This window comes from Gobio gobio (genome assembly GCF_949357685.1).
Source record: "Gobio gobio genome assembly, chromosome: 17".
NCBI classification, from domain to species: domain Eukaryota; kingdom Metazoa; phylum Chordata; class Actinopteri; order Cypriniformes; family Gobionidae; genus Gobio; species Gobio gobio.
Window position 1 is genome coordinate 20,873,995 of NC_137110.1, and position 288,358 is coordinate 21,162,352.

Here is a 288,358-nt window from a genome sequence, read left to right on the forward strand (position 1 = left end):
TGACAGTGCTCAGACAGGTCCAGACGGTGTCCCGCAAGGCTCTATCCTTGGTCCTGTGGCATTTTCAGCATGGAGCCCTGTAGGAGGAGAGCCAGACTGAATGGAAGGGACATGGGTGGTTATGTATGGTTTAAAGGTTTGGAAGAAGTTGGGGGCACTCCTGGGGTCAGGCAGACATGGTGTGAGAAGGGTCAGAGTAGGCGATAATCTCAGAGGACCAAACACTGAGACTACTGTGTCTTTGGTCTTGTTCCCTCAGGTGAGGTTAGGGGCTCTATATTTTGCTGGAGCAGCACTGGACTAAGGCTCCATGGAGAATGACTGGAGGAATGAACCTGGAGAGTTCAGAAGAGTGATAGGCACCCATGGGGAGAGCAGATCTCTAATCTTGTCAGATCTGATGAGACTTAAAGCATCACCTGCAGTTAGCAAGAGAGACATTTGAGGTGTACTGTATGTGTTCACTACCAACATACAGTCGTGTTTTCACATCAAATTTAAATAATTAAATGTTCTCGTTGTTAATTTTCCTTTCATTTAAATCCAGTATGGCCTTCGTGTTTACCTCAGACAGACTCAGCAGTGAGAACAATCGCCATGAAATGTCTGTCCAGCATGCTTCATTGGCTTATAATGGAGGATCAGTGTCAAAGCAGCCAACAAGATGATTACATGCCATCGAGGCACAGCCATTCTTTAGTATCGATCCACTTCAGCTGGGAAGACAGAGGATGTAAAAATTGAGCCAGGTGCAAGCTAGAGCAAGTGTGAAAAAGATCCCATATGTGTTAATTTCGATATGCTCCAATACATATTGGGTTTGAAACTCAACTCTGGCCTCACCGTTGAAACAAAAAATGTCTTTAAGATAACTCAAAGATGAAAGAGTCTGAATTTATATTGATGAGGATATATGAATATAGTAATTCACTGAACAAATTACAAAGCAAATTCATCTCGGAGGGTATTTAAACTTGGGCATTTTCATGAGGAAGAGCACATGAAGTGATCAAGTTCAAATACCTCCATAGTGATCAGGATTAAACAGGCAAGGAAAATATTAATGATGAGATCTTAAACAGATTTGGACGTTTGTAAATTATTCCTTTAGCAGCAAGATCTCATTCACCAATATTAGTCAAGAGCAACTGTGTGACATCAAGTCAATACGGGAAATGATCTGATTGATTCATACTGTCTGAGTACCAGCGATTAAGCACATTTAAAGTTCTTCCTCATTGTAAGGAAACAACAACTGGAGCATCGATAGTGTTTTAACCAGAACCAGCCTTCACGGAGGGCCAACGCAAATATACTGCATGTTTCCTATGTTAATTGCAACCCCGCCAGCATAAACATTATTATACACTGTTGAATTGCACCATGTCTCATAACAAAAAGTTGAGTGTCCATGTGAACCGAATGAATAGCCTTTACTGTTTACCATAAATCAATTATTTATGCCTATAGAGCTTCAAAATATTTATCTTTGTGTAGTAGAAGACTGGTGGGAAATAAATGATGTTTTTATCAAAGGCAACAAATGTTTAAACTGAGGTTTTGAAAGATGGGCTCCACTTTCCTGGGAGGTGTTGGTAGGCCTGTCACTGATTACTGTATGAAACATCAAACACACACACTAATGTCTTACAGATAGAGCTGAAAGGAAAACAAAGTTTGCACAAACCACCTTTGAGTAAGGTCAATTTTCATTTATTGTCTGGAAAAAATGGAATAAGTGTTTGTTTGTATAATGTTCTGCTAATCTTATGGCAAAAAAGAACAGCAAAACCTGCTTGTGAGAAAAATATAACAATGGCAAAAACTGCCAATTGTTCAATGTTTTTGTTTGGCTTACAGTTGAAAAATTGACATGAATGGGGTGTGCTCAGAAGCTTGTAGGCATTCATTCTACTGTCAAGGATGTGTCAATATGGACCTCTCTTGAATGCTCAAGCACATAAGCACTACTAATCATTATCATTATATGCCGAGCCTTGAGCATTAAGTCCTCAAGGGGTGTTGTGTTATCCTCATCTGTCCAAGAGTGCAAGTTGGGCAAAAGAAATTAGACTCGGAAGGCCTCTCAAAAGCAGTTGTCATGATAATGAAGTGCTTGAGATTTCGCCATCAATCGAAATCCAGCACCAGGTATCACACACAGCATATTAACACAACGGGAAAAAAAAGAAATGGCAAAATGTCAACTGAAAAGAAAAATGTTTTGCGGATTGTGTGTGTGTGTGTGTGTGTGTGTGTGTGTGTGTGTGTGTGTATACATAGATATTACATTATTACATATACACATTATGTAAATTATACTATATTATCATAATTTTTTTTATTATATATAAATTGAATAGTCACAAATTGACTAATCGGATCAAAAAAGATATACAAAAATTCTCAAGTTGCAAAGTGAAAAAGTACAAAGTACATACAATAAGGTTTCATTTGTAGTTAACTACATTAGTTAATATGCACTAATAATGAACTGCACATCTACAGCATTTATTCATCTTTGTTAATGTTAATTTCAACATTTACTAATACATTATTAAAATCAAAAGTTGCATTTGTTAACTGTGAACATGAACAAACAATGAACAGTTATATTTTTATAACGTTACAGTAATACATTTAATACATTTGTTACAGTACAGTAAAAAATGTATTGCTCATGGTTGGTTAATGTTAGTTAATACATTAACTAATGTTAACAAATGAACCCTTATTGTAAAGTGTTACTGAAATATTAAAAAATAAACATAAATGGAATGGTTTTAACTATACAAATGCAGTATAAAGAGCATTAATTTGCATTTTGCAGCACTATTCAAAATTATTAGGGAAACAAAACAGATTCAAACAAATGCATCAGCTTACAAAAGCAATGAAAAATGAAAAAAATTGATCTAGGCAATCTAAAATTCGATTGTGGGAGGAAGTTCATGGATGTATTCCAGTACATCTGTGTAAGTGAGCGTGTGTATTTGCGTGAGTGTGCGACCACCCCATGGCTCTGTTGTCCCAATGCTTAAATGAGCATGTCTCCTCTTTAAAAATTGTCCTTCCCCGACACAGTGTCTCGCCGGCTGACTGTTGCTCTACGTGACACATGTCCTTATGCTGGTTCACATGTCGACCATTAATAAACAAATGAGGGCTCGCCCAGGAGGTCGAGAAGCTCAGCTGGCCCATTTGTGACAGGACCAGGGGACAAGAGGACGAATCAGGGGAGGGGAGATGGGGGACGACAGCATGTCTGTCATCCTCTCCTAACCTTGTCTTTGTCAGAAGCGGGAGAATCAGAACACGTGCGCACACGCTCTCATCCTTCACTCCAGACCCTCAGCGGCTGATTAGTGTGAGTGACAAAGTGGAGCAGCAAGTCCACTCAGCTCTTCATAATAAATCTATCAGCAGGGTAATAGAATTCCATCAATCCCCCCTTCCACTCCTCCGACCCGCGGGGTCAGTCCCTCGAGCACCGCAAAGGCCTGTCCCTTGGGACTATACAACTGTTATTATTCAATTACACTCTTTTCTTCCCAGTTAAAAGACCATGCTATCATTATCACTTAATGAATATATATAATTGGATCTAGGGACGCTTGCCTTTCCAACTGATGAATAATGTTCACGATTCATTTTGGCCTGCTATGAGCCTCCTCTGAGCATCTATTACTCGACTTCTCGCTAAAAATGATGATGACAAAGGGAATTTGGAATTAGCTTCAGTGTTCATTCAATGCTTAGTTAAACACAAAGGATAATAAAAATGGAATCTGAGGGTGAAAGCTCCAGGCTCACTGCCATCACACAGATTCACTGAAATGGTACTTTAGTGTGACAGTGATGTCATTAGAAATTGAAAATGGAAGGACGCATGTATGGTTTTAGACATGTGGCTAAAGCCAAAAATATATTTTTATGCTTTTACAATGCAAAAAACACACTTTTTCAATATATTTGTGTCTTGTTTTCCAGTAAAAAAATCTCTAAACATCTTTAAAACAAGATATGAAGAAAAATATGTTTTCAGACATGACCTTGAAAAAATAATTCAGCCTCACTAAATTGTTTGATTTGGTTAAATTTAAAAACATTGATAATAATGTTTAATTGATTACACTTAGTTGATAATAATGTTTAATTAATAATAAAAAATGTCAATATTTATTTTATTTGTCAATACAATATATATTTGTAAGTATTGACATTTGTATTATTTTGTATTATTAATTAAACATTATTATCAATATATATATATATATATATATATATATATATATATATATATATATATATATATATATATATATATATATATATATATATATATATATATATTACATGTTGAAGATAAACTTTCTGAAGATGTTCTATTGTTTAATAAATGTATTGTATAATTTGTATATTAATTATTTTTATAAATACAGGTTTAAAAATATTTTATCGTGCATATGTGACATCAAGTTTAATAGATTTCATTCATATTCCAGTCAGTGTCACAAATGAGTCTACATTAATGAGAATGTCAAATTTTCTTATCTGAATAAATAAACACACACACACACACAATCCAGACAATCAGAGTTCACTGAATATAACAGAGGCCTGTAAAAGGAATAATAATGATGGTAATAAGCATTACTGAAACATTGGCTTAGCATTCACTCAGTTCATTTGTGAAGAAAAGGAGGAGGAAAAGTGACAGAGGAGAGCGAGGGACCTGGGAATAGAATAAAAGGGTGCGATTCGCCTCATAGCAGTAAAACGTTGCCCTCCCATTGGTAACCAAATGCAACAGTCCCTCCCCTCCACATTGTGCGGAGTAAACGTTGCGTACAGAGGGTTTGTGCGGATTAGCAAGCTGACCAACATTATCAATCCTGGTTAAGGAGGTTCTGTTGACAGGGCAGGGAAATAAGGATCCAGCTGCTCCCAAAAGAGTCCATTGGGCCTCACTGAACCTTTACTTCACACATACACACGCACGCCCATCCATACCGCCGCGACAAGGCCATCTTGTGCCCCCCTCCCCCCATACATCACTCCAAATTAAATTTACATTAGGCCCTCCTCAATCAGAGGCCCGGCGGAAAAACCTGACATCATTAGACAGAGCGCGTGGCCGCCATCCATTACACCCCTATTATACACATGTCTTTGGATTTTAGCAAAGTTCATGCATACCTAAGTGCAAGTTTGTGTTAAAAATTAAAGACTCTTTTAGGAGGACAAAGGAGTTTCTGAACTGTTGACTTTGAGAGAGTCTTCATTACCCCACAGCCGACGGGTCAGCACCAAAGACCCGGTCTCATTCTCCTTTTTTCTCTTTCTTCCCTCCTTCTTTTTCCCTATCAGTGCAAGAAAATCTTATTTGAACTGTCTGAGGAGGAGTCTGTGAATCTCTTTTCACTGCTAATGCACTGTGGAGCAAGAAGGTGAAAAGTGTCTCCCTAATAGACACATGCAAACACATTTGTTTCCCCTAATTTCTCCATTAAACCATATCTGTGAAGCAGGATCTGCTATCAGGTGGTGAGAAGACAGTGGGACCAGGCACCTGAGTGAAGCACTTTACTCTTTAATTGCTTCATTAGCATCCACACTATAATCCCCCTCTAATTTCCACTCTCATTTCTCACACTCATTTATTCCAGCTCCCTCTTCATCTCTACACCCCCCCCTCCCATCCCACCCCCCCTAATCGCACAGCACCTATTTGCTTTCCAAGGTAATGATAACAATTCACCACTCAGTAATGTTTATTTCATAAGCTCTATTCCCCAGATAAACAAGAAAATGCTGAAAAACAGACAAGCAGACTGAGGCTCATTGCGTCAGACTCTAATTTTTCTCCCTAATTATGGTTTAATTACAGTTGTGTATGCTAATACGCTAAACATTTGTACAAAACATGCCCAGCTTCCGCCTTTTCTTTTCAAGGTGCTGTGTGGAATAACGTTTCACTCCCGAGTTTGCATGATTTGGTTTCATGGGTTAAATGTCACAATACTGAAAAATAATAACATTGTAACATTTTTATTATTATTATTTTATAAATACTATTACTACTACTAATTGTTATAATTAATATTAACCCATTTGATATATGAATATATATATATATATATATGGGGGGGGGTCATGATGTATCACAACTTTTTATCTTGTAATAATAATAATAATAATAATAATAATAATAACAATTACATTTATATAGCGCTTTTCATATAGAAGGGGGAAATCTCCTCAACCACCACCAAAGTGTATTTTTGTCAAAGACAACTTAGATAATAATTGTGATTCAGATAAACAAAATTGTTTGTTGTATTAACTCAAATTTGTAACTTCAATGAACTCAATTTTAAGGCAACCAGGTAACTTACTTTTTAAGTTGAATAAACAATATTTTTTTACAGTGTACTGTAAGTATACACTGTATATATAGCATAAATATTCCAGGGAGGTTTTGTTTAGTGGAAATGGAAATGTTATTTAAGAAATGTTCAGTGAAGAGTTTTTGCCTGCTGTTGGCTAGCAGGCAAATTGTGTTTTAACTCTTTTATGGCACCTATTTTCTTTTTAAATGAAGAACACAACACAACAAAACGGAAGTCATTAGAATCACAATATTCTAACTATTTCCTGATAACTATAACTTACGAGAGTTAACAGTAGCTCTGAAGAGAGGTGACAGATAGCTCTATAGGTCTTTGTGAGATCGCACACCCACGCTGCACTCACTCACTCTCCTGCGGTCAATGACCCAGTGTGACGGTTCGAACCAAGTTGCTCATCCACACATCCATGAACTGCATGCCACTGAACCATTAACATACAAATGGCCTCAACTTAACACGTGATTAAGATTTCAAATGCCATCAAATGTGAAAGAACTACCAACTAAAGAATAAATAACCTTAATGGGGACCTATAACATGCTGTCTGTAATTTCCTTCCTGCACCGCCTTGGTTGAAATGTCCAGAATTTAATTTCTCATCATGCAACATATCTTCTCAAGAGGGTTGGGCAGGACTGTAAGATCATTCCATTAAATACAACCCATTAATACTGTCATGCCCCATACAGTAAGGTAAAAATCCAATATGGCTTCATATGAAAAATTTTATGAAAAAAGTGAAACTTTCTATATGGAAAAGTACTTAAACTTAAATGCAAAATAGACCTAGTAGTTAATTAAAGGCAGTATTTAAAAAAACATGCTATTAATAATAAGGGAACAGCAACTTATTCACACCTGACTAAGTGTTTAGAACCCGGAAGATATGGATTTCCCAGCGCACCGTATAGAGTAAACAATATTAACCCTTTTGCTGTTACCTCTGAAGATCTCACATAGCCATTACAGGGTCAAAATAACAACAGTCACATCTAGGAGTCAAGGGGCTTACACGACAATGATGTACTAAAATCTGAAAAGTTTGTCAACGTTGTCAGAACAATCTCCGTTCACACAGATCCACAGATCACACAGAAAACAACTATAAAACTGGTGTATTATGCATGCCAGACCAGTAGATGGCGATGTCCTTTTGTAAAGAAACTGCACGCCTATAGACTGAACACATAATACGCATTCGCAGGAATTCATTGGTTGCATCTGAAAACCTAGGCAGCTGACTTGTTGCCTCGCTGCCTTATCAGACAATGACTTGTAAGGCAGCGTTTGTACATGAAGGCACCTCCCGAAACTGATTTCGGACAGACCTCTTAGGCAGTGTAACCGTTTAAGGATCTACAGCAAAATAGAGAGAGTTTTGGTGAGAACTAAACAAATATTGAATACATTAGTAATTTTTCACTAGAAATTACATCAGAAGTGGAAAATGTTGGTCAAAAATGTACATTTACACACAAACTGACCAGCAAACGCAACTTTCGGATGCCATCTTTTTTTCTAGCTCAGCTGTCATAGAATAGAACGATAGGATTGTGGGATATCAAAGGCAGCGAAGGATACATTTATGCTGCCTTCAAAAATCGATCAGATGAAGGTATCTCAGGAGACAGGAAGTGAAGCTAACATTAGATTCGGACGTGCCTTGATGCCTTCCTACCTTGAAATGTGTCCTCCAAAGGCACACAGCCATTGTTTTTACAAATTTGCATATTTCTCAAATTTCCGAAGAAAACGGTATAGGTTTTACAAAATCTTGCACTTTGAAACCCGTTTTCAAAAGTTTTCAGGTCCCCAAAACACCGTTGTCATGTAAATGAATGGCCAAAACGCATTAAAAAAATAAGATTTTTAGTTTAAAACGGTGTTGTGTGAACTATGGACGCTTGTTTCAGCTACAGAATAAAAAATAAAAAAGGGTAATTGCGATTCTCACAATTCTTACTTTTCTTCTTACAATTGTGAGTTTACATCTTTTTTTTCTCAGAATTGCATGATATAAAGTTGGAATTATGAGTTATAAAGTCAGAATTACAAATAATAAAGTCAGAATTCTGTGATATAAAGTCGCAATTGTGAGTTATAAAGTCAGATTTGCAAATTATAAAGTCAGAATTGCGTGATATAAAGTTGCAATTGTGAGTTATAAAGTCAGAATTACAAATTATAAAGTTAGAATTGCGTGATATAAAGTCGCAAGTGTGAGTTATAAAGTCAGATTTGCAAATTAAAAAGTCAGAATTGCGTGATATAGGCCCGGTTTCACAGACAGGGTTTAGCTAAAGCCAGGATTAGGCCTTAGATCAATTAGGACATTTAAGTAACATTTATAAACATGCTTTAGAAAAAAGCATTACTGGTGTGCATCTTGAGACAAAACAATGGCATTGTCATATTTTAAGATATGTCAGTGCAAGTTGCTTTCAGTTAAAACAGCTCAAAAATGCATTTTAGTCTGGGACTAGCTTAATCCTTGTCTGTGAAACCGGGGGATAAAGTCGCAATTGTGACTTAGAAAGTTAGAATTACAAATTATAAAGTCAGAATTGAGTGATATAAAGTCGCAATTGGGAGTTATAAAGTCAGATTTGCAAATTATAAAGGCAGAATTGAGTGATATAAAGTCGCAATTGTGAGTTATAAAGTCAAAATTACAAATTATAAAGTCAGAATTGCGTGATATAAAGTCGCAATTGTGAGTTTTAAAGTCAGAATTACAAATTATAAAGTCTGAATTCCGAGATATAAAAAGTCACAATTGTGAGTTATAAAGTCAGATTTGCAAATTATAAAGTCAGAATTGCGTGATATAAAGTCGCAATTGGGAGTTATAAAGTCAGAATTACAAATTATAAAGTCAGAATTGCGTGATATAAAGCAATTGCGAGTTTGTATCTCACAATTCTGATAAAGAAGAATTGGACTTTAACTAACACAATTTGGACTTTAGCCTATCACGCAATTCTGACTTAATAACGCGCAATTGAGAGTTTATATCTCACAATTTTGAGAAAAGAAGTCCGAATTCCAAGATGTAAACTCACAATTGTAAGATAAAAAGTCGCAATTATCTTTTAAAATGTGTTATTTTGTGGCGGAAACAAGCTTCCTTAGTAAACAGCCCCAAAGTTTTCTATTTGCATCAAACTACATCATGGCAAACAGTTGTCATATAGGCATGGGATGGATGATATAACTGGTCTCTTTTCATTTAGACTTGATAAACACCAGCTCACATTCACAAGAATTGCCTGTTTATGTGAATAAGTGATGACTGTTGTGTGGTGGACGGATAATGACCACAAGCACTGACAGAACATGTACTGGTTCATCTTCTGGGAAATAAAGCTCAATTCAGTAAATGGCTGCATATATATGATCAGAGATACAGTTCAACACATGAATATATGAGTAATTGATTTTACTGTGATGGTAAAGCTCCATTTTAGCAGTCATTACTTCAGTCTTCAGTGTTTTTGATGAACATAAACTTAGAAAGAACAGCTTTGCATAAGTGTCTTTATTTTTTATTAATTTAATGTCCTTGCTGAATAAAATCAATTTCCTATAATAATAATAATAAAACGTTATTTCTTCCTCTTTTAATTTATCGTTCCATCCTTCTCTTTAAGCCTTAGGCTGGCTACAAGGGTCAAATCAAGATAGAAAAGTGAGAGAAAAGATCACCCTTCCCATCATTTATTTTTATCTTTCTCAGATGTCACACACAACAGCTTCTCTAGAAGTAGCTACATGGATCAATATCTATTTAGTGACCTAACCCCTGTGTATGTGTATGTCAAAGCAGGCAATCTAAAGCTGTTTGAAGTATTTCATCTGGCACAGTCCTGCCCCCTGACCTGTCCAAAACACGGACCTCTCCGTCCTAAAGGCATGCTGCTCTCCAGCAATAAACAAGGCTGGGAAGTTGTTGCACACTTGTCACAATGTTGGTGGCAACTGACCACCTCTGAATTGTCGGTCTCCTTCTCTACCAGGCCTTCGCTTTCTCTCCATCTCTGCTTTTCAGAAAGTATACAGTAGCACATGGCCATAAAGTTGGTCTATTGGCCCAACTTGTCCCACATTAAGGGTAAGTTGAGCCATGTCAACAGGATATATTTACATTAAAGTAAAAGCATAAACATAATAAATTATTATTATAGAAAATAAGATTTAAAACTATGAATATCCGATTTTTTGCCATATAGACATACTCTTAAATATATCCATAAAACAACTAAAAGGGTTCAATATTCAGAATTTTTTAATGCTTGCAATTTTGAAGTGAAGAGAAGATATTCAGGAAAATTTTTGAAGAGTGCATTTTTTTCTTTCGTTCTTTTTGGGACACTTTCTTGGATAGTTAGACTAGAGAGAATGAAATATAGGTAGAATAAGTGGAAATGGAATCAAAACATGCCACAGGCCGTAGTCAATGCTGTAACCACTGCACCACAGCTCTAAAATGACAATATTATGAATATTGTCATTATCATCAATAATAGGTTCCTTCATCAATAATAGGTTCTAATGGAAACAGCCTGACTCAGTATATACTATGGCAGATGTCAAGCTAAGTTGTACTTTTATACATACACACAATGCCAAGTGTTTTGACATCCATGGTTTGAACAACCTTGATAATATTGTTGCAATTTCAGCAAATCATTTTACTGGTGAGAAAAGCTGAGATACAAAAACAAACCATAACGACAAACACGTAAAACCTCCGCTGGGTTTATTGCTCTGACAGGAAAAGGTCTGAAAGAGTAAATAAGCAGACATCTACGCCAATCTTTCATTCAGCCAGCAGTCATCCATCCAGTGTGCACCTCTTAATCTGGTCCTGCTAGCACTGGGGAAACAAAGACCTTCACCAGATAAAACAAATGATCCCACTAGGAATGGGAAACAACTCACAGTCAACAGTTCCACTCTGAACACTCTCAGTCAGTGCTTTACCATCTTTGGGTGATTGAGCCATGTGTGTCCATTAAAAAAAAAAATCACACATTGCACCACAAAACCGAGCTCTGATATAGAGATAAATAGTTCTGAGTTCTGATTTTGCAAGCAATACGCAATTTGAAATCTGCCAATTGTGCTTGTGGGACCACAGAAAAGTTTAAATCGCATGTCACAAATTACTTTGGAGTCGCAGTAAATGTTGTCTGAAAGACTGATGGCACCACAGGAAAGATTTTTTTACTAGAAACCATCCTTCCTCCAAAACCTGATAAAAACAGAGCCTAAAATGTAATAATGTATACATGTTGTCACAATATAACTCTGTTTGCACTATTTCCCACCACTAATCTGACAAATAGAGGTGTACTTGCAACATCTTGCAATAGCAATATTTTTCAGATACCAATTCAACTGTGTAAAAAAAAAAAAAACATAATTAGCTGTTAGTAATGAGTAATATAGTTGTGGTAAGAATTATTGGCCCCCTTGGTAAATACAGTGAACAAAGAAGCCTGTAAAAATAAATCTGCATTGTGAATCCTTTTGACCTTTTATTCCAAAAATTCACAAAAATCGAACCTTTCATTGAAGTACAATAATTGAAAATGTGGGGAAAATCTTTTATGGAATAAATGTTTTTCTCCAAAACACGTTGGACATAATTATTGGCGCCCTTTTATTTAATCCTTTTTTCAACCTTCTTTTACCAAGATAACAGCTCTGATTCTTCTCCTATAATGCCTGATGAGTTTGGAGAACACCTGTCAAGAGATCATAGACCATTCCTCCATTCAGAATCTCTCCAGATCCTTCAGATTCCCAGATCCATGTTGGTGCTTCTTCTCTTCCGTTCAGCCCACTCATTTTCTATAGGGTTCAGGTCAGGGGACTGGGACGGCCATGGCAGAAACTTTTTGTGCTCAGTGACACTTTTTTGTATTGATTTTGATGTTTGTTTTGGATTATTGTCCTGATGGAAGATCAAACCATGGCCCATTATAAGATTTCTAGAAGAGGCGGTCAGATTTAGATTTTTTTATCTACTGGTATTTAGAATCCATGATCCCATGTATCTGAACAAGATGTCCAGGCCCTCCAGCAAAAAAAAATTAGGCCCACAGCATTAAAGATCCAGTGATATTTAACCATGGGCATGGGTTACTTTTTATCCCTTTGTGCACCAAACCCATCTGGTGGGTTTGCTGCCAAAAAACTATTTTTTACTTTCATCTGACCATAGAAGCCGGTCCCGTTGATAGTTCCAGAATACAACTGACAACTTAATGTACTGGAGTTTGTTTTTGGATGAGTGAGGAGGATTTTTCTTGAAACCTTCCTGAAAAACTTGTGGTGATACAGGTGTTGTTTGATAATTTTAGTCAGAAAGACCCCAAGATTGGACTAACCTCTGCAATTCTCCATCTGTGATCCTTGGAGAGTCTTTGGCCACTCAAACTCTCCTCCTCACCGTGCATTAAGACGATCTAGACACACATCCTCTTCCAGGCAGATTTGTAACATCTTTAATTGATTGGAACTTCTTAATTATTGCCCTAATGATGGAAATTGGAATTTGCAATGCTTTAGACATTTCTTACAGCCACTTTCTATTTTGTCAAGCTCAACAATCGTTTGCTGCACATCAGGACTATATTCTTTGGTTTTACTCATTGTGATGATGGATGAGTAAGGGAATTTGGCCTTTGTGTTTCCTCATATTTATACTCCTGTGAAACAAGAAGTCATAGTTGAACAATTCAATGTTCCTAGTCACCCTGGTGTGCTTAAAAATGTAAATATTAATGTGAATATACTTCAAAGATATTTTACTCATTAAAAAAACCTAGGGGTTCCAATAATTGTCCCCAACTGAAATGCTTTGGAAAAAAGTATTTATTTCATAATGTGATTTACCCCCCACTTTAAATTCTTTTACTTCAATGAAAGATTAGATTTTTGCGAACTTTATGAATTAAAGATCAACAGGATAAACAAAGCAGATTAATTTTTTTAGCCATCTTTGATCATATTTACCAAGGGGACCAATAATTCTGACCACAACATATCCCCAAGAGTAAAAGTGATTGATAATAGGAGTGTTGCAGACATAAAGTAAGTATGTCTGGTTATTCGTGTGACTGACCTGTTTTTTGTGCTCTGCATTATGCAAAAAAACAAAAACAAACACAACTATAGGGTTCAAAAATGTAATAAAAAACTTTAAAACCAATGGTTGGGTTTGTCCATATTTAACCCAAACATGGGTTGAAAAAAAACAGCATTTTTTAACAAAGCCTTAATCTATGTCCATGAATCAGAGCAAAGTAATTAGAAAATCCATTCACATAGGCCTTGATGACTAAATCCTGTCTATCATTTCCATATTATATACAACTATATACATATTATATATCAACTGAATTCAAGACGTCTTGTTTATATCAACCTATATCTGATCATGTTTCATGATATACATGTTTATACATGTTAGTCATTAAGCATGTTTGGGTTGCAGTCAATAAAATTACAGACTATTCAAATATCCACCAATTGAATGCCTACAGTTGTCTGAGATGCTGTGTTTTGGATATTTGCTGCTCAGAAGCGTGTCTTGTCATTTGTGGTAGCGACCTCTGTAACTTGTTCCCCTGATCTCATCCTAAATTTAATGTGAAACTAGAGCTCTATGTCAGCCCCATGTGAGGGTGAGTAAGGGGCCTGAAAATATCAAGCAAAGGGGTGCGGCCGTCTTCCATAGCGCAAAACAAACATCGCTGACAGACCTGATGGTTCTGTAATGAATATATTCAAGAATATATTCAGAGAGAAGTCCATTCCAATTGCACTCTGGGCTGTGCCAAATCAAAAGTCACAACACCTCATGAAAGAGTTTCCAAGAAAATGTATAAACAAGATTGTTTAGCTCATTATATCAGATTAGAATCAACAGTCTTTACACCTTTTTTTCAGAACGGTGGACAGAACTACTTCAATACAGAAGCTATAATACATTCTTGCATACTTATCTAAGACCCATGAATAACGCTAAATATAGGTACAAGTAAACTGTGAAACCTCAGTGTAAAATCCAACTAGGGTTCAATGAGAGACAATGACACCTCTGTTGTTGTTTTTCACTCTGTTCGCACTCTTCTAATGACCTTGTGACTCTGTGATGCACACAATAAACAAGTGTGCAATATTGACTTCCCTTATTCACAGTGTTAAATGTTCTTCTAGGATTTGTTGGTAAATTATTCAACGACATGTAAAGTGACTCAGTTGTGTCGTTTATTTTAATACATGGAAAATATTTGAACAGATCTGTCTAAAGCTAATAACATATTATGAAGTCACCAGATACATAAAGCATCAAGTGGCAAAAAAAAGTGCTTATCTGGCACATAAATCAAGAGGATGCCATTTAGACGATAATCCTGTTTCCGGTTTCCATTCTAAGCTTAAGTATGACAACATAGCACAACTACACCACCCCCTTTTCTATAAGTCACTAAATTAAGTGGAACAAAACAGCATGACATAGCCAACAAAGCTGTAAATGTATGTAACTTCCTCAATATTATGCTTCACTAGCTTTCTTTGTGTGAGATGTGTGTCCATACTATGTACATGGATGAATGGCCCAGTGAGGAATTTAGCTGAGCGCTAAATGAAGTGACTTATGCCAGGCAAATTTAATATGTGGTTTTCACAGACTAAAGTGGCGGTAGAAGGGGGGTGCTACATTGTTGCCCTAAGGCAGGGTGATAAAGAAGAGCAACACTGGGGAAAGAATGAAAGCTTTGTATAGCAAAAATTTTAAAGACTAAAAAAAGTGTAGACTTATCACAGAAAATCGCTAAACATCTTTTAACTGAGCTGGCACACATGTACATAACACACCTGATATTCAGCATCATGACATATGGGAGAGACAGAGAAGCCCGATAGGACATATTCCCATAGTGATAACACTCCAATATGGGACACAAACCGAGATTTGGTTGATTGGTGAACTCTGTAGCCCTTATACATCCCATGCAAGTACCACTTACCTATGAGTGACAGAACAGTGATGCTACAAAAAACAAGCACATACAAGAAGCTACTTTGCAAATAAATATGGCAATTTTCCCTTAAGGCCTATATATCCATTTGTGCGTTGATTCGTCTTTTTGGGCCTTTCATAAAGATCAAGGCATGCGGGCGGTGAATCCTGGGTGCTGACGCCGGCACACAATTACTGCAGGCCTCACTGATTGCATTTACCAGATTAAGCACTTTGTAAACATTTGATAACATTCAAAGAAGGGGATCAGTTGTCCCAAATAGAATTACCCGCAGATGCAAGTCATCTGACAGGAATAGTTCTAATTTCTAGTATAGATTGTTTTCATGCAGAATTCTAACATGATAATTAAATCTGCTGTTCTGAGCCCCTTCTCAAGTCAAGTCACATGGTCCCATTAGTCATTTAGCAAGTCCTTTGCTGGGCTATTGAGAGCCGCGGGATTCCAGGGCAAGGTTCCTGACTGCCAAATGACAATTTGCCACTGCGCTTTGATGATTTTATTATGTGTTTAAATAATACAAATAGCCTGATTCCCTAGAAGTTCCTGCACTTAATAGAAGACCACTCAACTGGAAACAACATGAAAAACACCCAGCACATGGCCATTAGCAGCCATTCACAAAGTTACACCACAAAGTTTATTCATACTTGAGAGTTTGCTTTGAGAAACCAGTGTTTATATGCACGTGAATGCAGGATAATACAAGAGCTATGCACCCCAAAATGTCTTGTTCAGTTCTATTGTTTTGGTGTTTTTTGTCAAACTAAAAAGACTAAAGACCTATATTTAAACTTCATTCAGGTGTCTACATTTTATTTCCCATTTTGACCAACAGATGGCACATAATAGTGAATCAGTCATGAACTGTCGGTGAGGTATTGCATACAACATTAGTGAGCTGTTTCCATCCACCTAACAAAACATAAATATATAAAACAGATTTTCTTTTTTCAGGGATGCAGGGAAAGAACAAGGTGGACAGGTTAGAAATGCATAGTGAGTTCTCCCTTTGGACTCAACAATGAGAGTCCAATCCAATACACCCACATTGACAGGGCTGAGAAATATCCTCTGGGATGATATCATCTGTTGGCTGAAAATCCATCTTATCGTTTTAGACTTGTTGTTAATCGGGTGTGACATGTAGGCAATTAAAACTGCAAACAAAGCCAAACAATGCCATTAGCTTACAGGATTTATATATAAAGTGTAAAAGACATGTTCTCACCGCAATATTATCCAAACCTTATTGTCATTTTTTAGGGATCATATAATAATCAATAATTGTCTAAATCCAATGCATTACATTGTTCAACACATAACAGATAAAACAGTTGTCAGCAAAAATGAGTGATGACAGAAATATGTATAGGCCTACACCACATTTGTTCTAGAAGCTATTCTTTGTTTATATTTTTATAATATACACTTCTAAACGGTTCAGTGGTTTCAAAGTATAAAAAAGTAACATAAGGTCATTAGCAGGTGCACTTGTGGTCTTGTGGATGACAGTTTCTCTGTAAAGGCATAGTCGCCCGACAGCTCTTGAACTGCACTCTCTATGAACATGACAATGTGATTGATTGACTGGAGAGCAAAATATTATAGGCTACCTTTATATAGTTGAACCAAATATGTCTACGGCACCAATATAATATTCTAAAAGTCTTTATAGAAACATTCTGGCACGTTTTAGTAGCAAACAAATACTAATGTCACTTATAGAAATACGTAGAATTAGCCTGCGACACGTTGAGAAAATGTCGTCACGTCTTCAGACATTAGGCTACGTTCAACATTTAGATATAAATGTCTAAAAACGGATCAAATATACAGCTTTAATTTAAGGGGTAATAAATAAATGAACAATATATGACAAACTTAAATAACATAAGGCCCTACGTCTTTTTTGAACGCAGAGCCTTTGCAAAAGCAGCCATAATTACATTCGCGGGGGACTTGTGATCTTTTTAATTATTCTGCTCTTCATTTCTGTCCATTCAAACGCTCGAACACCCATCTTTATAACCCCAGAAGGCTATAAATTATCCAACTTTGAGATGAGGGCGACAAGCAGATCTCTTTCATTTGCTGGCAAGAGATGTGCAGGGGATAATTGAATGGACCGTTCTCTGGCGAGAAAAAAGAAAGTACACTTGTTATCTTGTGAACTCTCAACATATAAGATAGGAATCTAGTGAATGTCAGCACGAAAGATGGAAATTAACAAGAGATCTTTTTATTGTTCTGGAAGGTCATTAGGCTGCCAATTGGGTAATTATGGAAATGCTCTGAATGTTTTCCCCCTTCCGTTAGAGGATCTGAGACCCTTCAATCAGCCCATCTCGTGGGAAAGTTCAGCCATAACTGCAAGTGTACCAGCAAAATCAAATTAGCCAAAGATATTTCATTAGTATTTATAGCCAGAGGCATTTGTTGAAGAGAGAAGTTGTGAGACTCAAATGGAAGAATTATTAGCTATAATGACAAGGGTCATAGCCCACCTAAGACATACACTTGAGTAGACTTAATGAATTGAAGCCATTGATTGCATCGACTCCGGACGTTTATTCGTGTTGGAAACAGAGTTCAGTGAACATCACAATACACAACAACGCTGTGGTTTCCAGCTACTTATTTTAATAGCTTTTCAGTCATGGATACAATTCACGATGCCATGCGGTTATGGCATTACCATTTTTTCTTTTTTGAGGAACATCAGGATGGAAACACGTGGCGTAGGCTAATTCCCACAATATCTCCATATGAATATGCTGTAAAGTCGATTTATTTAGGGACATTTGTCTAATTTAATTGTGAATTAAATCCCCTAAGTGGAAATGGAAATCTTGAGTTTGATTGCTACTATAAATTAAATCAAAGTGATGACAATGCAGATATAAGTTCATTGCAATTTTTAGACTATTTTGAATTTAATTAGCTAGCTACCGCTAAAGAAAATAGTTCCGACACTAAACACTGTGCATTATAAACTACTAGCTATATGATTAATTTGACTAAAACTATAAATGGGAATAGGAAATTATTATAATGTGAAACTTCAATAAATAGCCAATTACAGCGAATTACTCGCGCAAGATTGTAGAACGGAGCTCCCAAGTTATCACGTGAAACCACAACAACTCAGTCATTTCACGTGGTGGCGGAGACTTTCTCAACCGGAGATTCTGACTGAATAACAAATATTAAGGTAGGCCTAATTAGCTCTAAAGCTGCGATGGGTAAAGTGAGTGAAGCATCACTACTAACTGATTGAGATTGGGGGTCAGGATAACACGTGTCCTACAAATAGATTTAATGCTATTGTTTACCTATAGTAGGCCTAGCCTACAGGTAAAATTATCGTATTTAAGATAGGCATATGGCAAGATTATTTTCTGCTTCTTTTGAAATATTAACTGATTAACAAAATAACAAACCTTTTAAAGAACAGGCTACACAGCTTTCATATATATGCCCTTTATCTTCTAAATTTGTTTTAATAGGAAAAGAATCGGACGATGGTTGGAAATATTTCAACTTAAGTAGGCTAACGTGCAGATTAACGTGGTTTTCAGAAAGAAAGAATACAACGAGACGTGAAAAAGAGGGATGCTGGACGAACTTGCTTTACGCAGGAAGTTCGTACTGGTATAAGACAAAACCCAAATAACACCCTCTCGTCGTGCTAATGTGCTACTTCAGTCGTCATCTAAATAACAATGAAATGTACAAACCGAGTAACATCACACATGCTTAACTACGCGCATTGGCATGCTAATCTGGTTGAAGGCGTCATTTTTGCACCCATCCTCGACATCATGGACCAAAACCATCACATATACTATCACATATACTAGCCTTTAGCAATATTAAAAGATACAATTAAAAATAAAATTAGTAAAATTAACTAAAGAATATCGTACGTCTGTAAACGTTTAGCAAAAAAACAACTAAATAATGCATAAATAATGCATTATATTATTATTTAGCCTATGCTAATCTAAAACCATGCAAAATGCAGTTTTATTCCAGTGATACAACATGCTGCATTGTGTTTTCAACAATAATTAATACCAGAATCCATCGTTTATGTTGGAGAAAATTGTGGAAATTGTCACTGTTACTTAGTACGTGTAACCATGCAGTTTAATTCTACTTCCAGCTATAGAAAGAGAAAAATAACAAATAATAGAACACAATAATTAATATATATATATATATATATATATATATATATATATATATATATATATATATATATATATATATATATATATATATATATATATATAAATAATGTTCAGGAAATAAGCATAAGCATTATTTACACGAAATATATTTGAATTTGAACTCAAATATCAATGTGTTGTTCAGAAAAATGTAGCCTATGAATAAAGTAAAATATTTTACATCACAAAATACATGAAGCAATCTTTTTATTTTACACAGAAATTCCCACATTATTGCATGTCCATTTGAAAATGTGAAATGAAAATGTTTTTTTCTGATTCATTCATTCTGTTCGTTTTTTTAAAACGCCGTTGTCACATAGATTGGGTTTTGTATACCTAAGGAATTATGTTATGTTCAACTGAATTTGAGAGAGAGAAAAAACGCACTGATTTTCTGGTTTGGCTGTAATGGTGGGAGCCTGCAGGATGATACTACAAAGGGGACTGTTAAAAATGAGCTGGATCATATTGTTTGACAGAAAGTTGCAGGTTGATAGAGTGGATTCTTCAAGAGGGTGAAAATGGTGAATTCAGAGAGAAAAACGGAGATCCTGCCTTCTGGTGGGTATAGCCTTGGGGAATCACGGTGTCGACCGTAGAAAATCCAATTAAGGATTGCATTTAAATGAAAAGTCATTTTTTAACCAGAGTATGACGTGGACACTTCCCTTTCTAGATGAGAGAAGCAGTTTTCCTGCAAATTGTTCCTTTTTATTAAATCTGACACGATGATAATGCGGAGTTGATGTAAAATAATTGGCACAATAACCGTAATTAAAAGCGCGCTAACAAAGCCATTAATTTATTACAGTTGTGCAAGCTTGCCCCCAACTGTGCTTGCATAAGAAAATATCTACTACCAATTCTGCAAAAGATGAGCCACTTACAAAATGCATTCGATTACAACGAGGTACAAAGTCTTTATTTGATTTGGTTTCAGTTTTTATTATTATTAAAAATATACATTACACATATGAGCAAACAGTGTGTGCATACAGGCAGCATGCCAAATTAAACACCCTCATACGAGTCATGATCAAATGCAGATAATAGACAGTTTACAAAAATCGTTTTATATAATAAGATCTTGCAAGGCAGGCCTCCTTATTTATTAATACATTAGGCATGCAATATAGATAAGCCCGTGCAGCATTAATAGGCCTATACCCTTCAAATATATTTACACTAATGCGAGGCATCCTCATAGTTCAAGTTCAGTTTTCATCTGGGTTCCATCCTTTCCTCTGCACATCCCTCCTTCCCTGAATGGACACATTTCCCATTACGCCCTTCAATTTTCCCTTCTATCTCTTTTATTTCAGCGATTTAATTAGGCATAAATTCGATCCTGCTTTGCTATTTGTGAGCTATTTGTTTCTGACCTTGCTGGGTAATCACATTCAGCCACTGTATCCGCACCGTCACCTGCTATGCCTGCGTCTCCTAATAGGTTCATGCTGGAAAGAGTTAGCTTATTATTCTAAAAGGTTTTGTCGGGTTAAGCCGTGCATGTGTGCTTAAATGTACATTTCATTAACAAACTGCGAAGGTATAAAGCCGGATTTATGGAGCTTCAAAAGATCACAGAGAGGACGAATTTGATCTCCTTTTGGGCGATATCATCCACGATGTCTTTCAGTGCGCACTGACTCGAGATATATGGTCTTTTACATTTTAAGCCGCTGACAAAACACTTCATCACTCTGCAAAATACAGCGAGCGAACAACCGGCCTAAACATGCATTTATATTAAACAATATAAAATCATAATTAGCCTATGCGTGATCAACAGCTAAAGCAGCAAATATGTGAAGTTGTTTCAACTATCCTTTAATATTATTTAAAATATGCATCTACTAGCATATAGAAATGTGTAAAAACTATCAATCAACTGCGTAATGAGAAGAACAACAATTTTCCAAAGCAAATATTGGCTTTAGGCATTATGGTGCCTTCCTCTTCATCCTCTAAGTAGCCCGTATTGATAAACGGGACATCACACGGGCCACTGTCTGTTTGCCTGATCCCTTCAATACCATTAATAACAACATGATTCAATTAATCTCCTTCATTCACCATGCAAAAACAGCTTCAAAGATATAGCTCATGCACGCGTTCCTTGGAGAATTGAAAGGATGGTAAAGGTAAAGGTCGAGGTGAAAGGTGCCGGCCTATTTGCAGATTAAATGTCATCCAAAAAAAAAAAACAAGTATACTGAAAAAAATATATATTTTTGAGCTCCCTAAATATAGCTACATTTATACAAATAAAAGGTTTTGTTATAATAGTAATAGCCTATAAATAATAACAATAATGTGTATTATTAGTATTGCATTTAACAATAATAATAATCATGAAGTCGACATTATAATAATTAGGCAGTTTATAGGCTAAAGACATGCACGGTTGGCTATTTTGAGAGCAGCGCAGAGATAAGCGATTCACTTTAGGCTACTATTTATTTTCTAACGGTTTCGTAGTTCCGACCATTAAGAAAATGATACAGCTTTTTGTTAGCTCTAATAGAATGGTGGTGAGAATAATTGATTCGAGCGTCAAATTACATCAGGCTTTATTTTCATTACAGCAGGGGCAGATATTCTGTAGATCGATAAGACGTTAACACTTGTGGTTAAATAAGTGATGAATATAACCACAGAAAATTTTCTCCTGCGCATCGACAAAAAGGTACAGTCACATCAGTGTTTAAATCTCACAAATATTAGGCTACAAGAAACAAGAGCATTCAACAAACCACAGATAGGCTAAGCCTATAATTAAACCTTGCAGCTCCCGTGAAGCACAACGACACTGAGAAACATTTTCTCACAAGATCCAGGAAATGTTAAAAGAGTTTACATATTCCCTCTCCGCTTTCTTTTTTCTTGGGAATATCCCACATGCGTCGCTCACCTGTGCGCGTGTGAATGGCTCCTATGCATTTACCCGCGCGCTCATTTCCTACTTAATTCATATGTTAACACGAGCAATGATGAGGGTCGTTAGCACCTCTACAAAGATCTTTATTTAGAGATTTCCATTGTTTTTGTACTTATTTCACACGTTACCAAATCAGCGCTGGAGTAGCCTATAGCCTACAAATGCACTCAAGCGAGGCTATAGATACATTTCATTCTCTAGGCTAAATAATTTTATTATAAAAGTACAATATTTTAAACTGTTCGTTTAACCATGCAGCATTCGAGCACATAATAAAAATAAATAAATGACAAGAGATTCAATTAACTTAGCTGTAGACGTTTTCGTTCAGCAGCTTTCAATAATTGGCCTAAGAAAAGTTAAGTTTGCGTTTAGCGCGGGCGAGTGAATGCACGACAGCTCTGGAGATGATTTCAATCATGCAGGCCGATTTTCTCCCCTCCGCCACCGCTAAATGGTCTATGACGGACGAACGGAGGCGATGTTACTGCTGTTCCCTTTGTTGACAAATCCATGAAACAACTTCTGCTCAGCGGTATAACGGCGCGACCTCTGACGTCGGCGGGTCACGTGACGCGGCTGATAGTATATCTTTAAGTGAAAAGTAATCTATCAGACAGTCCTTAAAGCCTGCTTTTCAAAGCATGTGTCATCTTGACTCCTCGGTCCAAACCCAGGCTTAAGTTTCGAGGAAATACAGTGGAGAGGAGACAAGGTGTAGCCTACAGAAAGAATTTGGACTGGAGAATTTTTTTCTAAAGTTGAAGTTTTCCTGGCAGGCCGGGGCTGACCTGCATTTATAGCCACTGGTCGTCATCTGATCTGACCGCTGCTCTTACCTTGGGCTGCTCCAGCAGTAAAGTGAGCGGTGATGACCCTGTCTGGAGGCACCAGTGCCAGCAACATGTCCGGTCAGACCGTACTCACAGCTGACGATGTGGATATCGACGTGGTCGGGGAGGGCGACGAGGGGATGGAGCGGGACAGTGACTGCGAGAGCCAATGCATGCAGGACCGGGGAGATGAGTTGGAGGAGATCGAAGTGAAAGAGCGCAGCGACAGTCCGTGCGAGAGCGCCGGCGAGGGAGAGTCCAAGGGGGATGCTCAGGAGAGCTCCTCCGGTTCCATGCAAAGCAAGCCCAAGAGCAGTCTGGTGAAGCCGCCCTACTCGTACATCGCCCTCATCACCATGGCCATCCTTCAGAGCCCGCAGAAGAAGTTGACGCTCAGTGGGATCTGCGAGTTTATCAGCAACCGCTTCCCTTACTACCGGGAGAAGTTCCCGGCCTGGCAAAACTCCATTCGTCATAACTTGTCCCTCAACGACTGCTTCGTCAAGATCCCACGGGAGCCGGGCAACCCGGGCAAAGGCAACTACTGGACCCTCGACCCCCAGTCGGAAGATATGTTCGATAACGGCAGCTTTCTGAGGAGGAGGAAACGCTTCAAGAGACACCAGCCGGACATTCTCAGGGAACAGACCGCCCTCATGATGCAGAGTTTTGGGGCATATGGTATTGGGAATCCTTACGGACGCCACTATGGAATTCACCCGGCCGCCTACTCGCACCCTGCCGCTCTGCAGTACCCGTACATTCCCCCGGTGGGTCCGATGCTCCCTCCGGCGGTGCCTCTCTTGCCCTCCGCAGAACTGAACAGAAAAGCGTTTAACTCTCAACTAAGTCCAAGTCTCCAGTTACAACTGAACAGCCTGAGCACCGCGTCAATTATCAAATCCGAGCCGTCCAGTCGACCATCGTTCAGCATAGAAAACATTATCGGGGTCTCCAGCAGCTCTACGAGCGCACAGACTTTCCTACGGCCGCCCGTGACGGTGCAGTCCGCCTTACTGAGCGCGCAGTCCTTGTCCTTATCCCGGACATCAGCTGCCATCGCGCCGATTCTCAGCGTCCCGACAAATATCCTCTCTGGACAGTTTTTACCGACAGTGTCAGCAGCGGTATCTAAATGGCCATCTCAATGATAATCAGACTATTTTTTAGGCATATATTTTAAAGACGATACAGCACGAACTATAGGCAGCACTGGACAATTCGTCCGCCCCAATGTAGCCATGTAAAGACTTTTGAGGAAAAAAAGACAATTCATAATCAAAAAGGAATGCTTTCGGTACAGGTAATGTTTGTAAATATTTGTACAAAGAAATTAATTTACATGTTTTTCTTTCCTATTTCATTTCGTTGTTTAAACTTATAATTGAGTGAGCCTTATTTTTTTTTCCATATTTTGTTTTCATCTTGAAAGAAGTGATTTCAAGAATGTTTTCCCTTTGTTTGCCAATATGAAATATTAAACTGTTCTTATTGAAAGACTGAAAAAGTATGTTTATAAAAATTTAAATATATGTAATCTATGTAGCAATATTGTGTTGTAAATCAACTTCATTTGTTAATAAATATGAAAACAATCCAATGCATCTCAGACACAATCGATTTTTATTAAATCAAACGGATTTTTTTCTAAAATTACAGGAATGCAATGATGACACTTGCGAACAAGCAGCCGACAGAAACAAATGCAAACGCATACATTAAGGGGTTTAATTCACACAGACTGTGGATAAAAATTGCCGTTTCATCTCAAAATAGAAGAAATGTAAAAAAAAATAATAATAATAATTGTTATGAGTTTTTAAAGCTAAAATGAAAGGAAAAACAGTTAATTTGCATTTTGAAATTATTCAATTTAGCCGTTCTTTTTAAAATTTAATAACAGGATATTTTAATTCAAAATGATAAAAACACTATCTTACTGTGATATTGTGAATCGAACAAACCAATAATTTCAAAAGAACAGATTCTCAGTTTCTGGTTGCAAAAATCACACGGTTTTCAGTTAGCCGTCTGTAACTTGTATTGAAGATAACATTCTACAGACATATTGAATAAAATCTGATTAATAAATACACATTAAACTAAGTTTACTTAATTGTGCAATTTTGACAATGTAGGTTACAAAAATAGCAACATTCTTTCCTAATAAAAAGGTCAATAGCCGTCGAGAAACTGCCGTATCCGTTTACAAGTGAGAATGAAGGCGACCTAAATATGTTTGGGAAGTTGTTCCTATTAAAGCAACACTCTTTCACAGTTGTGTCTAGCTAATCAGTTCGACTCAAACAGCAAATGGTGGGTGGTGTGTGGCGCACAAGAGTTGGGGCTATATTTAAGTGATACCCATGGGAAAAGAAAAAGAGTCCTCTTCTTGAATTCACTTTCAGACCAAAGACGCTGCTGAGACTGACCCTCTGAAAGGCACTAACAGGGGGGCTATTCCACAACTGTCTCCATATTCCTTAAAATGGGATAAATATTTGTAAGCACATAGTTCTGATGCCTTCCTGTCACAGTGGACTTTGACAGCACATTCCTACAGTAATTTATAGCTGGATTTCGTTGTTAAAATAAAGCCACATTCAAATGAGGTCGTCGCTATGTTTTCGTTCTCTTTTCTCAGGAATGGTAACTAGCTCAAATTCAAAAGATAACAGCTGTCCCAGCTAAAAATCATTTAATAAAATTAATAGTGAAACCAAAAATTGGACATAAAAAAATTATATAGTTGAATTAATAATAAAATAATTAATACAATTATAAAGTATTTTAAAACATCTGAAACGACGTTTAGAAAAATGCACTCATATGAACTAAAACGTGTGACAAATTCTCTATAATTACAACACATCAGATGATGATGATGGTGATGAGGGTGATGTCTTTAGCCTATCACTAGACAGCGACAGGAATAAATGACATCAAATAAACGACTGCTTTGATAATGGGAGCACATACCTCGATGCATTCAGTAACCGTGGTATCATATCATATCTCAAAATGTTTCTTTGCATCTGTTGCGGGGATAATGATCGCGCACGTGGATGCAGTTAGATGTTATTTGTTTTGGACTAGAGATACTGTGAAATTGTTCAGATTCAACGGGTTTTAATGAGGGATCTATTTCGAGGTCGGCTGGTGGGAAAGAGTTGACTCTTTAACGAGTGCAAGGTTAACACATCCCACTTTATTCAAAGAGTGGCGAGACATTGGCATATTTTTATTTGGCTACACAAAAATAAAGGAGACGTTACGCTATACCGATTTATAAATTATGCATGCAAAATTATGTCAGATAGCGATCAAGCTATTAGGTTTTCAACAACAGTAGACTAGTCAAAATTTTGCTTGGTTATATTTAGGCTACGCTCGGTCGCGTAGGCCTATTTAACAGACTTCAGACGTTTAAGAGCAACTGTTTTGAAACTTTCTAGTTTTCTTGGCGTGTGAAACACAAAGGAAAACCCCTTGCTGAGCATTTTGAAAGTGACAAGTGGTCGGACGCATTTTTGGGTAAACCAAACAACGCTTTGACCTTTGTGGATCCACCTGCTCTCCGCGCTACACAGGTGTAGTGCCCGTGTTCCCACCGCCTAACGGCCGTCCCATGCCTTACACTCATATGTCATGGTCATGCTTTTATATCAGATGTTACACTAAGGATTATTTTTCTAATTAGACATAAGCCTAGTTCTCTATATGAAATCGTATCCAAATTGTCTTGTTGCGCACAGCGAATTGCAGGACAGCTTATTAAACATAAATAGGCTACACGTTCAAACATTTTAAGCAAAAAAAGGAGGAAAAAAAGATGATTAGGCTAGTCTCAACTGGACATGTTGGGGGAAAAAGAAAGCCCAAGCAAGTAAAAAAAGAAAAGAAAAAAGAAAAAGAACAAAAGAACAGCCCTTCAAAAATCACAATACAGAAGCCATATGCAGGGCACTGCTAAGGGCCACTGCATAGCCCTGGTATCTCCTGGAGCACATCACCAACAGTAAATGTGGATACAGTGGTTACTAAATATTTAAAGGGTGCAGAGACGAAGCAGTAAATGACAAAGATGGCAAACAGCGACATTAACATGTCATTGAGTGGAATGTGACTAATAGGCTCCTTACTGTAATGAAAGTGTCATTGCAAATCAGAACTTGTCCATGGTTATTATTTATAAATTGATGCCCCTATACTACAGAAGCTGCCATAGCTATCCAGCAGCTCTTAAAGTGAAAAAACTGCTAATGATTAGGCTACAACACTGCTCAGATAAGAGTTGAGGAACTCATAGGGCCAATGATTGTAAAGAGAGCAACAACCACAATTCAGAATTGACTTATTGACAACGTCGCAAATGCTCTCTGGCCTACATTTAAATGACATCTAGAGGACCAGGTTTACCGATGCCGATCTGAAATGAACAGGCAACAAAAATGTTTGATGGGTCCAAGAAATAATAAACTAACAAGTAAATTGCTTTCCATTTTTATAAAGTTATATGGGGTCTGACTGTCTAAAAACGTTATTTTCTGTAATGATATGAAATTGTTTGGCTATCAACGAAACAAACAAAAGCAATGCTAGAATGCTAAAAAGTCAATACGGTGAGTAGCCTATATTTAGGCTATATTATAAATAAAACTAATTTAAACAATTGTGTTTTTAAGGCGTTGTAGATAGCCTAAATGGAATGTATGCAATGTTTAAAAATGTATTTTCTTTTTTTTTCAATTGTTTAAAATTGTCATTTGTAAATGATAATAGCTTGTTATGGGATCGCTACAAATATAGGCTACATATAGCAAATAACCTGTTACCTTGCCCATTGTTGATATCATTTTTTTGGTTAGGATAGTTCAACATAAAAATACCAGTTTTTTCTTCTTTCTTCAATCTCTTCATAAGCTGATGTATAGTAAAAGGCCGTTGTCTCAGCGTCTTTACCTGATGATGTTCCATGTAGCCTAAGTCCGTTTGATCACCGCCTATTTATTCAGGACAGCTTTCTAAGCCCTTACTTACTGCACTTTAATACTGTATTTGAGAAAGAGTGGCGTATTACTACCAACATTTTCACGTTATGATCAGTCCATGGTTCAAACATTAGGACACAGACCCTATGATGATGCAGACCTGTTTAATCAATTCAACGTGATGTCATCACGAGGCGCCACTCCGCTGACGTAATGTTTCAGGAAGTGAATTTCAGCCGATTCGGCTCTGCAGGAAAGCATGAGCGATGTTACAAATGTATGATTTTTAAATCAAAGGTCCTGAAGGCTACCAGACATGGAGAGCTGGAGCCTCATTTCACTGTGCGTGATGCTCGGTTTAACGTCGAGGTGGGCGGTGTCTTTTCACTCATACTCAGGTTGGTTTTCAATGAACCACCCGTTTCTTTAGGACTGACACGTCAGTCAGTCAGTGACAGTTGTTCGGAACAGCTCATTCATCTGGAAATGAGCAAGATCAGCTCATCTAAAATGACAATCAAGTGGGATGAACTTTGTTCGTGAAATAATAAATGTTAAATATATGATGATTTACGTTTTAATTAATACACCATACTATTCTGCATTTAACTTGATGGAATAGGCGCAGGTAAACCGCCAATGTTCGGGGACTATGAAGCACAGAGACACTGGCAAGAAGTGACTTACAATCTGCCTGTTCATGAATGGTTAGTCTTTCATTCCTCCTCCAAGTAGCCCACACCAACAACATTGGTGAAGCTCCCTCTTTTCCCTTACAAAAATATACTGCAGTTGTTACATGTAGAAAAATGCAGTTTTTTGCACACAGTTTTACTTCAATGTACTGCATTTATATTGCATCTATACTTCATTATACTGCAAATCTACAGTTTTACTTCATTGTACTGCAGTTATACTACATTATACTGCAGGTTTACTTCAATGTACTGCAGTTATTTTTTGTAAGGATTTGTTTATTATTTTGTAAAAGTTGAATGTCACAGTATTTCATTTATGAGGCAAATGCCTTATATAAATGTGACCTAAACGTTTGTTTTTTTTATTTTCCAAACAAGGTACTTCAATACTACAAATAATGATTTGAACTACTGGGGACTTGATTACCCTCCTCTGACAGCCTATCACAGTCTGGTGTGTGCATATGTGTAAGTGATGTTTTATTTGGTCATGGTACATCATCCATAAAAAATATATATTTATTAACTTCAGTTAAACGGCTTGATGATGGTCATTTTGATTTTTCTTTGTGTATTTTTGATAGAGCAAAGCTGTTTAATCCTGAATGGGTGGAGTTGCATGCATCTAGAGGCTATGAAAGTCACACTCATAAGTTGTTCATGAGAGCCACAGGTAGGTAAAATAATTTATTTAAAATATGTAATCTGTTAAATAGCAGTTTATTAGAGCATAAAAGCACTCAGAAACAATAAACAAACTTATAAAAAAAATTATATATAATGGACAAAGTCATTGGGCGATGACCGGGGCTGTCACCAGGACATAAAGGGGGCACACTTTATGATCTGAGAAACAGGCATTAGACCAAGATCAATGAAGCTGACTGCACAATGAATCTCTTATTTACATAATTGTTTTTTTTATGAGAGAATTTGTGAGCGTCCAGAACATGTGACTGCATTCACAAAATCAACATAAATGTTTGTGATTGGCTACATTGCTCAACGCTGCCAAAACACATTGTAAATAGAAACCTTTGATGTTCTCCAGAGCGCAAACCCAGATACGCACTGGACTGTTTTCCAAATATATTTCTCCAATATGCTGTTACAGAGAAAACTGATCCTAGACCAGCAGTTATGGGCAGCTTTTCCCTCTAAAAGCGATCAGAACCACCAGCAGGCAGTGGTTTATGTAAGAAAATAGTCCATATTCCATTGACAACTGTAAGTGGTATTACTGGAAAGTGGAAACGTTTAGGAACAGCAGCAACTCATGAAGCTGAGGACCACTTAAGGTCACAGAGCAGGCGTCGCCAACACTCTGCTGATTCCATAGCTGAAGAGGTCCAAACTTCCACTGGCATTAATATCAGCAAAAAACACTGTCTGGGAGTTTCATGGAATGGGTTTCCATGGCTGGGCAGCTGCATGCAAGCCTCACGTCACCAAGTACAATCCAGAGCGTTGGATGGAGTGGTGTAAAGCACGGCGCCACTGGAGTAGTGGAAACGTGTTCTGTGGAGTGACAAATCAAGCTTCTCTGTTTGTGGGTCTGCTTCCAACTTTGTAGGAAAAGTTTGGGGAAGGCCCTTTTCTATTCCAGCATTACTGTGCCCCAGTGCACAAAGCAAGGTCCATATAGACATGGTTGGCTGGGTTTGGTGTGGAAGAACGCACAGAGCATCGAAAACACCCCAACATCTTTTTGAAAGCCTTCCCAGAAGAGTGGAAGTTGTTATAGCTGCTAAGAGGGGACCAATTCCATAATAATGTCTATGTATTTAGAATGCAATGTCATTACAGTGTTGGTGTAATGGTCAGGTGTCCCAATACCTTTGTCCATGTATATAATTTTTTTTAGAGGGTTGGGTTATTGTTGCTTGTAACCTGCATTGCTTTGAATAAGCTTGGATGTTATAAAGCATGTTAATATTTACAGGGCATTGATCATGGCTTATATGACTGCAGCAGTGTAACCTTATATGACTCTTTGCAGTCTTCAAAGTCAATAAATTGTGTAGGATTAAGTAATTCCTCTAGACACAGGAGTAATATTTATACTTCGTTGTATATTAATCTTCATCTCCAATAGTTCTTTTTGCAGATATTTTGATCTACATTCCAGCAGTTTTGCTTTATTGCTTCTACTTTTGCGATGGGTCCTCTAAACAAAAGGTAGCTAAATAAATTCCCTTGAATTTGTATATTTTGTGAAAAAAAAAAATGTAATCATTGAGATTACATTATTGCATTGATTTGGTCAAACTGTATATTTTTGTTCTCATAGGTTGCCACAGCTCTTTGCATCCTTCTGTATCCAGGACTTATATTGATTGACTACGGCCATTTTCAATATCCTTTACCATTTGCCCTAATTCTGCAATGGAATTTAATATTTATCTAATTTAATTTAATCTATTTACAAACAAATAAAGTACTATGTTAAAATACATAGTCTATCTATGTGCAAAGTCTTTAACTGCATATTCAGATATAACAGTGTGAGCCTGGGTCTGGCTCTATGGGGGATTCTGGGACTTGGTTTGGGCTGGGACCTGTTTGGTTCTTTGGCCTTCACCTTGGCTCTCAATTACAAGCAAATGGAATTGTACCATTCGCTGCCATTCTTCTGCTTCCTGCTGGGAAAGTGCATCAAACATGGCTTGACTGGGCGAGGGTGAGTCTCTTGGGTTGTTGCATAAACCCTGCGGTTTGGTGGCTAAATGTTAATCTCAATTTTATGTTAAAATTGAGTAATTGTTATTTAAGCAGACCTCAAAAACTTTAAAAAGGTACACAGCCTCAGTATAGGAAAAGTAGCCCTGTTAAATGTATTTATCACAGTCAATGCATTTATCTATGCCTATGTTCAATAGACACACACAACAAATAATATATATAAGATATTATATAAATAATGAAATAAACATGGGACCTAAATTATAAGTAAAGTCAGTCATTGGTAGTTTTTTATAGCTTAACCCAAATCACCAAATCTCACCAATATGAATTATTACTTACAGGTGAAAAGTTCTGTTAATGTAAAATTGCTCCCCATTAATTAATGAATCTGTTGACATTCCTATAATTACAAGTTTAGCTGTACAATCCAGCTGAAAGTGTCATAGCCTGATTTATGCTAGCTAACAACACATGCTTAATGTTCGTCATCTGGCACTTCACCACTACAGGTGTCATTTAAAAAAAAATTCTAAATGTTTTATTCTTAAATTTAACTTTTTAAGTATGCAAGTTACATGCATTTTTACATCAGTCCTGCAGCCAGTCTCAGTGCTAGTGCTCTGCTCTTTGCTGTCTTGCATTTGTTGATTTAGTAACAATGTACCAAGGGCATTTGGAGGCAAATGCATTGGTGGATTAGTTTGCCTGGGAAGAGACATGTCCAGATGACTCTCTGGCCATGCCTGACCCTCCCTGCTATGTCTTTGCGTGCAACTGTATATCTACAGCTGAGAGGTGTTAGCAGTTACAGTATACAGCAAATTGAAAAACTATGAAGGTATGGTGTCTCTGCTCAAGTAGTCGAGAAACTTGATTAATGACATTAATTTTGGAAACGTATTTATTTGAACAATAGTATTCTTTGACAAATATGTATAATATCAAGCACAGTCCAATTGTATCAGTGACCTAGAAAAAGTCCCAAAATGGTTGTTTTAGCAAATCACAAATATAAAAAAACTGTTGGAGCCTTGGCATTGGCTTAATACTTTTTTTGTTTCATTTTTGTCTTTGAGACAAAAATATAGTATTGAGTTTTTACAGTCCTTTTTTGTGTGTACGCAGATTTTTCCTTTTGGTCAAAATCTCATTGACTGTATTGGTGACCTTTGCCCTTTGCTGGATGCCCTTTTTGTCTGACCCCAAACAACCTCTACAAGTTCTTCATCGCCTTTTTCCTGTCGGCCGGGGTCTGTTTGAGGTAATTCACCTAATGTATATGCATCATCACAAAGCATCAATAGGCAAACTCTGTCAAGTTCACCTAAATAGGTTCCTTCAAATTGATTTGATTTTCTTGAACCCATGTTTGCATAATTGAAATGACCTTGCTAATGGTGGCACACATTGAGAAGTAACAGTCACAGCAGTATTTACACACAATTTGGTATCAAGCTTTGAGCTTTACTTTAGTAAAGTGGTAAAATGCATGTAAATAAGGCATATTTATGGCTTAAGGAGTGGGAATTCAACACATCATTATAGCACGATGCTTGTGATGCTTATTCTGCTGTGTGCTAGCCTGTTATAAAATGTCCAATGTGTGGTCGGCTTGCAAATGCCCTTGAAATCCTTATCCACATGCATTACATTTTTCACTGTATGCATGCATGAATGCATAAATGCACTATTGCCTTAATCCTATGTAGATACATACAGTAAACTGTAAACACTTTTTTAAATTCTGGTTCTGCGATACTAATGCAAATAGAAGACTGACTTACTGCACATCTTGCCAGTCCGATCTTTCTATATTCATAGATTATCTCAATAAGACCCCTTGTGTCTAGAGCAGGATTTATCCTTTAGATCTGATTAGTAAACAAGGGTCTCTCATTGAGTTTATTGGAAAACCAGAGCTGTCTCCTGTTCTTTGTCTAAAGCCAGGTCTGATTCCTTTTGTGCGTCAGTACTGAAATACACGATGCACAAGTACTGCGGCTTGCTTTTGAAATGTGCCCAAAAACCCTGTTGTCAAAGTAGGTGTGTTGTGAGAAGTAATTGAAAATTCTACAAGGCTCAGGGCCCGGAATATATCATGCATTTGCCTGACATGAGGCTAACATAATACACAAGGTGTGAGTAATTCTAACCTAGAGCCTTGAGCATTTGTGACGGAGGAAGCGCTAAGCGAGTCTTGGCTGCTGCTATCATGTACTTTATACAACAGAGGACGGTGAAGCTAGGTGATGTTGATAGTCCATAGTTAAATCAGTGCTGTTTGTCTATAAGAAAAATGTTAATTATTTTATTATTTACTTAACCTTATGTTGTTCCAAACCTGCATCTCTTTCATTATTCCGTGAAACGCAAAAGAAGATATTTTGAACTCCTTTGAACTTCTATTTTGGGCCCCGTTGACTTTCATTGTATTGACAAAAAATATTTTTCAAGCAAAGAATAAATTCTGTTATTATTTACTCATGGCATTCCAAACCGGTTTCGCCTTTTTTCCTTCTGTGAAACACAAAAGAAGATATTTAGAAAATTGTCTTTTGTATCCTTACTATGAAAATGAATGGGGTCCAAAACACCGGACCCAATTGACTTTCAATGTATTGACAAAAAACACTGAGACATTTTTCATAGTGTGTCTCGTTGGTGGGTCTCATCTTCAGCTGTAGTGTCCACACGTCTTCACACAGCTGTGAAAGACAGCAGCTGTGTTTTTGAGGACTGAGCAGTATGGAGAGTTTCTCAGAACCAGGGTTGCAACTTTCATAACATTTACTAATTCTGTTTTTGCACAACTGCTAAAGGCCACCAGTCTTTGAGGAATCATATGTCGGTACCCCAGCAGAAAGGTCAATGGGCACTCGTAACGTATCGGTTTCCTAAAGGGTACAATTTGGTCTTCTGTATGTGGCAAAACCACAGTCTTTGCAGCCTGGGTGATGTTATTAATGTCCTTGCTATGCATCAATCGTGTGTCTATAAGTTGACAAATAAGTGCATAGTTTTTTTTGACATCACGGTTACTTGACGGGAAAATTAATGGGAGTGTAATACTTCACCCTTGCCCTTTGTACCAATGCCCCCCAAGAATGCCCACAGGAATTTTTATTGCGCTTTCAGTTGGGAAATGATTACGCTGAGTAATGCCACTTATGTGCTTTCTTTTCAAGAGCCACATGCCATTTAAAGACGCTTACCTTATATGTCAGTGCTAATTTTGTAAGCATGATCATACATTTTTAGCTATTTCAGAAAAGTCTATTTTCTTGAGCTGCAACAATATAGAACAACATTTTAGACTTTAACCACTGATTTTATTACCCGAGTAATTTCATACACTGTATTTATGAAATCTCTGGACTGTCAAAGAAATGGCTTGTAGGCGTAATAGTGTTGTGATTGTTTAATATAAATAAAAACCATTACAAATTATTTTCGGTAATTAAATATATATATATATTAGATTGAAAAACTTAAACGATAATTCGATTTTTTTCCATTGCAACTAACAATTTTTAAAAAAAAATCACATAAAATTACTAACACTTAAACAATTTTTTTTATTTTTAAACAAATTTTTTAATATATTTTTTAAAGCTAATTCAATTACATAATATACAAGTATATAAATAATACTAAAATAACACTGAGGCCTAATATAGTTTGGGATATTTTAAAAAAAGCACTAGTGCCCGTATCCTATTGCTGCAATATATTCATAATATTGTATGTCAGCAACAGCAAAAAATAAATATAATAAAATATTAACTTTTTTTAAATATAGATTTTAGGTGGAATATTTACATTTTCAAAAGCAGTGCATGCTGTTTCTTTATATTGTCAGTATTGTTGTGTGATTAATATGTCCTACATTTTAACCCAATATTTCACCCCAATATTAGCTATTAAAGCATAAAGTTAAATGTGAAGTTTTGTTCAGTCTGGCCTTTAACTTGAATTAAGCTGGCAACAAGTTTAAACAACTGTTCATAAAGAACTTGAAAACTGACCTAGCAGTCATTGTATCATTCGTTCTCATTGTGTCATTCTGCCCGGAGCGCATTAGTTTAGTGACTTTGACAGCATGTGTTTGTTGACAGGATAAAGTGGCTAACACATGGTGCAGCTTGAATGTGCTGATAAAGATCAAGACCCTGCTGTCCAGTGAGACTCAGCTGTTCCTCAGGTAATCCTTCACCATCTATTTACCCACAACCCTTTCTCCTTTTCCTTTATCTCTTTATGCATCCTCCTAAAAATCTCTCTCAGTATATTCCCTCTTACCAAGTTTGCGAAACACATCTCATTATAATGGAGGGCACAGAAGGATTATGGGTAGTTAATGATATCAGAGAGATTTTGTGACATTGATATGTGGACACTAATCTGCAGGTGCAAGGGCTTGGTTAAGATTATTTCTTTGACTATTTGCTTCAGAATCTTTAATGATTTGTTTGTCTCTTTTTTTTTTTATCAATATTTGCAGGGTCGGTAATACATTTTTCTCAGGGGTCTTGTTATTGCTTCTGTCATCACTTACTCACCCTCAAGTTGTTCCAAACCTATATGAAATTCTTTCTTCTGCTGAACACAGGATATATTTTGAAGAATGGTATTCAAACAGTTGATGGATCCCATTGACTTCCATATTTTTGTTTTAGTCAATGGGGTCCATCAACTGTGTGGTTACCTATATTCCTCAAAATATCTTCATTTTCAGGGCTCAACTAAGGATTTTCTACTTGCGCTGTCAAAATTTTCACTGGCCCCATCACAAAAACAATAATAAAATAAATTATTGTTTTAGTTGTTTTTGATCCATGTAACCTTAATAAATAAGGTTTTGACACCAAAAACTACTAGCCTAACTCATATACATTTAAAATTGTTACAGACAGTCAGTAATAAAATAAGAACAAATAATCAAATTACGAGCAATAGCACAAATAAATACAATAGAACAAACATACAAATTAAATACACAGTTCTTTTTCAGGTTTTTCATGTATTTAGATTTTCAGGTACAGAAATAGTAATCAAATGTAAAATATTACTGCATAATCTATTTTTTTTATTAACATATAAAAACAGACAGCAGCAGGAATATTAGGCAGCGGCCACTTTAAGAGCTACACGGATCCAATATACTGTTACACATGCATGTTATCTCCCATGTTAACGTTTGATGTTTACATTTAGTGTTTAACCGACTATGTTTACGATGACACTCGACAAGACGGGCATTTTGACATAATTTTGTATGAATATGTCCGTGCAAACTCAGGATGATGTAAATGAGTATATGGTGTTCTGAGTGCGTGCTTTGGATGTGAACCAAACTGAGGGATGCGGTTAGTACTTTCGCATCTACGTACGCTTGAATATTTAAATTGGCATGGCTTAAAATGTGCAAATTATCAATTTCCGTGAAGATGCAGCACTGGCCCGATCGGGCAAGTGACAGTTCCGTCAAACAAATCATTAAAGATTCTGAAGCCAACTATCCCTTTAAGGGCTTCATTAAAGGTTCACTCACGCATGTTTTCCTCATTAAAAAGTTTTACACAGAAAGAAATGAATAAGATTTTAGAATTTTTTTAAAATCATGAACATTCATGTGAGATGAAGTCTCCAGTTATACAAGCAGCCTAATAAAACGGTTTTATTTTATTTTACACTGAGCTGGTCCCCTCATGGGGGCAGCCATTTTGAAATGACAGGACCAGCCGAATACTGCACGCATATCTTGGCTGTCCCGTTGTTATTGTACACTTTCATTTGCAAAATAAATTAATTACTAACTGTGATTAATGCTTTTCTAGCAAGTGTAAATGTTTGCAAGATGCTACATCCACACCACTAGGTGTCAGTGTATGTCTAAGACGATTGCTACATTGGTCAGCTCCGAGTCCACATTTAACATATGCTGCATCACAATTCGCCTAATTATACTACGTCCTAAAAGTATGTAATATTTTTGTGAAGAAAAAGTACTTACTTAGTGTGTAGCAGAAAAGTAGGCAAGCTTTGGGATGTACTACTTCGTCATCTTTAACGGACAGCTCTGTCGCTTAATTACGTGCATCCTGTCACCGTTTAAACTGCCCAATCAATCATCTTATCACAATTCAAACCCTCCACATTCAATTTAATTTAATTTCCTATCGCATCGTAGAGAATAGGGTATGTCATGGGTATGGGACAAATGTATCATTACAAAAGTTCTCAATGCTGTTGCAGATTAAATATAATGTGGATAACACTGAATAAATATATTTTCGTTAGATACTGACAATTATTCACTCAAACCCCTTTATCTAAACCTCTCTACTTAACTATCGTATTCACAGGCTTGTAGTTTTTAACACTTTTATCCATGTTTTATCCACAACTTGCTATGGGTTGTGGGCAATACTAGCTGTCAGTGTGCCCAGATCTGCACTTCGAAATCGGAAATAGTAGACCATCCGGGTATCTTTGGAATACTCTTTTCAACATACTACAATTTGGGACACACTAATTCTATTTTCAAATACTATTTAGGACAGATAGTATGCAAATTGGGATGCACCGATAGTTTTACAAGCAATTGTATGTTACTTTTAAAAACGCGCCATAAGGGAAAAAAATTGCTTGTGAAAATTTACATTTTTACATTAAAAAAAGTCAGATACACAAGCATCCCCTAAACTTTATCTCACCTGTTACGTTTGCATCAGTGTGATGGACCAGATTCTTGTTCCACAAGGGTCATTCACCTCTAATAGGGTCATTTTCCTCCAAGAGAGTCATGATTGAGGGGGTTAAAGTAATTCTGTGAGTGCTCGGCAGGCCATCTCTGAATCTCATGCATTTCCTGCATGCTGGGTTCTTTCTTGTTGACTGTGAGGATGTATAAAAAGATCAGGCAGCCGCGTTCTCTAGTTCCATGGGATAGATTACGGGCTTTGGCAACAGGGGCTCTTGATCGTATTTCTCCACTCTGTTTGTGTGTATAGTAAATCTGTCATTAATGCATGGATGTAATCAATTAAATAATTGTTCACATTGTTTTCTTACAGTTTTGCTCTTACTCTGTTGTTTATCCTGCCTTCATCATTAAAATTGGTGTCCAAACCCACTCTATGGCAGTTCAAGCTTGCCTTGGTAAGTGGCGTCATCATTATGTGTTTGTCTTTGACAGTTCAACAACTTGTATTTTTGACCACTGACTCTCCCGGTCTACTTATACTATAGGTGAACGCCTCCCTGGCTTTTTTCCTCTTCTCCTTCCAAGTCCATGAGAAGTCCATCCTTCTAGCAGCCTTGTAAGCAGCGGAATATAATTCATACTACTTGATCCAATTGCTGTGAACAGTACTTTTGCTCAACCCACTGTCATTAATAGATACAAATGTTATAACGCAAAGCGAACACACAAAACCGTATCTATTAATACTCGTAGTATGATTAAAGGTGAAGTGTGAAGTGTTTTTTGTGCGTTTTTGGGATCAACAAGTGGCATGAGTTACTGTAGGGGCTGGACTACTGTTTTTCTCAGAAGCACAGAAGAAGGGGTGGTAGAAGGGACAAGGAAACGTTTGAAAACAATGATTATTGCAATTATATTTTGGGTAGATACTAGAAACTACTTGAGATACACTTTTACACTTTGGTCGGTCTCTAAAGAAATAGCCAACAACAGTTTTCACAGGTACAGTAACTCAAGTATTTAAAGCGGTAGTTCACCCAAAAATGAAATTTCTGTCATTAATTACTCACTCTTATGTCATTCCAAACCCATAACAAAAATTAAGATATTTTTGATAAAATTTGAAAGGTTTCGGAAACACGATAGGCAGCAATGTCTTTGCAACTTTCAAGGGCCAGAAAGCTAATAAAGATGTTAAAATAGTCCATGTGACTACAGTGGTTCAACCTTAATATTATGAAGCGACGAGAATACTTTTTGTGCGCAAAAACCGAACAAAAATAATGACTTTATTCAACAATTTCTTCTCTTCCTTGTCAGTCTCCTATGCCTTTCACGTAGTAAACACAGTGCAGCGCTTCTGGGTTCTACATCAGAAAGCAGGCTCAGGATTGGCTGACTCAGTTCACATGAGCACGACGCATGCGTGTGATTCTGCCGCAGGAGCTGACCAATAATGAGCGTTGACGTTGCTGCCTAGGGTGGTTCAGAAAGCTCTCTGATTTCATCAAAAATATCTTCAGAAGATAAATGAATATGTTCCGAAGATAAACGGTCTTACGGGCAGTGTTGGGGTTAACGCATTACAAGTAACTTGAGTTACGTAATCAGGTTACTTTTTCAAGTAACTAGTAAAGTAACACATTACTTTTCAAATTTACAACAAAATATCAAAAAAGTCAGTGCTAATTTTTTTTCTCCAAAAAGTAACACAAGTTACTTTTTCACATTTATTTGACTGACAGCTCTCCTGTCCCCATGTTGAGAAAAATCGAGAGTAAGTGCAGAGGCGTTGTGTGTGAACATGATGGTTATGGTAGTTCTAGACTAAATGTGAGCATTTACTCATCTCACTTGCACAATAAAGATTCAGTACTCCTCAAAATGAATAAAATCAGTCAAATGCAAAATCACAGTACTATGCAAACCTTCAATAATTAAATGTTGTTAAATAAAACATATTTTTATGCATTTGATATATAGATTAGGTATACCTTTATTGACCAATGTACTTGCTGCTGACCTTTGATGATTCAGTTAAACCATGAGCAAAAATTACTAGATTTTTGTTTTTTTATTGGTAAAACTTTTTTCTCCAGTGTCCTATTCTTCCTTTACCCAGAATGGCAGCACAGCACTGCAGTACTGTTCATGCGTAAATTTGTGTTTTTATCTCAGCCTGAGGCTTATTATTTCAATTTTGGTATGAAGAGGGTTTTAAATTTGCACAAAAATAGAACTTTTTTGTTATAAAAAAAAAAAAACTAAAAGCAAGCCCAGCCCAGGTGAGAAAAATTAACACAAAAGTAATGTAACACATTACTTCAAAAGTAATGTAACACATTTTCAAAAGTAATGTAACACATTACTTTTCTTAAAAAGTAACTAAGTAACTCATTTAGTTACTTTTTAAGGGAGTAACGCAATATTGTAATGCATTACTTTTGTACTTTTTGTAATGTAACTTTCCCCAACACTGCTTACGGGTTTGGAACCTGTAATTAATGACAGAAACCTCATTTTTTGGTGAACTTACCCTTTAAAGTATTTAAAAAATAAGTACGTAAATAAATGTGTAGATTAAACATTCTAAAATAAAGATAAAAACACATTTGCGATCATTTTGAAAACAACTTTGTAAATAGGCATATCCCCCAAAAACTTTGTATTAATATAATGACATAATAATAATAATTCAGACAGAAATGTATTTCTGTCTAATGATGTAGTCAAAATTCAGAAATAGAACTAATTAATATTGGTTATTGGACACATCATCATAAATATAAAAAGACAATATAATTAAAAGGCAATATCAGTCAATTGCTAGAAATGATAAACTTGCCTTCAGGGAAATTAGTGATTGTTTAGTATAGTGCAGTAGTTTGTGTGTCATAAATCTAACATATTATATATAACGTGTGCATACACAAAAAGAGCCAGCTGCAAGCAACATATTTTAATTGTTGTGTTATATCTTGCAATGCGTTAGTCAATCAGTAAGGCATGTTTCTGGATTAAGGGTCTCTATTGGGTGTTAAAAGTTTGCTGACAGAGGAAGTGGAGTGGCTGGATCAGTGGGGAGAGATGATACTGATACCTAGTCCTTGCCCTCTCAACTACATAATTATAGCATTGGTATCATATAAACATATCTGTAATGTAATGTAGTAAAGATAGTCTTAAAAGTCAAATATGTGTTTTACAGGCCAGTTTGCCTTGTCATCAACGAAATACCTCTGATTGCCGTTTGGTTTCTGCTAACATCAACGTTCAGGTAAGATACCAAGCAATTATGTGTTCAAATCACTGTACTATAAATAAATGAATCCTCATGGTTAAGATAGGAACAAAATCAGCAAATGACTGTATAGTGAGAGGAAGAGTAGTAGCTGATAGGGGAGTCCCAGCTGTCCACATTAATTGTTGTATGCATGGTTTAGTGTAAGGATATCACTGGATTACATGACATAGCCCACATACCATTAAACTAAGACTCCTTTGTGTAAACACAACCCACCATTCTCTGGAATCACACTGCCTGCTTCCACAAAACTGTTTTAATGCTGCATATTTCTGTTTTTTAGCTGAAGACATGATGCTCTTTGTTATGGAAGATAATTAGATTATATTCTATGATAGAGTAATTGTTGCACTATTAGGGGAAATATCCACAAGAGCATACAGAGACAACACATTGCCACAGTTTTCTATACCCCAAACACACACCATTAATTTGCACACTTTCTACTCATTATGGCTAAATGTTGCGGCATCAGAATTCACAGTTTGTATTGTTTTTTCTGCGTCACGACCTGTTCTGCTAACACAAAGATTGTTTTATTTTGTCAACACTTTCTCAATGGCAGTATTATTCATAGGATTGGTGCACAAGTTATTTTGTTTTTCAGCCGAATGCCTATGGAAACAGAAGATGGCTATAAGTGTCCCTATGTTGCTCTTGTCAACGCAAGTAACTGATAATGTTCATAAACAAATATTTTTTCAGCGATAAGGAATACCGGCTAGAAAATGTGCATAATTTGATAATGAAACTATTTTAATTCACAGTGTTAACGAAAATGTGAAATGTCGCAAAAGTTTTCACATGTAAAATTGACTAAAATGAAAGAATATGAAATAACAAAATACTAACTCAATTTAAAGGATTGGGTTTTTTTTTTACGTGGAGCGGGCACTGATCTTGGTTACCCCCACTATTATTGGACATTTTTGTGGAATAAATTAATCATGGCTGACTGTGAATAAATCATTTCTACCAGGGGTGCGTTCCACTTCGCTTTTAGACATACACTCGCAAACTTCCTTAAGCACTTCCCCTCGGGGGAATCCCTGCCACCATTTTGAAGTGAGTTCTACTTTGTCAAGTGATCGAAAGAAGTGTGGCTAGGTCCTTGGATAGGGAGCGAGTCTAATCCAATGTACACTTCAAGCAGCTCTATATCCCACAATTCAACTTGATTGTGATGGCACAGCAGATCACGCTTAAATGTAGCGTATGATATATTAAACTAACGTTCACCCCAAAATGAAAATTAGCCCATGATTTACTCACCCTGAAGTCATCCTAGGTGTATATGACTTTCTTCTTTCAGACGAACACAATTGGAGTTATAATAAAAAATGTCTTTGCACTTCCAAGCTTTATAATGGCTGTGGATATTGCTCTGTTTTTGAAGTCCATAAAAATGCATCTATATGCATCATAACTGCTCTGAAGGCTATAAAGGCCTTCTGAAGCGAATCGATGCGTTTGTGTAAGAAAAATATCCATATTTAAAAATTATCTAGCTTCCGTCCAATCATCTACCGTATTCAACTTAGGGAAAAGTGTAGCACCTCTCGCAGTTCCAAATGCTACGTCTGACGACATTGCACACCAGTTACGCTCGTCAGACGCAGAGTAAGCATTTTTAATATAACTCCAATTGTGTTCGTCTGAAAGAAGAATGTCATATACACCTAGGATGACTTCAGGGTGAGTAAATCATGGGCTAATTTTCATTTTTGGGTGAACTATCCCCTTTAATTATTTTGAGAATTAATTGCATAATAGTGTATAATATATTATGTTGAGATTTAATCACATACTTGTAGCTACTTTATGCTCACAGTAAAAATTTATACTATTGATTTTTTTTTCCGTTTGTGTAATTTTAACAGCTCATATGATTTTATATATTTTCCCCAACAACTTAAATGCATATAGAATGGTGCATAAAACAAATGAATTAGTAAAATGGGGGTTTAACCCTCTGGTGCTCTTCGGTCATTTCTGACCGGAAATGTTTCTGTTTTGAAATGTTAAAAATTACAGCTTTATCGGAATGATATGAAATTTGGTGACTTTTCTTATATTAGGTATGCAAACACACAAACAAATTGGGGTCATGATTCGAGCATGCTAATTGGTCGTAAAAAAAAAAGTAGCGTTCATTGTCTTCGGTCATAAATGACCGAAATCGGCAAAAACACAAAGATTCACAGAATATTTGTGTGTACAATCTACAAATCGGCCACAATGCTGAAAAAAGTACACAGCTGTAAAGGGATGACACTCTAAAACATCAAGAGTGTGATATTGACTCATCCGCTCACACACACTTATACACACACACACCTATGAAAAACTGAGCCTATGAACCACATTTGGAATTTTTTTAAATCACAGCTTCATCGGAAAAATATGAAACTTGGTGACTTTTCCAGCATTAGGTATGTTAACACACAAAAAAATTGAGGACATGATTCGAGCATGCTAAATGGTCGTAAAAAATTACTCCCACTTGTGCTCTTCGGTCAAAAATGACACCATTGGAAATGAATGGGAAATCTGCAAAAACACAAATTCACAGAAAAAATCTATATTTCTAACAAAAAAAAATATATAAAACTTTATAATAAATAGTCTTTGAGATTTTTTTAATGTATATTCAAATCCATCAACAAAAAGTCATTAAATGTGTTCAAAACAGAACTAGGGAATTCTCCATAGAGACCTCTAGTGATTACACACATGGTTGCATGATTTCTTAAATAATTCCAAAAGAGGGCGCTAATCTGCCTTCAAAAAAATGTATTTTGAAGGCCTAGTCTCTATTTTAACCTGAAATACTGCAATAATAAAAAAAGAAAAAAAAAAAAAAAAAGTAAAACAATTTTTTTTAAATATAATTTTCAATGACAAAATTAGACAACAATTATTGCATAAATATAAAAAAATACCATCAAATAATCTCCAAATACAAAATAAAAAATATTATTGAAGAAAAATAAATTGCATTGGTTTTACTGAGGTGGAGGAAGTTTAATTTTTAGGTGTCCGGTCACTTAGGACCGGGAAGACAACCAATGCAACCCCTTAACGAAGAGCACCAGAGGGTTAAATATTGAATCAGCTCCATAGTGAATGTTATCGAGCAGTAAAGGGATTAGTGCTTTCCATTTAAAGTAACGCCAGTAGTGGGCACTCATGCAACGTAAGGAATGACGCCAGAAGATGGGAAGTAACGAAGTACAAATACTTCGTTACTGTACTTAAGTAGATTTTTCTGATATTTTGACTTTACGTTACTATTTATTTTTGTGTCGACTTTTTACTTTTACTCCTTACATTTTAACACAAATACCGGTACTTTCTACTCCTTAAATTTTACAAAATTGGCTCTTTACTTTAGTTTCAAATAATGTCAGTGGAGTTAACGTTATTATTTTTCACGTCATCAATACCGAATTCAATCTAATTAGATGGGAATATACGTTGCACTTGACACACCACTACAAGACGACTCAACAGATTCAGCAGCATTCATTCGCGGGAAATCATTGCGGCTTAATTGAGGTAACGTTAGCATGTAGTATGGACGGCGGCGACATTATTGAAGAAAACGGAGCAGAAAAGCAGCAAGACATTCCCAATCATCCTTGGCCTTATCTGAGGGAGATGTTTGAGATTGTAGGCATCAAGAATGACTCCTGGCGAATGTGCTGCAAATTGTGCCAACCAAAACACCACGAATGGCTGGCTTCCAAGAATTCAACATCGAATTTGAAAAACTTTCTCTGAATTTTATAGCACTTTAATTGTAAAAATTGTGAGCCTGACTTATTATTAGTATTATTACTTCTGCTTTTACCAGAGTATTTTTTAACACAAGTATCTGTACTTCTACTTGAGTACGGGAACTGAGTACTTTAGCCATCTCTGAATGACGCACATCCATGAGTCCATGAGACGGATGAAAGTTAGCGAGTGAAGAGTATAAAAATTGGGAGTGGAACGCAGTCCAGTGGTGTCCAATCCTGTTCCTGAAGGGCCACTGTCCTGTATAGTTTAGCTCCAAACTTAACTAAACACGCCTGAAGCAGCTAATCAAGGTCTTCAGACTCACTAGAAACTTCTAGGGAAGTGTGTTGGAGCTCAAATCTGCAGGACATTAGCCCTCCAGGAGCAGCTACGGTGGCCCAGTAGTGCACAACACAACGAAATTTAAAAAGCATACATAAGTTCACAACACAACGAAATAAATCCACAACACAACAGAATGAAACCACAACACAACGAAATCAAGACACAACACAACGAAATCAAGACACAACACAACGAAATCAAGCCACAACACAAAGAAAAATCCACAACACAACGAAAAATCCACAACACAACGAAAAGTCCACAACACAACGAAATAGCCACAACACAACGGAAATGCTCCCGACCACTAGGGGACTCTCGGAGGGCGGTAAAGTTAGTTTTCCTTGCATTGTTCTATATAGATTCGCCAATCTTACAAATATTTAAACACTACGATCAGTTTTAAGTGTGCAGTTGTATATCGACATGAAATATCAATTAAAAATCACCTACGTGCATAATAGCTGCATATTTATACTCGAGAACGCTTTGACCCGCTCCCACGGCGCTAAGGGAGCGTCTGCCAATTCCACCAATTTGAAACATAATTTGTATGAATTAAATTAACTTTTTTTTTTAAATTTTCAAATTCCAATGTTGTGTTGTGCATTATTAAGTCAATTTTACCAATACAATCAAGCTGTGGAATTTTAACATGTCTGTTTTTAAATGTTAAAAGCAATTTTAATTCATACAAATTATACGTTTCAACCAATTGGTGGAATTGGTAGACGTTCCCTTAGTGCCGTGTTATCGGGTCAAAGCATTCTCGAGCATAAATATGCAGCTATAATGCATGTAGGTGATTTTAAATTAATATTTAATGTTGATAAACAATGGTTAGCCTACATACTGTTAAAATTAATTGTGGTATTGATTTCTTTGTAAGATTGCAGACTCTATAGAACAGTGGCAACTTTACAGCGCTCCGAGTGCCCCCGAGTGGTTGGGAGCATTTCCGTTGTGTTGTGGCTTGATTTCATTGTGTTGTGGCTTGATTTCGTTGTGTTGTGGCTTGATTTCGTTGTGTTGTGGCTTGTTTCCGTTGTGTTGTGGCTTGATTTCGTTGTGTTGTGGCTTGATTTCGTTGTGTTGTGGCTTGATTCCGTTGTGTTGTGGCTTGATTTCGTTGTGTTGTGGCTTGATTTATTTGTGTTGTGGCTTTTTCGTTGTGTTGTGGCTTGTTTTCGTTGTGTTGTGAACTTATGTTTGCTTTTTATATTTCGTTGTGTTGTGCACTACTGAGCCACCGTAGGATTGCAACCCTGCAAACATTTGCAACGCTCTACATCCACACCACTAGGTGTCAGTAAATGTGCCTATCAGTATAAAGACGATTTCTTCATCAAGTGATTGAGTTCACCTCTAAAAAAACTGCAAAAATTTGTGAAGTAAAATGGATTAAGATTGAAAAATGAAGCCACAATGAATGAAAACAAATGAAATTGACTAAATGTAAAGTTTTTTTTTATGTATTTATTTATTTTACACGGAGCAGGTCGCATCATGGGGGCTGCCATTTTGAAATGACAGGACCAGCAGAATACTGCACACTTATCTTGATGAAAATGAACGCCAGATGTATATAAAGAGGGATAAATCAGTTATTGTACAGTTTTTAACATTGTTGTTTTCCCTCTAGCATGCTCCCCCTGCTGGTGAAGGACGGTTTGATGTTGCCTTATGTGGTGACCTCATCAGCGTTCCTCTTTCTGAGTTTGTATCTGCTCTCTGCGTTAGAGAGAAGTACAGATGAAGAGCTCAGGCTGGGCCTCTATCACAAACTCACTCAGCACTGTCTGCCTAAACTCAACCTCAGCCGGATCATTAAATGGAAAGTAAGTTAACGCTGACGTCACGGCCCGTTACCCCACACCACTGACGTTAATGAAATTGACGCTTATGAAGAAGTCAGTTAAGCGCACTAGGCCACTTGAACGGGCCATAACTTTCACATTAGCTTGACCCCATGCTCTTAGAGCTTTTGAAGACTGAACGTTTCAACAGCTCCTTGCGTGAATGTTCGAGACCAGAAGGTGTGCTATTTGTGTAGCGTGAGTCATTAACACAGGTTTGCCTAGATATATTTATTTACACAAGAGACATAAATAAGGGGGCCCTACGATGGAGGTAGAGTTTCATTGGGGGGTCGTGTTGCTCACACCAGCACTTCCACTGATCCTTCACTCCATCTGTCATAAATAGACATGTTAATGTTTATAACTTGACTCGCCATCCTAAAACAGGGTGGAAAATAAACATCAAGTTACAAGGATCTGTGTACGGCCGTTGTAGCTCTTGACTAGGACTAATGAACCTTTGTCATGATGTTTCTTCCCTTGTACTGTGTAAGTGTTGCTCACTCTGTCTTTTACAGTTCTGGATTTCACTGGTGGCCATGGCTGCGTTAAGCTTTACGAGCGTGTGGTTGGAGCCCCCGGCCAAGTTTCCCGATCTTTTTCCGGTTCTGGTCTCCGTCCTCTCCTTCCTGCACTTTCTGGGCTTCACTATATATTTCAACCTAGTCCAGTTGGTGGAGCCACAGAGGAAAAAGAGTCAGAAGAAAACAAACTGAAACATGTCTTCAAAGACACTAGTTGTCAAAAGAAGAACAACGACCAGGATGTTGGTGAAAAGAGAGGACAAATCCCTATGGTTAGAATAGAACAGGATGGGAATAGTTTGAAAAAATTCAATTTCCTCCTAATGAAGTTTGGGGATATTGCTTGGGAAGAGTGAATCAAATGAAAGGAGATACAGTTCTGCCAGACTTTCTCTCACTTGTATGATTTAGAGACAAATTCGGTTAGTGGGATATTGGGATTGTGTAAATGACCATGCCATAAGGGATCGCTTGTGCTGACATTTATTTTTATTAACATTTTTGATACATCATTAAATGTTTTTGTACCAAAACAAAGTGTATCCAGGATTTTCAAATTACCCAACCTTTAAAAAAAAAAAAAAAAAAAAAAAAAAAAAAAAAGCTGCAGGTTTATTGTTCTTGTTTGTAGGGCTGCACTATTTGGCCAACATATTTGGGATTTATATAGCAATATAAGAAAAATATTATTAATAATTATTATAATAAATATAACTTTCACTGTAAAATAAGAGTAAGAAAAATAATAATTTAGTATTATTATTATACAGTACAGTACTATGTAAAATTACAATAATAATATTTATGAAACAAAGCACATATTTAATTAAATCGCACATTTTCTGATTTGATCATCAAACTAAGCCGTATTGCAATTTTGGATTTATTTGAACAAACTTGACAATGTTAATTTATCTTTCAATGAGTAATATGATTAAAATATAATAATAATTATTATTAAATCAGTGTAAAATAAAAAGCAGTATTTCAGTAGTATTAAAATAGTATTTCATATTAATAATAATCTTATTTTACAGTAAAATTTTTAAAAGTAAAATACTAATATTTATGAAACAAAGCCCATATATATATATATATAATTCAATCACAGCTTCTGATTAGATAATCACACTAAGCCATATCATATAAAATCCTTTATTCTGATTAATACAGCCCTAAACAAAAGTTCACATCAAATCTTGAGAAAAAAAAAAATGATTTCTTTCATTTTTCAAGTAGTAAATGAAGAAAACTATTCATTAACACAGTGGAATCATCTTGGCAGTGACTAAAGACGTGAGGCTAGTACTAAAGCTACGCATTAAAATGCTTCAACTTCATGAGCTGTAAAACAAAAATGATGGAAGCAGACATATCAGAACATAATGCTGTAAAGCTGAAATACCAAGGGGGAAAAAGTACAAGCAATCTTTTTCACCCCTCTTTGTTCGAGTTAATGACGGCCATTAAAAAAAATCCATTACAACTATAAATGTTATCAGGTCACAAAGGGGCTAGTGTGTTACTGCCTGAGTGAGGTCTGGAGCCAGACACACACACACACACACAGAATCAGGAGAGAATGAACAGGTTTTGGTTTGACGGTCTTGCACGATATATACTGTAAAACAAACAGCAAGTCACAATAGCAGGATGCATGATACAATTTTAATGGAAGGTGCTAATATTAAATAACCATATCTTGCTGTCAGCCTTGGTTACAGATCTTGAACTTTGAAGTTTAACAGCCCATGGCGAACAGACCAAATTGCTAAATTCTGAGATGCTTCTTCTCAACTGTAGCAATGCAAAGTGTGTGACAAGTGTGTGTTTTGTTAGGTCAGCTTGAGCTTTTGTCCTTCAGACAGCCTCTAGAAGTGATAAGGAGAGAGTTACGTGATCCAACTTGAGCGGGCACCAGCTGCCGCCCATGTCCTACATCGAGAAATGATCCCTCAGCGGCTGCCAAAATAAAGAGACAGATCGACAATGAATACTCTTACCTCCTGTATATGTGCGTGTGTAGTTTTTCAACACCTTTGTGGCTTTCTCAAATACATATGCGTGTATGCATACATTTCTCTCCGCATCAGCCCTAATGGGACTGTATGCCAGCAGTAAGAACACTATTTTCGCAGAGACGCAGCACACCGTGTATTGTAGAATCAACATTTTGTCAGATTCCCCGTGAAAGGGTGGGGGGACCTTTCAGAGAATAGATTCAATGTAAATGTGTCTTGAGATGGGATGGCAAGGTGTCGGCAGCGCTGTCTCATTTTGACTACGCCGGAAAGACTGACAGCCTCCTCAGACATCTCGGCGCTTTCAGACTGACAGGACGTTCAGTGTACATCAAACACGCTGACAGAAAGCTGCGGCTCTGCCAAAACGAGAACCGTTCCATTTGCAACTGCGCACACAATTACGTGAAAAAAAAAGCATATTGCATGTAAAAGTCTTTGTAAATCTCTGGCATATCAAATTAATATTTAAGCCTGAGAATAAATGGATTGAATTACACTACCATTCAAAAGTTTGAGGTCTGTAAGATTTTTTTGAAAGAAAGAAGAAAGTCTCTTATGCTCACTGAGAGGCTGCATTTATTTGACCAAAAATACTGTAAAAAAAAGTAATACAGGACAATATTATTACAATTTAAAGTCTATTTAATATGTCTATATATTTTACATATTTCAGTAGCCATTATTGTTTTCACAAGATCCTTGAGAAATCATTCTAATATGCTGATTTGGTGCTCAACTAACATTTCTTATTATGACCAATGTTAAAAATAGCTGTGCTGGTTAATATTTTGCTGGAAAATGTGGTAATTCAAAATTATTTGACTAATAGAAATGTTCAAAAAAGCATTTATTAATTTCAAAATATAATTAAAAAAATTGTGTTTTATTAGTGCTGTCAAATCGATTAGTCGCATTTAACATAAAAGTTTGTACATTTGTCATGTATATCTGTGTGTGTATACATACATACACACACACACACACACACACACATATATATATATATATATATATATTAATATATTAGTGTTGTAGTCAAGACCACCTAAACCGAGACCAAGACCAGCGTGTGCCGAGACCAAGACAGGGCGAGACCGAGTCAAGACCAAGACCAGACCAGCACTCCTTAAATTCATCTAAAAGATCCATATCTACTGTCTGAGAAAAGACTTATGTTGAATAATTAAACACAATTAGAATAGTAAGACACTATAGCGCTGTTCCCAATCAAATCACTACCAATAAAATTCATGGCACAGAAGTTGCATCTGAATTGGTACGATTACACCTGCATAAATAATGTTCAGATTAATTTAACATTAAAATATTAACATTATTTAACCGTCACAGAATCCTTTATTCAACCAATTTGTTCAAAGCAACCGATTCATTTAATAACGAAACATTGCCGAATTAGCAAAGACACAGTTTAAAATGTCATTTAATATTAACTTCTTGTTTATAGAACATTTGTATACATCAATATAATTTGCAATCACGCTTATATATTCATGAAAACAGCTCTCTTGCTATTGCTTAATTATATTCTATGTTATTTTAAAAAACTAAATCTCAGAATTTTGTAGGCATTTATATTAATTTTGCACATTTTTGAGACAATGCTGCATTGATTTTGAACCCGGCAGCACAGTAACAAAATAAATCACATTACAAAGAAGTTATTGATTGCATTTTAAGCTGTACGTTTTACATTAAATCACATTAACGATGTTAAATCAGACAATGCACCGGCGATTTAATGATATCCTTGCAGTTGTGGTCTTGACTGGTCTGAGATAAAATCCGAGTCCTCTAAGTCCGAGAACAAGACAAGACCGAGGAGGAATGCAGTCGAGACCGAGACATGACCAAGACCATCAAAAAATGGTCTTAAGACCGGTCTCGAGTACTACAACACTAATATATATATATATACACACACACACACACACATATACATGCAAACATACATACACACACATACAAAATTGCTGCATAATTCAAGTAGAAATAACTTTCTTGTCACATGATATGAGAGATGTCACGAAAACCTCAGCCACAATTGTTGCAAGTATGTTTGCTATGCCTTTGCCATGGTGTTCTGAGTGATTGTGAGCATGATGCTTGGGGGTTGAGTAGTTGCTAGGGTGTTCAGGGTGGTTGCTAGGTTGGGCCAAGTCAAAACAGTCCATGCACCCTACTCTATAAAAACACTACTAATTACTGTATAATTGTAGGATTGTTTGGAATCTGTGTAATGTGACTAGCTTTTAAAGTTTCAGTGAGTTCAATGATAACCCAGGTTGGAAAACATACCTTAAGATTGCCTTGAGAAATTCATAAGAGCTGCCAGTCTGTTTCAACCCTGGAAAAGCAACATGGATAGATTAACACACACTTTATCTACATCATTTTGTGAATACATGAATGAGACGTGCACATGTAACTTGTCAGGTCAATCATGCCATCTGTCCTAGATTTTGTAGACTGCTGCCGCTATCACTGCTAGATGATCTAAATGCAAATGATCCGAAATGCATTTCATACTCCTGCAGGACGTGTGTAGACATAACCGGCGTTCGTATTAGAGACCGAAACGCAAGCTGAGAGTGGCTCAACTTCACCCTCCCCACCCAAAGCCCTCTAATATACAGCAGCCCTTTAATTGTGCTGGTGTTTTCCATCAAACAGACTAAAATGTTCCCCAAACAGACGCCATTTATCCTTCAGCAGCCCAGGATTGATGTGGTATTAGCGGGGTCTGTGACCCCGTCCCAGCCAAGAACCAAAAACCTATTTGTTTTATTACATTTTAAGGAATTTTTAATACAGTCTATTAAGGCTGTCTTACAAATCTCCCAGAGCTCGACCCCATCTGCGGCCTGATCAATTTTTATACTGCTGATCCGTCCCCTTCCTTCTCATTTTGTCATCGCAAAATTCATATTATATAGGATTTTCTTATGGAAAACTTGCCATAAAAATCCGTTACTATATCTGCTGATGTGTACGGGAGGCCACCACGTGAAGACGGAGAGGGCTTTGGTGAAGATAAAATTTGTTTCAGCGGTAAGCAGAACTGTTTAAATGTTATTTATTTTCATGCTCCAAAGAAAATATATTGTGAAGTGCAACATTGATTTAGAACATAACAATGTCTCCGCATGGGCGTAGAAGAGGTGGAGGCAGGGGCCGATTTATGAATCCTTTGCTCAGCTCCTTTAATTGAATTTTCCAAATCTCTCGCCACACAGAAATAATCAATACCCTCGGTCCAGGCGACAAACTTGCCTCAGAATTATTGCGCTCTCTCTTTTTCCATTTTGCGCTCATCAGCAACATGTAACGTGAAGCTCGGGACTTGGTAATGCCTGAATAAGCCAGAAAATGTATAGTCCGTCTGATTGTTTAGGAGGGATGGCCTCTCTAGAATGCTTGGGAAAAACTTTTGTCAGTTTTGCCATAAACATCTTGCTCGTGAGTTGCCCTTTCGCCCCAAGGTTATGTTTTGGGAAGCCATTAGATGATTGCCGGGGGTTGGAAGGGGCTTCTGTTAGGGACATGGATTCAGCGGTTTGCCTGTCAAAGTTAAAATATCCTTGTGGATTTTCTCAGCTGTCTTGGCGGTATCACGCTGCCTGGTGCTCAGCTTGCTTTTACACGAGTAGTGTCATATCCTCGCCATCATATGTCATCCGCACCAGCTCCTGTATGGCTCAAGTGACACTGAGTGTTTGAGAACTCTAATAGCAATGATGTGTCTCAATGAAATCCAGGGTATTAGTCATCTGGGCCAGGATCTAATGGTGTCCCAAGAGAGTTTCAACTACAACATCGAACTACTTACATACAATGCATTTATTTACTTTGATTATCATTTGTCTTTAAGCATCATTTATTTCATGCTTAATAATAATGCTGCAAAAAGTAGTTCTTCAGAGCTAGATGTAAACAGAAAAATATCCAAGCACAAATGAGGGGACTTCAATGAGGTCATTTCAAACTTGTACTTCACATCCTACCAAAATGCAATGAGGACGAAACCCATTATTTGTACAGGTCAACGAGGACATAGTCTGATGCTCGGTTTGATAACTGAAAAATGTTCCAGAAACAGTCCTTAATTTAGCTGTGTTTCTGTGAAAATATGCTTTTTGTTGGACAGTCACAATCTTCAAGTAATTTGATTTTGTCACACCAATCTAATTCACACGTTTACAATTCCAACAAAGAAACAGCCAGAAAAGGACTTTCATAACACAAATGACAGAAAAATCATTGCCAAATTAAAATGTTATAAAAATATATATAATATAATACAATAAATATAATATAATATATTTTAATTTATTCCTGTGATAGCAAAGCTAAATTTTCAGCATCATTACTCCAGTCTTCAGTGTCACATGATCCTTCAGAAATCATTCTAATATGCTGATTTGATGACTTCTTATTATACATTTTGAAGTACTAATAAATAAAAAAATTACTAAACCCAAACTTTTGTTTAATAATATAATATAATATAATATAATATAATATAATATAATATAATTAATATAATATAATATAATATAATATAATATAATATAATATAATATAATATAATATAATATAATATAATATAATATAATTAATATAATATGTGATTTATTCCTGTGATGGAAAAGCAGAATTTTTAATAATATGCTGATTTGATGATTTCTTTTTTATAAATGTTGAAGTATTAATAAAAAAAAAATGTAATGTCCCCAAACTTTTGTTTAATAATATAATATAATATAATAAATATAATAATATAATATAATATAATATAATATAATATAATATAATATATAATATAATATAATATAATATAATATAATATAATATAATATAATATAATTAATATAATATAATATGTAATAATGCAATTTATTCCTGTGATGGAAAAGCTGAATTTTTACTAATATGCTGATTTGATGATTTCTTTTTTATAAATGTTGAAGTATTAATTTAAAAAAATGTTTAATGTCCCCAACTTTTGTTTAATAATATAATATAAAATAATTAATATAATATGCGATTTATTCCTGTGATGGAAAAGCTGAATTTTTACTAATATGCTGATTTGATGATTTCTTTTTATAAATTTTGAAGTATTAATTTAAAAAAAATTGTAATGTCCCCAAACTTTTGTTTAATAATATAATATAATATAATATAATATAATATAATATAATATAATATAATATAATATAATATAATATAATTAATATAATATAATATAATATAATATAATTAATATAATATAATATAATATAATATAATATAATATAATATAATATAATATAATATAATATAATATAATATAATAATTAATTTAATATAATATGTGATTTATTCCTGTGATGGAACAGCTGAATTTTTAGCATCATTACTCCAGTTTTCAGTCACGTGATCCTTCAGAAATCATTATAATATGCTGATTTGATGATTTCTTATTATAAATTTTGAAGTACTAATTAAAAAAAAAAAATACTCAGCCCAAACTTTTGTTAAATATGATAATATAATATAATAATTGGTTCAAAGTGTCCTAATTTCACATTATGACACACAATCAAACGTTACACTCCTATGCAGCCTTAAATAATTTGTTTACCGTCAGTGTGTTTTAATGTCTTATAATAACAAAGGGTCACATTCGTCTAGGGATGAAAATGTGAAAACACTCTTGTACTGTTGTTGTTGTTCTCTGCATTGATAAATTTCATGCTCCACCATGTGATCAAGATTGTGACATTCCTTTGGTGTCGAGCTACAAGCAACATATACGCAAAGGTTCTCGGCTGTGACTAATTAAAACAATTTCAGCCGACCTTATCTTAAAAACATGCTGAACTTCATCACAATCCAACCATTGAGTTGCAACAAATCACCATTGTGCGATTGAATCACAAGTGCAGCTTTGCTGGGGGCTGAATCTATGCTTGAAATAATCTAATTAATTCTGTCCCACGAAGAGGAGTTCTGGCTTGTTTGTGTTAGGAAAATGAAATATTTTTCTTAGAAAAAGAGAACCTTTTATCTGTGACAAATGTCTATGAGCACGCCGCATTGACAAACCAAATCTTGTAAATGGCTATTCAAAGGTCCCATGTGACTAAGATCCAGTACTTTAGTGCTTGAAATCAATCATGACTCACATACAAGTGGAACACAAAATGTTTTCTTTCTCTTGCTCTTTTAGGTAAAGCAATGGAGTCACAATCATCATACAGTAATTTGAATCAATTCAATACATGGCGTAACTTATCCTTGTGTCAGAGTCTAACAAAGACCGTGTTATGATGGGGAAACATTTAAGATTTGAAACGTAACTAATTGTGAGCTGGCTGCTATCCGATCTGACAGAATTACTAGGTTTGGATATCCACTTAAGATAAGATAAGTTCATGCTTTTAAATGGTAAACAAACTTTTGAATTCAATTCTAAACATTCATTTGATTCCCAAATTCACTCACCTTGGAAATGACCCTTGTTTGTGTCTGCTCTATGTGCACAAGATGCAATTTTAGCAGCTGGAAGGCAAAACAGAAATCGCTTTTATGTTTCACACGTAGCAAGAATTTGTCATGTGAACTCTTAATAGCAAATAAACTGTTTAAACAATGTCTATAAAGTGACCTTGAGATGCGAGGCATTTGCATTATGAGGTGTATGCATATACAGCTGAAGACTCACACAGATTCTCATGTCTCTTGAGTTCAGTTTGTAGATCAGCAGGACTCATCAGCAAGAGACTCCTCAGCTCACTACTGCCCTCTACTGGCTACAGACAAACACATTAGTACAATCTCAAATATAGTATTCCTGTTTAAAAAAATGGTGTGCAACCTCAATAAGATGCCTTAAAAACACATCAAAATAAACTTAATCCAGTCTAACTCTGTACCACATATTCAGGATTGAGGGACCAAATGTAATCATTTAGATAAAAAAACGCACATCAGTCGACCACTAATATAAATATTGACAGGCTCCTCAATGTCTATGGTGGTTCAGACCTCGATTTAGTCTTAGTTTAGTAACATTCAGTCTAATTGGCAAGTCTATAAACAATCCTGCAGTACAAACACTACACCTTTTGGTCTTCTACCATTTTCGATCCACGTACCAATAATGTTTCCAGCTGTTGCTTGTATTTCATGAGATCTTTGAGAGACTTTTTCACCTTAGACCTGAGGAACAGAATTCTGAGGGGGAAAAGGTGTTTAAAAAAACAAACTCATAAAAAAAGAAAAGAAAACAGTAGTAACATTTTACAATGAGGTTCAATGTGTTAACATTAGTTAACTACAATAGTTAACTAACAATGAAAAACGCTCATTATATTATATATTTCAACAATTACTAATACATTATTAAAATCAAATGTTGTATATTATTTTATGGCCCATAGCTGTATTTTGTGTTAACTAACATTAAAAAAAGATTAATAAATAATATAGCATATGTATTATATGTATATATTTTTATTTACATAAATACAGTGAGGAAAATAAGTATTTGAACACCCTGCTATTTTGCAAGTTCTCCCACGTGGAAATCATGGAGGGGTCTGAAATTGTCATCGTAGGTGCATGTCCACTGTGAGAGACATAATCTAAAAAAAATCCAGAAATCACAATATATGATTTTTTAACTATTTATTTGTATGATACAGCTGCAAATAAGTATTTGAACACCTGTCTATCAGCTAGAATTCTGACCCTCAAAGACCTGTTAGTCTGCCTTTAAAATGTCCACCTCCACTCCATTTATTATCCTAAATTAGATGCACCTGCTTGAGGTCGTTAGCTGCATAAAGACACCTGTCCACCCCATACAATCAGTAAGAATCCAACTACTAACATGGCCAAGACCAAAGAGCTGTCCAAAGACACTAGAGACAAAATTGTAAACCTCCACAAGGCTGGAAAGGGCTACGGGGAAATTGCCAAGCAGCTTGGTGAAAAAAGGTCCACTGTTGGAGCAATCATTAGAAAATGGAAGAAGCTAAACATGACTGTCAATCTCCCTGGGACTGGGGCTCCATGCAAGATCTCACCTCGTGGGGTCTCAATGATCCTAAGAAAGGTGAGAAATCAGCCCAGAACTACACGGGAGGAGCTGGTCAATGACCTGAAAAGAGCTGGGACGACCGTTTCCAAGGTTACTGTTGGTAATACACTAAGACGTCATGGTTTGAAATCATGCATGGCACAGAAGGTTCCCCTGCTTAAACCAGCACATGTCCAGGCCCGTCTTAAGTTTGTCAATGACAATTTGGATGATCCAGAGGAGTCATGGGAGAAAGTCATGTGGTCAGATGAGACCAAAATAGAACTTTTTGGTCATAATTCCACTAAACGTGTTTGGAGGAAGAAGAATGATGAGTACCATCCCAAGAACACCATCCCTACTGTGAAGCATGGGGGTGGTAGCATCATGCTTTGGGGGTGTTTTTCTGCACATGGGACAGGGAGACTGCACTGTATTAAGGAGAGGATGACCGGGGCCATGTATTGCGAGATTTTGGGGAACAACCTTCTTCCCTCAGTTAGAGCATTGAAGATGGGTCGAGGCTGGGTCTTCCAACAAGACAATGACCTGAAGCACACAGCCAGGAGAACCAAGGAGTGGCTCTGTAAGAAGCATATCAAGGTTCTGGCGTGGCCTAGCCAGTCTCCAGACCTAAACCCAATAGAGAATCTTTGGAGGGAGCTCAAACTCCGTGTTTCTCAGCGACAGGCCAGAAACCTGACTGATCTAGAGAAGATCTGTGTGGAGGAGTGGGCCAAAATCAAAATTGAGTGGGTGCAAACCTGGTGAAAAACTACAGGAAACGTTTGACCTCTGTAATTGCAAACAAAGGCTACTGTACCAAATATTAACATTGATTTTCTCAGGTGTTTAAATACTTATTTGCCGCTGTATCATACAAATAAATAGTTAAAAAATCATACATTGTGATTTCTGGATTTTTTTTTTCTAGATTATGTCTCTCACAGTGGACATGCACCTACGATGACAATTTCAGACCCCTCCATGATTTCTAAGTGGGAGAACTTGCAAAATAGCAGGGTGTTCAAATACTTATTTTCCTCACTGTATATGTATTTGTTGAAATTACATATTGCGCATTTAACTGACATTATATATATTGTATGATGGAGAAAGCTCTCTCTGATTATGCTATGTTAGCCACTTGACAAAATTGTCTCTGAGGAATGGTAAAAACATACTCGTGGTAAATCTACGAACAAACAAGTGATTCAAACAATAAGACTAACCGTGTTGATCTATATAACAATGATTTGTTTTCTGTTGATAAATGTATCCAAACAGTTGCTCGTCTAATAAGACACATAATATATTAAAGTGTATTTAGTGTTTCCATGGTTTCTACGAAAGTAAAACTGGAAATCGAGGGTAACGCGGGTATGATGTCATCGATAGGCAAAAATTGCTGATTTCTCTGGATTTAAATATTCTTGGAAACATTTGGGATAATGTACACAAGTCAACACAACATATAACATTGTTCTATTGGTTTTTGGATATTTTAACATACATATTGTGCCTTTAATGCATTAACTAACATTAACTAATTATTGTAGTTTTACCATTATTTTTTATTATTATTCTTGAATTGCTATTCAGGCATGTGCTGCATGTCAAAATGTAATATTAAATATATTCCATTACATTATTAGATTCTTGCAGAATATTTGCTTGATAAGGACATAGGATATCATTTTCATAATCTTACTCTACTAAGTCTTTGAGGAGAGGACAAGCCGACTAAGAATAAGATATTCATATATTTTTAATACACATTTAAACATATTGGGAGACATATTAAAGAGTTGGCCAAATCGTTTACCAGGTCTTTCGTCCAATCACACTCAAGATCTCTTCTACATTTTGCACGAGAAGTTCTCTTGGTTTGACTCGCCAAATGAATACTTTCTTAAATGAATCATAAGCCCGCTCTCTTTATTGATGTTTTTATATATATTTAACTAGCTTCCTCTTAAATGACTGCACTATAAAATTCAAAACTAATGCTTGTCTTGATGGATCGCACGGAGCTCTGTGTTAGTATGCGTTGGAGAGGAAATAGGTCTTTTCTTAAACTCTCCTTATCCAACTATTTTTAGTGCTATGTAAATCAACGAGGCTTTTGGCTGGTGATGAAACTCCCTCCATGTCCTGTCATTAAATTCTGATCAGTCATAATGGCTATCAGCCAACTGGGACGAAGGAAATATTCAGTAATGAGGAGAAATTTCTGTCTGTTCCACTGCTCCAGCTATACCAATGTTAGTAGCTTCATAAAAATAGACTTTGATGGCTCTCTGGTTTTTGTAAGGTATAACCAACTAAAAAGTTAAATACAGTAACTATACAACAGCATTAAAACGTTTAAAAATTAAAGCATGGGCCATTATTGTACTTTTTATTTAAATCTTAAATATTATTACTAAAAAGATAGATATCATCAACATGTTTTAAAAGGCCATTTCTTCATCCTTACCTCTCAGCATCTGTCATGGGCTCTTTTGTTTGAGGGGGATTCGTTTTCTTCCCACCTGCTCTGGAATTACCTGCTGATGAAGCACTAAATGTCAGCAATTTATCAAATCGGCATGAGCAAAGATATTATTAATGGCTACACAGACAGCTAATCTAAATGCAATATCACTGGATTACAAGGGACCCCTACTGTACAGGATTTTGGAAACAACATGACATGAGCAGGGGATTGTATGGTGATGATGATTATCAAAAGCGAAAAGAACACAATACTTCTTACTCTGTTCACAATAAAAATTAAAACTCCTGGGGGGCAAAATGTGATTTTTTTTATAGGACTAAGAGGACACAGTAGCTGGGCTGTGTGTTCTAGTACCTGCAGGTTTTGTCACTTGGGTTCCAGTCAAAGGCGAATAGTTCCTGTTTGGTGCATGCCTCTTAGCAGGGCTCTAAAATAGATGAATATGATGCATTTACATACTTCAAAACATCTGGGTATAGCCTAAATTTGTTATTGTACTTTTAAGAAGTAAGTTTTTTCTTATTTCCTTTTTTTCATAACTTTTGATTGAATTAAAATGGTTTGAAATAATGGTAACACTTTACAATAAGGTTCATTAGTTAACATAATGAACTGCAATTATAAACCATTTATTTATCTTTGTTATAGTTAATTTCAACATTTACTAATGCATAATTAAAATCTTGCTAACATTAGTTAATGCACTGTGAACTAACATGAACAAACCATGAACAGCTGGATTTTTATGAACTAACGTTAACAAAGATTAACTAATGCTGAACAGAGGTGTTGTTCATGGTTTGTTCATGTTAACTAATGCATTGACTAATGTTAACTAATACAACCTTATTGTAAAATGTTACTGAAATAATAAACATTAAACAAATAAGAAAAAGCTTAATCAATGGTAGAGAAGCCTGCCGATGTGTGAATGATTTAATGAACTCACGTTTTCTTTGTCTTGTAACTGAAGGGCTCTCTTCGCACTGTATGGAAAATTAGACAGCAGAACTTTAACGTTAGTCTTGATTTTTTTTCTTTTCTTACTTTTTCTACGTAATGTCTTAACAGTTTGGGGTTTGGTCATTTATGTGGATGATGCCCATACAATAATATATTTGCTAATGTGCATACTGTAGTATAGGAAGACACCAGACAGTTTTTGCACATTGCTCTTTACTGTACTACCATAAGTATCTTGAATAAATCATGATTTCCCCTGGTAAGTTACTGTTAAAAAAAAGTTTAGTATATATATATATATATATATATATATATATATATATATATATATATATATATATATATATATATATATATATATATATATATAACTTATTTAGTAGTCTTAAAAGTAGTACCAACAGTTAATGAATATGGTAAACATTCAATATTATTTTGGCATGCATCCATGATAGCAAAGTAACGTTGCCATCTTATGTTATCAATGCACTTTTTCCGTTAAGGTAACATGAACAAGTATATGCCATTGCAAATATGTGCCAGTTGTTATATGTACCGATCGCAACTTTGAAACAGTGATAATAATTCGGAAATTGAATGGATAAACTTACGGCATTTTAAATATTTACTTCTTGCAGTCGATATCTCTATTTTGACGTTATAAACAGCCTAACGTTAGCGCTTTTATTTGTAGTTTGGCGCGGTGCGGCAGCAGTTTAGTTCCCCGGAAACACTCATCTGTGCTTCTACATACTTGTTAAAGTATTTGAGATTGTTTAACTCTATTTTACCAGAGAATCCACTCAGAAGGAGTTACAATATTGTTACAGTAACGATGGATTTACCTGCCAAATGTATAGCACAAATACTAGCATAAAATATCGAATTAATAAATATTGTATGAGAAGCATTGAAAGCAGTTGTTTCCCGTTATCTCTTTTAAACTGCGCACCGTCGAGGAGGTTTTTGTTTACACACGGCAGTCATGGCAATCAGACTCGATGGTGAACAACATCACCAGCCATAAAATAGCCCACAGACTCACCTCTCTAGTTCACTGCTATTATTACAACATGCTTTGATATTTCGGTTGCATATTGACAATATTTTCATAATGCAGCGTACCGAGGAAGAGAGGTTTTATATGACGTGCAGGGCTGCTTATCTCTCTGTGTTCAGATCCAGCCTGGTTAATATGACTTCAAAAGATCAGCTGTGCACCGGTGAGCATAATGCATATCAACACCTTTATACCTGCACGTTTATCTTTACAAAAAAGTCTACATATTATTGATAAGACCAATAAATAGGTCACTCTGTATAATTAATTCTTAATTCATTACTTAATTTATAATTCAAGAATATGTAATGTATATCATAAAATATAATATACAAATTAAAACACTAGTCAGCATCTAAATGTTTCTGAATATATATATATATATATATATATATATATATATATATATATATATATATATATATATATATATATATATATATATATATATATATTGTTTCTAATGACTTAGATATCTAATATACAAAATACAAAATATTATCATCACTAGGTTAAAGTCAGTGTAACGTTATTGGATGATTATCCATCTCTGCTGTTTTGTCTCAGTTCTTCAGCAAGCAGGTGGAAATCCATCACAGAAAGCTTTAGACAAATATTGGCCCCCAGGAACCAAGAAGCTGAATTTTGATGACTTTTGTGAGATCCTTAAGAAGGAAAAACCAGCAGAACCAGACGAGCTTATGAGAATTTTCAAGAAATTTGATGTAAATTGTGATGGATATATCTCACTTGATGAGCTCAGCAGAATCCTTACTTCGGTAAGTTTTAAATCAATTCTCTCTTCACAAACATAAGCTGTGTCCCAATTAGGGATGAGTCAGGATTTTCGAATATTCGATTAGTTGATTTCATTATTGAATATCAAATAAATTGTTTGAATATTGTCACAAAAAATGAATCCCCATCATTGCAGGTCTGATGTGGTGGTGTTCAAGCATTCATGTAACCAGAGGGCCAATAACGCACCTAAAAGCTGTCAATCAAATCTCAAACAGAAGAAGAACACATTCTTGTGTTCTTCTTGTGACGCAGCCTTCTAAATGATGCGTCTCATTTCAAAGGTTGCGTCCTCTGGAGGTCACATTTGAAGGCTGCATATGTCATCAATGATGTCTTATTTAAGAAAAGTAACTAACCATAATACATTTTTGACTGTTTTTCATTGTGAGGTGTAAAATACTGTTATTTCTTTATGAGACCGCCTCGATGACGTATGCAGCCTTCAAATGCGACCTTCGGAGGCATCAAATATTTACATCGAATATTATTTTTGCACACGCATCGAATAGTATTTTAGCTTGAAGCCTTGAAATGGCCATCCCTAGTCCCAATTCAGAGGCTGCATCCTTCTGTGGTAATCATTTCAGGTTTGTATTTTGATTTGTTTGTTTTAGTCTGGTGAAAAAATGTCACCTAAGGAAGTGGACGAAATCTTTTCCTTAGCAGATGTCAACAAAGATGGAAAGTTAGACTATACAGAGGTATGATCTCCAAGCATTGCACAGCAGTACACTTTTTGTAAATAGACAAATTATAGTATAGTTGAGTTGAATTGAATTAGCCAGGCTGGTCACACTTTATATTAAATGTCTTTGTACTAACATTGGAATTAATAATTTGATAAAATGCACTTATTGTGCACATACATGTTTTCACCTTGTGCTAAGATACACTCACCTAAAGGATTATTAGGAACACTAATAATTTAATTTCTCATTAATGCAATTATCTAATCAACCAATCACATGGCAGTTGCTTCAATGCATTTAGGGGTGTGGTCCTGGTCAAGACAATCTCCTGAACCCCAAACTGAATGTCAGAATGGGAAAGAAAGGCGATTTAAACAATTTTGAGCGTGACATGGTTGTTGGTGCCAGACGGGCCGGTCTGAGTATTTCACAATCTGCTCAGTTACTGGAATTTTCACGCACAACCATTTCTAGGGTTTACAAAGAATGGTGTGAAAATGGAAAAAAGCCTTGTTGATGCTAGAGGTCAGAGGAGAATGGGCCGACTGATTCAAGCTGATGGAAGAGCAACTTTGACTGAAATAACCACTCGTTACAACCGAGGTATGCAGCAAAGCATTTGTGAATCCACAACACGCACAGCCTTGAGGCGGATGGGCTAGAACAGCAGAAGACCCCACCGGGTACCACTCATCTCCACTACAAATAGGAAAAAGAGGCGACAATTTGCACAAGCTCACCAAAATTGGACAGTTGAAGACTGGAAAAATGTTGCCTGGTCTGATGAGTCTCGATTTCTGTTGAGACATTCAGATGGAGAGTCAGAATTTGGCGTAAACAGAATGAGAACATGGATCCATCATGCCTTTTTACCACTGTGCAGGCTGCTGGTGGTGGTGTAATGGTGTGGGGGATGTTTTCTTGGCGCACTTTGGGCCCCAATTGGGATCGTTTAAATGCCTACCTGAGCATTGTTCCTGACCATGTCCATCCCTTTATGACCACCATGTACCCATCCTCTGATGGCTACTTCCAGCAGGATAATGCACCATGTCACAAAGCTCAAATCATTTCAAATTGGTTTCTTGAACATGACAATGAGTTCACTGTACTAAAATGGCCCCCACAGTCACCAGATCTCAACCCAATAGAGCATCTTTGGGATGTGGTGGAACTGGAGCTTCGTGCCCTGGATGTGCATCCCACAAATCTCCATCAACTGCAAGATGCTATCCTATCAATATGGGCCAACATTTCTAAAGAATGCTTTCAGCCCCTTGTTGAATCAATGCCACGTAGAATTAAGGCAGTTCTGAAGGTGAAAGGGGGTCAAACACAGTATTAGTATTGTGTTCCTAATAATCCTTTAGGTGAGTGTATATCTGCATGTAATTACAGCTGCTTTAATCCTACTTGGTAACACTTGTTACTACTGTAGTAATAACTATAAATTACGCAGAATTACATGCAATTAACCCTAAACCAAACCCTCATCCTAACCCTATAGTAAATATATGTAGTTAATTATTATTACTCAGTACTTAAATGTATAATTACACTGTAATACTGACACTTTAAAATAAAGTGTAACCCCCTACTCCTAGCTCTTAACCCACATTTAAACCTACCAAAACCACAAAACCTGTCCCTAAGCGTACTCGTATTTAGCAAGTGTTTTGCAATACAACATAAACACAATAAGCACAATAGTTATTTCTTATGTAAGTACATAGTAGCTGAAGACAACCTAATATAAAGTGTGACCGCAAGCTGCTGTTCAGTTTTGCAGGCTTCTCGGGTCTACAGTAGAACAGTGTCAGACCGCGGCAATGGAGAAGCTTGAAGCTGATGCCAAACAGAAGAGGATGAACTTTGGCAACCAGTTGGAAAACTCTCCACAGAGCTTAGAGTCCCAACCTGAGCTTCCAGCTGCACAGACGCAGTCCAGAACAGAGCTTGAAACAACACAGAGGAAAGGTATGATACAGGGTCTGCGCAAAAGCAAAATATAAAAAAAAACACACTAAGTATATCGAGAATGAGCATGTTCAGGTTGGGTTTGTTTGGCTCTTATTTACTGGCCAGATTGCACATGTGCATGCACACAAAAGCAAACAACAATTCTGTTTTCATTCTTTACAGTGCAGTCTATTAAATAGTAACTAATGGTCTAGCTATTGATTTCCCCTCATGTGTGATGAGAAATGGACTCATTTGGATTTGTGCCATACATCATAATGTGAACTCAATAGAGGGTTTGTGTGGGGGAGGAACTTTTAAAGCCTTTTGGTTAAGGCGATCATTTGTCATTATTATGAGTAAGTGCAAGACTGGTGAAGATTTAGAAGAGGGTTTGCTTTTGCTTTGTGATGTTCAAATTTAAAGTCACCATGAAATCTAAATGGACAATTCTTGTTTTTATGATAGAATATTGCTGTGTTCATTATAAAATAATTTTATCTGTGCACATTTTTTAGCTTATGTGCCCTTGTAATCTTTAATCAAAATAACTTTCCCTCCCTCTCTCAGTGATATCTCTTCTCTGATGATGTGTTTTTTGGTGCGAGGGTGGGACACCCCGTCACTCACACTAGATCACAGCAATAGCAAACCACAATCATCCAATCAATTCCTGATGGACAAAATCAATTCCCTCCCTACATTATTTTCTTATTTGAGGAGCCGTTTTAATTGGATATACACTACATTGCCAAAAGTATTAGGACACCCCTCCAAATCATTGAATTCATTTCCAAGCACTTCCATGGCCACAAGTGTATAAATCAAGCACCTAGGCATGCAGACGCTTCTACAAACATTTGTGAGAGAATGGGTCGCTCTCAGGAGCTCAGTGAATTCAAGAGTGGTACTGTGATAGGTTGCCACCTGTGCAATAAGACCATTCGTGAAATTTCCTCACTACTAAATATTCCACGGTCAACTGTTAGTGGTATTATAACAAAGTGGAAGTAATTGGGAACAACAGCAACTCAGCCACAAAGTGGTAGGCCACGTAAAATCACAGAGCGGGGTCAGCGAATGCTGAGGCACGCAGAAGTCGCCAACTTTCTGCAGAGTCAATAGCTACAGACCTCCAAACTTTGTGTGGCCTTCAGATTAGCTCAAAAACAGTGCGTAGAGAGCTTCATGAAATGGGTTTCCATGGCCAAGCAGCTGCATCCAAGCCTTACATCACAAAGTGCAATGCTAAGCATCGGATGCGGTGGTATAAAGCACGCCGCCACTGGACTCTAGAGCAGTGGAGACGTGTTCTCTAGAGTGACGAATTAGGCTAGGTTTGGCGGTTGCCAGGAGAGCGGTACTTGCCTGACTGCATTGTGCCAAGTGTAAAGTTTGGTGGAGGGGGGATTATGGTTTGGGGTTGTTTTTCAGGGGTTGGGTTTGGCCCCTTAGTTCCAGTGAAAGGAGCTCTTAATGCTTCAGCATACCAAGACATTTTGGACAATTTCATGCTCCCAACTTTGTGGGAACTGTTTGGGGATGGCCCCTTCCTGTTCCAACATGACTGCGCCCCAGTGCACAAAGCAAGTTCCATAAAGACATGGATGCGCGTTTGGTGGAGGAACTTGACTGGCCTGCACAGAGTCCTGACCTCAATCCGATAGAACACCTTTTGGATGAATTAGAGCAGAGACTGCTAAACCAACTAAACCTTGTGGAAAGCCTTCCCAGAAGAGTTGAAGCTGTTATAGCTGCAAAGGGTGGGCCGCCTCCATATTAAACCCTACGGGATGTCATTAAAGTTCATGTGCATGTAAAGGCAGGCAACATAGTGTACATCAATAAGGATAAAAAGACCATCGCAACGTCTATTTAATGCATTGTGTTTCTCTTTTGGACTGCTTTGTGATGCAGCTGTAATAAAGATCCACATTATAATTGATTTAGCTTATAGTTTCTATGTTTGCATATGACAGACAGTCGCTCTACATCCAGACCATCATCAGCTCGCAGTCGTCGGTCATCTTTATCCACGGCCATCACCATGGGCACTGGCAGCACTAAGAGTGGCAGACTGGCAGAGCCCAAATCTCTACAGGTACCAGCTGCATTGTGGGAATGTCACTTTCTTTTGGACTTTGCTTGAAATCTCTCACAGAGCTCTGAAGAAAAGACGTAACGTTTGGGTTGCACAATCCAAAAAAATATCATTAAAAATGTGGCTGAGCTAAACGAATCAGTTCATTCAAGTAGTATCCCAAGATGTACTATAACTTAGCGCATTAGGACACAAAAAAAAATGGTTTGATTTACTTTTAAACAATTTTCACTCAGAAATTGCTAGTGAATTTCACAAACTATTACAAAGAAACAGAAAATATTTATTTTATTTACAATTTTGAAAAATAATTTTTACAGTGTATATTGAACTGCTGAATTAAACATTTTAATTAAAATAGTTCTTAAAAAGACAACCTAAAATTTGAATAAATCAAGTATATTATTTCAAAAATCAAATCAAATATACATTTTAAAATAAAAGGCTAAAACTGAAAATAAATAAATACAAGTTGAGTAATAATGAAATGAGCAATTTATGAATAAATTGTTACATGATCTGTTTTACTCTATAATCAGCTTCAATTTTGCCTACAACCTAAACTTTGTATAAACTCATGCCTTACGGGCAGCTATACATTTGCTGTGTTTTTGTTGTATCGAAGCCTTTTGGTAGCAAATTTTCACCTGGTCGATAAGAGTGCAGCTCTGCTATTGATCTCCTTCCCTTTGTTTGCACTCTTTTTGACTTTAACCTCAGCTGGTTTGCTTTACCACGGAGAAATAATGACCAAGCTCGTCAAAGCAAAGAGATTGGAAAAAACTAGATGCTCTTGGGTGAAGAAAGTTCTATCGCCTCAGTTCCAGCCTGTTGTATTACCTGAGCCAGGAGCATGATAATTGGGTGTAGGGATTGGAAAGGGTCAGGTTGTGTGTTTTTATGGTGGCTCGCGGTCTGTGTGCGAGACTTTAAATTACGGAGGTTTCTGGGAGGTGACAGGGCAGTGTATTAGTCCAGCCGAGTGACCCATCTCCTTGGGACACTACATCAGGGCCTTTTAAAGTAGACACTTGCCTCGGGCGCTTTTCTTCATTTTGATTCGGGGTGGACAAACCACCCAAGTGTTATGATTTGATCCTTAACACGTTTCACAACCCAGCATAAATTCTGGGAGGAAATTGCTTTTGTTGAAGAAGTGTCATTTCAGAACCATGTTTTTAGCACTCGGAAAAGAAGCATAAACCAATTCTAAACATTAAAAGGCCTCTGTGGCACCTGAGGACAAGGTTTATTTCCTAAAACTACTCTCTGATGGGTCAGAAAGGAGGCAGTTTGACTCAGATTTTTTGATTACTTGATGATTTAGAGTATATTTGCTGTAACATTTTAGCTGGACCTAAACAACAGCAGTTAAAAGAGCAAAAAGACTTGCTTTAGACAAGGATTTATAGGTTTCCTCAGGCCCTTTTTCTTTTAATTACATTATTAGTGCGTATAATATGAATTTTGATGGTCTGCATTGAAATCTATCTTTCTGCACTATAGTAAAAAATCGTGGACTTTGTTTTGTTCCACCCAGGTCTTTGAATGCCTTTGTTTTAGCAAAGATGTTACAATAGCGCCACCCTGTGGTTGTGTCTTCAGCTTCATCCCAGAACATTTCGTGCTGGAATTATGAGACTAGAGTTGTTTAATGTTTGCTCTTTTTTCAGTAATTGTTTTAATGCAGCATGAATTTATTTTTTTACTGTGTTAACACTTATTCCACCAGGATTGGCATCATACTCTTATGAGAGGCTGTTTTTATCTGGAGGAAGATGGATCGATTTCTTCTCTCCAGTATCGCCTGCATATCCCAGAGGCTACCGGTGTTTACCTGACAATACGTCCCCTCAATCTGAGCATGATTCCTGGTAAATATATTGTGGTGTTAAAGACCAAAATGACTGAAGTTACAGATTTTGAGTTATTCAAAAAACCTACGAAACATACCTGTTTTCTGACTGTGTATATGCCACAGAGAAGCCTTCCCCATGGATATGTGTAGACACAGCTCTCTATGTGGTGACGGGGAACAAGACCAAAGAGGATTCAACTTTGGTTTGCTTTACTGAGTTAAGGGACAAGGAGGTCAGTAAATGCATCCCTTTCCTATGTAAATATGATAGTATTTGTAACTATAATATCTGCTTGTATTTAAAGTATTTTGACATCTTTTTCTTATCAGCTATAATATAAGAAGGTTAAGACATGAGTGCATTTTCCAGTTTGATATTGTGACTTTTAATAATTTAATATTTTAAACATTCTTTCAGGCAAATTATGTGTTGTAAGTGTTAATACATTTTTCCTTCTCAAACTATACCATCAGAAAAGTAAGGGTAGATTTTAATGCTGATATTTTTTGCAAATATATACATTTCTAAATGATAAATAAGTTAAAATCATGGTAACTATAATAATATTTTGAAGGACACAAATGTAATTTCATAGAGTAACTCAAAAGTGTTTTATGTATGACATTTTTTTAATCTCATTTACAAAAAAAATATTAAAATATATAATAAAGTATATTCTTTATATACATATATTTTCGGGCGTGGCTTAGCGAAGGGTCAATTGAATCTAAATACTAAATTGAAAACTGCATCAATATAAAGGTTATCATCAAATGCTGCCTCATTGGAATTGTAGTTATTATTACATTGTACAACAGTTAGTAAGATGTATGCTGTGTGTGATTGATGAACAGAGGTTTGTGTGGAGGGGAGAGCTCAACCCCGGCTCATATCTGCTCATGCCCTTCACCACTGGCTGCAAACTGATGAAAAGTACAAGGAAGACCACCACTAAAACTGCTCAGCTAGTCAACCGCGACCAGTCTGGAGAGCTGGAGCTAACCAAAGAGTTAAAGTTAGTCAATTCTAATCTTCAAAATTTACTGTGCGTTTTGGCTAGGGGAACCCAATAAAAGTCTGTGTTTTGTTTTAAGTTTGTGTTTAATTAGATGTATATATGAGAATAATATACAGCATGTGTGCCAAGATGCTGTACTGTTTTGTTCCATAGGGCGGCATTGTCTGACATCTTTGAAGTGATCGATTTGGACGGCAGCGGTCTGCTGAGCCTAGAGGAGTACAACTTCTTTGAACAGAGAACCAGTGGAGAGAAATGTGATGAGGATGCCTGGGCCATCTGCAAAGGTTCTTATACAAACACTGTATATGAAGTGGACACATAATCGATCAGCATGAAATCAAAGTTTACCTTCTTTTTATGGAAGTCATGTGCCTGAGTAATCTTTAGTCAAATAACTTCCCCTTCCTCTTGCAACATCTTGTCTTCCCTGATGACGTTGACATTTTCAGCGTGAGGGCGGGACAATCTGTCAATCACATGAGATCACAGCCATAGCAACCCACGATCCAATCAATTCTCAATGGACAAAATCAAGTCCCGCCCTACATTTTTTCTTGTTTGAGAAGCTGTTTCACTACGATATATGTGCCACAATACTATTTTACTACATTTACTTTGTTACATTTACTTGAGTACATTTTTGGGGTAACTTGCACTTTTAGAGTGTATTTAAAGATGGGTACTTTTACTCTTACTCAAGTACATTTCTTGTGAAAAAAATGTTTTTACTTCAAGAATGCATATACTTATAAAAATATAAGAACAAAGTATGTTTTAGAAACAGCTCTGGTTAGCCCAGCACACCATTAATATACACTGTTTAACCATTAATCTCACACACACACACACACACATATATTTGAATATTAATATAAAGGTTTGTGGCTCTTAATTTCTTTTTAATTACCCACTTGTAAACTCATGTTCACTGTTCTTTTTAATAAATATAGTAGGCTATTTGAATTAAATCTATATTCATTGAGTTGAATCGAGAATCGAAAATCAAATCGATTTGAGAGCTTGCGAATCGAAATCGAATCGAATCGGAACATCTGAATCGATACCCAGCCCTACCCACCTCTGCACAATAGGGAAGAAAAGACTATCACAGCTTCTGTTTCATGCTGATTGTAATGCTCTCAAAATTGGATGATGCAATTGAATCACTATTGCCAAGTAGATTCTTTTTGGTTCCTCTGGTAAATTATTGATTGAGTCTTCAGTAATGTGATTTACTTTAAAATATCGCTTCCAGATCTTGAACAAGTAATGTTAAATCTAATCCAATAATATGCATTAACAGTATGTCCTCTCCTATAGAGAACTTTGACACAAGGAAAAATGAGTTAACTAGACAAGGCTTCCTAGAGCTCAACTTGATGGAAGCGAATGATCGGGAAGGTGACCCCAGGGATTTGTGGCTTACCTTGGAGGCCATGGGCTACAACCGAAGCTTGGAAATGGTGGAGGTACAAAGATCTATGAGCTTTACTCATGAGCAATGTTTCTCACCTAGTCGGAGCTTGCTTGTTTTTTTAATCACAAATAAAAGCTGTTTTTGGTAAATGTAAAGGCCCTTTCACATCAAAAGTGAAATGAATAAGTATGAGTTTTTATTAATTTGAGATGAGTAAATGCATGCTCACATTAAAGGCCCCGATATACTTCACCCAAAATCAAAGAACGAACTGATTTGACATAATTTAGAACAAAATAAGGCTGTTTGAGAGACTCTGACACTATTTTTCATGTTTAATACGATAAAGCTGCTTGATTTTAAGCTATCATTGTATAAAGTACTATATAAATAATCATGACATGACTTGATCAGATGCCTTTCTTATGCTTTATTAAAATACTTTCTATTTTCTCAGTTTTGTTGTATGTTTATTTTGTTATTGAGAGGAAAGCGCGCAGCACATATTTACAACGTTGCTCTGAGCAGAGTAGGCGTCGTCGGATGTTCGATAACAGTATATCACTGGTTACGTATTTCGAACTCTGTTTTACCCCTAAACGAAAAATAACTTTGCCGTGAGTATATCGGGGCCTTTAGTCCATCATGTTTACACAGCGGACACAACGCCGCTGCACTTACTCCCGATTTCTCTCAACATAGGGACAGGAGAGATGTCAGTCAATAAATGGGAAAACAAAGTAACTTGCGTCATCCGTTTGAAATGAAACATATGTTTTGCTGTACATTTAAAAGTAATGCGCTACTTTGATAGTTACTTGAAAAAAGTAATATGATTACATAACTCTTGTACTTGTTACTTGTAATGCGTTACCACAACACTGAGGTAACTTTTTGAGTTTTTCTTTATCCCATTAGGCCTGTCCATTTGTCATTGAAGTCTACTGTGAGGATGTCAAGGCAACTCTTCAGCCAGTTCATTTGGATTCTGGGATCAAGATGTTGAATTCTGCTGTACAAAAGTCTGTCTCATCAAAAGCAGAGGCTAGATCTCTAAAGGGTCAAGAGAATGTCTTGGTTTATACATACAAAGGAGAGAGCAGAATTTCATCAGTGATTGCCAATAAGGTGGGATGATTATATTATGTCACTAAGCTGGTGTTTGTTTAAAGAAGTCTTTGGATAATTGAATTTCAATACATGGCATCCATCTCTCATTTAAAAAAGCCTTTTAAAAATGGCGGCTGGCTTCACATTTGTACGTCTTGTACTTAACATTCACTGAGAATAGCACAAAGTAACTAAACCTCCAGTTGTTTGGAATGCTTTATAGAAAGGAACACTAGCCATGAGTAGAATTTCAATGCCCTGATCTGCCATTATATAGACAAAGTCGGCTGAAAGACACTTTTAACAGAGAGAAGGGAATTAGATCTGCAAAGAAAACTTGACATTTTGCCATAGTTAGTGGAACTAATTATATGAAATATACACTACCGTTATTAATATGTGTAGGGGTTGGTAAGATTTTTGAATGTTTTTGAAAGAAGCCCATTATGCTCACCAAGACCGCATTGGTTTAATTGAAAAACAAAGTAAAAACAGAAATATTGTGAAATCATATTACAATTAAACGGTTTTATATTTTAATGTATTTAAAATGTAATGTATGCCTGGGATGCAAAGCTGAATTTTCAGCAGCCATTACTCCAGTCTTCAGTGTCACATGATCACTTTAATACAACCTTGCTGAATAATTCAAGCACTAAATATTTACTGCCCCCAAACTTTTGAATGATAGTCTATGTAATTCACATTTCCTGTGGAACTGTTGTTAATTAATGATTATAAAATGAGTACAGCTGGAATTTCTTTTCACTGTTTTCCTCTGTTGTGTTTTTGATATCCATCACTCTCGCTGCTTTAGTCCAATCAGAAGGTGACGGTGCACATCAACAATGAACAAAGCAAGAACTGTGTTAGCAGCAGGGGCATGAGCATGTTTGCTGTGGAGGTTCCTGCTAGGACTAAAATGGTAAGATACATAGGCCAGATTTTACGCTCCTAAGAACCCCAACTTGATTGAGGCTTGTTACATTTGACAGACACTCAGATGTACAATTTTGCAGAATAACACTTGCGCTCTGTTTTGGTCTCTGTTCAGGTGTGTCAGCATGTCATGGCTTCAAATGATCAACAGGAGTGGACCTACAACTGCGTTGAGAGCATCATACCAAGTTTGTAAATGCTGCAGTAATGTTAGGAATTTATTATGAGATAACAAATCATGTATCATTTTGTTTGCATGTTACAATGGCCATTATAAGCAAGCTTTTATAGCAAGCTATTACAGTTTTGTTATAGTTATTATAATTATTATCATTTTTTATCATGTTTCTTAAGCATCATTAATGTAGTCATTGAGTTACATTCATGATGTTCATGTGTTTTTGTAAATAAAGCTAATTTATTTATTATTATATGTGTTTGTTTGTTTGTTTATATATTTATCACTATATTTCATATTTTATTTATTTTTATTTGTTTGTTTTTGTGTTTTTGCTCATTTACTCCAAGCCTCATGATGGAAGGTAACATACCTCACCAATCACATTACACGTCATTATCAGTTTGGGTTTCTTAAAAAAAAAAAAGTAAGCAATATAAATACACTAATTCAGTTTTTAAACATTATCCTGGCATTAATTAGTTCACTTTAAAAATGAAAATGATTCCATGATTTACGCACCCTCAAGACATTCTAGGTCTATATGACTTTCTTCTTTCTGATGAATACAATCAGAGTTATATTAAATATTCTGATGTTTCCAAGCTTTACAAGGCAGTGAACGGGGCTCATAGGTACATCCATCAATCCATCCATCCATCATAAACGTACTCCAAGCGGCTCTGGGGGGTTAATAAAGGCCTTCTGAAGCGTATTGATGGATTTTTGTAAGAAAAATATATCTATATTTAAAACTTTATAAGGTAAAATATCTAGCTTCCGCCAGACCGTATTCAACTTATGAAGAAACTGTAACGCCTCTCGCAGTTCAAAGCGATAATGCTACGTCCTAGTCCTACATCATATGTCGCATCAGTTATAGGTCTATATATGTATCATATTGTCTAGTCATGACAAAAGTGCAAAAGATGTAGTTAAATTGCAATTGTGCTCTGCTACGCATGCCTTGAAAACTAGTTTACTGCATGGAATAAACGGTAAGGTCACATTTCAGGCGTTTTTATTCATGCTTAATTATTTTTGTAAGAAAAATATCCATATTTAAAACTTTATAAAGTAAAATATCTAGCTTCCGCCAGACCATATTCAACTTCCGAAGAAATTGTAATGCCTCTCGCAGTTCAAAACGCTTATGCTACGTCCTACATCATATGTCACATCAGTTACGTTTTTTTCCTAAGCTTGATATTTTAATTTATAACGTGTTAAAATTGATATTTTTATTAAACAAACCCATCGATTTGCTTCAGAAGGCCTTTATTAACAGAAGGAGTACATTTATGATGGATGGATGCACTTTTTTTGGGCTTCTCACTCGTGAGCCCCGTTCACTGCCTTATAAAGCTTGGAAACATCAGGATATTTATTAAGATAACTCCGATTGTGTTCATCTGACAGAAGAAAGTCATATACACCTAGGATGTCTTGAGGGTGAGTAAATCATGGGGTGATTTTGATTTTAAAGTGAACTAATCCTTTAAGCCAGTGGGCATAGTCCAGTTCTGACAGTCAAACATACAATCCGAATTCCAGAGTGTTACACACACAGACCTAAATTTTATTCGCCTTTGACCTTTAGCACCACATGCAGGTTTAAACTTCTATTTATAACTTTCAGTCAATTATTTTGCCCTTTGACTTTCACTACTGTAACTGTAGAACAAGACAGTAAAGGTCACATGACATGTGGGGAGTATTTAAACTGCATTCCTTTTCTCCATCTCTCTCACCAACAGAGTACACTTCTCTTCAACCTTTGTATTCAGGGTTTATATGTAATTTTATTATTGTTATAGCTCTGAGATTTTCTGTTGCATCCAAGACACTAAAGTCAACTGTTCCTGCTTGGCTTTTAACCTGTATTTTTTTAAGAAACCTGCAATATCATGATAACTTGCAAACCTTGCATCATTGTAAACTTTGTTCTGCTTTGAATGAATTCTTGCTGAAACTTGATGCAATAGACAAACAAAACTCTGACCTAGAGCTCCAGTTTTCCTAACATGCTCTTTATAGAGACCCTACATTTTCTGCCCATTAAGGCAGGCTCACACTACAAGACTTTTGGCTGGATTTTGCTGTCGCAGAAAGAATTCCAAGGTCTGTGACAAAAACCCCTGATCGTGGCCAAATCGGTGCTCATCGCGGTCGCTGATGCTCGTCAAATATGAGTTACAGAAGCTGCTATATTTTCATGCCTGTTTGATATTATCCGCATGTGATCTTGTAGTGTGAGCGATGAAACAACATGGTAAACTGCTCTAATGATATCATAAACCTTAATGGACATGAATGCAAGGTGACATTTTGATTGTAATTTTTGAATGCTAATAAACGAACAAGAAATATATATATTAAAATGTAAATAAGTGGTATTTGCACTATATTTACTTTATTATTATATCTTTTATTTACGTTCAGTTTTTGCTGAACAGACATGGACAGCCAGCCCCGTGTGTAAAAATGAAAATTCTGCCATCATTTACTCACCCTCAAGTTGTTTGAAACCTGTATGAATTTCTTTCTTCTGCTGAACATAAAAGAAGATATTTTGAAGAATGTTGGAAAAACAGTTGATGGACCCCATTGATTCCGTCGTTTTTTCTTTCTTACTGTGGAAGTCAATGGGGACCGGTCCATCAACTGTTTGGTTTCCAACATTCTTCAAAATATATATTTGTGTGTGTGTGTGTTCAGCAGAAGAAAGAAGCTCATACAGGTTTGGAACAACTTGAGGGTGAATAAATGATGACAGCATTTTCATTTTTGGGTGAACTATCCCTTTAAGTGTACAACTAAAAGCTGTATGCAGCGCAGACTTGTCTAGTAAAGTGCTCAAACAAATCTGTTGAATCTCCTGTCCTACATCCACTCTTTTTTCATATGATACAAGATTAATTTAGACTTAGAGCATAAAACTTCATCATTTTATTAACGACTTGCTGCACACCCTAGAATTAGACATTGTAAATGGTTGAGCTGTCCCTTTAAATGTGGGCGTGTCCGTCTAATCGGTGAAAGGCCACTGTGTGAGTAGAGAAGCTACGTGGTGAACAACACACATCCCGCTGGGCAACCGGATAGTGACTGACACTGACCGCTGCTGCAACATGGTGAAAATAACTGTTATTAAGACCAAGGCGTACACCGATCAAAAACCCGGAACCAGCGGGTTAAGAAAGAGGGTGACTGTATTCCAGCAGAATCAGCATTATGCGGAGAATTTTATCCAGAGTATAATTTCCACCGTTGACCCTGCTGATAGGCAAGAGGGCACCCTGGTAGTGGGAGGAGATGGACGATTTTTCATGAAAGACGCTATTCAGCTGATCATCCAGATTGCTGCAGCTAACGGGGTTAGTATTGGACGAATTTGACGTGCAATTTTAATGCAAAAGAAACGTGTATCAAAGGCCATTCCCTTAAATATGAAGGGATGGCGTTGTCGAGTCATGACACAAGTGCAAAAGATGTAGTTAAATTGCAATTGTGCTCTGCTACGCATGCCTTGAGGAATAAACGGAATAGGTCACATTTCAGACGTTTTTATTCATCCTTAATTATAGTGTTTTCAAATAACATTGCATACATATTTATAAAGGTTACATAAATATGATTTGAGGGAAATAATTAAATTTTTTGGAACGACTCGTTCATATGACTCGGATCTTTTCAGTGTATCGGTAGAACCGGTTCACAAAGCCTTTCTAAACCATTCATTGACTGATCGAGCTGGGCTGCGTTTCTCAAAAGCATCAGCAGATCGTAAATCCATTGGCACCAATGGTCTCTACGATCAACTTCGCTCACGATGCTTTTGCGAAATTCGTATCGAACTGAATCGGTCCGAGCGTTTCTCAAGAGAACAACTCAATGATCCGTCCTTGTCATTCGTAGTGAACAGTTGAGCGAGTTTATCAGATTATAAATGTGTATTGAGGACTTGACTGATTAACTCTCGTGGTAATGAAACTTTATCGACTAAAATTGAGTTGTCTTATGCCAGGGACTACTGGAATACGTAACTAACTGCGACTGACCTAAACTATGCGCTGAATCTTTTTTCTGTTTCTTTGAAACGAGTTGTTCAAAAGAACCGATTCGGACTTATGATGCCTTCACGTGCTATCGGAAATTTCCTACTTCCCACTTCTGAAGTCGTGGTTACGTGTTCAAAGCATTCAAATTTTGACTTTGGGAGGGCGTTCATGTTTTTTAATAGGAAACTAGTATTTACGATAATTCCGATAGCACGTGAAGGCTCGATGCTCTTTCAGACTGAGGTTGTTTTGAGACACCTTTGACATTTCCAGTTCCACGCATTGCCAAAAGCATGAGCCTGCGTGATGACGTCGAAATATCCCCTCCCATCATGTTGCAGAGCGTATTTAATTTAGAAAGTATAAAACTTGCAGCAGTGTTTTGTAAGGGTGCGCGGCTTTCTTTAACATTAAGAGTCTTGCATCAACAACCATGATGTGGAGGAGGCGTGCCTGTAGTCACGTCCCGAGTCTAGTGGACACACTTGCTGTGTCACAGTGCTGTATTGAGTAAAATATGTTGCCTACTGTATTACAGAACACAGTGATTAGGCTACTTGCATCTTTTTAGTAGTGTCTCTTCATTCTTTATGCATATGCGCTAGCCATATTCTATTGATTGCAATGCACTAGTGTTGTGTAATAGTCCTTAGCATACAGTATGTGCATTATAAGTCACAAGGACACATCAATGGGGTTGTTGTGATGTAAACATTGTACTAGATGGCAAAGTCAGAGTGTCCTCTTTTATTTCAAGTGCATTTCTGAACATAATCTTAAACATGAGTTGATCGGTCACTTCTCTCGTCCATGATCTCGCAGATTGGCAGACTGGTCATTGGTCAGAATGGGATTATGTCAACACCTGCTATTTCCTGTGTAATTCGTAAAATCAAAGCCGTCGGTGGGATCATCCTGACAGCCAGTCACAACCCTGGTGGCCCCAATGGAGACTTCGGCATCAAGTTCAACATATCTAGTGGAGGTTAGGCATATTTTGATAGTCAATGTGGATATTTTAGAGAACAGTGACCGTAAAGGTGTATCATAATATGTGATATTACACTATTTAATATAAAGATATTAAAAACACATTCATAAGTTGCTGAAATGAAATTTATATTTACTTTATTAAATTATAAATAATTTGAAAATGAATATGAAAAAAAACTTGAACTTGATAAAAAAAATAAATCTGTAAAATAAACAGATTTATACTTTAGATAGCAGTGTTGGGGGTATCGCATTACAAGTAACTTGAGTTAAGTAATCAGATTACTTTTTCAAGTAACTAGTAAAGTAACACATTACTTTTCAAATTTACAACAAAATATCTGAGGGACTTTTTCAAATAGGCCTAAATAATTTGTTACTTTGTTTTCCCATTTATTGACTGACAGCTCTCCTGTACTTCTGTATGTTGAGAAAAATCATAGTTGTGTGTGAACATGATGGTTATTGTAGTTCTAGACTAAATGTGAGCATCTCACTTGCACAAAAACAGATTCAGTATTCCTTAAAATGAATAAAATCAGTGAAATGCAAAATCAGAATACTATGCAAACCTCTAATAATCAAATGTTAAATAAAACAAATATTTGTATGCATTTGATCTCAATTTATTGACCAATGTACTTGCTTGACCTTCGATGGTTGAGTTAAACCATAAGCAAAAATTACTTTTTTCTTATTTTTTGTTTTGTTTTTATTGTTGAAGCAAGTGTTTAACTTTCTTCTTCTGCAATCTAGAACGGCAGCAGCTGAAAGGATTGTTTGAGCTGCGCCCTCTACTGCACACGCGTGAACTAGCATTTCCTTATTGTTATTTAAATTTTTGTAGTGGAAGGCTTATTATTTAAATTTTTGTTGTGGAAAGGCCTTAACATTTGTCCAAAAATATAACTTTTTGTTTTGTTATAAAAAACAAACAAACAAGGCCAGCCCAGATGAAAAAAAGTAATGCAAAAGTAACGTAACGCATTACTTTTCTTAAAAAGTAACTAAGTAATGCAATTAGTTTTAAGGAAGTAATGCAATATTGTAATGCATTACTATTCAAAGTAACTTTCCCCAATACAGATAGATAGATAGATAGATAGATAGATAGATAGATAGATAGATAGATAGATAGATAGATAGATAGATAGATAGATAGATAGATAGATAGATAGATAGATAGATAGATGTAACATTTGTTACAATTGCATTTGTAATTTGTAACACTTAAACTTGCGTTAGTAGTAGTAGTAGTTCTCTTTATTTGTTCCTTCACAGGGCAATTTCTGCAGCATCAACAATACAATACAAACTGACACAATACATCACAAACATAAATGAACCACAACAAACTGGGTATTTGTGTATGTTGTTTCCCTCAGTGCTTTATGATGTGAAAGTGGATAAAATAAATAGAAAAAATTCTATTTGCATTCAATTGGTCTGTTTTTTTTCTTTTCCAGGTCCTGCACCAGAGGGCGTCACAGACAAAATCTTTCAGATCAGTAAGAGCATCCAGGAATATCACATCTGCCCTGAACTCAAGGTGGACCTCTCCACAATTGGGAAGCAAACCTTTGAGGTTGACACGTTCAAGCCCTTTACTGGTACCATTTTGGACTCTTAACCATGTTAGTTATGTAAAATCATTTTTCAGTAAATTTTTGTTAATAATTGTGTATTGTTTGCAGTTGAAATTGTGGACTCAGTGGAATCCTATGCAGAGATGCTGAGAGATATCTTTGATTTTGCTGCTCTGAAGGAATTACTCTCAGGACCCAACCACATCAATGTACGACTCGATGCAATGCATGGAGGTAAGAATTATGTTTCCCAAACAAAAATAAGTTAATTCGGTGTGTTAGTAAGCCATAACAAGTCCTCTGAAACTATAAAAATGATTAGAAATATTAGCATTAGCAGTGAACTAGTTTTCATCCGGGTTTCTGAGACAGATGCTTCTTTCATATCTCTTGTATCACGCGCTCTCTCTCGTTTCATTCAATGCAAATGGTGCCATCTTGCACCTTTGTTATTGACTATATTTACAATGAAATAGGAGGACTTTAGTATTAATTGTAGGCCTACGATAATATTACTGTAGTGTTCATCATCACCAGAACGGTTGTTTTGTAGGAATAGTTTTTTTCAATGCCACTGAAAACCAATGTGACACATTCCAGAGAAAAAAAAAGATAAAAATAAACATGAATAACCACAAGGTACCAGTCAATTTTAGCACAGATCCTCCTGGCATTTGCTATAAAGATGAACATTAAAGAGATTGTTCACCCAAAAATGAAAACTATCCCATGATTTACTTACCTTCAAGCCATCCTAGGTGTATATGACTTTCTTCTTTCAGGTGAATACAATCAGAGTTATTTAAAAAAAATGCCCTGGCTTTTCTAAGCTTTTAATGGGAGTGAATCGGGGACAAGATTTTGAAGCCCAAAAAACTGCATCCATCCATTATAAAAGTAATCCACACGGCTCGGGGGGTAATAAAGGCCTTCTGAAGTGCTTTGATGCTTTTGTGTAAGAAAAAAATCCATATTTAAACCTTTATAAACTAAAACAACTAGCTTCAGACATACGCCGTACACAACGATTTACAGTGAAAGAGTAACCCCTGACCTGGCACATGACTTATTGATGAACGCGGATAGAGCAAAACAAAACACCAGTCACGAATTAGAAGTCTAAAACGACAATTTTTAAAGAGATATATGCCCTATTTGTTTGAACCGTGAGAGGCGTCAAAGCTTACTCTACTCCTACACCGTGTCAGAGGTTACTCTTTTGGCATAAGTCAACTTGTGTAGGCTTGAGTCGTATAGATTACTTTTATGATGGATGGATGCACTTTTTTTGGACTTCAAAATCAGGACCTCCATCCACTACCATTATAAAGCTTGGAAGAGCAATTCTGTTTTTTAAATATAACTCCGATTGTGTCCGTCTGAAAGAAGAAAGTCTGGCTTGAGGGTGAGCAGATCATGGGATAATTAACATTTTTGGGTGAACTATCCCTTTAAGGTGACTTTCACATTTCAGCATGACAGGCTTTAGCAAAGAAAGATTAAGGTTTTGGAACCCCAAACCTGAATCTTATAGAAAATCTGTGGGAGATGCACACACAATTTATCAGATCTAGAACGTTTTTGCAAAATAAAAGAGTGGGAAAATATTCCCAGCTGATATTCCCAACTCCTATCCAAACAGTGTAAAGTATGGTGCTTCAGTTATTTGGGGTGTGCACACTTATCCAGGTAGTTAATCCAGGTTTTTTTTTTCTTTTTTTTCTCTCTCTCTCTCTCTCTCTCTCTCTCTGAAATGTTTCACTTTGCTCTTCAGTGGCATTTTATAGGTTGTAATTTTTACATTAAATGTGCAAAAGTTCTGATATGAATTATCTTTGTTTATATTTTACATCACAGAAAACAACCGTTTTACCAGTGGTTGTAGACTAAAAGATATATATATATATATATAATATAATCTCTATATCATGCCACTTGATTTAAAAATATAAACGTTTTCATCTTTAGTAGAATTTTGCTGATGGACCATATTTTGGATTATAGTTCATATTTCATGCTCAAAGTCCCTGGAATGTTGTCTTTAACTGAAGACTGCCTCTTCATGTATTTTTTAGTGTTGGGTCCTTATGTAAAGAAGATAGTGTGTGAAGAGCTTGGTTCTCCAGCTAACTCAGCTGTTAACTGTGTCCCCTCTGAGGACTTTGGGGGACACCATCCTGACCCTAATTTAACATATGCTTCTGAACTGGTCAACACTATGAAGGAAGGGGAATATGACTTCGGAGCTGCGTTTGATGGTGATGGTGTAAGTGTATAACTGACATACCATATACGCTACGATGTAAAAGTTTGGGATCAGTAAGATTTTTTCAAACGTTTTTAAGAGAAGTCTCTAATGCTCACCAAGGCTGCATATATTGATCAAAATATACTAAAACAGTAATATTGTGATGTATTGATCGCTTTTTTTTTCTATTTTTGTTTTTATAATTTGCATTACTCCATTCTTCAGTATCACATGATCCTTCACAAATCATTCTAATATGTTGCATTTCTTATTATCATCAATGTTGAAAACAGTTGTGCTGCTTAATATTTTTATACAAAAAATATTTTAAATTTTTTTTATTTGAAATGCGATCAATTAAATGCATCCTTGCTGTTTCTTTCTTTTTTAAACGTATGAACAGTAGTGTACATTTAATTACGCAGTTGAAATCAGCTAGTAACTATTCTCAGGTAAAACCTCGTCATATTTCCCCTCTCGCTGGTCTTTTTGCAGGATCGTAACATGGTTCTGGGTAAGCATGGATTCTTTGTAAACCCCTCAGACTCTGTGGCAGTCATCGGTGCCAACATTACATACATCCCTTATTTCCGGAAGACTGGCGTGAAGGGTCTGGCTCGCAGTATGCCCACAAGTGGAGCTTTGGACAAGTATAATCATCTAAGCACATTTACAGTTTGTGATTTAGCCCTATATTTCACCATCTCAGTTGGTGTATAGCTTTTTTAACCCACTTTTTTAAACAGCATTTCATAAACTTTACCATACAGTGTGGCCAAAGTGTTGAAAATGCCACTTTATGAGGCCCCAACAGGCTGGAAATTCTTTGGAAACTTGATGGATGCTGGCAAGTTATCCCTCTGTGGTGAAGAAAGCTTTGGTACTGGTGAGTAGCTATGAAACCGTGCTGTTATTATCTAGTATAATAGAAGAATAATAGACAGCTGTGTTAGGCAATTAGGTGTCAGGCTGTCTCATGCATGTCGCTCTTGTGAGTTCATGAAGTGTGTTTGCCTATTCACTTAGCCTATAATTTGCAGTTGTGTGATAGATAAACAGCAGCGACGCAAAATTCTATAAAAAGGACTTTTAAAAACTTGCATTGACGCGGGAGAAAAAAAAAATCTTAAAAAATTAAGAAAATATTTGAAAAGTGGAAATAAAGTGCCTAACGTGTGTTGTAACCGCTGCATGGTTTGTATGTGGTCGGAAGGTATTGTCATCATTTACAGGGGCTAGTCAGTGATTTTACTGCCGTCCGTCTCCCACCACCCGTGTAAAAATCCCCAGCCGAATTACCTACTGTTTTAGACAAACACCAAGGTCGTGTGGTAATTTAATTGCTGTCTGAATCCACATCTCTGAGTTTGCAAGAATATATCACTTCAAAATTCACTGTTTATATCCTTTTTGACCACTGCAGAGCACTGTGCGGTTGCACTTCGCTGTAATTTGAATGCATTTCTAGACTAGTGCAAGTATTTACAAGAGTAATATATTTCATCACTGCTCAAAAATTAAAAAGAAGAAAAGCATGTAAACATTTGAATTGGGCCGTTATTTACGGCAGCATTTATTCTAATCATACCAAGCATATGACATTTTATTTACTGCATACAATCATGTTACGGACCACGTGAGCAGCGCGTTCCCGATCACAAAACTCTCCCGTCCTCCATGAATAAATCACAATCTGAATGCACAAGTTTTAGGTTTCATCACTGAGGTGGCGTGCACAATCTGCAGGTATTTTTACGGACTTCCATGTGAGAAACAGGTGAACGGCGCATGAAATGCTTCACGACCAAACGTTAGCGATTGGTTATGGCAGATCCAGAGTGGCTCTGGGCAGATCCAGTAGTTTTAGTTCCCGCCTTCAAGGAAGGAAACGCTTGTCAATGGAGAGTGGCCAGACTCTCTGTTCAAATGAAATGTACGAGAGTCTGGTAAGACCAGGCTAACTGACTGGGCACGTTCGTGGTAGTTTTACAAGGTGTGTTCTACGACTTATTTTTTCAATAGGATCAACGAAAATAAGATTCGAAATGACCTGAATATTGAGTCTGTCTGTTATTATACTTGAAAGCATCGGCGTAATTTGCTGGTGGCACATGTATCAACAATGTTTTCAGTGGTGTATAAAGACCTTACATAATGACCCGTTATGTTTTTATTACCTTGGAATGAGCCATTTCTATCTACATACACCGTGGGTCCCCTTACAGTGAAGTTGCCATTTTGCACCGCCATGTTTCTATAGTAGTACTTAACGGACAAACTGCTCTACAGAGTGCTAGCTACTCTCTGCTGTCTCAGATGATGCCATCTTTGTCCTGTGTCGGCAACCATAGCTTCTCTATGTGCTTTGTGTAAATTTTAGCGGCATCACCCCTTCCTTTCAGTGCACCTTTAAAATGTATTTTATTAAAAAAAGACCCACTTAGGTCCACTTATAATGTTAACAAACTATTATATATATATATATATATATATATATATATATATATATATATATATATATATATATATCATATTATTTTAATTTATTATCTTCATCATAAACACATTGGTTTGTAGCGCAAATAGTTTTACCATTTATTGTACTTGTTGTTATTCTATTTTTTAACCGATTGCAGTTAATGAATCGGATGTCTTGCATATTCACCAAAAATAACTTCCACGTTGCAAAATAAGGTTAATTAATTCATAATTACATAATTACATTTTTATGGCCACTTACAGTATGTTTTCATAGTGAATCAAGAAATTTTCTTTCAAAGTATGAAAGAAAGCTTGATATCTATATGACCCCTTTAAAGTCTTGTTTATTTGGTAGGTTCTGATCACATCCGGGAGAAAGATGGTCTGTGGGCAGTGCTCGCATGGCTCTCAATCCTGGCCACTCGCAAACAGAGTGTAGAAGATATCATGAAAGAACACTGGCAGAGATTCGGACGGAACTTCTTCACGAGGTAACTGCAAAAATTATAAAGTGACACCTTGGCATGAACTGTTGATCTCTGTAGCTTGACTGCCCTCTGCTGGTAGACTTATTGTTTGATTTGTCCCAAATCTCTGTTTCAGGTATGACTATGAAGAGGTGGACTCTGATGCTGCAAATAAGATGATTGATCACTTGCAAACCGCAATGTCTGATAAAGACTTTGTAGGGCAGAACTTCTCCTCGGGGGATAAAACGTATCAAGTGGAGAAGGCTGATAACTTTGAGTACACAGACCCTGTTGATGGCAGTGTTTCGAAAGGACAGGTGAGTCCGGTGCACACGAGACTTTGAAAATAATGAAATTATTTTGCTTCTGGGATGTGATTACTGCTACAGAATTCATAAATGATAAAAGACACCAAAGAGTGATCACATGGTCAGTCCATTGCATTGTTAGTTTTCTAAGTGGCTCTCCTGCAGATTTCAGGTTGGCTTGATGTTCTGTCCATTTGGTCCATATTGTTTTTGGAATTATGTTTTTCAACAGTCAGCCGTAAAGTTCACTGTTATTATTTGGAAATCACCTGGGTTTATAATAAAATATTTGTTTGTTATAAATAATATACAGTAATATTATGAAATATTATTACAATTTAATCTGTTAACTGTCACCCCCTTTTTGAAAATATACATGAAAATGCACTATCCACTCTTAAATGGTTGCAATTTAAGAATGTTTTGGAATATAGACATAAGTCTCATTTTAAAATAGACAGTCAGCAGATTATTGCTCAAGTGAAAACATTTACTGTAAATCAAATGTACTGTACTAAATATTTTATATAAAATATATGTTACAAAATAAATTGTACTCTAAAATTGCTATCAAATCAAAGCCATATGTCTAACCAATTTGAGTTCCAAATTTGAAGTTGATATCACAAAAATTGAAGTTCCCATGAGATTTTGTTTAGGCGCTGTACCACAAATAGCCACCGGGTGTCATTGAAATTCCATTGATTTTTTTTTTTAATGCAATCTCCTGTACCAAATGTATATATTTTTGTCCAAATATCACAAAACAGTTGGCAGATATAGAACCGTGAGACCTTTCCGACGATATGTGTTTTGTCAAGATTAGAAAAGGTTTTTATTATAAAGTAGTTAAAATAAATGTTGGAATATGAAACATGACGATGCCCACTAGGGGAATTTAGAATACAGTTTCCATGGTAACGCAAGGTCCGATTTCAAAACGGTTTTCACAGGATGAACTTTGAGTTCGTAAGCTTTCGAATGATATATAGTTTTTCATTATTAGATCAGGATAAATATAGGATATAATTGTTTTAAACATGCAGTGGCAAATGGGCCCACTGGTGGGCCAGTGAAATTTACAGGTTAAATAACTATTTACTATATTTAAAATATTTTACAGTGTAATTCCTTTTATGACAAAGCTGAATTTTTAGGAGCCATTACTCTAGTCTTCAGTAATCTTTCTAGTATGCAATTCTTATTATGATCAACATTTATTATTAGAGAGCCATGCGAGCACTGCTGCTCACAGACCATCTTTCTCCCGCATATGATCAGAACCTACAAAAAAAAAACAAGACTTAAAAGGAGTCATATGAGAAATCAAGCTTTCTTTTATATTTTGATAGAAAAGAGCTTGATATTCTATGAAAACATACTGTAACTCTTCTAACATTTCTTATTATATTTAAACAGTTTTGCTGCTTAATACTTTTTGTGGAAACTGATATATTTTTTCAAGGATTCTTTGAAGTATAGAAAGTTCAAAAGAACAGCATTTATCTGAAACAGAAATATGTTCAAGGTTTTTGAATAGTTAAGTCATACATTTCACTACCCTTATTTGGAAAACAGCTGCGTTTCTACTCACAAAAAAATATAATATTTATATAATAAAAGTTTGTTTATTTTATTTACCCCTTTTGTGCAATTATGACTGCCTTATTGTACATTATAAACGTCAAATGGTATATTGATATTCGCTGATTTCTCTTATGAAATAACTGATTCGCCTGACAGAATAGCCTCATCATGACCTTCATTGTGTTTGAAATGTCTCATAAATATACCGTTCAAAAGAACAGTCTTGGAAGCGTTTCGTCTAAACACCTTTCTCAATTTCATGGAATTTTTTCATACTTTCCAAAACACTGTATGTTGGCCATCATCCCTGTTTTCATGCTTTTTAGGGTTTGAGGATCATCTTCTCTGATGGTTCGCGTATCATCTTCCGTCTCAGCGGGACAGGCAGTGCCGGGGCAACCATCAGGCTTTACATTGACAGCTATGAGAATGACTCCCAGAAAATCTATGAAGACCCACAGGTAAACTGATTGGTCAAAAGTTGACTTTTTTTCCCCACAAATATTTGCTCTCCCATCACTTATTACTTTTTTTTCATTCATTAATTTTATTTATGTTTTGAAGACTTAAACCAATCCATTGTAGCTTTAGCGGTAATCACATTTGACATGCTCATCCCGGCACATATGGTTGAAGATCCGATTCACTCAATTGTATCTGATCAAACTGGATCACAGAAGTATCAGACTGTCTTAAAGAATCAACCTCAGACATGCTCAATTCTGAGATGAGACGACTTTTTAGTTCCAGCAGTCCTTTTCATCATTATCGTTTTGAGGCTTGAGTTACTGTAGAAGTGAAGGATGCTAATTTTTAATACAAACAAGGAATCGCTAAATCCACACCATCCGTTTTCATTTAGTATAATTCAAAGTCCCTATTGTATTTCTTCCATATTGTGGTTCCCTAATAGAGCGCATTTCCATCCCTCTCGACTGTTGTGAACAGGTCATGCTGGCTCCTCTGGTGGACATTGCCTTGAGGATCTCTCAGCTTCAGGAAAAGACGGGCCGCACTGCTCCCACTGTAATCACGTAATTACCCCAGAGCCCATATTCACCTGATCCAGCCCAAACTAGCCTGCACTGTACTCGGCAATGCCTTACTTTATAACTATTGCCATCAATTTCATGCCACGGTCATGCCAGCGTGTCCTCTAGAATGTCACATTTCTGCTGTTCCACATGTACAATGAAAGATCTATATCCATTATAAATAGAGAAAGTATAAAATACAGTCTATGAACTGAATGGCTTGTTGTGATTTGTTCTTAGGGAAGTCGTGCTTTGATTCGTCATAGGGTGTAAAGCTCTTAACTTTGTTCTCTGTCTGCTAGATCGATCATGTTTCAATTCTAAAAACAACAGCTATATTTTATTCATATACACAGTTTGTCTTTCATTTGAGGCTGAAAGTAGTAACTGTTAAACCCCAGTGTGTTATTAGTGGATAAAGGCAGGAAACCTGCATCAAATATATTCCGTCTCCCTTTAAATAGCACCACTAATAGAGTAGCACAAGTATCTTTCACAAGGACTTGACACTTACGATTTCTGATTAGTACAAGAGTCCTCTGTATAACCTAAATCTTTTGGGTTAATGGGATCTTTCCAAACTAAAGGCTCCTTTAATAGAGAATTATTACCATAGTTTGGATGCTGCAAAAATTCCCTACACAGATTGAAAAGCTACATTTATTCCTTATATTTTTGGAAAGGGAGCACTACCTACGCAGAAACTTATGACAGACTTAATGTGTTGGCTCATGGATTTAGTTTTATAAGATTTGTACAAAATGTCACTGATTTTATACACTTTTTGTATTCATACACTACAGTATATTACCAAAAGTATTGGGACACCCCTCCAAATAATTGAATTCAGGTGTTCCGATCACCTCCATGGCCACAGGTGTATAAAATCAAGCACCTAGGCATGCAGACGCATCTACAAACATTTGTGAGAGAATGGGTCGCTCTCAGGAGCTCAGTGAATTCAAGCGTGGTACTGTGATAGGTTGCCACCTTTCCTCACTACTAAATATTCCATGGTCAACTGTTAGTGGTATTATAACAAATTGGAAGCAATTGGGAACAACGGCAACTCAGCCACAAAGTGGTAGGCCACGTACAGCGGGGTCAGCGCATGCTGAGGCGCACAGTGCGCAGAAGTCAATAGCTGAGTCAATAGCTACAGACCTCCAAACATCATGTGGCCTTCAGATTAGCAGATAAGAACAGTGCGTAGAGAGTTTCATGGAATGGGTTTTCATGGCCGAGCAGCTGCATCCAAGCCTTACATCACCAAGTGTGATGTAAAGTGTCAGATGCAGTGGTGTAAAGCACGCCGCCACTGGACTCTAGAGCAGTGGAGACGTGTTCTCTGGAGTGACGAATAACACTTCTCTGTTTGGCAATCCGATGGACAAGTTTGGGTTTGGCGGTTGCCAGGAGAACAGTACTTGCCTGACTGCATTGTGCCAAGTGTAAAGTTAAGTGGAGGGGGGATTGTTTTTTTGTTGTTGTTTTTTTAGGGTTTTGGCTTGGCCCCTTAGTTCCAATGAAAGGAACTCTTAATGCTTCAGCATACCAAGACATTTTGGACAATTTCATGCTCTCAACTTTGTGGGAACAGTTTGCGGATGGCCCCTTCCTGTTCCAACATGACTGCGCACCAGTGCACAAAGCAAGTTCCATAAAGACATGGATGAGCGAGTCTGGTGTGGAGGAACTTGACTGGCCTGCACAGACTCCTGACCTCAACCCGATAGAACACCTTTGGGATGAATTAGAGCAGAGACTGCGAGCCAGGCCTTCTTGTCCAACATCAGTGCCTGACCTCACAAATGCGCTGCTAGAAGAATGGTCAAACTTTCCCATAAACACACTCCTAAACCTTGTGGAAAGCCTTCCCAGAAGAGTCTATAAGAGTCATAATCTGGGAGTTTAATTTAAATTTAAAATTATGACAAATTCCAAGGAAGGGTTATGACAGAATGAATCAAAAGTTTTTAAGATTCTGCTTTGTATTAAAATAATCAAATGTGTGACTTCTTTAATTATTCTGACCTCTTTAATTGATTTAACATTACATTTTATTGCTTCCATTGAAGCACACAAGTTTCTTTAGAACATGATGGAAATCATAGGCCTATGCATTATATCTGAATATTACAGAGCTTATAATGCTGAATTTAAAAAAAAAATGTAAATGAGATTGGCGAAATATTTATGTTAATGCTTTTGGGTTCTCTCGAAAATGTTTTGCTTTCCCCTGAGAAACTTTGCGAAACTTTCCCTTGAAAACTGGAAAAAACCTTTTGAACTTTTCGCAAAGTTTATTGGGGGAATGCCCACATTTTGCAAGTTCACGCAAAGTTTTTGGAGGAAACCCAAAAACATTGAAATATTTTTTTTCTCCCATCCCAAAGTTGTTCCACCACCACCACATCTCCCTTTTGGTGCTCCGTAGTATAGACTATATTAAAAAAATATATAAAAAAGGAAGAAAACATGAGCATTTTCATTAGTGGTCTCAAATGTATGGACCCACTGTATATGTAGTGCCTTCATGAACTGATATATGTTGTCATCATAAACTCCCAGTTAGTCTATTTGGTTTGAAATTTCCTTCAATTTAGGTAATATGGGACATGGAAAATCAGGTGCACATACATGAGAACAGAAACCTCTTTATTTTGAAATGTATATATACTATATATTTTAAAAAAAAAGTTGCAGTCTATTTGAAACCTCAAACCTGCACACACCTATGATCAAAACGTTTCTTTAGTCTTTGTCAGAAATGACCTCAACTTTATTACAACCCATTTATTATTAGCTGTCAGGACGTCTATCAAACACCTGCTCTTAAATAGTTTCCCACTTGTGCTCTGGATTAATAAATGGGTTGGACATTTTTTTTTCTTCTTTTCAGAACAGGTTTCCAAGCCCCCCTATGTTGACATAGCAAGATACAAAGAACGTCCTGCTCGAAAAGTAATGGTTTGCAGGTTTTATTTTCATTGGATGTCATTACATGAGGTAATGGCTGTAACAGTGTGTATTTAGCTGTCAGGTTATTCTATTTTGAAGTTCTCTTTTAATGTCTTTATTTCTACCCCAGCATCTTTATTTAATCTAGAGGTTTAAAAAGATCTAAAGCTCTTAGAGAAGATTACTCACAAAAATGATGTTAACCATACATTTAAAAAAGATTACTAAAGAGATCTTGTCAAATAAAATTGCAACCAGTGCATATACCTTTTAAACTAGGTATGTCATGTTGAATTATTAAGGTATTCTGAAAATCTTAAGTTATTTTACCCCTATTACCATCTGTTTTGCTTTTATCTTTTCAATGGTTAATTATATAATAGATAATACTTTAAAGCTTACATTTTTAGAGATATGGAACTAATAAACTACCGTTCAAAGGTTTGGCAAGTCTCTTATGCTCAGCAAGGTTGAATTTATTTGATCAAAAATAGAGTAAAAATTATTACAATTTAACTGAACATTCAATAACTGAATTTTCAGCATGATTACTCCAGTCTTTAGTGTCACATGATCCTTCAGAAATCATTCTAATATGCTGATTTGGTGCTCAAGAAACATTTCTTGTTATTATCAGAACTTAAGATGAAAATAGCATTTCTTTTTATTAACAAAAATCATCAGTAACATTCTAAATGCCTGTATTGCACTTTAATGCATTTTTTTTCTGAATAGATGTATTTTCTGAAAGAAAGAAAAAAATCTTAGTGACCCCCAAATTTTGTATTATCAGTGAATTTTTTAAATACAAAAAACATTATTTATTTATTTGTAGCACATAACCTCATGTAACAGCTAGTCTGGAGTAGCATATTTCCGTTGCTTGTTTTTCAATACGGGGGTCAGAAAAAGCGAAACAGCAACTGGGAAACTGCAGAGAAAGAATCTGATTGTTTTCCAAAGTTCACACAGTTCCCCATGCACAGTTTACTCAATGAAAATAAACCTACATCGAGTTCTCATTCCAGTTACTTACTGGACGATGCATAACAGATTAACCCAAGGAAACTGAAATATTCCAAAATATTAGTTCACACATTATCTCAGTGTGGCGTGTCGGCCTTTTCTGCATTCTTTTCCCCTCTGTCATCCAGTGGGTGCTGCTATGCTATGATATCAATTACCATGTAAATCTAATAACACAGAAGACAGAGCGAGAGATGACCTCTTGACCTAACAACAACAGTGTATTGCTCCATATTGTTTATTTTATTGGGCCTTATGGAATATGCTGAGATGCAATCATTGTCAGCAGGTCATGTGGGCAAAGATCAGCACGATCGAGTCTAAGTAATCATTCCTAAAGCCAGGCAAAATAAATACAGCAACAGGGTCATGCTGGCACTCTCTTCGCCTCTTTCATTTTCCTTTTTGAACCCTCACACCCCACCTCTTCCCGAAACATACACGCACATGAATATGTTTGAATAACATATATGTCACTTGCTGTCTAATTCTTGCTGACCCCACTTCCATATGATCAAACATGACCCCTTGCACAAAATACAACTGCTATCAGAAGCTGAAAGACTGGAAAACCTTAATGAGAGACCACCCACCCAAAGAATTTAAATAATCCTCTCTATGTGCTGTCATACTAAATGAGTTTTATGACTATCACCTTGCCTTGCTGCTCTTTGCGTGCTAGTAGCACAAATCTAGTTGACGTCACTGGATGTTGGTATGCACATTGATTCTGTCTCATGCTTGGACTCTGACCCAGGATCAGTTTCAACGGGCTTATTTTGATCTAAATGATCTAATAGATGTCATTTACAGACCTTCATGAGAATGAGGTCACCATCGCGGCACATCTTGAACTCCACTAAAAAATGTCTCACCAGACAAACATCATCTGTTACCAGAAATGAAGTCACCAATGCCCTTATTTGGGTTAAACAAATGCATGGCAATACAGAATTGAATTGAAAGGAGATTAATTTTATAGGTGGATTAATGTCCACAATAAAGAAAAAGACAATGAAAAATTGTGTTAAAACAAGTGTCATTTAATATAGTTTGAAAAATGATATACATTTTCAAGAAAAGTTTACATTTGATGACATTAACCATCAAGCCTTGCACTGCATTTTCCTTGAAATCATGTGTACACATGCTTAAAGGGATAGTTCACCCAAAAATGAAAATTAGCCCATGATTTACTCACCCTCAAGTCATCCTAGGTGTATATGACATTCTTCTTTCTGACAAATACAATCTGAGTTATATTAAAAAAGTCCTGGCTAATCCAAGCATTATAATAGCAGTAATACTTGCTCGGTTTTTGAAGTCCATAAAAAAATGCATCTGTCCGTTGAATAATGTGCTCCACACAGCTCTGGGGTGTTAATAAAGGCCTTCTGAAGCGAATCGATGCGTTTATGTAAGAAAAATATCCATATTTAAAACTTTATAAAGTAAAGTTTCGGCCGACCGCCGTCAGTAACTGAGTAGTTTTGCGTAGCCGGCAGAAGGTCTGGACTCTATCGCAGCTTTCATTGGCTAAGTCCTGCCTAGAGGCCGTCTAACTGACATGTAACTCAACCAATCACAGTTTGTTTCGTTCCGCGTCGTGTTTAGGGGCGTGAAAATGTAAAGCCGATGTCCCTGCAATAACAGACCGGCGTGCATCAATGAATTATTAATTCCAGAATGTTGTGCAAGTTTACTGCAACAATGGAGCTGCGATTTCCACATCTTCTGAAAAACCAGTGTTTAGTTGATAGTAAGCGCTCATTGTCACAGTTGTAAACACAACGGACGGTTAAAGAACACAACACACATGTCTTGCAGACATCCTGTAGAATTCAACCAATCAGATGACGACTTCAAAACTCCTTAAGTGTTCCCAGGTAAGTGTGCCATATTTATCAGACGTTCAGTCAACGGTACGTGGGTGTGACGTCTGAGGCTGAGACTAGTCACTAAGCGACAGTAGTCACAACCGAAACAGCAGCCACCTTTTACAGTTCCTCCTGAACCAAAATAACGAGCTTATACTGCGTTCACGCCATAACTAATGTATTTTGGAAGAGATGGAAACCCGTGACGTTTGTGCTTTTCAATGGCAACACTTTCAATGCCGAAATGAATCTGCAGCAGTCCGGTGGTACAGGTCAGTGCTCTTTAAGTTGTTTATGTTCATTATTATTGTAATGGCATTCGCTGATACATGAGGTTTAACGTCGTCTCTTGTCTCGTGACACTTTGTAAACTCTGCTGTGCGCACTCATGGCTGATGAAAAAATACTGCCAAAGAAAGATGGCATCTGAAAGTTGCGGTTGCAGGTCAGTCTGTGTGTAAATGTAAGTTTTTGACCAATGTTTTCAACTTCTGATGTAATTTCTAGCAAGAAATTACTACTGCAGTAATTAATTTGTTTAGTTCTGTACATCATTAAACTGTTATGCTGCCTCAGAAGACTGTCTGAAATCAGGTTTGTGAAACGTTGCCTGCAGACTCATTGCCTATAAGGCCGCGAGGCAAAAAGTCAGCTGCCTAAAAGCCCAAAGTGTACACGCACAATTTGAACACACAACCTTGTAAAGTATACTTCTTTTGACTCATATGCGTACACAGGCATTCGACACATGAGCAGTTTTGAGCAGTCTCTCATCGCGAGTTACAACCCATGCAAATACTGCAAAAAAAATGAAATGAAAAATGACTGTTCTGTGTGCGTACAGAATGTGCGTACTCATCTAATGATGAAATTAGCGTCACGCAATGTACACTGACCCTCGCATACATGTGAAAATGTAGGTATACTTTGGCCTTTTAGGATGCAGCCCATGTGGTTTGAAGAAGGTGTGTCTTTGAAGAGCGCTCTGAAGGGATCCCACCCTCATGATTTCAAAGCTAGCTTTCTATTTGCTATTCGCTCCTACCCTACCTTTAAGAAAACATCTTCATCAGTTTGACAACACTTGCTGCAAATACTCAACTCAACCAAATACAGAAATGATCTGCAAATACTCACAACTCAACCATATACAGAAATGATCTGCAAATACTCACAACTCAACCATATACAGAAATTATCTGCAAATACTCACAACTCAACCAAATACAGAAATGATCTGCAAATACTCACAACTCAACCATATACAGAAATGATCTGCAAATACTCACAACTCAACCATATACAGAAATGATCTGCAAATACTCACAACTCAACCATATACAGAAATGATCTGCAAATACTCACAACTCAACCAAATGCAGAAATGATCTGCAAAAACTCACAACTCAACCAAATACAGAAATGCTCTGCAAATACTCAACTCAACCAAATACATAAACGCACTGCAAATACTCACAACTCAACAAAATACAGAAATTATCTGCAAATACTCACAACTCAACCAAATACAGAAACACACTGCGAATACTCACAACTCAACCAAAGACAGAAAATGCTCGGCAAATACTCACAACTCAACCAAATACAGAAATGCTCTGCAAATACTCACAACTCAACCAAATACAGAAACACACTGCAAATACTCACAACTCAACCAAATACAGAAATGCTCTGCAAATACTCACAGCATAACCAAATACAGAAACGCACTGCAAATACTCACAACTCAACCAAATACAGAAATAATCTGCAAATACTCACAGCGCAACCAAATACAGAAACACGCTGCAAATACTCACAACTCAACAAAATACAGAAATGAGCTGCAAATACTCACACCACAACCAAATACAGAAATTATCTGCAAATACTCACAACTCAACCAAATACAGAAATGCTCTGCAAATACTCACAACTCAACCAAATACAGAAACGCACTGCAAATACTCACAACCCAACAAAATACAGAAATTATCTGCAAATACTCACAGTGCAACCAAATACGGAAACGCACTGCAAATACTCACAACTCAACCAAATACAGAAATGCTCTGCAAATACTCACAGCGCAACCAAATACAGAAACGCACTGCAAATACTCACAACTCAACCAAATACAGAAATAATCTGCAAATACAGAAACACGCTGCAAATACTCACAACTCAACAAAATACAGAAATGAGCTGCAAATACTCACACCACAACCAAATACAGAAATTATCTGCAAATACTCACAACTCAACCAAATACAGAAATGCTCTGCAAATACTCACAACTCAACCAAATACAGAAACGCACTGCAAATACTCACAACCCAACAAAATACAGAAATTATCTGCAAATACTCAGTGCAACCAAATACAGAAACGCACTGCAAATACTCACAACTCAACCAAATACAGAAATGCTCTGCAAATACTCACAGCGCAACCAAATACAGAAACACAAAGCAAATACTTACAACACAACCAAATACAGAAATTATCTGCAAATACTCACAGCGCAACCAAATACAGAAACGCACTGCAAATACTCACAACTCGACCAAATACAGAAATTATCTGCAAATAGTCACAACGCAACCAAATACAGACACACACTGCAAATACTTGCAATGCAACCAAATCCAGAAATTATCTGCAAATTCTCACAGCGCAACCAAATACAGACACACATTGCAAATACTCACAACTCAACAAAATACAGAAATGATTTGTAAATACTCGCAACTCAACCATATACAGAAATTATCTGCAAATACTCACAACTCAACCAAATACAGAAATTATCTGCAAATACTCACAACACAACCAAATAAAGACATGCACTGCAAATACTCACAAAGCAACCAAATACAGAAATGCTCTGCATAAAGCACAGACCACAACAGAATGTTTCAAGGGGACCCAACAAGTGACGGACCTGGCTGGGACATGCTTATTGATCAATGCCTACTCATCAGTGGTGTTGCCGATGACTACCAAGATGTTTTCTTAATTTGCTGTTGTTTTTTCTCTTTGCACATGTTTTCTTCAGTTGCAGCTTGTTGAGCTCTCGGCCACTGTATTAAAAAGGTAGAAAAAATGATTAATTCATAAATACCATGATGTTTTGGGGAGTCTCTCAACTTGCCTTGTCATTAAAAAGGTAAAATTATCTATTATTTTAAGAGACTTATGAACACTGATAGTTAAGAGGGCCTTGGGGTAGCTCGATAGGAAGCTCAGTAGTAGCTTCTCATTTGTAATTCAAGTGGTTTTATTCCCATTAGCTACAAACCCTAATAACTTCATAGATTATTCCATTTAAGGTTCAGAACAGAAGGTCCATTCTGAAGAGATCCGCTGTGTGTGTGGAGAACGGCCAAGGGGATGGACTTTCAAAGTGGGCCGCATAACCCTCAATCCCCCTGCTCATTACAATTAGATGAGTTTCGCTGTGCATGGTTGCAATTTTAATAATCTTATTTTACTTTGGGAAAATAAAACAGATAGACATCGGAAAGAAAAACAGCCCCATGTCAAAAATATTTCAGCTGCTTTGCTGCTCAGCAGATAATGGTTTCCAAATGTTTAATATTAGATGCAATCACACTGAAGAAAAGGTACCGCTTTCCTTTTCTTTGAAAACTGAGCTCAGGGCTGAGACGCTTGACTGTAGACGACAACAAAAAAACTAAATTGCCATTTTGCTTTATGAATCTTCACAGCTTTTCTATGCAATCACATGCTCATTGTAATGTGTTTGATTCTTAACATTAGTTTCCATTCCTTCATAATTAATTCCACCAAAAACCTCTCATGAAAGCAGCTTGACTCCCCTCCCTCCTCCATCCCCACCAATCAGCATCTCCTCCCAGCATGTGAGCTCATGTTAGAGTCTGCAGGAGTGCGTCTTTGACTGGGCTTTGATCGCAGCCTGCCGTTTGTGTGTGTCAGAGAGCTGACGTCACCGGAGGAAATGAGGGATGAACTCGGGGTCTGGAGAGTCAACCCAGCCCATCACTTCAAAAGGGGAATGTCTTTCTCTTCTTGTCATCCACTGATATAACACAAATGAACAGAAACGGGTCAGGATGCAAGACCCTTGGCTTGTAAAATTGCTACCATTCTCTGTCTCCACAGACCTGAAACAGCAGCACGTTGAGTCTGGATATTACAGAGACAGAACTTTCAATCAACTGACAGTTACAGACCTTAAAAAGTATAAGGATAGGCCTACTGGAAACTGACAAGAGCAAACTACACAAAAATAAAGGTTCTTTACTGGCATCAATGTTCCATGAAAAATCGTTAATATCCATGTACAAAAGGTTCTTTAGAGAGGAAAAATGTTTTTCGTATTAAGAAAATATGGTTTTTTTTTTTATAACTAACAGAAAAGTTCTTTGAAGAACCAAAAATGGTTGGACTATGGCACTACTGTGAAACCCTCCCTTTGGAGCCTTTATTTTTAACATTGTACCATGTATATGATCTGACTGTTAAAATGACCTTAGTTAATATGACATTTGAGTCAGTCATATACTTCATATACAGTCACATGCATTCTCTTTATTTTACATTTCACTATACGAAATATAGGCTGTTTAAAATATGTTACTGTTTATTATTATTACAAAATGAAGAAGAATGCATATATTCTCAGAACAATACACTGGTGTGTGGTTTGAAATAATAAGTAAACACTTTTATTAACTTTGTCCCGTTCAGATTTTCACCAAATAGAAATTCATCTTTGTCACTGCCATAAAAATACATCCATCTTACACAAACACAGATATGAACAATGTAAAATAGATACCTTAGTAAAAAATTTGGTTTAAAATCCCAATGGAAAAACTGATCTTTTATGTTCCTTTTAGCTAAGGTTATACGCAGTCTGTGCCCCGGAGGGAGGGAATCAAAGCAGGAATGGAGGGGATGAGTCTGGTCTGAATATACTGCAATTGCTCTTTTTCCATAAAATGTAAAAAAAAAAATCCTGCAATGCTTTCTGTTTATGGCCTGTGAATCTTGGCTTCCTTAATTACTTGTTAATTAGTTTTTCTGTTTCATTTTTAAATTGCCATACCACAAAACCATATTATATGTTAAAAGGCTTTCAGGCATTGATCAATAAACCATGGTTAGGGTCCTCCTATCAATAAATCAATTCCTTAATTTCCTGAGTAGACCTAGATAATATTAATATTATAACTAATAATATTAGACCTAGATAAAATTTATATTAAATTATAAAAAAAAATGGATTATTATTACAATAATTAAAAAGTACATATAAAATATGAATATGTTCATTAATATTTATTTGTTTTAGTAATTATTTAATTACTAGTTTACGTCTTTTTATTTATAGAACATTATAAAATAGTATACTTCATTATATAATAAAATGTATACAAGACCTTAAGTACAGTTCCTTTGTTGGTCTTTGTAATTTGGTCATTTGTAATGTATGTATACTGTGATTCTTTAGCATTTAGCCTACTTATTTTTGATAATTATTATTAGGGATTGTTGTCTGTTGCACAAATGAGGAAATGCAACACAATTCTTAAACATTTTGTCACAACTTAATTGAATTGTGTGCAATCCACTTAAAATTGTGAAATGGAACTGAATTTGTTTGTGATGGACTGCAAACACATGTTTGAAATAGCATTAGGTTGAAATTAGTTCCCATCATGCTTTTTAAGGCAATAGAATGAGTAAATGCTAATTATTAGAAGTAAAATATAATTATTTTATATGCGTTTTAACCAGCTAGATGAAAAAGGTAGTTGTAAGTGTCCACTGTCATGAAAAATTGTGAATCAGAGGAGTTGCAGGCCTATTAAACCAAGTTAAGTTTTGGGGGGTTACCATTGAGAGAGACGAAGAATGGATAAAATGGAGACTAATGTTTAGGCTGAATATGCATTACATTGGTTGCAAAAATGTCAATAGTTGTCTTAAATTAGTTTTTTGTTGACGGTGTTCTTCACAAATAAAAATAAAAAGGTTACACTTACCATGCTAACGTGCTGTTGCTAGCTTAGTAGGCTAAGTTAGTTAACTGAATGAGATTTGAGTTAATAGACGCACCAATTTTTAATCATTTTCGTATGCTTCCCAGTTCCCACTGCACAATACAGTTCGTATAGGTAAATGTTAGGAAACCCCATTTCCATTTCCACAATTTACACCTAACTTTTCCCCCCCTAACAGTCCTATACTTAAACAGCAGGTGGCGCCAAACACACTATTGGGCAGCACATGTCCTCAGACTGACTGGAAAGTGGAAACTTCTTGAAAGGACTGAAGAAATTTCAAACTCCAAACAGGAGCGAGAGAAGGAGAGAGCAGAGCAGAGGACCATCCGCCTACAACATTACACCTCTGCGGACATCCGAGGCTCAGTGAAGTCCAGAAGAGCTCTGCATTCTCCAGCTATAACACTGACCTGTGAGAAGAACTTGCGGTGGATGTAAGAGCGCTGAGAGGCAGAAGAAATGAGCAGAGGAACAGTGAAAGAGCCGCACGGATGCCAGCGCAACTTCACACTGATCATCGTGTTGCTCGTAGTCATCTGCGGTAGGCGATCAAACTCATGCATTTTACACCACCGTGTTCATAATCGAGTTACAATTATTTTAGTTAGTTTAGTTCACAGCAAATAATACTGAGCAGTCGAAAATATTTCTGTTCTTATTAGAAATCATTTCAGGAAACAGTGTCTCAAATTACAGTACGATGCCATGTTAAAGATATTGAAAAGTTATTTTTTAAGTTAGCAAGTAAATTGCTTACAAGGAGCCTACATTTTTATTTGCACTTGCATAGGCTGTTATGTAAAATGTCATTTATAAGTCAAAAATATCTTGTAGGCCAACTAGTTAGAGGTGTCATTTCTGTCTTCGGGGTGTTTTTGTTTACATATTGACTTATGTTGCCAAAGGGCTATCTAAACAGTTTTTCTGCCATTGGAATGACAATAGAGCTCTTCAAGTGCACTGATTGAGAGAGTGACAGTCTTAAGCTCTCAGCTGGAGTCTCTTTGTACGGCCTGAGCTGCTTCATTTGCCTTAGAATAGCACTTAGACATAAGATAGCATCCAATTATACTGAGTAAAGGACTTAAAAAGGTACATTAACTTCTATGAACTTTTCATTATTTTCTAGTTTTCAGTATTTTCTAGTCTCATGAATACCAAAGAGCAACTTGGATGTAGTCGTGCACTTTTGCGTAGTGTCTATGTTACATATATTGGATGTTACTATTATTGATTACTACAATAGTTAAAACATGTAAGTAGTCTACAAGCAGCTACACAAAAATGTATAGAAATGTCAGCGTACCCATAAATACTGCAACATGGATACTGTAAAATAAAGTGTGACCTGATTTTGTTTAAGGTCATATTGTTTTTAATATTGAGTGTACGGATAGACCTTTCACCTCTTTTTTATTGACTATTATTAAATGGATAATACAGAGATCATATTTTATAAATATACTACCCAGGATTAATCCATGGAAGAAGAAAAAATCAGCTGCTTTCAACTTAAACATGAATTACTGTTCAACTATGGTCATTTCTATTGAATTGTTGTTAGGTTAAGTTATACTATAGTGAATACTACGAAACATTTTTACTGACAAAACAACAACCTGCTAGCTAATCAAGTAATCTATCTTGGTTACTCTGACTTTAATGATGTAAAGTGTCTTTTTTCCTTGACATGCAAAGCTTTCTGCATTGAGTTGTCAGTGGGGAATCTTAACAGTTGCTCCTCATTTATAACTTTAAAGCAGTGAGTGTTGTGGCTTGGACATATTTTTTTTTTCCAGATTCCTGCCTCGTTGTGTGCCATGATGTCTGTACTTTACTCCATTTTATGGTTTGGCATGAATTTAGCTTGACCTTTTAGCTGATGGATGCGTTTTTTGTCAATATGTGGCTTACTTCACCTTGTCTATAAAGATGCAATAGTGTTTTCCCATCTGTTCTAGATAGTATCCATGGATATTTTGTCACAAAATTTAAACCTTTTCAGATGCAGTTTTATAGAGACTATGCTACATATATCTAGCTATGTCATATTTTTTTAGAGCGGTGGGCAAAATAGAAACAGACGGCTTCCGTGATCCAGTCTTTGGTTTTAATAATAGTTGGTAGATTATAAATCACTGGGGTGGAACTCTGTGCATTATACTGCCAGACTGAATGTTGACACAAAAGCCATTTTACCTTCAAGAAAAGCCTATGAGGGAGGATTTGACTTGTCGTAGTGAAACTCATTGGTTTAATCTGGTCTTCAAGTGTACAGTACGGTTACTCAAGCATCAAGGCTCCCGTCTTTAAAAAACCCTTCATAGATGTTGAAGGAATGCCCGTTCAACCACATGTTCTAACTTTGTAAAACTGACGCAACCCTCGTGAACCATCCGTTTTTTGTTGGAAGGACTTTATAAATCTCTGTGTTGCTTGTGTATATTATATCACAGGTTGTAAACTTCTCTCTGCTCTTTCTGCGGGGTTATGAATCATTAAATCTGAGGTGTCAAACACAAGAAGTTACCGTGCATTTCATCTTTTATTACTAAATGCTGAATGTTGGCTGGATTAAAAAACTTGGCTTCTTGTTTAATAAACAGAATGTGGGGAGAATGATATGGCCTACCAGCCATTTTAACACTTTGATGAATTGCTCTCTATTACCCTATCCTTTGTGTAAGTCTTCTGTCAGAGCGGGATGTTTAGGTCTCGCGTGTGAGCTCGGACAATGATCTGTGTATTTTCACTTGTCTTTAGTGATGGTGTGATACAAGCTCTTAGTCCGTGTCGCTATGTTTAGGTTTGTGGTAGAGCAGCTGGCAGAGTTTATAGCTGTTCAATTTCATTATCCTGCTTCAGTGACATCAGAGTAATGTAGAATATCATTATAAACTTCTTATTGGATCTCCTAAAGAGCAGGCCAAAAAAAAAAGCTTAATTGGACAGAGAATGCCAAAATATTTAGGCATGTTTGAATATTTTAAATGAATTCAAAATTAATATTTGGCCTATGAACTGAATGCTGCAATGGATAAATGTTACGTTAACATTTAGCAGTGTCTAAAACCCATACAATTTAATTTCCTTAGATTGCATTTTAACACTCCCAGTGAGGGCATACACACACACACACACACACACACACACACACACACACACTTGCACATTAACTTAAACGTAGTTAGCCTGACACTTCTCCCACTTGGGCCACTAATGTGTGCTAAATGACAAGAAGTGTTTTTGCAACCTGCTTTGTGAAACATTGTTGGAATGCTTTTTTTTTATTAATATATATATATATATATATATATATATATATATATATATATATATATATGTATATATGTATATATGTATATGTGTATATATGTATATATGTATATGTGTATATATATATATATATATATATATATATATATGTGTGTATATATATATATATATATATATGTGTATATATATATATATATATGTGTGTGTGTGTGTGTGTGTTAAATAAATAAAAATATCCTACATGCCTTGATTTTAACTTCAAAAATATATTTTATTCATGTATTCACATTTTTTCATGTCTTCTTATCTTGATCAAACATATGAAATGGCATAAGAGTAATGTATAATATCGTTATAGGCTAGATGGCAGGTCGCTATACTTAACTGTATGGCAATGGAAACATTTTCAATTAAAATTGTAAAAATAATGACTTTATTTATCATTTTCATGGTCATGGCATGTTTTAAACGTCTAAATATTATTTTATCTTTCATCATCTAAAGTGGATGCCAACATCTGGCAACAATATCATATTTATTTATGTCAGTACTTAGTAATCTTGATCTTAATAATATAGCTTGTGGCAGCATATTTCATTATGGATACATTTAGATAAGTCTTGCCCACCTTTCTCTTGGTCTTTCTGGTCCATTGCCTGAAAAATGCTAATGCTAATATAAATCACAGGCCAAAAGGTCTGCAATGAATATAATAGGAAATGAGCTGCCACGATTATCTGAGAGATCAGACGTCTGCCAACACTTATCAAATAATTACTTTCCCTTGCCTGCCCAATGTTATGTGCCAGGATATGCTACATTTCACTTTTTAGAGGGCATGATGAAACATGGCTTTTTAATTTTAGCTGTAAATGTGTCGGAAAGTAAAGCTCTAAAGCCTGTTTACGTTGTATTAAGGACTCAACTAACCCTCAATGCATAAAGACTGGCAAATTTCTTGCCTCCCACAGTTGGGCCTTTGTACCTGCCACACTCCCAGTGAGCTCATAAATACCTAACCTTTACTGCCTGTTCAGTCGGAGATTGATATTTGCTTTAAAAATGAAAATATATGTGCAAAGTATCAGTCATCTGGGAGATTTCTCTCTTTTCCTTCACACAGTGCTGGTCTTGACAGCGTCAGGTTTCTATCTCTGAGGAGAGCTTTGTACATTCATAATTCGGTCTCGCTGTCACTCTTGGAACATTTTTTTTTTCTGCCTAAATGATGTGGCCTAGTAGTCAAAATCTGGCTCTGAAATTGCAGTAGTACACTGAGTGATGGAAGTGGGTGTTAGTAAGCTTGGCTTATTATGAAAAACATCTTTTAGGTGTTAAATGCTGCTTTACTCAGGCACCTACGTACTCAGTTAATTTGTAAAGGATTTTTTGGCATTGGCTATGGGGTTTCGGTCTAATCAAGCTTTTGTTGGATTTATGCATGTTTTTTAGCTGCTGGTCCTTGGCTGCTCTGTACCTAGCAATTCTTTGGCTTGAACGCTGAGATCTGAATAGCAGTTCTGAGGTTTCACATAGCGTGATGGACAGCTCAGCCCTGGCAAGAGTTCTGATGTTTACCCATGCTGTTTGAAATGGAACGAAAAAGGCGTAAAGGAATTAAAATTTGACACTTTGGGCCTTCAAAATGTTCTGCTTTTGCCTCACCCTCACATCACAATACGGAACATTTCTCAAACATTTATATTTTTATTTGATTTTGATTAAAGGGTACATAACACACAGTAATCTTGAGGACCTATAGAGTAGTATTGCATCCTTCATATCTCGCTGTACCGATTCTTTCCCGAAAACAGCCAAACTCGTGGAGACGTGCAGTGGGCGGAGCTAAAGAGTCATGAACACACACACACACACACACACCTATGACACACACACACAATACATCATGGCTTTATCCCTGAATAACTTTCGATTCACTATACATTCATGTCATTATATGCACTTATTTTTAATTTAGAATGCCAACAAAATAGACATTTGATGCAGTTTCACTCACCGCCTGCGGTTTCGACTCATGACCGGGAACAAACAAACACACTTGCAGAACTCCGTTGCTGCTCCGGAAAAACAAACTGCATCCACTTTTTCCTTAACGCTGGGTTCTTTGGGAAGCTGAACAAGGTTATCTTTCCCTCACATTTCTTTAGTGACATTGTTGATTTTGTGGTCTAAAAACAAAATGACAGCGCTGCCGACAGCTTCAGTAACCCGAGCAAAGCTCGTTGATGGGCGTGCTTTTTCTCTCGCTCTGGTTGATGTGCGCACGCAATCATTCAGGAGAAGTGCCCATACAAGGAATTCCGCCCTTTATGACCTCATACAGGGACTTACTCGAAAAAAAAACTTTTTTTATTTGGCACAGAAATACTCCGTCATGCGTCAAATTTTTTAAAATTTGGCCATGTTTAGCATTAGAATCCAACTCTTTAAAGGTGTAATTAAGTCAGAATGCATGAAATAGCATTAGACCCCCCTTTAAACGTTTTCAATTTTAATACATTTTATTTTCCCTATTATGTGTTAATGCAGTTGATCTTTGGATGTTAAAATCAGCCATTTATGTCTTCAGAGAGAAATGCAAATATATTGACATCAGCTGCATGGCAAGCGGGTCTCTTCAGAGCATCCAGATACAGATCATGATAATCTGTAGAACTGTATTTAATCTGTATCCAGAAAATATTTGACACTAGTATTTTATATGACCTGCACAGACTGTAGTTTACTGACTTTGCTGAAATGATTGAATGCTCCTTGCACTGTTAGTGGCCCAAGTGGGAGAAGTGTCAGGCTAACTACGTTTAAGTTAATGTGCAAGTGTGTGTGTGTGTGTGTGTGTGTGTGTGTGTGTGTATGCCCTCACTGGGAGTGTTAAAATGCAATCTAAGGAAATTAAATTGTATGGGTTTTAGACACTGCTAAATGTTAACGTAACATTTATCCATTGCAGCATTCAGTTCATAGGCCAAATATTAATTTTGAATTCATTTAAAATATTCAAACATGCCTAAATATTTTGGCATTCTCTGTCCAATTAAGCTTTTTTTTTGGCCTGCTCTTTAGGAGATCCAATAAGCTCTTTAAGTATGTTTTGATTTCTTTTGATCCTTTGTTATTTTGTAATTATTGTAAGTAGCTAGAAACATTGATCCTGTAAGAAATGCTCAAGACTGTGATGATTAGCCCTGTTGAAGTGATTCAGGTTTAACAAGCTGACTTCAGCCGCAGTAATGCTCCAAATGCAAAATAAAAAGAATTGGAAAGATCCTCGTTCTCTTGTTTTGTAAGTCCCACTCTTTTCATAAACCTCTATTTATTAGATTGTGTTTAAATAATATTATCTGCTGTCAGCAACTTTTTAAATGTTGTGTGGTAGCTTGTTTGATGCTGTTTGAAAAATGAGGATACCCGTAGTAAGGCCTCTCGCCTTTTACAGACCTTTACATGCTGCAGTCAAACAAAGAAATTTTAAACAACTGTTTGTTTATTTAGGCTGCTTTTTGTATGCTTGTGACTGCCAGTGGGTCACAATTAAACACAAGTCACTGTTTGCTCTGTTGCTTCAGGATAAAAGCCAAAGGACCATTACATGTTGGTAGGCTTTGTTAGAGACCAGCAGAGAAAATCTGAGGTGTTGAAATAAAGGATTGTGGTTCCATGATGTACACCATTAATTTTCTAAAGGCAGAATATGAAAGGTTATGAAATGGCTGGAGTTTTAAATTACATTTTAATTGTTTTTAATTAAAGGAGCAGTGTGTAGATTTTAGCGGTATCTAGCCGTGAGGTCGTGAGTTGCAATCACCCACTGCTCACCCCTCCCTTTCGAAGCGCATAGAGAAGCTACGGTGGTCGACCCAGGACAAAAATGTTGTCGTCGGAGAAAGCAGAGAGTGACTAGCGCTCTGTTGAGAAGTTTGTCCGTTTAGGGATACTGTAGAAACATGATGTAGAAACTGCAGTTGGTGAATCATGTAGTTATTTGGAATAAGTATGTACTTAAATGTTATTTATTGTGATTTTATATATATATATATATATATATATATATATATATATATATATATATATATATATATATATATATATTTATATATATATATATATATAAAATGGTGAATCATGTAGTTATTTGGAATAAGTATGTACTTAAATGTTATTTATTGTGATTTTATATATATATATATATATATATATATATATATATATATATATATATATATATATATATATATATATATATATATATATATATATATATATATATATATATATATATATAAAATGGTGAATCATGTAGTTATTTGGAATAAGTATGTACTTAAATGTTATTTATTGTGATTTTATATATATATATATATATATATATATATATATATATATATATATATATATATATATATATATATATATATATATATATATATATATATATATATATATAACAATAAATAACATTTAAGTACATACTTATTCCAAATAACTACATGATTCACCAACTGCAGTTTCTACATCATGTTTCTACAGTATCCCTAAACGGACAAACTTCTCAACAGAGCGCTAGTCACTATCTGCTTTCTCCGACGACAACATTTTTGTCCTGGGTCGACCACCGTAGCTTCTCTATGCGCTTCGAAAGGGAGGGGACCTATGGACATCATACTATCGCTGTAGCTGAATAAACAGAAGATTGAAACGCTTTGATTAAACATGACTAATAAACACACGACTACGGCAATATACGGTTTATCTGAGTTCTTCAAGCCATGTTTGGAAAGTTGTTTGACGCATGTTGCTTTTTCAAATGCACGTTATATAAGTGACTCAAACTCGCATTGCTTTCAGTTTAAGCAGCATTACTACTGATCACATAACCGTGTTTTGATGACAAGCTGCGCATAAAAAATTATAGCAGCCTTAGCGATGTATATATTTTATGAAATGTATACAGTTGAGGAAAGTTACTTTTAAAAGTAAATACCACGAAATCAACAATGTCACTAAAGTGTGAGGGAAAGGGAACCTTGTTCAGCTTCCCCAAAGAGCATTACTTCCTAAAAAAGTAACTAATTGTGTTACTTTTTATGGAAAGTAATGTTAGGTTACTTTTGCATTATTTTTCTCACTATTGTTTAAAAAAAGTTATTTTTAGCAGGAGAATAAAGTTCAACACTCTTAAGTTTTAACACTCAATGTTTTTATGTATTTGTACCTAAAGTAATTGTTGCTTCTATTGGATCATCATTGATTAATTAATTTAAATGTGTTATTTAACATATTTAATTATTGCAGGTTTGTGAATATTCTGAGTTTGCATATCACTGTTTTTATTAATTTGTCAATTTTCAACTTCCGTTACTTATTTGAAAAAAGTGGCTTAGAAATGTTGTACATTTATAAAGTAATGCGATAATTTACGATTTACGTAAAAAAAGAAATCTCATTATGTAACTGAAATGGTAATGCTTTACTTTACCCCAACATTGTACAAAAACCTCACTCTAGTTGCATTTATGTTTACATGAATGCAAATTGTTGCATATAAATCAAATGAAAACATAATTTTTTTTTAATTTTCCTTAAGAGAGACTGTTAGCCCTATTATTGGCTTTGTGAATTCCTTCATTCACTCTGCATCTTTTTTTCCTTTGGTTCAGTTGTTGTCTCTTTCTTTCTCACTCATTCGTTTAGCTCTCTTACTCTGTGGCAAAGCAGAAATTACTTACTCGACCACACCGACCATGGAATTCTGAAATAAAAATCTCTATTTCCCTAATGCTTTGTGATTGGAAGCCAAACAGGCCACAGAAGCCTATGAGACCTCTGCCCAGCTATGTGCACTAAAAGGAAACACTATGAAGCCTTTGCTGTCTTAGCTGCTCTCGAAGACTGACCCCATAGATCTGCGAATCACCTTCAGACAGTCTACTGATACAAAGGCTGAAGTAAAAAAAAAAGGCGAAGGGATTGTTCATCACCTCTGACTATTATTGTTCCTTATGTCATTTCCTCAACAATGACAAGCACTGACCATAGTCGCCCACAAACTACAGTGTACTGTAGCCTACATGTATTTTTCATGTTTATGAAATACAGCACCGCTCATGTGGCTCCACTGTGTGTTTGCCTGTGGGAGAGAGGAATCTCATCAAGGCTCACTTAGATGGAAATTTTATTCAGTAGGAATGTCTTCTCCGGTCCCAGTGGAATCTCTCGGAGGCGGATCAAAATCTTAAATAGCGGTGAGGGGAAAATTGAGTTTACCTGTTTGAACTAGCTCTTTCAGATTTCCACGTTAAAAGTTATTTAATTTCCTTTTGGAAGTTTTTCAACCACAGCACTGCTTTATAGCCTTTCTCTATATTTGGGGCATAGACCAAAATAATGTTCAGCTGTTGAGAGCCCTGATGTCATGTTTCTCTGTTACATATGTGACGTCATCATTCAGGCTAGGTGCTATATGCAACTTTATGCAAATGAAAACAGTGTGGGATATATTATATTATATTAGACTATATTATATTAGATTGATTATATTATATTATATTATTATTATTAGTAGTAGTAGTCATTTATTTGTTATTAATTTTATTAGGTTCCAGCATCCACGCAACCCTTCATAGGACCAGCGGTTTATAACGGTGCAAGCGGTGAATTTTTTAATATTAATTATTTTATTGTATTTTATTTTTTATGGATGATGACTATATCTCGAGTGTAGGGTGGCTGATGACCAAAGAAAGTATAATAGAACAATTTTGGCAAAAACAAATAAAAATAAAAATGTATTTTACATTTTATATTGACATATTATATTTACAATTTGTTTACACATTAAATGTCACTTACTAATGTTAGAAACAAAATTGCATCGTCCATTACTAAAATGTTCAATGTCACTGTTTATCTCAAAATGGTCATAATATAGTCTGATTAATTGGCCTGACTCATGTATCAGCCTCTAACCACTGCAAACTCTTACTTCAACAAGAGAAGGCAAAGCGGTAGGGTCAAAGACATGCAGAGAGAGGAAGCAGGAGTAAATGTGAGGACTTAATACCCTCATTGCTTTAGATATACGGCCCACTTCACAACAAAAGAGATTTACTGGACTAGGAAACTGGCAGATGAGTTATTCAACCAAACAGAGGAATGAGGTCAAGTGAAGGGGGCAGCGGTGAGTAAAGCAGAAGCTAAAGAGTAAGCTTTCATTATTCCACTCATATTCCGTACAAGTCAGTTCATGTTATCTGATTTAATCAAACAGGTTTACTAAACATTTTCTGTGCTTCTCCTTCCATATCCTTTTATTTGTATGATACTTTATGGACACAAAAATGAAATGTAATGAAAAGTTAGCACATAAAGTATAGTCAAAATCTACCTGTCTATGCAGATAAAACAAAGCCTAAGCTAGAGGGGACCGTGCCTTTGCTGTGGCAGCTCCTAAACTTTGGAATGATCTGCCACTGCCTATTAGACAGGCCTCTTCGCTGTCTATTTTTAAACTGCGTCTAAAAACCCACTTTTACTCCTTGGCCTTTGACACCTGACGTTGACATTTTGTTTTATTTTATTGTTTCTATGGTATCGCGGTTTGTCTTAAATCTGTTTTAGTTGTATTTTATGTATTGTGAGTTATGGATTTTTTGCTGGACAGCACTTTGGTCCACTTCGTTTGTTTTAAAGTGCTTTATAAATAACGTTTGATTGATTGATTGATTGATTGATTCTGACGTGTCAGTTAATTTCACCAAGACACAACAGTTAGACAAACACTCATGCAAACATTCTCAGCTATTTTGCACAAAAATACCATATGAAATTGACCTGAAGCTATTTATTGAAATTGCTGATAGCTACGAACATCTATTTACATGCATGCTGCTCTGTTGTGTGATTAGATGTGTAAAACTTCAGCAGGATCTGTGGCCTGGCATGAAATTTGGCTCCACTGTACGGGTTGAACGGGCCTATTAACGACATTTTGAGTTATTATTTCTGACATGCACCGCTGGACTGCCGATTTCAAATGGGGTTTTATAGCTCGTCCAACCACTAAAGTTGGTAATACAAGTCTATTGTTATTATTTGACTTCCAATTGCCAGTGGGAAAAAAGTATGAGAAATAAAAGTGTTTTTTTTCTGCCTGGTAATTGTAGATCTTTTGATTTTCCAGTTTCTTCAACTGCAGTTATGTATTGTAGTGAAACGGGCTTCATTTGAGATTTTGTAACTTTTTTTATGTCTTTAAGAAGACACACATTCATAGACCACATTTGTGGCACTCATTGTTTTGTCTGTAGTAAGGGTGTGATGATATAATTCATGGTCAGGTTCATGAGAACGAGACAATATTTTAACGCATTTTAATATCTCGTCACATCCCTATTCTGTAGTCACTAGCATGTAGGCTGTTCAATTTTTTTCTTTTGTATTCCAAAGAAATGGCTAAACCATTCCTTTAATACCATGGAACAACCATCCCCTCATTTTTTTATGGTAATGGATTGTGATGGTTTGCTGCTAACCTTGTGTTCAGGTCACAGACTGAATTGTGTTGCAATGAATCATTTTGCTCTCAAAGCTTTTGGATTGCTACTATATTTTGGTTAAAGATACATATGTAATAGTAAGAGCATAAGAAGCAAGGAAGTTAGAAATCTTTTTTCTCTTCCTCCTATTGAGTGAAAATATCTAGACAGCAGCTCCCTCAGGTTTGTGGAGAAATGAAAACTCTATGCTCCAGTAGTGTATATTACGAAGCAGGTCACTGAATCTTTCACCAAGATTATGACATTAATCCATCCTCAGAAGGCAATAAAATACCCTTTCAATTTTTACTGCTGTCAACACTTTGTGTCTGAGTCTATTATTTTATTTCCCTAAAAAAACTCTAACCACGAATATGTTCGTAGTTTCTCTTTCTCTCCATTTTCTCTCCTCAAAGTGGAAGTTGCACGCACAACTCACACTGTTTCTCATCTTGAAGGTGGTCTTGGACGGACCCCAAGATCGCCTGGATGGTTCGTAATATGAAAGCAATTAGCAGCGGTTTCATGGTGTGCTGAGATACGTGCAATAACAAAGCGACTGTGAGTCACTGGTGTCCAAGTTGGTGCTTGACTACAAGTTTTACCGTCTTCTAGGTGTGGGTAAACACCTGGATCTACCACTGGGTATGGATTGCATTTGATGTTTGCATTCTTTTATTCAGCAAGGATGCATTAAATTGATCAAAAGTGGCAGTAAAGTATAAATGTATTATATAAAAGATTTATATTTCAAATAAATGCATTCATCAAAGAATTCTGAAAAATTGTATCACAGTTTCCACACAAAACTGTTTTCAACTTAAATCTAATCAGAAATGTTTATTGAGCAGCAAATCAGCATATAAGAATGATTTGTGGTGGATCATGTGACACTGAAAACTAGATAATAAAAAAAAAGATATATATAGTGCTGTAAATCGATTAAAACAATAACTAGATTAATCAATCACACATTTTTCTGTGATTAATTGCAATTAAAAACATTTACGTTTTTAATGTTTTTTTAAAATGTAATAATTTCACAGTTAATCTCCAAATTAATGTAAAAACAACATAAAGACAGTATATTTTAAATACTATTGGCTTCGTTTTTGGATGAATGAAGGCCGGTATCATTGATACTAATACTGCTTGATGTCTCAATGAAAATTGTTTTTCCCCCCAATTTTGAACATTAATTATAGCCATTTAACATTACAGTGTAATTGAAAGCTATCATTTTTATTAAAAATATAACAACTTTTAATTTAAGTGAACTTAAAACAAACTATCCTCACGTAAACCCTTAATAAATGTCAAATTTACCTGTGACCTTCCTACCTGTCTAACAGGAAATATACAGAAATTGAATAAAGTTATCAAACAGTCTTCACTGCATAAATGATAAATATAGTTTATTAAAGCTACAAAGTTATTTAGTCAAGAGCAGTGAGTATTCTGTTACCTTTGTTCTTTGATTAACATTAATGACAGACAGCCTTAGTGGCTACTGTCTCTTTAAGACCTGCCGCTGCTGCACATGACGCAGATTTCACACGCGTCTCATTTTCTCACAACTTTTTATGTTCATTTAAGACTTTATTTAACAAATTTAAAACTGCTTTTATGAGGATAAACAAAACTGACATTTTGGCATAATTGTGAGTGCTATTGTCTGTTCAAGCCTGAAAGAGAACTCAATTCTGGTGTGACTGGTGCGCCTATGCAACCCCATACGCAATAAACTGCGATGCACTGTGTATTCTGACACCTTTCTATCAGAACCACACATTAACTTCTTGAGCAATTTGAGCTACAGTAGCTCGTATGTTTGATTGGACCACACGGGCCAGCCTTCGCTCCCCATGTGCATCAATGAGCCTTGGCCGCCCATGACCCTGTTGCCGGTTCACCACTGTTCCTTCCTTGGACCACTTTTGATAGATACTGACCCCTGCAGACTGGGAACACCCCACAAGAGCTGCAGTTTTGGAGATGCTCTGACCCAGTTGTCTAGAGCCATCACAATTTGGCCCTTGTCAAACTCGCTCAAATCCTTACGTTTGCCCATTTTTCCTGCTTCTAACACATCAACTTTGAGGACAAAATGTTAACTTGCTGTCTAATATATCCCACCCACTAAAAGGTGCCGTAGTGAAGAGATAATCAGTGTTATTCACTTCACCTGTCATAATGTTATGCCTGATCGGTGTGTATATACAGTGTATATATAATATGTATGTATGTATGTATGTATGTATGTATGTGTATGTATGTGTGTGTGTGTGTGTGTGTGTATCATCCTGAATAGCTACTTACCATTTTTTTTTATAAATAGACATGAAAAATTTAAGTTTATATTATTTTATGTTAGAAAAAACTATGAGAAACATGAAACCAGCACAGTGTACTTGACTGATTGCCAAAGATAATATACAGTAGAGTACTCATTAAACAAAAATATTTGACCACAGATTACTGTGATCGACCAATTACAATAAAGTATTCTAGAAATGTACCTTCCTTTTCCACAGAAAAAAAAAATTCAAAGCATTCTCTTCTGGTCTTCGAGCAGGGAAAAAAATTGGAAAATATTCTCAGCTGTAATGTCACAAGGGCTTTACACCGGCCACTGCTGCCCCACAAGTCCTTCCTAATTGATTGTCCATTTTCCTTTCCAGAGACCAGGCCAAAGGGGTTCTGTAAGCAAGTAAAAGTGTGTGGCTCTCTGCCAGAGCTTGTCCACTCAGCTTTAACATCTGCATTTGGAAGTGTGTCCACGGGTTTGAACACTGTTTTCCGCATCACTCAGCCCTCAGTCTCTGAGTGATACGAACATTAAGCATGATGCCGACAGTGCTTGGCATTTCTCAGCGTGTGTGATGTTGTTTTTCAGTTTAGATTTACACCTATATTGAAGCATTTTCCAAAACTAACAGGACGTAATAACACCGAAACAGAAACTAAGATAACAAGGCTGCAATTTCTGGCAAGCACAGGTTGAGATGAGATATTTCTCAGAAGGTAAAGCCATTTTCACCTCTTTTTGAAGAAGCTAAGCCAAAAATAATCTATGTGAAGCATATTTCACAGCTCTTTTGAGCCTTGAAGAAAGCATAGAAAACTTGGAGAAAGCATAGAAAAAGTTGTGTTAGTTTGAAACTATCCGCTATCAGTTTGACCGAACTTGCTGCACATGTCTAGAGAAGAAAAATGGAGTTGAAGGGGGAAATGTATCATCTGAAGGTCTTTTTAAAGCATTTGTTAAGCTTAAAGCTTTGATGTTATAAGCAAAGCATAACTAATAGAGCATGACAAATGTGTTCTTATCAGCATACTGATAACTTCATCTCTATCTTTTAATCTCTGTGCATATTTTTTTAAAGGGAAGAAATACGATGAAATACAGATGTAGACATCAATTGTAAACTTGGAATGGAAACCAAAAGAACTGTTTAATGTGCTGTGGTCCTGTAATAGCAATAATCTTGATTAATCTGTGTTTGTTACATAAGTGGTTGTAAATTAGTGACTACAGTACAATATTATACAAAATGGTGCTCAAAAATGTTGTGATCTTATTGGCTGATCGGAGTGCTTCTGTTTCTTTCTGGCTATGTTTCTTTTTTTATTTTTGGTATGTGTCTCTCGGGCTCGGACAGCTTTTCCACATACTTCTTCCACTTTTACTTCTTTGTCTACCCCTGGACAGGAAATATGCACCTTATTTGAGAAATGTTAGGCTGTTCTTCTACCAAAGCGATTACAGAGATTTTAAGGTCTTTTTGCTTTGCCCTCAGTCTGTGGTTGGCAGGATTTTACTTTTTCACACCAGCAGCACCATTTTACTCCAAATAATGAAATGACCAGATGTTAGTACCAGTCTGTTTGACTCCTGGTAGGTAGTTCAATAGGTTGAGAACTACTTACCCTCTACTGCTGTAAAATCAATTTTCAATCATATAGAGGCCATTTACAGAGAACAAGTTTTTATGGTTAAAGACGCAGGGCAGTCTCAAGTAGGGTTACAAAGTTTCCAGAAAGTTTCCAGAATTTTTGGAAACTTTCCAGGATTTTTTGGAAATTTTCATTAACATTTGTAAAGCTTCTGGAAATTTACCAGAACATTTTAGCCCCTTTGCAACCCTAGTCTCAAGGTCTAGAGGTGTGTTTTTTTTTTTTTTTAAGTTTAGCTTCTAATTTGTGCGTCACATTTTTAAACGGTCAAACACACCCTTTTTAACTCATGTTTACATAGAAAAGCAATGAAAAAGCAGCGCAATTGAATAGAAAAATGGCCCTTTACTCACTCTTATGTTGTGCAGTCCGGTATTATTTTCTTTCTTCCGTGAAACGCAAAAGAAGAAGTTTAGCAGAATAACTGAGGTGCTTTTTTCTATGCAAGGAAAGTAGATGGCAGTTTATACAGCTCATATGCTGTTCAGAGTTTTGCATGATAAATAGTTATTTTTTACATTTTCGAAGTATAAATCACTTTCATTACATTTTCATTGGGTTTCATGGACAATATGAGGTTGGAACACAGTGATGACAATGACAATTTATTAAAATTTTTTGGGTAAAATCTCAAAAATGAAATGGATATTTTTGTGGGATTAAAACAATTGTGAATAATAATAGGTTGTAGCAACTGTAACCAGAATTGGTTAATTTATAATACAAAATATTTGGGATTTAAGCAATCACTTGACAAACATGTAAGCCATACGGCTACCAATTGGCCTATTTTTAGACTATCAGAAGCTGCGTGGCCATGCTTCATTAGAAAAGGTCTGACTGCTTGTTTCCTCTCAGTCAGAGGTTTGCTTCACACCTCACTGTACAAGTATTTGAAAGGAAGCCACATGCTTTTAGTACCAGATCGACATATTAAACGGCACGCTGTACTAACTGCAGCGTTATGAATCCCCTGGCTTCAGCCGTGGGATTCAATTATTCCACCTCTGCCATGTTTTCAAGGAAAGCAAACAGAGAGATTTGCAGAACATTGAAGGCAGCTGCAACTCTCCAGTGAAAAAGGGCACAAAAGACCTGAGGGGGTGCTTCTGAAGGAAATGGAGGGAAAAACAGGGTGACTGGGAACAAAACTACAGGAGGAGAGGGAGGGGGTGAAGATGTTTTATTAATGGTCATACATTAGAAAGGTAATAGAAATTATAAATTGCAGCAGTCCGTTGAAATGGAACCCTCCGCTTCAGGCTTGTACATTGCGAAATCCGCTGGGTGCACTGCCTCGAAAGAGTACACTACTTAGGAATTAGTGTTTCCTGTGTAGACAGGACGTTATAAAAAGGAGAAAGGACAAGACATGAACTCTGATTATTTATTAAAAGCAAGAAAACAATAAAAAAAAGGAGGGATGATGAGGCTGTCCTGTCCACCCTTGAACAGCCAGTGGTAAAGATTTGAAAAGAGGCACCCTGTTTTTCCTTTCACTAACATGAGAATAACTCTGAACTTTGCTGTGCTGCTTGATTGGCATGACGTGAATCTGTAGACCGTTCAAGGAAAGGTTTTTATGAGGGGGTGCTCTTCAAAGGATTCGTTCCCCCCATGTTGGTGGGACTTGAAGCCGAAGGCCCCCAGAGACAGCAGGGTGTCTGAAAACTCAAGGGAAAAAAGGGAAATACGATAGGCTTTTTCTGACACCTGTCTATCTCTTTGCGTACCTTAACTGTCATAAACGACTGATTTACGGTTTTCAGTCTAAGTTCTCTGTGGGTTGGCTTCGCTTTCTACATTGTGGAAACACCATCTGTGTTTCCGCTTTAGCCGGGTAGACCCTGAAGTGTCGTTTTTTAGCAGATGAGGGATTTTTTCCCCCCCACTTTGCTTTCTCGTTTTCCCATCCGTGAAATTAAGAGAAATCACTCACAAACACAGCGTCAGACGAGAGATGGATATGCCTGCTTGCAAGCTCAAGCTAAAACGGAGTATGAAGCAAAGTTTGTCAAGAAAAAATATGAATGTTGGCTTGACAAAAGCTCTTACTTTGATTTTAGATTCAAACTCCGTTGGAGTGTGGCCAATTCGATTCAATTCCACACTTATGATTTGAAAGGGAGCTAATTCTTCAAACCTGGTTCTCAACGGTATTTTCCAAAGTCACATTTAGTCTAGACAGTTCATTGTATATTACTGTTCAATGGTTTGAGAAATTAATACTTTTATTCAGTAAGGATGCATTAAATTGATCAAATGTGACTAACAACATTTCAAATCAAAAAAAGATTTCCATTTAAAATAAATGCTTTTGAACTTTCTATTCATCAAAGAATTGTGGGAGGTTGTATGTTTCCACAAAAATATTTAGCAACAACTGTTTTCAACTGTGATGATAATAATAAGAAATGTTTCTTTCTTTGGTTTAGTGTTATCAGCATATTTGAAGGATTTATGAAGGATCATGTGACACTGAAAACTGGAGTAATGGCTGGTGAAAATTCAGCTTTGCCATCACAGGAATAAATTACATTTTCAAATATATTAAAATAGAAAACAGTTATTTTAAATTGTAATAGTATTTCACAATATTGCTGTCTTTTTACTCTATTTTAGATCAAATAAATGACTTAATAAAATAAGAGACAAATCTTACAGACCCTAAACGTTTGAATGGTATTGTATGTTTGTCCTAATACAAATAGTTTTCATTAGAATGCAGTATGCCACAAGAAATATGTCATAGAGGAATGGACACACTGATAGGATCACTTGCCAGTCCTCATCTCGCCTCTTGAGTAGCGGAAAGAACTTGTCCCTGCAAAAGTGTGAGAGATAGGGGAGACTGCACCGACACTTAGCACACTTGACAAATGTAGTCCACAACATGCCTAACAAGTGCTCACGCAATCCTCGGCTCCTCTGGCAGACAAGAGAAGTTAGAAACAACCCTTTCCAAAATAGAAACAAGTTATTTTAACTTTTTGGATTAGAATAGGCAAACTGTGTAGAGGGAATTATGACTTGTAGTGTTTGGAAGCAAGTCAAGAAAAATAACATTATTTATTTATTTTTATTTTTTTACATTAGACATACCTTTTATACTTGTGAGCAATTATATATCCTATATCGGCTGACTAAATATCAAGTATCGACCCAACAAATAATAAATCACTATACTGGCTGATATTTTCATGATATATTGTGACTTTTTTGACAAGAGTATGGTTGAACTAGGTGGGGTAAGAGAGAAATGATCATTACTCATAGTCCTGGCATGTTGACCATGTCATCAGAACGTAGGTAACATTGAACTAAGAAAACAGAATGGAAAGACTAACCAGATCCTAGCAAACACAACCCAGACTCAAACGTCTGCAGCTCTGTCTGTGTGTGTATGTGTGCACATTCAATTGCCTTTGTGTGTGGTCATGCGTGTGTGTTTGTGTGTGTGCTTGAGTGAGAGACAACAGTGGCTCGTTGTCATTCATCTGTCATTACCACACCAACAGGTTTTCAGTCGAAAAACAGAAGCCTTGAAATTACTTTTACTTTTCTGACACTGAGGAGTTTTGTATTTGTGTTAGGGATTGTTTGCATGCATTAATATGTGCACTTATTCATTAGCTCACTTCAACCAATATCCTTGATAATTACCAATAGCCATGCCCATCCATCCAACCAACCATCCATCCATCCATCCATCCATCCATCCATCCATCCATCCATCCATCCATCCAAAGACTGAATGAGTAAAATATTACTCATTTAATTTGATAATTATTGAGCTTTGTAAAACCCCTTTTAAACTTTAAACTTTAGCTAAACTGCAACTTTAGCTTAAATCTTGACCAGACATCAACACACTCAAATGCTTGAATGCATTTAGCTTGAATGTTGATAAAGTGCCACGAGTGTCACGTGGATGCCTTATATTAATATTATGTGTGAACCTGGATTAGAAGGATTTAGACCAACCTATCTCTGTGTTGGTTTGTGTTTTTTTCTGTTTAAATGACTTCTCCATTGCAGGTACTTAAGCCAAGAATATCCTCTGTTTATGCTCCTTGGGAGGCTGGGATTAAAAATTTAGTTGGCTGGCATTTTCCTGATGAAAATGACCTTTTTATGTAAACTATGAACTCATAAGACCGAACAAAGCCTTGTGCTTAAGCCTCATACACACAGTGCTTAATTTATTAAGCTGTGAACATGGCCAAACGCTATAATACAATGACTTTCCAAACCCCTCATTCTCAGACTGAGTTTAAGTGATTTTGTGGTCAAAAAGCCACTTTTCTCCACCATGCACGGTAATGTTGATATATTGTTGTTCCTTCTCTGTTAAATTGGAGTTAAAATGTATCTTCTGTCTCGTGTAACATGGGCTTCTCATGCAGTCACAGTCTGTATTCCGCCTCATTAAATCACGCCTGACTTGTGGCGTTCGGGTTCTCCTGGTTCACCCCGGCAAAGTCTGTACCCGTACATCCTGCGGGTCAACCTTCAGCTCACGTTGTAAATTCAGCTCGCCTCCTTCAAGAATAAAGCTCTGTGAAGCCTGGAGACATTTAGCTTGGCCATGAATACCGGCGAGCCGAGCACTGGAAAAGAAAGCCTGTGTTGAAACAGAGGGGCTAAATGCAACTGTAGACATGTGTTGAGGCCAATACACTCGAGACAGAGGTGAGAAAAAGTGCATAATGCATAACAGAGTAACATATACATTTTTTGTTTAACTGTTTTTATTTTACACAAATATCTCTGTGTCGTCTGTACACTGTATTCAGGCATTATTTAGTTTTATTGGATCAGGTTCTGCATACAAAGTGCGTGCCTCTCGTGCTTGGACTATCTGTGCTTCAGTTTGAACTGTACGGAACGCTTTACTATAGAAGGCTTGGGCAAAGAGAAGAGAAACACTGCTTATATGTTTGTGTGTGTGTGTATTATTGTAATCAAATTTAAGTTAAAATGAGTGAAGACTGTGAGCTGAGTGGCTCTTTTCAAGTGTAGGTGTTGTAGATACCAAGAAAGTTGTTACTCATGGTGAAGTTGTGCTGTTTTAACAACCAAGTTAATTTTTTACACTTACTTTTTTTGTTAGTTTACCATAAGTCAAAGAACATGTGGGTCAAAGGGCAATGTAGGCAACCTGCGTACATACAGAACGCATTCAATGGTCAAGAAGTAGGTTCTTCATTGAAATAAGTAGGAATTCAGATGCAGTTTATAAGCGTCCCTGTACTCTAGGGATACAATTGCTGAAAATTTGTGGTTGAGTTCAGGGTAGAATTTGTACTTGGAAGTAAATATAAAGTCCTCATTTAATGTGTATGTATGTGTGACTGTTACCCTGTTGCAGTGAGTAGAGAAGAGTGTTGTTATTGTATTTTTGTTGTACAGTTTTAGTTTTTAATTTCATCCTCCATCACAATCTTTAATTGACAAGCTGAATAAATAAGCTTTCCATTGATGTATGGTTTGTTAGGATAGAACAATTTTTGGTCGAGATACAACTATTTGAAAATCTGGAATCACAGGGTGCAAAAAAATCTAAATATTGAGAAAATCGCCTTTTAAAAATGTCGAAATTAAGTCCTTAGCAATGCATATTACTACTAATAATAATTTTTACATTTACAAATTTACAAAATATCTTAATGGAACATGATCTTTACTTAATATCCTAATAATTTTTGGCATAAAAGAAAAATCTATAATTTTGACCCATACAATGTATTGTTGGCTATTGCCAAAAATATACCCATGTGACTTATGAGTGGTTTTGTGGTCCAGGTTCACAAATGAGATCTCAGTTGTTTAATTTCTCAGTAGTTTCTCCCAAATACCAACGAGAGTAAATGGAGATCAAAAGGAAAGTCTATATTATCTAAAGGTACAATTCCACAAACTTTGCTCAACTTTGAGATGGTGGTCCAGTGGGTTAAACCATGGAACTGATACGCAGAAGGTTGCTGGTTCGATCCCAGTGGTCACCACCAGTGTGTCCTTGAGCAAGGCACTTTACTCCATGTTGCTCCAGGGGGATTGTCCCTGTAATAAGGGCACTGTAAGTCGCTTTGGATAAAAGCGTCTGCCAAATGCATAAATGTAAATGTGAATGTAACTCGATCTGCAATTACAAAAAGTACGATTTCAATATGAAATCAAACAGTTATCATCAAATTCTTTAAAAATATGAAATTATTGCACTTGGTTTTCCATATTAACTTTATAGCTTTATGTTATACTCCGTATATGTTCACAGTACTTCGCCCAAGGAACTTAATATGTCGAATTATATACCTGATTAATTCCAAGTCTCCTGAGATATGTAAGAGCAACATCTGAGCATTACCATTCCCCTCTATACAGTTTTCCTCATCTTCACCTCTAGCCGTCACTGCACTTCTAAACAGATTTTCAAAGTATCAGCTCTTATTTCTCGGGCCCCTTTGAAAAATATTTAGCTTTCCTGTCAACAATTGACTTTGAAGGAGTCCGAGAAAAGGGCCTGCTGGAGTGGTCGGTATTGTCAGCAAAGAGGCAGATTTAGTTTCTGTTAGCACTGTCTAATTGTCTGCATACCCCTTACCCAGATTCCTCTGAGGACGGCCCAAGCACCATTGTTTCCTGATGCCTTTGGGATCTACTGATTTCAAATCAAATGAAGCACATGAATGGAGGTTCTTGCTGTGGGTATGAGTGTGTAATGAGGGGGGGAGGGCATGAGAGTTGACAGAGAAAATGTAGTAGGTGTCAGAGCGTTATTTATTTGTTTACTGTATAGATGTGTGAAGACACATTCTTTTTACATTGTACAAAAGCTTGTGAGACTAAATTCATCTGTACAGTCTCCAGGGCTGTTTTGTCTTCGCTCTGGCCTGCTCTGCGGCACCCTACCTGGGCTTGCCTTGTTACGTGGGCCCTCTTCTGTGGATGTCGATCTTGGAGCTTGAAGGGAGACAAAAGGAGTCTTTGGTTGGTCGACTGGTGGGCAGGGTGGAGGTGGTGCCAGCTGTCTGTCAAAAGCCAGCGTGATGAATGCAGGTGGTGCCGATTCATAGATCAGACGTTGGAGGGGGGTTGGAGGAGGACAGGAATAGTGATTGTTATCACTGGCCCACATCTCCACCTTGTGTGTGATCTTCTCATGGCTGGTTATGTTTACTGAGAACCATGGCAGAGGGTGAACAAAGCTTAACATATGTTGGAAAGACCCATCTTGCCTGATTCTTTCTCAGTATATATATATATCTTGCGACTTGCTTTCTCTATTCTCTTTTGTCACTTTAATTGTATACCAGAACCTTTAAAGCAGGAATTCAAAAACTTTTGTGTTTGTCATGCCTTTTATGTAAATTATTTATTTGAAGTTTCCCCTGAGATTTTTGAGAACACATTTGCAGGTTCACGGGGATATTGGAAATCAAATTTTTATTTTGATTGTTTTCATTTTTAAATTTAAATTTTTAAATTAAATTTTTTTTGTATCATGTAATTAATTAGCATTTCATCAACTCATAAACCCCAGTTTGGGAAACCCTGCCTTAAAGGAGAAGTTATTATTTACTCACCCTCATCATTTTCAAAACCGTATGATTTTTGTCTTCCATGATGAGACACAAAAGGAAACATTGTGGTGTTTTTTTTTCCATGCAGTTACAATGTATAGGGATCGAAGCTATCAACCTTGAAAAAGGGATGCAAACCATCATAAATGTATCATAAAAGTAGTCCAGACTCTTGTTGAAAATCTCTCCTGTAACTTTCTAATCTTTTTAGTAAATTAGTTGACCTAGTTCATAACAATGGACTGAATAATTAGTTCAGAAATTGGACTGATTTGGTTCTCCATTTCTGCTCATCAATTCCAAAGAAGATTATCAGTGAATAATGACTTGTTTTTCACTCAAAGCTATCATATGATTTCTGAAGAAGGACTACCTGCATGGAAAAGATCGACAAGCACAATTGTCAGAATTTCATGTTTTGTGTTCCACCACGGGAGAAAGAAAGTCTCACAGGTTTGGAGCAACAAGACAGACATAATTACAGAATTTTCTTTTTTGGGTGAACTATCCCTTTAAACTCTTCCTCATCCGCTTGAAACAGAGTATTATATCAAAAGCTCTGATATTGCCCGACGCATCGAGGCCAGGATAAACAGAACCTCTGCGAACGGTTCTGCTCAGTGGGTGAGCTCTACGGGTTTGGATTGTTAATACGAGCTGGAATTCACTGTAGTCCATCAGATCCGCAGCGTTCTCTGAACGTTTCCTCTACTCAGATGTACGGATGAATAGAGGCCACAGGGTCATTTGTGTTTATTCAGAATCTCATAAGTTTCTTGTCGTTCAAAAAGACAAGGAAATAGCAGTTGGGTACATTTTCTTGCACTGGGTTCAGTGATACAACCAGTGTTATTCATCACTGACCTCCAATCATACACAAGAGCATGCGCCTGCTGGCAGCTGTTGAGAGGAGATGGATGCGGTATGTTATTAATGGTGACGTTGGAGTTTTTCTTGCAGACGGAACCCCTGCTTGTGTCCATGTGTTTGCCCACTTCAGAGACACACCTTTGGGACCCAGACATGTGCCTGGATCTTTTAGGGTAACACCCAAAGCTTTGCTTTTACTACACAAGCCACCGTGGCTAATGTTAACCTTCACCATGGCTAATAACATCATGCCGAGTGTTGTAAGGCTTTTAATAGAGACTAAGAAGCAGAAAGGGGTGATTTGGATTACTGCAGAGTGGAGCATTGAGAACTGAATCCAGGTTAACCTCTGCTTTCTAGAAAATGATTATTTATTCATTAGTGAACTCCAAACAATTCACGGGACTGTTATTCGTGTGTTTAGTCTAAACAGTCATGGGGCCAGCTCCGAAACGGAGGCATTCTTAAATCTCTTGAGCAACGTTAATCCGAATTAGGCCAAAATGTAGGGATGCGCACAATACCAAAAAGCTAATTATTGTTTTTTTTTTTAATTATTATAAATAACCAATAAATAACTGATATTTTAAATACTAAATTTTTTGTCTAAAAAAATAGAAAAAATATATTTAAAAAAACTAGAGCTGTCAAAAGATTAATCGCGATTAATCGCATCCAAAATAAAAGTTTGTGTTTACATAATATATGTGTGTGTACTCTGTTTATTATTATTTATATATAAATACACACACAAGCATGTACATATTTAAGGATGCGATTAATCACGATTAATCTTTTGACAGCCCTAAAAAAAACACCAAAAACAGATTTTTAAATGTGTGTTTTTTAATGTTTTATTATTATTATTATTATTATTATTATTATTATTATTATTATTATATTGTATTATGTACTATTTTGCTTGGTTTTTTGTGTTGTACTGCGTGGGGGGGGGGTTCAATCATAGTTGTAGCCAGTGGATTTAATGATACATTTGGTATTATACAGGAGTTTTACTGTGCATGGTCTTAAACTGAGTTAGATAAACATTTTAGTTTAATGCATAATCCACATACTATCAATATTCAAATAATATTTCATGTGCGTTTCAACTATGGCAATTTTTTTTTACTTGTCTTGAATGAGCAAAAACAAGATCCTACAGTTAAATATTCAACACCGCCTGCTAAATATCCAGTATTGACTGATAATATCACAATATAATCGTGCATCTCTAAAATGACTTCATCTTGGGAAGTCGTTAAACTTGGAAACTGTCATTTGGGAAGTGTTAATCCCAAATCCCTCAGATGGATTTGGAATGCCATTTAAGTGACTTAATAGAAGAAAAGATCATGTGTGTTGTTAGGACTATTGAATGAATTCAAGACAAGCACTGTTTTTACTCTCTCGCAAACACAAAGCTGTGGAACGATTCTGTGCCATGTGAGAGACATTTAAGATGTTTATGTAAGCAGTGAACAGGCCCAGCTGCTCACATCTGGATCTGTGGTGATGCTCAGTTAGGAAGAGAGAAGAAACAGCTCTGTTCTTCTGCACATCTTAAGCGGTATTCCCACAATAAACAGATCAATTGAAGAGAATAGCTCTTACACCTACAGAGAATTCACCCGTGTCAGAGGTTCTTCCTCAAGGACTGTGGTTCTCTGGCATTCAAGAGAAATTCTCAAACAAAACCAAGGAACTAATCACATGACACATTCTTTATTCTAGCGTTTGGCCTTCAAACCACTAACCCCAAATGTATATATCCATCTTAATTTACTTTCTTTCTTTTTTTTTTAAACAAATCCATCCTCAGCTATACCAAAAGGGGATCTACTTATCCAGTGCCCTTCTTCTTCCTCCCATGGTTCCACAAAATTTCCAGCTTGTGACTTGCTGCCAAGGCAGCCGCAGAAGACCATGCACACTCTGATGTCTTTCAGGCTCAGTAACATGATGCATCGTTACAATAAAACAAAACAGCCCTTCAGAAATGGAGGGGGTCACCTCCAGCTTTGACTGTATTGTTTTGGATGGATGAGATAATGCCAAAGGCAAACATTGATCCTCACTCTCCTCCTGAGAGCCGTCCTGAGTTTCCCTGAAACGCCATGGTGCAATTTCTAAAAGCTTCAGCTTTGCATTGACTTCAGTGTCCAAATTATTTACTGTTTATTTGACTTGACGGAATATGTTTCAGCTCTGCAACTGGCATATTGTATGGTTTGTCAGCGAGGGGGTGACATTGGTGTTGTCTTTCAAGGACAACAACTCTTTGGACCTCTTGAATTGTATGTATATTTTTAACAAGTATGCTTTTGATAATTGAAGACAGCGTGTAATGTAAGCAATGATTTTCATTCACATGCCTTCCAGTTATCTCCCGGTCTTCCTTTGTTCTTTCAGAATATTATGGCACGGTTTCAAAAAGTGCTGATTGTCAGATCATGTGAGGAGCCACAGGATACATGTGGGCAACACATGAGGAAATGATGCGATGGTTCTGTGAAATCAGGTCATATTAAATGACCGGGCGGCTTCGATCCTCTGTGAAACTTTTACGGCTTTGTATTAACCGTTCAAGCTGCTTGAGATTGTTTTTCAAAACAAGTATAATTGCCATCACAGCTTAATCGAATGCAGGCCAGATCAGAGGCTGAAACTGTAGGAGTGCACCTACTCTAAGTGTGTGTGCGGCGGTAAGAGTAAAGCACAACCAGAACACTCTGAAACATCAAGTTCTAAGACACCATGAACCATTTCCCACCAGCATTACAATTAAAAGCAGAGCTCATCAATGGAATCATCATGGTGAGCTATTTTGCCAACTGAACAAATGTGTTTTTTATCTGTGCTGGCTGTCAGGGCACAGTGTTTTGCCTGGTGTAACACGTTGTTAATGAAAGAGTTTTTTGTAAACGAAAACGGTCACTGCAAAAAAACAAAAAAACGTTTTTTTTATTTTTGAAATACCCATTGGCATTTTTTTGTTCATGCTTAAATCTAATAACATCAGTGAGGTTTATGCTTAAAACAATTAAAACCAATTAGTGCGGTTAGAACATTTTAGGTTGATAACTATATATTACCAAATTAAGCAAAGAGCTTCTGGTAATTAAATATTGGCATCAAATTAATTTGTTTACATTGATGTTAAAATTTCATGGTCAGATTTGTACTTTTTGCTAAAATACTGCTCACTTTCAGAAGTTGTAGTGATGCTTTCTTCTCCCAAAAAGAATGTGAAACATATATATTGGTTATATCATTTTCAGTTTTTAAATATTTTTAAAATATAATTTTAATTGATTTTACACACTTAAAGCAATATCGGGATTCGCAACGCATATCGAATATCACATTATTTGACAAGGTATTGCATATCACATTTTTCTTCAATATCGCACAGCCCTAGTTTTAAGGATGTATAGATATTTTTACTGGAAAATGCAAAAAAAAATTGCAGTGGATATTTTAAATATATCTTTTCTCATATATTTTTCTTAAACGTCTGAAGCCTCTTTCTCACTTTCTGATTTATCCATTAATATAGCAAAAACTTATCAAAGTGCTTGTATTTTAGTGTTGATATGCTCTGAACTTATGTCAGTTTTGAGCTGCATTATCCATGGAAAGAAATTGTTAGTTCAGCCTGCTTTTAATGAAGAATAACTATTATCTGTCAATTTCAAGGCTTTAACTGCATGTTATTTTTAGGAAAAACTAATGTCTGGAACAGATACACAGCAAACTGCTAAACAGCTTGACACATAAGTGTTGAGAGGAAACAGATGCCTGAATTCAGCATGAAAAGGCATGCTATTGTCAATGAATAAGTCCTTGGGTGAGTAAGTTGGGTGCATAGAGTATGTAGTTTTGCAGTTGATTATAGGGAACTAGTTCCTTTCCTCAAGTTAAAATTCTCCAGAAGGCTATTTTACCAAATTGATTTAGCTTTCCGACCCTTCATAGTCGGACTTGCGCAACTACTAATTTTCACTTGTCAGCTAGTCATCATGCATAAATATAGTTAAAGGGTTAGTTCACCCAAAAATTTAAATTCTGTCATTAATTACTTACCCTCATGTCGTTCGACACCCATAAGACCTCCGTTCGTCTTCGGAACACAAATTAAGATATTTTAGTTGAAATCTGATGGCTCTGAAAGGTCTCCATTGGCACAATGCACGGTTCACTCTCAAGACCCTTAAAAGGTACTAAAGACGTTGTTACAAAGTCCATCTGTGGTTCTACAATAACTTTATGAATCGGCGAGAATAGTTTTTGTGCGCAAAAAACCCCGAAATAACGACTTATATAGTGATGACAATTTCAAAACACGGCCTCATGAAGCTTCGAAGCGTTATGAATCAGTGAGTCGAATCATGATTCGGATCGCGTGTCAAACCGCCAAACTGCTGAAATTTGGCGATCCAAACTGCTCATTCGACTCACTGATTCATAACGCTTCGAAGCTTCGTGAGGCCGTGTTTTGAAATCGTCATCACTATATAAGTCGTTATTTAGGGTTTTTTTGCGCACAAAAACTATTCTCGCCGATTCATAAAGTTATTTTAGAACCACTGTAGTGAGATGGACTTTGTAACGACATCTTTAGTACCTTTTAAGGGTCTTGAGAGTGAACCGTGCATTGTGCCAATGGAGGCCTTTCACAGCCATCAGATTTCAACTAAAATATCTTCATTTGTGTTCCGAAAACGAACGGAGGACTGTTATATAGAACAAACACTGAAGTCATGCGATCGACTAGTTGACAAAGAACTAGTGTAAAACCATCTGACTTGAGGAGAAAAGCTGCACAATATGCAGTAATATGACTAGATTTTAGAGAGCATAACATGATATTTTACCCAATTTTCACATTTTGTTTTTGTTGTTTCAAGGTTTCAACTCCAATTTTGTGAGGTTTTTTTTAAAGGTCCTGTTCTTCGTGATCCCATTTTTCAAACTTTAGTTAGTGTGTAATGTTGCTGTTGGAGCATAAATAATACCTGTAAAATTATAAAGCTCAAAGTTCAATGCCAAGCGAGATATTTTATTTATCAGAAGTTCCCTTTCAAAGCCTACAGCGAACGGCCGGTTTGGACTACATCCTGGTACTTCCTGCTTTAATTGCGTCAGTAGAACAGTTTGTTGACTAACCTCCACCCACAAGAATATGCGAAAAAGGGAGCGTGGTCTTGTTGCTCCCTCGTGGAGAAGAGGAAGTGTTGCGTTCGGTTCGGTTCGGTTCGGTTCGGTTCGGTTCGGTTGCGTTTGTCGCCATGTCGTCCAGACGCTGTTATTTTCATCCCGGAGTCAAATCACCTTTGTTTGGCCTTCAGGGGCTGTAGTTTGAGCGCGTTCATCTCCCCGTTATGGTAAGAGGCGTGACCTTCCCGGGCAACGTGCCCTAAGCTGCTGTCGAATCACAACACGGGAACCGCTGGCACAATCAGAACTCGTTACGTATTTCTGAAGGAGGGACTTCATAGAACGAGGAAATTCTCTGGCCGTTTTGAGGACAGTGAAAACAGCAGTATACAGATAAGTAAATTGTGTGAAAAATACTGTGTTTTTTTACACATGAAACATGAACACATGTTATATTGCACACTGTAAACACAATCAAAGCTTCAAAAAAACACGAAAAACGGGACCTTTAAATGCCAAAAGGTAACATTTAAATACTGATAAAAATACTGATAAAAAAAATTATTAACACTATGTAGCAAATTTATAACCAATCTTTTTTTTTCATGTGCGTTATTCCATTCTTTAAAACCAATGCTTTTGGTAAAGTCAAATCTAAATGCTACAAATTTCATCAGCTACCACAATTTTTCAAAAAGTGCATAATTGCAAAAGAGATTGGTTTGAGCCTGCCACAGTTGTTTAATAATCAGTAATGATTTATCATGTTTATTTTGTTTGTTGACCAGACATGTCAGTCAGAGGCGTTAATTGCTTCTTTTCAATACGGCATGTCAATTCTTCTTAGACTTTGCAAACGTGTAGCTGACTGCATTTTCTTGTCAGATTTTACCCAACGTTTTTACTCCAAAGAAAAACAAAATGACAAGAAAGGCATTCTTTTCCAAACCAATTCTCAACAGACCATCGTAAGAGGGGGCGGAGCCTCTCGCTTTTGACTGACGGCCTGTGCAAACAAATGAGAAACCAGAATGTTTGTGTGGTCATTTGTGGGTTTAGCCCTCTATTTGCATGCCATTACCTGCTTCTGTCAGCCCACAAAGTGTTCATTCATACTTTCACTCCTACAGTGCATATGGGTGAAGAACACACACATGCACATAAACACTCGTGCAAGTTTAGCGTGTAGGTCGGAACCTAAACACACATTCAAAAGCATAAATAATCACTCAACACGATCTGTCTCAACATAGAAAGACAGCTGCCAGGGGTGGTTAGAATTACCTCTGGAAATGACAGTTGTCAGGATGGTACGCTTGTTAGCAAGTGTCGCAGTGTGCTGAAAGGAAGTTTCGGTTGATAAGTTGCTCTTGACACGCGGACGTTTGCGTTCAGGAAGCGTTGTGGATTGACAATGTGGCAGAGAGGAAAAGTTAATGCAGAGAAACTTTATATTTTATATATGTGTTTTATGAATCACTTGCCTCTGCTGAGTTGTACTATCAGCACTTGGCCAAGTATTGACGGTCCCATTGCTAATTGGCTAGCGTCAATGTGTAACATGACCACTAAAGAGGCATTCATCAAACTGGTTGTGTAGATTTTCCAACAAGTTGATTTCTTGTGGAAAAAAAATCCCTCTCCTGCACACTGTGTCATCGGTCCATCCATCAAACGGACAGTGTTGAAAAGCTCTGAAATGGTATTTTGTTTTGCAGCAGTTAAGCAAGACTGGGCAGAGTGAAGGAACAGTATAATGTTGTATTGTGCTTGTGTGTTGAGTGAGTAGAGGAAGCCTTGTAGATGATGAAAGAACGGAGGAGGAGGAGATTTTCAGGAGTCAGGGTGAGGACTCAAACAAGTTATTGCTACTGAGGATGAACTGCGTCTCACTGATAGCATTGTTTATTTGCGTATGCTGTCTGCGTCGTTTTAGCACCTGATTCACTGACGCAGATTTTAACAGGCAGTGATCCAGATATGGACCCCGAATTGGTTCCTTTTCGACCGCAAATAATTATAAACCAAATTATACAATGAGCAAAAGACTTGAGATGCGTTCAATGCTTACTACCCTACTAAATAATATGTGAAAAACAGCACCGCTAAAAGCTAGTATGTCCTAATACACAGTATTCGAAAAACAGTCCCACCTTCTGAATAAAAGAGCCAATCGCCAATTGGTTAAAGGGTTAGTTCACCCAAAAAGGAAAATTCTGTCATTAATTACTCACCCTCATGTCGTTGGACACCCGTAAGTCCTCCGTTCATATTCGGAACACAAATGAAGATATTTTTGTTGAAAGCTGATGGCTGAGAAAGGCTTCAGATAGGCCTCCATTGGCATTCAGTACATTTACACTCCCAAGACCCATAAAAGGCACTTAAAACGTCGTTACAAAGTCCATCTCACCACAGTGACTCTACAATAATTTTACGATGCGACGACAATAGTTTTTGTGCGCAAAAAAAAATCTAAATAACACAGTCCTTTGTCATGATTTGAGCGTTTAGAAGCAACATTTATGAGACATGTTGTTGTCAAATTGCTGATTTCAAATATGAAATTTAATCATATGTTTGGTGAACAGCTTTGGAGAATTTGATGTTTTCCCATTCAAAGAGATAGGAGCTGTACTTGCATGACTGAAATAGCTGCCCAAGGGGCATTTCAAAGATGGCCGCTGAGTGAAATGACTTGCCTTAAAGGGACTACTGACACCGTACAGCATATTACAAAACCAGCATGACCATTACATTCATACTACACACATTCATAAAATATAGAACATACTTGTGTAATGGTTGCAATATAATATAAAATAAAACTTAAAATAAAAAAACTAATAAAATAAAACAAACAATACAATTACTAAAGCTTTAACTAAAATGAAAATGAATACAGTAAATATAAAAAAATCAAAGTCAAAATATTAACAAAAACTATAATAGTATTTCAATGATATTAAAATAACACTGAACGTGTGTAAATTTTACCATATATTGTAAAACTAGTCTATTGGAAATTAATTACACATTTTGACTGTTTTCAGTGTATAAAGCAGCCGTTTTGGAGCTATTTTGAATATTTATTTTTTAATTTTTTAATTTTACAAAATACAATTGTTGCCAGTTTGGAAATTACAATAAGTATTCCTAAAATGCACATTATTTTTCATACCTATACAAGACATGGTTAACGTGGATTCCGAGTAGTTTTAGGGATAGTTCAACCAAAAATGAAAATTACCCCATAATTTACTCACCCTCAAGTCATCCTAAGTGTATATGACATTCTTCTTTCAGACAAATAAAATCGGAGTTATATTACAAAAGTCTAGGCTAATCCAAGCATTAGAATTTGATTCATAGTTGCTCTGTTTTTGAAGTCCATAAAAAGTGCATCTGCCCATCAAATAACTGCTCCACGCGGCTCTGGGGTGTTAATAAAGGCCTTCTGAAGCGAATCAATGCGTTTGTGTAAGACAAATATTCATATTTAAATTTTATCAAGTAAACTTTCGGCCCACCGCCTTCCGTGGAAAAGTGTTGAATGTTGAAAGTGAAACTCAAGATGCGTACGTGACGTCATGACGAGCGAACCTGGTCACGTTAGTCTTTCGATCGGCAGGGGAACTTTCAACAATTTTTCCATAAATTGAACAGGGAAGGCGGTCGGCCGGAAGTAAATATGGATATTTTTCTTACACAAGCGCATCGATTCGCTCCAGAATGCCTTTATTAACACCCCAGAGCCGCGTGGAGCACGTTATTTGACTGACAGATGCACTTTTTATGGACTTCAAAAACAGAGCATCTATGAATCCAATTCTAATGCTTGGATTAGCCTGGACTTTTGTAATATAACTCAGATTTTATTTGTCTGAAAGAAGAATGTCATATACACCTAGGATGACTTGAGGGTAAGTAAATTATGGGCTAATTTTCATTTTTGGGTGAACTATCCCTTTAAGGAGTAAAACACAGGTGTGGAAATACACCACACAAAAAGATGTTTCACTCTTTTAAAGTTTGATTTTGTCTTTCTTATAATGCAGATCTGTATGGAAGGATGAACTAATGAGACACAGGGCGGGGTTAAGCAACAGTTTCTTTGTGGTTTTTGCTCTTTCATGTGAGAATCTGAGATTCAATTAAACACTAATTATGTAAGTCAGGCTCTCAACCATAAAGTAATTCAGAAACGAAGAGGGTGTTCAATCGCAGCAGCATCTCTGAGTTTCAATACAAGAAAGACGAAGAAGAGATTAGGGAAAAAATGTGAAAAGAAGGCAGAGAAAACAGATGAGTTGTCTAAACCAAATCATTACGTGTGCATCAGAGCCATGGAGTGCTGGCAGTGCTGGGATCAATCTGAAGTTCTCTGCGACCCACTGGTGACCTGTCCTCCCCCTCTGTGTCACAGGCCACTCAAGGTGCGGGTTAATGAGTTGCTTCACAGTTCCCACAGTCCGACACCAGCATACCTTTCTCATTCCTATGAACTGCTCCTATCTTATCTCAGATAGAGATGTTAACATCCATCTCCGGTGATCCGATCATAGTTGGTCAGCCAAGATAGATGGCCATTTACACCTGGTAGTATGCATGTCAAATCCATCTCCTTTGACTGCTAGAGATCAAATTTCAATGTGTGGAGGGTCTTATTTCAGGTGTACACACTACCGTTCAAAACTTTAGGGTCATTAAGATTTGTTTAAAATAAATTCATACTTTTATTCAACAATGATGCATTAAATTAATCCAAAATGAGAGTAAAGGCTTTTACATTTGTACAAAGAAAAAAAAAATCTATTTAAAATATGTTATTGTTTTAACTTTCTACTCATTCAAGAATTATTTTTTTTAAGTCACAGTATCACAGTTTCCACACAAAAAAAATCAGCACAACCGATTTAAACAGTGATAATAATAAGTAATGTTGTTTGAGCACTATAAATCAGCATATTAGAATGATTTCTGAAGGATCATGTGACACTAAAAAATTTAATGGATTGAATTTGCCATCACTGGAATCATTTACAATTTTAAAATAAGAAAACATTTATCATTTCACAATATTACTGTTAAAAAAAATGCATATTTAAAAACGTTTTAAAAAATCTTACCGACCCCACATTTTTTAACGATAGCGCACGCCACCTATTACATCATGGTTTTGCTTTTACATCATGGTTTTGATTTTCTAAAGCATGAACATGTAAATAAAAAAAACAACAACAAATGTTTCCACACTATTACTACCCCAAATAATTTAAATGTATATGCTTCAAGCACAAGTAGTCAATAACCTGAGCATCTGATGTGAACATTTTGGGCCCTGTTTACAGCAGTATTTACTTTGTATTTATTTAATGATTGGATCACCGAAACAGATGTAAACAAGGTGTAAACAAGGCTTTGGATTGGCCACAACACACACTCAAAGTGTCTACAAGGTGTAAACAAGGCTTTGGATTGGCCACAACACACACTCAAAGTGTCTACAAGGTGTAAACAAGGCTTTGGATTGGCCAAAACACACACTCAAAGTGTCTGTTGAAATATAATTTGCTTGCGAGACACTGTAAACTGTGTGAAAAGGTTCTTTAGTGTTAATCTGTCACTCACTCTGCTCTTCAATTTTACCAGTGGCAGCATAGTGTTTAGCTCTGATTAGTCTTTGAGGAAGAGAGAAAAGCATTTACACTGCAGGTCTATTTAAGAGCTGCAGACGTGATGGTAAGCTAATGCTCTGAGCTCTGCTTGTTTTGCTGCGGTCACTCTGGCATCAGTGTCAGGGGCTAAAATTGCCCCTCATGAATCCAGTTGAGGGTCATTTGCTTGATTATATCACTGGTTATTTGCACTTAACCAGACTCTACTTATACATGCATATGACCAAATCAATTGTTTGTGGTAAGATTCAAATCAAAAAGATGTTGTGCTTTTTGAACATGCAGAAACACGCTGACATAAATGAACTACAATATATACAGTTATGAAATCAGAGACCTTCCTCTCAATGAAATCTGATCATAAGTGGTTACAGGAGATGCATCTGCTTTTGGCTGACCACTTATGATCAGATCGCCAAAGACTGATGTTAAAGAGCACCTATTATGGCATTTAAAATGTTCCAAATATTGTTTTAGAAGTCCCCAACAACAGTTTTGCATGCATGCAATGACAAAAAAGACTTTAGTTTTCTTATAATATGCATTTATTTTTACCTGTTTTGACAACGATTCTCAAATGATTCCTTTTAGTGATTCACTTTTCAAAACCTCGCCTTTACGTGACGCTAATCTGTGGTGATTGGTCCGATGACCCAGTCAGTTGTCATTGGTATAGTCTGTGCAGATATTTTCGGAAACGGAACGCCCATCAAAGTCTTATAGTGACAGTAATTTGTTAATATGTGTCAGGAGTTATGAATATGAAAACCGCATCGGTACCGTTTTATTGTAATATGAGCCTCAGCTGATCTCATTCTTAAAAAAACTCCTCTATTCTCCTCACGAAGACTCGCGACAAATCAACATCCCTCAGGGCTTTTAGTTCAAAAGTGTGCAGATGAGGAGACATATTGACAGATTCTCATATGTCTGTGTCAAATTTCTAAACAGAGGAGTATTTTTTATTCAATACTTCCTCACCTAATCATGAGCGATTGAGTCTCTTATGTGTTGTTTTCAATTCATACTGGCAGCCGGAGGGCGCTCTGTGCACATGTAGTCCATATATGGTACAGACAGACAAAGAAGATACCATGTGCCATAATAGAAGTCCATAATAAAAGCTTCCTGAAATCGCGAAACATGCAAATAGAGACATTTGAAGACTAATAAACACACAATCGCGACGATGTATGGTTTGTCTTCAAGCCACTTAGTCTTCAAATGCTCATCCTTGGGCAGATGAAAAAAGTTTGCTTTTGAGTGGCACTTCAGAACACAGCGTCTCGTCGCCATGATGTTTTCTAGTTTTCACTGGCGTCTTGGAGCGCAATAAGTGGGCGTATCGTATTCAAATAACTTAACAAGTTGACGTCATCTAGTCAGAGAAAAAGCTTTAGTCTTCTAACGATTCTTAAAAATGACTCAGAGTCGACTCTTACTTTTGAAAGAAAATAACTATAAATACGGTGCACTGTCATATTTCAAACTTTGCAGGATGTTTTTGTTCACTTAGATCTATGTTACACACTACATGAAAGGTACATTTCAAAATTCCATGATAGGTGCTCTTTAATACCAGGGTTACACATGTCTGTTCATCACCTCAGCCAAGATTTGAACCCATTACTATTGGATTGTCAGTCCAGATACTAAATCACTATCACTTACAGCAAGTATCTAGTCTTCGGATATGATGTTATGCTGCTGCAGGCATCCTATATGGATACACTTACATAGCACTGACTAGTTCTTCGGCCAAGCTAGAGTCAAGATACAAGATGAAGAGCAAATAAAAGTGCCTCATGTGTATTAGGAGAAGATGAATCTCTCTTGTCTTGATCAAACGGCTCAGATCTTCCTCGTCTGTTAATGGTCTGCGGATTGAGATACTTTTATAAGCTTTCATGTAAGCCGGAGATATCTCTGAGATATCCTTCAGTTTTTTACCTCTGAATAACAAATCTCTGCCTCTTTCACACACACACTCTCTTCACGCCGTCCCAGACTTATGAACACACTCCTCTTTAACTCCCACACTCTCGCTCTCCCTTGCTTCACTAGAATCTTGAGGTTGACAGTGACATGTGGCTCATTCCTTTTAAAAAAAGATGCTTGTGTTGTATTTTAAGGGAGTATTATCATAAGTGTGTAATCCAGACTTTGAGAAATATGCTCTGGGGAAGCTCACCCACTTAAACTTGATTAATTTGATCTTTATTTATACAATGGCAAGAAAATTAACAGAATGGAAATGGGGAGCTAAAGACATTGAGCATTAGTTTACTTTAAAAAACATTTTTTACCAATAGTAAAATTATTTACAATTCTTTCCTTATGTTCACTCAATTATGATATAAAAGTCTAATATGATTTCTATCTTTAAAATGTGTTTAGGGTTTTACTCAAGTTATTACGACATATACTGAATGATAGGAACATGAAAATGTACTGCAGTTTGGATACACTGAAAGAGAATATGAGGGAGGAAAGAAAGGAGGGAGTGAGGGAAGGTGAGAGGTTGTGTAGCGGTAATGGAAGACCAGCATTTATCAGTCACTGAATCCCTGTTCGGGAGGGTATGCTGCAGGACGGTTGGATAAACGGAGCAAGGCGAAGGCCAAAGTTCGACAAGACTGTGCATACACTGGAATAGAAGAGAGTGGGATGATGTGGGCATATATTTTCTTCTTCGCACCCTCCTCTTTCATTGTTTTCTCAGTCTGTCACTCTTCACTGTTCCTCCCAATTTCAGTCACTTCAGCCTTAGAATCCCTCATTCCGCTGTCTGTCCGGTTTGCCTTTTGGGTTGCACGCCATGCTGATTTTTTTTCTTGCTGTTTCCGTCTTTCTTAGTCAATCCAGGTCTAAAAGTTATTATTGAAAGGAGTTGTTTACTTTAAAATAAAAAAATGACCCCATGATTTACTCACCCTCAAGCCATCCTATGTATATGAAGTACTCATAAATGTACTCCACACAGCTCCGGTGGGTTAATAAGGGCCTTCAGAAGGCTTTTATTAACCCACCGGAGCCGTGTGGAGTATGTTTATGATGGATGGTAGAGCCCGACCGATAAAGAATTTTTAAGGCCGATACCGATACAAATATTTGGTCATTTAAAAATCCGATATTCCGATATATCAGCCGATATATATTAAAAAATAAATAAAATAACAGAAACGCGTAAAAAACATTTAAACAGATTTCCCTTATACATTAGTTATTTGTAGTTATTCATGATAACTCAGCCTCTCTAAAATAATATGAAAATGCAGTTTAAAAATAAACTTGTTTGTTTTATTGTCACAACAGAACAGAGGATAAAAATAAAAATATATTAAAGTTCTGATAAATAAAATGTATAAAAATACAAACTTAAGATATGAAACTTAAAGTCGTTTGGACGAAAACACAATAACAAAAACAAAACAAAAAATCAAAGTTACCAGTATTAATAGATGTGGTAAGCTTTATAAATATAACTTTGAGCAAGACTGGGAAAAAAAATATTCAGTTAAGTTCTAGAAGTTCTGTTAAATAACAACAACAGCAAAATATAAACTATATACAGTATAAATATGAGCTACCTTATAATTACAATGTCAACTTGCTTATCCCTTTACATGCACTCTTTTAATTCTATCCATCAAGCTACAACAAACTATTTTCAATCATCATTTGGTGCCTGCCTTCTAAAATCTACTACTGATGATGCAGTAAATCTATTATTTGTTAATGCGGCGTCTGAACGAAGTCACGCACTTTCGTTCACTCCTCACGTGCTTAACTTACGATTTACAATGCAGGGACTGGAACTACAAATATACTAGTTATATACCGTGTTTTTTTTTGTTTTTTTTATATATATTCATTTCTATATATATATATATATTTATATATATATTCAGCGCTTTGAGTGCCTAGAAAAGCGCTATATAAATGTAACAAATTATTATTATTATTATTATTATTATTTATCGGCCATCATAAATGCCGATACCGTCACTGCCATTATAAAGCTTGGAAGCATCAGGATATGTATTAATATAACTCAGATTGTGTTCATCAGAAAGAAAAATGTCATATACACCTAGGATGGCTTCATTTTAAATTTAAAGTGAAATATAAATCTATTGCTCACTCATAAATAAAGATTAGGTGATTATTAATTTTACACTCATGTCGTTCCAAACCCTTGTTGTTTCTTCTATGAAACACAAAAGGAGACATTTTTAGGAATTGTGCTGGTTGTTCTTTGCCATTTAATTGCAATGAATGGGGACTAAGGCTTTTAAGCTTCAAAATGAATGCAAAAGGCACCAGAACGTCTTCTAAAGTCATACAAAAGTGTTGTATGAGGAAGAGATCTAAATATAGACTATTTTTCAGAGTTGGTGAGATTCAGACTGGTTTTGTGAATTGATTCAGAGCTGATTCAGAGATCAGACTCAAAAGAATGATTGGTTAAGAAATTGCGCAATTTCTACTTCTGCACTCCTGTTTTTGAGGCTTAAAAGCATGAAAAAAGAGCTAACTATTTTTCAAAATCATCCTTTTGTGTCCGTTAGAAGAAACTAAGTAATACAGGTTTGAAACGACATGAGGATGAGTAAATAATGACAGAATTTTCATTTTTAGGTGAACTATTCCTTAAATGGTTGTTTGCAGTTCTCCCAATGCCAAAATGTTCGTTATTTGCTAGTATTTTCTTGTCCCAGTTGTACATTCCATAATAAAAGATAAAGAGTAACAATCCAAATCCACTCTAAATCATGTAGGACTGAAGTAATCAGGCCACGCTTATAAGAGAATGACGCTTTGGCCTTTTCCAGGTTGAGTTGGCCTTGTCTAATACAGCTTGTCTGTCCGCCCAGAGTAACATTGGAAAGTCGTACACGAATCAAAGCAAAGCATGTGGCTCTGTCATTGTGTGGATAATTGACATGGCTAAATGCTTGACAACTACGCCAAATCGTAACAAAAACCTCTATAGAGAAGTTTCACCATAAAGGAGGTCGTAACAAGCACAATTGCTCATACGCTGTGCGCGCCTTTAGATAGTCATCAGCTCTTTGAAAAAGTCGATTATTTTTGTGACACACAGTCCATTTTAAGGTAATACAGTCCAGACTGAGTCGAGGCCATATGGCTGTGTCTGTGTGTGTTTGGAGAGAACTGCTCATTTATCACAACCATTTATCAGAGTCTGTTGAGAATTCCCTCGGAACGTTTTTACGCCATGGCCCCAATTTAAAGCTGCTTGGCTCTGCGTATTTGAGTATGTGTTTGTGCATGTGTACGTGTGTGAGTGTGTAAAAGTAGTCAGGAGTGAAAGGTCTCCATGCTCTTTAGAGTTCATCACATTAGCCAGATTTCACCCACACTTTTCCTTGATTTTGTGGCAAGGGACTTGCACAATAATGTCAGTATATATGTGCTGGTCATGTACAAAAATTACGTATTCGTTACAATTAACCGGAAATCCCAGCTCTGTCTCCAATGTCATGTGGTGGTGAATTGATTTAGGCTTTTAAAATCATGTAATATTCCAGGTTGTGAGCTTTATGTAAGGTGCCATTGAATAGGAGATGAAGGGAATTTGTTTTGCAGACTATAAGTAGTTTAAGTTGACTTGATTGACCAGTCCAAAAGGGCACAACTGGATAAAATTATGTTTTTATTCTTGTGTTATGATTAATAATATTCAGCTCACATGAGTAAAGCCCAAGCCAACCAAGTCCTTTGAGAAGTTGTAAGAACTCATTTGTCGATACAAAAACGGTATGACACAAACTCGCACATAACTGTGAAAATATTTAAAACCTAGCCATGATTGTAATGGAAAAAAAAACCCATAAAAGTTGTGTTTTTGTACTAATCAAGTCATGCAGTGTTATGAATTTGCCATTTTGTACGAATCAGTGCTTGTTGTCATGAGCATGTGTTGGCCCAAGCTGATCAGTAGAAGGGAAGGGTCATGGTGGACGATTAGTCATCCATCAACCAAATAGCTAAATAGCGGGCTTGTATTGGATTGGGCTTTTAAGATGCTGTGTCAAGTAAAATACATTTAAACTTTTAAAAGTTTCCTATATTGTTGTGCTCTGTCCAGCTTTTTTAGACATGTGAACATGTGAACATCCTCTAAGATACAAGGTTTGTGAACCTGAAACCAGCCTAATAAGTTAGAGCTTTCTTACGATTGATAAGTCAAGTCGTTCAGGCGACCCATAAACTAGTTGATTTTAAAAATGGGTAGTTTTGCATCCCTTATCAGTAGTGACAAAACTAACAAAGCCAAGCCTGAGTGCAAAGAGAGATATTTTCTTTTATACTTTCCCATGCTAACTTCCTGCAGATTGTCCCAAGAGACGGATTGATTTCCTGTGGAACCTTTCCCTCACTATTTGTCCCACCTGGGTCATGGTTTGGGGTGGACTGGGGCAGGATTTTAGGTAAAGCCCCATTTGACAGCACTTGAGCAGCACAGCCTCCCTCTGTGGAAACTGCATCTCGCAGTCTCTAGTTCTTCCACTCACTCGCTTTTTGCACTGATCCATGAACTGCTCCTGACCCCCGTGTGCTTGTGATTAATGTCCCCGGCACAGTGTTTCATCCCCCCTCCGAAAGAAAACATGCAAGTGAGTTAGAGAGCCAAACGATGTTGGGACTTTTCGCGAGTTATAATGATGAAAGTAATAAAGAAAGAGCAATGGAGGAATGTCTTCTTTTTAAGCGCTCTGTGGGGCCTCAGACCATCATTGGTGGCCATATTGATGTGGCACAACATGATGATGATGATGGGTCAGTTCATCTCGTCCATGCATGTCCTCAAACCATTTCTCAAACTATGTGGTCTTTGGTTCAGTAGAGCGAGACGGTTGCTCCAATCACAATTGTGGTTCACCTCAGTAGCTTCCTATGAATTTCTCCAATCAAAGAAAATCCTGTGACAAAGCGCTGGTCAACCATTGGTTTTACTCTGAAAATTAGTGTGGAGGTCAAGTAGCTGTGTTTATGAGGGTTTCTTGTAAGTCTTGCTGTTCTAAACAGTGTTCATAGCGTGTTGCAAGCATTTGTTTTTCTTCTTTTGAAGCAATAAATCAGGCAATTTTGTTATGGCATGTGTTACAACATTTTTTACAACAGTTTAACTTTAAATTCACAGAATATGGAGACTCAAACATGTGATACACAGCTTTCCTTGCTTGGATTTTTTCAGCCAAAGTTCTAACAGTTAAATACTTGTTCGATGATGTTTATTTCACAACAAAAAATCTGTGGAATTCTGTGGAGAGGATCTGAGGTTTTTTAAACTGGGGTCTGGATATTCCCATTCCAAAAAAAATATATATATATTTAATATTGGTGGTGGTTGAGGAGATTCCCCCCTTCTATATGTAAAGCGTTTTGAGTACCCAGAAAAGCGCTATATAAATATAACAAATTATTATTATTAAATAGGCCTAATAAAAAAGAGGGTATGTTTATCATTTTCCTGTGCCAAATCTGATATTACTCTTTCAGTAACAGAACAGAAATGAGGTTACTTGCAATTATTCAGTTTTATTAATAGCACTAATAACAGTAAGAATGTTTTATTTCTCAGTGTCAATCTCAGATATGAAAAAAAAATTCCAGATGATATTTAATATACTTTAGCATAAAACCAATTTCCGCTTTTAAACATTATTGTCTTCAGTTTTAAAGGTTTTTCTTTTTATACATTAAATATATAGCCACCTTTATATTTTAGGACACCTTTCATATTATATTTGGGGGTCCTCGAAAATGTACACATGGTAAAATGTGTTTAACGGAGCTGATAATATTAAACTTTGATTGTTGAAGCTTGATCAAATAATCTGATTATTATTTAACAAATATGACACAGCTTTTCAATTAGAAAATCTGCGGAAGATTCTTTGTAGCTGCAGATTCCATGTATACCTGCTTATCAGTAATGGATAAATGTATCGGATCTAGAGTCATGTCTTGTGGCATATGTCTTTATATTGAAGATTCATAAAGGGAACTATATGCTATTTGTCTTCCACATGAAAGCACACTGAGAGACACTGGACGTTGTTTGAAGAGGCTAGTGGGTGACCCGCCTCTTGACCTCTTCAGACCTCTTGACCTGCGTGGCCACAGTGTCAGACTTCATAGGGACAGAACTTAGTAACCTGCTGAGGTGCCAGAGCAACTGGCCACGAGCCTTCGCTTCCCTGCCACCATTTGACCTTTGTTTGTGATTTTGCAAGGCCTTTATGATGCTCAGAGATTGTCTTACACAGGCATATGGGCACACACACAGGCACTTTCAGAGCCACATGAAAAATCTAAAGAAGGACCCTCAGTGACACAGAATGAGAGGTACAAACTTCAAAGTGTGCCTGTTCATACACATGACAGGGTTCCCACGGTCCTGAAAGACCTAGAAATAACAGGGAATGTTAAAATTGTGATGTCCAGGCCTGGAAAAGTCTTAGAATTTAATGGTATCTTTAAAGTCTTGGGAAAGTCAAGGAGATTAATGCAATGTTAAACGTTTTGGAAAACCCATGAACATTTCTATTGTTAATACATATTTTGCTATTTGCACTCTGCTCTAAAATATTTTATTGGTTCGATTCAAAAGCGCATGAATGACCCACATTCATAAACTCAGGACTTTTTTGTCTTTTGGAAACATTTGTTGACTAAATCTGTTCATTTTAAAAGTAAATAATAAACAATATTATGCTTATGTAATGATCTTAATATTAAGACAAGTAAATCTAACCTGTATGCTCAGGACATGGCTGTAGTATGTTTTTTAAGTTTATAATTTACTCTGAAGCTTATTTTGGATGCTTTTTAACCTGCACATAATCTTAGTTATCAGTACATGCTGTTGTCAATATGGGCAATCTGTTTGAGAGCATTCATAGTGTCCTATTTCAGTTTCACCGACAATAGCAGTGATAGTCCATCTGTGCGTCTCATCCAATTTTTATGACTGCATGAACCAAATGCACATTGCTCCGTTAAACATTGCAAACATTACAACAGTACAACACTATGCACCTCTGCATCATTCATTTATAGACTTACACAGTAGATCACCTAAGAAATTTGCATAATGTTTTTTTTTTATGAAACGCAACAGGTTGTGTTAGGAAGAATGTCCAAGCTGCTCTTTTTTCATAAGAAAAAGTAGATGGTGATTTATACGTAACTAACTGTGAAAATAATTTTACAACATTCAATACTCTTGTTGTGCCAATTTTCTAAACAGTATTTTTTGTATGCGTGTTTCATCCTAGTATTGTTATGTTTCTCCGTTTCTGTGTATAATCTAATCTGTTTATAATCAAATAAAAAAAAGAATAACAGTGTGTTTTTCATGCTGCTGTGTGAAGTTCAGGAACACTTGCTTGTTTTAATTGCGTAGCCTGTAAATAATATGGCATGTTGCCCCATTTTTTTGTTCATTCTATTCATTAATATTAATAATAGTCATTTTTAAGAAAAATAATCCACAATTATGGTTTCTGCAGTCTTAGTGTGTGTTTTGTTACGCACCTCTCTGATGTCTTCTGCAAAGACACATACTCAGCGTTCACCTGTCCCCATTGGCAGGAGGTGTTGCTGGGTGCTTATGATGTCTGCTTGATTAGAGGATAGGTTTACATTACCCGCACTGACATCCTGCTCAGGCCTGATAATGGAGCCAGTGTGCTGGAATCCCTGGCATGTTTTCAGTGCTGTGGAGAGAAAGGGCATCCTTTTATATCCAAACCCCCTCTCTGATCCATTCTTCTCTGTCCTGATGAGGTGATAAGAGCCAGAAGGGATATAATGAACCTCTGTCAGAGCAGACAAGGGAGTGAGGAGGGTCTCTGTTGAGCTAGACAAGCTTACTTGACAGCAACTATCCTGGGGCAGGGCTATACACACATGTAGACAGATGCACACGTGCATTCCAGTCTGACACTCTGTACTTATTGTCAGACCTTTTGACCTGCTTGTCAGACAATGGTGTCTTCCTCTGAAAAGCCCGTCGTAATTCAAACAATTAATCTCCTCTAAGGGTCGCGGTTCGACTCGGCGTAGCCCTCCAAGCTGACAGAGTCCCCCGGAGGAGCACCTCTGGTTTTTATCTGTGGCAAGAAATCCAACCGGAGCCTTTATTTCTTTTTCCCTGCAATGATCTCAACTCAACTATCCCTCCATTGTACCTTTTTGCTACTCAGAGGTCATTTGAACTGGAGGTTTGAATGAGAGTTAGGGATTTACAGCAATGTGTAAGCAAAGCGATGTTGGCGTGTCTAACGATGTGTTTAAATTTATGCAAATTAGCAGCAATGCAATGTGCAGATGTTGCTGCATTAAATTAAAGGCACAATATTGTATGTATGATTTTAGATTAAAATATCCAAAAACCATTAGAACAATTTTGTTCACTTGTGTACTTGCATTATCCCAAATGTTTCCAGGAATGTTTAAATCCAGAGAAATAAGCAATTTTAACTAGGACATGGACCATGTCCGTGCATCGCCTATCAATTACATCATACCCATGTTACCCTCGATTTCTGGTTTTATTTTGTAGAAACCATGGAAACACCAAAGACGCTTTTATATATTATGTTTTATTAGACAGGTGAGCAACTGTGGATACATTTATCGACAGAAAATGAATCATTGTTATATAGCTCAACACAGTTAGTGTTATTGTTTAAATCTTGTTTTCTTGATTTACCGCGAGTACCATGTTTTACCATGCCTAATACCATTGCCTAATATCGATATAGATTACGACAGTGTGCAACAAGTGTCTCATAGTCACCGCCGAGCAAACACACAGAGTAGCATTATAACATTTTCATTTATTTTCAACACACTCAAATGTATCTAATATGATAAAACATGACCGGAAAGAGCGGAAGCGGTCGTCTGTGGCATAATAAAAGCTCTGCGAAAATCAAGGCGTCGTCAAGCTACGCCTTTGTTTTGAACAAGCGACCTCTAGCGACGAAAAAATTACATATTGTGGCTTTAAATGGAATTACACATTGTTTTGCCCTCCATTTAGCCTTTTTCTTCCCAGAGGAGTTCAGTGGTAAACAAAGATAATGTTTTGGGTAAATTAGATAAATGCACAATTTTTTTGAGGGGACCAAGTTTAGTTTTTGTTGATTGGATTTACATCTGACTCGTTACAGCCTTTCTCAAACCACCATGACGTCAGTTGCTGTTTTCTCTTTTAAGTCAATCTTTGTAGAACATTCCCGGGCTGTTAAAGTTAGTTAGCGTGAAATTTACGATTATCATCTCTACTGATACAGACAGGCCTAGTCATTGTTTGCTTATTTTAATGCTTGACGTGTGCTGAAGGTATGTCTATCCTTGATCGGAACCTCGTAGAAAAGTTTGCGAGCCTCCATCTGCGGTGCTGTTTCATCTCCAACCCTCAGCATACTCATGCTGCTATTAGATATTGTCTCGCCACATGGGTTTACGTTAAACGACCATTGAATCTTTACTTACATACATTTGCATTCACACAGCAGTGCAGTTTGACTGGGCGTTCACACTGACAGCGATTTACAGTGACAAAGCAACCTGAATTCATTGAATGCAACATCACCAAGATGATGTGGGTCAGTCCAGCAACATCTTTAACTTCATGCTAATCAGAAGCAATACAATGCGTTGTATAAGGTAGTATGAGTAGTGCTACTGGTTCTAATACTTAAATGGAAAGTTTACATAAAATTAACTTTCTGAACATTCAAAATCCATATGATTTTCTTTATTCAGTGGAACATATTTTGCAGAATGTTCAAACTGCTATTTTCAATACAATGAAAGTATAGTACCAAGCACAAAAAAAGTCTAAAACCATTCAATATATATTTTTTGGGAGAAACACACCAAACTGTTCACCTCCACCACAAAATCTTACCCATTCTTGTACATATTCAAATGTGACAATCGAGAACCAATCCCAATATTTCATGAGGTGCTAGTTTTGAATGTGCTCAAGGTTGGATCAGGTTTGGATTAGATGCGAGTGAATAAATATGACCTAATGACCTAACTTTTTAAGTATCAAACTGGTTTATAGGGTTATTTCACCCAAAAAATCTGTCATTAATTACTCACCCTCATGTCTTTCCAAACCCGTAAGACCTTCATTCATCTTTGGAACAAAAATTATGATATTTTTGGTGAAATCCAAGAGCTTTTAGATCCCACATACAGTAGACTAGACTGCAACATTTTTACCACTTTCAAGGTCCAGAAAGGTTGTAAAGACATAGTTCAAATAGTCTATGTGATCACAGTGGTTCAACCTTGATGTCATGAAGCGACGAGAATACTTTTTGTTCTTTAGTAGTAAACACAGTGCAGCACTTCCGGGTTCTACGTCAGAACGCCGGCTCAGTATTGGTGGCCACTGATTGGCCAGCTCATGGGTCAGCATCACACGCGTGCATCGCTGTGCTCACAGTGAGCCGGTGTTCTGGCATAGAACCCGGAAGCGCTGCACTGTGTTTACTATGTGAACAGCGTAGGAGACTGACAGGGAAGAGAAGAAACTGTTGAATAAAGTAGTTATTTTTGTTTTTGTTTTTTCGTACAAAAAGTATTCTCGTCGCTTCATAACATTAAAGGGATAGTTCACCCAAAAATGTATATTAGCCCATAATTTACTCACCCCCAAGTCAGCCTAGGTGTATATGACATTCTTCTTTCAGACGAATAAAAACGGAGTTATATTACAGAAGTCCAGGCTATTCCAAGCATTCGAATTTGATTCATAGTTGCTCTGTTTTTGAAGTCCATAAAATGTGCATCTGTCCGTCAAATAACGTGCTCCACGCGGCTCCGGGTTGTTAATGAAGGCCTTCTGAAGCGATTCGACGCGTTTGTGTAAGAAAAATTTTATCAAGTAAACTTTCGACCAACCGCCTTCCATGGAAAAGTGTTGAATGTTGAAAGTGAAACTCAAGATGCGTACATGACGTCATGACGAGCGAACCTGGTCACGTTAGTCTTTCGATCGGCAGGGGAACTTTCAACAATTTTTCCATAAATTGAACAGGGAAGGCGGTCGGTCGAAAGTTTACTTGATAAAGTTTTAAATATGGATATTTTTCTTACACAAACGCATCGATTCACTTCAGAAGGCCTTTATTAACACCCCAGAGCCGCGTGGAGCAGTTATTTGATGGGCAGATGCACTTTTTATGGACTTCAAAAACAGAGCTGTGAATCCAATACTATGAATTCAGAACTATGAATCCAATTCTAATGCTTGGATTAGCCTGGACTTTTGTAATATAACTCTGATTTTATTTGTCTGAAAGAAGAATGTCATATACACCTAGTAAATTATGGACTAATTTTCATTTCATGGTGAACTATCCCTTTAAGGTTTAACCACTCTATTCACATGGACTATTTTAATGATGTCTTTACTATCATTCTGGGCCTAGAAAGTGGTAATAACGTTGCTATGTGGGGTCCTGAAAGCTCTCGAATTTCATCAAAAATATCTTCATTTGTGTTCTGAAGATGAACAAAGGTCTTACGGGTCTGGAACAGCATGAGGGTGAGTAATTCATGTTATTCCATTGATTTCCTTTTTTATATGAACGACAGTGTGAATCACATCTATCCAGGGATGTTAAGTGTACAATCATTTGGACTACTGCGATGTTGGTCTATTTAGGCAGTCTCATTGAAAATAGAAGTAAGTGGTAACACTCTGTTTGGGTAAATGAAGTGCCTCCTAGTAACAACCAAAGCATGTCAGTAAATAAAAGCTGATGGCCTAAAGCAGGCTGCCTTAAAACAACAGGAGTTGTAATTGCAGCATGCTGCGAACTCCACTGGTGCTTTCTGGTCAGACTCTGAGGAAGGAGGGCTTTCATATGGAAATTAAAGGGCTTAGCAGTGGCTGTTTGGTTTGTTTGAGTAAACCATTGCTTTTATTTCGAATGTTCAGTGGAGGGTGAGTTTTATGTGGCCTACATGTAGAGTAGTCATCAAAAGGATCTGCAGTCAAACTTGTGCCCTCTGTGGAAGGAAACAGGACTAATCAAGGTATGGTTTGGGATGGATTTCAAGAGTACTGGAGGGAAGCAACTAGCCTACGTGTTTCTGAAAGCACTGCTGAAACTTCTTGCAGCCAATTGTCTTGAGCTTGTCTCTCTCCAGAAGATTTAACAGACAAACAAACACATAAAAACACCGATATAATGAATTTACAGTACTGATTACATTTATAGCAAAAACCTGGCAGCTGTTTTTGCAAGAAATTCACAGTGAACAACAATATTGTAACAATGTTTGAGCTATTATTTAAATTTAGTGACTGTATATTTTGTAGTCCATCCATATATATAGATTTAATGTTCCAACTTACTTAAAATACTTACATTTTGAATAATATACTGTATATTCCAATGTGATGTGTCACACAGGGACATCTGGGAACATCCTTTGTACAGTTTTTTTTTTTCTTGATAAAAATAATTTTACTATAAAAATACATATGTTGCCTTTTCATATAAATATAATTTAGATATTTATCATACTTTTTACTTCCAAAAAACAAACTTACAAATATTTATAGTATTTTACAGAAACATTACCTGTGTAAATGTCCTGTTAAATCTATATATAATTGTTTCACTTTATACAGTAATGTATACATTTCTATCTTTAACTTTATAAATTAAACGTATTAGTTAAATTTAACAAGGTATCTTTATGATACAGAGAAATGAATAGCAAGTTTTGCATTGGACATTTTTTGCTTCGCTTGTTTTAGATTTCTTAAAGGTACTTTTGAGCCAACAGAAACTCAGTGATTGGCTGGTTGCTCTCTGTAGCTCATCATCTCTGTATGTGACGCCATAATGTCCTCTGTCCTTGGCTGATGAACTCATAGGTCTCTCTTCTATTAAATTAAATGAAGCGCTTTAGTTGTTTTTCTTTCGTCAAGACTTGGCGTGTGCAGAGGCAGCAGAACAAAGCCTCCGCTTTCCTATAGCGAACGTGGAGCCAGATCTACGCCATCCAAACTTGGCATAGAAACTTGGAGCCAATCTGTAAGCAATTTAGTGTAGCTCTGTGGAAGCAGTTTGCGAGAGACAGCAAGCGAGAGAGGGAGATTTCTTATAAATAGTAATAGTGTGCGGCAGTCAGTAAGTACTGAATGGGTGTGCTCCAAATGAAAATGTGTTGAAAAAATCCTTAAAGGCAATCAAAAGCGAATACCCACAAAAGATTGAGTTAGATATTACAGAAATCATTTCCGGCAAGGTCTTTCTTTTCCAGACCAAATAGAGGAGACTTCATAAGAGTGTTTGAGTTGCCTGTAAGCGTGCACACGTCTGTGCGGCCGAATGTGTTTTGTTAGTGTGTGTATATGATTGCTCGCGTGACTGTCATGATTATGTCACCCTTATGCTCTCCAAATCTGTCAGTTCACCTCTGAGTTGTAAGTATTGACCTGCACGGACCAGACGGTGGGATCATATAACTGATATCATGTGACTGATTTTACGAGGCAGGTGGTGCTGGGTCGTGCTCTCTGCCTTTATTAGACCAAAGCAAACTCAAAGAGCCTTTTGTGCTGTGCCATCTCTTGACTGCAGTGGACCATGAGAAAAATGAGAGAGACATTTCCACCTTATGGATCTACAATATTATTTTTAGAAAAATGTGCATGATATTAATAGAACAGAAACAGAATATACTTTGTGTGGTGTGGGGGCTCAGGTATTCCCTGCGTTATGGGGAAAAATGTCCCCACAAAGATGGCAATATCCGAAATCCTTGTGGGGACATATTTTAGTCCACATGAGGTAAACAGCTTATGAATCATACTAAGTGATGTTTTTTGAAAATGTCAAAATGCTGAAGGTTTTCTGTGATGGGCAGGGTTAGTGTTAGGGGATAGAATACACAGTTTGTACAGTATAAAAATCATTATGTCTATGGAATGTCCCTCAAAAACATGAAAACCAATTTTTTTTTGTATGTCCTGTAATTTTGTATACGTTGTCAGTGAATTGCATATTATGTCTCCATAAAAAAAAAGGAAGAATTTCATTGTACCTGCCTGGTACATAATGCTTGCAATTTGACCTGTTTATTGATTTGCTAAAAGGGTTCAAATCAGATAGTTAAGTTCTTCTAATTGGAAAAATACCCCTATAGATTTTGCATAAACTGTCCTAGAGATGTTGCTTTAGAGAATACATAATATGTGACACTGTTAATAAATGTTTTTAATATCTCTCTTTCTTTCTTTTTCTCTCTCTCTCCATCGTTTTCCACCCTCTCTCCCCCTCATATTCCTGGATGGATGATCACCTTTTCAACCCTGTAGGTGAGTGTATTTCTGCATTGCCTCCACAGTTATTATAAAGCAGATGTTTCTTTTGGTCATTGCAGAAGTCTTTACCTCTTTTATAGGCACTTAATTATAAACAGCATGTAATAAGAATGTTCCTTCGGAAAAAAAGCACTTGGGATGCAGTCCACCTCTTTATACCTTTGAACTGTTGTACACATGCTTCAAATATAATGGTTTATCTGGACCAAATGTACAATGTTTAAAGTAGATCATCATTCACTGATATAGATGTGAGCAGCTACCATGTTCCTAGTGTTTCTAGACCATTGAGAGTTTAATATGCTTTCTTGGATAAATATAGGTCCTGAAGGTTCTTATTAAATAGTTTTTTTTTTCTTCGTTTTTTTAAACAAATAGTCAATGATTAGCAATCAGAAAATGTTCATTGTAAAAACAAAATATGATGTGGTATTATTGAGGTTTGCCATTTTTTCACCCATGTCACCAAAATTTGCAACATAATATAAGTTTTTTGTTTTGCTTTGCTTTGTGTTCTGTTTTGTTTTGGCACCCTATCCGTGAAAAGTTTCTAATATTAATGTTGGTTTAATCTCAGGCAGAACTATCAGATGAGACTTGAGAGATAATACTTCAAACTTGCAGTGAAAACCACTGAGTCTCTTAAGTCTATTGTTCAGGAAGCTGGGCTGATTTCCAAAGGATGTGGTTAGATGGATCTCTTGATTTTAAGCTTAGCCTCTTGTGATGACTATTGCCGAAGAGGTGGGCGAGGTTCAGAGTGGAGATTTACTGTTGTATTTCCTCAAGGCACTGATGCATCATATAAATACAGATTATTCCACTAAATATCACTGTATAAGCAAAGTTCTGCATGAACTCCGAGCATTGGAATAAAGATCCCACTGACTTGTTGCTCTTGCTGAGAGTCTACCGCTGACTCACGGCTCGGTGAGGGGACGCTTCACCTCTGATGTGAGATACAGCGTGCCGCATTTTCCATAGAGACATCCCCGAAGGGCAAAATCAAAAGCTTCCATTAGTTAGAGATCCCTGCTGTTCCCATTTAAGGCCAACTCTGAAACTGGAGAGGAGAAACAACTGTCTAAATTCACTTTGTGCTGGAAATCTGCACATAAGTGCAGATAGTTTTCTAAAGATTATTCATCCCTCATGTTTGACTCTTCTTCCCCTTTTGTAATCATTTCTTCAGATGTAATCAAAGTTTTTCCATCTGCTTTGCATCTAGGAAGCTTTTCTTAAAGCCTTGAAAAAGTGCTCATTAGCAAAGGCACTCAACTGATAATGTTTCTTACTGAGAGCCACCGAGTGTGTGAATGCCTTTAGGCTTGAATTATGTAAATGTTTGGGGTGGTGCAGTGTCGTGGTTGCAGTTTTGGGCTAGCACACGTCTCTCCATTCAAAGATGAGATTGTACAAGAATGGGGAACGCGAGGAACCGACAGGAAGCATTTCTCTCTTTCACAGTCTCACTATCACGCTCTCATTTTTCTCACTTTCAAAACCTCAGTATATCAGATGACTAACACATTGAAGCTGTGTGTTTAGCTCAATCCTCTGTCATGTCACCTCATGTTTGACTAATTGTGCTGCTACTTGCGTTACAGGACCTTCTTATCCTGTCACCTTAGCTGACATTGTTATTACTTCCCCCTCTAATCCCCCTCACACTCAGAGTGAGGTAATTTACTTTCGAATAAACCATTAGCTTCTAAGAAAAAGGATTGAATAATACATGTGAGTGTGGTCTTGATCAAAATCTATTTTATGTTCATAAACATTTTCGGGATGTTTCAAGAGATAAAAATGCAAAAGAAACTTAAAAGCAAAGTTTAAATGTAAAACAAAATGTGGCTAAGGAAAGTGTCACTATAAGTATTTCTCATTATTTGGGATTTGAACACATTCCTTAAATGATATTTCACCCAAAAATGAAAATTCTGTCATTATTTACTAAACCTCATGTCATCCCCCAAACCTTTATGACTTTCTTTGTTTTGTGGAACATACACTTATAAATATGTGTGTATTAAAAAAAAAAATCATACAGGTTTGGAATGACATAGGGTGAGTAAATTATGACTGAATTTTCCTTTTAGGGTGAACTCCTATTAACACACTTGGACTAATTCTGCATTGTTTGCATTATGAATATGAATGATACCATACATTGTGCAGTTTGTTGAAGACAGGTATTTTTGATTATTTTTTATTTATTTTTTTTTAAGTATAATTGTAATAACCTATACTTTGGTAACTCTTTAGATTAGGGAACACATATTCACTATTAACTAGTGGCTTATTAGCATGCATATTACTAGCATATTGGCTGTTTTTTTTGTACTTATAAAGCACATATTAATGCCTTTTTCTGCATGACCATATTCTACAGTACATCCCTTAAAGGGTTAGTTCACCAAAAAATTTAAATTCTGTCATTAATTATTCACCCTTATGTTGTTCCAAACCCATAAGACCATCATTCATCTGCGGAACACAAATTAAGATATTTTTGATGAAAACCGAGAGCTCTGACCCCCTATAGACAGCAACGTTATTGCCACTTTCAAGGTCCAGAAAGGTAGTAAAGACATTGTTAAAATAGTCCATGTGAATACAGTGGTTCAACCTTAAATGTCATGAAGCGACGAGAATACTTTTTGTGCACAAATAAAAAAATTAAAAAACTTTATTCAACAATTTCTTCTCTTCCATGTCAGTCTCCTACGTTGTTCATGTAGTGTTCCGGGTTCTACGTCAGAATGCAGGCTCAGTATTGGCCACTGCTTGCACACAATAAGTATTCTCATCGCTTCATGAAATTAAAGGGTTAGTTCACCCAAAAATGAAAATTCTGTCATTAATTACTCACCCTCATGTCGTTCGACACCCGTCAGACCTCCGTTCATCTTCGGAACACAAATTAAGATATTTTAGTTGAAATCTGATGGCTCAGAAAGGCCTCCATTGGCACAATGGTACTTTACACTCTCAAGACCCTTAAAAGGTACTTAAGACGTCGTTACAAAGTCTTATCTCACTACAGTGGTTCTAAAATAACTTTATGAATCGGCGACAATAGTTTTTGTGCGCAAAAAAACCCTAAATAACGACTTACATAGTGATGACGATTTCAAAACACGGCATCATAAAGCTTCGAAGCGTTATGAATCAGCGAGTCGATTCAGCGGTTTGAATCGCCAAATTTCAGCAGTTTGGCGGTTTGACACGCGATCCGAATCATCATTCGGCTCATTGATTCATAACGCTTCGAAGCTTCATGATGCCGTGTTTTGAAATCGTCATCACTATGTAAGTCGTTATTTAGGGTTTTTTTGCGCACAAAAACTATTGTCGCCGATTCATAAAGTTATTTTAGAACCACTGTAGTGAGATGGACTTTGTAACGACGTCTTTAGTACCTTTTAAGGGTCTTGAGAGTGTAAAGTGCCATTGTGTCAATTGAGGCCTTTCAGAGCCATCAGATTTCAACTAAAATATCTTAATTTCTGTTCCGAAGATGAACGGAGGTCTTACGGGTGTCGAACGACATTAGGTAAGTAATTAATGACAGAATTTTCATTTTTGGGTGAACTAACCCTTTAAGGTTGAACCACTGTAGTCGCATTAACTATTTTAACGATTTCTGGACCTTAAAAGTGGTAATGACATTGCAGTCTATGAGGGGTCAGAAAGCTCTCGGATTTCATCAAAAATATCTTAAATTGTGTTTTGAAGATGATCGAAGGCCCTATGGGTTTGGAACGACATGAGGCTGAGTAATTAATGACCTTTAACCATACCTCATACCTAAACATAACCACTACAACAAATACCTTACTAACTAAGCAATAATTAAGAGCTTATTGAGGGAAAACTACTAGTTAAAAGTGAATATGTGTTCCATAATCTATAGTGTTACCTATACTTTTTAGAAAATTTTAATTAGAGAATTTTTGTCTGGAAGATAATAGTAACAAAGCTGAAAAAATCCCACAGACTTAAACTGAAAGGATCTAAGGCATATCCAGGTGTCAAAATTTCATAGGCTTGGAAGTGGGTCCCTTTGACCCAGGAACCTCATAGAATACCTTGGCAACCACATAGCAAGGCGTTGACAACCGCCCTGAACAACACCTTTACCAAATGTGTAATTGTGTCATAGTGCCATGGGATGTGCTGTCAGACCTAATGATTAGTTGTGTACAGATGGACATGAGGTAATATTGTTATTGTGCTGGAATCAAGTGTCCGATCCAGTCACAATGATTGGAGAGTTTTGTCTTCGGGGAACAAACTTATTGTATTCCTCCATAATAAATAGTCTTTTCCTCCACATATGTTTGAAAAACTGCAGTCGCCTGTTGATTTCGAGGGCCATAATTTATGCCTTTGACATATTTAATGTGTGCAAGCTGCAAACAACATCTATGAGCAATTAATAATTGTAAGATTTTTTATGAAAAGTGTGACAGGGCTGTAAAACATATTACATTTTGCATTGTATTTTGAGATTAAGTGGTACAGGTTTATTTTTGTTGCAGCACAGCCATGTAATTACACATTAGGGGAATCAGTTGTAAAACAAGTAAAAATTTGTTGAGTCTTGTGAAGTCGACTTGTGAGGGATCAGGGTAATGAGAGAGAAAAGAGGTGCCCTCGGGAGACAGGGACGAGGAAAGGAACATGTGTGTGCGCGCACAAGGAAAAGTTGAATGCTATTGTACAAAACTCTTACACTCGGGACTGAAGAAAGATAAAAAAGCAGAACCTTCTAGTTGAAAGTGAAAACAAATGAAAGATAGAGAAGATAATGCAGGAATTCCACAAATCCCCAGTGATGAGTCAGGGAATGATATGTCTCAGCGGAGGCCCTAATAAATTCCTCCCTTGATTGGAAGCATGATGTGAGGCTTAGGTTGCCATGGCTGCCTGCAGGAATCTTGTCTTGCCTCATCCAACTCTCTCAGGACATTGCAGTTGATTGCGGAGTCAAGCTATGTCAGTTGTCACTCACTTGGGTCTCTTCAGTAATCACGGTGGAGTTTGATTGAAATAATTGGACTGAATGGACTTTGATTGGAACCGTCTTGGGTGTTCTCAATTAAAGAGGCATTTTGAGTATCCTTTTTTGAAATAAGGATTAATTTTTTTGGGTCAGCCCACACCTGAGGTGAAGCTTATTATAGCCAAAGCAAACAGTTATGATGAGTTCCAGCGTTTAATGATGATTTCTATGTATTCTTTGTTGTGTGTCAGTACATGTTCTCATGTCATCACGGAAGTTCTTTACATACTCTACAGACTTTGTCATTTTAGCTGAAGGCATGTTGTCCAAGGTTCCCACAGTTATGGAACTACTTTAAAATTGTGTTTTTCAGGCCTGACAAAATTATGTATACTAATAAAATCTTAGAAGCCAGGTCAATTTCTGTTGTGAATATACACTACAGTTAAAAATATTAAATATTAATCAGCACAACTGAATGTTTCTTGAGGATCAAATCAACATATTAGAATGGTTTCTAAATTATCATGTGACACTAAAGACTGGAGTAATGGCTACTGAATTTTTCTTGGCCATCACAATAATTAATTACATTTTAAAACATTTTAAAATAGAAAACAGTTATTTTTAATTGTAATATTTTCCATTACTGTTTTACTGGTCTTTAACTGGTGGGTTGAGAAACACTGAGACCATTTCGAGTGGGTCGCAGAGTTTGTAGTCAAAGAAACAACAAAAAACTTAATTCTAAATGTTTTTCTGATATGAGACTTTTATTTTGTAAGACATGCATGAACGTTTTTGACTCTTCTGTCAGACGTGGTGTAAGTGTGTCTGAGAAAAATTAGTCGCCCTGATTTAGATTTGGCTGTTAGAAGAGATGTTGTCAGGCTATAGGGGCTTTTGCACCGGAGGAACCTTTTCATAGTTCCTAGAACTATTGGCGGAAGTACCCGGATTTTGGCATGTTTGCACCGCAGGAACTAGGAACGATTTTAGTTCTAGGAACTCCTTTTGGATGAACTACTTCAGAGTAGGGTCTTACCCCGCACAATAGAGTGGTGCATGTATGACGTCAAAATGCAGTCGCCAGAAGTAAAAGGCTAAAGGCAGGCTATAAACGGACTACACCACGGTCCCACGATTTCAACATCACCATCACTAAGCTTCCGATAACTATTTCAGTTTTTATCTAAAAACATTTTCCCAGAATGTTTGAGTTAGACTAGTTTATAAGACCACAAATATGAGCATAATGAGGCTGTAAAAGCAGACTGATTTTACCTTTTCTGCGTGATGAGGTTTAATCTCCTCGACAGCCTCTGTAGTCCCATTTAGCCACTTGTTGTCTTTTTCAAGACACGTAACAGCTTCAATAAATCGAGTGGGGTATTTTATGTCGTAGAAAAAAACGTGAAAGCGTCTTGAGCTTGTGTTCACCACAGACCTTATTTCAGCCATTTGACCAAAATCCTATTAAAAAAAAAAAAACATTGACTTCGGTAAGAGGGAACCGGAAGTGCTAAAATAATAACTCGCTTTCGCGTTTTGGCCTACAAAGTGATGTCATACCTGCACCTCTCTATAGGAACTACCAGTGACGCAAGTGTATGCCGATTGGCCAAAAAATGCATGCGAAACATCAGCACCCAGATTATAGTCTATATTTACTCCATATTCTAACTCTACAAACATGGAAAACAGTGATAAATGGACTTCTCAACCTTTACGCTAAAGAGAAAATACAACACAACTTTGAGGGGGCCAAGCGAAACATGATTATGTATTTCTGCTTAGCTAGTGATATTGAGCTCCACACGGCAAACACTAATACTTTTTCATATACTGTCTACTTGCTTTGTATAACAGTTCTATCTAATAATGTATTAGACAGAACTATAATAACTATAAACTATAGAAGACGGAGAATGTGAGAGCTGTGTGCTCAGGCTCTGCCGTTCTCGGTGCCGTCAAAATAAAAGTCACAACAACAAGTGCAGCTTACGTCACTTTAGAGTTCCTACTGGCGGTGCGAATGCAACCAGGAAAATGTTCCTTGGGGAACTTTTAGTTCACTGGGAACCTCCCTGGTGGCTAGTTCGTATAACTAATATCCTATAACTACCTGATGCCTGATACTAACTATACATTTTTCAACTAAATATCCAAATAAATCTAATTAGTAAACTAAATTAACCATATAAACTAAATTACTGATCTAATTATAAATGATGACATCACCGTTTTCTCCGGAAAATATACGGCTGAATAAAATTCTGTTGCATTATTTTCCTGTTTAACACTGTGAAGCTGCTTTGAAACAATCTGCATTGTAAAAAGTGCTATATAAATTAAGTTGACTTGACTTGACTTGACCTGGTGCGAAAGCCCCTTATATTACCATAGCCCAAAACCTAAGCTTATTTAAAACTTTAACACCATTCTTTTGCAGCCTTGCTAGCACTGGTATTTCCTTCAGGAGATGCAAATCTTGATTTACCATTAAAGCATTTGGTTGAAATACTGTGGCAAGATGTTTAAATTTGGGTGGCAGGCAGGCTCACCTATGTAACCTCTGGTTAGGCAGAGCTGTCAAAATAGACTCCACATGAACTGGAGGCAGATATGTGCAAAACACAAATTAGTCAGATGCCAATCAGTGCAACTGCCCCACAGGGCGGCACTATCTACAGCTGTTAACATATCATGTTTGACATTCAGCCACTACTCCACGACCCTGGCCACCACACCCTCATGAGCAGACTGAGATTTATGGGAGCTCTGAGGCCCATGGACTGCAGTTTAGCTCTGATTCTGCACTCGTCATGCAGGAGGTTGTGATTACAGGCCAAGCTGGAACGGGTAGGCCTGAGTCAGCGCCATCTCGCTAGGAATCTTTGCAAACCCACATGAACGTACATACATACGCAGATGCATACTCTGATGTGAAAGCCATCTTTCCAAACATGCACATAGATAAAGAAAGTCACTGTGACCTTAACCCTCTCTGTAAACACCCATTACATTGTCAGATGTACATACAGTGAGGACCGTACTCGTATCAATCCCACACCCATAATTCATTCCTCAGAATTAGACACACACACATACACACTCACTCACACCCATATCCTCACAGCCTGCTGTTGGCATGATCACTCTCTCCTTTCACGGATGCCAGCTAATCACAAAAGCATGCCGTAGAGGTGGAGAAAGTGTGCATGTGTGAGGGAGAAATTAAAGGGTTTCACTACAAAAATTATTTTAGTATTTTTTTAATTCGTTGTTTTAGTAAAAAAATATCTAAACATGCTTCTAACGAGATGCTTTTACTTCTTATGCAAGCAAAAGTGCCTAAGATAAGACTTGTTTTGAGAGAATCTTTATTGAATTATATTTATTATTCTTACACCACTGGTAAATTGTTTTATTTATTTATTTAAGTTGTTTTAAGTTTGTTTTAATAGCTTGTGTTTAGTGTTGTTTTAAGCATACTAATAGAATTTAGTTTAGCTTGTGTTTAAAACAGGAAAAAATTACATCCAGATTGGATTCAGAACGATAGATGGAGTAGATTGCGTCCATCAACACCCCCAAAGCTTGCACAGTCCTATACCTCTTCGTGGGTCGACATTTCATTCGGTAACGATAGGCCGTTTTGCTTTATATGCTGTTTAATGTTTGATGATCTTGTTATTTTTCATGTGCATCAGCAATGCTTCTATCGTTTGTTTCAGCTTCTTCTTTGCCTGTGTTTTGATCCGGAGATTCTGTACTCTTTCAGAAGATGCATTATATAATAGCACCCCCAACCGCATTACAGTGAAAACTTCAGACTGGCAGGGCCATTGGCCAATACTGTTTGTTCACTAAATGTTTTATTTTCCTTCATCCAAACTGTTTTTGTAATGGCAACTACACTTCTCTATTCAGTAAACGGTAGAGATGCATGATATATCTGTACCATATTGGTTATTAGCCTATATTTGACATTTGTATTATTATTTATTGGTATCTGTATTTGATATTTCATTGTGCATTTCCTCATTTCCTCTATTTTTATATAATTTATGATATATCATTTACCTTTGCCTCTTGGATATTTAAAAAAAATAAACAATTTATGGCAGAACACACAAGAAATGAAACGCAATAAACCAAGAAAACAACCTCGTACACCTCAAGTGCCTGATTCTGCTGAAGATGTCAAATTAAGACAAAGAAATTCTCATCTACATAATCTGATCCTCAGATGTACAGTATGTACTCACACTCATCCAATTAGAGCTATGCTTGACCAGCCAACCAAACAGAACTGGACCTAGATCAGTTGATAATAGATATGTCTCATAGGCATCTTTTTCTTCAGGTGGTGCAGATCTTTGTGTGTGGGCTTGTGTCGCATGTTCAAGACCACCTTGCAGTGTTCAGCCCGCATAGCTTGTGTTTGGATGACTTCCTGCTTCATCAAGCCGTTTGCTGAGACAAGCCAGGCCTGGTTAGAATCAAAATGTACATGCGCACACACTCGCCTCCTCACTGGCCCTCAAGCTCTCGCATTACACACCGAAGCTAATGTCACTTTTCTTTATCCAACACCTTTCTCTGCGTCCACATGATTAATGAAGCGTCCACCTGCATTCATCATTCAAACACTCTGGGTTTGTCTGTGAGTAAAGGCAGTGGACCTGAGGCTACACAGAGCCATGAAGTATCTGTTGTTTTTGAGAGAATTGCAATTATTGAGAGCTGTGATTTCATAGTCTACATCCAGCCAGTTGAAAGATCTCAGGGTCCATGCATCCTTTCGTATATTGAGGGGTGTTGATATTAGCTTTATGCTAGGTTTAGTGCACAATAGAGTTACTTTCAAAACCCCATAAGATCAAAATTGTAGCTTTTAGTCCACACAATTTAGCTTCTAGAAGTTAATGTACTGCTAAAGGATAACAAAAATAACCTGTAACTGATAGATTTTACAGTATGTTGCACCTCAAATGATGCACTATGCACTATATGATTTTTTGAAAGGTAGTGTCACCTGATAAAATGACTCAAATGGAAAACGAAAAGAGATCCCAAATATGAAAATTCTGCCATAATGTACTCATCCTCATCCTCATGTTATTCCAAACCCATAAATCTTTGGTTAATCTTAAAAACATACATATTTAATGAAATATAAGATTAGACATTTTAAATGAAATCTGAGAGGTTTCTGTCCCTTTATTTTTGACTTTAGTCAACCAAAACTTCATCATTTGGATTCATTTTATGACCTTTTGATCTTCTAAGTTTTGGTTATGTGGACTTCCAGCGGAGGGACCTCTCATGTTTCATTAAAATATCTTAATTTATGTTTTGAAAATTAACCAACATCTTATGGGTTTGGAACTTCATGAGGGTGAATAAACAATGACAACATTTTCATTTTTGGGTGATTTAACCCTTTAACACCGTGTCCTAACCAGCATCAAGCAACTTGTATGTCCACACCAGATGCGACAAGGCTAAAAGACTAAACAAAATCAACCTTAAATCACAGCCAATCAGAAGAGCATGTGGACTCTTTCTCTCTGCAAGCGTACTGCTGTCTCGCAAAAAAATGGTTAAGTATTGTAACTAATCGTATTAATGAAAAAATAAACCAATTTAACACTATTCAAAATACATACTCGGCGGCTGATACAATCTTTGTCACATAGAGTTCACGTTCTTGTTTCCTTTCAAGAGCTAGAAATGATCCATTGTTGCTTTCATTATGGCTATTAAAGTCAAGCAAAACTATTTGAACTCAAATTAAACTTTTAAAAACAAAACACCTAAGTACCTGAGATAATCATTGAGCTGTCTGCTGTGACATTACAGAAATAGAAACCATTCCAAAAATAGAATCCCCTGTTGCTTGTCAAGTATCGCTGTTGTTACTGATTATGACAAAAACTCTAGCACCTTTTTATTGCTTGTCGTGGCATGCCTAGTTAGGACATGGTTTAACAGTCTTTTACTACACAGAAGCATGCGTTGCTGTTAGCTTTAGCATGTTTAGCTCCTCACCTTCTGCAGTGTAGGAAAAGCTGCCGAGTTCATAAAGTGTCCAACATACACAAAAAATTGTGGAAAAATGCAAACGTTTGTAAAATGGGACACACCTACAGTCTTTCTCTTCTTGGTAAACAGAGCAAAAAATACTGATGACAACTAGAATGTGAATGACCCTCCCCCAAAACAACTTTCTGCTAACTAGATAGTAGCACTCATGGCTGTGATTTAAGGAAACCCTACTGAACACAAATGAACGGCTGATAAAAAGATGTCAATTTTGTTTAGTTTTTTTAAAGATGTGTGTAACCTTTTTAGTGTTTTCCAACTCGATATTCAGAGGCAAATTTAAAACCTGTTCAGCCATCATTTTTGCAGTTTAGCTTGGTGACTTTTTTTTGGCACAGAAATTACATCCTCACCTTTAAGAGAAAGTTCTTTGCTAGGTGAGATTGTTTAGGTAGCTTCTGTCTTTTTATTATGCACAAAGTACACACACACAAACCCACACACGTTGTGTCACCACAGGCTTTTCTTGTAAAGTCAGAGCAAGTGTGAAACTAAAGAGGTGGTTTAAGGTTTTACGAGTACCGGCATTATGGCAGTGGCAGAGTGTGAGAGGAGAACTTCACCTCTCTCAGCATTAGCTCATGTGGCACTTGGCTGTTCGTACCATTTACTGGAAGCCAAAAAAGTCTCAATCAGTTGTGCTACATTTGCAGTGCACAGTTTTCAAAGCACTGAAGCATTTGGCCTCAGTGTTGTGATGTCATTCTGAATGTAATGCCTGTCATCGGGGCTGGAAGGAGTAGATGATGTATGGTGGAAAAAAAGGATTGGTGGATTAGAATAAAAGAGTTTAACCTTCAGTGAGTTTGAAGGGAAGCGCGGGTGATTTGGAATCCCTGATTCTTCCACACACCTCAAGCATCACTTCAGTTGCATCAGCTTCACATAAATCACAGCAGGCAGACTAGACCCCAGTTCTAAACCGAGTGAAATAAGCCAATGAAGCAAATGCTCAATGTGTTCTTGCGTTTAAAATAACTAGACAGAGCACAGCGGAATGGAACAAAACACAGGTGCATCATTATGTATTTTAGGTTGAAATGAGTTAAAGTTGAATTTATTGTGACAGATTAGTCATGTTTACATTTTTTTTATGTGAATAGTGACAGAAAATTCTCTGTAGAACCAAATGTGGGCGGGGCTTAAATCAAAAGGGCCTATTCCTTTTATAATTAATGCAATTATTTATTCTTTTTATGTAAAACAAAGCTTAAAAAGATAATAAAAGGGTCATGTGCCCCCAGTTCCAGTATGAATGGATGTGCCACAGCAGATTTAGAATGTGTTTATGGTGCTATGTCCCCTCTGGTGCATCAGGGCTCTAAGAGCACCAGGGGATAATGTTAGCTTGTAAAACTTTAGGAGCTTTCAGCCACAGCCAGCCTTTATATGCAGGGACAGAGCTGCACTGTGGGGACTTTCCTGAGATGCTGGTACTTTTTCATTATGGAAAGCCTGGAGAGCGCACTGAACTGTTGGGACTTTTTTGTGAGGCCGAATTGGACGACTGCACGGTTCACACTCGATAAGGCGTTTTCCTCTTTCTCATCTGTATAACATTTGTTTTATACTTTGTCTTTCTATGAATAACGTGCCTCTATTTCTCTTTTCTGTGGAAGTTTCTGCTTTAGATAAAACATATTTTTTAATGCATTGTAACGTATTGACTTCATATCACATATTTCTGTTTCATATATCACGACTTAATTTTTCATAATTGTGACATCTAACAAGTATAACTTTATTTATCATATTTGTGACTTCGTAAAATCACAACTAATTGTCTCATAATTGCAACTTTATTCCTTGCATTTGAGACTTCACAATATATCACAATTGAGGCGGGGTTTTTTTGTACATTTTTACTTTATTTTTTAAAATTTTGACTTTTCATAACTGTGACTTTATACAGTATCTCATTTATTTCTCAAGTTTTGACCTTTATTTCTCACAATTACTATTATTTTTCTTGTTATTTTGACTCTTAGTAGGACTTCATATCTCACAATGTAATTTCTTATTTGAAACATTTTCTCACAATTACCTGGTGTTATATTTTACTCTAAAGAGAAAACAGGCTTTTAAATTTTTCAAATTTCTTTGTGCTTTCTTGAGTCTTTGTATAAATCGATAGTGAGTTAAATTTGGTGGTTACAAAACGTGCTGTGGTGGTACAATGGTTCTGTGATAGCATCTGTAATAGCATGGTACTTTTATATATACCATGGTACTTAATTCTTACCATATTTATATACCATGGTATTAACATAATTCCTCAAGACATGTCAATGGTAGTATCATGAGACATATAAACAATATATAATTTGATATACACCTTTGCGCTTGACACAACACACACACACCCTGTCTCTTCTTCTCTTTTTACATTTCTAGTGGTTTGGCACTAAAAGTAGCACTAAAGTGGGAATATCTGGTGTACTTAACATAGTTCCACAGAAATGCTAAACTAAACAAGAATTTGTCTTTTGTTTGTGTCTCTTTAGTACTTGGACAGGCTTTCTGCGCTCCAGTTCTCTCCACCAATTTACTGTAAATGTTCCATTCATTAATCCATCTGTTCGGTGTAATTGTACCATAGGTTGTGTTGGAATGTTGGCAGCCATCTTGACTTATTTTTGTCATATTGCTGCGCTTGCTAAATACGTAGCCTTACTTCTGATAGTCCGGGAGACAAAATAAACTTTCTCGCTCAGCCGTACTAAATTGAATTAGGGTTTTAGCAATTAATTTGGCGTCCATTTCTAAGGCAGGTCAACCGTCCTGTGGAAACATGGTGCTCAGATGTTGTTGGCAGGGCTTCAGGAAGGTTCATGGCTCTGTGGACTTGTAATTGCACTCTGTGAAGGCAATCTCTTGATGAGCTCTAATGGACCCAGTGCTGCTCTGCAGTGCTGTTCAGTGTCCTACAGGAAGACTTTGAGCTTTCGGAGTGCACACACACACTCAGAGACTTTGTTCTCTAGGGTATTTACTCAACACAGAGCGTAGAGGTGGTACTTCCCGAAACATTTATCCCCCAGATTCCACCAGCAGACTTCTTTAGGCCACAACTAAGCTTTCCCTAAACAAACACTTTTTGTGTTCACACACAAACAGTTTATACCAATGGTAGGTAGAACATTAGTCCATTAGGTAAAAACTAAGGGGGCTTCGAATATGCCGCATGATTACATAAAAGACGCTATGGGACTAATAAACAAACAACAACTTAATTACAATTGTGGAGGGAAAACTTAGACCAGACAGACAGCTAAGGACGGACATATTTTGATGAAAAATGAGACCGTATGCTGTGGAAAACAGGAAACTAACTAGCCACGGTCATTCGCTATGGCCGATCGTAGTGTTTACAGTTCCAGAAATAGCATGTTAAGTACTGCATCATAGCGTCATGCAGATGTACAACAGGAGGGCCATGAGCTTATGTTTCATTTTCAGCCAGATTAATTAATTCTGTCTTTTTCAGTCACAAACATGATTTTAAACATCTTACAGCAGTTATTCTTAAACAGAAGTACGTGTATGGGAATTTGAGCAGGTTGAAAGGGGGGACAACATGGGGTAAAATGTAATATTTAATATTTTAAGGTTTTTGATAGAAGTCGATAGTAAATGTCTTTACTATCACTTTTGATCAATTTAATATGCCTTTGCTGAGTAAAAATATTAATTTAATTAAAAAAAATCTTACTGACCCCAAACTTTTTGTAGTGGTAATGTACTGTATATTAAAGGATATTTTAACATTTCATTATTAAGGAAAGAAAATGTTCATAATTATCATAATGTGTGCAAGTTTTATGCAATGTGGATGATGCTCATAGTACAATTATATGGTGTGTTTTGATTTAATTTAAACCAGACTTTAAATTAATGTTGTCAATATTAATGGTATCGCAAGATATCTTGTAAATGAGAAACACATTGTGGTTTAGCGTTGATGACAATGTACTTTAGCCTTACTGATGGGGCTCTGGGGGTACAAAGTTGGAAAACACTGTCCTACAAAATCAAGTCAATCATGTTGTTTTAATAACAACTGCACATTTAGGCAAAAGCTCCCGCTGAGCTGATGAATCCGCTGACTGAGTGAATGGGGGAAAGATAAAGGACATAAAGGTAAAATATGTGAAGCACAAGGTTCGCTGTAGGATATGTCTTGAAGTAGGATTTATGGCCGACCAGGTTGAAAGCACAATGAGGGTTTTTTATTGGGTTAAATCTACTGCTCAATTCCCAAGCGCTGGGTCATTCTAGCCAAGAATCATGAGTTTTAGGTATGATGGAGCTCTTTTTCTGCCCTTCTTCCTGCGGCTGTTAGGCATGCCATACAGGTATTAAAGGGGTCCTATTATGCCCTTTTACAAAATGCCCTTTTACAAAGTCTTGCCCTTTAACAAAGTCATACTGGTATGTTTTTTGTAATTTTCTTATACATTATACATATGATGTTATCCACCAATTAATTGTGATATTTGTCATAAAATACAAATTGTACGGTAAAACAAACAGTAATCGATCACAAAGCAGGGCCAATCACAACACACTAGGCCACAGAACCAATCACGTAAGGAGGGGCTTCATCGAAATTGGCGTGTTCAAGCCAGACTGGGGAGAGAGGTGCTGTAATGATATAAAATATGTGAAAAATAATGAACAATCAAGCATGAAACATAATCCAGTACACCCCAAAAACTAAATCAAGACTTTGTAAAAGGGCATAATAGGACCCCTTTAATTCTTTTATTCAGCAAAGATTGATTAAATTGATCAAAAGTGACACTAAAGACATTTATATTGTTACAAAATATTTCTGTTTTTAAATTCCATGAATAAAATTTCACAATAAATTCAAATAATAATATTTCACAATAAACCCAAACGTTTGAATGGCAGGGTAATATCATATGATCTCTTTTTGTAATTAGTGCAGTATTTGACTGACACAAAAACAAAGATTAAACATATTTTTTTCAAAACTCGCCAATTGTACTCTATCAAAAAAGTAGCTGAGTTGCCATAGCAATGTAGAACCCTGTACATTAGAAACAGTGTCACTGATCTGATGATTTCCTTTGGGGAGTGTTAGGTTGAATTATGTAAAAATAAACATAATGCATAAAAAGGAGAAACGAATGAATTGTGTTCTCTCTTCCTCTCTCTTTCTCTGGTCATATGTGACTGATTAGAGGATGGGACCGGGAGAGAAGCACAGGCTTTGTTTTCCCTCTTTTGGCCTTCTTGGAATTCCAAAGGATTTTCGGTGCTCTCACCCCTCTGATCCTACTGATCAATGAGACCCTAGAGATGGACAGATGGATACACACTCCTCTCCCTCCTTAACTATTCTCTTTCACCACCAATTCTCTCTTTCTCTTGTTCCCTCCTTGTCTCTCTTTCTCTCTCTGACTTGTGTCTGTTTCTCTCTGTGGAGTGACTGGACATTTGCTGATTTTGGCAGTGACTTTGTCTTTTTTGTAGTGGCTCTGATCTATTAGAAGTCGATTGGGAAAGGGATAGGATTCACAATAGAATGATCTCTTCAACAGCATGTGTGCATATGTGTCCTTGTGTTTGTGTGGCGGAGACAGCAATAGTGCATCTCCCTGGCCTACGATGTGGGCTCATGATGTTTTGGTGTTTAGGTAGGACCGTCACTATGGAAACTGCCCACCAAACCCCTGTATTCATCTGTTTCATGTAACACACTGTATGACCTCACTGCCATGATTGTAACCCGATCATATCAACTTATTCAGTGTAATAATTAGGCAATAGTCGTCAAAACTTGTATATACTGTATGTACACCTTTTGGTTTTTGCTAGTTTGTTTAGAAAATGTTATATAATATAGATTTATGGGTATTCTTAAGCTCTGTTGAAGTATAAAGAGTATGTTATTTGAAATAAAACAGTGCGAAAAGTGATATTACTTCCACATGTGCTTTGATAAAAGCCCCAAAGCACCTAACTGAAATCTGAAAATAATATACTTTTTTTTCTCTTTCCAAAACACTGATTTTAGCTGTAATTTGAGAGAATGATATCCTCATTTTAATTATCATTATATTCTAATTCTATTCATCTGTTTCAATGACGTGACCTTCTCCTCACAACTGCCATATTTATGACCATCAGTGGGAGAAGGCAATGGCAGAGAATTACTTTATTCATTTTTGGTAACAATTTACAATAAGGTCTCATTTGTTAACATTCATTAGCTGACATTAACTAACAAAGAGCAAAATACCAGTTACATAATTTATTAACTTTAGCTAATTTTTGTTAATAAAAACCTTATGTTCATGTCAGTTCATAGTGCATTAAGTAACGTTAACAGATACAACTTTTGATCTTAAAATATGTGTTAGTAAATGTGTAAAATATAATATAACAATTATATATTATATCATTTTGTTACATTATATTATACACACCGATACCTGAGAGAATATGTCCTGCAGTATTTGACATTTATCTCATGAAGACAAAATTAAATCACAATAAACAAGGGCATTTTCATAGTCATGATCTTTTAACTTACTCTCTTGATGCGATACCATATTTTTCTGTAATAATTGAAAAGCGTCTTACTGCAGCAGTTTATAATCGAATTGGTCAGCGTATGAGTTGTGTGTGTTAATTCTCATCTCTCAAATGGGCTTATCGTCATATCAAAGACTGGGTTCAGGAGTTTGTTTATGGTGAGGTCATGCAGAATGAATGCAATGAGAGTCACGCTGACAGTTCATTGGCACAGCAGCGCTCCGTAACCTCTCAGTACATTAGGACTAGACCACACAGTTAAAACATGATGTACATACTTCAACATATCATATTCTGCAAAATATTTACTAAATTTGATCGTAATGTTAATACCATTAAGGTCATTTAGATATTCAGACACAACACAGCCTGTGCTATCAAGTCATGTTTTTTTTTATAATCTATTGTGTATTATATCTGACCCAAATTTTTTTTTGCTGATGATTAGTTATCCCAAACTTACACTACCATTTAAAAGTTTGATGTTGATAATGATGTTTTTGAAAGTAGTCTCTTATACTCATCAAGGCTACACTTATTTGATAAAAAAAAATAATCGCGAGCTTCAGCTTCCAAGGCTTCTAATTCATAAACTCACAGTTAATAATAATGTCGTCGGTTTTACCGTATCAGCTAGAGTCCGAGTCAGATTCTGAAAATGTGGAGGATCAAGTAAAATGATCGGAACCAAGTTTGCAAGCACGACTTGAGCAGAATGTTTCACAGCGGTAAATAGTCTTTGTGTATAGCCTGCATTGCACTTTCCCAGGTTCAGGAAGCTCTCCTTTGTGAAATGCACTGTGCACAAGCAAACTTTTGGGTTGTACTACTCAGGAACAGCTTTATAAATAAATCTTAACCTCTGATTAACCTCTGAAAGCAAAAGCGGTTTTGCTTTGGCATCCAAACAACACAGCATCTCCGTCTCCGCCACATGACACTGAAACCTCGCCTTCTTTCTTTGCGTAGGCCTTTGGGCGGGCATTTTGCTCATACTTCGCATTGTGACATGGACATTTGAGGAACTTCGATCGAGGTGTTTTAGGCAGGTCTGGATCAGTCTTTTCTTTTAGATAGAATAAATTGTTTTGTTGGAAATTATAAGCTTTGTAACTTTATACATGCACAAAAAGATACATTACACACTAAAGGAAAACAAACACATTAAAAAGCATCAAATGGCCCCTACATATTTAATATATTTAAATGCAATTTATTCCTGTGATTGCAAAGCTGAATTTTAAACAGCTATTTCTTCAGTCTTCAGTATCACACGATCCTTTAGAAATCATTCTAATATGCTGATTCAGTGCCCAAGAAACATTTCTTATAATTATCAATGTTGAAAAGCTGCTGATGCATAATAGTTTTGTGTAAACAGTGTTTTTTTTTTTTTTTTTTTGATTAATAGAATGTTCAAAAGAACAACTTTTATTTGAAATAGAAATCTTTTGTAACGTTATAATTGTCTTTACTATCACTTTTGATAAATATAATGAATCTTTGCTGTAGTATATTTTGTTCCTTCTTTCACATTAATTGACAATTACCATCGTACACCTGTTGGTAATAGATAGATGCGCAGGAAAGAGGATAAAAAAATATCCAAAAAGTCTCAAAAGTTAAAGGAAATCCCGCACACTATCGATACTTACAAAAGATATCAAAACTTTTTATTAAAAACTGAAACGTTGCTAATAAAAAGTTTTGATATCTTTTGCAAGTATCGATAGTGCGCGGGATTTCCTTTAACCTTGGAGTTCCTTCTTTCACACAAGTGAGCAAAACTGCTCTAAAAAGCTGAGTAGACTTGCTGTAAAACTCATTAGCGTGTCTGCTCCTCCTCAGATCCCCCCACCACCAAGCAGGAGTCACCAGGGGGGTCACCAGACATCCTTTGCCTGCTTTGACCTGGCTGTCTCTCAGGAGAAGAGAGGTCAAGGCAACCATTTTAGGGTTCAAGGAGTGATGAATGACTAGCGTTCCTGCTCAGTCATAAAATGGTGTTTAGACCTCATTCACAATGGCTTTGCTTTTTTTGTGAGGTGAGGCTGTTCTATTTTAGATTAGTTTTAAGCAAAACAATTGTAATCCCATATTTTGTAAATGCTCAACTCCACCACATTGTTAGTCTTTGAGCTGACAGCTGTAGTGCACTTTTGGGGCTACAATTACAGTGGAATGTATCCTCCTTATGTGGCTTATTAGTTAGCATCAATGAGCGTATGATATAAAACCCATTAGAAATGCCATCAGGTTGAAATATTTAGCAGTTCTGCCGAGCAGACCATCGAAACCGCAGTGTATTTCATTCCGCTTTCGTCTTCCTGCAACTATTTGGCTATTTCAGAATGACAAAGAAAGACCGAAAACATGTGAAAGAGTAAGGACAAGTGGTGGATGCATCAAAGAAGATGAGAGACCACAGGCCAGTGATGGCTTCAGCAGGGCCGAGCTTCTTGAGGCAAGAGGCTGGCAGACGTACACATTCCACCAGGCTAATTTACAAGCTCCTGTGAGTTGACTAATCCACCCTGATGCATCATGGACGAGAACAGACTGATTGCATAACAGACCACCATCCTCCATTTACCTTAGCTGTCCTTGTGCTCTCTTCTCAATTTCTTTATTTATGTCACTCATCTTAATCCTACGTCTGGTGTCGGTCCATTTATTTTCATTTGTTAATTAGTGGTGCTTGTTAAGAATGTTAGTATTGCTTATATCCAGAGAGTTTTAAACTTCAGCATGGTAATGAAGTGATAAGACTTACAACATTTGCCTTGTGAATGATAAAACAGGCTGAAAATCAAAGGAAGACGACTTGGATGGGCCCTGTTACCAATAAGACACCTTCCAGAACACCCTAGCAACTGCACAGCATCACTAATTACCATGGTGATAATCTATATGTGTCATGTTTGCTTGTCTTTAACTGGATTAATTTTAGAAGCCTCATATTGAATACTGTACACACACAGCAGGTAGTATTTTTAGTAAAGTGAACCAAAGTACCCTTTCCATGGGAAAGATGAGCAGTACATATAATTAGGGGTTTGAAGGTGTAAAGTCAGAAATTTTTGCGCGTTAAAAAATAAATACGACCTCACGTTGTGTCAATCACGTTTACACACTGCCTCCGAAACCTTCATCCATCATAAATAAAATTGTTTTTCGCATCCGTTGCAAGCATTTTGAGAGGTATTTTGACAATTCAGAGCCACCGTATAAGAGAACTCCAAAATCCAAAATGGTGTCTGACAAGTTGATCCCCTTCGTCTCGCAGAACAAAGCACTGGATGACAAACAAAGTGTCAATATATAATAATATGTGGCTCCAGTATCGCTAGCAAAGCATCAAACTGAGCCACTGACATCCTGAAGTAAACTTTTAATCACTCAGCATAATCCCGCAGCTCCTTGATATGGAGGTGGAACTCTCCTTCCTCTCTATGCAATCTCTCTTTCTTTTTCTCTTATTAAGAAGAGAGAGGAAAACAAAATCCTCCTCACTGCTTGAAGACTCTGTTTGAATTGTTTTGCAAATTTTTTTGCAACAGATAAATTAATACGCATCGGACTCAGTGTGCAAGGTTTCTGTGCGAGACACATTTTTAGGATACACCTTAAGGATACACATAATTGATGGTTCGGTTTCGCTATGTAACTCAGTTTTGAAGTTATGGTTTATGTTATCAGTAACAGCAGGGGGTGAGAAAAACATAAGATTTCTTGCTTTTTCTTAGCAACTATAGCTATATGGCTCTGTTTGTTTGTGCCGGCGCTCCTTCAGTGAAGTCTGTGAAGTTTAACGGAGACTTTTTGCAAAATGGAAATACTCGTGTGGCTTGGTTACATTTACAGATAAGGATATATCTGAAAACTCAGAGTTTTGAATTACGTTCCATGCAAACAGAAGTTCACATGGTTCATGCACGCTCTACCGAAAGACCTGTGCACTGTTACACCCTGAAATCTAATAAATATAAATAAGAAAGTATATTTAAATAAATATTATTATTTTAATCTGCTTTCTGGAGACCTGGCTGAAATTGAGATTTGCTAATTATTTTATTCTATTAAACAGCATTAGTAACAGTATACAAATATATTTGTGGGGAAAAATTATTAATTAATTAATTTAGAAATTATTTAATTTTGGAAGCAATTTGATTTTGTTGTCTTTATAATATCACTTAATATTTTTCTCACATAAAATGGTTCTTTATACAATAAAAATATACAGCTTAGAGTTTCCCCTGCAAGGTGATCATATTTGTGGGTCCTTGGCAAGAACATCTAGTCTCTCTTTGTTGTTCACCCACACATACACGCACACTAAAAACGAAAACTTTTATTACCGTCTGCATGAGACTTGATAAAACAGTCTTCCAGAAGGAAAAGGGTGAAGGGGGTTGCAGTCAGGGGAGCAGTGGCCTCTGTAGACTGTCAGCGGTGGCTGCTCATTTCAAAGAGTGTATGTGGACAGCCTTAAACCGCTGAGCAGCTTTTCCAGATGTGCGGAATCAAAGGCACTGCTGCACATCAGTCCACAGACCAATGGGCCAAAACTCCCCCAGAGAGCCAGAGAAACTCTAACTGTAATGCGAGGGACGTAGAACGGGTTAAATTATTGCTCATCATATCACTGAAAGGGCACTTTGGTTCAATTTACTTAAAATACTAACTGGTGTATGCACGTTCCACATGAGGCTGCTAAAATTGATCAGTTTCCAGTTAAAGACAAGCCAACGTAAGACATATAGGCTGTGCACCCTTGCTACAATATGAGGTATTTGGCTTTATTACGGAGCGATAAGATTGTGTCAACACAGGTTTCATCCATATGAGCCTTTTAAGTTATCTTGACGTGATCTCAAGGGTAATCGTTTTGAAGGTTCTTATGCGATCGTTCTGATATCTTTTGGGTATTTAAATGGCTGTGAGAACTGTTGAAGTGGTTGGATATTTTGCTAATAAAAAGAATGGCGTGAGAATATTATTTAGTCTGGTCTCTCAGTATCATCTCAGTGAGCTTTTATGACGTTTTACACATGCATTTAAGCATTTTCAGATGCTTCAGAGTGGATGAGCAACTTTCCGGAATTTTTTTTATTGTGGATGGAGAGTGATTTGAAAGAAATGGCACTTTTAAATACAGTATATCCGGACTGATGTGGATGTAGTTAATCAGATAATCAGAACGTTGTTGGCGGTGGCTGATTCATTATTTCAATATCCATAATTGAAAGTGAAAGTCATAATGCTGTTTCAAAGGGACCTCAGTTTGCAGCAACATCTCTAAACTATTATGTCCGTTGCCCTTTCATTAGCTGTGCTGGGTTACTCTGTCTGGTTATGATCCGTAGATATGCTTTTGTTTAAAATCCCATGGATGCGCTAGAAGTATGTCACTGTAATTGAAGTCATACTTTAAAAGCAGCCCAAAAATGCTTTGTTGTATCTCCAAAATGCTTGCGCTCATTCCACAAGACTTATTTTGCTTCAAAGACAGGACGCCCTAGAAGACAATATGTGTCTATGCATAAGTTGACCCCCATCTAATCTATTTCCATGAAAATCTGTCCCTACTTTTAGAGCCCCTCTCTCGGGAACATATGATCCACTAAATGAAGGCATGTGATAACATCAGAACAGCAATATTAGTGTAAACATCTTCCATATGCTATCAGATGCTGGCTTCATCTACGGCCTAGGCTGCTTATTTCACCCTGCATTGTTGCTTTATTGAGGGACAAACCCAATGGAACTGGAAGAGGTAGCATTTGATCATATCGAAGGCTTTGTCAAGACACCCTGAAGGGGGTAGAGCTGTCAGGAGGAGGCAGATTTAGTACATGTGAACCTGCATGTGTCCCCAATTACGCAGATGTAAATGGATGGTTCCAGACCTTGAGCGAGGTGGAGGTGCTGAGGGGGGAATGAAATCTGTAATGAAGCCCAGACTCCCTCGCTCTACGGACCTGTCTGCACTGGACCAAGCCTCCCCTGGTTACCTGCACATTATTATTAATTTTAAACAATGCCACAAATTATTCCAGTCGTATTGGTGGATGGGCAGTAATAGGACCAATATGTTATGGGTTTTGCAGAATGCATGAGGATTTTATAGGCAAGTATCTCAAACTAGTTGTGTAAGGAAATGAGGTAATACGAAAGAGATCTTTCTTTGTGGTGCCTTTTCCTTCTTCATCATTGATTCCCCATTGTCTTGTGTGATTCAGACCTTCACTACCGTTCAAAAGTTTGGGGTCAGTAATGTTTTTGAAAGAATTCTATTATGCTCACCAAGACAACATTTATCCAAAATACAGTAAAAACAGTACTTTTTTGATGTATTACTACAATTTATAACTGTTTAAAACTATATTTTAAAATGTAATTTATTCCTGTGATGGCAAAGCTAAATTTTCACTAGCCATTACTCCAGTCTTCAGTCACATTATCCTTCAGAAATCATTTTAATATGCTAATTTGGTGCTCAAACAACATTTTTTACTATTAGAGTTGTAAACAGTTGTGCTGCTTAATAATTTTGTAGAAACTGTGAGATTTTTTTTCAGTGTTTTTTGATAAATAGAAAGTTGAAAAGAACATCATTTATTTGAAATAGAAAACTTATAACATTAATGTGGCATTATACATGTATTTATTGTTATATAATACTTACAATTTATATGTTTTGCCAGTGACCATTTTTTGGGGTGCTCTTAAAAAGCGTAACATTTACTTTAAAAAAAAATAAAAATAATCTGTGTGCCACCTTTCACGTCACATTAGGGTTTGGACTGTGTGTGTCTTGTGGTACCAATCATCATTTACATTTATTGTGATTCATATAAAAATCTCCAGACCCGAGTGTCCTTGAGCAAAGATGGCACCGAGCAGGTCTCGTGCTTCCGTTGCTAATGTCCCATAGGATTTCCTTTCACCTAGATTTCTTTCCTGCTGTTCAGTCTCTTTAACCTTCTTGTGCTGCAGCTGTATAGTTTTCCCTTGAAGTCAAGTCCTCTGGAGAATCCGCTTAGTTAATGCTTCATTAACATCTACTCTTCACTTGCTGGTAGGCCTCAATGTTCAGTCATGCAGTCTATTCTCTTCACTGCTAGTTCATATTACTATACATTGATTTTATGGTGTGATTTATTATCTTTTTTCTTTTGTCATTTTCTCTGTTCACGTTGAAATGCAAAAGTTTTAAAATATAAGTATGTATAGTCATTCATAAAGCATGCATGAAGAAAATCTGCTAAGAACATTTTAAAGGTGAAATTACATGAATGATTGTGTTAAGTTAAATGGATGGAAAAAGAGATTATATACAAAATAATGAAAACATTTTTACAGTGTGCATAAGCTCATACACACACCCATGACTCATCGCTCATCACTCTGGCTGTTTACAGCCCAGTGTCTAACCAGATCCAGGCTTCACCCCACATCCTCACTCATTGTTCTTCGTTCAATGTTCACCCCATTAAAACACATGCATGCAAAGTTCTATAGTGTTCCAGTCAAAATTCATTTATACACTGTATATGACAAATAGCTACAGACATGCATGTATAAGTCATGATCCAAATCTTGACAAATATCACAAGGAATTAGTTTTTTAAATATTATTTGTTAAATGTAATATTGTATTAAATTAGCAATACATTTCAGTTTGATTAAATTACATTTTTGTTTACTTATGTGAGTATAAGCTGTTTTGGTATTTGTCCAATGTGAAATTTGAGTCTTGAAGCAAAACTAGTCGAGAAACACTGCTTCACATTATTTCTTCCCCTCACGTTGCCATCACTCACATTAAGCCCTACTTTCTTAAATTGTAGATGAGAGTTTGTTTTTTTATCGATGTAATCTAATTTGTGCTGCATGATACTTTTCTGATGATTATGCTCTGTTGAAAACCACCAAAGAGAGAACTGGATGTGACTGTCAGCGAGTCTCCATCTGGCAATCTACTTTTCTTCAAATAACCAGAGATGTGATTTTCATTAAGACTGGAATACTGACAAATCCTCTGCATTAGGAGGCAACTGCTGAGGAAGAGTCTGCTCCTCAAATGATAGACTCTGATTTCTGATGAAATGTGTGTTTGGCCATAGAATACCAACTGTACTCTTTCCTGGATGCAGATAAAATCAAGGAAGCAATATGTTTTCATTTAGTTTATTGAAAATAAAATAAGTGCATGCTAACAAATTGTTGGGCTACGCATTTCAAAAACGAATGGCCAGTCCGTCTACAAATTGAAAAAAGTAACATTTTGAACAAATTAAAGGTGTGAATTGTAGACATATTGGTAAAGTTCAAAATTATTTCACTCAAACATTAAAATTGTCATCATTTGCTCGCTCTTGTGATGTTCCAAACCTGTATGATTTCCTTTCCTCTGTGGAACACAAAAGATATTTTGAAAAAAGTTCAGTGTTTTTTGGAGCTCTACGTTCTACAAAGTATCTCCTTTTGTGTTCTGCAGAAGAATGAACGTCATACAGGTTTGGATTGACATGAGGGTGAGTAAATGATGACAGAATGATCATTCTCTACAGTGCTATTTCAGTGAATTTAGCCCCTGGTTAAACTAAATTGCAGGTGGCTAGTGAGTAACAGGGTGAGTAAGCTACCGTTCACACACAATGCATTTTTGCATTCCACTGTGCTGATTTTCAATCGTTTATCTATGTAAAAACTGACCATTGCGCTCTCGTCTTGTCTTTTGTAGGGTCTCATGCATGATGTAGGATTCTAAAAATCAAGATCCATCCCCACTGCCCTCTGCCTCACATTTTTAAATGTGAAAACACATTCTGTGTGAAAGACATTTTGCATTGAAATACTGCACGCAATGTACCCCAACTGTTTAGTGAATTCACCCTTTTCTGTGCAGTATTTCTTGATTTTCTTCTCTTATTGAAAGTATAAACTTTCCCCTTGAGATTCATCCGCCAGTTTTACAATAGTACAGCTTATTTCATCAACTTCTCTTCAATTCCTTAACTTGACAGTTTATGCATGCTTCTCCCCGTGTTGTCTTCTTATGAAAGTCTTTGTGGTTTTCCAGAGGAATAATACTCAGCTGGATGTCGCATATAACAGCAGAAATAATGTTATTCTTTAATATAGTGAATCAATCAAAGTCTTTTTAAAACTTCCTCGGAAGACTCCCTTGTTTTTAAATTTTTTAATTTTACTTGACCCAGATGGAATATCCTTTGGTTTTTGGCAAATGTTTGTCCAATTGACCTCAATGCTCTCTATCTGTCTTTGTCACCATCCCTTTCACTTGCTTTTCCTCTCTCGTTCCGTTTCTTTCACATTTACTGTCTTCCTCATTATGTCAGCTAAAGGTTCTTAGGAATTCTGCAGCTTATTTCTCTAACCCTTGAGGGGAGTGGTATCAAGAGACCGTCCGTATGATTGACAGAAGAGAACGCTTGAGGCAGCCAAAGCTGTAGACATCCCTCTGGCACTTTCTCCAGAGCTGGCTAAGCAACAAGAGGAAAACTGGGCTGGAAGAAAAGAGAAAATAATAAATGGCTGCAAGTTTTACTGGAAACATAGATGGTTCTGGCTCGTAATCTGGTTCATCTTGCCGTGACTGTCACACCATTGGGTCAGGTGACAAAGACATAGTATGTGAGTGAGGCTCTTAAGCCCACAGATGTTTTCCATTCCATCTGGGTAGACTTGTGAATAGTGCCGTGCGTCCATTAATGGATCATGTTTAAAGACAAACGGTTTGTATTGATCAATGTCAGAGTGTTTTATGTGATTAGTTTCCCAGTAGTGTTTTTATAGATATGTATCAATGCAGCGGTTCTGGGAACTAACAGCTTCTGCACACACAGACATCCGTTTCCACACGAATATGTCTGGTGCTGATAGGGTAACACATCGCCCATGACTTATCTGTCGTACTTGTCTCCCATTTCCCAGCTGCAAGATTTACCATAAATCAGGGAGATTAACTTTTGCATAAAGGCAAGGAAGTAACCCTTTGGAAAAGTTACAAGCACACGGAAACACCTGTGTGTTGAAGAAATGGACCGAATGATTGATTTTTATTCAATTATGGTTTTGTTTGGCAAAGTAAATGGATCATCTCATCTTTAATTCTCATATTTCAGGTATTACACCTCTTTTGAGGTCAGATTTATGGTCTTGATGATGGACTTAAAGAATGGTGGGCAATGAAAATTGCAATTTTGTGGCTTTTAGTCCAAATTGATTAGCTTTAAAGGTCCCGTTTTTCGTGTTTTTTTGAAGCTTTGATTGTGTTTACAGTGTGCAATATAACATGTGTTCATGTTTCATGTGTAAAAAAACACAGTATTTTTCACACAATTTACTTATCTGTATACCGCTGTTTTCACTGTCCTCAAAACGGCCTGAGAATTTCCTCGTTCTATGAAGTCCCTCCTTCAGAAATACGTAACGAGTTCTGATTGTGCCAGCGGTTCCCGTGTTGTGAATCGACAGCAGCTTAGGGCACGTTGCCCGGGAAGGTCACGCCTCTTACCATAACGGGGAGATGAACGCGCTCAAACTACAGCCCCTGAAGGCCAAACAAAGGTGATTTGACTCCGGGATGAAAATAACAGCGTCTGGACGACATGGCGACAAACGCAACCGAACCGAACGCAACACTTCCTCTTCTCCACGAGGGAGCAACAAGACCACGCTCCCTTTTTCGCGTATTCTTGTGGGCGGAGGTTAGTCGACAAACTGTTCTACTGACGTAATTAAATCAGGAAGTACCAGGATGTAGTCCAAACCGGCCGTTCGCTGTAGGCTTTGAAAGGGAACTTCTGTTAAATAAAATATCTCGCTTGGCATTGAACTTTGAGCTTTATAATTTTACAGGTATTATTTATGCTCTAACAGCAACATTACACACTAACTAAAGTTTGAAAAATGGGATCACGAAGAACAGGACCTTTAAAGCCATTTATGTGACCCTGGACCACAAAACCGTTCATAAGGGTCAATTTTTTAAAATAAATAAGCTTTCCATTGATATATGGTTTGTTGGGATAGGACAATATTTGTCCGAGATACAACTATTTGAAAATCTGGAATCTGAGGGTGTAAAAAAATCGAAATATTAAGAAAATCGCCTTTAAAGTTGTCCAAATGAAGTCCTTAGCAATGCATATTACTACTAATAATAATAAATAAATAAATACATAAAAAAATATATATATATATATATATATATATATATATATATATATATATATATATATATATATATATATATATATATATATATATATATATATATATATATATATATATATATATATAATGGTAGGAAATTTACAAAATATCTTCATGGAACATGATCTTTACTTAATATCCTAATGATTTTTGGCATAAAAGAAAAATCTATAATTTTGACCCATACAGTGTATTGTACAGTACAAATATATCCGTGCAACTAATGTCTGGTTCTGTGGTCCAGGGTCACATATGTGCTGTTTTACTTTTTACGTTTAAAATGTATAGCCTTTCTCTTTTAGCTGAGATACAGTGCCTGATTAGAAATGTTAGAAAATCGTTTTATGGTGTATTTATAATGAAAATTTGTATTTACAGTGTGGTTGTTTTCCCTGTTTATTTCATTTAGCAAACTATCTTAACATCTTAAACCTTAGCTTAGCATTGCACTAACTGGTTTAGAAAAACTGCAAAAAAAGTTATTTGTGTAGCAAAATCCTGGTGGCAAAAAAAGTGTCTTTTGGCGTCCATTCGTACTTTGACTAAATTAGGCCTAATTGTTTTTGGACGCTACAGATAAATTGCAAATATCCCACCATACGAAAGAACATATTTTGAATGGGAATGTTTTGAAACAAATATATGGATATTATATTAAAAAAAAATTATAGTAACAGCAATTACTGTAGCCAATCATGTTTTTTTTTTGCTATGATATAAACTAAAGTCTATTGGCTTTAAAAAAAAATAATTTTTTACAAAATCAGACTTTCTGAATTAATAGGCGGTATGCCAGGAAAGAAAACCATGCTTGTCAAGTCTTTAATAGAAACTCTCATCAATAAGCAGTTCAAGGGTCTAAAGTTTAGTATAAAGTAGCACCAGGTGCAGCATGGGTGCTTGAGTCCTGAATGGGAAGAGCTTGGATGATGAACAGCTCTAAAGCATCATTGGTAGCCCTCAAACACTTTCTCTTGTCAGTGTCATTTTCTGCAATCATCCCTTAGGCAGGAGACAATCACTGCTTTTAAACGGTTTAAGATGCTCCACGATTCTCGTCCAACTGGCATGCTTTGTTCATTACACTTCTCCCTATTATTTCTATCAAGCTTAGGGAAAGACTGAGGAAAGCGTTTGGAAATTCTGATCATGAGGATTTGGATCAAACCCTGGGCCTCCTGTGATGTTTAAACGGCCACGACATTTTAAATTGTCTCACAATAACCAATTCTTATCCTTCTCAAATGCTCCTTGTACTGAGGTTACCATGTTGTGAGTTGCATATCTTGTGTAATGCTGACAGGCTCTCGCAGTGCTGTTACCGATTGCATGGTACATGCCTTTCTCCCTTCACCTGAGACTGTGTCCAGATTCTGATAATGCGAGAGGAGCCTGTTCCACTCCAGTGAAGGATTTCAGCATGTTGTCAGTCTGGCATCGGGAGATCGCTTTCTCCTGCCTGTCAGCAGAAAACAAATGACTTCTACAGTAGGTGGTAACCAGCAGAGCGCATTCCGAAATGCTCCTGCGAGATCTCAGGGTGACCCGATATGCCCAGAGATTGCGTTTTGTGAGTACACGGGTCATTAAATGGTAAAGCAATATCATGTATGTGACGTGTTGCACGTCTGACCAAACATCACTCTGGGCCCCTGAAATTAGACCGTATGTAAACGATGCGCCGGCTTTGAAGTGGTCCGGGTGCTTTCAGGAATATGCTAATCTACCCCTTGATCTTGATTGCTTGGGATGTCCCGATATAATATCTATCAGCCTGTGTGCTGCACTGCTGTTTCAGCAACACATTAGCCTGCGCTGAGGAAGCTGCTTTGAAACTGTAGCTTGCCAAGATATAAGCTACTCATAATTTAAAGTAGTTCAGCTACAGCCAACGTACACTCTGAAAAAGTAGCTGGCTACACTACAAGCTACTAATAAAACGCTTTTTTCATTCTTTTATTCAGCAAGCACACATTAAATTACTCAAAAGAGACAGTAAAGGCATTTATAATGTTACAATAGATTTCTATTTCAAATTCTATTAATTAAAGTCTATTAATCTATTAATCAAAAAAGCTTTTGTGTGTGTGCGTGTGTGTGTGTGTGAGAGAGAGAGAGAGAGTATGTAAATTATATTGTATTCTTTACATTATACATAATTACATTAATCTAATTATATATATATATACAAAATAAAAGTTTGTGTTTACATAATATATGTGTGTGTGTACTCTGTTAATTATTATTTATATATAAATACACACACAAGCATGTATATATTTAAGAAAAAAATATTATTTTTATATTTAAAAAATTTATATTTATATATATTATAGATTATATAAATGTATATACATTATATACATGCAAATATTTCTTAAATATATACATGAATGTGTGTGTATTTATATATAAATAATAATTAACAGAGTACACACACATATTATGTAAACACAAACTTTTATTTTGGATGTGATTAATCGCGATTAAGCTTTTGACAGCCCTAATATATATATATATATATATATATATATATATATATATATATATATATATATATATATATATATTTTATATATATATATATTTTATATATATATATATATATATATATATATATATATATATATATATATATATATATATATATATATAGTAGTTAGATTTAATAAAAGTATAGATAATTATTTTTATATGTATGTAGCCTTGATGCCAGCCGAACTTAGCCCAGCCCTCAACATTTGAGGTCGGGAAGTTCGGTCTGGACTTGATCCGTTGTAGAGCAACAATGCTCGAACCAGAGCTGTTCAGACCAATCAAATTGTCAGGACTGGCTTTATACGATGATGGACAGATGCTCAACAGTAACGTAATCATGCACGTCACCAAAGAGCGTTTGGGTTGAATTCGTTCTAATCCTAAACGGAGAACTATTTCTCTCAAAAATGATGATCGTGTTGGCAAGAACTCTGTGTATCCTTAAATTATTTTTTACAACACCGCCAAAGATCGTTTACACTCCTCTTCTTCTTCTTCTACTTCTTCCAGCGTGTGTGCAGTTGAGTTCTGTTGACAACTATGCGTTGCTCCGTTGCTCTGATTGGTTGTAGGTCTATCCAATTGAGTGCAGAGGCATTTTCTTTCCTGGTTTGGTTGAAACACGCATCATAATCACAGCCCAATGGAGCAGTATTAGACTCATATTCTGACTAGAATCTGAGTATGATGATGTCAGGCTAGTATATATGATTTATGTCATATAATTTATAATTTAATAGCTGTGTTATGATCAGTTTTTATTTTACTCTATATACAAAAAATATCAATTCAGCTTAATTTATATAACTGTTAAAAACATGTATTACTATTAATTAGACATTCCAATAAATGTATTACAATTAAATATTCCACTGAAAAAATTATGTAAAATAAGGGACTCGAATTGGTTTGATTTTGTTTAGTTTTTTATACAAACCACCCAAAAAATCTGATTCAGTATTATTAATCGCACATTCCAGTGTTACATATGAGATAGAGGACCATTTACAAGAGTTTGTACTCCCTCAAGCTTGGCAATGTAGAAAAAACGATGTAGTATATGTTTTCACTATACACCGCTAGTCACTGGAAGCTTATTATTTTGAAAACAGCCAGACTTTTTGAATGGGGAATATGTTTTCAGACATGCTACTCTTTTGTCGTGGTGCATAGTATGGAAGTAGGTATATTCGGAGGCAGCGTTCATCTTTGTACTAACATTGCCAGAAATGTAAAAAAAAATATTGTTATTACAAAATCTCTCAGTAGTGCTTTTTCACAAAAATGCTGCTTAAAGCAGTTTAGAGCTGATGTCCATTATTTACAGCTAAGTACTTTCACCCTGGGGCTAATGCTAGCACATTCCCTTAGCTCTCAGGAGGGGTGCCCAGCGGTGGGCCTGGCTGTTGTCTTGCTAAGGAGAGCTAACCGGAGGAGAGGACTACCTTTCAGCTGCATCAGAGGCTTTGTTCTGCTCTGGTGTTTGTTGTGCTAATGGGAAAGGTCCTTGTATTACAGCATCCATGACCAGCGCTCACCCTGGTTCATTGCCCAGTCTCCAGCCTGTCTACGCCTGGTCTATACCGGACCATCTGGGTCCCTGGAGCCCGAACAGGGTTATCACATTACAGCTTGGTTTCCTGAGACAGGACGGTGGGGTAGGTGGTGGCGGATTCGGGGATGGCTTGGTTCCTGTTCCCTGTAGTGCATTCAGGTGGAGTCTTGCTGATCCTTTTATTTGGACCAGGTGACACCTGAGAAGGTGAAACGACCATGTTCTTCTACCAAGGATCTTCTCCGTCTCTTTCTCTCTCAGATTTACTCTCCTGTCTGAGGTGGGTGTTTGCTCCAGGGTTGTGACAGTAGAGGAAACACCTAGCCAAGACAAACACTAGCATTTGGGCTGGGCTCAGTGCCCACATCCAAACACAAGAGTTTATGGTCGGAATCATCAGCCTGGGCTTTCCCCTCACATTCTCCCTATCATTAAAAAGCTTTATTGTCTCTGACCTAGCTAGCTTCACATTTTCCATTCACATACAAGTGCCGACATAATTATGCTAATAATTCATTAAGGTCGACAGGCAGTGTTCGAACCCAGGAAGATCAGGCAACTCTGTAACGACACAGCCAGCTGTTCATTGTATTTAATTCCTTGAAGGGGAACTTACAATTATATAGTGACAGAGTGATTATGACCTCATTATTTATTAGAGATTAAGACTTTGTTCATTTCTGAACTTTCTGATGTCAATAGTGCCTTTGTGTCACTTTGGTTTATCTATCTATCTATCTGTCTGTCTGTCTGTCGGTCTCTCTGTCTGTCAACTCACTTACCTGTTATGCCTTAAATACCTCGATAAGCTGGTTCAGGTGTGTTTGTTTAGGGTTGTTTAGGAGCAGGTTTGGAGACCCCTGCACTATATAATTGTATTTTATGGGATGCAGTACTTGGGATCAGCTCAGTTTATTGCATTGTTCAAAAATGTGATGAGGAATTATAGTATAACACGACTTGCATAAATAAAAAAGCCATAATTTCGGGTTTAGGACACAAATCATACAATCATATTTTATTGCATGGTTGTATACTTCATTTTACATGGTTGTAAACTCAATTGTAGGCATCTTTCCCATATGCACAAAACCAGATCATTGGCACCTGTCCGAGGTCAGGTCTCCCCTTATAAGGAGATTAAGGAGAATACGTTTTCTCTATGATTGCTGAGAGATCTTGTACATTCATATTTTTGCCTTTTATTTAATATCTATTATTTAATATATTTTCCAAAGTGTAAGAGCCTTATCTATTGTATGTAAAATAGGGAAGAATAGTGGGAATCTGTATTTATCTTTGAAATCAAATGCAATAAGTGGAGAGAAAGAATATAAGCTAGAGACTGGACTAAAAAGCTGCAACCGTTATGTTCTTTCAGATGCATGTACTTATTGTATACTGTACCAGGCTTTCCTGTTCCTCCTTGCTTGATTTTTCAGGTGTACTGCTTTCCTTTAAGGTCATAATTAACAAATGTTCCCAATTAAAGTTTCCTTTGTTGTTTGGCAACATTAGAAAGGTAATCTGCAAATTACACTGCAATTTGCCTAATATTTCATGATTAGCTAATGATGGGTAGCTTGCAGATGTGGACTGCAGTAAAACTGCATTTCATCTGTTTTGTTATATTCAGCTGACCTGCATCCCACCAGTTGAAATGTATTATAAATGGGGCTGTCATTTGAAAAAAAAAAAAAAAGAATCAGTATGGACATACTGATTAGCTCCCAGATTAAAATAATTACAAAACATTTTTGTGGCAGATGGCTAATAGACATTGAATTTGTTGAATAGACATTACAAGTGGTTTTAGTGTGTGTGTGTGTGTGTGTGTGTGTGTGTGTGTGTGTGTGTGTGTGTGTGTGTGTGTGTGTGTGTGTGTGTGTGTGTGTGTGTGTGTGTGTGTGTGTGTGTGTGTGTGTGTGTGTGTGTGTGTGTGTGTGTGTGTGTGTTTGGTGATATAGTGTTTGTCATGTTAAAAATGAATATACCATAAAATGCTACTGAAATATGACACTTGTGAAATATATTTAGATGATCCTAATTTGAGGCCACACTTGGATCACTCAGATGAAAGTGACAGGTCATGCCATAATGAGTAATGGTCAGAATGTAATGAGCAGATGAAGTGACCCGTCATAGATACATCACTAATGAGTGTAATTTGCCGTTGTGGTCAATGTCATCATGGAGGGGCATTAAACCACCTGCCCCTGCAGCTGCTGGTTTCAACTCCAGCAACTGTAGCATGTGGTGGTTTGTGTGTGTGTGCGCGCACGTGCGTGTGTGTATCAGCAGCTCATTAAAGTGGCATGTTTTCTAACACCAGGCGTATTTAACATTAAATTAACACCTAGTTAACATAATAACACCTCTATGTTCACACTTTGACACTTGTCTATCTATTTCTTTCACCCTTTCACTTTCTAGCTGTGAGATTTGTCTATTTATTTCACACCACCACTAGAGGTCTGGTTAAAAAAAAAAAAAACCTTGGGAACTTCCTCGCTGCCTACATGTCCGGCTGCCTTCTAAGACAGCATCCTATCCATCATGGAACCTCATAAGTGACCAATTTGGTACGCTGTACACAGGCAGCAAATTTAGCAGACTGAGAAATTGATGTTAGCATGTTGTTAAGATTCACATTCAAGTGGATTTTTGGCATGGTAAAAAGCTTTTACATTGCCAAAGCATTGGTAACATTAAATAAATATTAAATAATCAAAATGTGTAATGTAATTATGCTAAACTTTTTACTTTTTAATTGAATGTAATGTAATTCAATTTAATTTAAATGTATTTATTTATTTATTTCACTGAGCTTGTCACTATGTATTCTGGGATCCTCAGAGACAGGCCTACTTTTTTAGGAACAGTCATTGTCGATAGACCCAACCATAATGCCATAAAATGTTGCCTCCTTAGGTAGTTCACTCGAAACAGCAGTATGGTATATATTTTTAACTGTGTATTACAATTAGGAATGATAATTTCTGAATGGAAGCACACCTTTCTGTTTCTGGCGTTAATGGAACCAGGTGGAACGAGAAGTCCACAAAGAATGCCCCCCCCCCCTCACTTGTAGTTCCAGCAGAGCTCAGAGACACTGGAGATTTATCCTCAGATGTGAGCCCAGTTAGCAGGGAGTCTGTGTGATCCATTACCACAGCTCTACTTTACATAGGGATGCACTCATGCACAGACGCAAATGCATACACAGTGTGAGCATTTATTTGCTTTGGTGACCGAAGTCTTTGTCTTCAAGGTTGTAAGAGTGTATGTGCACTGTTTTAGAGTTTACTTAAGCTTATGCTGTCTGTCAGTCAGTCAGACCAAACTGCTTTTTAAAGCAACTCAGTCAGTTTACTCAGCAGCCATCTTGGAAAACGATTTTCTGGCCTTGTAAGTACAGCTTTTATCTACATTAATGAGGAAAAACGTGACTATATCTTACTAAAATAGTTCAAACCAGGCTAAAATAGCACTCAAATCAGGCTAAAGAAAAATGTTCAGGTTAGTCAAGCTTATTTTTTAAATTGGTCAAGCTAGCAAAGAAGATAATAAACAAATGCCATTTAGTAAGGATTGTTAAGACCTAGCGATGACTTTAGTGGGAAGGTATAATTGCCGCTTTTCACTGAAAAGTGAGATCACATTGTTTATTAGTTGTTTCACTTGGCAGCCATATTGGTAATGTTCCAGGGTGGTTATTTTCTACCCTTGTGAAAAAGAAGTGCACATAATTGTATTGAATGTGCACTTAGTGTACTGCAAATCTATAATATATATATTAGTATAATATAAATATATATATTAAAACTAATTGGAGATAATATAATATGAATGAAATAAAAGGCCACTTAAGTGCACTTACAGAGAGTACACTTTCTTTTAACACACGTTGGTAACACTTTATTTCACTTTAGACATTCTGCTAACTATAAGTAACTTTGCGACTACATGTCAACTACCAGTCATTGGAGCCTTAGTAGACTGTATACTTAATTTCTACTTTATTTTGATGGTCCCCTAACCCTAACTTTGCAAGTACATGTCAACTTATTGTACTAACCCTAACAGTCTACTAATACTCTAATGAGAGTTATTCAGAGTTAGACATATAATTGCAAATTAATAGTTAGTTAGCATGTAGTTGCAAAGTACACTTTTTTGTATATGTTGACTAACCTACTAAATCATGTGTAAAGTATTGGATTATAATTTGAACTGTTATTTGATATTACATTGAAAGTTTAAATGTACAGGGGCAGACTGGCCATCTGGAGCACCGCGAGTTTTCCCAGTGGGCCGCTGTACAATGTGGGCTGGCCCGTTGCTACAAAAAATATACATATAGAATGAATTATAGTAAATTTACGTAGCCTATCCTTCCGTCAGCCCAGACGTATGGCCTGTGCGGCCCACTTGAGTCAAAAATTCCAATCTATTTAGCATGCTCAGGCTAAAAGCGCTCGTCTGTGTCAAAATGTTTGAAGTAGCCATTCAATTCAATCATTCTTTTTTTAATCATTTATTTAGTCTTGCTACTTTTTAGACTGTCTCTGTTTAACCACACGAACAGAAGGGAGAAAAATGCCCGTACATTCCTGGAGCACCTTGGACCTCTGTTCGGACTCTGTACTGCCCTAGTCCATTGTTTATTGTGTTCTGTAGTAAAATGTCTGACTCAAAGGGGGCCATTGTAAGACGAGCATCACTAACGCTGAACCTGTCAACACTTGCCCATTTTGTGCTGCTACACTATAATAAAATGTTCTTTGTACAGTAACAAGTCTGTAATCTTCATATATTAGAGGCAGGTTTACCTGCACGCTCCTGAACACACACAGAGCACTAATAGCAACATCACCGTCTCTTTAATTTCACATTCTTGTTGTATGTTTTATTATTGCTCTCACAAAAGTGAATCCTGAACTGAAACCAGATTTATCAAAAAAATGGCTAGCAATGTTTCGAATAGTTTAAAATGCTTTATCAGTTAACCTAAAAACTGTACTTCATGTCTTAAAATTGTAATTAAATAAGGGATAATGTACATTTTAAGTAAATTAACCCACAGAGCAGAGAAGTCTTGACTTGTATCGTCCTAAATTACTTTATTTAGCAAGAATGACTGGCTCACTATACATTATCCCACTTATTACATGGTACATGTACTTTGACAAGAAATTGAATTATTTTAGTAAGTGAGAAGAAAAAGAGCTGTGGAGGAAAATTAGCTGACAGTGTGAAAATATACAGTTTAACAGACATGACACAAAAATATCTGACCACACGCCACTCATGAGCCATGCAATAAGTAAGGGATAATGTACATATAACTGGTTGTTAATGCAGAATAAACCTAGACAGAGTGATCAGGGCTAGGTCTTCTGTCACTCTGAAGGGGTTTATTCTGCAATAACAACCGTCTGGATGTACATTATCCTGCTTATTACACGGCTACTTGCCACATAAGTAAATAATTAGACACAAAATATTGACTTGCTTCCAAAGCTTCCATGAAGAAAGTAGTTGCTAGCAAGCGACAAGTTCAAACTAGACTGACATTTAAGGGATATGGTACAGTCATATCTCTTATTACACGGTATTTCACCACATAAATAATTATAGGAATAAGAGATATTGATTTGAGATGAAACCGTTTTAAAATCGTACCTGTTTGTTATCTTATAATCCATTACAAAAATCCTTTATTATAATTCATTGTACAAAAAAATTCTTGCAAAATGTCAGCAGCTGCGTTTAAATGAAACAAGAGAGCAAGTCTGCGATACCCGGGTGCCATAATTAAATAATTGTACACAAAATATTAATTTGAGTTTTAATATTTTATTATCTCCCCAAACTCAAAACTTCCACAAAGAAAAAACATTCCTAGCAAGTGTAAAGCGCAGACTTCAGTGACCAGGATGAGCCTGTGTCTTCAGTGTTAACTGGTTGTTATCGGGGAATAACATACAACTGGATGACATGATTGACCAATCAGAATCAAGCATTCCACAGAACCATGTAATTCCTGGTTATAATGCAATAACTGGTAATAACTGGTTGAACCATGAGCCATGCAATAACTGGTTATAATCCTATCGATGTAATTGAATAGGACTTAATCAGTCTGGCTGAGTTATTTATTTATTTGATTCTATTGTGTGGGTATGTTTCCAGTTGTTAGTTTTATCAGTATACTGTAGGTACTTTATAGTAGATGTATAATGTATAGCCTATTCCATTGACCATGTTATGTGGAAGTATCAGTTTAAATTCCATGGTACATGAATACGGTATCTAAGTACCTTGTATGAAGTACCAAAATACCACGTATAACCATCTGTTACCTTTACTGTACCATGATACCACCACAGTTTGGGTGCCTCTCCTTGACTGTCTCTCCTGGCTTTGTATCTACAGGGGCAGAGATTCCTTCAGACCCAAAGGTGGTGGCTGCCTCCAGTTGGAACATGTCCAGTGGAGCTGAAAGAGGTGAGTTTTAGCCCAGCTCTGCTAGGCCACTCAGGGACACCATTAGGTCTACAGTAATGTGACAGATCGGCAGTGATTGCTGGATGTTTTGTCTGGAGATGAATGTAAGTTTTGATTGCCAAAGCAGACAGCATTACTAGCAGGAACATGTGAGCTCTAGGATGGCAGTATTTTGAAAGAAGCTTGTTATGTGTCTTAAGTCATCCTAATTCCTCAGTCTGGTACAGTGCACACTAATTTGGGGGTTTCCGTGCTCATGGTAAACCTATCTGTTGTGTCTGTGCTATCGTTATAGATGCAAGTTGGAACAAAAGTCAGGAGAATCCAAGCAAGAACTTATTTTCCATAACATCACAAAATTTCAGAGCCCTCATACAACTCCATTTAGTTTCCCTCTTTCTCTCTCCTTCTTTTTTCTCACGCTAGTAAATACAAATACCTACAAACCTATTATCAGCACTCCATTCCTTCCATTTCAAGACCCTTTTATATTATTCTTTAATTTGCCATATGGTTTAAGTGTTTTTCCTGTCTTGAACCAAACTCAGTAGTAATTAAACTAATAAGAGAATTGGAGTCATTTTGTCCGCTATGCGATTTCTCCAAATGGTCCTAATTGCTTTAGGATTAATATTTAAATCTCAGACGGATTTGTTGCCTGGCGTTTGAATGCAGCTGTCCACACAAGAACTTTCTTTTGACTCCAAGGCTTTTTCTTTTGACCAGCAGCTGACTTATGCTTTAGGTCAGAAAACAGAAACGTTTTAAAGAAACAAAAGATCTTAAAATAATTCCTGTCTGTTAGATATGTTATGTATATGTTCATGGGTATTTCTTAAACTAGAAAGCAAACTCTTTTAAAACACATTCTTACTATTGTATTTAATGTGTAAATGCATATACTGTAGCATATATAATGTATATACTGTACATACAGTAAGAGTGTGAGTGTGTTTTAAAGAGTTTCCTTTTTATATATATATGCATCACAGGAGACTTTTTATTAAAAAAAATTCTGCAAGCCGTAATAATTTTCGCCACATTTAAAAATGTTAAAATGTAGTATTTTATGGAACCTGAATACACTCAGTGAAGTATTATTTTAGTATTTGTATCTTTATTTATTTTTGCACAATTTGACAACATTACAGCTTGATTAAAAATGGTGAACATTAAAATATTTGATTCCAGTTATATATACATTGATCTTTCTTCATGTTTCCTTCAAATATCCTATGTTTCATATTTAATCTCAAACATGCTGTTTATGACTATTGTCCTGTTGGTTGTATCCTTATTAAATGCAGGAACTGTGAGAGGAAAAGTCTTTTTCACACAATTAATATTTAAAATGATTTTTGATTATTTCACTCTTAGCCCTATAAAGCCTTCTATATCATATTTGATACATGGATTTCTAAATGATAAACATGACCAAAACTGTTGTACACAATCTTCTACGTGTATTCATGATATCTAATTGATAGTTTTTAGACTTTTTGCTGTGACATATTTAACCATTTTAATGAAGTAAACATAAGAATAACTTTTGGTTGCACTTTATTTTGATGGTTCCCTGTTGACTTTAACTAACTTTGCACCTGACCATCTCCATGTATTCTGGAGTTTCCCAAAAATACTACCTTTCCGGGACATAGTTTTGATGGAGATCCAAAAGATTTTAGAATATGATATACCAAGAAATTTCACTACATTGTATCTTGGAAAAATTACGCACTCTGTGTTAAGAAGTGATGTAAATCTTGTTAATATATTAAGTGTGGCATGTAAGAAGAGTATTACAAGACATTGATATAAGCAGGACATCCCCTTACTTGGAGAATGGATAGAAGTTGTTAAAGAAATATACAGTATGTGAAAGAATAGACTTTTATCTTTAGACTTAAAAAGGACCTATTTATAAAAATGCTGGAAGAAATGGATTGTGTACTGTAATGTAAACAATCAATGACTGTATATGTGAACCTATACTTGCAACCAAACAGAATGTATACCCCGTTCAATTGTTTTGTTTTGATTTTTCTCTTTATTTATTTTCCCTAATGATGTACGTCATTTTCTTGGATATAAATAAAAAAAATACAGTAAAAAAATAAATACATAACTTTGCACCTACATGTCAACTCTCATTTAGTATTAGTTAAGTATTAGTAGACTGTTAGGGGTATGGTTAGTAGAGTAAGGTCCAATCCCAATTCTATTTTATACCCCTTTGCCTTCCCCTACCCCTACCCCTAAGCGTTCCCCTTGCCCCTTGAAACAGAGTGCCAAGGTGTAGGGGTGAAAATATTCCCCTAAGAAATGGGACACCACTACTATACCATTACACGTCATCATACCCCGTTTATTTTATTAGTGTCCTGTGACATTTAACCAGTATAAACAGCTAAATGAAGTGCGTAGGCTATATCTAACAGAAATCAGGCACGTTTAACAAATTACTCACTCCCAACAGATTTTTGCGCTGTATTTGGACTTAATAAAACGGCGCTCATTTTCAGTTCAAAAACGTATGAGCCAGAGTTTCCTAAGATGATACAAGCCTGGTGAAGCCGCTTTTCCATCGGTCAAACTGTTCTCTTTGTTTATCAACCTTTCCATTCCGTGCTGTTCCGAGCCGGCCGGTACGGATATGTTTTCGTTATCTACTGTGGTGCTGCGATAATGTTCATACGGTATACGTCAAGTCAGTCATTCCCTTGGTAACGCAAGAGTTTACAGACGATATGTGATATAAATATCGACTGCGTTATGAAGGATGACCAGATATATATTTTTTAAACTATTATTAATATGTGTTCAAATCAATCAAATAGTGCGTTTAGCAAGCTACGGAGAAACTGGCAACCAGGCGACACACAAGTGATCGATCCCGAGTGGCAATATACACACATTCAAGCAGCACGGAGTCGGTGGAGGGAAACTCCTCACACCCCTTCGTTTGAAGTGTGGTCCTGAAAAATCTTCGGCTATCTGGCCCTTCCCCTTACCCCTACCACTCCAACCAAAAGAGAATCGAGACACCCCTACCCCTTCACGTGAACGCGCAAAACGAAGGGGTAGGGGAAAGAGAAGGGCTAAGGGGTAGAAATGGGATTGGGCCTAAATTGACATGTACTTGCAAAGTTACTTAAGCAGACAGTCTACTAATACTCTACTGATTCTCTAATATGAGTTTGTTGACATGTAGGTGAAACTTTACTTAAAGACAAGTCAACAGAATATCTAAAGTGGACCATCATAATAAAATTTTACCTAACTTTTATATTGGTATTAATATTCCATTTTATATCGGACATCCATTTCCCACATCCATTTATCAGCACGGTAAAAAAAGGAGCCTACTGTCCACACACCCACGCTGTGCGGCCAACAAAAGATGCCATTGTCTTGATTCCGCTAACTTTAAATAGTCAAATTACTTCTTCAAATCATTTGCTGATGTTTGATAAATAAACAACTGAATTACATGTGCATGTGGGTCTGTGTGTGGTTGGTTCCTTCTGGCTGAAGTTCATAACCAGTCACCGCATGCTTACATCATTTGAAGGAAGTGGAAGTGTCCAAAAGATTAGGTTTGTCAGTCAGATGCATTATGGGTCGGAACTGATCCCCCTGTGGTTGTATTCTTCATTCGGATCCATTTTTGGGGAACCATATTTGTATATTGTTATAAGAGAGCTGATGTTTGGATGGAGGAAATTAAGATGAAGGGATAAAGAAGATATCCTCCATGGGAAGGAAGGTAGCTCTCCCTTCAGCCACCCTCAGACCAGACATGTCTGGAACGAGAGCAAGAGGGTGGTAAAAAGAGAAGGGAGGAGGTGCAAATGGACAAGAGGAAGGAGAAAAAAGAAGAGAAATGGGAGTGGAGTAATGGTTAGATGCTGTGTATATTAGTCACTTCACTTGTCACCCAGACCTCAGATATCTCACTGTGGTTTCATATATTGAGATTGTGACCATAAGAAATGACTAAGGCCTTAAAAATGTGCATGATCAATATATTTTGAGGTGTGAATTTGCAGCGACTTGTCTTTGCAACACTGTCTAATGTCTTTCTTTTTGATACTAAGGACCCTCAAATTTGATAATGTGGTTCAAAAAAAGATATGTTTTCAGTCCCATTTATACTTCTGCAGAATTTTTTTTGTAATATTATAAAGACAGAATGTTGTTTGCAAAATTAAAATAATTGGCCTTTAAATTAAATTAATAATAGTGTAAACATTATTGCAAAATTAAATTATTAAATTTAAATATTTAATTATTATTGTAAATTGTTGCTAAATGGGCATAATTTACTCTTATATTATTATTGTTATAAAACCAAAAGATTGTTTTGTTTTTTGCTGTAAAAAAACCCTAGGGTTGTCAGTATAATTAAATACGTTAATAATAATAATACTCAGTAACATTTAATCTCATGATCATAAAACGTTTTTTAAAAAGAAATATCGATAGCAGTTATATAATGCAAAATAATATATCATTTTGCACCTGTTTTTTCATCTGGTATGAAATCAAGTATGTATTTTCGATAAAGTACAGTCTCAATAATTTTAGATGGGGTCAAGTATAGTCACTTTAATGCTTTAAGTGCACATAAAATTTCAACCAACAATATCGAGATCTCATTCACCTAAGTCCAGATGAAAAAAAAAAACAGCTTTTCCGATGTCCATTCCTCATATTCCTGTTAATGTTGTGGTCAACAAAATCCTGCTCAAATCTGCCACCAGATTCCTGGTAACCCTAGATGCAGTTTGAAAACTGCTGTCAGGTATAGTTTAAACAGTGCTGGGTTTTCTGAAAGGTGAATGATAGTCAGTGGAATTCAACCCCCACCACAGCAGGACTAATATTGTGGATGTACCTGCACAGCTGTGGGCCCTGCGGCTGCTTACCCTGCCTGTAACCCTGGGGGGCCACACTCATGGCTCCTACTCAATATACTTTTATTAATTTTCTCGTCAAAGTCACATTCCTTTCATTGCACCATAGTCTGGCCTCCTGTGAGAAGAAGCTACTGAGTTTGAAGATAGAGAAGGGGAACTTGTGTTACTAACCGCAGACTTAAAGGGATAGTTCACCCAAAAATGAAAATTCTGGCATAATTTACTCACCCTCAAGTTTGAATTTTTTTCTTCTGCTGAACACAAAAGAAGATGTTTTGAAGAATGTTGGTAACCCATCAACTGTTTGGTTACCCATATTCTTCAAAATATCTCCTTTTGTGTTCAGCAGAGGAAAGAAGTTCATACAGGTTTGAAACAACATGAGGATGAGTAAATGATGACAGAATTTTCTTCCTGTCCATTTAAGTGTACTAATGTGGCATGACATTTCAACCAACAGTTTGTATTTCACAGTTTGACCATTATGATTTATCATATCATACATCATAGATTATCACAGACAATTTTCACTGCTTCACAGATTTGTAGTGCACACAGGCACAACTTTTTAGATGGCCTTGGCTTTGAAAATATATTTATTTCTTCATGGGCATTGCAGAAAATTCTTGAGTAATGAGTTATATGCCTTGAACTGAAACTGCACCAAAATTAATATTAACATTACAACATTTGATTCTGAGCAACAATCTGAAAATCTGAAATGGCCTATGCCTTTAATGAATTAACTACTCATCTCATGAAGCATGATGAATGGCATAAATGAATCGGAAACAACAGTTCAATATGAAAACTGTGAATATGAAATATGGACTATGGATATTCATTGACTACGTATACAATTTTATATTATACCTTTCTTGAAAAATGTATATATTATCACTTAAGATCGATTTATCTATGGAGGAAAATTGTGTTTTGGAACTCCACTTTTGCACTTTAGTTAGTTATATAGGGGTAATTAGATTCACTGCACAATGTCCTAGTGTATTAGACTCTTTTAATCATGAGTAAGTATTGACAGATTGTTGGACTGTATGTATGATATGCTCACAGTAAATCCGCGCTGAGTGAGAGGAAAAGTTTACTTTCACTCTTTGCTTCTTGGCTGCACGAGTAGGACTTGTCAGGATGCCATCAAGAGCCTGTCAGAGCTTGTCTGCCAAACCGATCATATGACTCCACAGGAAGTCCCAGGGAACTATACAGAGGTTAAAATTATTTTTATGGAACAACTTTGATTGTCTGTTTTTCTCCAATATGATCTCATTAGTATTCATTTGCATTTATATATATATTTTTTTTTATTAAATGTTTGGACAGACACTGAAATGTATAAAATCAATGTACAATGTCATCATCTAAAACTTAAACCATTTTGTGTATTATTAGTATATACAGTAAAGTACAACCTCAGCAAGTACACTCACCTAAAGGATAAGGATTATTAGGAACGCCTGTTCAATTTCTCATTAATGCAATTATCTAATCAACCAATCACATGGCAGTTGCTTCAATGCATTTAGTGGTGTGGTCCTGGTAAAGACAATCTCCTGAACTCCAAACTGAATGTCAGAATGGGAAAGAAAGGTGATTTAAGCAATTTTGAGCGTGGCAAGGTTGTTGGTGCCAGTATTTCACAATCTGCTCAGTTACTGGGATTTTCACGCACAACCATTTCTAGGGTTTACAAAGAATGGTGTGAAAAGGGAAAAACATCCAGTATGCGGCAGTCCTGTGGGCAAAAATGCCTTGTTGATGCTAGAGGTCAGAGGAGAATGGGCCGACTGATTCAAGCTGAGAGAAGAGCAACTTTGACTGAAATAAGCACTCGTTACAACCGAGGTATGCAGCAAAGCATTTGTGAAGCCACAACACGCACAACCTTGAGGCGGATGGGCTACAACAGCAGAAGACCCCACCGGGTACCACTCATCTCCACTACAAATAGGAAAAAGAGGCTACAATTTGCACGAGCTCACCAAAATTGGACAGTTGAAGACTGGAAAAATGTTGCCTGGTCTGATGAGTCTCGAGTTGAGACATTCAGATGGTAGAGTCAGAATTTGGCGTAAACAGAATGAGAACATGGATCCATCATGCCTTGTTACCAATGTGCAGGCTGCTGGTGGTGGTGTAATGGTGTGGGGGATGTTTTCTTGGCACAATTTAGGCCCCTTAGTGCCAATTGGGCATTGTTTAAATGCCACGGCCTACCTGAGCATTGTTTCTGACCATGTCTATCCCTTTTTGACCACCATGTACCCATCCTCTGATGGCTACTTCCAGCAGGATAATGCACCATGTCACAAAGCTGAAATCATTTCAAATTGGTTTCTTGAACATGACAATGAGTTCACTGTTCTAAAATGGCCCCCACAGTCACCAGATCTCAACCCAATAGAGCATCTTTGGGATGTGGTGGAACGGGAGCTTCGTGCCCTGGATGTGCATCCCACAAATCTCCTTCAGCTGCAAGATGCTATCCTATCAATATGGGCCAACATTTCTAAAGAATGCTTTCAGCACCTTGTTGAATCAATGCCACATAGAATTAAGGCAGTTCTGAAGGCGAAAGGGGTGTCAAACACAGTATTAGTATGGTGTTCCTAATAATCCTTTAGGTGAGTGTATAACGTTGTTTTATGATGTAGAAAAATGGATTTGTGCTTTAAACCACATGTTACTAATACTAACAAGATCACACTGTTTTCAAAAGCACATACACATACTATTGTACATCTACTATAACCCAATTCTGGTTTTGGTCCTTTACCACAAAGTGTTTCAACATACCGTCTGTGTAACTTTCCCATAGATTTGAAGTGTTACTACATACGTTCTCCTCTATGGCCCTACTCAGACCAGAATGGGTCAGATCTGCTGAGCTCACTACAAGTGCTTTTATTTCCCTCCCACCACTCATGAAATATTAGGGGTTGTCATGTTTTTGCTGGCCCCTTATCAAAGTTAGCTGTAGGCCTGGCAAGACAGATTTTCTGGAGACAGAAGTTTCCAGAAGCTTCAAGAGGTTCTTCTGTCCCCTCTGGCGCTATCCACCCCAAAATGAGACAGACTAATGATTTACCACCTAGTGGCAACCGCTAAATATCATGTAAAGAATTCCTAACCGGCAGCTTAGAGGTTTGTTGCACATTGTGTGTGCGTATATAGTTACAAATACCCATAAACACTAAGAAAAGCCTCTTGGAAAAACTCTTGATTTACTACACATCAAATAATGACAGTTTAAAGGATTAGTTCTGTCATCATCACTCACCTTCATGTTTTACCAAAGCCGTATTACTTTTTTTCAACACTATTTCCTTTGGGTAATTTGAGTAAGTTAGCTACATTGTACGTTTTCAATAACTTTTCTGTCTTGTCCTTTCAGATCACTTTCTAAGGCTGGATGCTCCAATGAATAATATCACTACCTCCCTCGGACAGACAGCTGAGTTACATTGCCACGTTTCAGGGAATCCACCACCCACAGTCCGCTGGCTTAAAAACGATGCTCCTGTGGTCCCGGAACCACGCCGTGTCTCTTACAGGCCCACTCAGTATGGCTCGCGCCTAAGAATCAGAAACCTGGACACCACGGACACTGGCTACTTTCAGTGTGTGGCTACCAACACCTATGGCACAGTATCTACCACAGGAATCCTGTTTGTCAAGTTTGGTGAGTGTTTTTGTAATTTAACGATATTGTGATGATTTCATAATGACTGATGACGCAGAAAAACTTCAGGTTTGCATTTTTAAACGCATCCCATCTCAGAGGAACATCTTTAATAGCGCAGGAGGTCCTTTGTTGTTGTTTTTTTAAGTATACGTTTTTGTCTCCAGATGTTTCTCCTAAATTTTAAACGGATGCAGCAAACACCAAATTATAACATTTGCTGGATTGTGTGGGTAAGCAGATTGTATGAAAACAGACATAAAAGTAAACAAATTCATACGAATTAGCCAACAATTCGCCAAAATGTAAAACAGTTGCGAATTGCCATGAGATGTGCATCCGATTATGCCTATTTAGTAGGCGAAAAACAGTAGTAAACAGTAGGCAGTAGAAAAGCAGTATACGAAAAGTAATCGGATGACCATTCAAACTATATTGAACATACTTTTTTAACGGTTGCGAAATTCATTCCTCATTAAATGTAGTACTGAGACAGTACGTGATTTCGGACACACCTTGTGTTTTTTGTTGTTGTAGATTGTATGAAGAAATTAAGTTGTATGAAGAAAAACAGTTGATAATACAGTCTTTATCAAGATAAAAATGAAGTAATATCATTGCTATCTAGAAGAAACAGTTGCTGATATTAAAAAGATATTCAAGTAGTGCACACATAAATTTGGACCTGTTGCAAAGTAGTGGTCCCTCAATTTGGAATGAAGACCCTTGTAAATGTCCTGAAGCCCTGGGCTTTAAATGTGTTTTTAATGCATCTTCATAAGTGTAGCACTTTAAGGTCCTCAGACATTTACAGTAAAAATCTCAAGAAACTGTGTAGGTCTGATGAGATCACTGTAGTTATTCTCTACTCCATGATGCCAAAGAGCCATATTGGCCGCATGTGTTATGCTTCTTTGTGGGCGATTTGTTTCTAGTAGGTTGTTAAAAATCCCCACTCTCTCTTTCTTCCAGATCCTGCTCCCACCCCTCTGCCTGGAAGGCCTTCACCGTAAGTCCATTTTCCTTTCCTCTGTGCTGTACCCCATCTAAAAACCTCCATTATCTGTCATTGAATATACAAGAGCAAAGGGGGGGAGGGGGGACTTTGCATAGACAAATTATTTAATTGCCCCTACCCTGTCTTGGTGAAGCATTTCCATTTTATGTGTGAGTGAGTGGAGAATATAGACCTGCAAAGAAAGGAATGCATACTCTTTAATATATAATTATCCAAAATGTCTTGGTATGCTGAAGCATTAAGAGTTCCTTTCACTGGAACTAAGGGGCCAAGCCCAACCCCTGAAAAACAGCCCCACACCATAATCCCCCCTCCACCAAACTTTACGCTTGGCACAATGCAGTCAGGCAAGTACTGTTCTCCTGGCAACTGCTAAACCCAGACTCGTCCATCGGATTGCCAGACAGAGAAGTGTGATTAGTCAGTCCAGAGAACATGTCTCCACTGCTCTTGAGTCCAGTGGTGGTGTGCTTTACACCACTGCATCCGACGCTTTGCATTGTACTTTGTGATGTAAGGCTGCTCAGCCATGGAAACCCATTCCATGAAGCTCTTTACGCACTGTTCTTGAGCTAATCTGAAAGCAACACAAAGTTTGGAGATCTGTAGCTATTGACTCTGCAGAAAGTTGGCGACTTCTACGCACTGTGCGCCTCAGCATGCGTTGTTCCCGCTCTGTGATTTTACGTTGCTGTTGTTCCCAATTGCTTCCACTTTGTTATAATACCACTAACAGTTGACCGCACAATATTTAGTAGTGAGGAAATTTCACGAATTGACTTTTTGCACAGGTGGCAACCTGTACCGCGCTTGAATTCACTGAGCTCCTGAGAGCGACGCATTCACAAATGTTTGTAGCAGTCTGCATGACTAGGTGCTTGATTTTATAAACCTTTGGCCATGAAAGTGATTGGAAGCATAGGCACCCTGACTGGTCTGTGGCTATGCAGCCCCATATGCAAAAAACTGCGATGCACTGTATATTCTGACACCTTTCTAAGTTAACCAGCATTAACTTCTTGGGCAATTTGAGCTACAGTAGCTCGTTTGTTTGATCGGACCACACGGGCCAGCCTTCGCTCCCCACGTGCATCAATGAGCCATGGCCGCCCATGACACTGTCTCCGGTTCACTACTGTTCCTTCCTTGGACCACTTTTGATAGATACTGACCACTGCAGACCCGGAACACCCCACAAGAGCTGCAGTTTTGGAGATGCTCTGACCCATGCCATCTAGCCATCACACTTTGGTCCTTGTCAAACTCTCTCAAATCCTTACACTTGTCCATTTTTCCTGCTTCTAACTCATCAAATTTGAGGACAAAATGTTCACTTGCTGTCTAATATATCCCATCCACTAACAGGTGCCATGATGAAGAGATAATCAGTGTTATTCACTTCACCTGTCATAATGTTATGCCTGATCGGTGTGAATATATATACATACTGTAGATATATAATGTCAGTCTTTTATATATTATATATATATATATATATATATATATATATATATATATATATATATATATATATATATATATATATATATATATATATATATATATATATATATAATATTATTATTATTATTATTATTATTATTATTATTATTATTATTATTATTATTAAATTCTGTAATCAATTTGTCGTATTTTCATTGCAATTTAATTTGTCACTGTTGTCTCAAACAAGTTTTATATTAGAATTGAGATGGAAAAACTACAATGAAAGCTACACTGCAATTCTAATCATTCATTGCAGATGTGTATCAAGAACTAGTCAGAGGTATGGTAATTAAAGAGTGTTCTGTAAATTTCTGATTTATAGTTTTACGGTAAGAGAGAGAGGTCCGGAGACTTCAGCAGGTCAATTCTAGGTTAGCAAAGACAAATGAAGATATTGTCCATGTTGCTTGCATGTGTCTTGTTTAAGGTTGTATGAACTGTAGCATTTGTATGTCTAACTTCATTAAAATCAGCCAGCACCTGTTTGTGCTAAAATGTACAACCAGGCTCACCACATGTTTCTGTTTCAGCCCACTCAGATTTCAGACAGTACATTAATACACTGCCTTTGTGTTTCTCTTTTAATCTTACCATATTTCCATGCTGCAGGCTTCAACACCTACTGTAGCCATTTAGCATTGAAGGGAGCATAGATATTTATTTGATAGATTTATGATAGCATATGGTTTTTAGATCCCTGTAATACTTTCAATTTAGTGCAAATTGAGTACGTTGTTTTTGCCTTCACTAGCATCTTCTCATATTATGTTATAAGTAAACAATCGCGTGGTTTTTATTTACAGTACTGATGCGAATCTCAAAGTGCTGCAGATAGCATTTCTCAGTACTGTGGATAGTCTCCGTCCAAATCAAAGAATGAACCCCTGACCGTTTGACGTGGCTGGCCGTGCTCCAAATCACATTAATATTGATTAAAGTCCACAAACCTGCCTGTGTGCCTCTAAGCCTCGTACAGGCGGCAGCACGGCTAGTTTTGAGCTTGCTGCCGTCATTGCGCTGCCTGCATTGAGGTGCACAGAGATCCCTTTGAGCCATATGTTGGCCTGTTGGTAATCATTAGTGTCATCATCAAAGAAAGTCATCCTGTCAGCTTCCATCAAGGGGGAAAGGGTCAGTGCGCTGTCTGTCTTCTTTGCACTCTTTCTCCTTTATGTGCTTCCTTTTTTTTTCCCGGAGAAGTATCAAAGTGTGAGTTGGTGAGCGGTACCTGGTAAAGAGGGTGTGGGGCGAGAGTGTCCCTGGTGACATGTTGTGGCTGGGGCTCTAATGAAACTCTTCCTTTAATGAACTCCAGAGCAGAGGTATGTTTGGAGGTCTGGTGTCAATGCATACACTGAAAGCTGAACTAGCCACAGCTGGTCTTGAGCTGGCCTTGTAGTGGGGAAGAGAGGAAATATGAGAGAAAGTGGGGAGGGGTATTGATGTCTGAAGGGCAAAAGGTCAATGAATAGACAGGGAAAAAGGGATTCACATTCAATTCACATGTATTTGTATAGTGCATTTCACAATACATATTGTTTCAAAGCAGCTTTACAGAAAATGCACGTTTCTACATTACAATTTACAGTAATCTGTTATCAGATGTGACTGTCCAAGTAAGGTCTCAGAATTTCTAAGATAATGCAAATCATGTATTTAGATAACATCATGTAGAAACATTGAGCTCATTAAAGCAATTATTACAAGATTTGGCAAAATGAGGCAAAAATAGGAAAGAATGTGGTGAGACGGTCGTAGGTTAACAGTTTAGCAACTTGTTGTACATTCTGACAAAAAAAAGCAAGTTATCTATTTTAACATTTCGAAAGCTAGTGGTTTAGTGGCAAGATAACCAGTTATAAATTTGTTCAAAAAGTCTCACAGTCTAATTTTCATTGTGAAATTACTCTAATGTCCTAATGTCATTCTAAACATCTAACACTTTCTTCTATAAAACACAAAAGAAGATATTTTAAATATATATGCTTTATTGTCCATACAATGAAAATCAAAGGTGTCCAGTGTTGGTTTGGGCCACGCTGACTGTCATTGTAATTGTAGCTTGATATCACGATTTTTCTTGTATTTGGGACTTAATATCTCACAAACGTGACTTCATGTCTCAGAAATGCGACTTTATTTCCGGTCTTAATAATGTGTAATATTGGTATTGTGTCTTAATACCTTACAGTTGTGACTTTATTTCTCATAATTGCGACTTTTTCTTGTATATGCAACTTAATATCTTACAATTGTGACTATTTCTAATAATTATGACTTCATGTCTCACAATTGCAGCTTAGTTGTTGGACCACATTGACTTTCATTGTATGGACACAAACAGTTGAAACATTTTTCTAAATATTATCTTTTATGTTCCACAGAAGAAAGATAGTCAATAAGGTCTTGAACAACGTAAGGGTGAATAAATGATGACAGATTTTCATCTTTGGCTGATCAAACCCTTTAAGAGTTTGATCACAATGGCCGCCCATGAGCCCTTTATGGCAGAGGAGGTTGTTAGGTGGTTGTTTGTTTGATGAGGGTGGATTTGGCTTTGATTCAGTTATGTGAGGTTAACTCGTCTTTATCTTTTGCAAACGGAAGGGCTTGAATAAGGTAAGCTGGTCTTAAAACAGCAGGTAGGGGCAAGCGTCTACATACAGTCCTCTGTTGTGTCTTGCACGTCTCAGATGCTCACCACAGCTGCACGTCATGATTACTCACACTGAAGACCTTATTCATAGACTTTTTAATAAATGCAATATGTTTTCTTCCCCCTTTTCACTGCCCCTCACTTTTAACGTTGCCTTTTTTATGGGGACCACCTGGAAAGGAGGTAATCGAACACCAATGGATGAGGAATGGGCCTGAACCTTGAAAGGAGAAACAATGGTCACTGTTGTTCTGGCCCAAATGTCAGCCCTCCTGTAGGATAGAGGTCACAGCATCACACATCACTCGCTCGCTCTCTCTCTCGTCCGCTGATGCTGTTGATGCTCGGGTGTTGTTGAGAAGCACAGTAGGAAGAATTTAATAGACTAGAGCAAACTTTTAAGGGAGATAAGTAACTCATCAATCAACATTCCCTCTTCTTCCTTGAAGCAATTTGATCACTGGTTGCTCTTTAATAGCTCAGAATTTACTGCCATTCTCAGTTTTGTTTCTCACAATTCTCACAATTGCAGTTTACTTTCCCACAACTGTGATTTTATACCTCACAATTGTCACTTTATTTCTTATTTTAAACTTGATCTCACAGTTACTTGGCTTTTTATTAAAAAAAATGTATTACTATCTCACAATTGTGACTTCTTATCATACAGGCTCCCATACACTGTAGCTTAAAGGTGAAGTATGGAAGATTATTATGTTAAAATATTTTCTCTTAAAGGGTTACTTCAGAGATTTAGCATTAAGCTTTGTATCAGTAGAAACTTGGTAGTATATTCAAATTATGGTACTTTCCCCCCTCATATCCCCCTGAGACGAGAGAATTATGCATTTATTTCTGGAAAAAATCCTCAGATGACACAAATATCGTAATTTTTTGGCCAGAGGCTAAAGACTACAGCCAGTGGAAGGAGCTAGTTCCGCATGTTTTCAACCCGCCCACAGGGGAGGGATCTCACTCACCGAATGTAAATGCGCACAGCCGCTCGGATCGGTCTTTAATAACGGAGCGATGTGGAGCAAAGCGAGTGTTTCAACTTTTCAATTAATTCTTATGAAAGTTAAGCTTCCATATGCGATCTGAAAACGCGCCAGACTGGACACGCGCCGAGAATGACTGAGCTCAGCTCGAATGAATTCTGACTCCTGCTGCGTCTGTGCCATGACTTTCGTTTGGCTAACTCACACGTTATTGAAAAGACACGTTCAGTTTTTAATTGTAGTGTTTATTCTCTAACTGAACGAAATGATTGTATTACTATGAAAAACAAAACAACGCTGGGCAAGTGATAACCTGTAGCCATGGCTTTGGGAGTGGCCTCGTTGGGCAGCGAAGCAAGTGCATTCTGAGAGTTGTTGTCTTTCATCCACATGAGACAAAAATACATTTTCTGCCTTTTCTCAGTCTAGAAGGCACTAAATTCGAAAATAATTTCACATTTCTACTACATAAATAACCCAGTTTAAATACACATTCATCTTCCCAGCGCTGAAGTACCCCTTCAACTGTTCATTGACTACTATTACCATATTGTTCCGAATATAAGACAACCCTGATTATAAGATGCCCATTTGGCATTTTGATAAAGAAAATAATGAATTTTCATACTGCATATTTTTCATATTCTAATTTTTATATTGAAAGTATAGTAAATAAAATACACCAATGATCACATTTAAAAATAAACACTTTTTGGCACACCATAAAAATAACTTGTACCCACCTGAATTATATAACAATTAGGCTATCCATCTCATAGTGAAAACCATGTAGCTGACCAAAATTTCAGTGGAAGTGAAATCTGGGTGCCATCTTATGCTTTAAAATCATGTACGGGGGATGTTCGGTTCCATCAGCGAGGCACGCAAACATGACTGTCACCCGGCTCTTAGACGGTAAGCTTTCCTTTGCCTGTTTGCGTTTTTAAGACTATCTTTTCGCACTTGCGATCTGGGTGAGGCACGATGTACGAAAGGCGTTTGCAAGATTGTTTGGGAATATGCTTTATTTTTGTAATTACGTGGTGCCACTAGTGTCACCAAAACTACATCCTTCACCTTTAACTGGTATAGCATGTGTTGAATGCGCTGTAATTTTTTTCAATTAAAGGCCTTGAAAATTACAACCCCCAACAGTTTGCACCATTTCTGATTCTTGTTTTTAGTTAGGCTATATGTCTATCTGCCATCACTAGCCTCTCTTAGAATGAGCTGCTTTCAGTTAAAGTGGTGCACATTAATCATGCTGGAAGAGCTGCTAAGGTTATCCTTATCAAAATATCATTACTGTAGACATGAGTTCTGTACTGTGATTTTAGCATGAAGGACAGTCTAATGTACACAGTGCAGTTGTGCTGCTGGTTTCCCATGAAACATCAACGGAATTCTTTAAAAGTAGGCACTTAAACTGTACGTTTCTTCAAGGTTGTTTATAGCATCCCTTTTTTACTGTTTGAAAAGATTAATATTACCGTCAGGGCCTTGTCATGCCTGTTTAACGTTCTCCCGACTGTCCGAAATAGAATGTTTTTCTTGAATAAAAGGAAATTGAACAATTTCTGTTTTAACTGACTTGCTAAATGGTGGATCAAAATGATCTTTAAAAAAGTCCTGAGCATTGTTCGCTCAAGGCTGGGCTGTTGGGGTATGGGTGCTGGAGACATCCCAGAAGCCTCAGCATTGTCTGAAGGAGCACATCCAAATGGGGGCCCCTTGTCCTTTTTTTGAGTAACGACTACCATAATACTTCTGAAAGCTATTCAAGTGCTTCAGTTTTAGAAAGCTCTCCATTTCAGCAAGGACTTAACAAAGGGCTCTCATAAATTCTGATCTGTAGTCTTTGATTAAAGTTCTGCTGTTTAGTCTTGATGTAACATACAGGAATTGATTCTTTTGAAGATGTATTTGGTCTTTCAGAACCATGTCACTGTGGTGTGTTGTTATGGACATTAATCTAATTGTAAAGTTATGAAAGTAACAAGCAGCTGCTTGTGTAGCGTTCTGAGTTGGCTCATTGAGTTACGGAACTTGTAAAAACAGCTCAGATTTACTGCAAGTTCATAGTTCTTAATGTTTTTTTTTTTCTTACAGACATTTTTAATCTAACGGGACACATTACCTTTAGAACTGCTCACTATATATCTATGAAAGCCAGTTTTCCACCTCAGTAAAAAAATTAAGGAATTGTGACTATTTTTACTTTTGGATTTCTTGTGATAGCAACTTTATATCATATGATTGTGGTTTTATATCTAACTATTGTGACTTGTATCTCACAATGTGACTTTATTACCTATTATTACTAGGATGACATTATCAGCATTTTAATGTAGTTTGTGTTAATTCTTCTTTTCACAGCATTTTTATTCAACATTTACATATTCCATTGTGTACAAATTACCTGCTGACCTGACCAAATATGCAATTGTTATTGTAGCCTGAAAACAACTACAGAAAACTAGCTCGCCATGTGAGCACATACAGGCTCGGTCAAGATCTAAATCTCTGGCTTGTTATGGAGCTCTTTTAACTAAGTGTTGATTGACTGAAGATTGGAGCTTTAATATGAGTCTCTTGGTATATGACCTTTAACCTGGTATACTCTATGGCGGAGGTGCAGTCTGAAACTTGAGCCTGACCTTTCGTCAGAACTTCTTTTTCAGTCTGAGGGCAAGCAGTGTGGGTCAGCATACCTCCCCAGCACCCCATATGACGGCATATTAACCTCTACCACTCAATTACATCAGCAGACCACACCGTCCTGCCAGTGGACTGCCTGTTTATCTTTATTTTAATGGTCCGTTTATATATGCCAGCTGATATTAGGTCATCACAGACACAAATATTTGCATTTCAGTTAACCACAGCAAGGATGCATGAAGGTTGGTTCTAAACAATTTTATAGACTATAAAACACAAATATAAAGGTTAACATTTTTGGGCCTGTGAAATATCTTATATTTAGAATATATAAGTGTGTGTGTGTGTGTGTGTGTGTGTGTGTGTGTGTGTTGTGTGTGTGTTGTGTGTGTGTGTGTGTGTGTGTGTGTGTGTGTGTGTGTGTGTGTGTGTGTGTGTGTGTGTGTGTGTGTGTGTGTGTGTGTGTGTGTGTGTGTGTGTGTGTGTGTGTGTGTGTGTGTGTGTGTGTGTGTGTGTGTGTGTGGGTGTGTGTGGGTGGGTGTGTGGGTGGGTGGGGTGGTCCAGGTAAACCCTACGTTATAAGGACAAAATGTCCCCACATTTTTGGTCCCTATGATGAAAATGTGGGTGTGTTCATGTTTTTCTATCCCAGTGGGGACTTCTACCTGAAAGCGCACAGACTCATGGGGACTCGACCTAAATTGAGGTCCCCATGATGAAACAAGCTTATAAATCATGCAGAATGAGGTTTTTTGAAAATTTAAAAAGGCATAACGTTTTGTGTGATGGGTAGGTTTATGGGTAGGGTTTGTGTAAGGGGATAGAATATACAGTTTGTACAGGATAAAAACCATTACGTCTATGGAGAGTCCCTTCAAAGATAGCAAACCAGGTGTGTGTGTGTGTGTGTGTGTGTGTGTGTGTGTGAGTGTATAATTATGATATGGAATTTGTTCATATATTTATATTGTCTCTGACTGTACATGTATTGTTTGAGTGTATGAGCTCATTTATGACATTTTATGATGTTAAACTGTACATTTACTCACTCATTAAAAAAAAATCAAATTTTATTTTTATGTAGACGTAACAGTATATGCATAGGAAATACTGGAAATATGCAATCTTAATGCAACTGATTGGTTGCTATAAATTATTAAGAAGTTTTACATTTTTTGGAGACTTGACCTGGTGGGTATTTTGACATGTTTAGTGGTGGACAGTTACTGATGCCATTTCATAACCCTTTAAATATCACTGACATGCAATGCACACTCACAAAATGCAAAGTAGTATTTTATATTATTTTATACTTTTCTATAATTTTTACAATATATATTCAGAGTATCTCCAGTCTCTCCCTCTATCAGTATTCTACCTTTTTCTATTGACTCTCTACCCTGCCCTGCACCCTCTCTTCAAGATTTTCCATGAACAAAGTCTGGCAGCCAAAGCATTCAGATTTTCGTTCCATGTGAGCTACAGCGGGTGCACGTTTAGACACACAACTGTAAATATGAATGAAAGCTCAGAAACGCTTTCTTTCTCTCTCCTCTTAAGTTATGTCTCATTCCTATTACTTTTAGAGGGACATGGGGCCAGTAAATTTGCTTTTATTGGGAGAGCATGAACTTTATTCCCAGGGCCCCTCTCAGATGGATAACCCTTTACCCGCATCGCCAGTTCCTTTCTGTTTTAATGCATTTTACAGCCTTGGATATGCTTATGTTATGAAATAATGTCTTGGTGAAGATAGTTTAATGATATATATAACATATAATGATTTGTTCTGTTGATATAGACAGAGATAAATAGGTCATGCATAAGGAAAGCAGAGACAGTTGTGTACAGTGAGATTATGTATTGATATTCCACGGTTTACGTGGAGTAACTGTGTTTTCCTACACCTGGAAGTTAGCCGTGAGTAATGCATAATTACTCAAGGTTCCCCACTCTCTATAAAAACACACCGGCTGTGTTAAACCTGCATGTTCTTGTCATTTAAACAGCCGCGTTCGCATTATGATCAATAGGCTTTGTCTTTGTAAATCATAAGGTGTGACAAATCGCAAGCACATATCAAAACATGGTGGAGAAGCTTTCTTGGATAAAGGTTGTTCTTTACTCTGCTTAGTGATTATATGAGTCATGTTGTCAGTTTAGCGGTGCTTTGCCAATTCTGTGAGCCAACGCTGATTACAGCATGAACTTCAGTCGCCTTTTTGGCAGACAAATGTAGATTCACGCAGAGCGCAATAACATATGAGGTAAATAACAGTGGTGTCAGGATTCAGTTGTATAAATTTCGCACAAGCAGATGCATTCACACCCATATCTATTGAAACGCGCGCACACACTGAGTGCGAAATCAGAGTGCCCCTTTAGTATTCAGCACAAAAACTTCTTGTTCACTATGCACAGCAGTTTAACCAGGTGCTAATTACTGAAATAGTACCATAATTATTTCAATAAAGTTTTTTTTATGTTTCATTTAAAAAAATATATACAGTGGCAAGAAAAAGTATGTGAACCACTTGCAAAATCTGTGAAAATGTAAATAATTTAAACTAAATAAGAGGGATCATAAAAAATGCATGTTATTTTTTATTTAGTACTGTCCTGAATAAGATATTTTACATAAAATTTTTTTACATATAGTCCACAAGACAAAACAAATAGCGGAATTTATTCAAATGACCCCGATCAAAAGTTTATGAACCATTGATTCTCAGTGCTGTGTTGTCACCTGGATGATCCACGGCTGTTTTTTTGTTTTGTGATGGTTGTTCTTGAGTCCCTTGTTTTTCCTGAGAAGTTAAACTGCCAAATGTTCTTCAGAAAAATCCTCCAAGTCCTGCACATTCTTCAGTTTTCCAGCATCTTTTGCATATTTGAACCCTCTCCAACAATTGAGGGACTCAAACACAACTATTAAAAAAAGGTTGAAACATTCACTGATGCTCCAGAAGGAAACGCAATGCATTAAGAGCTGGGGGTGAAAACTTTTGAACAGGATGAAGATGTCCAAATTTTTCTTATTTTGTTTAAATATCTTTTTTTTTTTTCCATTTAGTACTGCCCTTCAGAAGCAACAGATTGAGTACAATTTACCTTGATTTTCAAATCCAATAAGTTTTCACCCCCGGCTCTTAATGCATCGTGTTTCCTTCTGGAGCATCAGTGAATGTTTGAACCTTTTTTAATAGTTGTGTTTGAGTCTCTCAATTGTCCTCAGTGTGAAAAGATGGATCTTTAAATCATACAATCGTTGCTGGAGAGGGTTCAAATATGCATAAGATGCTGGAAAACTGAAGAATGTGCAGGACCTGGAGGATTTTTCTGAAGAACATTGGGCTGTTTAACTGCTCAGGACAAACAAGGTACTCGTGAACAACCATCACAAAACAAAAAAACAGCCATGGATCATCCAAGGAACGACACACAGCACTGAGAATCAATGGTTCATAAACTTTTGATCAGGGTCATTTTAATAAATTCAGCATTTTTTTTGTCTTGTGGACTATATGTAAAAAAAATTTATGTAAAACTATCTTATTCAGGACAGTACTAAATAAAAAATCACATACATTTTGTATGATCCCTCTTATTTAGTTAAAATTATTCACATTTTCACAGATTCTGCAAGCGGTTCACATACTTTTTCTTGCCACTGTATATATTATTATTATTTTATTTTATATTTTAATTATAAGTAATTCATTAAATGAGGGAAAACAACATTAATTTTCATAAAAATTGTGAACTGGTCTACATGATGAGGAATTGCGTCATGCAAATTGTCTTTAGCACAAATTTTGTAGGTGTGTTTGCGCCGATACCTTGTTGGCTTAATTCCCTTAGTGTATCAGATGCTGAAACAATGCAGACAGCATGTGCAAATAAATAACACTATCAGCTAACGCAGTTCATTCTTTGTTTACTTCCCCTAATCACTTGTTGTCACACCTCGTCTCGTCAGCTGTGTTTGTTATTGAATGATCAGTACACATTGTGGCTCAGTGAATAGAAAAACAAACATGGACTATTTTGCGCCATGTATGTTGTCACCTCTCGTCCTAATGGGCTCCTTACAGCTTGACCTTTCTGCCCTCTTTTGTTTAGAAAATCACTCAACTGCACATTGTATAAGCAAATCATCTGTGGGGGTTATAATACACCCGTACAGACAATCTCCAGATTATTTGTTTCGCCGAAAGTAGTTGCACCCCAGTGGACATGGACCTTTAAATTGAGAAACTGGAGCCTGAGCCTCAGCGTTACTCTCAGGGGATGTGACATGGTCAGTGAAGAGATGGGGCAGATAATCTTCTAGGTTCCTTTAGGATAAAGCACAGATAATAGATTTAATTGCACAGCTAATCAGGCTTCTGTTGGATGTTGATGTAGAGCTGTCAGGATACCACTATTTTAATACCAGTGACATTTCATGATGCCTGATGGCAATTTTGACAACATAGAAAAATCTAAGATGTCATTGATTTATGTAATTTGTGTACGCATACTGTTTAACAAGTTAAACATTAATATAAATATTACAATTTGAAACAATGGCATGGACCTTCAACATTGACATTGTCATTGAGAAATAAGAAAAGTGAGTGTTTCTCCCCGATGATGATGATTGTTATTATTATTTTTGTTGTTGTTGCTATATTATAACAACTCTCGGAGTATTTGGCATGGTAATGCTACAGCAAATGTTGACCAAGAATTTGAAGGCTGAGTATTAAATAATTTAAAAAATGTATATATATATATATATATATATATATATATATATATATATATATATATATATATATATATATATATATATATATATATATATATATATATATACAGTGAGGAAACTAAGTATTTGAACACCCTGCTATTTTGCAAGTTCTCCCACTTAGAAATCATGGAGGGGTCTGAAATTGTCATCGTAGGTGCATGTCCACTGTGAGAGACATAATCTAAAAAAAATTATCCAGAAATCACAATGTATGATTTTTTAACTATTTATTTGTATGATACAGCTGCAAATAAGTATTTGAACACCTGTCTATCAGCTAGAATTCTGACCCTCAAAGACCTGTTAGTCTGCCTTTAAAATGTCCACCTCCACTCCATTTATTATCCTAAATTAGATGCACCTGTTTGAGGTCGTTAGCTGCATAAAGACACCTGTCCACCCCATACAATCAGTAAGTATCCAACTACTAACATGGCCAAGACCAAAGAGCTGTCCAAAGACACTAGAGACAAAATTGTACACCTCCACAAGGCTGGAAAGGGCTACGGGGAAATTGCCAAGCAGCTTGGTGAAAAAAGGTCCACTGTTGGAGCAATCATTAGAAAATGGAAGAAGCTAAACATGACTGTCAATCTCCCTCGGACTGGGGCTCCATGCAAGATCTCACCTCGTGGGGTCTCAATGATCCTAAGAAAGATGATAAATCAGCCCAGAATTACACTGGAGGAGCTGGTCAATGACCTGAAAAGGTTGGTAATACACTAAGACGTCATGGTTTGAAATCATGCATGGCACAGAAGGTTCCCCTGCTTAAACCAGCACATGTCCAGGCCCGTCTTAAGTTTGCCAATAACCATTTGGATGATCCAGAGGAGTCATGGGAGAAAGTCATGTGGTCAGATGAGACCAAAATAAAACTTTTTGGTCATAATTCCACTAAACGTGTTTGGAGGAAGAAGAATGATGAGTACCATCCCAAGAACACCATCCCTACTGTGAAGCATGGGGGTGGTAGCATCATGCTTTGGGGGTGTTTTCTGCACATGGGACAGGGCGACTGCACTGTATTAAGGAGAGGATGACCGGGGCCATGTATTGCGAGATTTTGGGGAACAACCTTCTTCCCTCAGTTAGAGCATTGAAGATGGGTCAAGGCTGGGTCTTCCAACATGACAATGACCTGAAGCACACAGCCAGGATAACCAAGGAGTGGCTCTGTAAGAAGCATATCAAGGTTCTGGCGTGGCCTAGCCAGTCTCCAGACCTAAACCCAATAGAGAATCTTTGGAGCGAGCTCAAACTCTGTGTTTCTCAGTGACAGGCCAGAAACCTGACTGATCTAGAGAAGATCTGTGTGGAGGAGTGGGCCAAAATCCCTCCTCCAGTGTGTGCAAACCTGGTGAAAAACTACAGGAAACGTTTGACCTCTGTAATTGCAAACAAAGGCTACTGTACCAAATATTAACATTGATTTTCTCAGGTGTTCAAATACTTATTCACAGCTGTATCATACAAATAAATAGTTAAAAAATCATACATTGTGATTTCTGGATTTTTTTTTAGATTATGTCTCTCACAGTGGACATGCACCTACGATGACAATTTCAGACCCCTCCATGATTTCTAAGTGGGAGAACTTGCAAAATAGCAGGGTGTTCAAATACTTATTTTCCTCACTGTATATATATATATATATATATACTGTTCCCACAAAGTTTGGAGCATGAAATTGTCCAAAATGTCTTACTGTATTAAAGCCTAGTTCACACTGCCTGATTTTAGCCCCCATTTTGACTCGTCGACAGGTTTTGCGAAATCGACGACAAATGCCCGAAATCATAGTCAAATCGTTTTTCGTGCACGTGAGTGACAATCACGCAGTGTGAATGATCGAAGACGCGATCAGGGAGAATCGCCTGCCCATTGATCGACAGCCAATGAGAGCAAGATACAGGACAGCGGGAGGCTCGGGGAGGAGTTGAATATTAGACCATAATATTAGAATTTTAATAGATATATGTACAGTTATATCAAACAGAAGCAAAGCACAAACATTTGCTTGATCAGCCGTAACAGCAGCACATTGCAATGTTATTTATTTGCCTCAAACTCTCTTTGCAGAACACAATCCTTGCTCCCTGGGTCTCCCCAACCATTTCCTCCACCATAATCTTTTTTATTTTTCTCCCTTTTGCTGCAAATCAGCGCACAGACAATTTGGACCGCAAGTTTCTGCACTGCAGTCTATATTTTTAATAACAATTCCAGTCTCGCACGAGAACTCCAGTCTGACGCACGTGTGGTCTTACGTTGTTCCCTTCCTCATTGTACAAGTCCCCTAGAGTTAAATAGTTGAGTTTTACCGTTTTTGAATCCATTCAGCCGATCTTTGTATCTGGCGGTAGCACTTTTAGCATAGCTTAGCATACATCATCGATTCTGATCAGTCTATTAGCATCTCATTCAAAAAATGACCAAAGACACTTCAATATTTTTCCTATTTAAAACTTGATTCTTCTACAGTTACATCGTGTGCTAAGACCAACTGAAAATGAAAAGTTGCGCCTATAAGGCTAGGAACTACTTTCTCATTCCTGCGTAATAGTCGCGGATCTTCGCGGCCGTACCATGGCTGCAGCGGCGCAATGATTCGTTGGTATTCTGTGAAACATGGTGGTAGTATACACCTTCGACTTACTATCACAGCCCTTTACAACACACAGAACCATGGCTAATCACACAGGTAAATCCACAACACAATTTGTCGGCTGCAAGCCTGCAACTTTCTCTGCAACTACACGAACTTAGTGCCGGTCACATTGAAAGTTACCTAGCTGGGGGCTACTTTCAGGCGCTGCGTAATATCATTGTGCTGCTGCAGCCATGGTACGGCCGCGAAGATCCGCGACTATTACGCAGGAATGAGAAAGTTGTTCCTAGCCATGTAGGTGTAGAAAATCGCAACTTTTCATTTTCAGTTGGTCTTAGCACACGATGTAACTGTAGAAGAGTCAAGTTTTAAATAGGAAAAATATTGAAAGTGTCTTTGGTCCTTTTTTGAATGAGATGCTAATGGACTGATCAGAATCAATGATAAAGCAATGATAAAAGTGCTACCGCCAGATACAAAGATCGGCTGAATGGATTCAAAAACGGTAAAACTCAACTATTTAACTCTAGGGGACTTGTAAAATGAGCCTATTTTCAAAAAATGAGTTCCTTTAACTCTGCACAAAGTTGGCGACTTCAACGCACTGTGCGGCTCAGCGTGCGCTGCCCCACTCGGTGATAGGCAACCTATTACGCCTCGCTTGAATTCACTGAGCTCCTGAGAGTGAACCATTCTCTCACAAATGTTTGTAGAAGCAGTATGCCTAGGTGCTTGATTGTATACACCTGTGGCCTGAATTCAATGATTTGGTGTGTGTGTGTGTGTGTGTGTGTGTGTGTGTGTGTGTGTGTGTGTGTGTGTGTGTGTGTGTGTGTGTGTGTGTGTGTGTGTGTGTGTGTGTGTGTGTGTGTGTGTGTGTGTGTGTGTGTGTGTGTGTGTGTGTGTGTGTGTGTGTGTGTGTGTGTGTGTGTGTGTGTGTGTGTGTGTGTGTGTGTGTGTGTGTGTGTGTGTGTGTGTGTGTGTGTGTGTGTGTGTCCACAAAGATGGCAATATCCGAAATCCTCGTCCTTGTATGGACATTTTTAGGTCCCCATGAGGAAAACATCTTATAAATCAGACTACGTGATGTTTTTTGAAAATGTAAAAAATGCAGAATGTCTCCTGTGATGGGTAGGTTTAGGGGCAGGGGCAGCGTAGGGGGATAGAATATACGGTCTGTAAGGTATAAAAACCATTACGCCTATGGAAAGTCCCCATAAAACATGAAAACCCAACGTGTGTGTGTGTGTGTGTGTGTGTGTGTGTGTGTGTGTGTGTGTGTGTGTGTGTGTGTGTGTGTGTGTGCACTTTGTTAATTAATCCTTTCAATAATATTAACAGTAATGTAAATAACAATATTTATCATCATCCTCGTCTAGGGCTGGGACGGTATGGATTTTTTCTTACCGCGGTTGAAAAGCAAGAAATTCCCGCGGTTCAGCGGTTAACAGCTTTAAAGGGCTCCCGCTCGACTTTCGCACACAGCCGCACACGCACACACCAGCGCAGGCAATTGAACATAATAAGGAACATGTTTATTTTACATTTATTTTTTCACGTTTAGAACAGGAACAATTAGAACAGAAATGGAATGATATCTGAAAAAAAAGTGCTGGCAAAACGAAATCTAGACTAGACCATGGTTTACATCCCAGCCTTCATATTTTGCTGAGAGAGCAGATCAGATCCCGACTGACAGATCTGAAGATGGAACAGCATAAACAAAGACAAACAAACAAACAAACACATTTTTATTTATCGTTATTGATCTGTAATATATATTTATTTGTTTATTCATTTCCAATATCTTTAATTTCAGATTACAGTCGTCGTCATCAAACACTTAAACTATAATGACTTTCGCGCACACCCGCCCATATAATATAATATATTATTTATATTTATAGTATTTATATTTTTATATTACATATTTTTAAATATTCAGGCTATTAATTTACATTTACAATTTACATCTTGTGTGCGCTTTTGTCTCAGTGGTTAATGAAGAATAACGAAGGCTCAAGGCTATTTAATTTAACAAAGTGTTGTCACTCGCTGCTCACACCTTGATTGTATATTATGCTACTTTTATTATTTATATTTATTATTTATATTTTATAACATTTACATATATTATTTTACGTATCTCGTGTGGTGTGCGCTTTTGTCTCAGTGGTTCAAGGCTATTTAACGAATACTTTTTAGGCTAATGATTGTGCATACAAATATATGTTATTTATATTACATAAATAATTATATAGGCTATATATATAATTATTTATATTTGTTATTTATATTAGCCTACATAAATAATTTTTACATATTATATTATTATATTAGGCATATTTTACATATTTATATTAATTTATATATAGGCTATATGCCTCTCGTGTGCGCTTTTGTCTCAGTGGTGCTATTTAACGAAGGCTATTTAATTTAACAAAGTGTCGCTGCTCACACTAGCCTACCGTGATTGTATATTACTTATTATATATATTTATATTATATATGTTTACATATTCATATTAATTTATATATCTCGTGTGCGCTTTTGTCTCAGTGGTTCAAATATTTAAGGAAGGCTATTTAATTTAACCAAGTGTCGCACACTGTGATTGTAAGCCTGCCAGACGGATATCTTTTTCGATAGCCTTTTAATGAAATTGGAATTTCAGAATCACATAGCCAACTTATATTTAATTGCCTACAATAGATTATTTATTGATTATATTGAATGAAATTTCGCAGGCACAGCTTATTTGTAGTCAATCTTTCCCAAACAGAGTTGGAAAAGAGTTAAAACTTACCAGTATTAAGGCAGGTCCAGCTCATTTGTTCTTTCTGAAGAACAAATTTTTTTTCGCCAGCTATGGGAGAAATCGGTCAGCAGCGGTCGACGCAAACCCATGCGTTCTTCTTCTGCTTTCATGACTTCTATCTCACTACCCGCTATAGGGCTCGGGCGCTGCGTTGCATTCTGGGACGTGGCGGCCATGTTGATGGCCTCGCGAATGTAAACATACAGCAAATCGAACGAGGAGAAGCAGAGTTGGGAGAAAGAAAAACTATGTTAAAATCTCGAAAAGGATGTGGAATTTACCGGGATACGTTAAATAGGGAAGCCAGGGACCGGTATATGGACAAAATTGGAACTATTAACGGTTTGGATTCATATGAAATTTGCAGTTCACAAATGGATGGGTTCGGGAGCTGCAGACCATTAAGCCTATGTAACGTTAACCTTTTACCTTGAAGCATTCTGCACCGTTCTGTGTTCTCGGGTTGCACTACTTGCAAATAAACACTGAAAAATATCTGATTGTGTGACACTTCTTGCTTTTGCACATCATACGGTTATTGCGATTGTGTGACACTTCTTGCTTTTGCACATTATACTGATTTAAGTATATTTATTGTGAAGATTGTGGGTATGGATGCAACAGACACTTATGGCTGTATTTAATGCACATTTATTTTATTTCAACGCTAGGGCTCATGTTTGTCAGAGCACAACATACATACACAATCTTATAGAGGAATGTCATGTCTTCGTCCTTGCTTGGCAACACCAAGTGAATCGGTACTTTATCTGACAAAATAGTGTACTTGTTGCGGACGGTTACAATCACCCTTTCCACGTGAATTCGGAGGTGGGCATTTTTTCTTGTGCTCCCCACATCTCTTGCATCCAGCTGACAGCGTTCTTTTGTGAAAGCAGCGATCTTTACCTCGGCACACATAAGTCCCACACTGTCCTTTATGTCAAAGCCGCGATCAGCCAACACCATATCCCCAGGTAACAGTTTGTCTTACAGCCGCGATCCAAGCGAGCCGACGACTCTTTGTTACCTCGGATACTTGGTCTTCGTGGTTGCGTCTCCAAGCAGGAAAGCGGTGGAAAGTTAATCCATTTTCGAACTTTTTCCCATGGCGATTATGTGATCTAGTGTTACACCCCACAATGCAGCAACGGTTTACCATGGTTTCCAATAATAACGCCAAATTAAGACACACGACTGAGAGGGAGCACGTCTATAAACAGTGCGCAGAAGTCCGAGTAGCAGCAAATGAGGCCATCAACATGGCCGCCACGCAAAGTAATGACGTCATACGCCCGAGCCCTATTGTCGGCTGCGCAACCAACCATGTGAGAGAATTGTGTTAAGCACGTGCAATTAAAACGTGCACGTCCTGCTTATGCGCCTGTATTTTATGCTTTAGTAAAATTAAATGCAAATTATAGGCTAAAAGACATTACACAGGTACAAATGGAATGTTATAATGGAACATTGCGCTCCCTAACTCGCGAAAGGTCGGATTTGCTCCATCTTTTGATTAAGTTTTGTTTAGAAAACCTTGACTCCATAGGCTATAAGACACACGTCATTAGACACAACCCATGTCATTAGAATCAATGAATCCATGGAATTAGACACAACGTGCACACGTGCAGGCCAAGGTTGTTTTTTATTTATTTTTTTTGCGGTGATGCCGGTGACAATCTCAGACCCGCGGTAGGCGTCACGTGACCGCGGTATTGCGGTAATGCGGTAACCGGCCCAGCCCTATCCTCGTCATCATAATAATCAATAATAATAGTTATTGTAGTTATTATTATTATTAACAGTATCAATGTTAAGAGTATTGTAATATTATTATTATTATTACATTTTTGTCAGCTTGCATTCATTTGATTTGACTGACTTTCATAAAAGTGAATTCGAGTTGAGCATTTTCATTTTTTACTCTCTGCTCAGATGAAGTGCCTAAACTTTGACTATAGTTTGCAAGCATGCCCTGATTCTCTCTTTCTGGGCGATCTCAGGGGTCACAGGGTTGTGTCCTTTGCTTCTGTAATAGAGGCTGCTATTGTGGTAGTGTAACATGAGGACTCTTTCCTCTTTTACTTCATGGCTCCTAATGAGAGTCCCTTGGTGGCTGTCTTTCCCTTCCTCCCGAGATGCAGTCACGGACCACAGGCCCCCCGTATCAGGGACAAACCAGTCCACTGTTCCCCATATTCTCCCCATTGTTAAATATATTGCCACTGACCCAGGTCAAACTTTATCTAAGGAGAATACCTGACTGTGAATTGTATCTTCTCTTTTCAAAACTCTTTCTCTTGGCCTATTTCATGCAGAGTACACGTCTAGTCCTTTATAATCCATTATACAAGATTGTATGTGTCCTACACTTGGCCACAGTCTCAAAAACCTCAAAGATTGTGTGTGTGTGTGTGTGTGTGTGTGTGTGTGTGTGTGTGTGTGTGTGTGTGTGTGTGTGTGTGTGTGTGTGTGTGTGTGTGTGTGTGTGTGTGTGTGTGTGTGTGTGTGTGTGTGTGTGTGTGTGTGTGTGTGTGTGTGTGTGTGTGTGTGTGTGTGTGTGTGTGTGTGTGTGTGTGTGTGTGTGTGTGTGCAGATACATGGCCAATGAAACACTCAATTTTACAAACTCAAACACTCATGCAGTAAGTATGCCCTCATACTTACTGTAACAACAAAGTTAAGATGTTTTGGAAAGTGTTTCATCAAAACAGCATAATATGGACAAGCACAAAGGGACATGCAAGCACCATCATAAAAGCACTGTGCTTTCATGATACACATAGTATCTGAGATGAAAATATTGAGTATTAGAAACTTCAGAGGTGCATGTAATAACTTTAAATGTGCACATAAAGTATGACATGAATTTGGATGAGATCAGAAACTCTAAGTACATGCATCACAGTGGAGCCCATAAAATATTAAAGAGAGGTGATCTAACACTAAAGTGGAGGAGAGCTCCTTTAGTCATGGAAAACAGTGTGAGCATGTTCAGGGACAAATCTTTGAAACATATTTTGTGCTTCACATATACAAGTAGGTAGGGAGGGATGTTAATTCAACTAAACATGCATTTTCAACATTATTATACAAGAGTCTTAGATTAGATTATGATTTTAAAGAGTTGATTTGTATGGTTTTATTATAAATGTGATTGATGGTATGTAGAGAAACAGGTTTCAATGCATTTTCATGACTTTTCCGTGATCGTTCCAGCCCTGTCCTGTTTAAATTTCATAAAGATGAATCCAGATTTCCATTTGTATGTCAGGAACCAATCATTGTGTACAAAAGTCCATCAGTAGACAGACTGATGATATCTTGCTGACTTGTGGACCGGTTTTACTCTGCTATTAAATAACATAATAATTTCCATGATGTTTCCAGAGCTGGAAATCACATGTTTTCCATGATCGTGGGAGACCTGTAAGTGAGCTTATCTACAATTAGTTTTCTTAATCTAGGCCAGTGAGTCTCTTGATCTTGTAATGGACTAAGTGGAAATATCTGTTCATAAAATCAGGCATGAGCAGTACGATCTGCTTCAAAACATTTCTGCACAGCACGGCTTTGAGATCCCAAACAGAGTATCTCACTGTCCACACTGATCAACTGATCAACCTCCCTGCTACCAGCTCTTTTTTTAAGTGGAGCAACATATTGCACAAGAGAAAGAAAAAGGTTTTGTAAATGTCTTAAAGAGGTGTGGGAGAGTGGCTAAAAAGAAGGAAGAGGCTTCAGGCCAGGCAGATTGGAGATGGTTTCCGGAGGGGAATAGCTTGATACATTTATTGGACTCCAGGGCATGTACAGTAACACTGATGACACAAATCCATTCTCCTTACCGTGTTAGTATGCGGCACTGACATCTTCATGAGCTTAGCTTCTTAACAACGCCTCAAAGTTTTAAATCATGTCTTTGTTTGGTCCAGGATATTAATTTTATGTCATCTGGCTGACCCTTCTCCACATATATCAAAAAGAGGTTTGATGTTGACATAGCTGATTTCTTGACTAAGACAACAGGGAAAGATATTCTCCTGTTGTTTGTCACCATAGATTTTCTTCTGCATGTAAGCATGCACATGCAGTAGGGTCTAAAATCAGAGAACATATGGGATTTTCTCCTCCATTTAACATCCTCAAATTGTGCTGGATATTATCAGGCTTTACACAAACTTGTGGAGTTTACATCCATGGAGCTCCATTTCCGCACGTCCTGGTTTTGACGTGTTCCTGGGTCAACATATTTTGTTGATCCTGGAACGACATTCCTGTCTGAAAATGTAGTCCTACCCATTACCAGACATTATCCTGTTTTTAACCCTACACTGTAAACCATAATGCTCAAAATAATTAATTGGTTTGAATAGAGCCAAATCAAGTTAAACAAATTAGTTCAATCACATGAACTTTTATGAGTATTTAGAGCTTTCTTTTTCTTTTGAGTTCACAAAACTAACACATTTTAATTCATCTGAATTGTTTCATTGTTTTGAGTTTTATGAACTTGTTTCTTTTAAGTTAGACAAACTTAAATTTAACTTAAAGGGTTAGTTCACCATAAATGAAAATTCTGTCATTAATTACTCACCCTCATGTCGTTCGACACCCGTAAGACCTCCGTTCATCTTCGGAACACAAATTAAGATATTTTTGTTGAAAGCTGATGGCTGAGAAAGGCTTTAGATAGGCCTCCATTGGCATTCAGTACATTTACACTCCCAAGACCCATGAAAGGCACTTAAAACGTTGTTACAAAGTCCATCTCACCACAGTCACTCTACAATAATTTTATGAAGCGACGACAATAGTTTTTGTGCGCAAAAAAACATCAAAATAATGACTTTATTCAACCTCTTCTTGTCTTCCGTGTGTGCCTCCACGACGCATGCGCGAGAATATGACGTAGCGCCGGCGTTCGGGAATCCATGGAATGCACACTTTAGTCCCATTTGAGCACTACGGCGAGACCTAAAGCACAATCAATGTAGAATCCAACAGCTTAGATATGCGCGTCTTCCTCTGCTTGTAAACAAATCGCTTCTGGGTCATGTGTCCGAACGCCGGATCTGCGTCATATTCTCGCGCATGCGTCGTGGAGGCACACACGGAAGACAAGAACAAGTTGGATAAAGGTGTTATTTAGATTTTTTTTTGCGCACAAAAACTATTGTCGTCGCTTCATAAAATTATTGTAGAGCCACTGTGGTGAGATGGACTTTGTAACAACGTTTTTAGTGCCTTTTATGGGTCTTGGGAGTGTAAATGTACTGAATGCCAATGGAGGCCTTTCTCAGCCATCAGCTTTCAACAAAAATATCTTTATTTGTGGTCCGAAGATGAACGGAGGTCTTACGGGTGTCGAACGACATGAGGGTGAGTAATTAATGACAGAATTTTCATTTTTGGGTGAACTAACCCTTTAAACCGGGCTGGGATTTCTATTTCCCAGCATGCTTTGCCATGACGCTCAAATTAAGTGTTAAATAATGTGTTTTGTGCAAGATTAATGTTTAGGTGGAGATTCGGTAGTGTTTAATGTTTTGCTATGTTAGTTTAGTAGAGTTTCTGTTAAGTTGGGGGGGGGGTTGGGGGGGGGGTTGCATCATGGTGACAAGTGGAGCATGAGCTTAGTTTAAGAACAGATATGCAGGATGTTAAATTATATATTTGCTGTACTCATTCAGCAAGTTCTATACTATGCTAATGCTATTAAAGCATTTATTGAATTAGCTAGTTAAAGCTAGCAAAGTTTCCACTACTAAAAATATTTAAGTTGGTCATTTTAATTTAAATGTATGAACTAGCTTACTCAAATATTTGAAGCTAAGAGCAATTAAAATGTATCTGCAAGTTCTGCTTACTTAAACTTTACATTTCTTAACTGAAAACTATTTGATGTAACTGATTGCCTCAATTGTTTTGAGTTTTGCCAACTTAATCGGGTTTACAGTGTACCCATAAGTTATCGCTAAAATCAGAGGGAAATGATAGATGAATAATACTGATGTAGAAGCACCTAAACCTGGTTGTAAGTCTAAACTTGACGTAAACTGTAAACTTGTCCCTCAAATCTGATTGGTTGTTTGGAATGTTGTTGCACTTTGAATTGTGGATTCAAAATCAAGTTATGTGTCCATTTCCGCCACATAATAAAAAAATCATGCTTTGGTAAATCATAATTATGAGATGTTACAAGTTTAAATTGTGATTATATTGTCATTATGAGATTAAAAGTCAAAATGATGTAAAAAATTCATAATTATGACATTAAAAGTTTTTAAAAAGTACAATTATTTTAAAATTATTTTCAGAATTTTGACTTTTCATGGCATAATTTTACTTTTTAAATTTTCATTTAAAAAATGTCAATGTTGTTTTTGTCATAATTTTGACTTTTCATTTCATAATTGACTAAGTATCCCATAATTGTTCTTATGCTGTGGAAATGGGCTTACATATGTCAGTTTGAGTAATATATAAAAGAATAAGAAAATCTAAAATTCTTATTTAATTTTCCATTAAAAAGTAAATGAATAATGTATTCAAATTTAAAGATGTAAAATCAAAGCCTTTTCCTCTGTTCTCCAGAGTTTTGGGCGCTTTTGTATAATTGTTTGCGATTGGTTTTGGCTAAACACCCTCAAGAATAGGACACCCTGAAGAATTAAACATCCATCTTGGTAATGTTTAATGTGCATCTTTCTCCGGTTGATTTCTCTGCTACTCCGCACACGGGGGAGCATTTTTAGACTCCTCACTCCTTCCTGTCTTGACTCAATAGGTTTAGCAGGAGAGTTTGAGAATCCTGTAGGAATTCCACAATGTGCTGGATCTGAAGAGCATGTTGAAAAGCATATCATGTTTTTTTTTTGTGTTAAGAACTTTCTCTTGTTCTTGTTACCTCACTGTCACGGCTCAATTAACCGTTTGTGTTGCAGCTCACACTTTTCCTTTAATTATCACTCACTTCAAATCGGCACTGATAAGTAAAGAAATGCCCTGTACTTCCTTCTGTTTATACAAACATACCACACGCTTAGTAAGAAACGCACACACAGAAAACACATGCACGTCGATGAACTGACTGGAGTGTGTTCATGAAACAGGAAGAGAGAATGAGAGCAGGGAAAGAGTTGAAAAAAATAATATGCAAAAATTGTTCATAATTCTCCACAACAACTATTCCTCCTTGTCATTTTGCTTTCTGTGGGTGGCCACAGTTACTAGTGCATACTGTGACGCAAGTGTCTGTCACTGTTTTTGAATTTTAAGTTGAAGTTTTTACATGGCACATTTTTTAATTAAACTCACTCTGTTAGCAGAACTGTAGTGTTAGCATGTTTATACACTAACATTCAAAGGTTTGGGGTCAGTAAGAGTTTTGAGAAAATAATACTTTTATTCATCAAGGATGCATTAAATTGGTCAAAAGTGACAGTTAAGACGCTCATATTATTATAAAAAAATGTAAAATATTAAGCAGCACAACAGTTTTCAAGTTCTTTGAGCACTAAATCAGCATATTAGAATGATTTCTGAATGATCATGTGACACTGACGACTGGAGTAATGATGTTGAATATTCAGCTTGGTGAACATAAGACTTATTTCAAAAACATGACTTTTATTTGAAATTCATGTGACAAAAAATGTAACGTACAACTGTTAAAATGCTTATATAATAATGTAAGACCATAGGATAATGCCTATTCTTTCACATACTACTTTTAAAGAATAGTGGGCAGTATACAGTATATAATGCCCTGTATTCAATAAATAGTAAGCTTGTATTTCATTCCAAACATAGCCAGATTGAGTGCTAATGTGTGGATTGACGTTTGCTCCTCAGACACTCCTTTGACTTTTGACCTCTGACCTTTCACACGCCTGCTTTTCATTAACACCACCAACTATTTTAATTGAATCCCTTTTTTTCTCCTCAAATTGTGTCTGTTTATTTGAACTGTTCATAACCTGATCATTGTTTTCGCTCATTTTATCTTACATAGTATTAAGTCAAATTGTTTTGGTTTACCGCACTGCAAATCACTGGAGTCCAGCAGTGACTCAGTCTTCGCCTCTTTCTCATAGTGTATATATGGATGACATATGCTTTTGAGAGAACCACTCGTTCATATGGTTTAAATTACTGGGTATGACATGCAGACACAGAACACAAAACATCTTTTTTATTATTTATGAAATGTTGAATGGTTTAAATGATACATCCAGGTCTGTATTATATTCCATTTGAATGCATTTTTCATATGTTGGGTTTGTATTGTATATGCTGATTAAATATGCCAAATTGTGTTGTGTGGGATTGCATTTGTGATCCAGTGGTGCTTATTGCCCTCTAGTGTGTGGAGTTAGAATTACAGCCTTACAGGAATCCCCTCTGCCAAAATAAACAAATAAAAGTACAATGCTGTGATGAAAGCCAAAGTAGGGGAGTTTGGACTGGATATTATTTGTTAAAGCCTGCTAAACTAACTGACTATAATTAACATGAACATTTCATTTTTATTTTGTTTTTAGAGAGGATTTTGACGAGGAAGGTTTCTGCCAGCCGTACAGAGGGATTGCGTGTGCTCGCTTCATAGGAAACAGGAGTATCTTCGTAGACTCGCTGCAGATGCAGGGCGAGATTGAGACCCAAATCACAGGTAGTCCTCCAAAGAAGCATTCAATCCTTACTAAAGTCATTTCAAAACCACTGTATTGTGGACTTCAACCGAAACGCAGCTGATTAAATCAGTTTGAAGCCTTAGATAAGACAGCTTTAGTCAGCTAGCTTGTGTTTTTGACATTTACAATGATTCTGTCATGGTATTCTTTAAATTACCCTGTAAATTCCATGCTATGTGAATATAGTAATCATTCAGTACCATCTTATATATAACAGGTACAACCCACCTTACAGTTTTTTAAGAGAGAGTTTTAGTTTTTTCCAAGGCTAAATCTTGATATCATGCACATATAGACTGCCCAAGGTCTGGTTTCAGTTTTAAATTTGAATTGTTTTTTGTTTTCTGTGAGAGTTTTCAATTGTAGCCATTTCAGAACACAGGCATTCACTGTGGTTAGAGTGAGCAGTCAATTTGTTTTTGAATCACACAACTTCTTGCGAAACCACATCAATTGACTGGAACTTTTGTCTCTTTGTTGTTTGTGCGTAAGATATAATTTCCCTTGAATACACTAGATTGTTGTGCAACTTGTTGGAGTCCACAATGGCTCATTCCTGTTTTAAAATCTGGAGGAAACCACTGTATATAAGACTTGTTTCTGTTTTTTTCCCAGCGGCTTTCACTATGATTGGCACCTCCAATCACCTGTCAGATCGCTGCTCCCAGTTTGCGATTCCCTCCCTGTGCCATTTTGCCTTCCCGACGTGTGACCGCAGCTCTGGCATGGACAAACCACGGGATTTATGCAAGGACGAGTGTGAGATTCTGGAGAACGACCTGTGTAAGACTGAGTACATCATTGCTCGCTCCAACCCTCTCATCCTCAAACGTCTCAAACTGCCCAACTGCGAAGACCTGGCCATTTCGGACAGCCCAGAGGCTGCCAACTGCATGAGAATAGGCATTCCCATAGCTGAGACCATAAATAAAAGTAAGTCTTTTGTGTAGTTATTAAAAAAGATTTGTCGTTTTATAGAAAATTAAATCAATTCTCTTTGTTTCTCCTATTTTAGGCCACAAATGTTATAACAACAGTGGTTCAGACTACCGCGGCACAGTCAGCGTGACTAAATCTGGTCGTCAGTGTCAACCGTGGAACTCGCAGTATCCCCACAGCCACACCTTCCTGGCCATGCGTTACTCAGAGCTCAACGGGGGACATTCCTATTGTCGCAACCCTGGCAACAAGCACGATGCTCCCTGGTGCTTAACCCTAGATGAGAGTGTGCGCATGGAGCTCTGCGACATTCCCCCATGCGGTGAGACGCCCTGCTCATATTGGCATACTACACTCATACTATTTCCACAATATACAGTATGCATACTTTGTGCAGTATGTGAGTTTTCTATTTTATAAAATAGTACTGCAAACCAAAATCCAGTGTTATTTTAGCATGGGCGTCGGAAGCAAAAAAAATGTGTCTGGGTCCCCCCGAAATTTTAACTGGAGTAGCTGCAATTTACATTAAGTGCAAATAGTCTGCATCGACAAAATTACAAAAGTCACCAAGTTATTTATAGTGACAATTGTGTAGGGGTAAGACGCGTGGCAGAAAGTTTTGGACGCAAATCGACCCGAGCTTCGAATCCGCTTTTTGCCTCTACTCCCTTTTCCTATCACATATCAGATCGGAAAGGCATTTATTTTCAATAAAATTAAGAAAACATTTGAAAAGTGGAAATAAAGCGTCTAACGTGTATTTAACAATAAAGTGTTTATTGGTTAGGGGTATGTGAACCGAATTATAGACGGTAAAAGTGAGTGGGTCCAATATCATTGGTCTTAAAAAGTGGGTGGGTCTTGTCCCCCTCACATACAATGGTTCCAACGCCCATGTATTTTAGTATTCATAGGCCTATACTATTATAGTATTTGTTAATAGCTGATATTTTTATATTTAAGCAATTTTGGTACTGCTTTTATTGTTTTTTTTGTATTTCTTTATAGCTATAATTAGTTTTATCAGTTAATTATATTTTAATTTTATTGATGTTATTTCTTTTTATTTCAGTTTTAGTAATTTTAGTACTTGAACTTAAAGTTGAGGCAACATTTATGATTTTCATTAAAATGAAAAAAGTTTTTAAGTTTTCTCATGTTTATTTTTCATTATATTTCAGCTTTATTTCAGTTACCGAAAACATTTTAAAAAAATTTGTTTTAGGGTGTTTTCACACTTTTCCTGGTCCAAACCCAAGTTCGATTATGTCAACCCCCCTCCTCCCGCTGTGGTCTATTCTCTTCACATTATGTGGTAAAAGCTCAGATTATATTATTTGGATCTGAACCGTGGTGCGTTTGCATCATCACAGCTGTTTACCCCTGTAGCTTGGTAACGATGATGCAGGGCAGCAAAACACATAGCGGTTCACCTCACGTTAATACTTTGGTTTTTGAACCTTCCTTTGGTTTTGTTTGCAAAGCGTCAGCATATAACGGCACTTGCCTCTATCTGTCACAAATGTACTGCAAATGTTCTAAAGAATGTTCATTTCAGCAGAAATTATATATATTTTCTCTCTACTTGCACTTCTACTTTCTACTCTCGTCAGTCACGCTTGTCAGGAAAGTGAGTGAGAACACAAACAAACACAGTTTTATCGAATCATACATCATCAATAGTGGTTCACTTCCACGATTTAGTACGATTGCATTGGTATCAGCAGTGAACCGTTACATGAACCGTACCCCAGACCACCTTTTTCCACAGGTGTGCACCTGAGGAAAACAGCTTTCACATCGTCCAAAAGAACTGTACTCTGACGTCAATCGAACCCGGGTGTGCACCGAATGTGCTAGTGTGAAAGCACCTTTGGTCAAGTCAAGTCACCTTTATTTATATAGTGCTTTTTACAACACAGATTGTTTCAAAGCAGCTTTACATTGAGAACAGGAAAATAATGCAGCAAATTTTGTTCACTCTAGAAGAAAAATAGAAAATAGTGTCATAGTCCAGCTTAAGTAAGTTCAGTGATGGTTCATTTCTGTTATATAGTTCATTTATCTATACAGCCTCTCTGGAGAAAACAGTGATGTCATCATCCAGCTCAGTTCAGTTCTCACACAATGGTGTCTATGTAGGCAGATCAATAATACTGTTGAATATTAAGTTTAATTAATAAAAACAATGCAATGCACATGACTTGCACTCCCATTTCAAGTGTGATGAGAATAATAAATGTGACTAGAAGTTTGTAAATCTGTTTCGTTACTAATGATTTCATTGGACTGCCAAAAGTCCAAAATATCCTCACACAAAATTTGGTTAAAATGCAAAATAGATCTGATATGATAACTGGCTGCCACTCACTGATCAAACATACATGTAATGAGATCAAGAGCAAGATTACATAAAGTGTTTTACATACTATTTTTAGTATGCAGTGTGTGGTATAGTTAGCGGTATGCTAGTATTCAATTCTGATTCAGTTCTGATTATGTTCTTTAAACATATAGGCTCGCATCCACCGTTTGAACGCAAGAGGATCTCCAGATACAGGGTTGAATAAAAAAAAAATTATCAATGGGTCTGTCCAGTAACTCACGATGAACCTCAGGCGAGCTGTACATCATTTCAGTTGCTCAGACTGTCTGACTTAAAGCAGTATGCGGTGACAGACACATCCGTGCTTCTAAAGGTATAGGCCTATTGTTTTTTTTTAATGGATAAATATATTAATATAATATTCCACACATTATCAGAGCGTTGCAGACAGAATTATAATATTTTTTAGACATTAGACAGGTTAATTAATAGATTATAACCAAATTAATGTTTTTATTCATTTATCATTTAGCTAGGCTATATTAATCTTACATAATAAATAATCCTGTCATATAAAGTTTATGAGAGTGAAATATAGAGAAAAATATTTATTAAAAAAAATATTTAGATAAAAATGGGACAACTAATTGCATTATAATATAGTCATAATTTAAGTAAATTAATAAAAAATTAAGCATTTTTGAATTTCAGAATTGTCTAAAAAAGTGATTACTGGTTCAGAATGACTGCTTGAAGGGAGAGTTCAGCCAAACTACTCACCCTTAAGTTGTTCCAAACCTGCATACATTTATTTGTTATGTTGAACACATAGGAAGATCCATTCCTACTATAGAAGTCAATGGTGCCCCCAAAGCAGCCTGGTTTCAAACTTCAAAATATCTTCTTTTGTGTTCAGCAGAACAAAGAAACTCATAAAGGTTTGGAACATCATGAGGGGGAGTAAATGATGACAGAATTTTCATTTTTTGGGCGAACTATCCCTTTAAAGTGCACCAAATAGGCTACTAAAGAGTTCTTTAGAAAGAAAGAAAAAAATCAAATAATATAAAATGTGTTCTGTTGCAAGTTCTCATACTTGATCTCATGTTTTTTATGGTTTATTGTTGAGCTGTAAAGTTGTCATTGTTGAAATAATCAGTTCATGACTTATTCTTTATTTGTCCTTGATGCAATTTTTTTTGGGGGGGGGGTCTGGGTGTCGTGAATGGGTGTCCCTTATTTTGCCACACTGAAGATGGCAACCCTAATTCTGAATATCAATTCTTGGATAATCAGTGCCTGATTTTACTCCAAAACACATTTTTATTGTTGTCAAAACTTATCGTATTTAATTTTTGTTTTGTTTTTTGATTGTCCTCAGATTTGCCAAAGCACGGCAGCAGCAGTATGGGGATCCTGTACATCCTGGTACCAAGCGTGGCTATACCGCTAGCCATCGCCCTGCTGTTCTTCTTCATTTGTGTGTGCCGGAACAACCAGAAAGCCTCACGTCCACCAGCGCCACGCCAGCCCAAACCTGTCCGTGGCCAGAACGTGGAGATGTCCATGCTCACGGCCTACAAACCAAAGGTGAGAAGTTACTTCTAACAGATCATAACTAACTCTGTAGGTGCATCTACACCACGGCGTGATCATTTCAGCACAAAAACCTGCAACTTATTCACTTGCCACCCACAATCCAGACTCTAAATGCTCGGAAATAAATGTTTATTAAGTCATTTCTGGTTGGCCTAATTCCTTTAGGGAATCGGGTGCTAAAACAACACGGACCACATGTGCAAATAAACAACGCTATCATCGCTCCTATAAGATTTTTATTCTTATACTTTTGTCCATTGGAATTGTGAGGCATTCTCATAACGTTTGAATTAAGTGTGCATTCCTGGGTGATGGGGTGGGGTTAAGGGGGCTGCACAAACAGGAGGCAAAATAGCAGGAGGGATGAGCATATGGAGGCAATCTCTCCCAGGCCTGGAGAGGAATCTAAATATAATCATATTGTTATCATTCCGTTCGGATCATTCAAAGCAGATTCAAATGAGATTTTCGCTTGAAAATTGTTTTTCCCTGTTTTTCAACATTTTTGTTTTTTCGACATTTTTGCAAACAAATATTTTGAAGAGATGATGCTAGTTCCATTTAATTCCAGTATTAATCAGACCTTTTGACACCCTGAAGTGCTGTTTGTATCTATAACACATTGAGACCTCTCATCTACAGTCTCAGCTGCAGGCCAAAGTTCAGACTAAGGTCATACAAAGGTCACCACTCACTCAAGTAATATCCAAAACAGGGATGAGACATGTTTAGCCTCAGTCCGAGTTGACGCTAACACGAAACAGCTGCTCCTTTCCAAAAAAGAGACTCCTGTCTTTTATTTGACTCCTTTAAATGTAGCTGTGGCCTTTTATCAATTTGTTGAGTCTTGTCGATACCAGTCACACAGCATTATGCATGTTACTTAGATCTATATCATGCATGTAGGCTATAAAACAGTATAGATTTAACAGTATAGATATCATAGTAACTATCATGTAAGTGGTAAGACCGCATCTGCCAAGTACGTAAATATACATGACAGTCGGGTTATTTTAAGAGCAGATTTTATGCATTTCTGTGGTCAATGGTTGAGGTTGTAACGTCTTGTTTTTCAGCAACAGAGCAAAAGATGAAAAAATGAGGATTTGAACAGTTGAAAACAGCTACTTCATGAATTTTAGCTAACAAAAAATATCAAACCATGGCATGTATATGACTATTTCCTTCTCTTCTCTAGAGCAAAGCCAAAGAGCTTCCTCTGTCTGCAGTGCGCTTCATGGAGGAGTTGGGCGAGAGCGCTTTTGGTAAGATCTACAAAGGTCACCTGTACCTGCCAGGCATGGAACACGCTCAGCTGGTGGCCATAAAAACACTGAAGGACATCTCAAGTGCACAGCACTGGGGGGATTTCCAGCAGGAAGCATCTGTCCTGGCAGAACTTCATCATCCCAATGTGGTTTGTCTCCTGGGTGTCGTGACCCAGGAGCAGCCTGTCTGCATGCTCTTCGAGTTCCTGGCCCAAGGGGACCTCCACGAATTCCTCATCATGCGCTCTCCCCATTCAGATGTGGGCTGCAGCAGCGACGAAGACGGTACCGTCAAGTCCAGCCTCGACCATGCAGACTTCCTGCACCTGGCCATTCAGGTTGCAGCCGGGATGGAGTACCTCGCCAGCCATTTTTTCGTCCACAAAGACCTTGCGGCAAGAAACATCCTGGTTGGTGAGCAGCTTCACATCAAGATCTCCGATCTTGGCTTGTCGCGAGAAATCTACTCCTCTGATTATTACAGAGTCCAGCCCAAAACGCTCCTTCCTATTCGCTGGATGTCACCAGAGGCCATCCTTTACGGGAAGTACACCACAGACTCTGACATTTGGGCATTCGGTGTGGTTCTGTGGGAGATCTTCAGCTTCGGCCTGCAGCCCTTTTACGGTTTCAGCAACCAGGAAGTGATAGAGATGGTGCGGAAGAGGCAGCTGCTGCCCTGCCCGGAGGATTGCCCTCCTCGGATGTACGCGCTGATGACAGAGTGCTGGCAGGAGGGTCCCGCTCGCAGGCCGAAATTTAAAGACATACACGGCCGACTACGTGCTTGGGAGGGTCTGTCCTCCCACGCCAGCTCCAGCACACCATCCGGAGGCAACGCCACCACCCAGACTACCTCTCTGAGCGCCAGCCCCGTCAGCAACCTCAGCAGCCCGCGCTACGCCGGATACATTTACGGAGCTCCGCAGACCCTCCCGCCGGGACAAATCGCCGGCTTCATGGCAGCGCCAATGTCACAGAACCAGCGTTTTATACCCGTGAACGGATACCCTATCCCACCTGGCTATGCTGCCTTCCCCACAGCCCATTTCACCACATCTCAGGGCCCTCCGCAGGTGGTGCAGCACTGCCCTCCGCCGAAGAGCCGGTCACCCAGCAGCGCCAGCGGCTCAACCAGCACGGGTCACGTTACCAGCGTCCCCTCCACAGGCTCCAATCATGACGCCAACACACCCTTGCTTTCTCATTGTGTCACTCTGACGCCCATGACAGCAGTACCGGGCGGAACAATGCCAATTTTTGGACATTTGGCACAGAAGGCCATGCAAATAGACCCAAGCCAGGCAGCGCTGCTGGCTGACACTAACAGACTGATGTACAGTGAATCCATCATTACTGCCGATTTGTGAATACATGATGTTTTGTCCTGTATATTAATAATTATTGACATTGTTTTCCTTCATTGTAAATATGAAATAGCCTGAACAAAATGCGAAAGTTTATATTTTAATGTTGTTTTATAAATGTGTCTTAAAGGAAACCTGTATATTCACATAATCTCTGTGAAGCTTCATGCCACTTTTTTTCGGCTCAATATGACTAAACGTGGCAGAACAGCCTTAAAATGTCCTTTTTACAACCAGTGATGATGCCATTTCAAGGTTATTTTCGACAGAGCTGTTGTTTTATCATCACTTTTGTCTCCTTTTTCATTCATAAACGACTTGAAAAATTCCCGGAAGGCTTCAGAATGTCTTGGTCTCTGTCCCATCATTGAATTTTTGGACTAATGAATGAGTTAAACTGCCTTAATATTGCATTGGAATCGAACCCTATAGAAGAATCAAGGGAATAGTTTTGCAAATATATATCACCAATGCCTTAATATGAAAAAATATATATATTGCTTTAATTATGGCCGCCATATGTGCCTGCATTTTATTACGAATTCAGGCATGTGTGCTTGTGGGAGACGATGCATTCTGTGAGATTCTTCTGTTACTGTGGTGTTATTCAAATGATTTCAACACATGATGATACACATCAGGGCTGCGTCCAAAAGCTTACACAGCTGACCAATGACTTCTCAGGCAACGCTTGCGTTTCAAAAGGTATACAACAAAGAGAAAAGAGAACTTTGGAAAATATTTAAATATCACAATACTAATTTCTCGCTTGGAATCAAGTTAAGTCAAAACTGACTGCTAACCCCAAATTTCAGTTTGTTTTCCTTTCAGCTCAAATGTCACCGAATCTTATGCCGCATTGTTAAGCTTTCGGATGCAGCTCAGATTATTCATATAATTTTTGGTCATCGAATGTTGCCTGTAAGCCCATAACATAGCTGACATTCAGGCAACCAGAAAACATTCACAAGGTTTCTGTGTATACTCCATATGTGCCTTATCCAAGAGCATATTTTAAACGGTCAGAATAGCATTTCATTCGTCTAAATGAGTCGTAAACTTTTCACATCACTGTTTGGCCAAGCATATGTGAAATCTGTCTTATTAATGATGCAGAACTTTTGCTAACATGAACTCCTCACTACCTATAGAATGTAACGCCTAAAAATTCCTCTAGAGGTCAGTGTCACTCTGCGACTCTGATTGAATGAAGTTCTTTATATTTGTCTCACGGTAAGACTGTATGTGCCTGATGTTTTAAAGCTTTCATTTGATGATTGTTTACTATCTTCTCTCTCTCTCTCTCTCTTGTAGCTTGTTTAATCTCTTGAAATTTCACAGAAACCGGGATTAAACAAATTTGATAATTTTAGCAAGCAGCTAGCTGTGTGTGTGTGTGTGTGTGTGTGTGTGTGTGTGTGTGTGTGTGTGTGTGTGTGTGTGTGTGTGTGTGTGTGTGTGTGTGTGTGTGTGTGTGTGTGTGTGTGTGTGTGTGTGTGTGTGTGTGTGTGTGTGTGTGTCTTGTTCATTCTCATTTTGGTTTGTTGCTATGCAACTGTTTATTTCAAAGACACTCTTTTCCTGTGTTGAAGACAATCAAGAATCTTTCTTTTATGCAGGGTACAGTGTTTGTGAAGACATGATTGCTTGTGACCTATAAAATGCCTTTTGGACAAATTCATGATGCGTCATGATATTTCAAGAACAGACGTTATGCATGAAAAACTGATGTGTAGATCAATGGTTTATTTTTATATGATTTTTCACACTATTTTTCATCAATATTGCAGTCTTTTTATTGTACGTCTGAACATACAGTGTGTTGACATTATAAAAGCCACTTAAAGAAACAGCTTGGTTCATGTCATTGTTTTCTAGCGTTTTGATATGTTGTGAGCATACGTCAACATTTTTTGTTTGTTTTATTAATGTTTTTATGTATACAAGTTAACTGCATCCAGCATTTTATGAAATTTCATCAGTTTAATTAACTTTTTTTTTTTAAATCTATATATTACATTTTTGTCTTAGTGTCATTATTTTTGTTTTGTTATTTGTCCCATGACATTTCAGACCCCAGCTGCCCACATAAAGGGCCAAAATGAAATTTCTGTAATTACTCACCCTCATGTTGTTCCAAACCCGTAAGACTTTCGTTCATCTTCGGAACACAAATTAAGATATTTTTGATGAATCCGAGAGCTCTGACCCCTCAATAGACAGCAATTTAGTTACCAATTTCAAGGGCTAGAAAGGTAGTGTAAAGACCGTTAAAATCGTTCATGTGACTAACAGTGGTTCAATGCTTTTGAAGTACATCGCTTTGTAGTTCTACAGCAGAACGTCTCATGTGTATAAGTGCTCATGTGAACAGTGTCGGCCAATGGTAAGCTGGCGTTCTGGAAGCTGACACAGACTCAAATTGTTGAATAAAGTCATTATTTTTGCGCGAAAAAAGTATCCCCGTCGCTTTATAAATTTAAGGTTGAACCACAGTCACGTTTTAATGATGTCTTACCTTTCTGGCTAATTGAAAGTGAGGGGACAGACATTTCATCGAACATCTTCATTTGTGTTCCGAAGATGAACGAAAGACTCACAGGTTTGGAACGACATGAGGGCGAGTAATTAATGACAGAATTGAATTTTTTGAGTAAACTAACCCTTTAAATGTGGGAGTACATAAATACAAATGCCACCAGAAGAGGGCAGTGGAGTGTCAGTTTGGTTTCAAACATCAAGATATTCGAGGAAAGTCAGTGTCTCTGCATTCATGTGAATGTTTTACATTATACTACTGCACACATTTCAGTACGTCAATTTTTTCCCCTTGGCATTGGATAAATCTTTTTAAAAGGCTAACAAGTCCAGCATGTTTGTCATAAGAAATGATGTGCACATGACTTTATGATTAACGTTACTCCCATAAAGACTCCATTCAAACAAGGAGAGAGAGAAAAAAAAAACCTGACCTTGAACACAGAGCATTCAGAGGAGATGGGTTTGATGTTGGGAATGTTTTTGATCAGTTCTGCTCTCCGGTTTCTTATCTGGAACAGTCCCAGGAATGGCCATCCAGTCTCTGGCTCAGGAATGCAATGTACGTGAAGGTATAATCCACAGACCCAAGAAAATGTGTGTCAAAGTGCCATTTACGAGACAAAAACAAACTTACCGGTAGATATCCACGTTTTTTTTTAAGTGTGTGGGTCTTTTAAAGTATTAAAAAAAAACACTCCACCGGGTCTGGCAGTAGCACTTTTAGCATAGCTTTATCATTGAATCTGATTAGACCGTTAGCATCTCTCCCAAAAAATGACCAAATAGTTTCAATATTTTTCCTATGTAAAACTTGACTCTTCTGTTATTACATCGTGTTCTAAGACTGACGGAAAATGAAACGTTGCGATTTTCTAGGCCGATATGGCAAGGAACTATAGGCTACTCTCATTTCTGCGTAAAAATCAAGGAACTTTGCTGCCGTACCATGGGTGCAGCAGGAGCAGTGATTTTACGCAGCGCCTGAAAATAGTCCCCGGCTAGGTAACTTCCAAGTGACCGGCACTAAAGTTTGTGTAGATGCAGAGTTGCACCTATTCCGGTTCAAATTGATACGGTTCAGGTTCTGCACCAAAGTAAATATCTTCTGAATCTATCACAAATGTCTCCATGGTTACAAGGCACGCTCCTTTTGCAAGCAGGTTGTCAAGTTGGTTATGTTGACTGGAAGTTAGCCTATTTTCAGGCGCTGCATAATTTCATTGCGCCTTCCTAAAACGAATTCCTTGATTATTACGCAGGAACTTTTAATTTTCTGTCTGTCTTAGTACACGATGTAACTACAGAAGAGTCACGTTTTAAATAGGAAAAATATCGAAACTCTCTGGTCATTTTTTGAGCGAGATGCTAATGGTCTAATCAGATTCAATGGTGTATGCTAAACTATGCTAAAAGTGCTACCGCCAGACCTGGAGATCGGCTGAATGGATTTGAAAACGGTAAAACTCAACTGTTTAACTCTAGGGGAGTTTTTCAAAAATAGTGGCGTGTTCCATATATTTCCATTCCGTATATTTCCAGTTATGGACACAAATATTTCATAGACATAGAATTAGAATCAAGACCGGGAAAGCACACGTTCTTAGGATGGCACATATTAAACATTAATGTATATGATAATGACTTCTAATACAGTGTAGGGAGGGATCCATGTGATATGCAAATAGTAGGGCTGTTTATGAAAGACTCTGGTTATGACTGGCTTTGGATTAGACACTATACTGGCAGATGTGGTCCAGGTGTGCAGTTGACGGTGGGCCAGGGGAGGATCTGGGCATGAAAAGAGCTAGTGAACCTCAGGATGGGCATCCCAAGGTGTGGGTGGAGAAAAAGAATGGACAAAACAAAACAAAAAAATGTTAGGGCTTCCAGTATGAAAAGGCTGTAGATGTAATAATGAAACAACACCTGGGCAAATAGTTGAGTCGTCAGTCTAAACTTGTGTCTGTGTCTCGTACATTGTTAGGCAATTCAAATATTAAAAGCCATTTGAACAAATGTTCTTTCTTCTTTTGTACAATTAGGGATAAATGCTAGGCTAGTTAAATGCATTTCCAAAGTTCAATTTCATAATCCCCGAAGGCGGAATAGATATTGCAATTATAGTCAAGTCATCTTGAGGTATACAGCAGATATATTTTTACTCATACCCTACAGTTTAGGATGAACTTAAAGAATGTAATGATATATTAAACTTTACCTGTTTTCACCAAGTGCCAAGTAGAAAAAATTGTTTGGATAACGAGTAGTCTATATCTGAACAACCACAAGAAGATATTTCAGATATCAAATATCAATTGACATAGCCTGTTCACACACACACAAACACATTCTTTTTCTGTTTGTTTGCTGAGGCTTTTACAATGCAATGTCTATAATATGGGCTAAATTCTCCACCCTTTCTCGTGTTATGTTATACAAATAACTAGTAGGCCTATATGTCATATGTATAGCCTACATACATTTTTGAAATCTACAAATGTCTGGAATTTGTTTTCAAATTTGAGAGTTCTAAACTAAAAACTCTTAGTTATTCATGTTTAGTCAGAAAGTCAAACACTGGGTTGGATTAAGCTAAATGCTATGCGTTTATCTTATTCCTCAATTTGCGACACAAGATACAGCTGGAATACCAAGCTTCACTTGTGCCTAGACACACACACCAGGTAAGGTCCAAGAACCTTGTCACATCACAACCCCACCCAAATGAAATATAGATGAAGGCCTAAAATTTTGATGAGCCCCCAAACCATAACTTGGCAGTCTTGTCTGTGTGCATTCAGAATAATCCTTTGAGTCTCCCCTCAGTTTAGCTTCTCTTGTTTTTACAAGAGTCAGTGAGAAACAGCAAATCCTTCTGTTATGAGTAAGCATGATTATGAGATTAAGTGAAAACATTAGCATAGTGCTAACAGATGAAATGCTCTTTGATCATGTTTGTTTCTTATGTTTTTTCCCCAAATACAATTATACAATGTTTTTTGGACCCCACTGACTCATTTGACCCAAATCACACAATTTTCTTCTTTTGTGTTTCACAGAAGAAAATAAAGTCATACAGATTTACAATGACATGAGGGTGAGTAAATGATGAATTTTTGGGTGGATTATCCTTTTAAAACAAGTAAAGAAAACTGCCTGTGTTGTAAGACCAAATGCACTGCAACAAAGCTTAAAATGTTGGTTTATCTTCTCAAGTAACCGTATCTTGTTGGAAGTCTTCTTTAGATATTTTAACTGAAAAATCAGAACGCAATAAAATTCGGCATTAATTAGCTACTCGCCCTCATGTCCTTCCAAACCCGCAGCCCGTAGTGTGACAGAAAAGAGAAGACATTGTTGAATAAAGTCGTTCGTGGTTTTTTTTTTTTTTTTTTTTTGGCAGATGAAAAGTGTTCTATTTTAACACTCTTTTTACTACTTTTTTGGGACTTGAAAGTGGTCGTTTTGTAGCTGTTTAAGTGGGGTCAGTATTTCATCAAAAATATCTTAATTTGTGTTCCGAAGATGAATGAAGGTCTTACGGGTTTGGAACGACATGGGGGTGAGTACAAAAATTACATTTTTGGGTGAACTAACTAAGCATTCTAGTGAAATCACAGAACAAAATGAAAATAATTGTATCCATTCTTACACTGTAAAATCCAACCGTGATTTTAACACTTTTTATTTAACTTTACTTAAAGTCTTAACTTAATTGTAATATGTTCATATACTATTCGTTGTTTTGTCAGAAAGCTGTACAAAGAAAAGGTGCGAGGACTCATTTCACAGAAATTAACCAAAACACCACATGTGCTAAACAAGACAAGACAGACATGTGACATTACCCCCTCCTTAAGGAGCGGCTACCAGACGCTCCACCAGGGGACGGGAGGGACAGACCAGGGCGGGACGGGAGGGACAGATCAGGGCGGGACGGGAGGGACAGACCAGGGCGGGACGGGAGGGACAGACCAGGGCGGGACGGGAGGAACAGACAAGGGCCGGATGGGAGGAACAGACCAGGGCGGGACGGGAGGAACAGACCAGGGTGGGACAGAAAGCTCAGGAGAACTGGCCGGTGATCACAGTTCAGGGGGCCAGGGTGGCGCACACAGTTCAGGGGGCCAGGGCGGCGCACACAGTTCAGGGAGCCAGGGCGGTGCATACAGGTCAAGAGGCCAGGGCGGCCCACGCAGTTCAGGAGGCCAGGGCGGCGCACACAATTCAGGAGGCCAGGGCGGAGCACACAATTCAGGAGGCCAGGGCGGCCCACCCAGTTCAGGAAGCGGAGTCCTCTCAGGACTCGTAACAGGAAGCAAAGTCATCACTGGCAACATGACATCATGACTTTGCGTAAACATACACGCCACTTTCTAAAGCAAAATGGCGTGTTATCTGTACGCATTTTGAGCTATCCGCGTGTATGTCTACGCCGTGTGATTTCGTGTGTATGTGTACACCGAAACGAACCATCATCTCCGCGTGTATGTCTATGCCGTGTGATTCCGCGTGTATGTCTATGCTGTGTGATTCCGCGTGTATGTCTATGCCGCGTGATTCCGCATGTATGTCTCTGCCGCGTGATTCCGCGTGTATGTCTATGCGGTGTGATTCCGCGTGTATGTCTATGCCGTGTGATTCCGCGTGTATGTCTATGCCGTGTGATTCCGCATGTATGTCTCTGCCGTGTGATTCCGCGTGTATGTCTATGCGGTGTGATTCCGCGTGTATGTCTATGCCGTGTGATTCCGCGTGTATGTCTATGCCGTGTGATTCTGCGTGTATGTCTACGCCGTGTGATTCCGTGTCTAACGTTATGTCTATGCCGTGTGATTCCGCGTGAATGTAAATGGATTTATAAACATACTAAATTATGTTTTTTTGAAAATGTAAAAATGCAGAATGTTTCTTGTGATGGGTATGTTTAGGGGCAGAGGCAGTTTGTGTGTGTGTGATGGGTTGGTTTAGGGGTAGGGGCAGTGTGGGGGATAGAATGAAACGGCGTTGATAAACACGCTAAAAAGCGATTATGCGTCTTGATAGCACGCCAAAATGGCATAGCGAATTGGCATGTCATACATACGCCATTTCATGAGATCAGTCTGTCTCTGGACTTGTAACAGGGAGCGGAGTCCTCTCTGGACTCTGGTCGCGGGCTGGAGCTCCCTCTGGACGCTGGTCAGGGGCTGACCACAGCAGAGCAAGACGTCTGGGCGGCGTGGGCAGAGCAAGGCGTCTGGGCAGAGCAAGGCGCCTGGGCGGTACGGGCAGAGCAAGGCTCCAGGGCGGTGCGGCTCAGGCAGGGGCGGCTCAGGCAGGGCTAAACGCCTGGGTGGCGCGTCTGGGATGGCAGCAACCTCCGGGATGATCTCTGGGCTTGGGACCACCGGACTTGGGGCCACCGGACCTGTCACAGAGGAAGCCTTTCTTCTTCTCCTCCGTCTCGGGACCACTGAACTCGGGACCACCGGAACTGGGATCACTGGAGCTGGGGTGGTTGCGGCAGCTTCGGCTGCCCTTGGAGAAACTGCAGCCTCTCTGGCAGCCTTCTTCCTCTGGCCAGCGAAAAACTCCACCGCCGCCTCAAATGTTGTCCCCTCCAGCCCTCTCATTATGCACCACTCGAAAGGCTCATCGAGGGCATAATTAAGAAGCTCCTTGAGAGTCTCATCATTATATCCCAGCCCATCCGCAACCCTCCTGAACTCCTGGGCAAACTCCTTCAGTTCGGTCCCTTGTTGACGCAGGAAACTCAAGGCCCTAAACTGGAGTATGCATTCGTAAAGCGGGCAGGAGGCAGTGGAGGCTGGCTTCTTCCGCTAAGTCCTCATGTTTGGTTGGATCGTTATGTCAGGAAGCTGTACAAAGAAAAGGTGCGAGGACTCATTTGCAGAAAATAAGGGTTTAATTTAAAAATAAAACAAACACAAACCAAAACACCCACGAGGGGAAAACCAAACTAGAAATACGAAAAACTTCTGGAGCAGAACATGTAGCACAACGCGAAACGGATGACAAAAGACAACGATCCAACACAGGGCTGCATACACCAGGAGACTATGGCCCTGTCCCAAATGGCACCCTAAACCCTCACGGTCTTCCTCTGAGTCCGCACTTTCACAACGTAATGCCGCTTTGACTCCCGGGAAGAAGTCAGCTGCATAACCGCACAAGTGCGGGCTCGGCAGAAGTATCGCATCGAGGGCGCATATCGACCTCAAAGGGGGCACACGCAAGCACCCTTCTAAGACCTAAAATGACAAATGGGACATCCTGCGGTCTCGTGGACTTAACGGACACGCGCACGCAGCCAGCATTGTAAGTCCACAAGACCAAAAGTGCACATGAAGTGTGTCATTTGGGACAGGGCCTATAAAGGGTAACAAATCAGGAGGGAAACAGGTGGGGCCAATTAAACAATAATCAGATAACAAGAGGGGTGGGGTCAAGACAGAAGACAGGTGCACACAGAAATTAACCAAAACACCACGTGCTAAACAAGACAAGACAGACATGACATGTTTTCTAAGAAAACCCAAGTTAAGATTAATTGATTGGTTTGAGTGCCATTTTGTCAAGCAAAAAAAAAAAAAAAAACTCACCATTGTGGTGATCAGTGTCAACTTTGCTTGGGCACTTGAAACATTCATATTATAACTATATTCCTATTGACGCAGCGATGCAACAATAAACCACAATTATTTGGTTTCAAAGGATGAGAAGTAATAAATAGTTTGCTTTTAAAAGTGGACCTTGCTTCTGACTGAATAATTAACTATAATTAATGATTTAGAAATGATTTTCAGAAATTAAGGTCACCTTTGTAATATTTCCCTTTATATCATATAATGATCATTTTCAATTTTAGTCCTAACACTTACGTCATTAACTGTGACCCAGCTTTCTAGTATTTGTTGATAAAATCCCTCAAGTAAGTCTTAAGTGAACTATACTTACTTAGCACAACATACTATTCCTATTTCACTTCTTTTTTTTTAAGGCAATCAGTTTGCATGATTTTTTAAGTAGGTCTAACTAATTCGATTTTACAGTTTCTACAGTGGTAATTTTGTTTTATTTAGATAAAATAGGTAGGGTACAATGGGGCCAAAGGCTCCACTGGGTAAAAGGCTCCTTTGATTTTGTTTCTATATTTCTCAGATATATTTCTATATTAACATACTTTAATGGTAGCATATTTATTGATAAAAAAATTATTTATTTTGTTAATCAAAATAAACTGAAAATAGTTAAAACTTTGCTAAAGTGATTGTTTTGAACAAGTATTAACTTAGACATTATTAGAAACATATTATTTGTATTTGTTAAGTATTTGTATCAGTACTGTGTGCCTTTTGCCCCATGCTGATGAGCCTTTTACCCCATGTGGTAAAATGCCCCCCTTGACACCCCATACATTTTTAAGATTTTTAAATAAAATAAACTACTTTTATGATTTATTTTCACACAAAATCTGTTGCTCCATAAATGTTCAATACAAACATATATATATGTATATCATACACTATAGGAGTAGTGAAAAGTAAATTTTTCTTAAGGTGTGCCTTTAGCCCTGTTGACCCTATATTATTGCTTTGTAAAGTAAGGTAGCCTCTAGGAACTGGTGCTAGATTTGAAATATGTAAATGAAGATCATCTTTCTTTGGGGGAAGTGCCAGTCTTTTGGTTGGTACAACAAGGTCTCTCTTAAGAGCTGACCTAATTTGCATCAATCATTACATCAGCTTTCTATTCCTTCCAAGTCACTGTGGTTAAGCCATGGAAAGTCAACATGTGACAGGTAACCTGAAGACGATCAGTTGCTCTCCACAAATGAGCTGTTCCACAAGGGCCTACTTTAAAGGAATGTCATTAACCTACTAAAGGTTCATCAGCTATTTGTATAGTTGTTTTGAGTTTGCGTAGTGATGTGTGCGAATAGTGAATGTGAATATTTTTAGATATGAGATATGGGCTATTATGAAAGAGTGAGTCATAATAATGAAAGCATTCTATTTCAAATTTCTAATTGTCAGTTTGTCAGAGTAGGTATCTCTTCACAAATATGAAAGAGGAACAACAGAAAACCAAAGAGTGGGAGGACAGAGAAATTCCTAACAATAAATGAATCAATTTATGTGTAGCATCCACTATACTGATCTTAGTCAGGGTAGACATATTATATGGAAATGAGAAAATTACATATTTACATATTATGAGAAAACGAGAACTTCAATTCCGCACTGTTTGATCCTCAGCAGTTTAGTATATGAAGCATGATAGTGTATGATGATGTTTTTCTCTGTAACCATTTACGAAGTCAGCAAGTGTATGATAACTTTAGTCATTTTTTTTTTTAGTAACTTTTAGTAATTTAGGATATTCCAACCTTTAGCTGAGACATCCTCATTGACATGCAAATTGAAATTGTGTCACACTGCAAGAATGCGACTCAAAAATCTCCCACTTTAACAGACCTTAGTTGGATCCTAAGATTCATCAGGAAGGTGATTCATTGGCCGTTGATGAGCATGTCACAATAAACAACCAAAGACTACCAATTTTGGACTACGCTAAAGTAGTGGGTTAGGGATGATGTAAATTTGTAGGCCAATCCGGAAGTTGGCATCGAATCGGTTCCCTCGACAAAAAACCCAATAGGATTTTTACATATAGGCATTTGGATTATCAAGCACAAAAAAAGTTTATGACACGTACACATTTTATCTATAATTTTAAAAATGTGTATATATTTTGAAGCCTAATTAGAAGTAAAAAGCTAAACAAACTACATCACGGTCCCACAACTTCATCAGTTTGATGGCGTTTAATGTCCCTGACAGCCTCTGTAGTCCCATTTAACCACTTGATAGCAACTTAAGTAATCATAGTATCGTAAAGAATCTCTGGATCAATACACAGGTGAAGAAGACGCAGAAAAAAGTATACTTTTATACACTAAAAAGTGGGCCAATTTAGTCCCAAGTAGTATTGAAACAGTACATTTACAAGTATACTTCTACATTGATATTAGTACATAAAGTATACTTAAAATATACTTGAACTTTACCTTACTTAATAAAATAAACTTGAAGTATACTTATTTTTTTAGAATAAAACATGAAAGTATCTTGAGCTTGAGTTAGCCACAGACCTTATTTCAGCCCAAAAAAATATTAAAACCGGAAGTGCTAAAATGCTAACTTGTTTCTAGGTTTTGGCTTACAAAAACGTGCCATCCCTGCAGCACTTTATTGTCTCAGATGGCAAAACTGTGACTAAAATCAGACAGAGTAGGCCAAAAATGCAATATTTCTTCAATGTTGTGAAGTCTAGTTAAAATGAAATAAAGTACATTCAGGTGGAAAAAAATCAAAGAGCATCTGAGAGCTGATGTGCTCTTGTAGCAGGATAAAAGGCAGAGTGATGAGAGAGAGAGAGAGAGAGAGAGAGAGAGAGAGAGAGAGAGAGAGAGAGAGAGAGAGAGAGAGAGAGAGAGAGAGAGAGAGAGAGAGAGAGAGAGAGAGAGAGAGAGAGAGAATGAAATACCGGTGTAAAGTTACTGTGTTTTTTTTTCTCCTGAGCCCTCACTCTTATCTGCTCCCATCATCTCTTTCTCACTCACATTCTCGCTCCTTCTTTGCTACAGACAAATCCTCAATTGTCAGGGTACGTGTGAACTGTTTTTTCAGAGCGGGAGACAGCTGATTGACCCCTGGACAAAGGAGTGCACTGTCCGGAGCAGAGTGCTGTGATCTTAAAGCAGTACAGATGCTTCAGAAGACAGAAGGTCTTCTGACTTCCTCAAGTGGCCAATCTTCTTTATTAAGACCTCAGGGTATGTGTCGAAGTGTTTCTGTGGCTCTGTTGACTAAACAATAGTTATCAACTCAAATTTATGTTAACTCAATCAACTCAAATTTATTATAGCATTTTAATAATCATGATTTATCAATTATTTATTTATTAATCATTCATTAATGGGGGGGAGAGCATTTACAGCAACTACAGGGCCAAGTTGGACCCTGCTGGTAAATGCCTAGTAGATTTTTCTCCTTTGACAGCAATTCAAACATGTTCTGGCAATTTTTATGAAAACAATATATTAATCACAAATATTGTATTATATTATTTTAAATTATATTATAGTATATTATTATACCAGTAATAGTCCTGTTTAGCACTTGTTAGCAACCACTTAAAAACATGACGGGTGTTGCTGGTGTATTTTGTGTACACAGGCATTTAACCAAAATCCGGGTCGGGGCAAAAATGCTATTTTTACATTATATTTAAAGTTTATATTAATTTATTATTATATTATATTATGCTCCTTGGTTGTAAGGTTAAGTAGATTTGTTTGGACTGAGCACCCCTTATAGTGATTTTAGGAAAACTAAATCAATAACTAAACTAAACCAATGCCATTAGCATGTTACAGGAAAAAGGTTTGAAATCTCAACAATATTTTAATAATCATTGACCATGGTCTGAGCATTGGAGATGTTTGGAATGAAAGTTGTAGGATGGGTTCGAAAAAGAAAAACGCAATTCAAAGTTGTTTTTTTTAAGGTTTTCAAACCACCTGGTAACATTACCACGTTTCCGAAGTACCAAAGCATTGGTAAAATACTGTATTTTATAGGATTTTTTTTTTTTTTTTAAAGACAGGCAATAAGGCTGACCATGGTATCAATCAAGTCAAGTTTGGAGGAAATTCTGCAAGGAATCTAAAGAGACCAGACTCGCATTTCAATAAGCTTGCACAGATAATATAGTCAAGGTTTTACTGGAACAGATTTAGGTGGATCGGTGGTTTTCCATTACAGACAACCGAATCAGGTATTACAGGAGAGGTTTCCCTACGACGTTTGTGCTTTCCAAAGCTCTAGTGAACACAATGCAGCTTGGATTACTGCAATTTGGCAGCACAACGGAGAAAGAATAATGAGAAGAGCTGTTTAATCTGGAAGAAAGAGGCTAATCAGCCTAACGAGGGTGCTTTTTCTCGTCTCATTACTGACCCGTTTATTTGGCTAGTGAGACCTGTGAGGAAGATTTTTTTTTAAAGAAGAAAATGAACCCTGCATATGTATTCTTCATCAGTCCATCCATTCTCACAGTCTTCTAGAGGGTAAAAACAACATAATGCTCTCTAATGTCTTCCATATGCTTTTGGGGTTCATGAGTAATCTGGAATGCGCTCACTCAATCCCTTTCTCTTCATTTTTATTGTTGTTTTTTTTAAACTTTCTATTATGTTCTATGTTCTTTCTTACCGTCACTGCCAATTTCCCTCTCTCTCCTTCTCTCCCCCTGTCTCCCCCCTCTCTTTCTGTTTCTCCTATATATGCACGTATGTTTCCACTCAGCCCAAAATTCTTTCCAATTCTAAGGCCTCTTCCTCCAGGCTAAAAGGAGGGGCCAGATCTGGGGCCAGTTTTCATGACCTGGATCGGCGTGTCTTTCTATACTCTCCTTTCTTTTACAGAATAATCCATATACTATTGCATAACAAAATCCTCTTGAGTTACACACTCAGAAGTTGATGCAATGCCGTTCCCACCTGTACAGCACTGAATTATTAGAAAGGTCTGCTGTTTCAGATTCTGTGTACAAGTCATTCATAGATTCAATTTACAATACAAAGACCCAGTTATGAGATATGCTCAAATTCAAACATCATTTACCTATGGAAACCTCCCAAACTTTCGATCGCCTTCTCTCAGGAATCAAATACTCTGACACAAAAGGCTTCACGTCAAAAAGACGTTGTATCCTGAAGGCTCGCTCACTCTAGTTTTACTCATGGCAGTCTGCCCAGTGCAAAAAGCCAAAGCCTCCAGGAAAGCATCCTATATCGGGCTGGTTTTTACGTTAGCTTTAAATTATTGTCATTGAGGGAATTTTCCACCTTAAAGATTTCACAAAACAGGACACCTGTGGAGAAGGGCCTGTTGTCTAATACATTAATATGATTTGAGTCTTCAGGTGTGTTCTGTGTGTTTCAGTTGCAATATAATGGATGTGACAGATTTTGTGCTCCATTTTTTGAGATATTTTGAGACAGAAACAGTATTTGTGGGTAATTGGAGATCTTGAGCACACATTGCTATAAGAGCTCTAACTTTAATTACACAGCACCATTAACAAATTATCTTCTTAGTTTTTATAAATGTGCTCGCCCACATGTTGTTCTAATAACTGTAAGACTGACTTTTGTAAAAACACAAAAAAAGCAGAATGTCCACCTTAAAATGTTATATATAATGAAGGTGAGTGGTGACCTATAAGACCTATAAACTATAGGCCTATTCCAAGTCTTCTGAAGTCATATGATAGATGTGTAATTCTAAATTTAAGCTGTTAGACATTAATAATCTTCTCCAGCACAGCTCTGAAATCTCATTCAGGTTTGCATTCAAATACACTGTGCAAAATGCGTTTCATGTTTCATGTTTATCATCAATATGCCAAATGTCATTAATTCTCATTTGTCTTGTCTCATTTGTCACGATATGCATGTTGTAAAAAGTGATCAGTTTATTTTACTTTAAAAAAGTGAGGAAACCTGTTGCCTTGAAATTAAGTATGAAAAAATTAAGTTATGTGAACTTGACAATTCCAAGTTACTCTGACAAGTAAAAGTTATTCTAATTAAATTGAAATTCATTAAAAATGTTAAAGGGTTAGTTCACACAAAATTTTAAATTCTATCTTTAATTACCATGTTGGGGGTATTACAAGTAACTTAAGTTACGTAATAATATTACTTTTTTGTTACTTTTAATGTTACTTTTTAAGTAACTAGTAAAGTAACGCATTACTTTTCAAATTTACAACAAAATATCTGAGTTACTTTTTCAAAAAAGTAACGCAAATTACTTTCACATTCATTTGACTGACAGCTCTCCTGCCCCCATGTTGAGAAAAATAAGTGCAGAGGCATTGTGTGTAAACATGATGGTTATTGTAGTTCTAGACTAAATGTGAGCATTTATTTATCTCACCAAAGATTCTGTACTCCTCAAAATGAATAAAATCAGTCAAATGCAAAATCAGAGTACTACGCAAACCTCCAATAATTAAATGTTAAATAAAACAACAATTTTTATGCATAATCTACCTTTATATTTAATTTACCAATGTCTTGCTGCTGACCTTTGATGATGAAATTTACTCGATTTTTGTTTTTCTCCTGCATCCTATTCTACCATTATCCAGAATGGCAGCACAGCAGAGCTGCGCCCTCTACTGTTCATGCGTGAATTTGCATTTTTACCTCAGCCTGGGGCTTATTATTTCAATTTTGGTATGAAGAGGTCTTTACAAAAATATAACTTTTTTGTTATAAAAAAAACAAAAACAAGCCCAGCCCAGGTGAGAAAAAGTAATGCAAAAGTAACGTAACGCATTACTTTTCTTAAAAAGTAACTAAGTAACTCAATTAGTTACTTTTTAACGGAGTAATGCAATATTGTAATGCATTACTTTTCAAAGTAACTTTCCCCAACACTGTTAATTACTCATGTCGTTCTAAACCCGTAAGACTTTCATTCATCTTCGGAACACAAATTAGGATATTTTTTATGAAATCCGAGAGCTTTCTGTCCCTCCATAGACAGCAATTTAGTCTCTGACGCTGTTGACATAATAAATACAGTGCTTCAGAGTTCTACGTCAGATCTCACCATTGGCTAGCTCCTGCGTTAGCATCACACATGGTGCTCACGTGAACAGCGTCGGCCACTGGTAAGCTGCCGTTCTGATGTAGAACTCTGAAGCTCTGCACTGTATTTACTACGTCAACAAAACAGCGGAGACCGACGCAGACGAGAAGAAATAAATTTGGGGGGCTTTCACACAAAAAGTATTCTCGTCTCTTCATTACATTAAGGTTGAACCACTGGACTATTTTAATGATGTCTTTACCTTTCTGGGCCTTGAAAGTGTTAATTAAAAAGCTGTCTATGGAGGGATCAGAGAACTCTCAGATTTCATCAAAAATATCTTCCTTTGTATTCCGAAGATGAACGAAAATCTTGCAGGTTTGAAATGACATGAGGGTGAGTAATTAATGACATAATTTCATTTTTGGGTGAACTAACCCTTTAAACATAAAACTAACAAGATTTTCTGAGTTCTGTCTACTTGCTCAAATTTAGGAAACCTGTTGCCTTGAAAAAATTAAGTAAACTTATTGTATGTGTGTACTTAGAACTCACTTGGGACTTATTTAAAGTAACCTTTCTTAATTTCTTTGAAAGTCTTCACAAAAATTGTAGACTACTAATACAATTCTTTAAAAAAATTGTTCAAAACAGTTTATTCATGTACTTCCATAAACTGCACAAGAAAAATATTTTAGGTGAACTGTCCCTTGATCAGGTCCTTTGATTGGTGGAGCTGCTCGCTTCAGGATAAGTAGTGTAATGAGTATTAAAGATAATTTGTTAAAAATGACTTTGAAATATCTCTGACTTGTGGCTTTTATGGAAGCATTTATCATCGCTTAATCTCAGAGCTCATGGTAGATCTGTCTTGACGGGTTTATACGTTATCTCAAATATATTTCTCTATGGGGAAAATGAATGCGATTTTTATTGTGCTCTGTAGAACTTGATTTCATTATCATATTTCCAGTATGAAATTCAAAACTAGACCGTCATCGTCATCATTTTGGAATTACTATCATCTATTGCAGTATTATTATTAAAGTCCTGCTTCATCCAAATGTCGAATGAAAATGTCTTTGAATATGCTGTTTCGCTTTTGCTTGCTAATGTTTCAGTCCTCAGCACAGCCAGAAATAGAAAATAGCTTCATCTGGGAATCGGCTTAGTCCTCAAAGCTCACTATACTGCTCTGATGTTGAAATAGTTTGTGGGGGGGTTGAGGGGGGGAGAAAATTGGAGAACCAGATTCAGTTTCACTCATCTGTAAAAAAGCCAGGAATACGGTTGTCATGGCAACACGGGTAGGTTTGAACTCCCTCAAAAATCCCCCTTAAACTGACATTAAAAAGAGTATAAAACATAATAGAGAGCCATGGTACCATTTATTTTTGGGTGCAAAACTCTTTGGAAAGGATTGGTCCTTTTTCCTAGGCTGTTCGGCTCAGCGAGAGTTCAGACTACGAGAGTGTTTTAATGATGCCTGCTGAAATCACATCCATCTGCTCATTATTTAGGCCTAGTTTTGTGGCTGACTCAAATTAAAAACTGATAGTGGCTACTCCCAGAGTTCCTTCTTTGAGGTGAGGTCCATGGCTCCTCCAAGACTAACGATGCATCCAAAATCGCATGTCCAATAAGAACTTTTAAAAAGTATGTTCTATATAGTGTGTGAATGCATGTAGAATGAAAAAATGTTGTATGTTCTACATCTGCCATGTTGCTATTGTCATGTGACTTAAGCCATCAGTTGCATCGCTTCAGTTTTTTGTAGGATGAAGTTAGCGTCATGCTGGTTCCCTTGAAAATAAATTGATAAATAAAGCTTTTTGACCAAACAAACATTTATGATTCTTTACCATTTTGCTAAACATGATAATCTTCACCAATTAATTATGAATTTTGAAGCCTAAAGTAAGTTATCCAGAAGAAAAAGTAAAGATTTTTAAATGTTGATGATGTTTAATGTCCTCTAGTCCTATTTAGCCACATGTTAGCTACTGCCTTTTTCAAGACAAGTCAAATATATATTTTTTAAATCACAATACTATTGTATTTTGTGATTTTAAAATGTGTATATCTTGAGGTTGTGTTAACCACAGACCTTATTTCAGATTTTTTTTACCAAAAAACTATTAAAAAAACACATTGACTTCAGGACGATGGAACCAGAAATACAGAAATACCTACTGTTTTATGAATACTATGAATTCAAGTATGCCACTCTTTTTTTTCAACAGTTTTTCGCCTACTATAGGCTATAGAGAAGTAGGCATTTACGGACGCAGAGTGTCTGTCATAGCCTTAAGACTTTTTATCACCAACTTCATTTCCTTATAGTTAATGCTCACAATAACAATCAAGCAGTGATTCGTTTTCCAGCAGTGATTCAGATCTTCTCATAGAGTAGAGTGGACACCAATTGGCCACTGAACCCCATTTGAAGAAGACCTGTTTCAAGAAAAGGTCATGTAAAGGAATGTGGCCCCTTGTGGGGTCAGAGTTTAAAAGTCAGGGGTCGCATTCGTCCATTGGGAAGGTGCCAGAGATTACACTGTTCTATGTTCAGAGCAGAACTAAAAACAACCCAACGCGTTCTTTCTCTTTGTCTTCTGTTGCTCAGTGGAAAGCAAAAGAAGAGACTACTGTAAATTAAGAAACAGTGTTCCTTAAGCTTTTATTGTCATATAATATGCATGTATATCTCAACCACAGTAATGTAATTCCTAGCTGGTGGGTCTTGACCTAAAAAATGTAGCGGGAATTTTCTGATTGGGCCACAAAAATATGTTATCCATCTTATTTTGCAATGCGGAAATGGGTGAAACTTGATTTTGATGGTCACCTCTAGATATTCTGTTGACTAGTAACTTTGCTCCTACATGTCAACTAACTCTAAAGTAGATTATTAGTAGGGTTAGGGTTAGTAGAATAAGTTGACATCTAGTTGCATAGTTACTTATAGTCCGTAGAATTTCTGTTAGAGGACCATCAAAATAAGGTCTAATACTCTACTTATACTCTAATGAGAGTTAGTTGCCATGCAGGTGCAATGTTACTTACAGTTACAATGTCTAAATGGGGCCGTCAAAATAAAGTATTTTTTTGTGAATATGCTAAACTTCCAAATCATTAGCTGCTGAAGATAAATAACTTGAAGAATAACAAAGTTAAAACTACCTCGCTACAAACCAGTGTTTAAGATTAAAACAATATAATAAGAAACACCAGTTTGCAATATCAAGCAGTATAACAGATTGTTTGTGCGCAGCTAAAATAACTGGAAGCGAACGACACCGGAAGCCTCCGCATTCAAGTTATAAATGGCTGCACATGTTCGTTCATTAAAATGAAGGTGGATACAATAATGATTCAAATTAAAATATTATAAACATAGTATATTATGTATTTGTTATTTATTATATTATTTAGAATTACTCAAATAAACAATTTTGGTACTTTGTTGGGTCTGCAGTGATGTCTAATGTAAAATCTGGCTTCTTAAGTGAAACCTGTAGAGAACAACTGATTTAGAGCACAGTTTGAACAGTTGACTTCTGTCAAATCTTTCATATTTTATTCAGTGAACAACAGTAGCCTGAAATCATGCATGTTCATGCTCTATCACTTCAGACCAGGTGGCTTTGCGGAACTGCAGACTAATTAGAATTATGTAAATTAAATAATCCACTGAGTCAAATTCTGAGCCACTACTTATTAATCACTATGATTCTTATGTAATGATGTATTTTCCCACAGGTAAATGGCATGTTTCAGAATGGGAACATGTAGATCTGAATGTAATGATTGTAATGTTTATACTGACTATTGTAGAACTAGGTATAATGAGACTATTGTATTTGTATTTTTTAAATATTATATTTGTTTGCAACTGCATTCATGTAGAACATTTGTCATGCCAATAAAGCACGCTAAAGTTGAAAATTGTGAAAAAATTGCTATTGCGTCAAGATCCAAAGTCTATATTTTCAAGCTTAAAAATACTGACCACTATGCCGCAGCTTTTTGTTACTGCTAATGAGACTGGAATCTCTCCCGCTGTTTAATGGGGCTAGAAAAATACCGTATTGTGCACGTTCCTTGGCCTAACCCTGGCCACATACTAAATTACAGCTTGGGCTGGTGCGCACATATGGACTTTGCAAGATGATAAACTAGCACAGGCATTTAACTCACCAGCTCGAAATGAGAAGAGCATGTAAGACATGTAAATACTACTTATTTCCAACATATCGCTGCTACATTATTCCAAACCATCAGCCATGTTGGGTATACTGTCATGAAATTTTCATATGAAACAGTCGAAATGCAAAGCGTGTAGCTCATCTATTCCAGTTTCTGTGCTCTGCAGGCATCGGCAGCAGCAGGAGGAGAAACTGCGGGCTGTGGTGATGCTCCTTTCATCTCCTCTGGCTGTGGATCAAGCAGTGTGTGCTGCCTCTACCCGCACTCACTCCTCCTCTTCCCCCTTCCTCCCTTCATCCTCCACCCAACTCCTGTCAGGAGAAGGCACTGATGCAGCATCCCAGTGGATTTCATTCACCATCAGCACATACCCTGTTTTTAACCCTCTTTAGTTTTGTTTTGTTGGGGTTCTAAAAGGAAATCGTATACATTTAAACAGTATTTAAACACTGTGCTGTTTATATATATAGTCAAAGGAAAATGTTTTTAAAATACGTAAATTAATATAATACATCAATAATCAATATAGTAAATTATAGTTAATTTACTTATTTAAAAAATAAAGTCAGGGTGCCCATGTTGACCACTGTCCACCGCTGAAAGCACCAACAGTGGGCACGTGAGCATCAGAACTGGACCTCGGAGCAATGGAAGAAAGTGACCGGGTCGGATGAATCACGTTTTCTTTTACATCTCATCGCTTACCTGGGGAACACATGGCACCAGGATGCACTATGGGAAGAAGGCAAGCCGGCGGAGGCAGTGTGATGCTTTGGGCAATGTTCTGCTGGGAAACCTTGGCTCGTGCCATCCATGTGGATGTTACTTTGACAAGTACCACCTACCTAAGCATTGTTGCACCATGTACACCCTTTCATGGAAACGGTATTCCCTGGTGACTGTGGCCTCTTTCAGCAGGATAATGTGCCCTGTCACAAAGCAAAAATGGTTCAGGAATGGTTTGAGGAGCACAACAACGAGTTTGATGTGTTGACTTGGCCTCCAAATTCCCCAGATCTCAATCCAATCGAGCATTTGTGGTTATACAGCCATATGGTTATGCCTGATCGGTGTATGTTTTATTTAGATCACTTTAATTTTTTAATAGGTAAAGTAACTATAATTTATTATATTGATTATTAATTTATTATATTAGTTTACATATGCTTGCCATTTTTTAAAAACATGTTCCTTTGACTCAAGATGAAGATTGCATTTTTTCGGAAAGGTGACTGACTATATAAATATGACTATAAATATATAGATGTTAAGTAAAGTAAATAATATCATTTATTATTTATTATATCAATTATTATATTAATTGTAATTTGCATGATGTTTTCTATTTTTAAAATGTTCCAAATAACGTTGAAGCTTTAACCCTCTGTTGCACTTTTTCAGAAAGTTATCCAGAAGAGACAGGAAAGACGAATACAAAACTGACTGGACTAATATGATATTTGACAATTGTGTTGATGAAAGTGAACTGGCAAATACAAAATGAATATGACGCCACATATGGCGAAGCAGCAAATATTCTCACAACCACATTAGAACAGGAACCATCTCAGCTGATCTCATTCATTATCTCTGTGAGGCACTTCAGCCAATTAACTGAAACTCAATGAAGGCTTGTTACTCTCTATTGGTAACTGGGGGAAATCTTATATTTAGACACATACTTGTCGAGATTAAAGAGGACAGTTTTTAATTTGACTCAACTGAAGGCCTTTTTAGATCCCAATTAAGGGGTTCTTAATTCAGGGCAATTCATCTCAGACTGGGGCGTATAATAAATCAGCGAATGCAAGGAGACCGACGGGACAAGAGACAACTGTGAACACATGAAAACATTTTTGACAGTGGTGGATTTCTTTAAAAATAGAATCAAAATTACATTTTATTGTGGAATTATTCTTAAATTGTTGTATAAATCTTAATGTAATATTACTTTAAATATCAATGTGGTGACAGCACCCTCCTCAAGTTAATGTATATATATATGTTCTTATAAATATAAGACAAGAGTTGCTCGTCACCAGCAAACATTTGGTTCCTTTTTTAAGAAGCATAAAGCTAATTGTCATGTCACAATCATGCATCTTTCCATGAGTACGATGAACATAAGCCTCCTTAGACCAGGAATATGGCATTTAAGACTGAGATTCAAATATCTGCAAAGTATATATATATATGAATGAATTCCAGCTCAGTTTGCCAGTTTTTCTAAATCACACATGCTTTTATAAAGCAAACTGAAAATATTGAACATATGTGCTCATTAATTCTCACTCTCTCATTATAATTAATTAGAAAAAAAACCCCAAAACATTAAAAAAGATCTTAATGACATAACTGTAAAAAGCGTTATTTTCAGAGAACCATAATAAGGAACCTGCTGGCTGCTTTCACCCAACAGAGCCAAAGCATCTTCAGTTGCCCAAAATGAATGTTCTGCCTTAAACAACTCTTAACCACAGGTCAGACCACATTATTATGCATCTTAGCTTTAAATTGCATAAAAATATAGTGTTTCACAAGTCCATTACACACAGAAAAGCACAGAATGCACAAAACCATTCATTCCCTCACACTTGGAGTCCACCTCACATTCTCAATATAGGCTCTCTCTTACCACACTATTCAGATGACATATTTGCCATTACTTATTGGAGAGGCCAGTGCTTTTCTGAGGTTGACATGCATATATCTTAATGCTCCCACAAACCACACATTTCGCACGCATTTTGAAGGGTTTGCAATAACATGCAAATTCTGATGCAAGCTATAAATTCAAGAGATTTAGGCTACATCTTGAATTTGTTCTATCTCGCTGTTTTGGTTATGAAACACCTCAAACCCCTTTTGATAGCTCACATGTATATCATTTACATTGAAATATCAGGTTGATTATTGACTTTGGTTGCTAAGTTGCTATGTCTGTTTGAAGTCTCAGAGATATGGTGTCTTAAAAATGTGAGTTTCAACATGCTATTCTTAGGTTTACATGCACCAGAGTCAAATCTTAAATAGGATTCATTGCCTATTTATTTATTTTAATATATAATATTCTATTCAATACTTAGTAATGTCAACAGTTGGCGTTTTCTCTGTTTATTGTGACATTTTGTGTATTATTTACAGCTACTTTTGTGTTTAATGTAAATGTTGTGTTAAATGTAATTGCTATAAAGGTATAAAAAAAAAGCCCTTGAAAAAAAAGAAGCTAATAAATGGTCCAAATATTAATATTAATAATCTCTGACACAATGTAGCATGGATTTGTCGTTTATTTTAAATTGTTTTTTTTTTTTTAAATATATTATTTACAAGGTGTTCTTGCTATCAGATTAACCCCAAAATACAAATGTTATTACTTTTCTACAATCTTCTTTTTATGGTGTAACATAAAAATTCCCTTTCAATGTGTAGGCTATACTGCGGTAAAACAGGGTTAAAAGCCTCAATAAGATCGGTGCAATTAATTTTGACACGATTTTGAAAATTTTGAAGGCAAAAATGGAGGTTTTGAATGCTGAAAACACTTCAAACGAACAAAACAGGGGCCCATGGGACCCCAGTCTCAACATTACAGGATTAACTCCAAATCCAGCTGCTCTGCGGAATCCATGACGGTGTTTGGATGGCGCGCCTCCTGCTTTTCACTCCTATTGTGATGCTCCGGCTCACACACACTCGCTCACACACTCACTTTACTCAGCGCCAACAGCCAAAGAAACTAATGCTGTCCTCTTTACCAGCGTTTGAGTTTTTAAAACTATGCCTTGATGCAACTTAGTAACCCTGCTGGAGTCCGGAAAGTGGGAGAAGTGAAAAGGGAAAGTTGGGAAGTAATCAGTGAAGTTTTTTTGCTATCCCCGTGCAGGAGCGCATCGAGCCATAATGGCGAGTCGTGCGCGGACAGGATCTCGATTCTCTCTCGCGGCGTGGAGCACACACTCCCGAACATACTGGAATAACCTGGAGCTTTCAAAGTGGAGCCTAGTCGCCCTATGTGTGTTTGTTTGTGGTGGATTTTGTGGTGCGGATAGTGAGTTTTCGATACTGGAAGAGGCTCAAGTTTTGGCAGTGCAGATGAAGAAGCTGTCTACTCAGGAGCTCGGAGTTCTCACCATGCAGGTAATAAAACATCATTTTAAAACTTCAGCTCGTGTCTTTCAATGTACGTTTGTAAATGTATAGCTAATCTGTAATCTTGGCTTGGTCTAAATCTTGAATAACTTTGAAAGTGTGAAATAAAGTGCACGTTAGTACTGTCATAGCCTATGCTACTATTGTATTGTGCATTTCAACACCTTCATGCTTATTTGCATGGTTTGAATTGTTTATACAATGTAAAGGCCGTTCATTTCAGAGTTGATTGAACATTTAAAAACATGTTGACAGTCCTCACAATTGCAGTTTATTGATTGACTGTTTTCAGTCATGCTTGTGTGCACTCATTCATTTAAAGGCTTTATAAGATATGAATGCAAAAACTGCATTTGAAAGATTCATTGTTTACTTTCTCCGTGTACATTTGTCCTCATCAGAAACATCTGCAGTAAGCCCATTCATTCAGTCATAAAATGGACATATCTGCATTTTATAAACCGACAGTGTAGGCTACATTTCACTGACTTTTATTAATGCGGGGTGTTGTGTGTTTTGGGTCATTTTTATTGGGCAAATATCTTGTGTTTAAAAATATCTAACCGTGTTATTTTTGTAAAGACAGCTCAATATATGCACAAGTGATTTGGCGCCACCAAAATCAGGCAAATTACGTATAAACCGTAGTGTGTGTGTGAAATTCATGCCAATTTCACACTAATTATATGTTTTATGTTCTAACCCTCTGTCGTAAAGTTTTAAAGCTCGACATAAGGATATTATAAAGCATAAACGTATTCCTTTAGCCGTCTCTATGAATTACGAAAACAATTAAAAAGTGTGTTTTCGCAACAAATGGCAAATTTGTTGTGGCGCTGTGATGTGTTGGTGTAAACGCGCGCGCACAGAGGTGGGCAGTAGGGGGCCAGATCCAAATGGCCTTTCATCTGTGGCATACTATACTGCTCTCCTAGCTCCTCCTTTTTTCTTTGTCACACTCAGATGTTAATAACCTCTCTCTCTCTCCCTCTCTCTCTCTCACACACACACACACACACACACACACACACACACACACACACACACACACACACACACACACACACACACACACACACACACACACACACACACACACACACACACACACACACACACACACACACACACCTTTTCCCTCTCTCACGCTCTGCTCTCTTTGGGCTTATAGTTGGTTGTAAATCAAATGAATGAATTACTCATGCAGGCACATTTACAAATTGGCAACCTCCACCGAATATCTGTTGTTGAGATCAATTTTTCTTCTCTTGCATTGAGCCATGTATTTAGTTAGTCATTTCCCACAAACTAGCCTATCTGCTTCCAGTTTAAATATCCCTGTGCCCATAAAAACATATCTGACCATGTGTATCTACACACTCTGATACACCTGCATCCTAGCTTTGATTCAAGTCCCACCCCAGTGTTTGTTTAACATCTATACCGTTAATGAATGACATTAATTTTGTTTACGACAAATCAAAATGTCACTCTATTTAATATGATATATGATTTGTGTCAGTATTTATCTTTCGTTTCCCAATTGATGACCGGTTACATAACAAATATATATTTTTAGATGTTTAATAATTGTTATTTTAACGTCTTAACAACAACCTAGCAAACAATCTTATTTAAGCTTCCTAATTTAAGATGGGTTGCTATGCTCACATAAATACTCAATACCACCTGTTAATTGTACTAAGTGTTGTAAATAACATTTCAGCTTGTGTATATTTGCTTTTTTATTCGTCCGGCTCGCCTGAGCTCGCTGTTTGTCCATCAGACTGGTGGCTGGGGTTGAAGTTGAGGCTATTTGAACTGAGGCCTCCTAATTGAATAATGATGGTAATTCTGAATCGTTGTGTGTAAAAAGTAATAGAGACGGGTTAGAGGATTGATTATGCAGACTTGGCTGGTGCGTGTCGTATCCTTTTTTCAGTGTCCTGTCCTCCCACATCAATGAACATTGTCAGTATAACTAATAGCTGATTGTCGTCGTGATAAGATTGTAGGGAGAATTGTGCAAAAAACCTTTTAGGTGCACCTGAAATTTGAAGGGATAGTTCAACCAAAAATGTACATTTTGTCATTTACTCACCCATTTCAAACATATATGACTTTCTTTCCTCTGTGGAACACACAAATAACTAGGGGTGTAACGATTCGTTTTAACAACGATTCGATTCGTATCACGATTTGAGGTTGTCGATACGATTCAAGGACGATATTGGTTCATTTAGAACGATACGATCCGAAACGATTCAGTGACTTGAAATCGGTTCAGTAACTTTTTAGCCAAAAATTGTGTGACTGAAATAAATATCTGGATACTGCTCAATGCAGGTGAAGTTTCCTAGATTCCTGTTGTTTCTTGTAAGGGAATCAGGTATCAATTAATTATGGATATAAACAAACAAGTAAACAACAATTAATGGCAAATGCATTCAAATTTTATTTGAATAAAGTGCAACCAACAGTTTAGGTTGAATTAAAAGGAAGTTAACCTTTTCTGCTCTCATTTTCAATTTTCAATACATTTTCAATAAAAGCACAGTAAGTGCAACCAACATTTCAACAGTAGGTTAACCTGCTACTTCTGCTTTTGTTTTCCAACATAAAAATATTACAATATTAGTATAAAAAAATAAAGTGCAACTAACTACTCTTCAGGTTTAATTAATAGTAAGTTTACCTGCTACTTTTGCTGTTGTTTTTCAACATTAAAATAATACAAATACAATATTAATATCAAAAATAAAGTGCAACCAACATTTCTTCAGGTTGAATAAACTGGCTGAACCTGCTACTACTCTCAGTTTAATAAACAAACAATAACTTGATAATTTCTCGCACGTTGGCTTCTCTGTCATCCGCCATGCTATGTTTTGTTTTCTTAGCGCTGCTGCTGGTGCGTGCGTTGCGATGATGTCACAGATAGGCAGACTTAATCGAGTAACGTTTAACGGCTTTATCATTAAAAGTGCTAAGAAAAAATATCCATATAAAGTCTGACGTGCTTAAATCCAATGCGTTATTTCCCATGATCTATACAATCGATTGATTACCTTTTAAAACAATGTTAGATCGATATATGTCGTCCGGAAGGCCATCTTGCCGAGCACAGATCGATGTAGTTAGATCATAGGAAAATAAATCGATACATCGATGTAGTAGATGAATCATTACACCCCTACAAATAACACATTTTGACGTTTTTGTCCATGCAATTAAAGTGAAACAATATTGGACCCCATTGACTTTCGTTGTACCAAAAAAAAATCAGGAGAAAGTCAATCAAATAGGTTTGGAACATGAAAATGATCATCATTTATTCACCCTTATTAAAATTTAAAGGAACTGGCTTAAACTACATTCCTGGCATCTTCGTATCACACATTGACGTTTGTAGATCTAGATTTTTCATCTACAGACTGGCCTAGGAAGGAATCAGTCTGGAAATTAGTCCTGGTTTGAAGGATATTTCATAGACTCTGGGTGGGATGATCTCTGATGAAATAGCCCATTGATACAAATGACCCATCCAGTTAACGACAGTCCATCCATCAGCTCACGGCCGCTGGGGCCCCTTCAAAGAAGTCCAATCTGATGGTCCACCCCCTCCTCACTGCCCAACTGGTCACACATCTACAAGTTCTTTAGCTAATTCAGTTACAGTGGATGAGTGTGTAACAGTAGGTTGTTGGTGAGGCCAAGGCTTTTCGGCCATGCTTAATTAGCTCTGGAGTATTTGTTGTGTTGACTGTCCACTACGCTGTGACTGACCTTTGGAACTGTTCCCTGCTTAACTGCACATGCTCGGGGGAACAGCCACTGGTCTTGATCAGGAGAACCCTGACTTGCTATTAGCTTCTGAGGATTGTGTAGAATTAGTTTTCTTTGAAATTGATTGAAGATTATTACGATGACTCAAGGTTGGCCTTAGCAAAAGAAGTACTGTGGCGGTACCATGGTACAGTGGATTATCAGAAGGTATTACTCAGGTAATTTGATATGTTATGAAACTAATATTCATATACTGTGGTATGTGCAAGAATACCATGGAATTATTGTATTACACATCTGTTTTTCATAGACTATTTCTGACAAATACAATTTTCTTTATCATTAAAGGTGCACTGTGTAATATTTAGGAAGATCTGTTGACAGAAATGCAATATAATATACATGAAAACTGTTTTCAGTGGTGTATAAAGACTTTACATAATGAACAGTTATGTTTTTATCACCTTGGAATGAGCTGTTTCTATCTACATACACCGCAGGTCCCCTTACAGTGAAATCGTCATTTTGCGCCGCCATGTTTCTATATTAGCCCTTAACGGACAAACTGCTCTACAGAGCGCTAGCTACTCTCTGCTGTCTCAGGCGACATCTTTGTCCTGTGTCTGCTTCTCTATGTGCATCGAAAGGAAGGGGTGAGCGTTGGGCGGTTGCAATTTGTGACCTCACCGCTAAATGCTGCTAAAATCTACACAGTGCACCTTTGATTACATGTTATGAAATTTTTATGAAAGCTTATGCTGAATTGGTGCTCAAAAACATTTTTATATTATTAATGTTGAAAATGTGCAGCTTAATATTTTTGTGGAAACTATTTTTGTGGGTCTTTTTTTGATGAATAGAAAGTTCAAACGAACAGCATTTATTTCAAAGGGTAATCTTTTGTAACATTATTATTATTATTATTATGTTTACTGTCACTTTAACTTTTCAATTTATATATAAATGAAACTGTCCGGAATAAAGGAAAAGGGCAAAAACTCTTCAAAAAAATATAATTTTAAACACAAGACCATATTCTTAGAAATGTACTTTTTGTATTCATATTTAATATGATTTTTGTAAGTGTTTTTACCATTTTGAAGATAAGTTAAGAAGTCATGTGGTGTAAAATAAAATTAAAGTGTTCTTACTTCTTTAATACATGCAAATGTACACATCAATTATTAATCATAAAATATTCATAAATGTCATTCATTAAACGTTCGGGTAGTCACACCACATGACATTTTACAATCTTCATTATGATAGGACAGTTGTAGAGTTATAATGTGTTGCTTGTGTGTTTAGGTCTTTGAGTTCACTGCTCACTCTCAGGCACAAAAATTCATAGTGTAATGCCACTTTCTCCAGAGTCCTAAAGTGGTTTGCGTTTGTGTAGCACTAGCAGCCATTGAGTTAAAAGCGATTCCTGCCTTCCTCCTCCAGCTGTTTGATTCCAATTAGTGACGACGGCAGCAGAAGAGTCGCTCTTTCGGTTTCTCTGTACACATGTTGCCCTGTTTTTCCCCATATCTTTTCTGCTTTGTTTCACTCCATTGTCCCTGTCGTTTTGTCCCTTCGCCGATTTTCAGTATCCCGTTGAAACCACTCCCAGACTCAAGTTAACAATTTAAAGGGAGCGTTCCTCGCCGTCAATCGCAGCAAAACATTTGTATGCTTTTAATTGGGCTTTCGGTGAGGAGAAAAAAGGCCACCCCGGCAGTCCTTTCGTCGGGTATCACCATGGTAAAGCAAACCTCGGCGAAGCCATTGTTGCGTATTTTTCATTCACTCGAAACTTCACCAAGAGGGCTTCTCATTGCGCGGCTAGGATGCGCCTGTTATTGAACGACCTAGTTAGAAAGTCTGCTGTGTGGAAGCTTTTGAGAGGAGGTCTTTCATTCACAATCTCCCAGAGGCAAATCCCCCACCCTTTCTCTTGGAGAAGAGCCTGCCTTCTGTAGTGCCTTTATTTACCAGGAGCTGTAATTAACCGGCCTTATTTAATCAGTTTGGGCTCTTTCTCTCACACACACGTGGGGAAGAATAGAAGCTTCATGGGAACTGGCCTTTGTGCAGCGCTCAAAAGCTTCTTTCAGTAAGTTCCTACAGGGTCGACCTGGGATGGGACATCGGGCCTTATCACAGAGTCTTCAATAGGGAGGTCTTCACACACCCTACCCTATCCCAAGGGGGATGGGGATGGGAGACCAGGGGCCCCACTGCGCTCTCAGAAGTGTGTCTGTGTTGGTGTTTGTTGGACGACTATGTGGGGTGGCTTGGTGCTTGTTCTCTCTTCAACCTTTACGTTTTTTGGGACTGTGATCTCCTTCCCCCTCTCCTCTGATACGGCCTCACATTCACAGAGAGAGACGAGAAGGGCCCTTACTGCATTCGCGCACGACTGTTTTTCATTCCTGCGTCTTTTTTTTTCAAACTGACGGCCCCTTCTCTCCAGGGTCCAGAACGTCCTGATAACCCTCTTGTTGTTGTTTGTCTTTTGAATAAACAAAGTAACTTATAGCAATGAAGAGTTGGTTATCAATTAAGGATCTGCATTGATATTTAATAATGATTATTCAATTTCTGTACCTGATTACTAATTATAGACCTACCTGAAAAACTGAATGAACTGTCTATATAAGTTGTGTTGTATTTGTTTGTGCTATGCTTGTGGTTTGTTTGGGTTCTTATTTTTTTTTTGATTGACCGTTCACTTGTCTTTAATAATGTTTGTTAGTTAGGCTTGTAGTTTTTGCTATAGAATTGGAATCAAGAATTGCGAAATTTCACTGGTATTTAAACTTTTGGTCTCATCATAAGCATATTTATTAGCATACAAGGTTACATGGGTAAACAACGAAAACAAGATTTTTTTTGTGTGTGGCAGCTCAGTGAAAATTTTGGCAGGGCAAGTAAATCATGCAAATATCATCCACATTTATTCAAATGACATGTTCTTGCATTTCTTGAGCTCAAAAGCATTGGATTGATGGGAGGGTGAATATTTCTTTGGGGTTACAGAATATTTTTATTGCATATTTTAATTGTATATTGTGTGTCTAGTTCTTTATTGTGTAAATCATATTCAGTGTGTTCGAGTACAAATTCTAACCATTCAGACATGAGCAAAAAAACTGATTTCAATCAGATTTCGAACCACATTTTGATTCGATTTGTAAAAAAGTTGTTGTAACTCATTTAGTTTAGTTTTCGTACAGCTTTTATCTTCACTTTTTAAAGGCTTTTGATGTAATCTTGGAGTAGTTTTCTCTGATGGTTATTGATTGTTCAGAGAATGTGCATTATGAATGGATTTTTTTTTTCAGCGTTTCCAGAGACTCATGTATTATGTATACAAGGAGTTATTTTTATAGGCAGTGTCTGAGGCAGGAATGTTTCAGTGTGGGTGGAGTAGACGGGGGTCTGAACAGCCCTGAAATGACACGGTGAGGAGGACACTGTCCATGTAGCCAAACCCATTCACTGTGAGTGAATGAACTCCACTTCATTAATCCTGAACACTTTGATCCCATTCACACCTGCTATTACCATCTATCTCTATCTTTTTTTTCTTCTTCTCTAAGCTGTTCACAATATTAAAGTGCTCACCTAACAGACATTGTGGCTATCGATTCTTTTACTTTAGGGCCACTTCTCAGAAGCATATATACCAGACCTTGTTTTATTAGTTCTAGGAAGCACCTTTAATATATAAACAGAAATGTTCTGTCTGTTGAGAAATTTTGGCACAAATAGTTTTTTCCATCACAGAGGAAGGAGGTCAGATAAAAGATGGATGCATTTAGAGATTAGGGGAAGGAGGATGAGAGCACCCACTGTTTGATCAGGGGTCACTCCCTGATTTAGAGATTAAAGAGGATCCATAAATACAGAGGTCAGTAGTTTGCATCCCATCCAGACCCCTTCATGATAACCTTTGAGATAAGAGGGTAGGCGTGAATTCCTCTTTGTGTCACTTGGGAGACATTTCCTTTTTATTCATGAGAGGCATAAGATGGTCAGACCTTTGTCACTATTAGCGTTTAATGCTTGACCGTTTTTTTTTTACTTGTGGTTTTGCTTAATATGTAAGTCCTTTAATAACAGCACGCTAAGACACAACATGTCAGCATGCATAAATTAGAGATGCATGATATGTTGATGCCATATCAATACCATTATAATATATTATTATTATTTTATAAATATGTATTTTAATTAATTTTGATGATTATTTTTTGCGCTCTCTTATTTCTGACTTTTTTTCTAACATTCAGATTAACTTTGCCATCATCTCGTCCTCTTTTACAGTTTAATTTTAATAACCTACATTTAACTCTTTAACGCATACCGTGGGTCTTTAGTGACCCGGGACACCATTCACTAACCCCCTTCTTCGTATTCCTCGATCAATTCATTATGAACAATATTACAAGAAAAAGATAATATAATTATAAAAGAGTGCCTGTTTTCACATAATTTTTTTGTAAAAAATAGTACGTAACTGTGTAAGTATTTTTTTTCTGCACAACAATAATTGAATCTTTGATGACTGAATAAGTGCACACGTAATTCACCTTTATTCCACAATTTGGCAATGTCTAATACTCAATGATGAAGTGACATTTCACTCATAGTTATGCAGGCAGAAAAAAAAAGAATAGGAAGTATCATCAGCAAAACTTGAAATGGCTCAGTGATTTACTGCAGAGCAAATACTGAACACAATCAAATATTAGTATCACTGTCACTTGATGGTGGATCTGGTGAAGCAGCTGTCAGCGATCAAAATATTGATTTTGAAGTTGTGGAAAATGATAGTTTTGAGAATATGTTTGAGATTGCAAATATGAGCCAGACATTGATGATGGGATAAAATATCTGCTCAAACTGAACTCTTCCAAGCGCAAGAAAATATGCTTTATTTTATTATTCTGTAATTGTTACTAACATCAGGAGAGTTTTATTTTATCGCGACGGGTAGAGATCCATCCGTGTAAGATATAGATCCGGGTCGCTAAAGACCCAAATATGTAATAATGATTGCTGAAACATTCATGCATTGAAGGGTTAGCAGTATTATTAAATCAGTAATCTTTAGCAGACTGAATGAAGGCTTCGTGAATATCCATCAAGACTGAATGAATATCCATGTTTCATATTTATATTTTGATTCCTAAATTCACTTGATGATTTTTTAGATGTTTCTTATTTTAATATTTCATTTTAATCTTTTAATGTCAGAATTGACCATTTATTGGCCAAACGATAAATTAAAATAATTATCACTTTAATTGTATCAACTCTAATTTTAATATCTGAACATTCCTCGCTCTCTGGTAAATTGGTATAAGCTCTGATAAGTTCTTTAATAAAATGTCCAGCCATCAAAAAAAGTTGAAAATAAGCAAGATCAATCAGCAGACCTTACAGACTAGTCACTGTTTGACTAGTTGGTTGTCTTTTTTGGTACTTTTGTTGTTAGTGTAAGTGTACAGGTAACCTCATTCCATTTTGAAGATTGGCACCCTCTCTCCAAGTCTCACCACCCAAGATGAAGGAGGAAATGACCTTAGATAGTGTCTGAACTTTGAATCTCTCTCTTGCAGTGTGTACTTTGAAAGATAAAAAGAACCTTGACTCTGAGGCCACTAATTGGCCGACATAAAGGAGCGTTCCTGCTTTGAATGTGCGATAGGAAAAGGAGGAAAGCTGCTAGAGCAACAAGCAGCAGCTGTGTTTTGCTATGACTGTCTCGAGCTGGGCTGCTGCTTGCCAAGGACAGTCATTTTATCTACCCAGACTGACTGGTAACGCAACACCTGCGTTAGCACAGCAGATGAACTTAGGTGTCAGGCACGAGAGTACATTTCCCCTCCATGATATGTAAACATGAAAAAGGAATCAAAAAGAATTTTTATTGGCCACGATACCCAAGTTGCTGCTTAACGTTTTGGTGTGCGTGGATTTTATTAGTGTGTGTGGACTATTTACAAGCATTTCAAAAGTAATTCTTCTGTTTATTGATTCATGTTCCCTTGAGACTCCATAGAGATGTTGCAGTGTGGTCTCGGATAAACTGCCTTTGTTTAGTGATTGCTTTAGCAGTTGGATTTACTGCCTGTTTTACTAGGTGTCTGTGCCTGAGAGAGTGAGAGAAAGAAGAGAGCAAGCTTGTAGGAGAGAAAGAGAATATGTTTGTGCTCGTTGTATGCATGTGCACTTCTCAAATCGTGCCGGCAGCGGCCCGCTTGGCACTCGTGATGGTGTGTGTGTGTGTGTGTGAACTGGTCCAGTGCCAGCGTCTCTTTTACAGGAGTCTTGGGGACAGTGCTTTGGGTCTCTGGTGTCTGCTGAAAGGAAGACTGTGTGTAATGAACAGTTTGCAGCAGAGCACTGTGGGAATGCAGGTGTCTGGATGGAGGCATTTATAGTAATGTCCAGTGGGCTCTGCATGCACGCTCACTATGCTGAAAGGCTTTATGTGGAGTTATTTACAGTTTCTGGGTTATTTTCTTTTTGCAGTTATGTAATTCTGTGGTACTGTAGTATTGCAAGTGTTTGTCCAGATATGTATACACATACACTCACTACCATTCAAAGGATTGCGGTCAGTTATTTATTTTTTCATTTTTTAAAGGAAATTAGAACTAAAGGCTTTTAGACTTTAAATTTAGACTTTCAAATAAATGCTGTTCTTTTAAACTTTCAGTTGAGTTCTTAAACGGATGTATCACATTTATAACAAAAAATATTAAGCAGCTGTTAGGCAACTGTTTTGATAACAACAGTTGGAACATTAGTGAAATGTTCCTTGAAAACTAAATCGGCATGTTATAATTTTTTTCTGAAGGATCATGTGACATTTGAGACTGGAGTAATGACTGCTGGAAATTCAGCATTACCATTATAGGAATAAATGACATTTTACTTAAAACAGAAAACAGTTAGTCTATATTATAAAGCACCATATTATTTATCAACTGATATTTTGCATTTTTTTTGTTTAATTATTCACTATCATCAGATATTGGATTTTTAACTCTTTTTGCCTATTTTAATATTTATTTCATTATCTAGCACTAACTTTAAGATAAGTCAGTGGATTATGGCAGCAAATTCAGTATACATACTTTTTCATATCCTTGCTTTTTATTTATTTTTTGATACTTTAATCGTATTTTTGACATGATCGCTGGCTGGCCTAATCCAAAATTGGATTGGATCGCCCTGATCCAGACACTTTTTCAGATGACCAAATCTGGATTACTAGTGCTTTTTGGAGCCCCTAAAGGAACATGGTGAGGAAAAAAATATGAGATGGGGAGAGAAGTTTTCTCTTTCAGAAAAATTGTACGTAGCGTTCACCCGAGAAATTTTGCGTTTGTTCTTATGATTGTGCCAATGTAGTTTACAAACCGTAATTAAAAAACACTTTAAATTAAATATAATATGTGACCCGTGCTGGCAAAAGGAGTCAGAATGCGCATGGGATAATTTCGAGCCACAGGCAAAACAAGTGAAACATTTTGATTTTGAGGTTTTTACAAAAATGTGTTAATTTAAGCCCTCGTCGGGATCCCAATGCACCAAATAGCAATTAAACATATAAAATTATCTTTATTTGTACGTTTTCTTTTGTCCATGAAAAACTATCTTGCTCGCGCTGACTGACAGATCTGACACGTTCACACAATGATGGCTCTCACAGTGTGGGATCCCGTTATACACACATACACATAATAACAGTAAAAATCTTTCTTGGCGAATATTCACGCATACATTTATCTATTATGTCTTAAATTAACGTCTGGTTAACTGTTGTGGAAAAACATCTGATGTGTAACATTATAAAACATCCGTGCGGTACAGTAGGTCTTAATTTATAGGCTGTCTGTTTCATTAAAGTTAATCAAACAATTGTGGAATCATGGAAAAAAAGTTGAATATATATTTTACCTATAGATATTTGGTTTTGACTTGATGTGTGCCAAATTTGGTGTTATTACTAGGGTTTTTGAATGTATGGTTGCTAGGTGATTTTTAGTTTTGGAACCTTCAGAATCTTTGGGGGGATTTTGTGATCTAATCTGATTTAAGAATCCTTTTTTTTTTTTTTGAACAACCGATTTTCAAGATTTGATCCAATACGATAGCCGAAATCCGATCAGATTACTTTTGAACAACTGGCTCCTATTGATTTGCTTTCGCTGCTTTGTATTGTTTCGTTTTTGTATGTCAATTTCAACCTGACACTGTCTCTGTGGTTAAAATCTGTTAATATCAGTCTTATGTCTTCATTGTCTTGATTTACTTGCTCCAATGATTGAGATTACTATGCCGCAAACCGGAATCAGACCATCAGCTGTGTTTGAGTGAGGATTTGCCAAATTTTTCATCTGATTTTCATGTCTGTTTGGGTTCCTCAAGGAGGATTAGGTGAGTTTGTTTGTTTGCAATGTCTTCACTTCATAAACCGTTATGGATGGTGCCAAAACCTAGTGCCGTATGCCTGTGTATTGCTGGATTTGGGAAAAGGAGGCAAGGTTGGCTTTTTTTTTTTTTTTTGCAATTTGAATTAGCCCTGGCAGCTTTCTCAGTGGAAATGTCATCATTTAGAGAGGAGTTGCAAAGGAATGTAAGCAATGATTTGACAGCAAATATATCTTTAGTTGCCTGGGGTGTTTACTGTCTTCGCTGTAAGACTTTGTTGATCATGTTTTTCTTTAGTGTGAGACTTTAGGTTGTGCACAAATGCGTATTTGCACAAGGAAAAATTTGTCCATTTGTTGGGCTTTGATCATCCAAACTTTAGCCTTGCGATGGTGTCACAGCAGGGCTGCTCGATTATGGAAAAAATCATAATCACGATTATTTTGGTCAATATTGAAATCACGATTATGTAACACGATTATTTCACATGACTTTGGGAATGTGTTGTATTTATTAAAAATACACCTTTCAACAATTCAATTGAAATTGTAACATTTGTTGTACTTTTTGAACTATTAAAATAAATAATATATATTCAAATCAAAGTATAAAAGTATTCACATAAAAATGATAACCACAAATAAATAAGATCAACAATATGGTTCGGCTAGATATGCTTTTCAGGTACGTCTAACATTAGTTTTCAGGTACAGAAATGTGTCAAATGTAAAATAACATTGCATATTTGAGTGCATAAATTAAAGATTAATCCTATTAAACTTACAAAAGCTATTCAATCAAGAGCGTTGAGTGATGTCCTTGTCTTTTGTTGTTTGACATTAAACAGACAGCAGTAAAGGCTACTGCCTCTTTAAGACCTAATGATCGGATATGCGTCGACTGTATAAAGTTCACTTAAGGCATATACAGACTATGTATGCTAGAATACTCATCAAGATGGACATGTTGACATACGTTTTGTGTGAGTTTGTCCGTTCAAGAGCAAGACTTGAAAGAGAACTCAATATTTGCGCGCTGAGAGACGTGTGCGCGCTCTCGGATGAGCGCACAGAGATACATTTTCTCACAGCGCGCGCGGCTTCTCATTCGCGTCTTCTGGCACTAAACCTGGGTGATGACGGTGAAAACGACTGGTCATATTCGAAAATATGGCAGCACTCGCATGCATTGAACAAAGTTTACAAAGAGAGAATCATTTGAAAAATATGAGGGGAAAAAAGGACGTTTACACGGCACCCCTGCTCTCGTCAGTTTTTGTTTCTTTATTAGATTGTCATAGGTCACTCTGTTTAATTTTCAAGTGGTTAAACAAATTCGTGGTGTTCCCTTGCGTTGCAGCCACTACCATGTAGCAAATCTTGCACGTAGCATGTTTCTGCTCGTCGTCTGATTCCTCGAAGCCAAACTGTTCCCAGACAACGGAGTTGGTTTTGCCTTTTTTGCTCACCAAACGCTGCTGTAACTGCCCTCCTTCTGCCATCTTTACTCGCGCCGAGTTTTTAAATTCCAGCGGATGATATGCACACGAGTCACGAGACTCACAAACTGAGAGAGATTTGTGGCTTCGGGAGGGGCGGATGAGCGCGTGCGCGTTTCATTCAGAACGCAAGACAAAATAAGAGTGTTCTTGCAAAACTGAACATGGCAAAATAATCGTTTTTTCTCGATTGTACTATTTTGGTGATCGTTGGGAGGCAAAATCGAAATCGAAACCGAAATTCGATTAATTGCACAGCCCTATGTCACAGTGTATAATCTGACAGAAACCGCATCAATGACATTTCAAGTGCTGGTTCAAATGTCTCGTTCTCAATGCTTGTCGTTGGCAGAGAATGCAAAGTGAGTGTGTTATTTTTCCTTACCCATTTCCCATGAACATATGCAATACAAAGTTCAAACCTGACTGAAACTAAGGTATTATACAAATAATTGACAGCAAATGAGGTACAGTTTCCCCCACAAGTTGTTTTCTAGTTATTACGTCTGTAGTCAAATGTTTTGCCACTGCCACGTTAAGCTTTAAGCGTTTCCATAGTCAATATGCAAATATTCACCCACATCCAAAGTTTTAGGCTTGTCAAGCAGGTTTGAGAGTTTTAAATCATAGAATTGTAATTTTAGTGAAATTGCCTGCCTAAAAAGGCATCCTAATTGCACATATCATACTTCTAAAATAAAAAAGATGTAATCTTATAATAATATAATGTTTTTTTAATGACATTTAAATCTAATTGTAAAAGCACACACAGTTTCAGCCCTTCTTTTAGCACAGTGGATGATTGACAGGTTGGTAGGCAGCCCTTCATTGTTGTCTAGGACACATCAGGGTGGATTAGTGTTTGCACTGCAAATACAGTGTGGTCACATTTTTGACTACCTGAGAATGTTGTTTAAGTGATTGCATCACAACATTTTTTACCTATCTTTAGTTCACTTGTGACCAAATCCCCCCCAAATAAATGTTAATACCAAGAATAAGCAGTGTCCAGGGCTCGAATTTCGGCGTATTCGGCAAATCTCTCTCTTAAAATGAGCTTAACATCACCACATTGAATCTGCACAAGGCAAGCTTCAAGTGCGCTGCAGGCAGTGATACCAGACTATTGCGTTTCGGGCAGTACTCGTGTGCTTTCTGAGAGATGTTTTTTTCTGCGTTCATAGGGTAGAGCCGCATCACAAACAGCTCTACTTTTTCCGCAGATTACAGCGCTTTAATCGTCTTTGTGAGTATCCTCGTAAGCACAGCCATCTTAAACAAACATAAACAGTTGAGAAACGCATGGCATGTGACAGTATTATGAAAAAAGTATAAAGGCCTGTTCACACCGGGACGATTTTCGCACGCGTTTATCGCAGACGATTAACGCCTTGTGACTAAACAAAGGGCGCCAATGTGAGTGTGCACACTCACTCACTCAGTAAAAGCGTAATTTAAAAAAAAAAACGCCTCGGGTTCGTTTTTTTTTTTTAAGTGGCGCGTTAACTGGCCGACCAATGAGATCAGCACTTTTGTTCACGTGCCTGGAGCTGCTGAAGTGACAGTAAAACAAGACTTGGTGGCGCTCAAGCACCAAACGGTCTTGCCGAGCACACATTGATACGACGAAGAAGTAGTAAGTAGACAAAGAAGAAGATGAGCTGCTAATGCTGCTTGCCAGTTAGCAAAAAGTGTTTGAAGGGTTTTGGCCATAGACATAATATATCTATGGTTTTGGCAAGCACGTAAATACTGTCTCTCTTCTTCTTCTGTGTGACAAGCGAGTGTCAAAAGCGTAAAGTGGCGCAGCACCACCTTGTGTACCCGGAACGCTATCTACTGAATTTGCAAGTTCACTCGGCGCATCGCAAGTGAAAATCGCTTGGGTGTGAACACTCAAGACACGCCGAAAAACGTCACGAAAAACGCTGGCGATAAGCGCGCGTGATATTAGTCCCGGTGTGTACAGGCCTTAATGGATCCATGCTCTAGCTCTTAAAGTGACAGCAGCATTATATGTTTCTGTCATTAATGTTGATAAAACAACAAAAGAGGGCTTTAATTGTATGGAATCCGGATTAATAGCCTATGTATTTAATTGATACAACTAAAATACTATCCTGTGTTATTTTACATTTGATTACTTTAAAGTAATCATTATTAAAGTAAATTAAGTAAAACAATTCTGTAGCATTTCTGACTAGTGTTAGACCTAACCAAAAACGTCTCTTATTGTATTTATTTGTGCTACTTTTTTAAATTTAATTCAAATATTGAAATCAAGCTTCCTTGTGTTGTGTAAACTACCCAATTACCCTATTGTATCATAACACAAATACAACAAGTGAGCAAACATTTAGGGTGAGAGAAATGTAATTTGACATAAAAAAAAAAAGAACTCCCCCCTCAAATAAAAATCCCCCCCCTCCATTTTCCAAAATGAAATTCAGGCCCTGGTGTCTTAGACATATGTTGAAGTCAAGGTTTGGAGCAAAGTACCTTATGAGAGTGTAATAGACTTATAGGCAGGCCTGTGGGTATCAGAGGCCCCTCTCTCTCTCACTGATGCTGTCTGTAACCAAGCCCCTGTGTCCATCTGAGCGTGTTCACCACGCACCACGAGTTCACATCCGGCAGACAGCCAACAGAGTCTTTGTCCTCTGGACTGAAGCGAGCAGCAGGATCCTGCTCTGTCTTACTGATCCGAGAATAACCAGAGATAAGCAGTGATCCCAGACTGGAATGATTCTCCCTGATCATTGGAATGTGCTTCCTCTTGTAGGCCTTGTGTTGGGTTTTAATTTAGAAGTTTCATGGAAAAAGAATTAAAGATTTGTGGTGTTCTAGTCCATGTGTGTTAGCTTTGAGGTCATCTGTATGCTGGTGTAAATATGCACATTTAAGTTTTCGTTTGGGAAAACAGACCAAAAAACTCACTCATCCTGGTCTATGCTGTTTTTTCCACCTTATAGTGATGAAGAACAGAGCTGTATATCCATGTAATACACCTTTAGAGGTCCCCAGTGTTTGGTCTGTTCTTGAGAACTTTTGGGCTGAATTACAACAGTAATTCTAGGTAGTGTTGGTCAGTGTTCCAGCGAAAGATGGTGCATTCTTAAGTGACAGCCCCACAAAAGTCCCCCTATGAGCCACTGCCACTCTGTCTGCTGGCCCTGTCACCACCATATGACAAGCGACTCTGGGTCATCAGGATAGAGGGCAAATGTTTATTGTCAAATAGTATACGCCAGGAACAAAAGATCACAGCAGGATTACTGAAATAGCATGAAGAAAATCAAAGTACCCTTTTGTGTTCTTGCTAACAAGTGCCTTAAACTGAGCACCTGAGTAAGTAAACCGAGTATGATTTGGCTCCACAAACCTGGCAAACTTTGAACAACTATTGAATATCAAATATAAAAACATAATTTTGTTTCCCAACAGACTGCTTAAAATCTGTGCACCCTTACTCTTGGACGTTGCATAGTAGACAATCTAATTTGGCCATGTTATTTTTCAGGAGTTCTTTCCAGTTTTGTGTGCAACATGAATATGGTCACTGAACAGACTGGTGAATATGTTGACTGAGACGGAGGCTAGCTGTTTAGATTATTGTTTACCATATTTGATGTGGTCTATATATTTTTCTCTCCGTTTTGGCTTTCCGTCCACACTGAGATGGCGTTTTAAAGGTCCCATGGCATGGCATTTTTCTATTATTTTATAGTGTTTCCTGAGGTGTACTTATATTGTTGGTATGATTTTTACATCATAAAATGTCATAATTTAGAAATAAAAGGCATTTTTTCTATACTGCTGTTTGCCCTGTGGCTGAATGCCCTGCTTCAAGAGGCGTGTCTGCTGTGAGACTTCAGTAAAAACGCCCACTGTTGTGATTGGCTGACATCTTTGCATTTTAAATGAGCGGAGGGGGGCGTGGTTTAACGAGGCATGGAGAGGCCAGAGAGACGGATGGACTTGAGTTCACTTCTCATCAGTTCTCAGCATGTCTCAGTTCAGGGTGAACTGTTGTAGTTACTAGCATATACTTCAGGTTATTAGTTTATTTCTAGTCGGAGGGACTGTCACTCATGTCAGAAAGTTAGTAACTTTAGTAAATTATGGATCAGCGCTGACTTGAGACGCGAACCGTTTAGAACGATTCAGTCCGATTTGGTGAACTGGTTCGGTTCACTAAAAAGAACCGATTCAAAAGAATGATTCGTTCGCGAACCGGACATCACGGTTCACTAAAAAGAACCAATTCAAAAGAATGATTCGTTCGCGAACCGGACATCACGGAGACGGAGTGATTGCTAACAAAGTTATTTATAGTAACTACTGAGTTATGAGAGCGCTGTCTGTCAGCGCGAGTTTATTGTGTTTGTATCTGAGAGTTCTGAATAAACACGAGTCCCAGTCACGCCAAGTCCGTCTTCATCATTATTCTACCAACTTTGTAACACATGCAATGTAAGTTACCATTACAGCGAGATGAACGAGTTAGTAAGTGTTGAGTATAGCATTATTTCTAGATATGTTCCAATCATATGATAAGCGTCAGTGACGCGCATTGAGTAACGTTACACAGCGCAAACAAAGACACAACAGCAGTAATCGAATGTAATCCAGTTTATCGTGGGGAAAGCTGGCTAGCCTAGCCCAGATATGCTCACGCTTACCCCCCTTCTGCTTAATCTCACGCCGCGTTTGGTGCCTCCGCTGTGGGCCAGATGCAGTACTGGAGGTCGGGGATGTTGAAGGCCGAGCTTCGGCGTGTGTGAGGTTTATCTCTAAAGACGTGACTCTGCTGGTGTTGAGCAGAAAAGACTGTATGCACATTTAAGAACAGATAGACGCGACGAGGACGTACAAAAACACTGACTCACAAGATAGAAAACACCTTTCTGTCGGGAGAGAGAGAAGACGCTGCGTGTGCACGAATAATAAATAATCAGCTACACATAAGAAATCAATGATCACAGATCAGAAGGAACTGAAGAAAGACTTCTGTTTTCATTTGTACATCCAAACACTGAGAAACTGCCAGCGTTCACTCGTTCACAAGTAATGATCTCTGGAGCGTTTGCATGGGCGTGCCAGATTCTCTGGGCGGAGGAAAGGGAGGTAACCGTTCCTGCTTGGACGTTAAACCAGGAGACTTCAGGATTGGCTCGTCTGGCCTGTCATTTTCTCAAAGGCAGAGAGAGACAGCCAGAACTCGGTTTTACACCGATCAACATTTCTATCCACTTGGGGACAATATTCAGGCTAGGGGAACTCATATTAATGTTGAAATACCTCATAAAATGAAAATTTCATGCCATGGGACCTTTAAGTCAACAAAAACGTAGCTTTTTGAAAACACTCTCCAAAGTGGATAAATTTGACAATGCTGTCTTCGCGTCGTAGTGTGCGCACAACTGCACGAGCTTATATGGAAGAAGTGGGTGCCTGAGCTTGCATTTTGGGTTATGCTGCGTTGGTTTGACATTGTGGATAATAGAATAATAGAACCAAAATGTATTAGCCTTTTTACACGTAATGGATGTAACGGCGAGAACATTTTGCCTCACCGTCACATTACAGTGCTTGTGCTCTGAGTGGCTGTGAACGAATGCAGCAGGTTCAGTTTAAATTGTAGTTAATCTGTTCTCTAACTGAACAAAATGATTTTTACTACTATAATATATCAACTGGAACAGATCTGTGTGTTTTGTATCACGAGGTCCGTGTCCGTTCTCTGAGCATATAAGCCCTGCCCGCGTGAGGTGCGCCGCTTCTCGAGATTCCTGCTTTTATTAGAGAGAAGAATATGTTCAGCCCCTTCCCGCCGAAGCTTCGAATATTCAATGTGGATTACTACTAAAGTTTCGAAGCTCAAAAAATGGTATTCGGACCAGCCCTAGATATTTTGCTTAATAAAATTAACCTGCCAGAAAAATTGTGTGATAACCTGATGATGTCTTGTTCTGTCTGTCATCTCGGTGAGCTTTTATGAAGTTTAACGCATACACAGTAAGGTGAATTTAGCGTTTTCCGACGTTTCACTGTGGACAAGAAACTTTTGGAAAACGCTGTTTTCAAATTTATCCTGATTAATGTCGATGTAGCCTAATTGTTTGTGTCATTACAGAAGACTTGAATTAAACTGCATGATTCTTGGAATTCCTTTACATTCTCTTTATGAATTTTTTGAAGCTCAAAGTTTTGGTGGAATACACTTTCAGTGGAGAGACTGAAAAAGTTTTTTAAAACTTTTAAACAAATTTACTATGTATAGTTTCCTATGTATAGTTTCTACTTTTCTGTTTCTTAACTAGCTTCTCTTCTTGAACATCGATAGTCTTTCCACTGGAGGTGATTCAGGTGTTAAAGAATGTGTATCAGATAATGAATTAAACAGGCTTTTCCAAGTATCTTAACATAAATGTCCTGAAAGACTTCAAAGTAATTTTTGTCCAGAGGAACAAGCTCGAGAGAATGCATGTAGACGTGACCTCACATTTTAATATAATGCAAAAACAGAGAGCGAGAGGACCACCCTCGATCTGCTGTACATGTTCTCGTTCAGTTTGGCTCTCCAGAGTGATGTGGTTGAATTAATGCAATCAAAGCAATGAGAATTACGTTTTCTGAATAAAAAAGCAGATCGCTGGTTTATAAGGAGAGGTCTGTTTGCTTAAGCTTGACGGTGCTGAAATGTTGGCTTTCACAAGCCTGCAGACACAGTTTGATTGCCATGTTCCCGTAAACTCAAACTGACTCTATTGGATGTTTGATCTGAATTTCTTATTTTATGTGGAAAAAGACATTTGTCCTTCAGCCCGGCAGAAATCCTGTCTTCTACCATGCTGTTTGTTTAGTCAGTGTTTGCTCTCCAGTCCTGGAGGTTTTCTCACCTCACTTGCTTCATATTTAGACGTTCTCTGTTCAAAAGCTTCAGATGAAGAACATTACAAGGGTGTAATTATGACTACAGGTGCCAGATCTGTTGGTGTGTGTCTGACTGTGTTGGCAGTGTTAAAGGAGAATGGGCACAGAGGGCAGCTAAGCCCGACGTTGCCCAGACCATCTGTGTTCGTTGTTGGTTGAGGTGGTTGGAAAGTTGGAAAGTTACACCACCGTGAGTGCCAGGGTAGCCAGCGCACGGTCCAGGACTTGCAACATAAGCCGCATGTAGCACGATAATTGAAAACACAGCACAAAATTCCTTGTTGTTGCAATTTGATCGCACCTGTGTGTGATTTAAAAGCCCAAGATGGAGAATGTGTATGGATGTGTTGTAGGTCCTGCAGACTTTTATGGATTAATACTTCTGAAAGATTTCATATGGGAGGTTTTGTTTTTTTGGTTCAGGTTTGCTACCAAGAAACTCATTTAGTACTTTGATGTACTAACTTTGATCCATCAATAAAGCAGTTTTATTAGTTGTCAAATGGTATTTCTGTTTAACAAGGCCCAGGTTTGAAGTCCTGAAGTTGGACTTTCATCTTCAGTGGATTGGAAACGTTGCATTGCAAAAAGTTTGGGCAAACCATTTGAGTATTTTGCTGTTGAATATGAAATAATTAATTCGTTTTTTGGTTTGTGAATGATGAACCGTCTGTGATGCTTAATAATCGTAAATACTATGTCTGGTTAGTAGGCTGTTTAAAAAAATAGTAGCTTTTCAAACAATATCACAGTATTACTTCACGTGGTGGCCATTTTGGTAACACCACTTTGCAACATTGTTATGATATTATTTTATTTATTTAAACTTTAAAGGGTAAGTTCACCCAAAAATGACAGTTCTGTCATTAATTACTCACCCTTATGTAGTTCCAAAACCCCAAGACTTTTGTTCATCTTCGAAACACAAATGAAGATCTTTTTTAAATGAAATCTGAGAGCTTTCTTTCCCTCCATTGACAGCTAGCTACAACTACCACTTTCAAGCCCCAGAAAGGTAGTAAAGACATAACTAAAGTAATCCAGTGGTTTAACCTCAATTTTATAAAGCGGTGCGAGTGCTTTGTATGCAAAAATCCCCCCAAAAAACGTATTTTACCACTTGGAGGACATAAAGCTCTCAGATTTCATTAAAAATATCTTAATTTGTGTCTTACGGGTTTGGAACGACTTGAGGGTGAGTATTTCATGACAGAATTATAATTTTTTGGGTGAAAAAAAACCTTATAATGGAAATGGAATGGAAACTTCATCTGATGGGGATCTGGTTCTAGGCCGACCCTGACAGTGTAGCAGGAAATGAAGCGGTGTCTCCATCGTCCCTCATAGATGGATGAGCTCCGGGAATGTCAGACAGGGATGTGGACTCCAAGACCTTTTTTTTTTTTTCCTCAATCTTTTCTCCCTCTTCCTCCCCCTTTTATGTTTTTCCAGCGAGTTGTGAATTATGCTAAGCTTTTGAAGCTCTGACTTCACCACTCACTAACAAACAAGCACCGCTCATCTCCTAAATTTTAACACCCCACGAGAGGAAAGATTACAGACTTGGAGTCTCTCACATGTTTACCTTCACAGCTTTTAGAAGCAGAAGTGCCTGCTGCCCAATTTGTAACCAGAAGATTCTAAAAGTCTTCCTCTTCTCTCTCTCTCTCTGTATGTTGCCATGGTGCTAATAAGATTATTAACTACATTTGAACCTAATGTGCAAGCACTTTCTTATTTCTTTTCAACTTGTAGCAAAGGGGATAATTTGTCTACTGAATGCTGCTCCGCGCTAAAGACTTCAGTTGTTTTGATGTTGTTTTCAGTTTTTTACTTAAACCAATGAAGGTCTCAGTTAGTTTGATGTAGCCTACACTTTTCAATCCTTATTTTCATAAAAACAATACTAAACCATAAGCATTTTTAATGCTGTTGTGTAAATGTATACTTTCCCTGGCCCTGCTAATATTTTCACTGACCCCACCACAATGTTTAATATTTTTCATTCAATTTATACGTTTTTAATATGCAACAATTGCTGGAATTTATAATGGCTGGCTAAAAATTCATAAACACCTTTGATGGAAAACGGTGTTATACAGTGTTTTTATCATTTTCAATTTTTTTTTACTGATGCTTCTCATGTCACTTGCAATTTCTTGCCAACTATATTACCTAACTTTCTTTTCATCATAATTTACAACAGCAAATGTTTAGATTTGAAGTCAGTTATGTTATCCACAAATGTAAGACGTAGTGACAACACGTCAATTATTCTTTCTTTTCTATAGTTTATGACTTAAACATTTTATACTAAGTTTACTTTTTTTGCTGTGCATATTGGATCTTGTAAGCCTTCAGCAATGGCTGTACGCAGAAATTCAAGGTAATAAAACACTCGGCCTCTCAACTGTTGTCATTGTTTTTGGGCCCCCTTCACATGTGGAAACCATTATATCCTGTCTGCTGGACTGAGAAGAAAAAAAACAGGGCTGCCGCGAGTTAGAGATCTGCGAGAGAATCCGCTCCGTGACCCGGTCTCTCAACGGGCCCCTCAGTGTTTGCACAAAGAGGTTTTGTTATTGTAGGACCCCAGGCTCTGTCGGCCCCTCCACCGACACTCAGTCTCTCTCTCGGTGGAGGGGCGGCCTGAAACAAGTTCAACCCAAAGCAGATCAAGAACACACAGGCGTAAGGGTGTGTTATCTCTGCAGGTGATTTATCTACACGTTGTAAGTTGAGTGAGGCTCGATGTATATCCCCTTTTTCACTGTATATTGATGCTGGATGTGTTAAGAGTTTGTGTTTTATTAATACCACACTTTTTTCCCCTAAAGACATCATCCCAGACAGTCATCAGACTTAGGCTGAACTACTAGGGGTGTAACGGTACACGTATTCGTATTGAACCGTTTCGGTACTAGGCTCTCGGTTCGGTGCACGCGTGTACCGAACGGTTATGAATGCAATCTTTAACAGTTAACAGTCGGCTTGTTTAAAGCGCGGAACACACTTCAATCCTAGTTCCCACACGAACATATTGAGTATTCAGTCCATTTTATCACGAAATTCAAACGATAAATGCATTTTAATGCTCTTTAATGTTACGTGACTGATAGACGCGTATCAGTTCAACTTCAAGCGGCAGTGCGCGCCGCGCGAGTGAACGCGTCGCGATCAGGAAGAGAATAAATATAAATTAATATCTTGTTGAGGATACATTACAACTTACTGAAACGTATCATATGTTGTGTAATCACTCCATCTGTGATTCAACCGCGGAAAGACAATAAAACAGCTGGTAAACAATGTCGTGTAAAATCACGTTTACCTCAGAAGTCAGTGTCCACAGCTGTTAGCTCACTAACGTTAGAGAGATTAACTCTTTCACTGAATACATGCACTATATTAGCCTATATATTCATTATATTAGCCTATATATATTCATTATATACTACTTAGCCTGTTAGTGATGTCTTGTTTATTTAATGTATGTTTAAATAAACCTGTCATTAAAATTACAGCCACTAAATGATTATATTTCAACAAAAAATTGGAGAAAAAATTATAATAATTCGATTTAGAAGTTACTGCAAAAACTGCCTTATGTGAAGCTTATGAGTGTTGATTATTATATCTAAAAATAAATAGCAACTGAATTTAGGCTTATAGTTTGGGCTCTGTTGTTAATCTTTAATAGCAATATGTAAGTAAGGGCTCCCTATATAGTTTACAGCATTATCTTTAAGAAACGTTTAGTTATAACTGAATTAATTTAAGGACAGACACAATTTTTTTTCATTAAACCACTGTTGAATAAAAATTAATAAAAAGCAATTTTGTAAAACTGCTGTACCGAATCCGTACCGAACCGTGACTTCAAAACCGAGGTACGTACCGAACCGTCAGTTTTGTGTACCGTTACACCCCTATGAACTACACATGGTCCAAGACCTTGAAAGTGTATGAATGCAATGTTTTGTCTGTGCTAGTAATGCGCAACTGTGGAAACCGAAGTAATTTTTGCTCCAGCTTTACAGAGTGTCATTACTTCAGTTCTGATGGTCAGATAAGTTTTGGTATTAAAGAACCATTAAAACAACTTATGCTCCATTAACCTGATAACTATGTGAGATTATAAATGTAGTCCACCCTTATATGCTCGCATGTGGAACTCATTTTCCACCCAACCCCCTCACAAACACACACACTTCAGTATATTCACTGCTAATGTGAAACATGTCAGCCACACTTCAGTATCTGTTAAACCCTTTTTTTTTCAAAGCAAGATTACAGGCTGAAAAAATGTATGCAACAACATAGATAATACATTTTTGACACATTGTGCCTTTTAAAGGGATAGTTCACCCAAAAATGAAAATTAGCCCCTAATTTACTCACCCTCAAGTCATCCTAGGTGTATATGACATTCTTCTTTCAGACGAATAAAATCTGAGTTATATTACAAAAGTCCAGGCTAATCCAAGCATTAGAATTGGATTCATAGTTGCTCTGTTTTTGAAGTCCATAAAAAGTGCATCTGCCCATCAAATAACTGCTCCACGCGGCTCTGGGGTGTTAATAAAGACCTTCTGAAGCGAATCGATGCGTTTGTGTAAGAAAAATATCCATTATTTAATCCACAACGCTTCGAAGCTTCATGAGGCTGTGTTTTGAAATCGTCATCACTATTTAAGTCGTTATTTAGGGTTTTTTTGCGCACAAAAACTATTCTCGCCGATTCATAAAGTTATTTTAGAACCACTGTAGTGAGATGGACTTTGTAACGACGTCTTTAGTACCTTTTAAGGGTCTTGAGATGAACGGAGGTCTGACGGGTGTCGAACGACATGAGGGTAAGTAATTAATGACAGAATTTTCATTTTTGGGTGAACTAACCCTTTAAGTGTTCATTGTGATTTTAGACTTGTGTTGAAATTTTAATTATTTGAGTGTCTTCCATGGTTGTGTTGACATTTCTGCCTTTATAACTGAGGGGATTATAATCAGAGGAAGGTTAAGTTTAAAATAAAAATGTTTAAATGTAAAAAAATTCTCCTGGTCCTTATTTTAAATAGGTCATAAAAATATCAATAATTATCGATATCGACCGATATGAAACACTTATATCGTGATACAGTTTTCAGCCATATCGCCCATCCCTAGTACTTTACTTTTATTTCATGACTTATGTTGCATGATCGTAATTTCTCTTGCGCTTAATATATGAAGTGATATACAGCGTGCGCTGCCGTGTTTGCGCATGCAGTTGAAGTGTGTGCGCTACGAACAGTATAACGGCTGACAGGACATGAAAGTGGGGGCACGTTCGGTTGAACATGAGAGGATCGCGGTTCAAACCGTGGGTGGTTTATCGCGTTTTTTTGGTTTGGTTTGAATATCATTACACCGTGATTAACTGTCTAACTGTCTGTTTCTATTCAATAATTCATAATGATAAACATATAATCAATATTTGTTTTCACTAGTTATATTTTAAATCCAAATGCAAAAATGGCGGTTTGGCTGAAATTATATTATTCCTTTTATTGAACAAAATCATCCTATTTTAGAGCAACTACATAAATATCAGTATAAATATTGAATATCTTTTGAAGGATGTAATCCTTAAATTCTAAAAGGGTTAGTTCACCCAAAAATGAAAATTCTGTCATTAATTACTCACCCTCATTTTGTTCTAAACCCGTCAGACCTTCATTCATCTTCGGAACACAAATGAAGATATTTTTGATGAAATCCGAGAGCTCTCTGACCCCTCCATAGACAGCTATTTAATTATCACTTTCAAGGCCCAGAAAGGTATTAGACAAACGAGAAACTGTTTGGATATACATTTATCAACAGAAAACTAATCAGTGTTATACAGCGTGCAACACAGTTAGTCTTATTGTATGAATCGCTGGTTTTCTTGATTCACCGCGAGTAGTTTACCATGCCTCAGACAACACTATTTTGTGAAGTGGCTAACATAGCATAATCTGAGAGAGCTTTCTTCATCATACAATATATTTTAAAATGAATTGCATGTCATTTAGCAACAGTCATTTAGTCATCTTTTTTTATTATGATATTCTAATGTCAATCTGGATTACTGCAAAGTGCCACAAGTCTCTCATACAAGCCACCGAGCGAACGCACAGAGTAACCTTATTAGTAGGATTATTACGTTAGTATGATTGTTTTAACCATGTAAAACAGCACTGCGTTACCCCACATATGCAACCAAAAAGAGCGGAAGCGGCAGACTGCAGAATAAGTATAATAAAAGTTCTGAGACCGGAGTTTCGCGCCCTCTCATTAGCATTCACTCCCAAGGGCTCTCGACGTGTCCTGCTTCATACCACCGTAACGTTTAACTTTAATACATTCTCTCATTAACATAACTTCTGCTCGATTCCATCGGCTGTGGAGGTGAAGAGTCAAGACTA

General features: G+C 37.2%; 7 protein-coding genes across 9 annotated transcripts in view; 6 read left to right on the plus strand and 1 right to left on the minus strand.

Annotated features, from left to right (window-relative positions):
- Positions 1–20,613: 20,613 nt before the first annotated feature.
- foxd3 (forkhead box D3) lies at positions 20,614–25,081 on the plus strand. The gene has a single exon (XM_079840197.1). The coding sequence runs from the start codon at positions 23,523–23,525 to the stop codon at positions 24,633–24,635; it is 1,113 nt and encodes a 370-aa protein (XP_079696323.1). The 5' UTR covers positions 20,614–23,522; the 3' UTR covers positions 24,636–25,081.
- Positions 25,082–28,738: 3,657 nt separating this feature from the next.
- Positions 28,739–48,949, plus strand: alg6 (ALG6 alpha-1,3-glucosyltransferase). Its single transcript, XM_079840685.1, has 14 exons — positions 28,739–28,873; positions 29,098–29,182; positions 29,552–29,641; positions 29,758–29,846; positions 31,269–31,351; positions 31,464–31,528; positions 31,668–31,853; positions 32,984–33,119; positions 35,974–36,059; positions 38,935–39,019; positions 39,110–39,180; positions 41,773–41,841; positions 47,639–47,834; positions 48,374–48,949. Exons 1-14 carry the CDS (start codon positions 28,792–28,794, stop codon positions 48,569–48,571), a joined length of 1,521 nt encoding a protein of 506 aa, XP_079696811.1. The 5' UTR covers positions 28,739–28,791; the 3' UTR covers positions 48,572–48,949.
- Positions 48,950–49,520: 571 nt separating this feature from the next.
- On the minus strand, positions 49,521–62,678 carry itgb3bp (integrin subunit beta 3 binding protein). The gene is made up of 9 exons (XM_079840829.1): positions 62,564–62,678; positions 61,939–61,975; positions 61,344–61,416; positions 60,969–61,041; positions 57,564–57,642; positions 57,131–57,218; positions 56,911–56,967; positions 52,720–52,768; positions 49,521–50,341 (listed from the first exon to the last, which is right to left on the minus strand). The coding sequence occupies exons 1-9, from the start codon at positions 62,566–62,568 to the stop codon at positions 50,335–50,337; spliced, it is 468 nt and encodes a 155-aa protein (XP_079696955.1). The 5' UTR covers positions 62,569–62,678; the 3' UTR covers positions 49,521–50,334.
- A 222-nt stretch (positions 62,679–62,900) lies between these two features.
- Positions 62,901–77,643, plus strand: efcab7 (EF-hand calcium binding domain 7). Of its 3 annotated transcripts, XM_079840816.1 has the most exons (15): positions 62,901–63,175; positions 63,580–63,791; positions 64,428–64,514; positions 66,284–66,479; positions 68,441–68,562; positions 70,295–70,436; positions 70,544–70,653; positions 71,276–71,436; positions 71,593–71,726; positions 72,763–72,911; positions 73,778–73,987; positions 74,787–74,894; positions 75,024–75,096; positions 75,437–75,450; positions 77,150–77,444. In XM_079840816.1, exons 1-14 carry the CDS (start codon positions 63,067–63,069, stop codon positions 75,442–75,444), a joined length of 1,821 nt encoding a protein of 606 aa, XP_079696942.1. In that variant the 5' UTR covers positions 62,901–63,066; the 3' UTR covers positions 75,445–75,450; positions 77,150–77,444. The 3 variants fall into 3 exon arrangements, with proteins under 3 accessions (XP_079696942.1, XP_079696940.1, XP_079696941.1); XM_079840814.1 differs by lacking the exon at positions 75,437–75,450 and having other exon boundaries at positions 75,024–75,112; positions 76,844–77,643; XM_079840815.1 differs by lacking the exon at positions 77,150–77,444 and having other exon boundaries at positions 75,437–75,513.
- A 480-nt stretch (positions 77,644–78,123) lies between these two features.
- pgm1 (phosphoglucomutase 1) lies at positions 78,124–91,879 on the plus strand. The gene is made up of 11 exons (XM_079841756.1): positions 78,124–78,463; positions 79,970–80,132; positions 81,607–81,750; positions 81,835–81,960; positions 83,802–83,992; positions 84,470–84,624; positions 84,745–84,860; positions 86,811–86,946; positions 87,059–87,242; positions 89,147–89,281; positions 89,769–91,879. The coding sequence occupies exons 1-11, from the start codon at positions 78,218–78,220 to the stop codon at positions 89,856–89,858; spliced, it is 1,686 nt and encodes a 561-aa protein (XP_079697882.1). The 5' UTR covers positions 78,124–78,217; the 3' UTR covers positions 89,859–91,879.
- Positions 91,880–102,059: 10,180 nt separating this feature from the next.
- ror1 (receptor tyrosine kinase-like orphan receptor 1) lies at positions 102,060–238,696 on the plus strand. Its single transcript, XM_079840918.1, has 9 exons — positions 102,060–102,315; positions 192,726–192,797; positions 201,129–201,416; positions 202,389–202,425; positions 229,027–229,154; positions 229,792–230,109; positions 230,192–230,437; positions 233,826–234,034; positions 235,242–238,696. Exons 1-9 carry the CDS (start codon positions 102,234–102,236, stop codon positions 236,679–236,681), a joined length of 2,820 nt encoding a protein of 939 aa, XP_079697044.1. The 5' UTR covers positions 102,060–102,233; the 3' UTR covers positions 236,682–238,696.
- A 22,069-nt stretch (positions 238,697–260,765) lies between these two features.
- cachd1 (cache domain containing 1) overlaps positions 260,766–288,358 on the plus strand; it is a 94,220-nt gene continuing 66,627 nt past the window's right edge. Inside the window, exon 1 of the mRNA XM_079840801.1 lies at positions 260,766–261,241. Coding sequence (XP_079696927.1) covers positions 261,005–261,241 — 237 coding nt within the window. The 5' untranslated portion in view covers positions 260,766–261,004. The remainder of the gene's footprint in view (positions 261,242–288,358) is intronic.

Bases quoted from the DNA above. Each gene is read 5' to 3' on its own strand.
- foxd3 (XM_079840197.1), top strand. From the start codon at position 23,523: ATGACCCTGTCTGGAGGCACCAGTGCCAGCAACATGTCCGGTCAGACC.
- alg6 (XM_079840685.1), top strand. From the start codon at position 28,792: ATGGAGAGCTGGAGCCTCATTTCACTGTGCGTGATGCTCGGTTTAACG. The intron at 29,642-29,757 runs GTAAGTGATGTT...TATTTTTGATAG, and splicing joins AGTCTGGTGTGTGCATATGT to AGCAAAGCTGTTTAATCCTG. The intron at 36,060-38,934 runs GTAATCCTTCAC...GTTTTCTTACAG, and splicing joins GAGACTCAGCTGTTCCTCAG to TTTTGCTCTTACTCTGTTGT.
- itgb3bp (XM_079840829.1), bottom strand. The intron at 61,042-61,343 runs GTACTAGAACAC...GTGCTTCATCAG, and splicing joins CCAAGTGACAAAACCTGCAG to CAGGTAATTCCAGAGCAGGT. The intron at 52,769-56,910 runs GTGAGTGAATTT...TTGCTTTTCCAG, and splicing joins AAACAAGGGTCATTTCCAAG to GGTTGAAACAGACTGGCAGC.
- efcab7 (XM_079840814.1), top strand. From the start codon at position 63,067: ATGCAGCGTACCGAGGAAGAGAGGTTTTATATGACGTGCAGGGCTGCT. The intron at 71,437-71,592 runs GTTAGTCAATTC...TTTGTTCCATAG, and splicing joins GAGCTAACCAAAGAGTTAAA to GGCGGCATTGTCTGACATCT. The intron at 72,912-73,777 runs GTACAAAGATCT...TTATCCCATTAG, and splicing joins GAAGCTTGGAAATGGTGGAG to GCCTGTCCATTTGTCATTGA.
- pgm1 (XM_079841756.1), top strand. From the start codon at position 78,218: ATGGTGAAAATAACTGTTATTAAGACCAAGGCGTACACCGATCAAAAA. The intron at 81,961-83,801 runs GTAAGAATTATG...TGTATTTTTTAG, and splicing joins ACTCGATGCAATGCATGGAG to TGTTGGGTCCTTATGTAAAG. The intron at 86,947-87,058 runs GTAACTGCAAAA...TCTCTGTTTCAG, and splicing joins GGACGGAACTTCTTCACGAG to GTATGACTATGAAGAGGTGG.
- ror1 (XM_079840918.1), top strand. From the start codon at position 102,234: ATGAGCAGAGGAACAGTGAAAGAGCCGCACGGATGCCAGCGCAACTTC. The intron at 202,426-229,026 runs GTAAGTCCATTT...TTTTGTTTTTAG, and splicing joins CTGCCTGGAAGGCCTTCACC to AGAGGATTTTGACGAGGAAG. The intron at 229,155-229,791 runs GTAGTCCTCCAA...TTTTTTTCCCAG, and splicing joins GATTGAGACCCAAATCACAG to CGGCTTTCACTATGATTGGC.